The sequence below is a fragment of the Trichosurus vulpecula genome, chromosome 4, assembly GCF_011100635.1.
Source record: "Trichosurus vulpecula isolate mTriVul1 chromosome 4, mTriVul1.pri, whole genome shotgun sequence".
NCBI lineage: Eukaryota > Metazoa > Chordata > Mammalia > Diprotodontia > Phalangeridae > Trichosurus > Trichosurus vulpecula.
The window spans coordinates 306,539,842-306,788,618 of record NC_050576.1 but is presented as its reverse complement, the minus strand read 5'-3'; the positions used below and the strand labels follow the sequence as shown (position 1 = coordinate 306,788,618).

Below are 248,777 nucleotides of genomic sequence, written 5' to 3'. Positions count from 1 at the left end.
AAGTGATGAATCTGGGTTTAAATCCTACTTCCTATCCTTATGGGGTAGATGATCATAGGTAAGTCAGTTAACTTCTCTGAGCCTCAGTTTCCTCAGCTGTAAAATGGAGATAATAATACCTGCGTTTATTTCTCACAGTGTTTGCTGAGAAATGAAGGAGGTAACATTTGAAGAGCACTTTGTGTATTTTAAAGCACTTTGTAAATTTCAGCTATATCAACTAATTTTTATTATTGAGTTTAAGCCTTTAGGGCCAGGTCAGATCCTCTCCCAGGGGGCAGAAGTATAGATTAGGGGTTTTTAACCTTTTTGTGTGTCATGGACCCCATTGGCAATCTAGTGATACCAATAGCCCCTTCTCAGAATAACATTTTTTAAAGATATACCAAAATTGAAAGAAATGCTAAATTTGTTAGAAGTTAGTAAAAATGAAGATGTAATTTTCCTTGGATTTCAGGTTAAGAACCTCTTATAAAATAACTGGTCTAGGTCATCTTTGGGGAACTATGGAGAATGGAGAAAGTATCAGAAGACTGGAGATTGATAAATGTTCTCATTTTCAAAAAAGGAAGAAAAGGGAGAATCTGGAAACTACACAGTAGTAAGCTTGATCCCTGGCAAAGTGCTAGAACGAATAGTTGAACAGATGGCTTGTGAGAACACGAAAAGGGAAGCACTGTAGATAGTGTTACTAGACTGATAGACAAGAAGAACTATGTCCACACTGTGTACCTTCACATTCCTGACTGGAAGTGAAATGGAAAATGCTAATTTTGGAGTCAGAGGTGCAAGCCAACAGCCCTAAAGCCCTGATGTTGGATAAAAATTAAGAATTAATATTGTAATTGGGTGTTTGGTCCTACATATCCTTCCCTTAAAGAGAAGACTTAATTAACCTAAGGATCTATATCAATACATACCAACGATGAAATAAAGGAGAAAATGTGCTATTGTTAACCAAATTGAGAGAGGATATTTCCCTTAGTTTATTACGGACAAAATCAATATTGGGAGGCAGCTTTATGCCCCAATGAGCTGATCTCAATGAGAGAGTTGTCCTCCGTTTCTAGGAAGACAGTTCTTCAGCAAGTGTGTACCAAGATTAGTACTGTTTTATTTGGTAAATAAATAGAAGAAACTCTAAATTGAATTATGTGTTTTTGAACTATATGCTGCAGAGACTTATTCACCTTTTGTTTCATGATTACTATAACATTATGCTATTTATGAGACCAAGTGCAAATCTCTCTGGGCCTTACTCTCCTCATCTGTATGCCGAAAGGGTTAGACTAAATGTCCCCTATAAAGCTCATCTGTGTTCCTCTGAACCATATCCAAAGAATATGGATTAATGGATCAACATCAACCTAGTGGCATGTCTCTAGTGGCTTTCTATAGTATCTTAGTTTTGGTACTATTCAACAATTTCATCAAAAACTAGGAGAAAAAAAGAAATCACAAATAAAATTCATAAATAACACCAAACTGGGAGCGATAATTAAAGAATTCAATTAGAAGCTGAACTAAACAACCTCTAAGGTTCCTTCCAACTTTAAAATTATATGATTCCATGTTCCACTTCCATCATTCCTGCAAACTTCTTGCCTAAAAATTGAGGCCTCAGATGGTCTTCCATTTTCAATGTATTGAGTGACCTCAGAGTAGTTTCCTGCCTACTCTGCCCAGATCCCTTCTTCTCTTCCTTCTTATTTACCAGTAAATGCTAGAAATGCTTGGTTTGATGGTGTAAAGTAACATTACGATCTTACATGTAAATTTCAAATTATTTCCGTCTAGACAAAATGTCTATATTTTCAAAAGAGTGGGATCTGCAAACTATATACCAGTAAGCTTGACTTTCTCAGTTGGTAAAAGTCTCAGATGTAGCTTTCAAGGGATAGTTAATTAGCACTAAGAAAAGGAAGTAGGGATCATAGAGTTAGCATGACTTCATCAACTAGGTCATGCCACATTAACCACATTTCCTTTTTTGTCAGGTTTACTAGGTTGGTAGATTAAGAGGATTAAAAGATCACTGTAGATGTAGTTTACCTAGATTCCAGAAAAGCAAAAAAAAATCTTTCATGTTATCCTCGTGGAAAACAGGATATGATCCAGGTTATTCAAAAGTATAGTTAAGTACAATTAGAACTGGTTTAATTTACTATCAATGGCTTGAAGTAAACTTATAGAAGGAAATCACTAGGGGAGTGCTCCAGGGGTCTGTCTGTCCTTGTTTCACCCTTTGCTGCTTTACTTTTTTTTGTTTGTTTGTTAATTAACCAAAATCTATCTTCTCTCCTTTCCATTTCCTCCATTGGAAAAAGGAAAAAGAAAACCCTTACAACTAATATGCAAAATCTAGCAAAAACAAATTACTGCAATGGTCATATAAAAATATCTCCTGCACCCTAAGTCCATCACTTCTCTGTTAGGAGGCAGGAAGCATGCTTTATCATCCATTCTATGGAATTGTAGTTGGTCTTTGCATTGGTCACAGTTGTTAAATCTTTCAAAGCTGTTCATCTTTACGGTGTTGTTTTTGTTATCGTGTACATTGTTCTCTTGGTTCTACTCATGTCACTCTGCATTAGTTCATACAAGTTTTTTCAGATCTTTCTGAAATTTGTCACTTTCATAATTTCTTACAACATAATAGTATTGCATTATTTTCATAAGCCATATTTTTTCAGCTATTCCTCAACTGATGGGTACCCCTTAAGTTTTCAATTCTTTGCCAGCACAAAAAAAGCTACTATAGATATTTTTGTACAGAATGGTCCTTTTCCTCTTTTTTTGATGTCTCTGGGGATATAGGCTTAGAAGTAGTATTTCTGGATCAAAGGGTATATCTACGCAGTTTAGTAATCCTTTGATTGTAGTTCCAAATTGCTTTCTAAAGTGGCAGGAACAGTTCGTAGCTCAATCAACATTGTATTAATAATGTGCCTGCTTTTCTGTAGCTCCTCTAGCAACAATTGGCATTTCCCCTTTTTCGTCAACTTTACTAATCTGATGAGTGTGAGGCAGAGCCTCAAAGTTGTTTTAATTTGCATTTATCTAATTATTAGTTATTTGGAGCATTTTTGTATGGATTTCTTCCTTAGAAAACTGCCTATTCATATTCTGTGACCATTTATCAATTAGGCTTTTATTCTTATAAATTTGATCAATTCCTTACATATCTTAGAAATGAGACCCTTATCATAGAAACTTGCTGCAAAGATTTTTCCCCCAGTTACTTGCTTCCTTTCTAATTTTGGCTACATTGGTCGTATGTGCAAAACATTTTTAATTTTATGTAATCATAATTGTTCATTTTATCTTCTACAATCCTTTCTATCCTCTGTTTGGTCTTGAACTGTATCCTCATCCATGGATCTGGAAGGTAATTTCTTTCTTGCTTTTTAAATTTGTTTATGATATCACCCTTTATATCTAAGTCATACATCCATTTAGAGGTTATCTTGGTATATGTTGTAAGGTATCAGTCTGTCCTGAGTTTTTGCTAGATTGTCTTTTAGGTTTCCTAACAGGTTTTTGTCAAAGAATGAGTTCTTACTGGGGTCAGTTGTTTCTGTCAAACTACTCTTTGACAGAAACTGCTGCTATACTTTTATAATAAGGAATTGATGGCATGCTTATTAAGATTTTAGATGACACAAATATTACAGGACTCTATGACATAGGAGCATTCCAAAGAAGCTATATTGACTATATTACATAGTATAGTGGGTTAAAAGCACCAGTTCTGGAGTCAGAGGACCTAGGTTCAAATTCTGTCTCTCATATTTGCTCCCTGGGTAATTTTGGACATGATACATTTAATCTCCATGGGCTTCAGTTTCCTCATCTAAAAAATGAAGGAGCTGGCCTACGTAGCCTTTGAGTCTCCTTTTAGCTTTTACACTATGATTGTGTAAAGCATTAATGATTCCTTAGCATCTCTCCTATTAAATGTGAACTCCTATGGAATTAAAAGTCTTATACAATCTGGCTCCAACTAATCTTTTCAAATTGATTTCACATTAGTCCCTTTCACACATTCTACTTCCGAACAAAATAGCATACTTGTTATCCTTCACAGGTGACAAACGTAAAAGTTTTAGGGTTGGAAGGGAATATGCTGGCTCTCTAGTCTAATCCACACAGGAAAGGAATTCCCACTATAACAACATCTGACAGGTCATCATCCATCTTCTGCTGCAATACTTCCCAGGAGTGAGAGTCCAACATCCCTCCAGGCAGTCTATTCCACTTTTGGACAGATCTACTTGTTAGGAAGTTTTGCCTCTCTGTGACTTTCACCCTTTGTTCCCAGTTCTGCCTTCTGGGGCCAAACAAAACAAGCGAAATCTCTCTTTGACATGACAGCTCTTCAAATACCTGAAACCAACCATTATGTTCCCCCCATCCCACCCCAGTCTTCTCTTCTCCAGGCCAAATAATTCTCACATGTTGCCATTCTCTGGATATTCTACACCTGATTAATATTTTTCTTAAACTATGGGGTCCAACACTTTAGATGAGGTATGATAAGGGCAGCATATAGTGGGACTATCGTTTCTCTATTCCTGTAGACTGTGTTGTGCCTTTCTTAATGCAATTGAAGATCACACTAGCTTTTCTGTCTCTCACATCACACTTCTGACTCATACGGAGTTTGTGGTCCATTAAACCCCTCCAGACTGTTTTCAGAACTACTCTCTAACCACAGTCCCCCTGTCTCGTACTTGTGAAGTACATTTTTCATACACAAGTATAAGATTTCACATTTATCCTTATTGAATTTCACCTTAGTAGAGCCATCCCAATTCTCTAGCTTTTCAAAAATTTTTTGGATCCTGAGTCTATTAGATAGTATATTATTAGTGTGGGTAAAATTGTTGGTGCTGGAACAAACCAGAACCAGAACAAAAACTAGAACCAAACCCAAACCAAAAATTTAGGAACCAATATTGAGTTCCTACCCACCCCTGCAGGAGACTCCCTGAAGGAACAAAAGAACAAAGCTTATATAGGTTTCAATTTAGGCAGGAGGTTAATTGGGTATGGGGTACCTCAGGATTGAACAAAACCTGTTGCTGGGGGCTTGCAGGGTAGGAATAGAGAATGTGGTATCCCTTGATTGGACAGAGCCTATTGCTGGGCTAGTAATAGGAAAGGCTCTTCTTCAGATTACCTATCTCTCATAACCCAGACCTAATAGGTGGAACTATCCTTGCTGTTCTAGCAGTAAGGAAAATCACAGATAGCTGTGTGAGGTGAGAGGAGGAGGGTTTTACAATACCAACTGGGTCAGGAGCAAGATAAACTGCAGACAAAATAGAGTTGCTTTGGCTTTTTCATCTACCTGCATTGGCTATTCTTCCCAGCTTTATGTCATCTGTAAATTTGAGGAGCATGCCATCTATGCCTTTATTTAAATCATTAATTAAATTGTTCAAAAGAATAGATCACTGGGGAATTATATTGGAGAACTCCTCTTATGCTGATATTGAACCATTAACAACTATTTTTAGTCTAGTCATCTAACCCAATAAGAAACTGTCTGAATGTACCTAGTCCATATATCTCAATCTTCTCTAAAGAACAGAATGAGACACTTTACTAGAAGCTTTGCTGAAATCTAGGTAAACCATATCCACAATATCCTTCCCAATTCACTAACTTAGTAAACCAGTAAGAAAAAAAGAAATGAGAGCCCTGGAGTAACCTGAGATTACTGAGCTGGAAAAGACTTTTGAAACTATTTAGTCCAAGCACTTCATTTTTACTGACAAAGAAAGTGAAGCCCACAGGTTAAGTGACTTAACCAGGATCATTCAACTAATAAGTGGGTAAGGTAAGATTTGGAGTCTTCCTGACTCCAAGTCAAGCACTATGCCATACTGTGTCTCCATTCTTGGTAAAGCCATGCTACCTTCCCTTTCTAGAAGGTCACCAATCATCTCCTTAATGACCCGTTCTAGAATTTTCTCAGGAATTGAAGTCAAACTCACTGGTTTATTGCTTGAAAACTATGTTCTCCCTCCTTTTTGGAAAATTGTTACATTTGCCCTTCTCCAAGCTTGCCATGCCTCTCCAGTTCTCCTTGATCTTTCCAATATGGGCTTAACAACTACATCTTCCAGTTCCTTCAGTACCTGAGGATATAATTCACCTGTGCCTGGTGCCTTGAATTCATCAAGGGCAATTAAGTTAAGTCTTATTATCTCCTCGTTTATATTGGATATCAGCTCCCTGTTAGGTGTCTTTGGTAGTCTCTAGCTCCAAGGCCATTTTCCTCAGCAGAGAAAACAGAAGCAAAACAAGAGTTGAACAACTTTATTTTCTCTCTGGTGTCAGATTTCATCATCCCATCTACTCCAATAAAAGGTCCTATACTGTCTTTGATCCCCTTGTTCTCCTAATATAACTTGGAAAACCCAATCCCTTATTGCCTTTAGCTTTCCTCACCAGACTCAGCTCATTCCAAGCTGTAGCACTTCTGACACTAGTCTGACAAGACCATGCTTTGCTTGCTCTTGTACTCATCCTCTTTTACCTATAGTTGCTTCCTTCTTCTATAGATTTCTATTTAAAATCTAAGTTTGATAGTAAATTCCCTGTGTATCACCATTGGTCCCATAAGACAAATCTATTTTTCCCTTTGAATTATTTCCTATATGTCTTCAGTGTTTCATTCTTGAGCATTTCCCATTCCTCTATATAGAATTTTAGTTCTTGGGAATCCTACATATCTTTTCTTTGAACTCCTAGAAATCTGCTTTCCTCAAATCTAGAATTCATATGAGATTATGCCCACATTTCCTGAATAGTCACTTCTCAAGAGGTTCCCATCATTTCCATACCAACAGCCAATACATCACTGTTAGTGAGAATCAAATCTACAATAGAATTTCCCATTGTTAGCTTATCTACTTTTTCAAGGATATAATAATCACCAAGGAAGTCAAAAAATTATTAGCTGGCCTGCTTTTGGCAAAGAGAAACTTCAACAGATGTCTGGATAAGTGAAGTCCCCCATCACTACTATGTCATAGCTCTGGGCTAGATATGTAATCTATTTCCTAAATTGCTCATCTATTTTCTCTTTCTATGTGGATAGAGTAGTATGCTATGACAAATCTCTTCTGTTTCACACTATGTTGATCTTCACCTCAGTATTCTCCATTTCGTTTACCCCTTTCAGTTCCTAGATTTCTTTCCATGAGTACACCTTAATATACTACATTCCTCTCTACCTTTACCTATCCTTTTAAAAACTAATTTTTTTCAGTGAACAAAAAAATCTATTTCCCCTCTCTCCCACATCCTGCGATTGAAGAAAAAGAAAATAAAACCTTATAACAAATATTTATATTCAAACCAAAAAAATTCTCACCTTGTCTCATTCTGATAAGCACTATGACTTTACCCTATCCTTTTTCTTTAGATTAGAGAACACTCATCCAGAGTGTTATGAAGGTAAATTTACCTCTTTCCTTTAGGAATCCCAATCCATCTTTTTTATTGCTTAAATTTTGGATATTTGTCTGTAGATATTTGAAGTCATGATTCTTAACTATCATCTCCTTTCTTGGTTCTACTGTCTTCTGTGGAATTCTAGGTATCTCAAATGCATCCTTTTTTCTTCTTTCTAGATAGTTTGCAGTTGCAAAGTTGCAGAAAGGCAAATTTCAGCTTCAATGCCATGAAAAAACCCCAAACCTTTCTAACAGAGCTATCTAAATGTAGAATGGGATGCCTTGAGAAGCATTGAGTTGTTCCTCATGAGCCAAGGACAAATGACTGCTTGTTAGTAATGTTGTAAGGAGTAGTCTTGTCCATGTGTGAATTGGGCAATATGGCCTCTGAGATCCTAAGATTCTAATAACCATGTAGCACAATAATTACAAGCTCACATTTTAAAAGTGTCTATTAAGTTCCTTTAGGGCAGGGACCGCTTTGGTTTTTAGTCTTGCATGGAAAGGACAACGTCCTAGCCTCTACCCACACTCATCCCTCCCTGCAAGTTAGGTTAGTTTTTCCTTAAAAGGTATCAAGATATTCCTTGGGACTTGGTTGGCTCGATAGTTTATGCTCTCAGTCTGTTGGCTACTTCCTCATCACCTTAATACAAAGCAGCCACAGCCAGCTGGAGGGGCCCTCAGTTACTTGACTGCTGGATCTAAATGGGAGCATCATTCAGCACTCAAAGGGTTCTGAGTGTCTGAAGAGCCTTCTGCTATCACTAAGCAAATCACCTTTTATTCACCTACAAGTGTCTCATTTTGTTTCAGCATCAAATCTAAACTGCTAAGGGACTGACCCAGAAAGCCTTTTCATTACCAGTACTTTGTACATAATAGATACTTTTATTTTATTTTTAAATTTTACATATATCTTTTTTGTGTCACCTCCATTTCCTATGTATCTTGCCCCACCCCTCTATTATTGTGACAGCTATATATTATTATTATGAGAGCCATCTCTCACAATAGGCATTTAATAATTTGTTTTTTGAATTCAAATGAATCTCTACAAGCCTGAACTCTTGGGTTGGATCTAATAATTAGTATCCTACTTCAGACCCATAACCTCTTATTTAGACTATTGAAATAACCTCCTAAATGGTCTCTTGCCTTCTACTCTAAAACTGCCCCCAATCCATCCTCCAAATGGCTGCCTGCAGAAGTCTATGTCCCTCCCCTGGTCAAGAAGCTTTAAGGGCTCCCCATTGCTTTTAGGGTAAAACAGAGACTCCTTAGCTTGGCACTTAAAGGCCTTCTCAGTCTATCTCCAACCTGCCTCTCTTGACTTCTTTATATACCAGCCCAACTGACCTACTTACTATTCCCCCGAATTTGCCATTGTATTTCTGATTTCTATGCTTTCACTCACATTATCCTCAATACTTGTAATGGATTCTCACTTCAACTCTTCCCTAGCTTCCTTCAAGGTCCAGCTTAGGTGTCACTTCCTACTAAAACCTTCCCTGTCTCCCATCTAATGATTATATCTTTCTTCCTTTTAAAATTGTCTTGTATTTACTTATGTCTGTCGTTGTATCTCCACTCTCCTCAATAAATGCTTGTCGAATTGATTTAAGAGATATAGATCTTTTAAGAGTGTGGGTGCTAGAATTCAGTATATATTGCACATGAAGCAATAGTTAAAAATTTAATAAGAAAAACATCAGGCTCATCATGAAAAACAACTCTAGTTCTGTAACATTGTAGTTCACCTTAAAGAATATTGGGTTTAAAGTTGGGGAACCTGGGTTCAAATTCTTGTCCTTCACTTGTATGAACTTGGGCAAGTCCCTTAATCTCTCTGGATCTAATTTCCGTATCTTTAAAAGGAGAGGGTTGGGCCAGATGATTTCTGAAGTCTTTCAAAATCTATGAATATTGCGAAAAACATAGCATGGATAGGATGTCATTTTAACTAGTAAAGTTACTTTTCATTAAGGCTTCCCCCTCAGGAAAAAAGCTTTGCAGACTCCTGGAAATTTGTAGTTTTCCCGGTCTTGTTCTTAAAGCTTTCAACTTTTTGAGTATGTGTGTATATAGATATGCATATACATCTATATGAATTTGTGTAGGTTTAAAAATATTGGAATATTTCCTTTCTACCACTTCAGCCTCTCTCTATTGGTGCCCACTACATACTTTTTCTCCACTTGATCTTTTTACCTGTGTCCTTCCTCATCTTAGTTAACTGTCTTCCCAAATATTGTACTGGGAGTCAGGAGATCTCCATTCTGGGCCTGGTTCGGACAGCAGATAGGTGTGTGACATCGAGCAAATCACTGTACCTTTTGAGGCCTCTAAGAGGATCCCTAAGCCTCCTCCAAGCTCTAGGTCCTACCATCTTCTGTTTGAAGATGTAGCAGTGAAACCATTATGTTACCTGGTACTGTAATAATTTGGGAGTAAAATATCCTTTTAAAAAAAAGATCTGGCAAGTAAAATGTTACTTTTGTTTGAACTGTCGTGGATTGTAAATTTGTTCCTTACAGACTTTTAACAACTCTTGGAACAAGAGGAAAATTGACAGTTGGTGCATTTAGAGTACACCCCTGGTGTAACAACATTACAAAATTATTGTATGTTAGAGGAACTGCCCTCTTGCAGATAAGCCTCTCTTACAGATGCGAGCTGTTCAACATCCTGAAGAATAAAATGTCTCTGGAGCAGCTTGGCCAGGAAGTACCACGTTAGCAGCTCTTGCGTACGATCATCTTCCACGCACAGTTTAAGCCGGTTTATGTCAAATATGATTTCGAATAATCCTCAACGTGCTTGGGCGGGCAGGCAGGCAGGCAGCTGAAACAGCGGTGAGCAGCTGCTACATTCAGATTGAAAAGAGGTTGATTTGGGTGTAACGTGTGTGCCCGATTTGGGAGGGGACTAAAAAAAATGAAGAAGGAAGATGGCATCTAAAGATTACACTGTCCACTCTCAAGTCGTGACCCTCACCTGGTTTTAAAACCCAGTGAAGTGTATGTTGGGAATCCCTCTAGGAGAGAGGTAAAGCAAAAGAAGGAGGAGGAGGCGATACTTATTTTGCAAGCTGAATCTCATCTCTCAGCCCCTTCAGCTCCTCCAAAGGATCCAAGTCCTATCCCTACGGGGTTCTCTCAGTGATCCGACCAGTTGCAAAAAAGGGACCGCCGAGCTAGGCTGGCTGCCCTGCGGGGAAGCCTGTCCTGAGCGATCCCTCCTTGCCTTCCTCCCTCCTGTCCCAACAGCTCAGCGTAGCTTCCCGGGCGCTAGTGACGGTGGAGCGGGCTGCTTTCGGTTCCATGCCATATATGGAATGACAGCAGGGTCACGTGTGACTCCGGGAGGCCGCTGCGGCTCGGGAGCCCTGGAGGAAGGAGCGAGAGGGAGGGGAGCCCGAGAGCCTGGCAGCCAGCTCCGGGAGGGAGGAGGAGGAGGGGGGAGGAGGAGGAGGAGGAAAGGGAGGGAGGGGGAGGAGGATTCTCGGTCCGTGGGATGCAGCGGCGGCAGGACTGGGAGAGCTGGAGGAACCTTGGGGAGGAAGAAGAGGAGCAGGATAGAAGGAAAAGCACGGGAAGGGGGTGGGTGGGGGGTGGGTTCGGGGGGCCTGAGAGAGCAGCTCAGTGGAAGAAAAGCGAATAGCCGGGAAAGCGGGTCACTTGTCCCAGACCGTAGCCGGTGGAGACGGCGGGCGGAGGCAGCAGTGGCAACAGCAGCAACAGCTGCAGGAGGAGGAAGAGCAGAGAAATAAACCACGTCCAGAGCAGTGGCCAGAGCAGCCACGATCCCCGCAGGTCAGCTCGCTTCGCTTCGCCTCGCCTCGCCTCGCCTCGCCGGGACGCAAGCATTGGCTGCCCCTGGCAAGGTAGCGATCCCTGCCGGCGGACTGGAGCCGGCTGGATGTGATGGAGCCACAGCACGTGTACTCCTCTTACAGCTCCCGCAGCCCGGTATGGGAGGAACTGGTGGGTACGATGTGCAATGCGCAGGCAAGGCCCCCCACCCCCACCCCAGCTCCCGCCGCCAAGCGCGTGCCTCGTCTTACCTTGCTCCTCTTCCTTTATTTTTTCCTCTTCTTTCCTCCTCCGGTCAGGGCAGCGGGTTTCGTTCAGGAAATGGCCGAAGATGAGGTCCCCAGCTGCTCCCCCACCCAATATCAGCGCTTCCTCCTTCGTCCACCCTGGCCAGTTAGTGCGAGGTCTCCTTCCCCTCTCCCTATCGTCCGTAGCCCCTTTGTCCGAGGCTTACTTTATGGCTATGTCCCCAGCTTGGTGGGCAGGAAATTGCCGGGGTTTTTCCTCCCTTCTCTTGAGTAGTCTGTCATGCAGTTGTGCTAATCTGCTTGTCTTATTTACAATTTCATTTTGGAAAAGAAGGGAAGGGTGATAGGAACTTAGGTTATGTGGGACGTTTATTTGGCTGAGAGAGTGAGCGGGTGTTCTGGTCTGAAAGTGCTCTTCAAATCTATCTGAAGCTCTCGGGCTTCCTGAAAGCGACCACTCACTCACTGCCTTGGCGGCGCAGCAAGACGAGTAAATTGGAATCGGTGTCAAGTATCCTTCCTTATCATCATCCTCCAAAAAGCACTGGGCTCTCATAGTGTTAAAGGGTTTCGCTGGAGATGAAGCGGGAAGGGAGCTGTAGCTTAGTCCTGGATTTGGCTGTACATGAAACACGGATGTTGGATAATTTTAGTGTCCAAGAGTAGTTGGTAATGTGTGTGTGTCCTTAAAGGGGAGGAGACCGGGAAGGGGGGGTGGGAAGGAGTGAAAGGGGGAGGGGTGGGCTTTTCATTACATTTAGTCTATTCTTCGTCTTGCCTCCTTTCTTTATCAGATAGTAATGAACCACCTCGGAACTATTTTCAGGGACTCAGCATGTGAATCATCACCCCAAGAACCCTTCATTCTCCCCTTTTGCCCCCCGCCCACACCCCAGTTTAATTTCTGCCCAGCCTATGGTTGAAAAGCCTTGACCAACTCTGGGGGAAGGTCACCAAAATTTGTGTTCAGAGTTTGATCTTGGATTACACCATCTCTGTAAGTGACTTCCCTTCTATGAACCTCAGTTTCCTCATCTGTAAAATGGAGATAATAGCACCTGTACTATCCATGGCACGGGATTGTTGTGAGGATCAGATGAGATAATCTAAGACCACTTACAATATTACTGCTAATATTTTTACCTGATGTTGTCTTTTGTGGGAGGCCTGGTGGTAGGGGTGAATCTAGAGTGTGATGTAAAGGTCCCTTTCAACATACAGGTGCCAGTGTTCTTGTCTGTTTCTCTTCTTTCCCAATGTCATTTGCTTCCCACTCCTTTGCCCAGCATAATTTTTCCTGCCTTCTGCTAGCCATCTTTTCAGAAGAATTCTTCCACACCCATCCATCTGTAATTTCAGCTGTCTATGCTTATTTCAAAAGTACCATGCCCCTATTTGCTCATTTTACTTTTACTATGGCTATTTATGGAGATTAAATTATAATTAAGATTAAATATCAGAATTCAGTTTTTAAGTTGGAGAGTGTAGGAAGAGACTGCCAAGTGTAGAGTAGTTAGTTTTACTGTTAATAGACAGTATTAAGGCAGCTAGGTGGCGTCAAAGTGGATGGTGTTTGGACCTGGAGTGAGGAAGACCTGAGTTCAAATACCACCTCAGGGATCTGTTAGCTTCCTAACCCTGGGCAAGTCTCTTAACTTCTCTCAGTCTGTTTCCTCCTCTGTAAAATGAGGATAATAATAGCACTGATGTCCCAGAGTTGTTGTGATCAAATGAGATAAAATATAGACAGCAAGTGCTTGCTTTATAGTGTGCTTTTATTTTTAAAGAGTTCTGTTCAGGGTCACTTTTGAATCCTGTGGTTTCTGTAAGCAACTAATTACAAAATGGGGTTTTTTTTTAATGATAGGGGAAAAGCTACCTGTTTTAATTAGGCCATTGATGTCAATATTATTTAGTACCTAGCAAAAGGGAAGGTACTTCTTTTCTTTATCTAAAGTAGGTTTTAAACATGATAGGGACTAAAAGTTCATCTGACTCCAGTAGAATATACTTCATTCACTAATGATCCTATGATCATTTTCTTTTAGGGTGTTTACTGGGACATTTCTGTGACATGTATAGAGGAAAAGTGAAAATTTATGTACTGAATGCTCCAAATAATCAGGTTTTCTCCAGAAGACAATTTTATCAATCCAAATACAGTGTTTCCTTTTAAAATATGTTAACAATTCATTTCCTTGCTTGCTTAAAAATACACAAACACCACTCTTTAAACAGTATATGGATACATGGCATAAATGATAGTAACTATTCTGCAGTCCTGTGGTTATACCTATATGCCAAAGACCCATCTAACTTCTACTATGCTAATATGTGAATTGCTAGTTCAGTTATTTAAAAAGGAAGTAGAACTGAATAGTCACATTATTAAAAGTAGGGCAGATAACCTAAGGGGGAGGGAAAGGGAAGCAAAAATGTCTTTTGAGAATATTCAATTTGGTTGTCAAATCATTTGGAGATTGGGAGTGATGGAGACAAACCTTTTGACTCTGAACAACTTATACTTTCCTTTCAAATTGTATAGCTCCAGAGAACATAGCTGGTAAATACATTCAAATATCGACCATTTTAGTATTTTCCTATGAGATTCATTAATTTATATTAAAAATGTGTAGGTAAGAATATACAAAATTGTCCATATCTTTAGTGGAGGAAGTTTACATTTTAGGGAGGGTTACCTATAATCTGTAATGCTTACAATGAATGCCCCACTGATTCAACAGTGTATCTAAATTGAGAAGTTCAAATATATCAATTAATCAACAAGCTTTTATTAAGGACTATGAGCTAGGCATTAGCCCTAGGTGGGGGAGGAGGAGAAGAAAGAACAGAAAACATTCCTGGCCCTCAAGAAACTTACCTTTAACCAGGAAGATGAGCTATAAAAGATACCTTCAGAGTAGATGAAGGTAATACTAGAGAAGAAGGCTCTAGGAGATGTAGGACTGATGTGTAGGACCTCATGCAGAAGCTAGAGTTTGAGCTGAGTCCTGAAGGACACAATAAACATAAACCCGGTGCCTTGCTTAATACCCAACACCTTTGATAATTAATAATATGTGAATACTGCTCTCAAGGTGATACAACCAGGTATAAAGCAGAAAGGCAGTAGCTATAATTTTGACATTTATTTAGTAAAGGAAGACATTTAATTGATTAAGGGTGGGGGAGGGGTAGCTAAAAGATGGTTGAGTTGGAATTAATTTTGCCATATAGAATGGACTTAGGTAAAATCCCATGGAAATAGAGTATTCTAAAAGTCTTAACTCGGTTTTAAGCATCACTATTTAACTTATTGAGTTGTTTTTTCAAAGATATGGGGTTATTTAGCTACCATTTCCACCTTTAATGTCTCTGCTATAAAGGGGTATGTAGTCAGAAATCTAGCCAATAATTATGGGAGTGGTGTTTTAATTACCAAAGTTCTCTGCTCAAGATCACATTTTCACTATTGTTTTCCTTCTCAAATAATTTTATCCTTACCGGTTCAATGAAACCACTGAGAATTGATAAAATGTGGAAACAGTAAGCAGACGTTTTCAGAGGAAAACTGGCCTCAAAAGACTCTCTGGATTCATATTCAAATAAGATGTTTAGCTGTCTGCTATATGGAAAATACAGAAACACATCAAATGTGTTTAGGTCTATGTTGATGGTGAGCCTAAATGATCTCAAAAGCATGATTTTCAAGTCAAGTATAAATTACATAGAATCTTTTATTCTCCAAATTGGAGTTTAAGTTGTTTACTCAATTTGGCAAATACTAAATTCTAGGAACAGGATAACAATATCTATATTTGGAAGGCTTACCAAAGCTAGAGTAACACCACTTTGCCTTCTGTGGTGCTTTCGGGTTTTGCTAGGATGTTCTAGTTGAAGGAGTGCTCTCTGACCAACAACTCTAGAAAGCAGATAGTTGCAATGACTGCAGTGCCCTAAGGGTGTATTGTTGTAGGAGTGCCTGTCATTTTAAAATTAGGAATTGTAGACACTAGACAGAAGTGTATTTTGGATGCTCGAGTATCTCAACTTAAAAATAGATATAACTCTTCAAATTTCTTATCTGGGAAAATCATAGTCTATGGAGATTCTTAGCCAGAAGGGACTGGAGAGGTCATCCAGTTTGATACCCCCATTTGGCAGGATAGGAAACTAAAGCCAAGAGAGGTTAAAGGATTTATCCAAATTAGTAAGTTGGCAAAGTCCCTACACAAATCTGTGTCCCCTGACTTCAAAAATCCCTTATTCCTTCCATTGGCCATCATTTCATTGGTTGGAAATGAAACCATTTAGACTTGTATACTGATTCATGATTTAGATCTGGTTGTAATTAACCAACAAACCAACAAGCATTTATTAAGTGCCACTATGTGCTAGGCACTATGCTAGGTGTTGGGAATACAGTCCATTAACAAGCTTGTATTTAGTGATTCCTATGTGTCAGAAAGAAGAAAGTCAAATAGTCCCTAATCTTGAGGAGTTTAAAGTAGGTTGGGGGAGACAAGACAAACATATATAGGTATATGAAAAATATAGTCAAGATAAATTTGGGTGGAACACACTAGCATGGGAGGGTGGGTAGGGGGAGGAGATAAGATTTTATGGGGCACTTGATAATTAGTTTTGTAGTTTATACTATTACGTATCTATAAAAATAGACATCACTTTGAGTTAGTAAACCATAAGCACAATGATTCTTTCTTGATATGTACCTATGTTAGCTTAGTGGTAGATTTGCCTAGTGCTTAGCACGGCGCTGGGGCATATTATAAGAGCCTACAAAGTGCTTGTGGACTAACTAGATGAACTCTTCTGGGTGCCAGGAATAGGTTGTAAATTTGTTTGCTTGTAACAGGTTAAATTCCAAATTTTCTTATTTCAAAGTAACCACAGTTTCAAAAAATCTGCAAGATATTAAAAAAAATAACTCAAATAGGCAGCTGGAAGTTTTGAAGTTAATAAAAGTAAACATGTAAATTTAATGTAAAATGAAATGGATTTACAACTTGTTTTCCACTTCTCATATATTGAAATATTAATATACAAACATTAGTATATTTCAATTGCTTATCAATTTGGGGGAAAATAATCTACAAGAAAAGAATATTAAACATACATTCAAGTATTCATCCTAGAAGCTTCCAGTTTACAAGCGTGTGACCCAGCAAGTAACTAGAGAGCTCTGAGCATGCTCTGGTTGTAGCTTTTTCTCCCAAAAGAATACTGAAGTTCTGTGTAAATGTCAACAATTATTATTGTTAATGATGAAGGGTAGATTTTCGTTTAGGCTTTCTGAGGAAGTGATGATAGGCTTTTCCTTTAGGATCCTTTCTTCCTTTGTCACATTATTCCTGCTCTGAGAGAACAGAATCAGAAGGGAAAGTTGGCAATAAGAAACCCATACTTATTTGGGAAGGGGAAGCTGTTAACTACATTTAAACTCACAACCAAGTTTGTAAATAGAGACTAAAATGTAAATCTTGTGGTAAGATTAGGTCTCAGTGGGGTAATGCATGCACTTCCTTTGATGTACTAATTGCCCAACTATTGCACATAAAACTGTTTAAAGTTATCTTTAAACATCCAATTTTTGTGATAAAAGAGAGGGGATTTATTTGATCCTTTTATTTTCTTACTTAACCCCATTAGGTCCAGAGAAATGTGCCAGAAGCTTGCAGGGAAGGCAAACTAGTGATAAACATTGAGGCATGCACTGCAGAGTATTTGTGACTGTTAGGTTGGAATGCTTTATTCTAAAGTGTGATCAGAAATACAACTGAACATGACAATGAGCATATTATCTGATTTTTATTAAAATTTTGTTTTGCCTGAACTTTATTATAACTGCTAGATGAAAATACATATATTAGGAAAGAGAACATGAAATTTGCCTCTTGGCCATACTCCAAGCATGCTATTTTTTTTGGAAGGCAGTAATTGACAAAGAAATGACCAAATAGATGAGTTTTACTTTAGCTAAGTAAAGCATATTTGCAAAAACACAGGATTCATACTTTCCATTTAGGCATTAATCTATTTGTTAAAAAACATTACTGAATTTTCAGTTTCGCAGATCCCATGCTTTACTTTGTTAAGTAAAGCAATATCTAATCTTTTTAAAATTACTTAGTTTTCATTCCTATTAAGCTTCCAAGTAGCAAGCAAACTCTTTTTAGTGAAGAACAAGTTATTGTTTTTAAAAATATAAAGTATCTTCCTTTACTATTCCCAATAAGAGGAGGTATTAATCATCATAAGAGCATAGGTCTGGAGTTGGAAGGGACTTTAGAGGTCTTATAGTGTGATCTTATTTTACAAATGAGGAAACTGAGGCTCAGAGAAGCTGAGTGACTTGTCCAAGGTCACACAGATAGTAAGTAGCAGAGATCAGATGCAAATAGAGGTGCTGGGACTACAAACTCATGACTTTTCCTACTGTGTTACATTTCCAAACTGTCAGGATGCATCGTAACAGCTAGGTATGGATAGATTCCATTATTTTATTTAAAAAGTGGTGTTCTTTTCTCTAGTATATGAGAACTGGCATGGTATTGTGGGAAGTGTATTGGATTTGGCCTTAGAAACCCTGTCTTCAAATCTTGATTTTTCTACTCATCACCTTGGTGACCCTAGGGCAGGGTCTCATTCCCTTCTCTAAGAATGTGAGTGGATCAGACTAGATGGCCTGTAAAGTCGATTCCAGTTTCAAATCCTCATAGACTTACATGCTTTCTCTAGTGGATTATAAAACTTTAGAGTAAGTCTCTTATTTTATTCATTTTTTTAAACAAAGAAAGCAAAGCTGTGGGGAAAAAAAAAAACCTAGTGCTTTGCCAAGTGCTTCAGGATCTTAAAAAACTTGCTATCAAGAATATTTTACATTTAGATGGACTTATGTACAATCTGTTGCAGTAGTTATATTGGTTTTGCATCGTTGGGGGGGGGGAACCTTAACTATTAACTGCCAGCTGTATCAACTGAGCCAATCAACTGTTGAAACTATTGAGGGCAACGTTGCATTTTAAAGTCAATTGAAAAAATATCTCCCTTCCCCGTCCCCTCCCAGTGAGCACAGATGGTTATGAATGTTCCGAGGGGGGACAAGAGTGGTGGAAAGATATCCCTACAGTCTGGCAGGAAGTATTTGACTTACTTAAAAAACACAGTGAACACTACCGTCTGGAGTTCAGCTCTTGGAATGAGCAAAAAAACATTTGTGACTTGGACAATCCTGGAGAGTATTCCCCTCCTTTCTCCCCCCTCCCCCCGTATTTTCCATCCCTCTGACAGCGGGGTGTGTATTTTAGCACAGGGCTTACTTCCGAACAGAGCGTGCAGTCACCACCTGAGGCTCCACTTCCCTAGGTGCCAGATGTATAGCAAAGGGTAGCTGTAGCTTGTAGATCACATTTCTTCTAGGTCTAGCCAGGGGGTAGGGAGTGGCTATCCCAGTACTTCTGATATTGGCATCCTTGGGCGCTTGTCTAATAGCTTGATGGAGATGGATTCTTTTGTGGGCACACAGTCCAGGTTAAGGCTGCTGCCACAATGACGCTCTATGCTCTGTTGCTGTCTTAGGCTGTGCTTTTGTCAGCTTCTATATACTCTCTGCACCCTTCCCAGTTTCCTGTTAGCTTAAATGATCGCTGTCTTTCTGAACGAATAATTCTGAGCCTAGTCCAAGCCTCCCGGAAAATGCTCTGCTCTAAACACAGGCGGGGATCAGCCTAGCCCTTCCCTTCCGTGTGCACTCTCTGGGGGCGGGGGTGGGGGGGAGTTAGTCAAGGAAGACAACAGCTCACCAAAGAGAGCCACTTGTTGGGGCCGAGAGGGCGAGGACAGTGGGAACAGGAAGAGAAAAAGGTAGGAGTCGAGGGGCATGTAAGAAGCGAAGGCTAGAGGAATCCCTGGGTTTCAGGGCACTGGCTGGACTCCTTGCGTGGGAGAGAACGTTCCTTAGAGAGATGGGCTCTGCTTGCTAGCCAGAGCCTCCTACCGTGGGACAAGCGCAAATCAAAGAGGGGAAGCTGGTGCGGGGCCGGAGTTAAAGCAGGAAGGGAGAAATCACTCCCGGGAAAGGGAGGGGAACCCGAGAATGTTTCTCCCAGGCTGCCGGGAACCGGAGGGAGGGAAAACCCCGCCGCCACAGAGGCTGGGAACTGGGGATACTCCTCGGCCCCGGCCGCTAGGGTTTGCTGCGGAGGTTGTCTTTCTCCCGCCCTCTTGCCCAAAGCCCGGCGTCCGTCCTGCAGCCCTAGTCCATAGGGAAGCAGAAGGAAGAGGAGGTGGAGGAGGGAAAATTCCCGCCACCTCTGTCCCTCCCTTCCCGGCAAGCTGTCCCGAGCCCTAAGTCTCCCTTTGCAGTGTCACTATCGCACATCAATCCATCCATCCATCCATCCATCCATCCATCCATCCATCCATCCATCCACCCCGGGCCGAGAGTTCGGGAGGTCGGACAGGGGAGGTTTGGGGGTCCAGCCACATCTGCCGCTTCTGGGCCCGGCTCCAACGCAGGAGACAGCAAGGATAGATCCAGTAGGGAGCGGGCCTGGGTCTTGTGGGGGACGGAGTGGTCGAAGGGGAAATGGGTTTGGCGGTGTCCAGCCTCCCCTCCCCGGGCAGTGGCGGGGGTGGGTGGGGAGCTGAACATGGCGGCGGCGGTGAGGCTCCCACGGGGCCCGGGGCGCCCCCTGACCGGCTGCCGCCCCCACCGGGCGGTGCTATGTCCCCGCAGGAATCGGAAAGGATGGCCGGGGCCGGAGTCCAGCACCACCCCCCGGGCGCTGCCGGAGCCACCACGGCCGCCTCTACCGCAGCCACGGCAGCCTCAGCCACAGCCGCCGCCGCTGCCGGCCCCGCCGGTCCGGGAGATGAGTCGTCGGATAGCGAGGCGGAGCACGAGGGGCCGCAGAAACTGATACGGAAAGTGTCCACGTCGGGGCAGATCCGGAGCAAGGTGAGGGTGCGTGTTTGCACGTTCTTTGAGCGCGTGCTTGCGGGGCGAGGGCGCGGGGAGAGGGGGAAGGGGATGTAGAGGAAGGGGTTTAGGGGCCACGCGGGCCAACTAGGCTGCGGGCCTGGCCCGCGGGCTCCGGAGCATCTGCGCCTGAGAGCCCAGAGGCAGCTGGAAAGTAGGAGGGGAGGACACGAGCACTTGGAGGACCTGGGACTGGGAAAGAAAAGGAGGAGGAGACCTGGGGGAAAGGCCAGGGGAGGGGCGTGTGCGTAAAGAGTGGGCGAGCTCCGAGGGGCGGGGTTGGCAGCCTCTGAAAAGACCGAGGTAAAGGGGCGTGGGAAAAAGAAAGTTAGCGCTCTGCGGCATGTTCCCTCTTTGGGCTGAACGGCTTGCATTTTTCCACGTGTGAGAGGCCAGCAGTCTAACGTCAACCAAGTTGGTGAAGCAGTGGCTCTCTGTGCAAAGAGCGGAGGGCAGCAGAGCGGAGTACAGCAGCAGCAAAGTCCACCTTCCCTTTTCCTACCCAGGCCTGGCTTTACCCCCTTCTCCCTCTCAGGGAGGGGGAAGATTCACTCTCTGGCTCTTTTTGATCGCTACAGCCTCTTGGGATCGAGCCACAGCAGGGACTGGCCGGTGGTAAAGACTCTTAGCAGTTAAAACGGAAACCTGCGGTAAAAGCAGCTGTCCTCGGTTTTTGTCCCATGGATTTCAGAGTAGTGAAGCAAGGGGAGCATCTGTCCCAATAAACTGTGTAAAAAACCAGCCAATTCTTTATGCTGCACGGGGAGTAGGTGTGTGTGCTGCTCTGCCCATTTTGAAGTCATCATTCAGGCATGTATGAGGATTGTTTGCTTTGAAGATGCCTGAGACATTTATTGGAAGTTGACTCAATTTCAGGGTTTGTTCATAAAGGGAAAAGCCAGTATGGTGTGTGCTTGTGTTACGTATGTATCAAATTTAGTCAGAGAGGATTGTTTAAAATAGTCTCTTTTTCTTTTATCCTATGGGTGAGACCAGCATTGGAACAATTAACACCTTTAACAAAAGGCCTCCAATTGATGCTGGGTGGAGATTGTTGTGTAAATTGGTGCTTAAACCGAGAAGACTGGTGTCATAAAATAGAGTGCACTGTGTTAGCCACCTTATGTTGTCCTCTAAAATAATTACAAATGAATCCATTAAAAAGTTAAACGAGCTGTTGCATCTGTTAAACGATCAAAAATATTTTACACAGGTTTGTTCTTACCAATTTGTTCTGGTTAATATCTTGTGATGATTTCTGATTGTTTGATATTTGACATTTTGAGAGGCAGCCTGCCTTATTGGATCTAACTGTTACCTTGAAATCTGGAAGAGTTTGGTTCACATCGTGCCTCTGATATATTCTAGCTGTGAGATGGTGGGCCAGTCACTTAAGCTCCTTGCCCCAAGCACTTCTCTAAAATTTTATTCCTGACCTTCCAGATGGGAGTTTACATACTGAATATCCTGTACCTAGGTGACTTGCTGAAATTCACAAGCCTTTCTCTCAGTTTTTGATAGTTTTGATTGTTTTTTAAGGCTTATACTGGTAGGATTTTGAACTTTAGGTATAAATTAGGAAGGAACGTTTCACAACAAAATGAAACATTCTGTTAAAAATGAAAATGTTTAAACTATTAAGGTTAAGCAAAATATGCCCTTCCTTAAATTGAGAATTTACGTATTTAAGAAATATATTTTTGTAATAATGTATATAGTGATCTTATTGATTTTAGGATATTAATTGGGCATTTGTTCTAGAGGAAAGAATAGTTAGAACATTCATGAATTATCCTGTTTACAAGTAATCTAATTTTTTAGTAAATACATTTTGCTGGGTTTGGGTCTTTAATGGTCCTTAGCAGTGAAGCTTCTTTTGGATTTCACAAATAGTATTGTTTTTGTAATTAATTTTATTAGTAACCAAGTTCTCTCAACATTTTCATATGTCAGCACCTGTGATCCAAGTTCAAAGCTTACTTAAACCTTTTGTTAATAATCTCGGAAGGGCTGCAAAGGATTTCTAGGATGTCCAGAGTTGGAATCCTACTGTAGACACCAGTTGTGTGACTGGGAAAGACATTTAATCTCTTTCAACCATCAGCTGTAAAATGGTCTGTAAAATTGTGGTAATAATAGCTTCCACATCACCGGGTTGTTGTCAGGTTCCACTTAAGATAACATGTAAAGCACTTAGCAAACCTTAAAAGTTCTTTAGAAATGATGGCTATTATGCTAACCAATCATGGTTACTTACCTCCTGTATTCTGGAGGAGCTGTCCTATAGGAAGAGCTGGCTTCAGGACATACCCCAAATTCCACAGTTTCAACAGAGCTTCATTTCCTCTTATTACAATAAAACCCAAAAGATATAACAGCTCATTGACAGGTCTGCAAAGGTTAGAATACCTATGAAACCTTTACTTCCTCCTTAAGTTCCCTGTTCTGGAGCAATGGACAGCATATTAACAAATATTTGCTGCATACTGGGAAGCTGTCAAAGATTTATGTTTTGACATTGACACTAATCTCCAGTATGAACTGAGGAGGAATTTATCACTCAGCTTGTTCTGACATGAACTTGCTTTTTGCTTGACCTTATTACAAAATATCTCTGATGTCCTCTTCCCAACCCCAGTTTCTTTTAGCAGTGAGCAGATGCAAAGCAAGTCAGTTTGAGTTCAGTGATGCAATACTACATTGTATGTTTGAAGATTAGTTTGCTTTTCTATTTTATAAACTGCAAATATATATATATATATTTTCCTTATGTCTAAAGTAGTTTAAAATAATTTAATTCAAAATTTACAGTCTTGGATTTTTTTTTCTTTTTAAGAAAAAGAAGTATTTGTGGTAATCAAGTAGATAGTATTTTTACTTTGTTTTAGACTATAGGTTTGCAAAGCCTCATTAGTGTCTAGTTTAAATAGCCTGAGCAAAATTTTGAAGACTGAGACTCCCAATTATTAACTTGTTTGAAGTGTAAGCAAATGCGTGTCTATAATTTTTAATGTGCTAATTATTCTCTGGTATTGACAATAATAATACCAATTTTATGAAAACCTTTAAAGTTTACAACTTGATTTTTTCTCAAGGTAACCTTTTGAGGAAGGTAGTGTAAATGTTATCTCTAGTTTGCAGATGAGGAAAGTGAGGTTTTGGTTGTGCACCCCAAGGCCTGATCCTAGATCCTAGATCTTTCCCTAGCCAGTGTATGGTGTAATTTGGACATCAGTGAAGAACACAGTGAATTGTAACATTTTTGCACTGGGTGTGACTGCTATCTTTTTAGTAAATGCCTGGGGAGAAGATCTGGCATGATCTTAAAGTTAACAAGGAATTATATAATCCTCAATTACATTATATCTTTTCTTTTTCTGGCCTCATACTTGTTTGTGTTCTCTCTCTCTCTCCCACTCCCTCTCTCTCTCTGTCTCTCTGTCTCTCTCTCCCTCTCTCTCCCTCTCCCTCTCTCTCTCTCTCTCTCTCCCCCTCCCCCCCTCCCTGCCTCCCCCTCTCCCTCCCCCCCCCCATTCTATTCTCTACAATGCCCTAGTCATAGGACAATAGGACCATAGATTTAGAGCTGGAAGAGATCCAAATGATCATAAGAGTATGACCCCCTCATTTTACAAGTGAGCAAACTGAGACCCAGGCAAGTTATTTATTTGCCCAAGGTCACATAGTTAATAAAGTGTCAGAGTTCAGAATCAAACCCAGGTCTTCTGACACCAAATCCAGTATTCTTTGCATTGGACGCAGTCTTCCCTTCCTTTATCTATATACTTTTTTCCTCTTCTTTTTCTCCCTCTCTCATCCACCTCCCCTCCCCACCATGATTTTAGATTGTAAACTGATGATTATGGTACAGTTTATATCCCAGCCCTACTGTCAACAAACAGTGCTCAGGAATTCAGATAAGTAGAATCTCAGGAAGTCACATCAGATATCCAGGATACAAACAACAGATAATCTTACAGCTGCCTCAGCTCTTGGATATGGCAGTTTCCCACAGAGAGAAAAAGAAGTCAGTCACTGAGCTGGAAGGTGATGAGAGAGCTGCTGATTTAGGGAACCTAACATGGGGCAGTTAAGATGACTGCCAATCAAGTCCTCTCTTCTTCCTTCATCTTTTTCTAGCTATTCTAGTCTTCTCTGTTTCCTGTGGTAGGGCTCTTCTGACCCTTCCTCTTTTAGAAGGTCTATTATTCATTTTAAGCTCCTCCCATTTTACACATAACTTCACAGAGATTTACCAGAGAGAAATCCTTTGGAATAATGTTGAAATTACCCCATTGTTCTCCGTTTGCCTTCCTTTAGATGTGCAGGATAATCAGACTTCCTCCCTAACATTGTTGGTCAAATACAAATACAGGTGGATTTGTGTTCTGTGTTGTAGTTAATGTACTGAAATCTGCCTATTTACAAAGAGATGTTCTTGTCTTTGGATGGTTGGATGGCTTAAAAAAAAAGACCGCTTAAATCTGAAGACCTTTTAGGGCTGTCCTAAAGCATTACGGACTTCAGTTTAGCCAAGTAGCATAGATGATCCCTTCCCTATGGGATTTCAATTCGCTTTTCAATCATGAAAGACCCTTGAGACAAAGTTCTTTAAGTATACACAATTCATAAGTAACATCTAAAAGTTTATTGTATTCTACATAAATCAAGGCAGAGGTAACTTATTTTTATTACTTTAACTCTTTTTCAAAAAACATTGAAACCTCAGGTCTTTTAAAATGACCCTAAATGGTTCTTCAAATGTGGATATGCTTTAATATTAAACATTGTAAGAATATAGAAAAATTTAGAATAGTAATTACATTAAATTACCAGTATAAAAGGATTATGTTGGGACAGGATATCTGTTGGCTGACAACAGTCATGGAGCATTACTCCAAGTGCTTTAAAGAGCTAAGCAAATATGCTATTTATTTAAGATCAAAGTCCATCTCTTAAGAACCATATTAGATCAGAAGTTCTCAAAGTGTAGTCTGTAGAACCCAAGACCTTTTTAGAGAGTCCTGCTTTTTGCTTTTTCAACTACATATCTGTGTGAGGCAGGATTTTCTTCATACACTTCATTTAAAACAACACCTTGAATGCAGAAGCAGATATGAGGATCCAGTTTGTTGCTACTAGGCCAGATTTTTTTTAATCTTTTGTGCCTTCAGGAACACCCAGTGACGCTGTTGGTAGGGAGGGATTAAAGTGGTACAAGAGGGGGGAGGGGAAAGGGAGGGAAAGAGGGAGGAGGTGGGGAGGGGGAGAGGTGAGGAATAGGAGAATGTCACAGGCCTTTTATTTAGTTGTATCAGAATATCAACCTTTACTTAATTTTTCTAATGCTTTCCTGCTAATCTTCATCTTTTTGTAGGACAATGATACTTCATTTTTCTAACGTCACTAGGGAAAGAGACGTTATTACATAACTGGGTTATTTAAAGGACAAAATAAAACAAAATTTAACTCCTTTTGATGGAAACTACCATAAAATGTGGTATACACTTAACTGTTCTTATAAACAACATGCTGAACATAATTCAGTCTTTGGGACATACATGTATATATGCATATGCGTATATATACACATATACACACATATACACCCCATAGTTTTTATTTCCTGCTGTAAGTTGTTAATTCTGGTGGTATGACTATTAAAGGTCATCCTTTTCTTTTTTAATAGCTACTGATGCAAATTTGTTGTCTGTAGTTTGAGGAATCAGATAACTATATTTGTTAAATTTGAATGTGCATAAAACTGTATGTGCGCTAAGGCAGCTCTGGACCTGGAGTCAGAATGCCTATGTCCAGTTCAAATTCATTCATTAGCTGCATGACTCTGGGCAATACACTTAAACCTCTGTTTGAATCAGTTTCATCTTTAAAATGGGCACAAAAATGGCACCTACCTCCAAGGGTTGTTAGGAGGATCAAATGAGATACGGTGTTTGTCAAATGCTTTGCAAACCTTAAATTTCTACATACATTGTTATCATTATGCTTATACTTATCCTTATTATTATTAAGAAATAAGCTCTTGACTTAACTATGTGAGCCTCTTCTTCAGAATTAGATGCTAAACTTTAATTAATTGGCTCTTTGGAGGATTTCGGTAACCTGCGGACCCCTTTTGCCACATTTTAGGGTTCATTTCTGCTAGGCAGAAAACTTACCTTCTCAGTAAGTGGGGATGTTATATTTACTGAGCATCTCTAGGGCCCTAGGTGTTGAATAACAGAGCATATGAAAATGCAGGCCTTGGTTTTAGGGCTTTAAATACAGTCTTAAATTCATTTAAAAAAACACCCGTCTTCATAGAACATTTATTTTTAACTTGGTTTACGTATTTGCTTCTGTTGTGTGAACTAAATTTAGACTGGGAACTATAGTCCTTGATGGATAATATATAGCATATTGTGTTTATGAAACCTAGATTACTTCCATGTTGGTTACAAATTAAAAGTGATCTCTACACTATAATTAAAGGTTAGAGCCCTGTTAAATTGTTAAGACTTTATTTTGTATATAAGTGAGCACATTATTTCAAGCTGTTTAATTTTAGATGGATCCTTCTCATTTTGTTTCAATGTTCTTGTGTGTTTGTTGTTATAATGGAGACATAAGAAAATGATATAGTAAAGAACACCAGAGATCCGATGTGATGGCTTTCAGGTAGAACCTTTCATTCCTGTTGGACTTACTTCACTTATGCTGTGAATGTTTGTATAGGTCTACCTATAAAAATTAATAGATAGGTTTTCTAAGAATAGATCCATGACAAAGACCTTGCTGTGAAACTTCGATGAAATTTTACAAACCTTATAGGACTTTCAGTTATTATCATTACTTATTACAATTATTATTATAATTTTCTCAGCTTAAATCCCACCTTATGTAAGTAAGGTAAGAGACCTTGCCTGTCCTTCCCTCTTTCCCCTCCATGCTAGTGTCTTTCTTCAGGAATTACCCTTCATCGACTCTATATATGTTGTATGTACAGAGTCGTTTGTATATTTTCTCTTCCATTAGATTGTGAGCTTCTTGGGGGCAAGGATGTATTTTTTTGCTTTTCTTTGTATCCTTAATGTTTAATGCACTGCAAGTGTTTAATAAATGCTTAGTGTTGATTGATTCCCTGGGCAAATTTGTAATTAGTTGTTGATTACTGAGAGTTTTCCCCTCCTCTGAGTGGCTATTTACATAATCAGTTTAAATACACTTTTATCTTGATTCTTTGACTTTAAAATCTAGTAATCATTGTTGATGGTGTTTTTATTTAGTACACTATGCACCTTTTTTGGCATGTATAATTAAGCATTAGTTAGACAATACTCTTTGTTGGAATTGCTGGGATTCGTTTGTGTACAGTGTGCTTTTAAGTTTTCTCTTTCTTTAGTAATGATTTTTCAAGCTACAGTCAACTCTCACTTTTATGAATGGGCTGTGTTCCACATGTTCATGTGTATCAGTTATGTGGAATTTGAAAAGTAATGTCCCATAAAAACAACATTATCCATAGGGGTAAAGTTCTCAGGTCAGCGTCTCCGAAAAAGTCTTTGTAACTCACCCTTATTGTTCAGTCATTTTCAGTCATGTCTGAGCCTTCATGATTCCTTTTGGAATTTTCTTGATAAAGTTACTGGAATGGTTTGCCATTTCCTTCTCCAGCTTATTTTACAGATAAGGAAACTGAGGCAAACAAGGTTAAGTGATTTGCCTAGGGTCACAGCTAGTAAATTTCTGAGGCCAGATTTGAACTCAGGGAAGATGAATCTTCCTGACTCTGGGCCTGGTGCTCTAGCCACTGCATCACTTAGCTGCCCATATAACTCATGGCACATTTAAAATACGACAGTGTGCCAATCAGAACCAGAGAGTATAACTCTATGTGTAACAAATGCGAGTTTATGGTTTCAATTTTGGATTTCATGGCTTTGTATCTTTAAGTCCTGGATTGAGATTAAGGACTCCCTCTACCCTTCCTCGCTCTGGACAGTGGAAGCAATCACTTGAAAGTCTAAATCGCTAATGGTATAGCACCTGCGGATAGTAAGCCAGGGCTTTCAGTGGAATAAGAATTTAAGGGTATGGTGAGGGTTGTGGAGAGAAGATCGAGTGAAGGATCATGAGATCATCAATTTAAAGGTATCTGGGACTTTCAGGTTTATGTAGACCAGTCTCCTCATTTTTATAGATGAGGTAACTAAGATACAGAAAAGTTAAGTGACTTGCCCAAGGTCACACTGGAAAAGTGGGTCCAGGTCCTCTTACTCCAATCCAGGACTCCTCACAGTGGGCCCTCCTTCCTCCCCTAAGTAATGAACTTTGAGAAAAATAGAGCCTCCTGCTGCTATAAATCCATAGAAATACTTAAGAGCCTCAATGGATTCCTCCTTTCTTTTCTTCTGGTGGGCCTACCTCTTCCTTGGTAGTAGACATCTCTCTAGAATTTTCTTCTTCTTAGGCTCATAATCTTTCTTTAATTTGTTTTAATGATGCCTTTGTGTATACATAAGTCAGTAAAACCACCCCCAGGGGCTCTTCTTCCCCCTCACCTTTCCTTTAGACAAAATCAATTAAATAAACAAAAACATCATCACTTACCTTGTGTAGAGAGAGGAGGTATTTTAGTAATTCTTCTCTGGGACCTTCACTTTTCCTGTTTCTCATGGTTGAAATCATGTATTTTGTTCTCTTGATCCTACTTATTTTACTTTGTGTCATTTCATACCTATTTTCCCATGATTCTCTGAATTCCTCATATTTGTTATTTCTTGTTGACCAATGCCATCCCATTCCCATTCTCAACAATTTTTTCACCCATTCACCAGTCGAGAAATACCTGATCTGTTGCCACTGCTTTGCTATCACAAGGAGCTCAGCTATGAATGTTTTGGTATATAGAGGACCTTTGTTTCTGTCTTCAACTTTCTTGGGGTATATGCTTAATAGTGTAATTGTTGGATCAAAGGTCATTTGGAAAATATACATGATATATGTGTGTATATTATATATATGTATACCTGTGTACATTTACACACATGTACATTTACACACACACACATACACATATTTATGAGATTTTATTTCAAACCATTAGAGATTTCTATTTGAAACGCTTCTGATGTAGTTCCAAATTGAAATCTCTAGTGGTCTGATCACTTTGTAAAAATACCAACAGTTGTCCCTCAGTGTGCTTCTATTCCCACAGTCATTCCAATACTGATTACTCCCACCTTTTTCTCAGTATTGGCGGGGGTGGGGTAAGGGTGGGATTTGGTAGTGGGGATGGTGGTGGTGGGGGTGGAACAACAGATACATAAGTACAAATTACATACAAAGTAAATAATAAGTAATTTTTTTTGGAGGATGGAGATTACAAACAAAATTAAGGAAGACTTCTGTATTGGTGATCAAGATGGGCTCTTAGCACTTATTCAACCAAGTGCCCTTGAAGAGTTTTGGCCTTTATCTCCTTGATTAAAGGTAACTAAGGTGGGGCTCCAGGTGGGGCCCATGAAGGGAGGTCTGATTATATTTTCACTCCCAAGTAGGCCCAAAACCCCTAGTGATTAGGTTCTAAGTCAATGTGGGTGTGAAGCCCTCAAGGTCCTAGGGGGAGGTGCTAACTCCAGAGCCAATAGTAAGAGCTTAAGTTCTGGTCCCTCAGATGACTTTTGATGACGGCTAAAGAGTGCAGAAAAAGAGAAGACAGATCCATTTGCTTAGGGCGCTTACTCTTGGCAGTGTGCTGATGTGGAGATTCTGGGCAGCTGTAGTTAAGAGCCCTCCAGCTTATAAACCCGGATGTTTGGACTTTGTTAAACTCTGGTAACTATGCATTGAAATTTGAATCCGACAGGGTCTCTCTGTTGATGTTTGTATTTGCTCTGAAGTTCAGGGTGCTGGCATTTTCCCCTGAACTAAGCAAATGATATTTGTATGCTGGATTAAAGTAAGATTGTTAACCCCTTAATGTTGCTTTCCTTAGTAAAGCAGATCAAAAGAACCTAGGCTTGCAGTGTTCTGTGAGCTGGTCGTTGTTGGTTTAACACCCCCATAGCAGCTGTTAGCTGAATTGTTGAAACAACTTCTCTAAGAGAAGTCTTGAACAGAGTCTTGAAAGGGATGGAGAAATAGAAGTGCGGAGAAGCAAGCATATTAGAGGTAGGAAAAACCCTCCGAAGTGGTGTGGGGAACATTAGTGGAATGATACGCAGAGAGGTTAGTAAGCAGGCCATTTTGGTGTGACTGTAGTGTGCAAGGGAGAGTAATGTGAAATCATTCTAGAAATCTAGGTTAGAACTAGATTGTAAAGGACTTTAAATGATGAAGAGAGGAGCTGTATTTTATCCTAGAAGCCAAAAGAAATGACAGAGTTCATAAAGATGGAGGATGGGGGGAGGTGACATGGTCGCACTTTATGCTTTAGGGATATTGATTTGGCATCTATGTGGAGGATAAGTATAGAGACTGGAGGCAGAGAGACCAATGAGGAGGCTATTGCAATACTCCAGATAACAGGTTCTGAGAGTCTGAATTAGATTGATGATGTAGAGAAAGGGTATGGATGTGAGAGGTGTTATGGAGGTTAAATTGACCAGACTTGGCAAATTGATATAGGGGGGTTAGATGGTGAAGGGGATGATTCTAAGATTGTGGACTTGAGTGACCAGAAGAATTGTGGTGCCCACTGCAGAAATAAGCAAGTTAGGAGGAGAAGTAGGTTTTGAGAGGAAGATGATAATTTACTTTTTGGCCATGCTGAGTTCAAGGTATCTGTTATGAAAGTCCAGGTAGACATGTACAGTAGGCAGTTGGTGGTGTAGGAATGGAGATCTGGAAAGAGGGGAGGGTTGGATACATTGATTTTAGAATCATCTGAATTAAGATAATTGAATCCACAAGAGCTGATGAGATTATCAAGTGATCGTATATAGAGAGAAGAGGTGAAAAGTCCTGGAGATTCAAGTCTAAACCCTGGGGTGCACTTGTGTCTAGAGGGAAGAATGGGATTATGATCCGGATAGGAGACTGAGAAGGTGGTTTAGTTAGGCCAAAAGGTTGGAGGGGAGACAGGTGAGAACTGGCAATGTCATGAAAACTCACAGAGGGTTTTTAGGGTGGAAGCAGGTAGTCAACAGTGTCAAAAGCGTTAAAGAAGCCAAGAGGAATGAAGTTGGAGAAGAGGCCATTGGATTCAGTAGTTAAGAATTCATTGTTAACTTTGCGGAGAGCAGTTTAAATCCAGCAGTAGGATTGGAGGCTGGATAGCAAGGGGTTCATAAGGGAATAGGATGTGAGGAATGGAAGCCAGCTAATATAGAAAGCTTTCTCAGAAGTTTGACAGTGAAACAGAAGACAGGTATGGGATAACAACTTTTGAGGGAATGGAAGAGTCAAGGGACCTTTTTAAGTATAGTCAAAATCTGGGCATGTTTGTAGGTAATAGGAAAGGAGTCAAATAGTTAAAAGAGAGATTGAATATTAGGAAGAGGTCTATTAAAGAAGCAAGCTTCCTTGTCATTGAGATGGCAGGTTGTGGGATCCAGGGTACTACTAGAAGTGACAGTCTTCAAAGCCCCCTCTTTGTCAGAGACTGGAGCAAAGGAAGAGAAAACAGGAGATGATAATGAGCTTATTTGAGGCATATAATTGGGGACAAGAGGGAGCTTATAGCTTCAGTTTTCCCAGTGAAGTATGATCCAAGGTTCTCTGTTCAGATGAAGGAGTTTTTAGCCTTTTTTTGGTGAAGCCTGTGGCTCTTTTCTCAGCCTATTTTTTTTTAAAAAAATGTAGACAATAAAATATATAGGATCACAAAGAAAGCCAGTTATACTGAAATACTATCTATACCATGTTTTATATGTGTACATGTTTTCTCCTTGGTAAAATGTAAGTTCTTTGAGAGCTGCTTTTTTGTCTTTGTATCTGAAGTGCTTGGCTCATAGTAGGTGCTTAATAAATACTTGTCGATAGATAGATTGATTGATTGATTCCTGTGTATACCTGCATTGTAGGTAAGTATAGATTATGGAAACTAAGATAGGTAAAGCAAGATGTTTGTAGGGATTTCTACATGTAAATTGAAGTTTGTAAATATAGAGGTGGGTGTTGGGGAGAAGAGGAAGACTATTATACATGTACTATACTTCTTAAGAAAAGAGGGACAATTGATCCGGGTGCCAGCTGAGAATAGCCCCCAGGATCTAGAATATCTGAATAGTGGAAACATCAAAGGAGAAGAGGTTGCTAAATGATGGTGATTGGGAAGAGTCTGGAAGTGACATTGAGAGGAAGAAGCATGCTTACTCCTCTTCCTGGTCCACTCTGTCTTATGGAAGGCACTGATGATGGTCTAGGGGAAGGAATGAGTATATCCAGTGTTGTAGGATTCAGTGCCTTCTGGAGAGAGCCAGGGTTCATCAAAAGGAATGCCAGGGAAACAGTTTTGATATAGGGGAATTTGTTAATGCAACAGGATTAAAGCCACAATGGAGGGGTAGGATAGAGTGGGGTAGGAGCTTGAGAGGAGTAGAGATGATATGGATTGGCATTAAGGGAAGGAGCAATGGTGATGAGGGAAGGGAACTTTGGCCTCAGCAGAATGCCAGGCTGAATCACAGAGATTCTGGGTGGAGCCCTGGGTAGCAGATTATCAAGCCCTTAACGATGAAAGTGGAATAATAAAGAAACAATCAATTATCAACTGTATTTGGAGAATTAATTGTAGCACTTGCTTGAAAACTGGTCTATATTTTCATGTCGGCAAGTTTAAAAAGTCTGGTTTTCTTTAGTATTGTGCCCTCTTGTGTTTGTGAAAACATTCACATGTATCTTATCAGGGTGTTTCGTTTATTGCATAAATTTGCCTTCTTTGTTGGTTCGATATTTTTCAGAACTTTAAATCCGGCTTTTCTAGTCTTTGGAAGTAATAGTTTTTGTTTTGAAAAAGGGATACTTGGTATGAAAATATTGGCTGCAATTTTAGTGGAAAAGAAAGCCAGCTAAGACATTTTAGGGACTAAAATTACTTGTTTGAAAAAGGTTTAATATGGGGAAAAAAATCTTTATAGGCAGCTAGCTCTCCTTAGTTAGCTTTTCAAAGAAATCTGTTGACCCCAGTTTTGTATGGTGAGATTGTTGTATTTAAAAGGTCAAATAGTATATTTTGCAAATGTGTTTAAATAATTTTTCCATTTTGCCTGTTAAGCCATATTTGATAAAAGAAAGAGTTTGAGTTAATTTTATTTTTAGCCAGTCAAAGAATGAAAATGATAGCTTTCCCTATAGCACCACAATAAGGGTTTTTTATTTACATGATAAAAACAGGATAGGGAAGTGAATGAATGAGAAGGGATGTCCTTTATATTAATATTCACTTTAGGATGTCGTTTTGGTCCTCTTTGAGAATGAAGGACGACAACCAAAGCAACCAACCAACCAACCAGCACTTTAGGAAACATCTCCGACATTTTTAGACAGATTTCTGCAATTCAGTTTGGTCAGTCATTTGGTGATTACTAATTCTCATTCTATGATCTTAAAGGATTAGAAAGTCATTTGACAATGACAAATCAACCACTTCATCCCACTTTTTCTATTGTGGCAACAGGGGAAGTAAAGAATTTATTCTGCTGGGCCAAAAGAGGGAATTTTGTTGTGAGGTATAAGCTGATGAAGGGGGTAGATAAGAGAAAGATAAATGAAAGAAGAAGAGGAAGTGGTTTGCTTATCTAACAAGTAGGTTCTTGGTAACAAAGTTACTTTTGCTAATCTTGGAGTTTTCTAGTCACGTTTTGGGAAAAACCCCTTTTCTAATATTTATCCATTTTGAGCTTTCTCTAATAATTAAGTTGGAAATAGATTTTGGGTTTCTGGGACAAATAAAAAACCTGAGAGACAGTTTCTGCATAATTAATAAGCAATCAATTATTTATTTATTAAAAATAATAACTTCTCTCAGTTTCTCTAATAACTAAATTGGAGACAGAAAATATCTTTGCATTTAATTTCCAAGTTATGCTTCTTAATTTCCAAGGTATGCTTGTTTTTCTCATAAGAGCAGCATTTTGATGGTCCTTACAGACTCTTTCTCCCCTAATTTCTCCCCAGGCACAGTGCCTGGCATATAGTAAGCCTTAATAAATGTTTTTTCATTCATTACTATCGCTAGAGCTTAGCACAATGCCTTATATGCAGTAGGTGCTTTTTAAAAGTTTGTCAAGGTAAATTAAATTATAAACTTTCTCAACTAAGTAGAATTGTAATCTCAAAGAAAATTTAATAACGTAAAGCTTTAGGATTAAAAAAAGTCTGTGTGGGCTCACATAAAGTTAACTATTTTGATAACTCCCTAATGAGAAATAAGCTCTACTATTTTGGGGCCGATGATGAATATGTCTAAAAGGTCCTTTAGTCTGGGGATCAAAATAAACTTCAACCAATCCTGATTGGATTCCTATGAAAAGACAGTCCTTAGACTAGTGGTCAGGAGCAGGAGAAAGCCAGGAGTTACTCTCTCTAGTTATTGGTGTTACCTCCCTGTTCAGTAAACCCCAGTGTCTCCCTGTTACCTCCAGATAAAATATAAAATCTTCTGTGTGACTTTAAAAGCCATTCATCACCTGGCCCCTTCCTACCTGTCCATTATTCTTAGCTTTTACTTCCCCTTTCCTACACCAGCTTCTTTGCTATTCTTTGCATAGACACTCTGAGCATAACATTTTCACTGTCTGTCCCCCATGCCTGGAATTCTCTCCCTTCTCTTGGCTTCCTGGGCTTCTTTCTCTCAGCTAAAATCCCACCTTCTGCAAGAAGCCTTTCCTATCCTCCTTAATGTTAGTGCCTTCCCTCTGCAATTCCTTCTAATTTATGTGGCATATATCTTATTTTTAATGTAGTTGTTTGCCTACCATTTTCCTTCTTATTCCCCTTTCTCCCTCTACCTGCTCCTCCCCCTGCCATTGGTGAGCTCCTTGAGAGCAGGGGTTGTTTTGGCCTTTCTTTGTAGCCCTCCTCACTTAGCGTAGTGCCTGCCATACAGTAGGCACTTAATAACTTGTTGACTTGACAACCTCTCAGAACGGTAGGATGGTGGTTTGTCATTTGTATGGGGCCAGATATATGTTTAATCTTATCCAACATATCATATTCTGTTTGGATCACTCTTGTAAATATATTAGCCATTTCAAGTGGCAACAACCTGTGTTCTACCTGTGACTGTATAATATTGTCGCTGTTAAGCCATTAATTTGCACTGACCTCTTTTGTGTTATCTGGTAAATGAAGAATTTTATATTTTTATATTCTCATTGGTTGAATATCACCCTGTTTGTACTTAATTATTTTTATCTGCTATCCTTAAAACACTTAGTTTTACAAAGTGATTTATAATTCTTATATAATGTTGATTGGGGGGGCAGCTATAAGTGTTAGAGCATGAAGGGATTTTCTGGAACATCTGGGCCAACTCCTTCATTTTATAGGTAAGGAAACTGAAGTCCCAAGAGTGATTTATGCAGGCTAATACATATGTGAGTGGCATAACACAGGTTCAAACCCAATACTCTGACCCCATACAGAGGGTTGTTTTTTGCTATATCATGTTATATTCTGTTTTTTGATTTTTTTTGTTTTTTTTTGAAGGGGGAAGGCAGGGCAATTGGGGTTAAGTGACTTGCCCAAGGTCACACAGCTAGTGTGTCAAGTGACTGAGGCCTCTTTTGAACTCAGGTCCTCCTGACTCCAGGGTGGGTACTCTACCCACTGCGCCACCTAACTGCCTCATATTCTGTTTTTTGGATACTGCCATGGGATTAGAGCTTGAGGACCACAGGGGTCCTCTCGTCGAATTAATGAAGTATTAATGTTCAGACATTTGTGTAAAGCTGAAATGAAAATAAATATAAAATTTCATATATTTGTTTAGATATATGTAAGCTTCGTGTCAGAGGCACCTATCTTTTAAAATATTTAAGTAGCAGGAGACACAAAAAACTTTGTCCTTTGTTGTCAGTTTGGTGGTATTGGCAAAGAAATCTGGTTGAAATAAATTTACAGATGTATTATTTGGGAGAGCCGGCTTGAAAGCTAGAAAGACCTCTGTTCCAGTGTAGCCAAGGCTGTGTGACCCGGGGCAAGTGATTTAATCCTTCCCTGTGCTTGGGGTAACTCCACAGGACTGTTAAGAGCTAGTGTCGAATGCCTTGGTAGAGAGGATTTGTTTAGCCAGGAATTCCAGATCGATGAAATCATAGGACTATTCCCTGACCAAATTGTGGCTGTTAGAGTTGTTGTTGTCGTTATCATTAATTTTGAAGAGGGTTGGGATTTTTTTAGGGGCATAGAAATATATATAGTACTAGGTAAAATTTTAGTCTGTAAATTTAGGTATACTTTTTGTATTCTCTTTGAACCTTTGTGGATGCAAGATTAAACTTTATAACAATATTTTCCAATATTTGTCTCTTTGAATTAAAAAGAAATAACAACCTAAGTTGAAACTTGAAAACCAAGTGATTGGATAAACTTCCTTCAGTAATGATTAGACTTCAATGGACTGGGACTTTCCCATTAATTAAACTACCAGTAACTTATATGTCAATCTAGTTAATAGCACATTGAAACATCAAACAAATCATACCTGGAATTTGGGTGGTTCTTGGGCTCCCTTGTTTTATGCTTTATTGATAATTCTTTGATCAATGAGATTTGACTCATTTACATTTCTGTACGTAATTCTGTGTATCCCATGTATAAAATATCAGTGACATATATCAGAATTAAAGTATGTTTATTTGGCAGTTTTTTCAGTTATCATTTTGTTTGAAAGGTCAGAATGACCTACTACAAATTCAAAATAAGATATATTAGATGCCTTTTATGGTGTGCCACATTTGGTCAGATATCTATTCCTGTAACAGTTGTGGAAGAAATATATGAATTAAGTTCATTTCAACATTTACAAAGTGCCAATGCGTGCAGGGTACTATGGCTGGCACTAAATATACAGATGAATAATATATGGTCCTTGCCTTCAAGGATTATTATAATCTATTAGGGAAAATAGAATTTGCACACAAACAGCTCCAAATAATCCATATTAGAATGTGACAACATGTGACTAAAGTATTTGAGTGATCTGAGGAAGGAGAGAAGACATAGAGTAAGACGTGTTTGAAGGGAATTGGAGGTGGATCTCCAAAAAGGTCATAGATTTCAATAGATTTTATTTTAATTTAAACTTTACACAAATGCCTGAACATTAATACTTCAGAATGGTAGTAGTTTAAAGCTACATGAATGGTTCTTGAATGGTAGATGTCAGGAAGGAGACCTTTTACAATAAGGAGAGCATTCCATGCATAGACAACATGAACAAAGACAGCAAGAGAGTGTTCTGTGGTGGAGAGAGGGCCAGACTGGGAAACAGAAAGATCTCAGTTTAAATTCTGCCTCTGACACCCTGTGACTCTGGTTAAGTCACTTCATCTGAATGAATCTTAGGGTTCTCATCTTTAAAACAAGAGAATTGGACTAGACGGTCTCCAAAGCCCCTTCTGGCTCTAACTCTATGAACCTGCGACAGTAAAGGATGGATGTGAGTACTTGAAGTAGCTTAGTTTGCCTGAAATATCCACAGAAGGGAATCATATGAAATAAGCCTGGAAAAGTAAGATGGTGCCAGATTATGAAGGGCCTTAGATGCCGGGCTAAGAAATTTGAACCTTCTTCATTACAGAACTATGGAAGGGTTTGAGCAGAGGAATGCTATGATGTAAAGGCTGGCCTGGAGGGGGAGAGAATAGATGTTATTGCAGTAGTATAATCAGGTATTGTTGAGGTCCTGGTGGCATTAGGAAGGGCAAGGAGATAGGCAATGATTATTCACCAACCATCCGTTAAGTGCCTCCCATATGATGGATGCTATACCAGGTGCTGGGGTTAGAAAGGTAAAAATGAAACCACTTCCACCATCAAAAAGCTTTTTAGGCCAGGGAATGGCACAGATAACAGTACAAAATACATGCATAGTAAGGAACAGGGATAGGACCTATAATTTCCTTGGTATAGGGAGCTCTTGGTGAGGAACGTCCTCTTCTAGTGCAGGTCAGCACCATCTCTGCAACTCAAAATCTAGAACAATGAGAGGTTATGTGACTTGAGCTAGATCATGCAGTCAGTATTTGTCAGAGACAAATCTGTCTGCTTTCTCTCTACCATGCCATACTACTTCTTAAGGAAATATGAAGTCATCCTTTGGGGTAGCAGCTGGAGGAAGGTCAGAGAAGGCTTCATGTGGGAGGTGGCATTTGAGCCAAGATTGAAAGGGAACTAGGGTTTCAAAGAGGCAAAGATGAGGAGTGAGTGCAAGCAAGGGGGCCCCCCAGTGAAAAGGAGAAGAGTGAAGGGAGATGGAATGTTACATAAGAGGAAGTAAGTTGTGCTCTGTGGTACATGTGAAGGGGAACAATGTGTTATAAGCCTGGGGAGGTAGGTTCATGCCTGAATCCCAAAGGGCTTTACGTGTTCAACAAAGGAATGAATATTTTGGCCTGGAAGTTTGTCCTAGAATTCTTCTTTAGATAGTTACTTCCTCTGTGACATCCCAAAACATTAGTGATAGCAAAGAAATAACTGTTCCTATGTCCCTCCTCCCAATACTTTAAACATTTTTGGTGTGTAATAGGAAAGTAATTTGTGAAATCTTTAGAAATTCCTTGTTCTCTTCAGTTGTGTTTCAGTTGCTTCGCAGTTGGTGCTAACGAATGGAAGAAACTACTGTAGAAAAGTAATTGTTGCAGGAGAAGTAAAATCTGTAACAAGACATTACAATACTATGCACTTCATTTCTGTTGACTTAATAAATCAGGTTATGTTGGTTTACTTAAGGAATTTGAGTGCACGGTCTCATGGCCTGTCCCAATGGGACATTCCTTAGCTTTGTGCTTGACCAGCAGTGACCTGAGCCAATGTTTTTGTTGACAATCCTTTCTCCAACCTTGTCCCACCCTCCATTCACACAAATGTCTCCAGTAGTGAAGTCATCTCCCTCAGGTACCTAGTGCCTCTAAACTTCCCAGGGCTTCACCACCCCATGTAGCATTCTGCATGTTTTTCTTAAACTCTGCTTCCCCTCTCTCTCAGTCTCCCATAGGCTTACTTGGGCTGCGGGGTGACACAGTGAATAAAGTGCTAGACTTGGAATCAGAAATACCTCAGTTTGAGTCCAGCCTTGAATACTGGCTAGTTGTGTGATCTCAGGTGAGTCACATAAGCATTCTGTGCCTCCATTTCCTTATCTATAAAATGGGGCAAATGCTAGCGCCTGCTTCACATAGTTGTTGTGAGGATCAAATTGATAATACTTTATACAACACTTTATAAACCTTAAGGCATTATGTAAACATTATTATCCCATCTTTATCATAAGGCTATGCTTCCCATGTTTTCTCTACTGCCTTAGTGCAGTAGAAATTTTGGAATAATTGCAATTATCACCTTCTTGTCCGGAGCATTGTTTCAGCTCGTTATTTCACTGTTTGTCTTTAAACTAAAAAAAACCCAACTATCTTTTAAAAAAAATTACAAACATGACAAACACAAACAAACATGAACATTTCTTTATGCCAAGAACAGAAAAGGATTATATATGACACCTTGAATTTCTATTATGTGCAGCTTGTTTTTATTATTATATAATAAATTTAAAACCACCAGTTAAATCTTAAAGAACAAGGGATTAGTGCTGTTCCAAAGTGCTGGATCAAAGTGAGTAAGAAGCCTAGAAACTAACGATGATACCATTTGAGTAGCTGCAAATTAGAAGGCAGCTTAGAGAGATATTTCTTTCAAGCTGGAATTGTTTAAGAAATTTATTTTAAAAAATTTAATCAAGATGTTTCTTACTTTAATTTACTTTAATTACCATAAAATGATATTCTGGGTTGAAAATATTTGTAAATCTGAGGTATAATGGATATGACAGTTTTAAAAATGGATTAGAAACTGAATCTAACCTATTCATCAGTGATCTCCAGAATGTTTATAATTTTCAGTTGGGTTACTATTTTATACTCTATGCCAGTTTTGAATGAAAACCAATGAAGTAAATTACAACATCTTCGCTGACCTTGATAATTCAAGATTGCTGTCAGAAGTTTACACTCAAATGAGGAGTCATGAGCACCCGTGGGCCTTGTTCCTGTGAGTGGTTGAGGTCAACTAAAGATATAGAAGTTGTAGTTGATAAACTGGAAGGCTAGGTTGTTCAGATGAACATCAGTGTGCATTATTATTGTTATATATTATTATGGAAACTTGGAGTAGAGAGGAAAACTATGAAAACCGGGTATCCAACTCCTTGAATGAGTGCCAGAAGATAGAAAGGCTGTAAGATTAAGGTTAGGAGAGCTAGGTAAAAGGGGAGTTCCTAAACAATTGACTAAGATTCTAGAGGGCACAATGGAAGGGGTAGGAGAGTAATTGACTGGGATGAAAGCATGTGAGGGGAAGGAGAAAGGAAGGTAGAAGACTATGCATGGGAAATAAACCTTGGAATCAGCGCATTTAATGCCATTTATTTAAAATTCAGTTTCTCAGATTTTAGGCTACTTGAGGGCAGGGACTGTTTTACTTACTTTGCATTCCTCTTTGGGCCCAGAGTAGAATCTTTCTCAAAGCAGATGCACAACAAATATTTGCTGAATTGAATTTATTTACTTGAAAAGTAATTAGAAATAATTCTTTATTGCTTTGTGTAGATGTGGAGAGGTATGTGCCATATGCTTTATTTAGCTGAAACTTTTCACTTCGGTCTAAACATAAAAGTGAAAATTAGTTCCCTTAAAAACAGACCTTTCCCTTCTCTTCCTTCGTATTTTTGGATACATCATCTAAGTGTTTGTCTGTTTTAGTGTTATTTTAAATTTAGATTCTAAGCTAATGATAAGGTCTTTTGCATTCAGTTTTTGTTCAATGTGATGCTCTCTGTGCTTGTGAGTATATAATATATGTAGTGGGGATGTGAATCTTTAACATTGTGCAAGATTGTAACCCTGTTCCCACTTTTGTGTCCTAGGAGCCCATGTAGGAAAAAGTTAGCTCTACCTTTTCTCTCACTTTATTTCCCATGCTTTTTCAGTCTGAGAAGAAGCGGGTAATTTTCATGGCTTGGCTCAGTTGCTACAGAAGAGGTGGGGAACAAATGATATGGAAATATGAAGCACTTGCCAAAACCCAGCCTGGGTTTACCCCCACCACCTCTCTTCTCCATTGCTATTCAAATGCTACTTCATGGCCGAGGAGAAATCATACAAAGATGATGGGTTTAATGCAAACGCATATTATCTAATCTCACCTGGGTGCTGACTCCTGCAAGGAAATCTTTTTTATGATTATACTCCCCTCAGTGGCTATTCAAACCTTCTCTCTTTTCTTATGTCTTCTATACCGTCCCCTCCTGGTCCTCATCAGCAGAGGACAATAACTACTTTACTGAGAAAACAGAACTCAACCTCCCTGCCCCACCAAACCCATCAGCCCCTTTACCCTTCTACACTTCAAAAGTTCTCTTCATTATTTCTCATTCTCTCCTTTGCTGCAGCCTCTAAGAAAGAGATGGTCCTTCTTGTCAACACCAGCCCACTGTATGTGCCCTTGACCCTGTGACCTCCTGTCTTCTCTTGGAGCTTGCTTCTTCACTTATCTCACTGACATCTTTAATATCTATCTACTGCTTTTCTTTACTTTTTTTTTTACAAACATGTTCAGGTTTCATCCATCGTTTAAAAATATTTTTATTCTGAATTTGAATACTGAAAAAAGAGAGAATACCTTCATATGTGCAGTACAACACAAAAAGATTGTATATTAAACTGTCAATCTCCATTTCATGCTGCTTGCTATAAAAAAGAATTCCACACATTATTTCAAAAACTCTTCTGCTTATCTGTTATTACTTTCAAACTTCCTTCCATTTCCTTTTGTGCGTTAAAAACAACTGTTTCAATGGCTCTCTTTTTGGTGGCACTCCTATTGCTGCCCCTTCATTTAAAAAATGGAAAGAAAAGGAAGCCTTGTAACAAATAAGCAAAATCAACCTAAGTGAATCTACATTGTGACCGTGTCCAAAAATATTATTTTTTCTATACCTTGAGTCTATCACCTCTCTGGCAAAGATAGGTAATCTGCTTCATCGTGTATTCTCCGAGACATTCTCTGAGATCATTGCAATGATAAGATTTCTCTAGTCTTTCAGAGTTGTTTTTCTTGGTTATTCTCATTTCACTCTATATCAGCTCATATAGCCCAAGGTTGAATGAAATTATCTCTTTTGTTTTGCGGCATGATAATGTTCTGCTACATTCATATATCACATATCAGAATTTGTTCAACCATTCTCCACTCGAGTAAGAAATAATCTAAGGCACCCCATTAGGTTCTAGTTCTTTTCTTTGCCCCTTCCCCCCTGTAACAGTAAGGCAGTAATAACAATGTAGATGATAATTGTCAAAATTCCTATGTGGTTCTGTATCGCAAAGTATACAAGACTCTCCCTGTAGAAGGTAGAAGAAGTAAACCATTTATTCAGACACCAGAAAAACAGATCCCACAAGCCATTTATCCAGTCCATCACAGCAGTAAAACATTCCGCACACAATATCACAACCTCGAGCCTCGCCATCCCAAAATCTCTCTGGCCCCCTGCTGGGGTCTTCCCCAAAGACAAACTCAGAGTACAGCTAAGTCAGCCAGTTCAGTTCTAACCATCACAAGGGCGGCCATTAGCAGCCATAACTGCTCGCTCTCTCTCTCTCCCTCTCTCCCTCTCTCCCTCTCTCTCTCTTTCTCTCTCTCTCTCTCTCTCTCTCTCTCTCTCTCTGTCAGCATTTCCTGTGACATAACTTTCTTTTCCTGCCAGGAAGCTCCTCCCACCACATATGTCTTAGGCTTACTGTGACCTAAGCAGGTCGCATGGCCAATGGCGTGGGAAAGATCTTCAGATCTAAATTGCTACTACACCCCTATTCTTTCTTCAGGACCAGGAAGCTTGTTTTGCTTGTTACTTTTCTTCATGGTATTAGAATTTATTTAGAGCCCATACTGTACCCCATCCACCCCACTTCTTTCCCTGTTGAGTTTGATGTATCTCTACATCAAACTGTGTGTGTCATCCAGAAATGGCAAGTTGCCCTTCTTTCTCCCTCTCACATCAGTCTGTCTCCTTCCTCTATCTCTCCTCCCTTAAATAACCATAATACAACCCCCCAGGACCTCTGATTTTCTTATTTAACTCCCTCAATATGCTTTGAAGATACTAAGGTTCTGCAGGAATACTTGTTTCTTCTTCCCCTTTTAGATGTTAGCATTACATCATCCTAAGTTCTTTCCAATTGCTGAATTAAATTTACCTTTCTAGATTTCTCTGGATTCTTATACTTACATTTTAAAGTTCTTACTCAGCTCTCATTTTGTCCTCAGAAATGCTTGAAATTCAATGAAAGATATTCCTTCCACCCCCACTGCCCCACTGTAGGGTGATACTCAGTGTTGTAGGGTAAGTTATTCTTGGTTGTAAGCCTGTATCTTTTGCCTTTTGAAATATTGTATTCCCAGAGCACTGGAATACCTAGGTGGCACAGTGGATAGAGTGTTGAGTCTGGAGCCAGGAAGGTCATCTTCCTGAGTTCAAATCCAGGTCAGATACTTGCTAGCTGTGTGACCCCAGGTAAGTCACTTAACCCTATTTGCCTCAGTTTCCTTACCTATAAAGTGAGCCAGAGAAGGAAATGACAAATCACTCCAATAACTTTGCCAAGAAAACCCCAAATGGTGTCACAAAGAGTCAGACATGACTGAAAAGTGACTAAATAACAATAAAAATTCCTAGAACTCCTCTTGTTTTAGTAGAAGCTGCCAAGTCTTATGTGATCTAGACTGTAATTCCCTGGTATTTGAACTGCTTCTTTCTGAGTGGTTGCAGCATTTTTAATTTGATAGAGGAGCTCTGGATTTTTTCTGTGCCTTTTCTGGGACTTTTCCTTTGAGAATTTATATTGCATAAATCTAGAAGGGATAGGCATATCTTTGGGTGACAGAATTGGGCCCCAAAAATATCTTAACAGGCTAAAACGATTGGATCAATCTAATAAGATGAATCTGAACAAGGATAAACATGAAGTCCCATGCCTTGATTTCAGAAAATCAGATGTACAGTCTGAGGATGGGATAAATGTGACTTCTCCCATAATAGTTCATTTGAAAAAGACCTGTAGATTTTAGTAAAATACAAGGTGTATATGAATTAAATATGACTTGGAAGCCAGAAGAGCTAACTTGATCCTTTTAAAAATACAATTTTGGAATTTATTTACTTATTTTAATAATTTTCTTTTTAAATTTTGAGTTGCAGATTTTCTCGCTCCCCCCCCCCACCAAGAAGACAAGCAACATGATATCATTTATACTTGTGAAATCATGCAAAACGTATTTCCATATTAGCCATATTTTTAAAGCAAGAAAAATAAAGAAAGTAGGAAAATTACACTTCAGTTTGAATGCAGAGTTCATCAGTTTTCTCTCTGGAGATGAATAGCACTTTTTCCTTATTAGTCCTTTGGAATTAGCTTGGATCATTGTGTTGATCAGAGTAGCCAAGTCTTTCACAGTTGATCATCATTACAGCATTGTTGTTCCTGTGCACAATGATCTTCTAACTTTTCTCTCTTCACTTTGCATCAGTTCATATAGGTCTTGCCATGTTTTTTCTGAAACTACCCCCCGCCCCGTTACTTCCCACAGCTCATCACAATTATATGCCATAACTTGTTCATCCATTCCCCAATTGATGAGCATCCCCTCAATTTCCAATCCTTTGCCATGAAAAAAAGAACTACTATAAATATTTTTGCCCATATGGTTCCTTTTCCTTTGACCTCTTTGGGATACAGACCTAGTAGTGGTATTGCTGGATTAAAAGGTTTGCACATTTTTATAGCCTTTTGGGCCTAGTTCCAAGTTGTTCTCCGGAATGGTGGTATCAGTTTGCTACTCCACCAACAATTCATTCAGGCTTTTTCTGTGCTGTTGTTTTCAGAGCTAGTTCTGGGCATCTGTGAGTTTTTGGTCTTTCCAAGGTGGTGGATCCTGAGAGATGTGTGATCACTGCTCTCCTGGTCTATACTCTGGTATTTACCCAGGAAGGGCCCCCAGGTCTCCTGCAGCCACAAGTACCAACACTCTCTTTGCCTTGGAACTCAGACCAGGACCCCCTGCTCCCTTGTGACTGACCCCCAGCACTCCTCTCCAGCCTGGAACTGCAGTCAGTGCCAGATGCACCCAATGCCTTGGCTGACCCCCTTACCATCTATGGGCTGAGAACTCCTGAAGCTGCTGATGCTGCCGCCACCATTGCTGCTGCCCAGAGTGTGGGCTCCAGACAGGCTTGCACCTGAGTGTCATATACTTCTCCCATCAACTTCCTAAGTTTTCTGAGGCCAGAAAAATGTCTCACTCTGATCTTTTGTTGGCTCTGCCACTCCAGATGTGATTTGAGGTGTTATTTGAGGTGTTGAGAGAGTTCAGTGGGGTTACCTCTAATCCAACCTCTTAGCTCCCCTTAAGTTGATCTTAATGTGAATTAATGGAAGCACAGTATCTAGAACCAGGAAGGTGGTTGTCTCATTACAATCTGCCCCGGTCAGACCATAGCTGGAGCATTGTGTCAAGTTTTGGTAAGCACTATGCAGGAAGGACATTGACAAATCATAGCACATCTGGAAGATAATCAGGATCATTATGGCACTCAACAATCATATCACATTAAACTTACCCTTGAAATTTAAAGAATCTTTTTGGTTTTTTTTTAAAGTAGAATATAATGGGTCCATCACCTTCCCTGTTGCAGAAGGCTACTATTAATACGAACTAAAATTAAATTAACATTTCCAGCTGCCATGTCTTACTGTTGACTTGGTCTCTTACAGATTGCCTAGTTTCTAACGTACAACTAAAGACTCATATTTCCTACACTCTAATAAGATTATTTGTTTGACTTTGCCTGGCCTATTGGCTGTACAAGGGGACTTTTTGAGTTCTTGGTATTTTTTTAAAAATCACCAGCATGTCGTCTTGGCCTTTTAATAAGTTATTTTAAAATGGCCTTCAGGTTTACTGAAGACCTTAAAATTCCTGCCTTTTAGATTTTGGCTTTCTGATGTCTGCATTTTGTTACAATTCTCTTTTCTAAAACCAAATAATCAAATTTATGTTACATATAAAAGGTAAAGTTACAAGCATGACGAGTTCCAAAAATTCATTTGTCAATCTTCCCTATCCTCTTTTAAAACTTGGATAATATGTTCCCACTTAAATAATGTTATTAATGGTACCTAATTACTCAAGCTAGTTCACAAAACCTTTTTAGTCGTGATGAATTAAATTATTATCCATTGCAGTGAGCAGTAGTTGATACTGTTATTAGCACTGAAAAAACCTTAGTATTGTAACTTAAAAAAGAAAGTAAAATTAAATAATAATAACTTTAAAAGTTTTTATATTAGATGTTCAAAGAATAGCTGATTCAGTTACAGAAAAATGGGATAATACAGGCACATTCTGAAGGGAATATAGTACACTTTTTAAAAAGATTCAGTGGTTAATGAACTAGTTCTTTAGTATGTCTAATTTTAATGAAAAATTTATTCCTCACAATATGATAGGGGAGACAGTATGCAAATAACTATGTACGAGCAAGCTATACATAAGATAAATAGGAGATAATCAACAGAGAGAGAGCTAGAGCGATTGAATTAAGAGAAGCTGGGAAAGGCTTCTTGCAGAAGGTGGGCTTTGGGCTGGGACTTAAAGAAAACCAGGATGAGAGATGAGGAGCGGGATCATCCTAGACATGGAGGACAGCCAGAGAGAATGCCAGGAGCCAAGAGATGGAGGGTCTTGTTAGAGGAAGCGTCGGAAGGCCAGTGCCAGTGGATTGAAAAGTGCATGGTGGAGGGCTGGTGGTGGAGTACATAAGCATTTCCATGAAACACTGATTGGATGAAATAATATAATAAAATTTGAAAAATAAATCTCCTTGAGCAATATTTCTGATGACTTTGTAACTACCACGTTGTACCCTTCATATACCCTTTGCAATTATTATTTTGTGCCGTAATTAGTTTTGTATTATCTTGACTATATATTAAGTTCTGTCATGTAGATACAAAGATATGTGCAAGGGCTGTTTCTTAGCTAAACTTTTTTTTCTTGGGAGTTTAGTACACTGCTTGACACACGGGAGGCTCTTAATAAATATTTGTTTAAACGAATTGACTGGCTTTCTTTAACTGTTGTGACTACTGGTAATAAAAATGATCCTTTGCTTCTTTGTAGATGAGGTAGGGGACTATGTATGTGAACCACTGCATATAACATCATGCTTTTTAAAGGTTAGTTTTGCTGAACTCTCTTTTTAAAAATACTTTATCATAAGGGATGGTTCTCTGGGAGCAGGAGACAGAGTGAAAAATGTAACAACAAAAAAAATCAATGAAAATTTTTCTTAAGTAAATATGGTCCGTAAGAGCAACTTTAGCCTCTGAAATAAGAGTAAGTTAAATCTATGCCTATTCAAATCTTATGAGGAAGCTAGGTGGCACAGTAGATAGAACTCTGGGCCTAGAGTCAGGAAGGTTCACTTTTCTGAGTTCAAATCTTGCCCCAGACATCTATTAGCTGTGTGAGCCTGGGCAAGCCCCTTAACTCTGTTTGCCTCAGCTTCCTCATCTGTAAAATGAGCTGGAGAAGGAAACGGCAAACCATTCCAGTATGTCTGTCAAGAATGTACCAAATGGGGTCATGAAGAGTCAGATGTGACTGAAATGCCTGAACAACAACAACATTCAAGTCTTACTTTGCTTCTGCATTGAGGTCTTCAAGACTTCGAGAACACAACCTGTTGTCCTTACCTAAACAGGCTTTGAGTAGATACACAGAGGCAGACTTTTGTCTGAGGAGCAGCCTAGCTAACTTGAGCCAAATTCATTGATACGAGTCTGGTCCCAGGAAATAACTTTTTCTCAGCTCTTGTAACTCACAAAGCCCATTCGCCTATTCAAATTTAGGATGACTTTGATTTCCATTGTTGGAGGGAGCATCCACATGATGGAGTTATGGTTCCTTGAAATGTTGAATGAGCTCAGATTTAAGAGAGGTTATAGAAAATTTTTGTATACATTGTCTCCCCTTTTAAAATGTTAAGTCCTTGACCAAGACTACCTTGTTGTTTTCTTTTTTTTTATCCTTTATATTTTCAGAGCTTATGGCTTGCATATAGTAAGTACTTAATAAATGCATGCTGATTGACTGATAGTGACACCAGACATTTAAATATGCATACTATTCTAAAGACGTAGAAAATATGAAATTGCTTATAACCTGTGACCCAGTTATAGGCTGAAACTTCTATGGCACATCTTACTATAGCTGGTAGACCAATGCGAACACAAAATACAGGAGTTCCAAAAAATTACCAAATAGCACTTAATCTCTTTTCAGAACTTTATTTTTTTTTGTAACAGATTCTAAAAGCAGACTTGTGCTTTTCTTGAAGGAATGAAAAAGAACAAGTCTTTCTTTTGAATCCCATCACTTTTTGCTCATATAGTTCGCTGAGGTTTAACTTTTAATATGCCCTGGGGAACTCAACAAATATTTATGAAGCAGTTAAATTAAGTAAACATTTATCAAGTCAGTTATGTGCTAGGCACTGTTCTAGGCTCTGTAGCTATAAATAAGAAACATAACACAGTGACTGCTGGCAGGGGGCTCTCAGTCTAGTAGGTGGTTAAATATCCATGAGATCAAGTGTATGTGTACCAGGGAAGGGGTACAAAAGGAATTTGAAATGTCCTCTTTGATTTCAAGCTTTCATTTGGTCAGCCAGGATTTCTTGGGATTAAAAACTTGGCTTATGTAAATCTATACATCTGTTATAATATTTCTTTATTGCTTAAAGGAGTCTATAATTTCACTAATGTGAAATTCCCTCCTGCAAAGGGGATTGAAATCCATCCGTGTCTTCTCCTATTCGTCTTGTCTACTGTCTGTAGGAAACATGCTGAGTCTGCTGGAGGCCTTCTTGTGAGTCTCTTGAGATTAAGAGGATGCTGATTGCAGCACATCAACTGACCCTTTGTTTTCTTTATTCTTACTCTATGACAGTCCCACTTCCCTTTTTGGTCATACTTAAAAATATATATATATATTTTACCAGAATATACTGCCGCCATTTATGCCCACTTGAGGCAGCTAGCTGGTACAGTGGATAGACCACAGGGTCTGGAGTCAGGAATGCTTGACTTCGAATCCAGCCTCAGACACTTAATAGCTGTGGATGCCTGGACAAGTGGCTTAACCTCTGTCTGCCTCAGTTCCCATAACTATAAAATAAGAATAATAATAGCGAGGATAAAATGAGATAATATTTGTAAGGTGTTTAGCTTAGTGCCTGGTCCATAGTAGGCTCTTAATAAATGTTTATTAACTGACTGACTGATATTACATAAAATCAGTTTTAAATGTCATTAAATTCTGATGTCTATAACTTATTTGATGAATGAAATTATGATTTTTGGATTTGATTTTTTTAAAAAAAATGTGGTATAATGGCCTCTAACTGCCCACCTCTATGGTCACTGAGATTAAAGAGGAAGAAGAAATGTAACACCTCTACCAAATCTTCCACACACCCCCCCCCATAAGTTTCTACAAAACCCAAGACGGCCTTAGTACCCGGAGACAAAATGGATGCCAACAGATGACTCCTGTTAGATGAACACAAATTCTGAATGAATGGAGTACAAGGTGGTGCTATTCAGCTGGAGCGATTTCAAGGCAGACTAGAAAACAAGACTGACCTGTGCTGGTCATAAAAACATGTCGGTGCCAATGATGAGAAGGTAGGCCCATAGGTCTGTAGTAAGTGATATTCTCTTGCCAGTCACAAAGTCCATGTTTGTTTGGGTTTTTCCCCCACACATTGGGGGAAAAACTCTCCTTAGGGTATCTTGTAAATCAATCCCTCATTGTTTCAAAAGTATGCTGCCTCCTACATAGGACTTTTCTGCATATACTTGATCTGGTCCTAATGTTCTTCCTGCTTTTGTTTTCTTTAGTGTCATTTCTATTTCCTCAAGCAGTTATCATCATAGATTGTGACATTAGAGTTCAGTGTGGTAGCTCTACTTTCACTGACAGAGAAAATTGTTTGTTACAGACATCTTGACAGATCTTTTCCTTTTTTTTTTTTAATCCATTGGTTGTCCTCCTTCCAGTTTTACTCTTAAAATGCTCTTGGGATAACCTGGCTTAATTAGGTCTCAGGCCAAGCTTTCTGTAAACTTATTGTTTCCCTGTATCACTCTTTACTGTTTTATAAAGGAATATCACTCATGACCACTCATCATCCCCCCCCCATTTTTATAAACTTTTGTCTTCACATTACAATAATTTCTTGAAAAGAAAAAAAATACTTCCCTCCCCCATCTCCAGTTGAACTGGTCCTTTTAACAAATACATGCAAAAAAACCAAAACCCAAAACAACACCTAATAAAGTGACTAAATTGGACAACATTCTGGCCTAGTAAGCCCACCGCTTTTCTTATTCCTTCACAAAATTTTACAAATGAGAACATATTTTGACCTATTGCTGCCCTTGGCTGCCATAGCTTTTTGTCTGTTGGGGCACTTTCTAGGCTCTCCTAGCTAGTTTCCTCATCGTGGGAATCTCTTGACATCAGGTAAACCTTCTTTTCTTGTCATCTGTTCCATTATCCCTTTCTCATTTTTCAATGATTACTCATTGGAATAGGACATATTGGAACCCTATCTTTTATTGTATATCATCTTTTTTTGTTATTTCTATCCTTATAATTTGATCTGTAACAAGTTGAAGGCCTGATGATGTATACACAGCTGATTTCAGAAATAACTGCCACATCAGTAAGCAGTCTGTTACGGTAGAGTCCATTTCATTTTTTGCATGTAATGTTATTGAACAGTTGTGTCTAGCATCTCTTGATTCTCTTCTTAAAGAATATATTTCTGATATATGGATGGGGGTCTTCTGTATAGGGTTCATTTCTTTGTCCTGAGCCGTATTTTCCAACGTAGTTTCACTGTCCTCTCAATGCCAACTTTTGTGTGGAAGTCATTGTGTTATCAGAGTATATATTGATTTGATTTGGAAGTCTTCATGGAATTTAATCCTCATCCTCTGCAACATTTGGTGTATAAGCTACAGTTATCTTCATGGTGATCTTTTTCTTATGATCATTATAAGCACTTGGAGGAGAAATAAAGCAATTGTCCTATGAATAATGTTTACTGTTGCCTTTGGACACATGATTAAAGTAACTCTGCCAACTCCTTTGTCTCTTCAAGGAGAACTTATGAACCATCCTTCCACTTCGTGGCAACTTCCTTATCCTTTTTTGGTTTTGCTTATAGAGAGAATATCAATATTGATATAATTTAGTTCCTCTAGCACCTGTGCTTTTTTTAAATGCCTTTTTTGTGTCATGTACCCCTTCAGCAGTCTGGTGAAGCCTGTGGACACTTAAGAATAATTTTTAAAAACCATACGAAATACATCGAATGACAAAGGAAATCAATTATGTTGAAATATAGACTCCTTGAAATCCGTCCATGGGAGGGGTATGTGACTTAAGGTTAAGAACCCTTGCTTTAAAAATGTTCCTGTTAGGTTGTCAATGTACGAGTCCAGAATTAAAGCCAAAGATCATGGGGCTCAAGAACAGCTGCTTCCTGCCCCCCAAAAAGTGTAAAGAATATCTGACTAGTGACTACATGCATGTATACATGAAGGACAAGGATATTTTTTTCAGTAGCTGGTATTGGTTGGCACAGGGCATCATGTTGCATTTGGGAAAGACGGTACCCTGGTGTGATTTTCATGGACTAAATTTTTAGCTAGGGAGAGACTGTAGTGAGTATGCTTGCTGGTAAGACTTCCTCACTTCCTTCTCCCCTTATTTGGTTAAGCCGCTCTCTCTTTGTTCATAGGGGTCTTCTCAGAGTACAGACACAGGAAGGGATTTACTTCCAGATATGAGGGAATAGGAAGACTATGAGAAAGAGATGGAAATGCCAAGCTGATTTCAGAACTGGAGAGAGTCAGTTCATGCTTGAAGGCCCTACAGAGGGACACTGAGGAGCTGACTTTAGGGGGAGATGCTAAAACAGTAATTGACTTACTATGGGGAGAAACAAACTCATAGACTGTTGGCCTTGCTAGTACTGCAGAGATCTCTGCAGCAGGGAGGCATGTATACCAAGGAAGAACAAGGCACAGAACTATAAGGAGGAGGAATAAATCCATTAGCTGTGCCCTTTCCCATACAAGAGAAATCACCTCTGCAAGGAACCAAAAGCCAGTCTTTCAAGAATGAATGAGAATGAATGAGAAAAGCATTTATTCAGCATCTATGAAGTACTAATCATTGTGCTCAATGCTAGATATGCAAATAGAAAAACAAACAGTCAATGCTCTCAAGGAACTCCTACCCTAATTGAGAGATCTAACACATGAAAGAAAGTTCAGCAGCAGGGGATTCTTCTATTACATTCATAGGTCAGATGACAGGGGTCTATATAGGGCTTGCAGGCAGGGGAGATGGTAATATCTGGAGGACCTTAGGATGGAGTGCTGGGGCTAATGGGAAGGCCTGGTGGTCCTTCATCTCAACAGAAAGAAAAGAATTGGTGACACCCATATTATCAAAGCCATATGAGCAGGTTCTGAGCTGGCAGGGATGAGGGAAAATTTCAGTATGCAGGGGAAGAGTATCCCCAGACCTGTCCTTATACTGCAATTGTGAGTTGTACAGACTATATAGATCTTGAGAAAAGGTGAAACCCACCAAAGGGGAGGGCTGCTTCATGCTCCAGAAAAAGAGAAGAGAGATTTGTTGTTTTTTTTTAAACAGTGTAAGGAATTTAGGTATTAGTCCATTCTGCATTTTATATAGGGTTAAATACAACCTTTTCTATATTTGAAATTTCACTAGCTGAAGTATTTAACAGGGGAACTCAGAACTCATTTTACAAGAGCAAAATGAGTCAGATACTGATGTTCCTAATGTTTCCCTGCCTGATGGCATAAGTCAGAATTAATGAGGTCATATCGACGGTTGGAGCTCAAAAATCACATTTTGTCCTTGTCTTTGGTTTTAATAAGCTTTATATTATGCTCCTCTTAGAGGTGAGTCTACAAAGTCTAACATACTCATTCACCAACTGTAATCCTTTTGATGAGATGGAGGACCACTGGGTTTTGCCCTCTGCCTATCATTGTACCTTAAGGTTTCCTGGACCTTTCCAACTACCCTGCAGCTGAGCCTCCTGTATAGTTTGGATTCCCAGGTAGAATGTGAGCTCATTGATAGGCATGGACTATCACTTTGTAGGCAGCTAGGTGGCATAGTGGATAGAACCCTGGGCCTGGAGTCAGGAAGGCTCAACTTTCTGAGTTCAAATCTGGCCGTGGATACTTACTAGCTGTGTGACACACTGCTCCCCCCCCCCAACAAATCTCAACCCTGTTTTGCCTCAGTTTCCTTATCTGTAAAATGAGCTGGATCAGTAAATGGCAAACCACTCCAGTATCTTTCCCAAGAAAACCCCAAATGAGGTCATGAAGAGTCAGACATTACTGGACAATAACCACCACCACCACCACCACCACCACCAACCATTTTTTGATTCTCTGTGCTTCATAAAGTGCTTGGGATATAGTAAACTCTAAATAGATGCTTTTAAATTCATCTGCTCATTCATACTCATTGGGAGTTTCTCATCTTCCTTGTCGATCATCCTTCAGAACTTGCTGCTGTTCTGTCATTAAGTCATGTCTAACTTTTTAGGACTTTATGGACCATAGCATGTCAGGCTATTTTGTCCTCCATCGCCTGAGGGCTCATCTTCTGAAATCCTATCTTTTAGCATTTTAATACCATCTGTAGTGGATAGTGGAGTGGTTTGCCATTTCCTTCCCCAGCGGGTCACCTTTTGTCAGAACTCTCCACCGTCTTGGGTAACCCTGCATGGCATAGCTCGTAGTTTCATTGAGTTACACAAGTCTCTCCACCACAATAAGGCAGTGATCCAGGAGGGATCTTCAATGCTAGGTATAATCTAACTATCAGAGAACCGCAGATGAGGAGAATGCCTTTGGTGCTGAACATGACGAAGAAGGAGGTGCTTATTTACATGGCTGACTTACATGGCATGACAGAGTAATCCAATTTGCTTAGAAAATCTTAAATTTCTGTCTCATAAAACTGTAAAATTTTCAGATAATGGATGCCTATACAAAATAGGGATAATAAGAGCACCTATCTCCCAGGGTTATTGTGAAAAGCCATTGTGAAGCCCTTTGCAAACCTTAAAGTGCTATATAACTGTTAGTTATTGTTATTAATAAATTTAATTTTTATTAATTGCATTTTAATTTCCAACTTCATAATATGGTTGAGCTTTTGAAATTAATAAGAATGAATTTAAGGCAACATTAGTATTTTTTATATAGACAGCTCCATGAGGTGATTTAATAAAAGAATATTAAAAATGCTTATGCACTTGCTTCTAAATGACAAGAATTTTTTTTTCTGAGAAGGAGAGAATGGTGAATGTCTTTTCCATAAAATTAGTTGACAGATTTAAGGTTAATGTCAGATATTGAATCAAAAACTCTAAATAAATGACTTAATTTTGTGGTTCTTTTTTTTAAACAATTCTGGTGCAGAGAAGCCCATGAAAGATGCTATAACAGATATGAGGGTTCAGGGCAGCTTTTTAGGAGGGGGTGGTGCCTGAGCTGGAGGGAAGGAAGGAGACAAACATTAATCAAATGCCTAATATATGCCAGGCACTGTGCTAAGTCCTTTTCTGTAAATATTATCTCATTTGATCCTCACTACAACCCTGGGAAGTAGGTACTTCATTATTCCCACTTCACAGTTGAGGAAACTGAGGCATAAAGAGGTTAAGTGACTTACCCAGCGTGACACAGCTAATAAGTGTCTTGTCCTTGAACTCAGGTCTTCCTGACTCCAGGAGCTCTTTCTTCATTGCACCACTTAGCTGCCTCTATGTTGGCTTTGAAGAAAGAGAAGGCTATCAGCTGGTGATCATGAGAGGGATATCCATTCCAGGCATGGAGTCAGGCATGTGAGGAAGTACAGGGCAGTACCATAAAGGGGATGGAGAGTAGTCTGGTTTTGCTATAACACAGAATAGACGAGTCAGATTTAGGAGCATCTTGATCATCAGTAGCGGTACTTTATCCTTTATTTGGTAGGTGACAAGGAGGAGCTGAAAGTTTTTGAATAGAGAATGGACACGAACAGATGGTGGTTTAGGCAGAGTCCTCTGGCAGAGGTTTGAAGAGCAGATCAGAGGGGATAGGCTGGAATCAGGATGGTTTTTTTAAAGGAAGTTATTAAATTAGTCCTTCCAGTCTATACTAGGATGGTTGCAGTAGTAATTGTGAGGAATTGGTGACTGGCAGTGAGGGGAAAAAAAGGATGCAAAGGGTTAAGTATGTTGTTGCCGTTGGCCAGGGTAAGATGATTTCAGTTTTGAACATTTTGCCTTTGAGATGTTGGGGTGGATATCCAGGTGAAGGTATCCAGAAGGCATTCAAAATAATAGACAAGAGCTCTGGGGATGTATTGAGTGAGGATGGAGATAGATATTTGGGAGTCATTTCAATAGAAGTGATAATGAAATTCATCATAATGTGTGAGGTCAACAGAGAAGAAATTGTAGAAAGAGAAGAGAGAAGGAGCAAAGATAGAATTTAATAGAATATCCTCAATTAAGATGATGAGTAACCAGTAAAGGAGGCAAAGAAAAGTTCATGAGACTACGATTTCACAGGAGCCTAAGCGAGGGGCAGGAACTAATGTAAGATGTCAAGGAAGGTGGACAGAACTAATTAACTAATCATTGGATTGGTGACTAATGAGGTCATCAATAACTTTAGAGAGCATAGTAGTGATTGAATTCAGATTGCAGGAGGTCCAATGGTGGGGTGCTTTTATTATCTGCAGTTTGCAGTTGAGGAAACTGAAGCAAACGTGTTAAGTGACTTGCCCACAGACAGCTAGTAAGTGTTTGAGGCCAATTTCGAACCCAGGTCTTGAACAGACTCCAGGCCCAGCCCTTTATCCAATACCCCGCCAGCTGCCAAAAGTTACAAGCTGTTATTGAAAAAATGTTAGTAATGTTTCTGAATCAGCAACTACTATTGGTGAATATAATCTTTATTGCTTGACTTGCTTTTACAAAAGCAAATATTATAAACATTCAATGTTATAAACATTGAAAGAGGGTATGCTGTACAACTTCAGGAAGTGAGAACTCCCAGATCAGTTACTAATGACTGATTTAGGGTCCAGAAGGAAACAGATGGTGTAGAATAGAACTCATGATGACAGTTGACTGTTTATATGAATCTTGTGGAATGACTGGGTCACAGATATCTCATGATATTTAGGTTGTATATTTAGAGTTAAATTTAAATTAAAAGGTGAAAGTTTTAGCATAAAATATGCTAATTAGAAATGCAATGGTTTTTGTCCAAAGGCCATTTGCTGGGTAGTGGGATTAAGCTACTTTAATGCATGTGCAAATATAGAAAAAGAATTGCTAAAATAAGAACCCTTTTAAGAGTGAATCCTGTTTTTCTTTTGGGCCTCGCATTAATAATACATCCTAGGAAAAAAATAAACCTTCAGTTTCTAGTAAGCACACAAGCATTTCCTGCTGCGGTGCTGATGACTTTTAGGAAGATTTAATTTCACCTTCTTTCTAAAATCCCAGATTGTGCCAAGATTTTCCTCTGTGTATAATGTATGAATTTTTTTATCCTAGACAACCTAAGAACAGACTTTTCATTAATCATTTCCTTGCAGAATTGTCACAGTTTAGGTAAGACAGAGACTACACAAATTTACCAAAATGCCATCCTAGGACATTTGCTGCTTTGATGAAGTGAACTTTACTTCCTATTTAATTGAATATGTCCATTGCTGAGGCTAATTAAATAATATATTAAATGATAACTGAAAACAGTCATACCAAATGGGTGGCTTTGGAACCAGCCACCACTGTCACTGTGGAACTATCCCTGCCACTGATTCCATCAGCTTTTCATTATTAGCTTGATTAATAACCTCAATTAGCTGAAGGTTGGCCAAATTATGAATCCATAAATGATTTTCCTTTGTCTTCTTTAAAAATAAGGTCTGTTGTTGTCACTTGGAATGATGAATAATTTTTTTTAAATTCACTTTCAAAATGAAATAACATTCAAAATTACAAGGTACTTATGCTGAAACCTAGAAAGATGGTAGATCTCAAAAATTCTCTGAGCATTTACATGTGATGATGATGATGATGATGACTGCTCAAAATACAGTGCTTTATGATTACCAGGCTTTTTACTTAGATTTCCATTTAACCTCACAACAACCCTCTGAGACAGGTGGGGTGCATAGTAGGATTGCTGAGTGATGGTGGTAGAGGGAGAGTCTGGAAGTCTCCGTGAGAAGCAGGGAATTTTGTGATTCCTTCATCATGTTCAGTGATTTTTGGGTACGAGTAAAAATGCAAACAGTACTAGAAGAGGTGGCCAGTAAAGCTGTGTCATCAGAAGGGAGCCATGTCTCACAGTGAGAACTGGAAGATGGAAGGGTGAGAAAGCGAAGGACTTAGGATGAAAGGACGCTTGTTAATTATAGAGCAGGCATTCCAGAAAGCATAGGAGAAAGGATCATTAAATTTGGAACGGGACAGTGTGTGTGTGTGTGTGTGTGTGTGTGTGTGTGTGAGAGAGAGAGAGACAGAGAGAGAGAGAGAGACAGAGAGAGAGTTGGGCTGTGGAGGTGGAAATGAGGGAGTACAGATTTGGGGATGGGGAATGGGGTTTGTATTTCAATAGTTCAATAGCTGGGGGTTCAGATTTCAGAAGATGGAAGCCTAGAGGCAAGTGGCAGGGTCCTGGGAATGGTTCCCAGAGCTCTGGAGAAATAGAAACCAGAAGGGTGACTTACCTCAGTGGCTTGCCCACAGTTAGCCAGGATTTGAACCCAGATTTTCTCATTGCAAATCTCATGTTCTTTCTTGTTCACTATGCTCTCTTTGGGTAGTTAGTGACCCTACAGTTCTAGCTAAAGCATTAACCCCAGGTGAACACCACCTGTAGGTCTAACCTGTTTGTATTGCTAAGCTCCTACTAGTTAATAATTGCATTCAGTCACCTGGCTGTTTGTAACTGAGGGTTTGGTAGAGTTAGGTCTAACAGTGTTGAAGTCAGTTATCTATTTCCCTAGGGTAAGAATTAACAACCACTTTCACAGTGAGTGTTGCCATTGGAGGAAAACAGTGTCTTCTGGGCCACTAGTAGACCTAGGAAAGAAGGGAAAAAGGAAGAAGAAGAAGAGGAGGAGGAGGAGTGGGGTTGGGCCTTTTTTTAGAGGGGGGAATGGAAAATGGTGCTAGTAAAATTATGTCTTTGATATCTGTGGTGATAGTTTCATTGTACTGGGTATGAACAATATGGCATATATGACACACTCATAATGTGGGAGATATTTTTGGTGTAATTGTAGCATTACTTTCAGTAGATTTTTCAGGTAAAGGATAGATATCCAAGATATATATCCATCTCCATGCCATACTGCCTGCAATCTAGCCCTTCTCTCCTGCACAACAGAACCCAGAGTCTTGCCCCGGGACACTGGGACCCTATGATCCTAGGACTCTGGGCTCTGATAGGTGAGCTTTCCTCTTACTTTTCCTGGGACCAGTTCACTATGTCCTAGTCATCTCCAGATTGCCTTAGTAGCAGCCTTCTCTCACCTCCCTCTGGAACTCGGATTGCTGCCCTACAACTCTATGTTTGATAGGTGAGGCAGCTAGGTGGTACGGTGTATAAAGCAATGGCCCTGGAGTCTTGAGTGCAAATCCAGCCACAGATGCTTACTAGCTGTGTGACCCTAAGCAAATCACTTCTGTCTTAGTTTCTTCAGCTGTAAAAATGGACATTATAATAATACCTACCTCCCAGGGTTGTTGTGAGGCTCAAAGGAGATAATATTTATAAAGCACTTAGCATAGTGCCAGGCATATAATGGGTATTTAATAATTGTTTTCTTCCCATCCCTTCCTTCTTACCTTATTTTGCCTAGAACCTGGCCACTACACCGCTCCTAACCATCTCTAAACCATGATATCCAGCCAACCTCCATCCCTTCCAATTCTAGCTCCACTATATATGTTGTCTTGCCTTAATATAATGTCAGAAATTTAGGGTAGGTACTGTGGTCATTTTGTCCCTAGCTTTTAGCACAATATTTGGTGCATAAATGCTTAATAAATTCTTTTTTTCTTTTAAAAATACAGCTATCTGAGAACAAGAATCATTCCTCAGTAAATAGTTAAAGGATATAAATAATCTTCAGAAGAAGAAATGCAAACAGTCAACAGCTACATAAAAAGTGCTGCAAATCACTAATAGAGAAACACAAATTAAACAACTCTAAAGTGTTATCTCATATCGCTTGGCAAAAAGGACAATTTTTAGAGGGATGTTGGAAGAGGAGCACATCAATGGATTGTGGATGGACTCATGAATTGGTCCGGCCATTCTGGAAAAAAAAATTGCAAAGATTTCATAAATGCATATCTACATGTGATATTTATTGTCTTCATGGATATTGGTTATGTATTCCATGTGACTCAGAACATGCCAGAATGCGGTTTGTGTGAAGAATATAGTCTGATGGATGCAATGAAAAGCATGCGTGTATAGGCAGTATCTTTCTAATGTGTTTTGGCTTGTTGTGTATCTAGGATTGTACTGTTCTTTTATTAAGAGTTATCCTCAGGATTCATTGATTGACCTGTGCGTCCCTGGGATTTATTAAAGTAAACTAACTTGGTGATTTTGTATCTCTTTGTGCTTCCATGTTTAAAAGAATAAAAAGGTTAGTAATGAAATTGATTCCAACCACCAACCAACAGACATTTATTTTGTCTTCTCTGTCAGGCTAGTCACTTTGTAAAATGTAAGAGAAATTTAGAAAGTTATCTTTTCTCAGGGTGTTTACAATTCAGTTGATTTTTACTTATAAGCTTTATCTCACAGTTATAGTGATAGGCTATATTTGTGTTAAATTTTGTATTCTAGCATTTAATTGCTGAAAAGAGACTGCATGGCTTCACTAGCCTCGGGTTCAGGGAGACCTGGGTTCAAGTCCTGCCTTTGACAAATGCTTGTTCCGTGAGGGACAAGTTCTTTGCCTGGGATACTGAAAAGTTAACTACTTAATGAGTCACCAATCTTTGCAATCTTGGAATTTCCATGACAAGATTTTCAGACAGTGGTAAAATTATAGTTCTGAGCAACCCTCCCCCTAAACGAAAGTGCTGAAGTTATTTGGAGAAGAAACAAATTGATTTAGGCTAGAATAGACCAGAAATACTACATGGAGGAAGGAAGACACAGGTGGTGGAGGCTAGGAAGAATTTGGGGAGAGGAAGATATTCTAAGGCAGGTAAAACATCTTGAACAAAGACACAGAGAATGTATAGGGGAGAAACAGTGACAAGAAGAGAAAGTCCATATTGGGAAAGAGTGGGAAGTAAGTTTTTTGTATAGGATGAGGTCAGATTACAGAGGGTCTAAAAAGACATATAAAAATTGTATAATTTAAATGTAAGTTGCTGTTATTATCAGGCAGAGGGGTTTAAACTTGTTATGATAGACAGGATGGTGCCGTTTTAGGTTTAGGGTGGGGAAAATAAGCATTTATTTAGGGTTTACTATGGGCTGGGCACTGTGCTAAGTTCTTTTATGAATATTATCATATTTGATCCTCACAACAACCTTAGGATATAGGTACAACCCAGCTAGTAAGTGTCTGAGAGCAGATTTGAACTCACATCTTCCTGACTCCAGGCTCAGCACGCTATCCACTGATCCACCAGCTGCCTCAGTGCTCTTGAATATGGGAGTGGCATTTTTAAAGCAGCATACAGAGAGACCTAAGAATCATAAAGCTTTTCCTAAAATATCAGCTATTTCTAACTTAGGTGCTAGCATGGAGGTCTCTTAAGAATGGACTTTCTCATGATACTTCATTGTTTTATTTAGAGTGTATGTCATAGGTTAAAATCCTCTAGATGAGGAATTAGAAGGTCTGGATTCTAGCCCTACTTCTCCTTCGAAGCAGCTGTGTGCCCTTGGGGCCTGTTTTGTAGCCTCATCAGACCTCAGTTGTCTCTTTTCCAGGCTAAACATCATTAGCTTCTCACGCCCTTCCTCTCATGATGTGGTTTTACAATATCTCACCATCTTGGTCGTTCTCTTCTGGACGTGTTTTAGTATATATTATTCTTTGGAATTGAACATAACACTCCATACATTATCTGACTAGCAGAGAATACAGCAAGAGCATTACAGACTTTAGTTAGAGCATCATATTTTTGTTAATATAACCTAAGGTGGTATTAATTTTTTCCCCAAGTATATCACATTTTTCTTTGCTATTGAATTTTCAGACAACTTAATGGTATAAGACACTTTTTCCTCATCTTGCCTTTGTGCAGTTGATCTTTTGTACCTCACTAGAGTACTTTACATTTAATCTGCTAAAGTTGATTTTATATGCTTTTTAATAATAGTCTCCACTCAAGGTCTTTAGGGGATACCAATTCTGTCATCTGATGAAAAAGTTCTTTCCCCTCATTTTTCTCTAAATATGTAAATAGTGGAGATGTAGAAGGCTTATTTATTGAAGTCATGGATAAAAATATTTAGTACGATAGGGCATTCTAGGGGATACTCCTGGAGACCTCCCTCTAGGTGGGCATTGATTCATTCATCAGCATGCCTTTGGTATAGATATTCAACAAGTTATGAATCCAACTAATTGTACTTTCATTTGTTGCCAGATTCTCCATTTTTGTCCATAAGAGTATTATGAGAGGTTTTTAACAAATCCCTTACTGAAATGTGAATATTTTCTGCCTGCAGTATTTCCGTCATCAGTTAGTGAGCTTATTAATCAATGAAGTTACTTTAGAATAATTCATTCCTTAGTGAGTGCACAGTAAACTCTCGCTTCTAGCTCAGAACCCATTTGTTTAGGATTTTGATGGTGTTTAAAACTAATCTTATAGTTTTGGAGATATTCTTTGTGGAAAATCAGGACAGTATTTTTTCTGTGCCTTGTCTCCTTATGCCTCTTCCATTCACCTCAGTTCCTTAAAGGAAATTTGACAACTGTTCAGTTGCCTTTGTCATCTTTAATATTGTGGTAAACATTTTTCTGACCCTGGAGATAAACTCATTTAAAGCAGATAGAGACTCTCTTATTTTCATGTAAATCATAGGGTTCATATCCTTAACTGTGTTTTCTCTCCAGCCTTTCTGGTCTTATGATTGTTCTTCATGAAGAAAAAGATAGGAGAAAACTAATAAATGAGGAATCTGACTCTTTGTTATTCATTAACAGCCACCTCACGTAGCAGTGCATCTTTTTTTTCTTTTTCTTCTAGTTCTGGACATATTAAAACAAAACAAAACCCCCCATTTCATTTTCTGAAGCATTTTATAGGATCATAAAATCCTAGAGTTCCTGTCATTTTCATTTCATTAACTTGTTTTTCCTTGTTAGATTGTAGTTTAGAGCATCAGTCCTTCTCCTTATTTCCTTTGTCTTCTGAGAGATGAAATCATCAGTAAGGTGGGTAAGCAATTTATCAGATGCTCTGGCTTTATCAGAATTTTTCCAACAGAGGTGCAGAGAATTCAGTTCCACTGTTATATCTTCTAAGTGCCATTTTGGTGGTTTGTGGCATATTGCTCTAATGATATAATTTTTGTTTCTCTAAACCTTTATCCTTTCTCATTTTCTTTCTATGATGCTTCTACCATTGTGTCCATGGGTTTCTCTGCATGGGTCTATCTTCATATGGTGCTACTCTGCTGTCTCATAGATCTATTTGTAAAGAATGTTTTACCCTTTTCATTTTCCCAGTCATGCAGCCCATTCTGCCAGCTCCTGGTGATAACCGTGGCATTATATGTACCTACGTGGGTTGAAATTTCATGTTCAGTTGATTGATTATATGTTTCTGCTGGCGGCATTATTAATTTCCTCCTGAATCAGCAGAATCGGATTTGATTTGTCTTGGGGGTTCACCATCCCATCCTGAATACATGTGGCAGTAAGGCAGCACACCTGATTAATCATATGGCACATATAGCTGCTTCCATTCACCTCAGGCTGGAGACACCAACTGCCGTGATACATCTCTTTCCCTTTGGGACAGTAAAGCTTTCTTATACTTCATATATCTTATGAATCAACCTTATTGTTCTGTGGAGGCTTGGAAGTTATTACTTTTGCAGAAAGCTATTATTTGCTTGTTGTATAGTGGAGTGGCTGTTTCTTCCTTTGTTTCTCCTCCATCATGTATTTCAGCTTGCCCACGCTGGAAGCTAGGTTTGGTTTCCCTCTATGTCTCCAGAACATTTTTTTCTTCTTAGATTCCTTCATTATATTTCTGCCCTGTCCAGGACTTCTTTATCACCTCCAATGAGGTAGGACAATAAGAGATCTCAAGTCCTTTTACCTTTTTCTCTAGCAAAGAAATTTACTTGCACATCCCCTCCCAGTACCTCCCCCCAACCATGCACACAAAGGTGATCAATGCCTTAATAAGGAAACAAACACAGAACAAATACCTGGGTCACTGAAATAGTTCCTTCCCTTTCAGTACCTTAGGGATCTCAAGTGTCACTGGCTTTCTGGATCCAGTCACCTACTGGCCAGGCTGCTGGCCTTCAGGCTGAGTGGGGATTCCTGGGAAGATCATCTTTAAGTTGGGATGTCAACTCCCTCTTTTGTTCTCTGCTGGTTTCTGTTATTCTCAGCTATTAACAATTACCGTTAGTTTTCCCAGTTAAGCTTTCAGTTCAACCTCCTTAAGAAATTATAGTCATTGAACACAGAAATCAGAACATTTCCATAATCTACCTACCTCACACGCCTCACAGAGTTCTTATGAGAAAAATGCTTTGTAAACAGTAAAACACAATGTAAAGCATGACTTATCCTCTTGTCAATCTTCTAGCTAATGGTCTCCTTTAAATACTTAGAGAGATAGTATTTTTTTCTTGTTTATTTTTGAGTGTGGACCTCTCTATGTCACCCAGGCTGGACGTACAGTGGCCACTCACTGGCCAATACCAATACTGATTATCTCAGAGACTTCAGTTTGTTTTGTTTTGTTTCTTTGCCTGCTGCGGACCAGGCGACTCCTTTGGTAGCCTGACACACTCACACACGCACGCGCTTGCACATGGCACGTGTGCGCACACACACACATAAGCACAAGTGTGTGTGGACCCCTCCCCCACAGACTAGTGGGCATGTGTGTGCATGTATGCATATATGTACATATAAACAAATATGTGCAAAGTGTATGTATATGTATATATGTGTGTATGTGCATACATGTGTATATAGCTATATCTAAATACATACATATTGGAGATTGGGTATAGAGACACATCTCCCATAGTCCTGAAGTCTCCCGAGTTTGGGAGTGAGTGGTTTTGAAAACACATTGTCCCAGTTGACTATAGCCCTGGACAGGCAAAGGTAGAAGGCAGTGAATGGTTTAGGGGATAGGGGGTGACAGAGAGAGGTGTGGCAGTGGGGCGATTGAGGGGTAAATGCTGGTGATAGAGAGTGGGCCCTATGAGATGAGCGAGGCCCTCTTGGTACAGTTACACTTCACTACCTTTGTACCCCTCACAGGAGATGGAGGTAGGGGACTCATCCAAGGGGTGGGACCTTTATGCCCCATTTGCCTTAGTCAATCTTTCTGAGGGGTCAAAGCAGGGAGAGGCAGCTTTAGGACTTATGATACCACAAACATTAAATGCCTCCTGTGTGCCAGGCACTGTACTAAGCTCTGGAGATATGAAATGAGAAACAGTCCCTGTGTTCAAGAAGCATATATTCTAATGAGGAAAGCCAATATGAAAAACGAAGCTGAAAAGGAAGGTGGAGGTCAGAGGTACAGGGGCATGATGAAGATGATTGTGGAGTTGAAACCAAGCAGAGCAACTTGTGGCAAATGAATAGAAGGTTGTGATTTTGAATCCCTTATGATGGAAGGCTATGGGAGATGTTTTTGGCTCCATCCTCTAGCTCTCCAATCAGGGGCAGAAGCAACTGATGAAGTTTGAATAGGAAAGCTGAAGCCATCCCCATGATGATGAATTTCCTGGTGATGAGCTTATCCTTGGCAAGTCATGATGAAGATGATGTTGGAGTTGAAACCAAGCAGGGCAGCTGGTGGCCGTTGGGTCCCCACTTGGGTCCAGTCAGACTAGGCAACTCCAAAGAAGAAGTGAGGCATGGTTTGATGTTATCCAGGACCATTATGTTTTACTCTCTCACTCGGTGGCCTCATCAATTTCCACAGATTTAGTAATCATCCTATGTAGATGACTCGCAGTTCTGAGTACCAAGTGGTAGTCTCTCTCCTGACCTTCATTCCCCCATCATCAGATGCCAGTTAGACATTCCGAACTGGATTACCATAGATATCTCAGACTCAACATGCTCAAAATGAAAATAATTATCTCTTCTCCCCTCACAAACCCACTCTTCTTTAGAGCTTCTGTTTTACTGTTGATAGCACCATTATCCTTCTAGCCACTCTGATTAGAAATCCGTGTCATCCTCAACTCCTCCTTTTTACTTATGTCATATATCCAACCAGTTGTCAAATCTTGCCATTTCTATCTCTATTACATCTTTCCTATCTGCCCCTTTCTCTGTATTTACGTAACCACAATCCTAATTGAGGACGACATCACTTATTGCCAAGACTATTGAAATAATACCTAAATTGGTCTCCCTGTATCAAGTCTTTCTTCAGTCCATTCTTCCTATGGAGCTAAAGTACAGGTCTGGCCATAATATCTTTCTGTTTAATAAATTCCAGTGCCTCCTTGTTACCTCTGGGATGAAAAATAAAAGCTGGCATATAAAGCTCTTTACAACCTGGATCCATCCTACTTTTCTAGCACACTTACACATTCTTCCTCCTCATGCATTCAGTGGTCCGGCCATACTGCCCTTTTTGCTGTTCCTCACACATGCCATCCCACTTTCTATTTCTGGGTATTTAAACCAGCTGTCCAGTATCCTGGGAAGACTCTTGCTCCTCACCCTCACCTTTTAATATCCCTAGCTTCCTTCAAGACTTAGTTTAAATTCTATGTTCTCTCTAGGGTTTTTCCTAATTCTTTTAGCTTCTGGTGCTTTCCCTCCAAGATCAGCTTGTAGGTGCTTTGCAGGTATTCTTTATGTACCTACAAATATTAATGTTGTCTTTCTGTCAGAATATGAGGTTTTTAAGGGCAACCTTGAGGGCAAGGAGTATCTTCCTTTTATCACTGTAGCCCTACAGCCCAGAAGAGTGTCTGGCACATAGTAGGCACCTGATAAATACTTGATTTGTTCTCTCTGAGTCTTGTTCTGACTAGACAACAGGGCTAAACGAGATAGCATCTATCCTGCTTTCTGTCCCGTAAATAATATCCATTTTTCCAAGAGCACAGTTATCATGGCCTTATTGTTACTACAAGCTTTTAGTGCTTCTTCCTGTTCTTCCAGGTTTCAGTAGGACATCTACTTGGTGGTAGCCCACCAATTCTTGAACATTTGAGTGTTTATCCAGAATTATGTAATCTGAGTCCTTGATGCTTCTTGTTTTAAAAGCACTAAACAGTTTTTGAATCTTTAAAAACAACCTATACATTAACATTAGACGATCTAGCACAAGACAATTACATTTAATAAATATAATTTTCTCTACAGCATGATTTCCAATTGAACCATTTTCTATTTTGAAACATCGTTCAAAATCCCTGTGATTTCAGAATGTTACTGTTTGCTATGATTTTGAAAATACTTTAGCTGGGACAACTACATTCCTAAAAATAGCAACCTTGTAAATAAACCACTAAAAATTCAGAGCTCATTAAAAAACAAATTTCATATCACTCTCTTCTCACTGGGTACTCTGGTAATGCATTAACATAAATAGTAATTCTTCATTAGTTGCTAAGTATTGAATTATTACTCATGCCATTGGGAGAAATACTGTAAAAGTGTGTATTTATCATACCGTACCTGCTAGGTTAAAAGGTAAATGAATGTTGTTTGTTACAGAGATTTTAGGGTACATTTGAATCACGCTTAGAAGTATATTCTCTGTGGAAACAGACATTTTACTATTGTAAATCATATACTTAACAATGAGTTTCTAAGTTGGCTTCTCCCCTGATGATTGATTTAAGGGAGTAAAGGGATATCTAGCCTTTCACATAATTGAGGACTTCATAGTTAATGACATGTGTTTTAAGTAGGAGGATTTACACGGATGTGGGACATGCTGTATATCGCTTAAATAAGAGAGCAGCATGACCCCTACTGTCATTGTCCATTTTCTGGGCAACTCACACTTGAAGTTACTGATCTCCCGAGACTGGTTGTATACAGCCTTACTTTCCTGGCTTACTGATTTTCTAGCTCATTTCTCTATACCCTCTGAAACGACCACTCAGTTCTTTTTTTATTTTGAGCTTAAACATCAAAGAATAATATTTTTATTTCACAGGAGAAAGCAAAAAGATGATTCTGTGTGAAACTGAATCTATTTCATGCCACTTGCTTTAAAATTGTCCATTTATAGATTATATACATGACTTTCAAAATTGTCCTGCTTGTCTGTGTTTCTTCCCAAACTTGTAACAATTCTCTTCTGTATATTTTTTAAAAAAATATTACACTGGCCTTTTTATTTGCATTTCTATTGCTAGCCTCACCTTCTCTAGCCTCCTCCTTAATTATAAACCTAAAGAAAGGGAAAAAAACCCAACCCTCGTAACAAGTGGGTATGGCCGTGTAAGCAAAATGAACCCACCCAGGAGCCATGCACAGAAACATTTATCTCCTTCTGTTACCTTGTTTTTGTGTCTTCTCCGTGAACAGATGAGTAGCATGTTTCATCTCAAGTCCATGGTTGGTTATGGCATCAAACAGCTTCTTAAATCTTTCAAAGCTGTTTCTCTTTAAAGCAATGTTGTCCTTGTATAAATTGTTTTCCTTATTCTGCTCATTTCACTCTACTTCAGTTCCTATTCCTTAGGGTTGTCTGAGATCGTCTCTCATCATTTATTTTGGCACAGTAAAATTCGAGGCTTCGTTTCCTTCATCTATGATCTAAGGGGCTTTCACTAGATGACCTCTAAAGTCCTTTCTAGATCTAGTTGGTCTTATCCAGCCCAGACCTTTCTACTTCTTTAACTGAAGTAGAACCACTAACAGCAAGGGTCACAAGAGAAATATTTACACGTGGTCAGGAAATGACTTCTGGTCAGCTCCCTCCATGCAAAGTTAGGATAATATAGTCTCCTCCCCTAATTTATTATTTATTTATTTTAAACATTCTTTTCTTTTTAAATTTTGAGTTCCAAATTCTCTTGCCTTCCCACCTCCTCCCTCACTCAGTAAGAAGGCAAGCAATATATCAATTATACATGTGAAGTCATGCAAAACATTTCCATAGTAGCTATATTGCAAAACAAAAATTAAGTGAGAAAATTATATTTCAGTTTGGACTCAGAGTTTATCAGTTCCCTCTCTAGAGGCGGATAGCATTTTTCATTATGTTTGTTGTTGTTCAGTCATATTCAACTCGTTGTGACCCTACTTGGGGTTTCCTTGGCAAAGATACTGGGGTCCTTTTGCCATTTCCTTCTCCGCCTCATTTTACAGATAAGGATCTGAGGCAAACAGGGTGAAGTGACTTACCCAGGGTCACATGGCTAATAAGTATCTGAGGCTGGATTGGAATGTAGGTCTTCCTGACTGAAATCCTGACTGCAATCCTACTGCATCTTTGGAATTGTCTTAGATCATTGTATTGGTTAGAGTAGCCCAGTTGTTTGCAGTTGATTATCATTACGTCATTGCTGTTACTGTGCACAAAGATCTCCCATTGCTTCTCACTTTACTTTGCATCAATTCATATACGTCTTACCATGTTTTTCTGAAACCACCCCTCCTCTCCATCATTTTCCGCAGTACAATAATACATTCATGACAATCATATGCCACAACCTGTTCAGCCATTCCCCAGCTGATGAGCATCCCCTCCATTTCCAATTTTTTGCCATCACAAAAAGAGCTGCTATGAATATTTTTGTACATATAGTTCCTTTTTCGTTTGTCTTTTATCTCTTTGGGATATTAGTAGTGGTATTGTTGGGTCTCAACCCAACATTTTTATAGCCCTTTGGACCTAGTTCCAAATTTTTCCCCATAATGATGGGACGAGTTCACTGCTCCACCAACAGTTCATTAGTGTACCTATATACCCTCATCCCCTTCAGCATTGGTCATTTCTAATAGGTGTGAGGTGGAACCTTAGAATTGTTTTGATTTGCATTGCTCTGGTCATTAGTGATTTAGAACCTTTTTTTCATATGACTACAGGGAGCTTTGATTTCTTCTTCTGAAAACTTCTTCTTCATATCCTTTGATCATTTGTCAGGGAATGACTCTTATTTTTATAAATTTAACTCATTTTTCTCTTTATTTGAGAAATGAGGCCTTTATCAGAGAAACTTACTGTAAAAATTTTGATATTCGTTAATTATCTTTGGTACCTTTTAGCAAAATATAGTTTTCCTGATTATCTCTTCTAATTAGGTCTCTTGTTGCTTTAGCTTTGTCTGTCAATCATGATTGCTACCCCTGCCCTCTTCATTTTAAGCTGAAGCATATTTGATTCTGCTCCAGCCCTTTAACTCTGGTCTTTACCTGGGAAGAGACTCTCCTCCCTTGCAATCACAAGCACTAGCACGCCACTTGAACCTGGAACTTTCACCAGGTCTCTTGTTCCCTTGCTTCTGCAAGTGCTAATGCTCCTCTTGGCCTTGGAATTGTGACCAGGTCCCCTGCTCCCTCATAATGAACCACGAGTGCTCTTCTCTGCCCTGGAACTGTGACCCAGAACTGCCTGTGGACAATAGAGTTGCCAATCATAGTCAGCTGTACCCAGAACCAGCAGCAGGTCCTCTGTAATCTCTGCCAGGTTGTCTGACTCCCTTATCTTCTCTGGACTGGGAGCTTCCAAAGCTGCTGCTGTTGTGGTCCGGTTGCTGCCATCTTATGTTTGGATAGGCCTCAACCCCACAGAATTCTCCTGTGCACCTCCCAAGTTTTCTTAGGCCAGAAAAATGTCTCACTTTGACCTTTGGTTGGCTCTGCCACTCCAAAGTTTGATTTGAGGCATCATGTCAAAACTGTTTGGATCAGAATGCTGAGAGAATTCAGCTGGGTTGCTACCTCTAATCTGCCATCTTGGCTCTGCCATGGGTAACCTTTTGATGATATACTTTGAAAGAACAGCTCTATATAGACAAACAAAAACGTGTTTGGGGGATGTGTATACCCAGGTGAGTATAATAAAATGAGGAGATGATTTCTTTTCCCCTGTTTATTCACAACTATTTCATGGAAGAACTTAGTCTGCTGTTCATGTTGCTCCTGTCCAAACAAAAGTAGTACAATCTGTTCCCTTTTTTTCCTTAATAGAACATAGTAGGAAATGATTCCATCTGCTATTCAGTCTTGTATATAGGAGTGCTTGTGTGTTTTTAGTTTAGGTGTAAATATTTAAAACGACCAGAATTTTTCCAGGAAGTTATTCATAATAGCATTATTTATCTTTAAAAGTTTGACAGTAAAAATACTAATTATATTAACTATGTAAACACAAAATGCATTTTAGAATAAAACAACCATATAGTATCAAACATAATATACTTAGAACCAAATATAGAAGGTTATTGATTGTTTTTTTAGAAAGCTAAACAAATGTATTTTATAAGCTAACATCTCATTTAATTAGAATGCTTGAGGAAATGTTTCGCTTTTTTATATATTAACTTTGAATTGATTTGACTTTGAATTGAATTGTCTTTCAATTGAATTGACTTTTTATTGATTTTATTGAATATGGCTGGGGATAAGGTTTGAGAGACTCGAAACCCTAAATATTCTTCATTCTATTTCACCTTGCACATTCAAGCTATAGTTAAGTTGTCCAATTCTCCTCTTTTGGAATTATATGCAGATTTATGACACATTAGGAAAACAGAACAATCAATCAAGGAAGGGGTGTCCAAATTAATCATTTTTTAGTTGACCAGTAAGCATCTCTAACTACGTAAGCCAGGAGAATTTGAGAAATTTAATCAAAGCCAAGTATCAATTTCAAGCTTTTAAAACATCAAGAAAATGTCAAAATTAAACAAAAAAAGGAAATTGGGAAAGGCCCCATGAAGACGATGGCCCTTGAGTTGAACTTTGAAGGAAGATGAAGTGGTGGAGGTGAGGAAGTAGAACATTGTAAGCATGGGGGACCTCTGTATATGCAAAGGCTTGGCTATAAGAGATTGAATGTCATATGTGAGTAATGCCAAAAAGGACAGTTTGGCTTCACTGCAAAATGTATGAAGGGGAGCAATGTGTAATTATTTTGGAAAAGTAGGTTGGAAAGCCTTTAAGTGACAGAAGACTTTGTATTTTATCCTAAAGGCAAAGAGTGACTGGAGCTTATAGAGCCCAGGAGTCTCTCACTGTCAGGCCAGTGCTTTAATAACATCTCTGGCAGCTTTGCAGTGGATGGGTTGGATCAGAGAGAGACTTGAGACAAGGAAACTCATTAGGAGGTTATTATAGTACTGTAGGTACTATAGGTTTAGAGTCTGAATTAGGGTGGCTGTGATGTGCGTTGAGAGAAGGGGACTAATAATCCTAATGAAAATAGCATTTATATACTGCTTTGAGGTTTGCAAAGGACTTTGCAAATATCTCATTTTATCAGATGTGAGAGATGTGGAAGTAGAATCAACAAGTCTTGGCAACTGATTGGATACTAAGGTTGGCTATGGATCTGTGAACCCTGATCAGAAGGATGGTGGTGCCCTCCCAAAATACAATGCTCAAAACCAACATGATACTGATGAGGACACAGTACAGTATGATGAACAAACTTGTTCTGAACACTGTTTCTATTAGTCTAACCTAAGATGACATTAGTTTTTTAGGCTGTCATAACATCGAAGACTCATATTGACATTGCCATCCATTAAAACTCTTAATTAGAAATGTTTTCTAACCACCTCTCTCTCTGTACCTACACAGGTTGTTTTTTTTAAAAAATTGAATGCAAATATGATACTTTACTACTAATTTTCTTCTTACTGGATTTGACACATCATTCTAGACTGTCAGAATCTGTATGTGATTTCAAAATCCTGAACTGTAGTATATTCAGGCCTATGACTTAAATTTAATGAGGTAAGATAAAATTCCTTAAAATTTTTTTTTCTTCTGTAACTCCCAGTCTGCAGACTAGTTGCTTTGGTAAGGAAAACAGAATAAAAATTACAGTTGGCTTTTGCCTACTCTTTATTATCTGTCATTATGGCTTTATTCTCCCTGACCCTCCCCTCTCTGCAAGTAGTGGTCTTTTGCCTTCTTTTATCATCCTCCATAATGTTCCCTTACTTCCATTTTCTGTATGTGCGTTTCTACGATCTAGCTTGCTTGATTAGATTCCTCTACATCTATGTCAGTCTCTTTCAACAATTTCTTTTCTTCCCCACTGAAATCATTCGCATGTCATCAGAATTTTGTTCTGGAGAGTGTTTTCATGCCTCTTCAGATTTCTCTTCCAGGAGAATCCAAGGCCATGCGATCCTACCTATTCTTTCTCTGAACTCTTAGTAATTAGTAATTTAATCTTAGTAATTAGTAATCTAATCTCTCTGCCCAGCTTTTTTATCCTAATGCTAAAAGATGATGTCACTTCCTCCCAAAGTCTCTGTTGTTTTTAATCTATGCAACCAATTCCTTCTCATTAATCTGAATTAAGTCTAGAATTTCCTTTTCCTTTTGAAGAATGAAATTATCAAGGCAAATTGAAAAGTTACCAGTTGTTCTCCTTGTGTCTGTAAGAGAGGTCCAAAAGGTGTCCAGTGTTTGAAGTCTCTAATATTTCTATATCATGTCTCTGTGACATTTTAATAATTTACTTCTGGAATTCATTGCCCTTCCCTCCCTCCCCTTTCCAATAAAGGAGTCTTTTGATGACAATATTGCTTTTGTTTCTTATCCCGTTGATCCTCACTCAAATCATCTCATTTTAGTTCTTGGATTTCCTCACAGGCTTATATTTTCTTGATTTTTCATATGACCTCATTGCTCCTTTTATTTCAAATCTTTTTATTTTTGAAAGCACCCATTTTCATATTACAGGCATGAATCCCACTAAGTTTCAATGATATCCCTGAAGTTCTAGTTTACTTTTTAAAATGACTAATACTCTCTGCATTTATATGTAGCAAATACTTTCTTTTTTAAAAATTTATTTTTTTGAGTGGGGAAGGCAGGGCAATTAGGGGTAAGTGACTTGCCCAATGTCACACAGCTAGTAAGTATGTCAAATGTCTGAGGTCAGATTTGAACCCAGATCCTCCTGACTCCAGGGCCGGTGCTCTATTCACTGTGCCACCTAGCTGCCCCCAGCAAAGACTTTCAACCTCAGGTCCATGGACTTTCAAAGGGTTCGTGGTTCATGAAGAGATTTCGTGGGGCCCATGAAAATGGATGGGAAAAATACATATTTATTTTCACCACCCTCTACTAAAATTTAGCATTTCCATCAAGTATTTTAAAACATTATTCTAAGAAGGGTCTATGTATAGGTTTAACCGAATTGTCAAGAGCATCCATGACCCAAAGAAGGTTAGAACACTTAATATGTAGACATCTAAGGCTAAGTAATATTATCACTGTCTCTTTCCTTGGATATTATCTCAAACATCTTATACTGTTTCTGATTACTGGCATAGTAGATGCACATGGGCAGTTTTTTCTCTTTCATTCCATTTTCCATTTAAATTCTTCCTGATTAGATCTGTAAGGCTCTGGAGCCATATACATGCATTCATTTGGGTCTACACAAAAATAAAAATGAGTTAGATTTTTTAATTTTAATTTTTAAAAAGAGAATATAAAATTTATAGACTTTTAAATTTCAGAACACAGACTTTAAAAAATTAGATTAATATAAAATAAAGTTAAATACATAAAATTATATTTCATTTTTATATTATGGTTAGTGAAAGGAAAAAAGTTGGAGCCAGAGGGAGGAGAATAGGGAGAAGAAGAGAGGAAGATGGGGAGAGGAGAGTGATAAAGAGATGGATACAGACAGACAAGGTTATTGGAAGAGTTTAAGGACAGAGATAAAAAATAGAGAGGGTGTGACACACATACAAAGGGAAAGGAAGACAGAAAGAGAAAGAAGAAAAAGACATACAAAAAAAAGTACAGAAAAGGGGTGAAATCTGAGTTGGATTTTAGAGATAAATTGCTTTTTGACATACCCTGCTGTTCTCTTGAGCCATGGGCTTCAGAGCAAGTTAGCACTTGCTATTCCTGGTCTTGAAAGTCGATTAGCTGATTCCTTCTTTTTCACAGCTCAGAGACTTTCTCTGAATAGGATACCCATAGCAGCTTGCTAGGAGGGAAATTATTCTTTGGGCTGCTATAGATATTGCCAGAGAAATATTACTTCTAAGGATCCTAGATAAAGTTTACGTGAAATGAAGGTCATGGCCAGATTCAGCCTCCAGGTCTAGTAACTTCTTATCATCAGGGCAGCTATCACTCAATATGGAACACAGATTAATGTCCTGAATAAGAAAAACTCAAAAATCCATGGGAAATAACAGATTTGCAAAAAAAATTAAAAATAAACCTTAAGCGCACACATATGTCTATACACACCTGTGTGTCTATAAATGGAGGCAGTTAGCTGGCTCAATGGAGAGAACGCTGGCTCTGGGGTCCAAATCAGGCTTCAGACACTTGTTAGCTGTGTGATCCTGCACAAGTCACTTAACCCTGTTTGCCTCAGTTTTCTCATCTGTAAAATGAGCTGGAGAAGGAAATGGCAAACCACTCCAGTATCTTTGCCAAGAAAACCTCAAATGGCATTGCAAAGAGTCGGACATGACTGAAATGACTACACAACATTACTTTTTGCTTATTATATTTACTAAATGTTTTATATTTTTACAACTTTGTGATAATAAAGTTCTAATACATACATTAATATGGATGAGTTTAGCAGTTAGTTTTTGTATCAGGCAACATTCTTGGTACTTGAGGTATCACTTGAGATTAGTGGAAGAGAAAGAAAAGGAAGAGAGTTTAAAGAAAGCTAAAAAAAACACAAGAGAAAGGAGAAATGGGAATCTACAGATGCAAAGTTTAACATTTATCTAGAATTGAGCCTGTAGAACATCTCTCTAGTGGAGTTCTTTACACAACATAAACTCTTGATGAACATTTGTTAAGTTTTAGAAAAAATTAATCAACTACATAGTGGGTGAGGTTGAGAATTCAAAAAGAAACCAGGAAAATGGATTCAGTAAGCCAAGGGGCATTTGTCATATTGAAGCTAGGGAGTGACATCATAGAAGTGTTTTTCAGGCTTGTGCCATTTATTTGGATCTGTAAATTACTGGTGATTGGTAGTGTTTTTCTTCTTTTTAGTCATAAACTATCTCCCTTCATTGCTTCTCACTTGTTAATGAAAGGCTAACAAAACCTCTTTTCTCAGATAATAATGCAACACTTTAGTAAGAAGATTAATTATATATTATTATGTATGTTTTCATTTGTTGGTAGATGGTACACACTTAACACTGCATCTTTTTCTTTTCCATATAACCATTACCTGGGTAATGGGGTAATTGCCATAGTTCAATTACTGTTACCATCTGGTTTTGTTTTTTATTTAACTATCTGATGTGTGTGTGTGTGTGTGTGTGTGTGTGTGTGCATGTGCATGCATGTTTTAGTATTTTGGCTTTAACACATCTGTAACAAAATACCACTGGAATTAATTAATGAGAAGAATGGTATTATATTAATGAACTCTAATGTCTGTTTTTGTTAAATATTATAACCATACTATCAGGGTTGTTTTTTTAAAGTGTTATTAAAATATAATTATTGTTGTATTTTAAACACTAACATCTGAAATACTTTGAAGAATCCTGCTACTCATTAATTGTCCCCTGATCGTACTTGGAGAACCACCACTATACATGAGAATTCAAAAAAGAAATCAGGGGAGAGAACATACTTGGGCCTTGATCCTTTGTACCTCACAAAAAGAACAAGTTACAGTCAATCCTTGGGTTGAGATTTTTGGTATACTACTGCTCTCATGTAGTCCAAATGATGCAGTGAAATTTTGTAGTGGGGTAAGTCATGCATGAACTGTTTACATGTTTATATGCTTGCAAAAGTGCGTTTCTTATATAGATGAACAAGTTTGTGTTGTCTTTACTGTGAGTACACAACACTGAAAAACATTTCCTACAAGGCAGTTCTCTAGCTTCCATGTTCAAAATGTCCTTCAGATTACTAACCTTTATTCACTCTGCATAATACAAAATAGGATGTTCTAAAGCAGGCCTGCGCAACATACTGTCGACCAAAGGATTTTGGGTGGCTGTCATGTGACCTGTGGCAACCAACCATCTGTCTCTAGTCTAACCTATCTGTGGCCAAAGAAGTTTACGAGTTTTGCTGGTCTTTTCTAAAGTATAAGGGGAATTAAAAAATAATTTTGTTAAATATTTCCCAATTACATGTAAATTTTTTTAACATTAATTTTTTACAAATTTGAGTTCTAAATTTTCTCCTTCCCTCCTGCCCCACCCCTACTCCTTGAAAAGGCAAGCAATATGATATCAATTATACATATGAAGTCATGCAAAACATTTCCACATTAGCCATGTTACAAAAGAAAATATACACAAAACAACCCTAGGAAAAAATAAAGTTAAAAAAGTATGCTTCAGTTTGCACTCCAAGTTAATCCATCAACTCTCTCTCTGGAGGTGGATAACATTTTTCGTCATGGGTCCTCTGTAATTGTCTTGGATCATTGTCTTGATTAGAGTAGCTAAGTCTTTCACAGTTGATCATTCTTACAATATCACTGTTATTATGTGCACTTTACTTTGCATCAGTTCATACAAGGCTTCCCAGGTTTTTCTGAAAGCATCCTGCTTGTCATTTCTTATAGTGCAATAGTATTCTATCACAATCATATACCACAACTTGTTCAGCCATTCTCCTGGGCAATAAAGTGAGTTTTCAAAGAACTTACTAACTTATTGGGGAAGACCAAAGCTTATACAATTCTAATGCCTGTGCCCAATATTGGGTGAGTCATGGATACACTGCGTGGGAGCTCTGAGTATTTGTTCTCCAGTGTTACTTCCTGAGGCTTTAATCTTTTGCAGTGTTTTCTGTTTTCTTACCTTGTGAGTTCAGCTCTTGTTATTCTGTAATGTAATGCACCTTTTTTTGTAAGGTTTTGGTATGTTTAGGGAAAACAACTACTCTGCTGTTTTGCTGATCATATGATCTCTTTTCCATATTCTTACTGCACAAGTCATTTTACTATGCCTTTGTGTGAGCTGATGATTTTCCAAGTTAGATAGAACTTGGAAGGCATAATTGAGATAATTCTGTGTGTGTGTGTGTGTGTGTGTGTGTGTGTGTGTGTGTCTTTAGGGTGTGGTGGGAGCGTTTATAAGGTCAAGTGTTTCTTATTCAGCACTTAATAAAGCCATAGCCAAAGTCATAGCCGTAGACATTTTGTAATTTGCCTTTCTTTCTGTTGACAATATATAATCTAGTATTTATGTGTCTACTAAAAATCTTGAGAAAAGGAACTTCGCAAAATATTTAACTTAAACACAGACCTAGCCCAGCCGTCTATACACTTCCATCATTGTCTGCGAATTGGACCATATGATGACAGATATTGACTAAAAAATTCAACAACCATTTATTAAGCACCCATGGGAGTTGATAATATCACCAAAAGATGAGAGGGAGGGGGAGGGGAAGGACGAGAGAGAGAGAGAGAGAGAGAGAGAGAGAGAGAGAGAGAGAGAGAGAGAGAGGAGAAGAAGAAGAAGAGGAAGAAGAGGAGGAGGAGGAGGAGGCAGAGGCAGCTTCGCTTGGGATATACCTGAAGAATCAGGTGATAACAATCCTTTCGAAACCCAGATCAGAGAGAATGTCAGAGGGAAAGGATGATGTCAACAGGATCAGATGTTGCTGAGAGATCAAGAAAGATAATGATTGAGAAAAGGCATTTCATTTGGCACTTAAAAGTGCATTGGAAAAAGCAGTTTCACTTGAGGGATGAGGTCAGAAACCATATTGCAATGGTTTGAGAAGTGAGTAGAAGGTGAGAAAGTGAAGATAGTATTTTTCCCTAGGACTTTGCTGAGAGATGAAGGAGAGATACAGGACAATAGTTGGAGGGATGGTGATATAAAAAGGAACATTTTGAAAAAGAAGATAGAAATCTGGACATGATTCTGAACAGTAGGGAAGGATTCATTGAATAAAGAGAAATTGATGAAACTGTCAGAGGAGATGGGAGGGGATAGGATCAAGGGCACAAGTAAAGGGTTTAGCCTTGACAAGGAGAAAGGCCACCTCTTCTGAGACTATTGCAAAAGAGGAGAGAATAGGGGATGATGTCATTGTGCTATGAAGTGTAGAATTGGGAAGGAGAGAGAGCTCATGATGGATGGCCTCAGTTGTTTTTTTCCCCCTAGTGGAGTATGACATGAGGTCCTTTACTGATACGAAAGGGAAAGTGGTGGTATTGTTGGAAGGAGGATGCAAGAGAAAAATTTTGTGCAGATGCTATAGGAAATGGCATAAAGAGAAGTGCTGTGATTAAACCTTTGAATAAATGGATTGTCTTGTAGAAATGTAGTGTCAAGTTATGTATGTGCCTTTCTCCACTGGCATTCACCAGTAAGTGAGCAGGGAGTAATCTAGAGTAGTGGTTTAGAAAGGGATGAGTGACAATGAGACAAGAGGCCAAGAGGCTGAAGAGTAGGGGATAATGTGACATTGAACTGGTTATCTTACAGGATCAAGATTTTGAAGGAATAAAGTAAGTCAGAAAGATAATTGATGACCTGGTAAAGCAGGTAGACACAGACTGTGGACAGCTTTTTCTGACTAGAGTTTGTGGTGAAGACGCAAGTCAGAATAGTCTCAACTTATCTTGCTTATGTCTTGTTTGTACATAGTTGCTTGTATGTTTCTTCATCATCAGACTACGAGGTCCCTGAGAGCAGAGATTGTTATTCGCTGCCTTTTTCTCTCTACCACTCAGCGCAGTTGCCATCACATGATAGGCACTTAATAAATGCTTGTTGACTTGATTAGGTCTAGAAGGTATGTAATGTAGAAACAGATGGCAGGATTAGAGGCTATCCTCAGATAGAGGATGTTCAGTCCTGGCTTGTGGAGGTGGAACACTGCTGGGTGATGAGATCCAGGATATGACTATCCCTTTGTGTGGTTGGTATGGATTGAAGGTATAGATCATGGGAGTTGAGGTCGATGAACTGTAAAGCAAGGATGTTTGAAGAGATATCAGCATGTAAATTAAAGTCCCCAAGAATAAAAGCAGGGGTTAAGGATAGAGAGGATTGTAAGGCAGGTACTGAATTCCTTGAGAAAGCAGGGAGACTATCCTCCCAGGTGGTAGATAGTGGTCACCAGGATCTGAATAAAGTGATACCAAATGTCTGAATGGTGAGAACCTTAAAGAAGGTTGCTGAATGAAGTTGGTAGAGGAAGGTCTGGGAGTAGCAGCAAGGAGCAGGAAGCATAACTACTGGTGGTCCTTGTGTGTTAATGTGGGCAAATGTTATGAATAAAAGCACAAGAGTCCTGCCGATGCATTTTCTTCTGGAGGAGAAGAGATATCAGTACAGTCCACAAGAGCATGAGTGGAAGAGGTCTTATATGAAAAGAAGTTTGACCACAATAGACTGGGATTCCATAGAAATATTTTGGAGGTCATAATGGAAGGGGAAGATAGAGTGAGATACAGACATAGGAAGGGTAGGGATAACATAGGATGTAGAAGCTGGGAGTGGTAGCGTAGAATGAGATCGTCATGCAAGTCTGGAACCCTGAAACAGGGATTCTGAGTGGAACTGTCGGACAGTATATTGTCATGCCCTTCCCTGTAGCAATGGCACTATTGATTCCAATTCCTGAGTAAAGAGGTAGGGGATGAGAGTAGGGAGAATTATTGGGTAGCTTCAGCAGGCCAGCTGGTAAATCTTGGCCCTAAATGGAGACCAGGTGGCTCGATGGTCAAAGGTAGAAATTAGAAGCAGATGCACTGGGGCTTGCAGGCTCTCTGTTCCTGGTTCTAACACACACACACACACACACACACACACACACACACACACACACACACACACACACACACACGGGAGAGAGAGAGAGCGCTTTGGTATTACTTAGGTTACATTACTGTAAATAATATATAGATTGTTGAAGATTAAAATTCCGTATTGTGTGCATTAAAATTCTATGCATATGTGTGTAAAGGGATATTATATGGGGCAATTTTGCTTTCCTCATCAACAATATTCATTTAGAAACCTTTGTTTGCGGACATGTTGGGGAATAGAAATAGAATGTATTTGCAGTCTAGCTGGGGATATACTCAACATACACACAGATGCAAAAGACTTAAGAACATTTTTCAAAGCAGCATAATTAGAACACGATTTCACAAAGTCCTAAGAGGATGTTGATACCAGGATAATCAGGAAGGGATGGACTTAATCAACATGATTACCTGGATAAAGTATGTTTGAACTGTGGTTTGGAAAAGGAGTGAGAAGCTGATTTATAGGACTCTAATCTAGAGGATTTACTTGGAATGGCATTTGTAAAGGCATTGATGTAGGTAGAATTAAGTAATGTGTGAGTTGATTTACTGATAGGAAAAGTATCAGATTAATATAAGAAATCATGTTAGTGAAAAGGGGGACTGGTGGAATAGAATTAATGTGAGTCCTTTAATACAAGGCAGAGGAGTGTAGATTTGGTACATTGTGTCATTAGGGAACCACTGTAGGTTCTTAAATAGGTCATGATATGATGAATATAAATATCCAGGAAGATTATTCTAGCAGCAAATTTAGGATGTGATATTAGAGTGAGAAGACTAGCATTATTATCTTATTGAAATACTAAACAGAAAACTTAACACATGCCACAATCATTTTCCATTCTAGGTGTGGACAGTTTGATTTTGTTTCATTTAAATTAAATTACTTGTGCGCTGATTCATTATAGCGATTAAAGGAGGTGAACCTTCTTGCCTTAAAAAACAAAGCAAAACAAAACAAGATTCTTCATCTTTAGGGATATAACCTAAAAAGGAAATGAAATACATTCGAGCATTATCATAACTCCACCACCACCTTGTGGTAATTAGCTGTAGTTCATTACATTTTATGAAAATACATTTCTAAATACTCCTTTGATAAAACTACCATAGTAGTTCATTATAAATATGGCATTTTTTTTCTTTTGAAGCATTCATATCAGTGATTAGGACAAGTTTCTATTGAAAAATCTAGTAGTTGAACTAGCTTAAAGTTCATAAAGCAGCTATTCCGCAGTGGAAAATATATGATTTTACTTTAAATTATGAAATCAACAAAGGACAATGAAATAATTTAGTATTACATTTTGGTGATTTATGTCAATGGAGTTGGATAGTGGCATGGATAATCCCAAATTATATTTTACTTTGAAATGAATTGTATGTGTATTGAATATACATAGGCATCTCTAATGTTAGAAAAATATATTATTTTTTATATAATCATGACAAATAAATTTTATGACTAAATGTTTATTATGACACAAAGTGTCATAATAGTTAAAATTTTAAAACCAATAATTATTCTATCATTTTCTCAAAACACAAAATAAGAGATTTTCTAAGTTAAAAAAATGTTACATATCAAGTTGTCTTTGGATCATAGAATGTTTATAACTGATGGAAATCTTAGAGATCATCTCTTTCAGCTCTCTTATATTGCAGAGACGATACTTGAAGCAGATGTAGTTATTTAAGTTACATCTCCAAGGTGATGCAGCAAATCAGTGGCAGAACTAAAGCTAAAACAAAAGTCTCCTGACACTCAGGCTATGTTGCCTTCCTTCTTATAGCTTCAACAACGATATCCCAGGACTTCAAACAGTTATTTAGGTATCTAACTGCCCTGCTTCCACGATGAGTTGAAGAGAAAAAGGAACATGTGAGTTCCCTGTTAGTGGAAGGCATTTGCCAAGAGATATTAGAGAAGTAAAATCCCTCTTCTCTCTTTTTTCCCAACTCCTTGACAGCATTTCCTAGTCTTTCCTCCTTTACAATAGTTTCTGATGATAGTTTCTTTTCACCAAGCCCCAAACCCTCTACATGTATTGTTGGTTACATCCCCTCTGTCTTCCCCAGCACATTGTGCCCCCTTTCAGCACATGCCCTTCCCTTCTAATCTTTTTTTCTTTTTTAAAAAAACAGCTTTCTTGTTCTTTCTTAATTTTTTTCTAAACTTAACAAACAATACATAAAATAACATTTCCATAGGTAAAGTAAAACAGAAAGGGAATTATTTAATTTTTAAAATTAATTTTACTTGTTACTGAAAATTCTGATTGAAATTTGGAGATTAGCAAATTAAGAACTATTTCTAATGTGACATAGTTCTTCTGGTTTGTGGAATCATAGGGAACTGTTTCTGAAACAGTGTGACTTTTGGCTAGATCAATTTTTCTAATATAAAACTTGCTTGTATACCTACATTTCCTACTATAGTAAATAGTATCTTCAGTCAGGAAGAAGCTGATGACGTGTGATGGTAGGGGTATTTAAGGGAACTTGTGAATAATCAGTGAACTGTGGACAATATATACAATAGAGTATTTTTATTCTCAATATGTTCAAAATTTTATGGAAAAAAATAGATGCAAAAGGGACAACATGATATTTGATTGAGAAACTCACAAAGCCTAGCACATTCACTGGCACATGGTGGACTCTCAATGAATGCTTGTTGATCTATTTTGGTTGTTGGAAAAAATCAAGTTTAAAAGTTACTATTAATATTCCTTGCCAAAAAAGTTAGTAATTGGGACAGTCAATCCATGTGATCTTTGTGTCTTTTGCAGATCCTTTGCATTCTTTTGTGAGCTTCTAAAAAGCACCCCAAAATGCAACACTCCTAATTCTCCCTAAGGGGAAAGTAAGTCTGAATTAGTAAAATCTACATTATAAACTCTTTTTTGGGGGGGACAATGTTTTAATTTCATGTACATTAGTACAACTAACAAGGGTGGAGGAAAAAGGAGCTATAATCCCTGGAGAATTTTGTAAGTACTTTAATGACTAAATAAATGTTTAAATTAGCACATTTATGTTTGCTAGTCAGATTTTAAAGTGGCTAATTGCTTCAGAATGCTTTGTTGGCTTTCTTTCAGATGTAGGCTAAACATTTGCTTAAGAAACTCTTTTTCCCCCAATCCAGTTTATCTGTATTATAGTGAAACTTCATTAGTTTAGGTAATTCAAAATTTTTGGTAATTTAATCTTGACTATAGCCTACCTTGCTCCTGACTATTTTTAAAGTATTTGCTAAACAAATTAAATAAGATGAGAGTAGGGGCAGGAGGGAACATAGAAAATATATACAAGATAGCCTGATGTATAACAAGAACTATTTCTAAAATTTGTGACATTCCTAAATTTGAAAAGAGGCTAGAGACTATCCTAGAGATGATCTTTATAATTAGCCATGTGAGGTAGACAGGCCAGGTCTTACTATACTGACAGATGAGGAAACAAAAGTTCAGAGAATTAGCACCAATCAAAATTAGAATAGATGCACCTTGATGCCCACTTTTTTTTATTAGTGCAGTGGTTTCAAGTTCCAAGTTTCATATTCATTTTCAACATAAATATTTGTTTTACTTCACAATGACTTGTTTCAAGCATATATTCCTTTGAATGAAAGGGACAAAGAACAGCCCAATATATCACTGGAAACTATTGGTATCCATATGTGAGCCAAGGTTTTAGATTCCCATGCTAGGCTCTCCTGCCTTTCTGAATGTCAAGAAATACATTTAAATTCATATTTGAAAACCTTGTTTAAACTTGACTTAAAAAGTTTTGCTCATGTCTGGCTCTAGCACCAATGAAAGGCAAGATCTACATTTGTTTCTCCACATCATGACTCTGTTTCTTGCTCTTCCTTGAGCTGGGAACTCAGTATAGACCAGGAATCCTACTCTTTTCTCCATGAGGTTTGGTCCAGCAACAATTTCCCCTCTTTCCAAAAGGTTTTAGCTCCCTTCCAATTCTGAGATCCTATAATTTCTGCTAAAATGCTCGTGGCAAAAATATCTTCAAGCACAACTTCTATTTTTCTGCCCACAGCTGAAGATGGACTTACTGCTAAATACCATTTTGAAGTCCATAAGTTCATCTTCAGTACTTTTAGAATTCTCTTTCTTTTCTTTTTTGTCTTTAGTGGAAGATAGATGGAGAGAGTGACAGATAGATGATAGATCAATGATAGATGATAAATGGGTAGATAAATAGATCATTAACTAAGCTCTTATTATATGCCAGACAGCGTGCTCACTGATAGGCATACAAACGTAATCAAGTAAGACATATAATGGGGTCTTGAAGGAATGGCGACCTGGGCAAGTGGTGAACTTGCATGTGGACGTAGTGAGGAGACAGCTGGAAAATGTTATGGAGGCTTAGACCCCAGCAAGATAAGGCAAAATCTCTCTTAGGGCCAGGGGACTTAGGAACAAAGTCTAAGTTCCTGCTGGGAGGGGATGAGAATGATTAGCTGGTGAACAGACAACAGGTGTAGAGATGGCTGGGAAGTGACCCCTGGTGACCAGTAACCAAATGCCATCTTTGGATCCTTAGTTCATCTTTCATTTCATGCTTACTTCTCAGTGTTTTTTAACTGCCAGAGACGCTTCTTGTTTTACCTTGTCTGTGTCCCCCAAATTTTCTGAAAGTCAAAAGCCCAAGCAGACATAAAGCAGACTATAAGACAAAGGTATCAAACTCCCATAACTAGTTCTTTGTAATTAGAAAGAACTTACCACTTTGCCACTTAATAGGAAAAAACTCACTGAATATGTTACCACAGTGATATCATCATTTAATGATGAAGAAATGTAATTAAAGTGATAGCTATTCCATGAACTTCATTGTAATGCTTCATAAAAAGATTATCAAGATTCTCTGCCAGACAATCTGGTTACCCGACTATGTGAAACAAGCAGTGCTTGGCTCTTTATTCCACAAACACATTTAAAACCAATCTGTTATCTCTGAAAGAGCAGACCAACATGGATTAGTCACCTGAAATATCTGTCCCCCTTATTGCTTATTACTGTGATAATACGTATAGGCTTTTTTACATTTTTTACATCAAGTGCTTTCCTATTAATTGCTTATAGGATTGTATTTGTTAAAGCTGTTTCCCATTCACCATTTAAGATAGTGTTCTTTTCCTAAGAAGTTAGGTTCAGAAGTTAGTTCTCCTGTTATATATACAGGAAGTTATTATGAGATTCATTTTTTTTTTGTGAAAAACCACAGCTTCAATTCAGTTTAGCAATGTTTCTTCAGAACCTACTGTGTAACATTGCATAATAACTCCTAAGTAGGAAAGACAGCTTTCTTAAAGACTGCACAAATATATAGTCATGTATTTTAACAAGTAGGAAGTAACAATAGCAGATAATGGTTACAAAGAAAGAGACTAAAGAAAATTTTCATTTTTTTAAAAAAAGTATGATTTGAAAGTGTCTTTAAATGTGTGATAACATCAAAATTGATATGAAAATATGATATGAAAATATTTTTTGAGTTTTGCGCTAGAATTTTTCTGGTTGCTTTGTGGCCAAGCAGAGAAGGTAGTAATTTCCTTCTGGATGATATTAAATAAGGTGGACTGTGTCTACTTTTCATTCTTTTTCATGACAAGTGTCTGCCTGATTTCTTATTCCTTCTCCTACTAAAAGAGGAATCTGGTATTTTCCTTTACACTTTTATTCACAGAAATGTGTTAATTCTCCCAAATGTTTTCTGTTTTAAACCTTTTGTGGAATAAAAAAAACTTTGTCTCCTAATAAAATACATTTGGGTTACAGCAAGCAAGCCGAAATTTATTTTATTAGGAGACAAAGCTTTTTAATAACATGTATTTTTAAAAAATACAAACATTTGGGTTATAGTAAGCAGGCTGTAGGAGCAGCCAGGTGCACAGTGGATAGAGCACAGGGCCTGGAGTCAAGAAGATCTGAGTTCAAATGTGGCCTCAGATGCTTATTAGCTGTGTGACTTTGGGCACCTTTTGGTTTCAGTTTCCTCATCTGTAAAATGAACTGGGGAAGGAGATGGCAAACCTCTTTTCCAAGAAAATCCCAAATGGTGTCATGAAGAGTCAGACATGACTGAAATGATTGAACAACAACAAGCAAAGGGAGAGAAATTTTGTAGGGAGTGAATAAATATTTTCCTAACCCTGAAATTCTAATATAGGCTATGGCTTATCCTGAAGGGAGATCTGCTTTAGTTTTATGCTTTAGGGGAGTTGACTGTTCTGGGTTAGGAGTGGTAGGAGAGTGCCTAAGCTGGCACCTTCCCATTCCCATCTCTTAACCCTTAGTAATAATAACTGACAATTACTAAGTGCTTAAAGTTTGCTAAGCACTTAATAGAGATTATTCCCAGCACAAGTAGCTAATAGGAGAGATATGGCTAGAAAATAATTTTTGTCAGTCAACAAGCCATTACTGAGCAATTTTACTATGTGCCAAGCACTGTGCTAAATTCTGGGGATGCAAAGAAAAGCAAAAATAGGGTCCCTGCCTTCAAAGAGTTAAAATTCAAATGAGGAAGGCAACATGCAAACAACCATGCACATACAGGACTCGACTTCCCACCATACATTCTACAGTCTGGTGATAATGATCTATATAGTGTTCCTCACACACTACATACAGTCTGCTTTTTGCTACTTATATTCCATACCTAAGTGCTCGTCATCCCCATTGCCTTCTACTTCTCTGGCTTCCTTCAAGACTCACCTCAGATTCTACTTCCTGCAGAGACACCTTATCTGATCCTCTTCTCTCCTCACTTCTAGTACCTTTCATTTCCACTAAATGGCAATGATGCTCTTTCCCTCTGGACAGCTATCCTACAGTCCAGTGGTCCCAAAATGTGACTCCAGTAGAGGTGCAGGGAAAGAAACAAGAACTCTTCGAATTGGGGAACAGAAGGAAGTATAGAAAAGCTCTGGTGTGATGGGGAAAGTGGGCAAAGCACTCAGGAAACAATCTGTGAAGCATGGGAGGACTCAGTCACACAAAGGAACCTCAGTCTTCAGAAAAGAAGAGTGAAAGCCTTTTTCTTTGAATATGTGTATTGATGATTATAGTGAGTGATTAAGTGGTAAATAGTATGAAGTAAAATTATTATTTGTTTTTTTAGTTTTCAACCTTCACTTCTATAAGATTTTGAGTTCTCCTTTTTTTTTCCGCCTCCCTCCCTCTTCTCCCCAAGATGACAAGCAATCTGATATAGGCTATACATGTTCACTCATATTAACCTTATTTCTACATTAGTCATGTGAAAGAAGAAGCAGAACAAAAGAGAAAAACCATGAGAAAGAAAAAAAGAGAAAAAATAATATGTTCCAATCTGTGTTCAGACTCCACAGTCCTTTCTTTGGATGTGGTTAGCATTTTCCATCATGAGTCTTTTGGAATTGTGTTAGATCACTGTGCTGCTGAGCTGAGGCTATCAAAGTTGATCATCTCACAATGTGGCTGTTATTGTGTACAATGTTCTCCTGGTTCTGCTCGCTTTACTCAACAGGAGGAAGTCTTTCCAGGTTTTTCTGAAATCTGCCTGCTCATCATTTCTTATAGCACAGTAGTATTCCATTACATTCATATACCACAGTCTTTTAAGCTCTTCCACAATGAGGGGCATCTCCTCAATTTCTAATTCCTTGCCACCACAAAAAGAGCTGCTATAAATATTTTTGTACATGTGGGCCTTTTTCCATTTTTATGATGCCTTTGGGATACAGACCTAGTAGTAATATTGCTGGATCAAAGGGTATGCATAGTTTTATAACCCTTTGGGCATAGTTCCAAATAGATCTCCAGAATGGTTGAATCAGTTCACAACTCTACCAACAATGCATTAGTGTTCCAATTTTCCCACATCTTCTCCAATATTTATCATTTTGAAGGAAAATGACTGACATTGATAATGGTAATAAATACTAGAAAATTAACAACGTGAGAAAAGCAAAACTACGTATTTGGGTTTAGCTATATAAAGGTAAAACTAATTACAGACACTTATATTAACTTCTTACAATTTATGTTTGATTACCACCTAACCATAATAATCACATGTCAGATATGAATCACATTAATATTACTGTGTTTTATTTGGTTAAAACACTAAAGTCTGTGTATACTTATTTTCATAGTTTATTGCCAATGTAGCCTGGGGAATCTGCTCATACTGATATTTTGTGATCTCAGTGTTGATGGTTATTCACTTTATTTGTGCAAATCCCAATCCATCTATCCTTTCTCATCTTGTGTGAACCTTGTCCAAGTGTTCCCCTAGATACTCTTCATAGGATCTATTGAGTGCGGCCTCTAGGTGATGCCTAATTTTATTCACATTAGTACAGCACTCAGTCTACTTCCTTATTCTTGCTATCTCCTTGTAACTTGAAAAAAAATTTCAAGCAACATTGCTTTTTTACCTTATGGAATTTATTGAAACTTAGAAATCATTTTGCTGATATGTGAATGTGAAAGAAAGACTTCTGACCACTGTATTATACCATTTCAAAAGGCATGTTTACTGGATAAAGATGATTAATCATATCCATGAGTCCTTGCAGCTTTTTCTCAGTGCCAGACTGGGGCAGCACAAACCACAAAACCCAAGCTCAGCGTCAGCTTTCTTTGGCTCTTTACCTACATATAGGAGATACACCTTGGCAAGCCCATAACAATTTTATAAATTGCGCCAAGAGAAGAAATTTATATCAGAGCCTATTCTTAAAGGCCAAACTTTATTGTTCTATTATATGAGGTAGGCGCATTTAAAAGGAATTCTCTATGTATAATAAAGGCTTATTTGTTCTTAATTGCTTATTAAGTACTCGCTAACAATTAGAGCTTGTCAAAAATGAAAAGGGATGCTTTTAAAGCCCTATAAGCATAGGCTTAGTACAGTGCCTGGAACAGAAAAGGCACTTACGTCATAAGCTCCTTGACTGGATTTGACTTGCCTTGTTTTGGGAGGTCAATCTCTGTAATGTTAAAGTTGCAGGTAGCTTATATTGCTTCTTTGGGGACGGGGCGCGGTGAGGATATAGCGAAAGAGCATTATGCTTCCTGAAAGGGATCATGATAATGTAACCTTCCAACTCTGAGATGCCAGCCATCATTCACATCTTGCATGGGACCAGAACTTCACCTCCCTTCCTGGTCACCAGCTCTAAATTATGCTTCTTCCACTCTCCATGATCCCTACCTCTTCCCCACTGGTACTTTGCATTCTATTCCTGCAACTCCTTTGAGCTCTAATAGGAGAGAATTCATCGTATTTTGCATGAAACTGGGCCCCCATCTCACTTCCTGGTAACCAGCTCCAAACCATGCCACTTCCACTCCATGTGTGTATCCCACGATGCTGTTTTAAGTTAGCTCTTCTAGGGCAGAGATTGTCTTGCTTTTTTGTATTTATTTCCCCAGTGCTTAGCACAATGTCTTACATATAGAAATCATTTAATAAATCCTCTGTGGCTGTCTCTGTCTGTCTGCATCTATTAATTCTGCTTTCATTGCATTAATGTTACTCTGGAATTTTTCTCCATTTACTGTGTTTATCTATGAATTGTCTTCTTAACTACATTATGAGTTACCCCAGGGCAGGCAGCTAGGATACTAGCTCAGCTTTCATTACCTCCTATATTACCTCTTCTCTGAATGATTACAATGTCCTATCATTGCCTTCCCAGCCTCAAGTCCTTCTCTCTAATATATCCTCTGTAGTTTCCAAGAATTTCCTAAAGTCTGAACATGCCATTCCCTACTCAAAAAGCTCCATTTTCTCCTTTTTCCCTCTAAGATAAAATATAATCTCCTCTGTTTGGAGGAGATTTCTAGTCTTCCATAGTCAGACCTTAGCCAACCTTTGTGGATTTGTTTCACATTACTCCCTTTGTATACCCTCTTTGGTCCAGCCAAACTTATCCACCTGCTGCTCCTCATACACAACATTTCATCTCCCATCTTCCTGCCTTTTCATGTACTTACCATATCTGGAAGGAGCATTATAATGTTAAATTCAGAAATAATACCTGGACAATTGCATAACTGCAGGGGAATCCTGGCATACCTAATTTGACCCAAAATCCTATTGCGGAGCCTAATATGGACCCAAACATCAACAGTTTATAAGTATTCTGATGGTAATAAGCTTTGTTCACTATAAATTTGATTATATAGTTGCTGGCTCTAGGAATTAGAATCTAAGTAAGATAAAGAAATGAAATTTTCTTTTCCTCAAATCAGTCTAAGAAAGCTGTTTTGTGGTTTCATGTAATGATAAGAAGTAATAGTTACTGACTTTTTTTAAACCCAACAACAGCAATTCTGTTTTCTTGATATCTTTTTCTTTTAGCTATGTATGAGATCTACTCCCCTAAAAGTCACTCATGCTTTTTCTATTGTCCTGAATGGTCATTCATATTTTTAAGAACAGGCTAGAAGAAATCTGACTAGATTAGTAGTTTAGGGGCTTTAGTGGATTGCAAACTCAGTATGGATCAACAGTGTGGTATGGATGCCAAAAAGCTAATATGCTCTTAGGTTGCATGAATAACAAATTTAGTATCGAGAATATGCGCTATATTCTTCACTGGGCTTATCATGTTTGGAAAATTATGTTCTTCTCTAGGTACCTTAGCCAACAGGCTGGTCAATTCAGCATATGTTAAGTGTTTAATATGTGTTTAGCACTGTGCTAGTGGATTGGGACACAAAAGAAAAAAATGAAACTTTTTTGCCCTCAAGCAGCTTATATTCTTTTGGGCACATACAATATGTAAAGTAAATACAAGTTATTTACAAAGTTAAACAGAGTAAGTACTAGAGACAGAATGTACTAACAACTGGGTGGGTGGGGGAGATCAGGGCAGGGCATGTTTAATAGTTGGCACCTAGACTGTTCTTTAAGGAAGGAATTCTAAGAGCTGAAGATAAAGAGAGAGCTCATTCCAAATGCAAGGTACTATCCTTTTTGTAGGTGAACACTTGGGTTGCTGAAAAGAGCAGGAAAAAAAAACCATTTGTGATAAAATCAGCTTGTGAAAAACCACAATCTCTTAAATAAAATGTTGAGGAGAGACACAGATTGTTCCTCACACCAGACACACAATCCATGCCTTTTCACTATCTGACCCCTGTGTCTGAAATCTTCTCTCTCATTATCTGTTTCCTTGATTCTTTGGCTTTAAGACTCAGATAAAATCCCACCTTCTGTAAGAAACCTTTTGAAGTCTCTCAGCCCTGACCACCAATGCTAAATGCATTTCCTGCGAGATGTACCTTCCGTTTACACTCTATATATCATTCGTGTTCAGTTTTATTGTGTTGTATTCCCCATTAGAATGTAAGCTCCTTGAGGGCAGGAACTGTGTTCTGAGAGGGATTGTGACTGGCTACATATTATTTTCTATTGTAATTTTCTGTTTAGTTGTCATTTTACCTTTAGACTATATGATCCAAAAGGGTATAGACTATGTCTTGTCTAAAATTTGTTTTTCTCTCAGCACCTTGGATAGCTCTGTGCCACATTGCAATCTTAGCAAATGTTACATTAGATTGAATTTATGAAATTTCTGGCATTTCTTCAATTAGACTTTTATATTTTAGTCTTTTTGTGATGAAAGAATAATCTTGCCAGTCTGTCAAACTGACTTTCTCATTTCTTTAGCATTTGTAATCTTAATATTGAAATGGATTTTGCTTAGCAGAACTTTATTATTTGAACTTCCAAAAGTTCACTGAGGTTTACTTGGTCTGATGTTAATAAATATGTGTGCCAGCAAGTTCTAGTCCTATCAGGTAAACTTGTAACAGACCTTCTAAAATTATGAATATTTTCCCTTTTGCTGCTATACTGTTCTTTTTTCATAATAACCAAACTTTAGAGGCAGTACAACACAGTGGTAGACAGCTGGCTTTTAGGTCTGGAAGATCTGGGTTTGAGTCTTTGCTCCTACTTCATATGGAATGTGTGTCATTTAATTTCTCAGTGCCAGTCTGTGCCTAGGAGTATTTTTTTTTAACTAGGAGTGCCTTATACTGATGAAATCACAGATCCTATCAAAAGCAAACCAAGCTTAAAAAACCTTAATCAATACTTACTTTAGGATTTATTGGTATATTTCATCACTAATTAGTAATTAATTCTGTCATTGAATTTTTAACATTCCAAATTTTTAAAAGTTAGAATTTCAGGTTTACTATTCTTTTCTTTTTTCTTTTTCTTTTTCCTTCTATGGCATAAAATTAAGAATCTTATTATATTCAACATTTTCTTACACAGTGAAGACTTGTTCTCAATATGTAGCATAGGGATGTCTTTGCATGACTCTAAAGAGACAGAATAGACATCTCTAGTCTCTTTTCTGACCACATTTGTCCAAGAGAGACTTTACTTCCTACTGGAAGGGGAGGTAAGCGATAAGGGCTAGAAGCTTAGCCACTATGCTCTCCTCAGAGAGGAGACACCAATATAGAATTATATCTATCTGCTCCCTTAAATATTGTTGGTCTAGGGGATATGATTTTCAGGTTGAAGCTAATTTCTGATCATTGTTTCATTAACTGGGGCAAGCAGAACCCCAGGGTTTATATCCAAGGCTTAATTCTCTTCCTACCAAATATAAGCTCCAGAATGAACGTACGTAAGAAATATCAAAGAAATCCATTTATCCAAATCAGTAGCAAATAGAAGTGAAATTATACATAGGAGAATATATAAATCAGATAATACAAAGTGAAGAAGCTCTGCTATTTGTAACTAGGTAACTCAGCTTAACCAAGAGAATCTTAGGTCTCACCCAAGGGTAAGTTCCCCAGAGTCCCTATTGTAGAAAGCTGGGGAAAGGGACATGATGGAGACTGGAAGCTCCTATTATGGAGCACATTCCCAGAGTCTTTTCCTTCATCAACTTGGAGTAGGGTTGGCATCTTCCATCTCTCTCAAACCTGGAAGCCAGAAGACTCAGAAGTGACTGCAGAACCCAAAGAGACTTGAAACAGGTCCAAAGACTTGAAGAGGGTAGAAGAGACTAAAGCTCTCCTCTCTGCTGCTTTCACCAAATCTTCCCTGCCCCTGCAGGCACAGGACATTGATTATCACCAATGAGCAGAGACTTCCATACTGATCGGCTTTGAGACTTGGGTTACACATATTTAAATCATCAATGATTCTAATAAAATAGATTGTGGGAAAAGCTTATAACTATACCTCAATAATTATAGATACCTTGCAATAATCAGAATAAATGTGCTTCCATTTGTAATATGTTTAGGCTTTCCATTGCACTTAGGGTGATACTCATTTTCAATTCTTCAGAGACTATAGTGTTCCATACTTCCCAGTAATAAAACAACTGAAGAATAGTGATATTGAGAGACTTTTTAAGTGTTTACATGGTTCATTTAGGAGGCTCTACAATGTTCTCAGGTTTGATGCAATCACCGTAATGCCATCCACAAAAAGGAGCATCTGGAGGACTTCACCATCGTAAGGGATTCCTATTTAGCTTGAACTGTCTACTAGAGCTTCTCTCAAACAGTGATAAACATTTTCATCAAGCATGCATCTCTCTGTTTTAGAGCTTACTGGATATTAATGGTCATAGAGTGCATGAACAGGATGTTTTCTGTTGCTTTGTCTTTAAAGGAGTCTTTATATCTGTATAATCTATATAGTAATCTGCACACATTTGACATGTATATAGAAAATACCTTGCAATTATCTTGCTCATCCAGATACTATAATAAACTGTCATTTAAAATCCCCAGAGATATAATTTGTTTTCAAGAGATGCTAACATTGAAAATCTCATATTTGTTTCGTTAAAAGTAGAAAAATACACAACTCCATTGCAATATTATTGTTAACATGGTATTTTAGTTTAAATGTTGTTATTGTTGTGTTGTTTCAGTCATGTCCGACATTTTATTACTCGACTTGGTATTTCTTGTCAAGATACTGGAGTGGTTTGCCATTTCCTTCTCCAGCTCATTTTGCAGATGAGGAAACTGAGGCATACAGGGTTAAGTGACTTGCCCTGGGTCACATAGCTAGTGAGTGTCTGAGGCAGGATTTGATCTCAGGTCTTCCTGACTCCAGACCCAGTGCTCTATTCACTGTGCCACCTAGTTGCCTCTTTAGTTAAAATGGACATTCTTAATCATTATTTTCTTAAATTACAAAGGTAAAAAAAAAAAAAACCTTTTTTGCTTTTTTCTCAGAGATACTAAAAGTACATTAAGTCATTCTTCTGTAGTGTTTATCTTTTGGAGGACCAGTATCAATAAAGATGTTTTTCCCACAAAAATACTCTCTCTTTTTTCCCTCTTTCCTCTTTTGTTCCTCACAATGAACACCAAAACTTAAAAAAAAAAAAGGAAAAGTTACTCTGAGGGGAAAGTTTGTCATTTAGATCTCCTTACCTCCTTTTCTTCTTAGGATGCTTTGTGTTTCTGTCTTTTATTTTGAGTGTCACTGATTTGTTAATTTTTTAATTGAAAACTAACCTTTCATGCAAGTTAACCAGTGAGTATAGGTATTTCTCATCATAAGTATAACAAATAGGGGAAAATTTTATTGTGTATTACTAGAGTACTCACAATTATAAAAACATCAGACCTCCTTGGTGACATATTTGGTGCAGTAGATAGACTCATAGGATTCTTGACTTAGAGCTGTAAGACACCTTAGGGGCTATAGAGTCTAACTCCCTTCATTTTACACATGAGGAAATTGAGGTCCAAAAAGGTTAAATGACTTGCCCAAGGTCATTCAGATAATACGCATTGGACCTAGGTCCTCCTGACTTGAAGTTCAGGGCCCTACCTACTATACCACATTGCCTTCAGAATATCTGGTTTAAAATCTCAGCTTTACTGATTATTCCTTTTGTGACCTTGGGCAAGTCACTTCCTGGAGTCAATTTCTCCTCTGTAAAATGGAGGGCTTAACATAACAACTACTAAGGTACCTTCTACCTTGAAATATATAATTCTATGATCTTTTTTTGTTTGTTACAGAATAGGTTGTTTAAAAAAATTCCCATTTATTTATTTATTTTTAATTTTCAAGATTCACTTTTATAAGATTCTAGTTCTAAATTTTCCCTCTCCTTCCCCAAGATGGCAAGCAATCTGATATAGGCTATACATGTTACAATCATATTAAATACATTTCCACATTGGTCTTGATGTGAAAAAAGAATCAGAACAAAAGGAAAAATCCATGAGAAAGGAAAAAAAAAGAAAAAATATGCTTCTGTCTGCATTCAGACTCCATAGTTCTTTCTCAGGATGTGGATAGTATTTTTTATCATAAGTCTTTTGGACTTGTCTTTGGTCATTGTATTGCTGAGAAGAGCTAAGTCTATCAAAGATGGTCTTTGCACAATGTTGGTGTTATTGTGTACAAGGTTCTCCTGGTTCTGCTCACTTCAGAATAGGTTCTTTAGGTCAAAACTTGTATCATTTTTGATTTGGTGTTTCTGCGCTCTCTCTCTCTCTCTCTCTCTCTCTCTCATTCAATCACTTAAATTTTAAAATGGGTTTTTAGTATGTGGCGAAAAAATCCAAGTAGCCAAAGAGAACTACACAATCTTTTTTCCTATAAAATGACTACTCATGATGGAGGGGTTTGATAAAAATGAAGTGATTTTTCAGTTTAGTGTGTTCTATTTCTTTGTTATCTTTTTGGACACTTTAGCAATCAAATAATAAAAATACTATCCCTCGACCTGCCATAGCTACTTTGCTTTAATTTTGTGTAACTTGTCTTGAAGTTCATCAGCAATATTTTTAACATAAGTTGTTTTACTTTTAAATATATTTTGAATTTTTTAGCCTTCTAAAGTATTACTTTATTATGTGTTGGGGGGCATTTTTCCTCCTTATATAAATGCATCTCCAATTTGAAATGAAAGCCAATAATTCAAACTGATTGCAAATGCCTAGAATCATAGGTTTGTTTGTTTTTTTAATCTGAAAGGAGCTTTAGGGATTATTCATTCCATTCTCCTTGTTTTACAGATGAGAAAATTGAGGCCCAATAGATTAAGTAGCTTGCCTAAAATTATGTAATTAGGGGTAGAGTTTAGTGGAACCTAGGTCTCTGGATTCCTTGCCAAGCATTTTTTCCACAAGATCTTGCAAAGAATATAGTAAAATGACAGATACCTTTTAAGTTAATTGTGAGATGCCCATTTTTATCTCCAATCAGCTTATATTTTCATATTTTAGAATAGTTAGAATATTTTATAGAATTGCACATGAACTAAAGAAAATGTTCTTTAAAGTTCCAAACTCTTAAATTTTTAATAATTAAAAAATCCCTTTTTCTTTGTTAAATTTTAACAATGTGTAGTCTGGTGCTTTCAAAGGGAAAGGGACCCTCATTCGTAATCACAAATTCACTGGAATCCACATTGTACCTGTGTTGGGTGGAAGAAGCATTCTCAGACAGGTAGTAACTTACATGGGTCGCGACTTTGATGCTTTCCTGGTAGGGATTGTTTGATTTTTTATTCTTATTTCCCCAGAGCCAAGCTCAGCTATAATAAATAATAATAATAAGTCCTTGACTGATTGATTCTTTGGAATCAGCATAAGAAAATGTCAGAATGTAAGGGCATAAGTGATGCAAATACTAACTGGGGAGATATTTGGGACCTGAGTTTTGACTAACCTAGGAGAGCTGCATGGCCTGGGAGATCCTTGAGTGAAGGCACATTGGCCCCAGGATTGTTTTCTTATGTTTAAAAATCCTCACATGTCAATTGATGCTAGTTTACGGAAAGCAGAATCAGGCAAATTGGATCACAATTTAAAATGACCTTCCCCCGCATCCTCACTGTAGTCCGTTCTACTATAATCCGTATGATTATAGTCAAATTGTTACCTTTCTCTATGTGGTCACTATACTTCTATTAGCGTGACCTAAGATAGCATTTTTAGCCACTACTTTGTATGGTTGATTCATTATCTCTTATGCTTATATAGCATAATGAGCTGGCCACTTCAGGCCATCAGGTCCTTTTCAGTCAAATTATATCCATAGCACATCTGCCTTACTCTGTAATTTGGCATTGGAGTTTTTAAGGTAACTGGAGGATTGTCTATTTGTCTGTGTTCCATTTCTTATTAGTTTTGGCTCCCTTTCCAGCCTATTGACGTCTTTTTGAATCCTGATTCAACATGCTTCCTCTGCCTTCCAACTTTATGTCATCTTCAGATGTGAGCAACACACCCTCTCTGACCTTATCCACATTATTGTCACAGAATGTTAACGCCAAATTGGGTGAGACAGTTATTGGATTTAAATTCTAATTGCTGTTTACCATCTGCGTGACTTTGACAAGATACTTAACCACTCTGGCCTCTGTTTCCTCATCTGTAAAATGAAGGTTTAGTGCTGTCTATCTCCAGAGAAGGAGCTGATGGAGTCTGAAACCTGATTGAAGCATACTTTTTTCTTTCCTTTCCTTATTTTTCTTGGTTTTTTTTGTCCATGCTTTCTTTCACAACATGACTGACATGGAAATAATGTTTTGCATGATTGTACATGTATAATCTATATCAAATCGCTTACTTTCTTAGTAGGGGGGGAAGGGAGAGAATTTAGAACTGAAAAAATTTTAAAAATAAATGTTAAAATAGTTTTTACATGTAATTGGTGAAAAAATAAAATATTAAATTAGAAAACTAAAAAAATGGTTTTAAGTCTAAATAATCTTTAAGGTCCCTTTCAGCTTTCATGATCTTATGACTTCATTGATAACATTAAACTGGGATATAACTACAGAGACACACACAGACACACACTTGCACAGACACACACACAAACACTTAAAGAGACCTCACTCTAGTGGATGTGTTGTGATAGAAAGAACTCAGTATCTGGAGGCATAGAGTATCTGCATGATTGAATCCTAACTTTATCACTAAATGTATGATGATGTTGGCAAGTCCCTTACCCTCTCTGTGGCTTACTTTCCTCTTCCGTAAAATGATGAGGTTGAACTAGATGGCTTCTAATGTCCCTTCTAGCTCTTAATTTATTTTGTACAATTCATTAGTTCACTAATCTTTTTGGGTAGGATCGTGAATTCACCTAATTGTATGTTATTCATCCAGATTTGGCATCAGTAAGAATCCTGGGTTTGAAGGCAGGTTCTGATACTTTATAGTTGAGTAACTTAAGACCACCAATCAATCGGTCAATAAGTCAATCAGCAAGCATTTGTTAAATACCTACTGTGTACCAGATAGGAACTGAAGATCTAAAGAAAAATAAAAATAAAACACAACCCGCCCTAAAGGAGCTTACACCTTATTAGGGAAGACAAAATATACACATATAATAAGTATATACTCTGTGTGTGTGTGTGTGTGTGTGTGTATACTCTATATATGTGTCTACACTGAAGTAGCTATGACCAGTAGAGTGAAGCACACTAAAAATGTTCTCAGCAACACTATAGAAATGGATCTTTTTAAAACAGAATGACAACATCTTATTGGATAAAATGCTCATTTGATGGTATTCATCATTTCAGTTTTGCTATTTTGCTTACCTCCACAGACAAGTATTAAGGAAGGATTACTCTTGAAGCAGACCAGCTCCTTTCAAAGGTGGAAAAAACGTTATTTCAAACTTCGAGGTCGCACACTTTACTATGCCAAGGACTCAAAGGTAAGAAGTATTGAAGCTAGTGGAAAATCCCTGTAAAGGAAGTATAGTTTTTTGTGAAAGTAAGTTTAATTTTTTCCCTAGAAACTTATTATAACACTGTTTACTTTGGAGTAAGTTAAGAATAAATTCAATTAGTATTGCCTCTCCCTAATTCTGCCCCATCCAAAGTATGTTGGGATGAAGTTAGTAATCAGAGTACGACTTGTTGTTTGGCAGAAATTGACTTCTTACAACATCATTTTTGTATTCTGATTACTAACTTCATGTACCTTAGGGCTAATTTTATAATAAGCATTCCGTGTAATTAATTTTTATTATATAAATTAAATTAGAGCTCAACTTTATTTCTGTGTAAAACAAATATTAACTTAATCTCTGTGAAAACAAATTTGAGGTTTTTGTCCATGTTTTAATTCTTTTCTAATTTTTTTAATTCTTTAAATTTTATGAAGCACAAATAGACGTAGACTGATGATGGGGAAGTCAAACTTTAGCCTTAAATTGAGTTAAAACTCTTCATTAGAAAATACTTCACTGCATCTAATAAGATTTAATCTTCTGTCAATGGTCGAATAGGCATGTAAAACTAGTATTCTTGTACCACTCATCGGTATGCAGAGTAAAAAATCTCTTGCTGCTAGCAGTTAATAATTATTATGGTTATTCACGCTGTTGATACAATAGGTAATGCTGTTCAAAAGCAGAAGGAAAAATATTTAGTGTCTTAGTTTATTCATCAACAAAACAGAAGTAGCCCATTAATAATACATTTCAAGTTTTGGACAATGCTTAAGAAATCACATACTTAGATATTTTGATTGATCTGTGATCTCAGAAATATGGATACTTCCACCAATGGAGCAAATCACAATGTATCAATCATCCACATCTTCCCAAAAATTCTTGAGAGGCTGGCTCCCTGGGGTTCTGTAATCTTTCTCTAGATCTCTTGATAATTGAGGGCTAATAATTGAGAATGAGGACTGTCAATCAATTTTTGCTACATGGTTACCATATCTATACCTATACCTATATATACATACATGCATATCCTTTATGTTGCTTTTGTATAATTCCATACTCTAATATATTACAGCTGTGCATCTTTTGCCTTCTCTTTGTGTGACCATACACTTAAATCCTTCAAAGAGTGTAATATGCCATCAAAGTTTCACCAGAAGAATATTGACCTTAAAAAAATGGAGATTTGTTTCAGGGAGAAGCTTAGAGCCATTAAAACCATGCACGGTTTCACAAGGGCAATCTGGTTTGCATTTCTTTTCCTGCTCAGTAATGGACCCAGGCTCATTCTCTTTTCACAAGTATCTGTCCAAGAGGGCATTTCTATGGTATATCCATTCTATTGCATATCACAGTGTGGACAGTAAGTCCTCCTCACCTACTTTCTTGAGTTCTTATGTGTCTCATTCAGGAAGCTCTGTGGGCTAGATACAAACAGCACAGTATCATCTGCACAAAAGGAGAATCTGGAAGACCTCAACAGTCTACAGAGAATCCCCATTCCATCTGTCCTCTGTGCCATACAAATTCTGTGACAGTAGTAAATATCTTTGGCAAGCATATGTGTGTGTATATCTATGTCATCTCTTTGTATGTATCTTTCTATACATATATGTATCTCTCTCCCTCCGTCCCTCCCTCCCCCTCTCCCTTCCTACCTACCTACTTATATCTATCTGCCTGTGTATACCACAAACAATAGACACAGTGGAATCTTGTATTCTTTCCACCTTTTGGTCGATTGTATTACTGTAAAGATTCATTCTGAAAAAATATATTGATAAAAAAGATTCATTCTGCTTTTTGAATATCATTTGCAAAAAGTGACTGTACCCTTCTCATACCTACTTTTGTTAGAGATGTCCTTGATATGTGTATACATTATTCTCATAAAGATTTTGTGAAGGTAGGAAAGGAAGCGTATGAATTAGTGGTTATTGAAATTTTCTTGGTTGCCTCTTTTGGGGGAATACTAAATCTTGGGTTCTCGCCAAGTCTTTTTCATTCTCCCCTCTTCCAAATATCTTCAGAATCTGTTCCTCGGTGTCCTTTAAATTCCATAGCCTCTAGCATGGATCTTCTCTGTATACACTTGGTCTATTGCAGCTGTTCTTCCTGACATTTTCTTTAGTATTGTTTCTGTTTCCTCATATGGCATATTGGGAACTTTGATGTAAAAGTCCAATCTCCAGTGACTCCTTTTCTCACAAGGAAGAAAAGAGTTTGTTATAGAAATCTTATTGCTGGGCTTGGAGTCAGGCATACCTAATTTTCAGCCCCACCTATACACTTACTGGTTCTGTTTTCCTTGGGCAAACAATTTAAATCTTAATAGCCTTGGACTACTCTGCAAAACCCTAAGATATAGAGGGGTTATGATCTTTGTTGATGGAGGGAGTGCTTTTCCTCACAAAATCAGAAGTGCTTGACATATGGCAATCTTGACAGATATTTACCTTCTCTTCTCTGTATATTGTCCTCCTTCATTTCATCTTAATTTTTTTTCTTTAATAGTATTTTATTTTTTCCAATTAAATGTAAAAACAATTTTTAACATTCATTTTTATAAGATTTTGAGTTCCAGATTTTCTCCCTTCCCATCCTCCTTTCTTGCCTCTCTAAAGTGGTAAGCAATTTGATATAGGTAATATATTGCAATCATGTAAAACATATTTCCATATTAATCATAATCACGTTGTGAAATAAGTTGTTTCATCTTTAAATAACCTCAAGATGATCTGGCTTAGTTGGGTATCTTGCCAAGCTTTCAGTAAACTTGGTTTTTCCTCAGTTTACCTGATTGTTTTATGAGGCAATATTACTCAGAATCTTTCATAATCCTCTCTCCCATTATGTCTTACAAAGGGGTTTTTATTTTAAAGTAGTGCAGTTCTTGGCGCCATCCATCTGCTCACCAAGAACATCAGGTGTTTTGTGCCTGAGGCAATGTGTAGGTCTTTTTGTTACAATTGCTTTACATCATTTCACCTTCTTTAGGAAATTGTGTTAATGTATGTCAATGTCTTTTTTTTTAAATCAATCTCCTATTTCTCAATAATTTCCTTTAATAGGTTGGAGGTGCCTCAGTTGTGTACCATACCTTTTTAAAAAATCATTTTCTAATTTTGCATTGAATTCAGTTTTTATCTCTGCCATGTTGGCAGTATGACTCTCCAAAGCCTGCTGATTTTGAAATGAGTAATCCTTTGGTAACCAGCCATTTCATCTCTATAAAACTATAATTAATTTAATTTGTTGATTTTACTGATTCTTGTCTTACCCTGTGCTTCCCAATTCTCTTTTCGAAGAAAGAAATCATGATATATGGACACAAGACTTCAGTATCGTCTACATTCCCTAACCATATACATTTATTATACCTAAACTATATTATACCTGAACTATATAGTAACAATTTTTCTCTCCTCTGTGCCCACCTTCCCATTGAAGTAACCAGTCATTAAAGTCCATTTTGATTTAATAAAGTGAGTTTAATCCTCCATAGAATTTCTTTACCTCTTTACCCCTTCACTCTCTGCAACAGGTGGGAGCAAGTAAGCTACAATTATTTCCAGGGAAATTTTGCTTTTGCTTTTGCATTTTTGAATAAATATTTATCTTTAACACTGTAGTGCAAGATGACCAAAATGTTTAAAATATGATAAATAAAATAAGTGTAAAATATTTCCTGTTGCCTTTGAACACATGATAAAACCAATTCTAACTTCTGTATTTGCCTAAGAAGGAAAAATGAATCATCCTTCCATTTAATTGCAACTTCCTTGTCTTCTGATTTCATTTTTAGTAAAAATGTCAATATTGACATGACTCGGTTTTTTAAAATTTGTCCCTTTATTGGTCAGTGTACAGGGACCTCACATTTAAAGTACCAAACAACTAGGTTAATGTTTATAGATTTGAAAAGTGTTGTGTTATTCTTGACAACCTATGTTGTCATTTCTGCTGCTCTGCCATTATCCTCACAGGAAGAAACATGGATTGTATAAGGACGAAGGCAGTTTTATGTTTTTCTTTGTTTCATTGGTTGCTGTGGTCAAATAATTCGTCACTAAGTTGAAAAACTTGAGTTTCTCTGTACATGATTAGACAGGCTGTCTGAAAACAGATTTAATCTCTTCCTGGGACCATGCCTGAAGCTTTTTCTTCTTGGTATGTTCCAATAGCATAGCTTTTGAAAACAAAAGATTGCCTCCATATCACAACAGTTTTTTGGAGTATGACTGGGTAAAGGAAGGGATAACTTTCTATTAAACATTTATAATTGATATCCCAAACTCTGGTAATGATTAAAAGTAACTTCTGTTTGGAAAAAAAAACTGTGATACTTCATTTGTCTCAGGGAACAAGAGATTAAATGAAAAATAGATGGCCATGTGATTAATTATTGTTGAAAACTTTATTAATATAAGTTAAATTTGTTTCCACTGAAACGTTACCAGACCTCAAGTTCCCTTGAAGGAAAGTTTTGTGTTTTACTGTGGGAAGGGATTGTTGGAAGGAGAGTTTTCTCTCCTCCATCTTTCTAGAGAATGTAGCATCTCATTTTGTAAATTGAGATACAATTAGAGAAATTGTGAACAAAAAAGTTAATGTGGTATTTGGAAGCATCAATGGAAAGATATGTTTGCATCAAATGAGGTGAAATTCCTATTGTACTTGAGACTTGTCTCTTGCCTGGAGAATTGTGTTTCTTCATAGCTGCCATCTTTTAAGAGGGACACTGATGAATTAGCTGGAGGAGATCTAGGGAAAATGATCTGGAATGGTTATGGAACAACTAACCATGCCATAAAATCTGTTGAATCTATCTCAGTTGGGCTTAGTCTCAGGGTTGAGGGATTGAGCTCCAGATAGATAAAATTATGTAACTGTAGTCAGTAGAAAGGACCCAGGGTTTGGAATCAGCAGACTTGGGTTCAAACTGAGGTTCTTCCACTTACTACCTGTGTGATCTTAGACAAATCATCCCGTCTCTCTCCATCGCAGTTTCCTCATATGTAGAATGAAGGGGTTGGACTCCCAACTCTAAAACTATGATCTTGTGATAAGAGAAGAAACACATTTGTCTTCAAATATTTGAAAAGCTATCATGAAATAAGGATAATGGTTATTCTGAGGAACAACTCCCTAGAGAAAAGAACTTATGGCCATTAGATGGACATTATCAGGAGGAAGATTTCAGTTCAAAATAAGGGAATATTTTATAATCAGAATTGACTAAAATGGATTGAACTGGCTCTAAAGTAGTTTCTTGTTCATGTAGATGTTGGATGATTACTTTTTAGGGATAGTGTAGATGGTGTTCATTTATTAGCTAAGTGGTTGGACTGGGTGACTTTTAATGTCCCTTTTAAGTCAAAAAACTTATGATTCTGTAAGAATTAAACTGTATAAAGAGTGGGAATGGATGAGAGGAAGATAGGCAAAGTTACATAGAGCACTGGACTTGGAGTCCAGAAGACATGAGTTCGAATGTCATCTCAAACATTTGCTAGCTTTGTGACTCCAGGTAAGTTACTTAGTTTTTTTTAGCCTCACTTTCTTCATCCTTAAAATAGGGATAATAATAGCACCTATTTTACAGGGTTGTTGTCAAGATTAAATGAAATAATATTTATAAAGTGATTTGCAAACCTTAAAGTGCTGTATTAATGTTACTTATTATTTATTGGATTTTCTTGTTTAATTTTTAGCATTGAAAATTTCATTTCTGTTATTTTAACCACTGAAACATTTTGCTCAAATCAATATTTAAGCATATACTCCAAAAGATCTCTGATCTTTTTGATTTGAGACTTCCCTCCAACAATGTAGATTGTAACTACATCCATACCTGCCCATCCTATGCAATTCTTGTGCATTTACTCCCCAAAGATGGCCACTTAGTTTACTGGAGTCCTTTCTTGTTTCCTCATCACATCTAAATGGTACTACTGGAGCATTCTGGCCATCTACTTCTCAACCTTCCCTCTTGTCGTATGCCCAGCCCATCTTTTCTCCCTGTTTTATAATTCCTTGATAATACCCTTTATCCACCTACCCTCTGCTACCCCGCCCCCCCATTTTCCCTGTAGTTTCTTGTTGGTTATATTTTGCAGATGCTCACACCTACCATGTACCTCTCTCTTGTTCTCTTTCTGATACTCATCCCTAATTCTTCAGAGAGAGTGGTGTTCCACATCTTCTTGACGTACGGCAATAGCAATAAAACACTAGTATTGAAAAGATAAGCTCTAAGTATGTACAATTTAGTTTTCTGTGCCATTAGGATTGCTTGACAGAATAGAGGATTTCTTCAAGTTCAGAGCCTGTGATTTTCCCATAGCTGGGTGGAGGATATACAGGAGAGTATGGACAAGGCTTACTGAATAGGCCCAATAGGCCCAACTAGTGAATTCTCAGTTTCACTGTCACACAATTATTTATAATAGTATTAGATAATTCTGTTTATTTTGTCTCTGTTGTAAAGCTGTTATTTTTATTTTTGTAATTTGATTTTCCCAAAATTATAGGAAGGCAAGGGTTTATACTGTTGGAGGGAATATGCATATTGAGGAACTCTATTAAAATTCTATTAAAACATCCAAATAGCAAAAGTCATTTGCATTCCAAAATAGAGTCTAGAGATGAGGTTTTTTTTTTAAAAGCATTTTAAGTTTGTGGATGATGATCACACTTTGTTGGTTACTCATTGATGACTTTATTCTTACGAATTTTTTCAAAAGAGAATTTACTGATTCCTATCTGCTGAGCAGCCTTTCCTACGTCTTCTTCCTCATTCCTTAAGTAGCAGTGATAAGAGTGCTATTGTAACACAAAGGTAGCTAATGGTATGTCTTTCCAAATTTGTATGTAATGTGTTTTTTTCATTTACATCTTTTTCATCTACAGTCTCTAATATTTGATGAAGTTGACCTCTCGGATGCCAGTGTAGCTGAATCAAGCACAAAAAATGTCAACAACAGTTTCACGGTATGTTGCAATTCTGATAAGTCTAGCCTAAAGCAATCCAAAGACTTTTTACTGATGCTATCAAGGATGCACTTATTAAAATTGTTCATCACTTGTACTTACTGACAAACTTATAAAACGAATAGACTCTACACTCTAGCATCATTAAATTAGGTACTCTAACACTATTCTATCGTGTCTTTTTCATATGTAAACTTTGAATTAAATGGATTTCAATTATGAAATAGTCAGACCTTTCCTTTTGATTTTGTTGCTTTTATGTGTTATTTCCTTTCACTTCAATACTTTATTCCATTGATCTTGCAGAGGCATATTCTATGAATTTCTTGTTTGTCTTAATTCTTAATTGGACAGCACTTTTGTGAGGATGAAAATTTTAGGCATGAGAAAAATGTTAAGTTTGTATTTAGGAAACTGAAAGAATATACATGATTATTTTAAGATTTTGTTTGCATGCTCTGAAAAAAAAACTGTTAATTTTCTAGGTAATGTGAATGGAAATGAAGGGATAGAATTTAGATGATTTGCATAGTATTACACAGCAAAGAATACCTAATCTCTTATATTCAGTATCTTCCTTTTCTTCCAAATTCCCCTGCTCCTGCCTACAAAGATGACCATATCTTTCCTGTGCTTTAAAAAAAAGAGAAGGCCTTCCTCTGATACTGGTACCCTCCCAATCTATTATTTATTTTACTTCCCCTTTCAGTTATGACGAATGTATTCAGAAGAATGAATGAGAAGGCGGACAACAGGCCCAACTACTTGAATTCTCACTATCATTGTCATATAATTTTTATGATAGATTCTGATAATTCTCTTTATTATGGCTCCATTGTGAAGCTGTTAGTTTTTATTTTTGTTAATTTGATTTTTCTTATTTTTGATCAAGTTAGCTAGTATTTTTAAAATAATTTTCTCTGTTTAAGAAAAACACAACAGCTTTTGGTTTTGCTTATTGCTTCTATAGTTGTTTTGGTCATGTTTCTCTATTTCACCTTTGCAAAGGTCCCTGGTCCTTCTCATTCTTTTAGTACTATAGATTTCATCCAACCTCACTGGTCCAAGAAAACACAAAGAACAGACAATAATATTTTGGGAAAAGGCACAACAACAGTGGGCTTATAGGAGGGAAAGGAGTAGTGGTAAGACATATATTTGTAATAAGTATACCACAGAAGAGTCATCAGAGTGATTGATAGTGACAGCTGTACACTGGCTGAGGAAGAGAAAGAAATGAAACATTTGAGGAAATGAGCCATCTCAAATGGCCGTGAGCAAATACCTCACACCAAATGAGGAGTCAGTGGGATAGAATAGAAAAGTTGCTGAATTTGGAATCAGAGGACACGGGTCAGATCTCAGTTTCATCATTTGTTACCTCTGTGAACTGTAACAAGTTGCTTAATCTCTCAATTTCCCCATATATAAAATACGATCATTAGATTTGGTGGACTCTAGGGGTCCTTCCAGCTTTACATACATGATCCTGTGGATAAATCATAGTATTAGTTAAATGAAGACCAAAACTAGGGCTCCTAAGGAAGAATTCAACATGTCTAATTAGAGATTACAGAATTTAGAAGAAAATTTGGAGACCTGCTCCATAACAGTAATTCTCAAAAATAGAATAACAAATATAATGCAAAAATACTGAGATAAGAAGGGAAATGAATAAAACAAATTTGAAAAAAAATAGAATGTGCAAGATTGTTATAAACCAGGAATAATGAAATTGAAGATAGACTATAAAGAAGAAATTTAAGAATTATAGATCTTCCAAAAATCATAAAAAAAGAAAATGTGAATATTACACTTCAAGAAATTGTATAAGAAAATTGTGCCAAGATATAGTGGGAACTGGTGGCAATGTAGAAACTAAGAAAATCCATAGAACAATAAAAGAAAACCCAAGTCTAACTCACCAATACGTGTCCTGATCAAATTTTAGAGCTATACATTAATATGTAAATCTTGTAGTCCACAAGATTAAAAAAAAACTTTCATATTTCAAGGAAAACCAATTAGATTATAATTAACACAAGATTATATATGTGTGTATATGTATATGTGTATATATATGACAAAGGAAAAATGAGTTATGACATTTCAAAGAGGAATGATTGGTTGGTACTTGGAAATGATAAATCCTCTAAATGTGACCTAAGCACTAAAGAAAATAATTGGATGTTCAATAAAGGGAAGAGTTTGAATCATTCCTTCAGAAGAATATGAAGATTATTCAGTATGCAAATTTGCCAGATTGAAGAATATTAAATACTTTCACTCACAGTGAAAGACTAAGAAATGAAATGTGTGTTTTCTTGTTAGTATGACTAAATGAGAGCATGGATATTAGGGTGGGGAATTTTCTTTTTATTTGTTTTAATTTAAAAAAATATTTGCACATTGAAAAACTGAGCAATCAAGGAGCGTCAATGTTCTAGCAAAATCTAAGAAACAAAAGATACATGATTATAAAATCAAATAGAGAGTAGACAGAAGAAGTGAATTAATTTTTCAGGAAGGAAAACTCATTCTCTCATTAGTAAATTAATATTCTAGGTGGCATCTTTGAATATATTGTTTTCCTGTCTTTACTTAATGTACCTTGATCATTTCATTTAAGTCTTCCTGTGCACCTCTGTATTGCTCACGTTCACCCTTTCTTACGACACAGTACTATTCCATTATATTCATGTACCATAATTTGTTTTGCCATTCCTCAATTCACGGGCATATACTTTATTCCGCTTTTTTTGCTACCACAAAAAGTGCTGCTATAGATGTTTTGGAGTATATGGAGCCTATCTTTTTTGTCAATGACCTCCTTGGAGTGCATGCCTACTAGACAAATCTCTAGGTCAAAGGGTATGAGCATTTTAGCGACTTTATTTCCACAATTCCAAATTGGTTTCCAAAATGCTTAAAAAAACACAACGAATTCACAGCTCCAGCAATAATGCAGTGGTGTTCATGTTTCTCCCCACATGCAACATTGACTATAATCATTTTTTCTCATTTTTGTCAATTTGTATGGTGTGAGGTAAAACCTTGGGATTTTTCAATGTGAATTTCTGTTATTATTAGTGATTTGGAGGATTTTAATATGATTATTATTAGTTTGCAATTCTTCTTTTGAGTACTTTTCATATCCGTTGCCCACTTTTTGGATCCCTCCCTCCTTTGAATTTTTCTACTTCTTATCCTTTCTACTTTTCATCTGGTGCTTAATCAGTCAATCAATCAGTATTTATTGAGTGCCTGCTATATATATATATATATATATATATATATATATATATATACACACACACACACATATACATATATATATATATATACATATATATATACATATTTATAAAATCAACATTTAACTCTAGAAGAACTAGTGTTTAAGAATTCCTAGAAAGGCCAACCTGCATCAGTTGACACAGTGCATTTTTAAAAATCCATAATATAAAAAAGATTGAGATAGGATAAAAATTTTTACTTCAAAATAAAAGTATTGTAAATTTTTTGTGTCAGTTGATGCACTTGATCTTTTACTGTTATCAGGACAGGGACTCAATTTTGTATTACTGGTACATAGCTCAAAGCCCTCCTTGTTTACCATGGTCACTCAATAAATGTTTGGTAGTGATTTTGTGCCTATTGCACTCCCTGTCTCCCATTAGCAGTGTATTTAATTTTTGTTTAAGTTCATATGGAGAATTTTCACATTATCTTACTCCTTCCCATGAATTGTCAGTCTCTTTTTGAATTTATTTTCCCACTGGTGTTTATTCTCTTTCTCTATTTTCTATTATGTGTTTCAACTGCAATAATAGTTGACATAGCAAGAGTGCTGCTGGTACACGCGAGTTGTTATTTTGAGAATAGAAAGAAACTTGGTGGCCTGAAAGCTTTTTCCTTCTATTTCATTGTCACCATTTTGGTTTCAACCCAGGTGTTGAAATTAATGGGCAAGCTAACTTCAAATTAGAAGTAAACATGCTTTTAAAAGAAACAATCCACTAAGGTCTGACTGTACAGCATTATGTATTTCTTTTACACCAGGCAAAAGCAGTGTTAATGTTCAAAGCCAGGAAGCTTTGCATCTTATGTGGCTTTAGGTATCAGTGCTATGATTGAGGCTAATGGAAAAACCTGACCCTTGAGAGGCTGACCTTAGCGTAGGGTGTTTTAAAAGCCTTTCAGTTCATTGGTACTGTTGATTTACTTTGGAATGTTAGTTGCACATTTGTGTTCTAATAATGACTTTGGACCTGAAGAATTTTATTTTTCCAAAAGCTTTTCAGCTACTCATCTTTAATAGTCAAGTACGATTCAGTCAGTCAACTAGCATTTATTAAGTTCCTACTTTGTGCCAGGCACTGTGATGAGTGCTGGGGATACAAAGAAAGGCAGAAAGCAGTTCTTACCTTTGTAAGTTGCTTTATACTTTTTTCATAACATTTTTGTGTTCTTTTTCATTTTAGCTTCAGTATCTCTGTGAGAAAGGTAGGGCTTAAGTGATTATTTCCATCTTACAGACTAAGCAGATGTTAAATGGCTTTCCCAAAGTCACATTAGTTAGTTAATAGAATAGAGACTAGAATCCAGATCTCCTGAATCCTAGCGCAGAGGTCCTATTAACTTTGACAATTTCCTCTTGTCCCCCACCTTTTTTTGATCTGATTGCTTTCCTATTATTCTTGATGTCCCTTTCTCCCCCAATTTTAAAAAAATCCAACTCTACAGGGTAGCAAAATTCTAAAGAAATTAGTTTCATTAATTCCTATGTAGTTTATCATCACTGTGTGCCACTACCTTACCAGTGGTAGCAAACTCTTTGATGCCTTAGTTGTGTAGAATTTTCCATATAGTGTGAGAGTGTGAGTTAGATCTATTATGAAAAAGCCCTTCATGCTTTTTACTTCAAAGAGGTATTGTGATGATTGGTTTTTATTGTAATTTACTTTTGATGAAGTGACTACAGTTTTAGTTGGAAAGATGATTCTTATGAAAGTATAAATGGTAATCACATTTTGGTGCATAAATTCAATGCCTAAAGAAGAGGACTTTTTGGATGATCAAAGAACAATTAGAAGGCAAATATTAATTTTTCAAAACTTTTCAATGGAAATAATTATTTTCCTTAAATTTTAATGAAGATTTTGCTTAGTTTTTAAAACTGATGGTCAGTTTTAAAAATTAATGGCAATGACACTATTTGAAGTATCTTTTGTGTGTATAGAGAATATTTTATGCAAATAAAGTCACTGTGTTAAATAAATACAAATTTAGTTTATTTAGTTTAATGTAAATGCCCTGCTAACATTCTTGATGATTGGTCTGCAGCTGAGTATGAAATCCCATGGTTATTGAGGATCCACTCTGGCTTAGTGGATCCTATGAAGTAAAGAGAGATCATGTGATAACCCCTATTTTTAGTACTACATGATGTTTGGAACAAAGAGTCATTTTAGTTCAGATTTTACCTTGCTAGATGTTGCTAGAGGTTGGCGTACTGCTAAAGATAAAAGGGAAAAGGGAAAAAAGTCTCCCAACTTGTCCCCCAGTCTTATGTTTTCTGGGTGTGGGTGATGCAGATGATATAACTTGTACACAGAGATGATAGTTTGAGATAATTTGAGTAGGAAGAGGACACAACACCTGGATCAGAAAAGACTTCCCTTGGGAGATACTACCTGAGGTAGGTCTTACAGGAAGTAAGCTAAGAATTTAAAGAAATGGGGAGTAGGGCTGAGGATTGAGGGTATAAGGAGTGGGATAGGGAGGAGGGCATTCCAGGTATTTGGCAAAACTTGTGCAGGCAAAGTGGCAAGAGGAGAAATACCAACACCAAGCAAAACCAAGTAGCTCTTTTGGCTCAAATGTAATATATGTGAAGTAATATGAATTATGTCTGGAAAGGCAAAGTTGCAGCTTGTGATGATAACCTGTAAAGGCTTTAAATGCCAACCTAAAGAGTCTGTATTTTATCCTGGAGACAAGTTTCTGGAGCTGCAAAGTGTCATGTAATATTAATTTGGCAGCTGGGTAGACCGATAGGTGAGAGATGAAGCAGAGAAACCAATTGCGAAGCTTTTCTAATATTCCAGATGAGTGATATTGAGGGCCAGAAATAGGGTGCAGATGACATACATAGAGAGAGGAATCAATGCAAGAGGTGCCATGGAGGTAAAAAGCAATAACACTGGGTAACTGGGTTTAGGCAACGTGGGAGACTGAAGAGACAAGGTTGACTCAGTGGTTGCAAGTCTGTGTGGCGACCTTATTTAAATAAGGGGAATTTGGAGGCGGGGAGGGCTTAAAGGGATAAAATATGCCTTACTTGGACGTGTGAGATGCCTATAGGACACCCAAATGTAGAAGTTCTGCAGATAGCTGGTAATGTGACACTGCAGCTAAAAATAGAGATTGGATATATAGATGGTTATTTCTGTGTAGAGATAAGAGCTGATGAGATCGTTGAAAGGATTGAGAGAGAGAGAGAGAGATCAGAAAAAAGAATAAAGATTTAGGATAGAGCTTTGGTGACTTCCCACAATTAAAGGGTGGAAGATGATCTACAGAGAGACTCAGAAGGAGTAGTCAGATTGGTAGAAGGAGAACCTGGAGAAAGCAGGGTCATGAAAGTCAAGGGAAGAGAGAGTGTGAGGTGGAATGAGTAATAATGTAAGAAGCCACAGAGAAGCCAAGAAGGATAAGGACTGAGATTTGGCAATGAAGATTCTATTTGTTCTTTGCTTTACTCCCTAACTATCCCAGAATGGCTTACCTCCTTATCTTTCAATGTTTTAAAAAATGTCCTACTCATAATGGAAAATGCTATCCACATCCAGAGAAAGAACTATGGAGTCTGAATGCAGATTGTAACATACTATTTTCTCTTTTTTGTTGTTTTTGTTTTTTCTTTTCTGTCATTTTTCCCTTTTGTGCTGATACTTCTTTCACAATATGACTAGTGTGGAAATATGTTTAATATGAGTATAGTCTATATCAGCATTGCATGCCATGTTGGGTAGGGAGGTGTAGAATGAGGGGGAAAATGTAGAACTCAAAATTTTATAAAAGTAAATGTTAAAAGCTAAAAATAAGCTAATTTTTTAAAAGTCCTGTACAATCAAGAGAACTTTTCATTTGCCAACAATATTCCATTGTGAGAATTGCATCTCTAAGCAAATCTAAGACTCATGTTAGAATCCAAATGAACTGGTTCTGTTTAGTACTTAATGGTCACTTAGTCAATAACATTTATTATGCACCTACTATGTGCCAGGCACTGTACTAAGGTATCCTTCTCTGTAAGATCCTAGAAATGAGTTTCTATTCAATCTACTGATGCTTTCCAATTTCCTGCTGCCATTTCCCTAATTGATCCTAAGATTTTACAGTGCTATGTGATAAGGGAATTAAGGTCCTCATTAACATACATCATTTGTTTTTCCGGAACCCGTTGTAAGGTGATATCCCTCAACGTGTCTTTAATGATGTCTTCCAACCCTGTAATTATTCCTTTAGAAAGCAGTAATAAACATAAATAAGCTTGAAATTAAAATCAATCCCACTCAGTCCCTGTAAAGACATTAATATAACAGTGTGTCACTACAACTCCCTCATTTATTTGGTTCCTGAGTCATCTAGTTCTTTCAAGTAATTCCCCTTTTCATTAGTCTGTGCAGCTTCAAATTCTTTCAGAATTTCCTTTTTTCAGGTTACATTTAAAAATACCCTGAGCAAAACAACTAAAGTATCAAATTAATTTGATAGAACATCAAGAAATGGAATGGAAGCCACAGAGGCAATTAATGCTGAAGCCTGGAGCCATACTTGTCAAGCATTTAGATTTTTATCCCACTCTTATTCTTTTCTTCATTTTCCAGCTGATACAAAGAGTTTTAATGAAAATGATACCTATTCTGAATAATGTACTCTTTTAATATTTGACTTTATTGATAGTAAGTTTGGCTGTTACTTGATTTTGAAGGCTAGTTTTGGCCATAAGCCCTAGCTACCTTTCTTGCCTATCCATCATTTTTGCAGGAATTTTGTGCTGTGTCTTAGAAGAGACCTAAAACATGTCTAAGGAAACAGGAAGTGGAAATTCATAGCTAATTTCAGTGGAACTGACACATTGTATTTTTTCACTAGAAAGGAATGCTATACACTTAAAAATCATAGGATGCTTGGTATTCGAATTCTTCATGGTAACAGTTTCTTCTTATTTTCCCCTCACTTTGATAGTTTGATAAATAGCCTCTTTAAACATTTTTGTTATCTTGTTTTTAAGGTGAATAAATATAAAATCACCCAAACATTAGAAAAAGAATCTATTAGTTTGGGTTAAACATATGCTTTATTATCTAATTTTATCATATTCAAAGCCATGTTGAAATCTAGACATATACACAATTGACATTATCCTTAATTGGAGTATCTAATCACATAGTCATCTAGTTATTTCATATGCAGTTTTCTGTCATTTTCACTCCTTTATATAGTTCTAATATTTCTAGAGTTATAGTAATTTATTATGTTGACTACAAGATTGGGTTGTTTGCTGCCAAGTGTCATTTGCTGATTAGATCTTGAAAGTTAGCCCAGTGTCTAGTGAAGACTTTTTCTAGTTATCCAATAGCATCATAGTAAAGAGTCTGGTGGGAGAGCTGAGGGGAGGGTGCTAGCAAGAGAATCTTCATATATTCTGTTTTGCTTGAATATGGTTTGTACTATTCTGGGAGAAGAAAATCATCGGCCATAGAAACCACTGGAAGCCTTGTTACTAACCTTATTGTTAGGACTTGGGTTAACCAAAGTCAGTAGAACCACGCGTGTTTGATTCATATTCCAAATGTTGTGGCAAGAATTCGGTTCATTCCGACGGGCACTGTGCTAAGCGCTTTGCCTAGCAAAAGAGAAAACAGTGCCTGCACTCAAGGAGCTTATATTCTCCTGGGAGGTTACAACATCTAAACAGATCAGTGGGCACATGATTGATTGAGGATGAGTGGAACACTAATCAATTAGGGAGATCAGCTTATGTGCCTCCTCCTAAGCCTCAAAGGAAGTTACACATTCTAAGAGATGGGAGTAAGGACAGAGCGTGTTCTAGGCATGAAGGGCGGCTTACAAAGGCATCTGGGCAGGGGAAGGAAGATTAAGTACAGGAAATAGCAAGTTGGCCAATTTGACCATAATTAAAAGTACAGGAAGGGACCTGTGAAATAAGCCTGGAAAGCTAGTTGTGAAGGTTAAGATATTTTCCCGCACTGGGAGTCAGTTTCTTCATCTGTAAAATGAGCAAGCTGTGGACTGGATAGACCCCTATGTTTCCTTCTGTTTCCAAATTTATGATCTCATCAGCAGCAGACTTCAGCCTGGCAAGTTTGTCTTTAATTTCTCACAAAATTCTAGGACATATTACTAAAGGGACAACTTGTGAACATTCAATAGTCATCCCCATTCTTCCTCAAGAGCATGGTTTGTCCATTATTGTATTAAGAAAACAGTGAATGATACTAATAGTTCATTCAACATGCATTTATTCAGTGAATGCTCACTAAATACCCATGATAGTACATGTTAGGCACTATACTAGGCACTGGGGTTACCAGACAAAAACTACTTCTTCTGTAAATTTTGCTTCGGTGGAGTAAGGAAAGGATGTATAACACATATGCCAGTTATGATTGCTCTTACTGCATTTCTTTTTGCCATACTTACTGTAGCCCTGCTACTTTATTTTGATGAGATACCAACTATCCAAGTCATATAGAAGGGGAGAAAGAAGAGAAAAAGGGAGGAGGATGGTATTTATGGAACAGCTACTAGGCCAATCAATATATTTGACTGTAAATTGAAATCCCCATTACATGGACCATGGATTTGGTGCTTGAAGCAACTTTAGAGACCAGCTACAGCCCAACCCCTTTTTTTCTATAAATGATGAGAACTTAAATCACTTGCCCAAGGTCACATAAATAACCTCCCTTTCTTCCCTCAAAAGAATATCTTCTACCCCTTCCTTCAAGTCCCTGTTAGATGACTAAGTAGCTACACTAAAAATATTTGAAAGAACATTAAAGGTCATCTGGTCCAGCCCCTTGGCTTTATAGATAAGAAAAGTGAGAAGTTAAAAATCTTAACTGAGGTTACACTGTTGTTCAGTCGCATCCAACTCTCTGTGACTCCATTTGGGGTTTTCTTGGCAAAGATACTAGCATGGTTTGCCATTTCATTTTACAGATGAGGAAACTGAGGCAAACAGGGTTAAGTGACTTGCTGAAGGTCACATAGCTGGTGAGTGTCTAAGGCCAGATTTGAACTCAAGAAGAGGAATCTTCCCGACTCCAGACCTGGTGCTTTATCCACTGAGCTGCCTAGCTGCCCCTAAGGTTACACAGGGATTATGAGGCAGAACCAAGGTTCAAATTCGGGTTTGCTGACATGAAGTTGAGTATTCTTTGTCATATACTATATTGCCCTCCCTAAGGGATGACTAATGCTGGGAATTTGTAGTAGGCTAGTGTTGTAGTGTTGTAGAATCTGTAGTAGGCTAGTGGGGGAGATAACTTTGGGCAGGTGAACCTTACTATAACTCCTTCTTATATCACCTCTCTTTACTTTGTTGTTTATTTCAACAACTCATATGGTCTTCTCTGCCAACCAGTCTGTATATACTTATATTTAGGAACAAAACAAAACAAAAGCCACTCCCCAACTCAATATTTATATCATTTGAACTAAAACCAAAATGAAACATCTTATTCACATGAATTGTATTGTACTTATAAATAGACTAATTATTAGAAGTTAGTGTATATCGATTTTGAGGGAGAAGTCAGAAGACCTGCCTTGCTTCATGTCCTGGAGCTGTGTGTATAAGCTTGGATACATCACTTCTTGTCTCTTGGCTTCAGTTTCCTTAAGTGTAAGTTCAGGAGATTAGACTAGATGGCCTTGAAATATCTTCCCAGGTCTCTCTCTATCTCTCTTTATCTTTCTCTGTCTCTCTCTCTGTCTCTCTCTCTCTCAACTTGCAATGATTTGCAAACCCTGAAGTGCTAGATGTTGTTATTATTGTTGTATGATATGGAGTTATTTTATGATAGATTCTTCATATTCAGTCCCCAACATTTTGATCTAAAGGTTCATTTATAAATTCACTGGTTAGAGCTTGGTATATATCCCTACCTAACAGTGTTGTAAAAATGATGGTCAGGTTCCCAGGCCAGCTTTCAGAACTATGTCTAACCTATCATGTAGCCATACTAATGGAAACAGAGAGCTTAGTAACTCTCATATCTAGAGTAGAAAGTGCTTGTGCTCCCCTTTGCTTTTAGTACTACAAGGACAAGCAGTGCTAAGCTACCTGTTCTTTCCTCAGCCTAAATGTTCTCACAAGTGGGAAAATTTCCAGAACTTACTCTAGAAAGGACTACTCAGAACTGGGCCAAAATTTTAAACTCAGAAATTTTAAGAGATTCTCCTTGGATAGCATACCCTTTCTCCACCAAGTGATGTCATTCAGTGCTTCTCCCCCAGGGGCAAAAAATGCAAATTCATTTCAAAGATAAGACATTTTCTTTAATGGATGCCGTGCTACCCAGAGTATGGATGAAATGCAAAGACCAAGCAGTGTGATCATTCATGGATACACTGTAACCTCTGGCCTAGCTCCCGTGAAATATATCATGATAACCTTGTCCATCAAACGATATTAACCTGCAATGTCATCTGTTCACCCTTTTTTTTCCTTGTGCTTCTTGGACGTTACTGACATGTGAAGGGGATTGGGCAAGACTTCCTATAGAAAATAGGATTTCAGCCGGGACTTGAAGGAAACTGAGGAATCCAGGTGTTAGAAGTCAGGAGGGAGAACATTTGAGGCATAGGAGGACGACCTAAGAAAGCGCCTGCAGCGGGGAGATGTGTCTTATGTGAATACTAAGGTGACCGATGTCACTGAATCACAGAGTATGTGGTGGGACTACAGTGTAAGAAGACTGTAAAGGTAGGAGGGGGCCAGATTATAAAGGGCTTTCAATACCAAACAGAGGATTTTATATTTGATCCTGGAGGTGATAGGAAACTACTGGGGTTTATTGAATGGGGAATGGGCAGTGACACGGTTGGATCTGTGCTTTAGAAAGAACAATTTGACAGCTGAATGGAGGATGAACTGTATTGGAGCATGACTTGAAGCAGGAAGATCAACCAGCAAGGTATTGCGATAGTTTAAGTTTATTATGATAGTTGAGGTAATAACAGCCTGCGTCTGCATCAGGGTGGTGGCAGTGTCAGAGGAAAAAAAAAGAATGTGGGAGAGATGTTAGGAAGGTAAAACTGACAGGATCTGACAACTGATTGTATATGAGAGGTGAGAGAAAACTAGTCAAGCATAACAACCTAGGTTGCAAATTTTTCGGCGTAAATATAGCCATTTTCTTCATACCACCAATCTGAAAATCGTTGGGGGTTAGCAAGTTGATTTTTTTGGGATGCAACTACTCCTAAGAGGATTGTGTCTATTGATCATTTTAAATTTTATGTTAATTGCTCTAATCATATCAGTCCTAGTTGAGATCAGCGATTGTGAGTTTTTATTTTCCTAATGGATGCTAGAGAGATGTTTGGGTGGGAGAATAAGAGGAGTAGGAGGAGAAAAACTTTCCTCTGGTGAATCCACTCATCTAAAAAGAAGGTACTTTGTAATAGATTCAAGATACTAATGACTGCCATCTAAGGTGGTCTTTCTCTCTCCTGATAATAGGTAGGCTACCCAATCTGGGACTTTCTCTAGACTTAACTCAAACGCACCAAGATGGCTAGGTACTGTATCTTAGTTATTCAGTCTTGTAGGTTTTAGGATGATTCTCTGGTTAGATGATTTTCTTGGGTAAAGGACAAGAGGTCTAGGGAATATAGGCATGGGGCATGTAGCTGGAAGACATTTTTTTGGCTTCATTATGTGACTGAGAACCAGCTATGCTTATTAAGTGAGGCTAGTTATATAATGGACATACTGACATGGATTCTTTGTGACATTAGAAATGGGTACAGGTTGAGAGTTTATTCAGAGTATGTAAAAATGAAATTTCTTTCTTTTAGCTTTTTATTTAACAAGCTATGTAATTTTGCAATGCAATCCTGCACCTTGCAAGATTTTCTGAACCTATTTTTCCTCAGCTGTAAAATGAGCAATTTAGATGACATGACCTCTGACATCCCATTCCAGCTCTCAGTTGTCTGTTTGAGACACTGGTGTAACACAGAATCTGACTCTCAGGTTACCTTCTATCTTTTGGCTCCCTTGAATTCCTTCCTGCTCTGTCTTTGTCTAAATACTTTTTAAAGTTAAAAAAGGGTGAGGATTAAGAAAGAGCTATTAGCTTTGTCGATTAAAAGCTCATTGGTAACTTTGGAGAGAGAAGTTTCAGTGGAGCGATGAGGTCAGAATCCAGATTGCAAGGGTGTGAGAAGGCAGTGAGAGAAGTGAAGGAAATGGATACAGATGGGTTTTTTTTTCTAAGAGTTTAATGGTGTAAAGAGGAGAGATATTATGACACTAACTTTGGGGGATGGTGGGACCAAATGAAGGTTTTTGTTTTGCTTTGTTTCTGAGGGTGGGGGAGGTATCTTGGTAGATAGCATAGAATGAGCCAATAAATAAAATAAAGATTAGTGTTTTGGGGGGGTGGTAATGACTTGGGGACAATCTCTGGAGGAAACAAGATGGAATAGAATCAAGGTTACAAGTACAAGGGTTGGTCTTGGAGAAGTCACTTCTTCATCAGAGAATAGAGGAAAAAAGGAAAGAATAAGGGATGATATTAAGGGGGTTTTGATATGTGGAATAGGGGAGCTCATAACTGCTGAAATATGAGTTATTTTTATTGACATAAATGTCTTCTTTCCCCAAAGACCATGAATTAAGAAATTGTACAGAACTAATGATAGCATTGTTTGCTTTCTGATTTTACCTGCTTCACCAAGTCTTCTTGAAAGTACTGAAGTTTGGACATCTTTCTACTTTAGTTAATGCTGCCATGGAAGATAGGACAATTACATATAGGGGATGATTACATACAATTTCACTTATCATGCCTATTTGCCGATTAAATTTTTTATTAGATTGGACTGGATTTTTTTAAAGTCCATTAAACTTGTTTATGGAAATATATTTTTGTGAGGTAGCTTATATGCCACTTTGGGCAAACATTTGAGTGTGTTCAGATTTTTCTTTCCTATATTTTTCCACTTGTTCTCTGCCGAAAGTTGATCCCAAATTTTAGTCTCTCGATTCAAGAAGTCAAAAGTAACCAAGTAGCTACGATGTACCTAGTGGCTATGAAGAACTTAGCACTGTAGGGTCCTACAAAAGAAGCATTTGACATAGTATAGATACGCTTTAAAAAATCCAGACCTAGGACTTCATCTGTGTGTGGAATTCCCACCATGGAAACTCTCTGTGCCTATGCTGATTGACAGCCATAGTCTCACGGGTGAAGTGACTTAGTGTTGACATTTAGAGACCCTCATTGTGGCACTGAGAGATTAAACAACTTGCAGATTGCTGTACCACCTAGCATGTATCAGAGTATCAGAGGAAAGACTTGAACCCAGTCCTTGGTTAATCCAGCGCCTAGAGCCTAAGTATTACTATTCCTTGCTAATTAGTATTCTTAACAAACATGATTTAGGAATAAGATAAAGCATACACATGAAAAAACAGAATAATACAAAACACAATGTATAATGAAGTGCCAAAACCAGTGTCAAAATGTTTGGTGCTGACAAATACTTTGCTACTCTTGGCACTCAAAAAGGAGGGATATCTCATTGCTCCCTCTTATAGTTTTTTAATTTAGAAATTAAAGCATTTATTGGATCATGAATCCTCACAGTTCAGTTTTGTTCTTTTCTATTAAGATCATTAAGCAAATGAGTCATTTTTACAAATGATGTTTTGAAAATTTAAAATATTACATAGTTACTTAAATTGGGTAAACAAAGTTGTCCAATTAACAACTGTTTGCCCTTTGAGGACAGGGATGTCAAAGCACCTAGTTAGAATGTAGCAAAACATATGTCTGGTTCTGAAGACTGAGTTGTAATAATCTTTAATACTGTATGTATTCCTTTCTCAAACAACCATTTGTTGGACATTCACTGTCACTTTTTTAGCTCCTGGGGGAGAAAAAGATAACATCTCTACCTAGATGCCCTGTTACTGCTTCAAATTCAGCATCTTCAAAATTGAGTTTACCACCTCTCCCTTAAACTTGCTCTCTTTCTCCCATACCTGTCACCCACATCCTGATTTCGTTATTTTTGTCTTTAGCATCATCCTTCATTGGATTGTAGAATTTAGAGCTGGTGAGTTCTTTATACTACTGCCACAATAATCTTTCTGATACATAGATCTGGTTATGTCAGAAGTTTTCATTGGCTCCCTATTACCTCCATAGTAGAGTTCAAACATCTTTGCCTGGTACATAAGCCTTTCCATAATCTGATGTTATGCTATTATTCTAGCCCTCTTTCTTATCATTACCTTCTATATACTCTTCCTTCTGACCACACTGAACTCTTTTTCCATGAACATGCCATATACTCTCTCACTTCCATGATTGTGTTCTCTGTTTTCAATTTCTAGAATGCCTTTCCTTCCTTTCCTTCCTGAATTTCTACCTGCCCATTAAAGCCAGTCTAAATGCCTTCTCTTTTATGAAGCTTTCCCTGACCTAACTGCTTTGTAATGACTTTTTTTACTAGACTTCACATAGTATCTTAATTTTGGTACTTTGTAATACACTTTTTAAATGTGATGTTGTATATCATCTCCTTCTTATAAACTCTATTTATCTCAACCTTTGTATTTTCCTTAGTGCCTGACACAGTGCTCTGTGCAAAGTCCATTTTTAATGAATGCTTGTTGCCTGAACGAATGAATGAGATATGATCCTTTCCCTCCCAGAATTTGTAATTTGTTACGGGAAATAAGACACATATACAGTCAAAGTAATACAAAGAGTGGTATGATGGTTATATGAAAGATACAACACCTTGGCAATGACTCTTCTACATGTGATTTTTTTTTAATCTGCAGAACTATTGTGGAAAATTACATAGATATTGAATTTCTTATTTTCTTTCTTTTTTTAACCTCTTAAATTTAATTTATTTAATATATTTAGTTTTCAGGATTGATTACAAATTTTCTCCCCATTTCTACCCTCCCCCACACTCCAGGATGGTGTATATTCTGGTTGCCCTGTTCCCCAGTCAGCCCTCCCTTCTGTCACCCCACTCCCCTCCCATCCCCTTTTCCCTTCCTTTCTTGTAGGGCAAGATAAATTTCTACGCCCTATTGCCTGTGTATCTTATTTTCTAGTTGCATGCAAAAACTTTGTTTTTTTGTTTTTGAACATCTGTTTTTAAAACTTTGAGTTCCAAATTCTCTCCCCTTTTCCCTTCCCACCCACCCTCCCTAAGAAGTGAAGCAATTCAACATAAGCCACATGCATATCATTATGTATAACCCTTCCACAATACTCATGTTGTGAAAGACTAACTATATTTTGCTCCTTCCTAACCTATCCCCCTTTATCCAATTTTCTCCCTTGACCCTGTCACTTTTCAAAAGTGTGTGTTTTTGATTACCTCCTCCCCCATCTGCCCTCCCTTCTGTCATCCCCCCCTTTTTATCTTCTTCCTCCTTCTTTCCTGTGGGGTAAGATACCCAATTGAGTGTGTATGGCGTTCCCTCCTCAGGTCAAATCTGATGAGAGCAAGATTCACTCATTCCCCCTCACCTGCCTTCTCTTTTCTTCCTGCAGAATTGCTTTTTCTTGCCACTTTTATGCGAGATAATTTACCCCATTCTCTCTCTCCCTTTCTCCCTCTCTCAATATATTCCTCTCTCATCCCTTAATTTGATTTTATTTCTTTTAGATATCATCCCTTCATTTTCAACTCACCTCGTGCCCTCTCTCTCTCTCTCTCTCTCTCTCTCTCTCTCTCTCTATATATATATATATATATATATATATACACACATACATATATACATACACACACGTACATATATATATACACATACACACACACATATATACATATATATATATACATATATATATACATATATATACATATTCCCTTCAGCAACCCTAATACTGAGGTCTCATGAATCAAACATATCTTCTTTCCATGTAGGAATGTAAACAAAATAGTTCAACTTTAGTAAGTCCCTTGTGATTTCTTTTTCTTGTTCTTTTTCTTGATTACCTTTTCATGCTTCTCTTGATTCTTGTGTTTGAAAGTCAAATTTTCTATTCAGCTCTGGTCTTTTCCCTGAGAAAGCTTGAAAGTCCTCTATTTTATTGAAAGTCCATATTTTGCCTTGGAACATGATACTCAGTTTTTCTGGGTAGGTGATTCTTGGTTTTAAACCTAGCTCCATTGACCTCTGGAATATTGTATTCCAAGCCCTTCGATCTCTTAATGTAGAAGCTGCTAGATCTTTGGTTATTCTGATTGTGTTTCCACAATACTCAAATTGTTTCTTTCTGGCTGCTTGCAGTATTTTCTCCTTGATCTGGGAGCTCTGCAATTTGGCGACAATATTCCTAGGAGATTTCTTTTTGGGATCTATTTGAGGAGGCAATCGGTGGATTCTTTCAATTTGTATTTTGCCCTGTGGCTCTAGCATATCAGGGCAGTTCTCCTTGATAATTTCTTGAAAGATGATATCTAGGCTCTTCTTTTGATCATGGCTTTCAGGTAGTCCAATAATTTTTAAATTATCTCTCCTGGATCTATTTTCCAGGTCAGTGGTTTTTCCAATGAGATATTTCACATTGTCTTCAACTTTTTCATTCTTTTGGTTCTGTTTTATAATATCTTGATGTCTCATAAAGTCACTAGCTTCCACTTGCTCCAATCTAATTTTTAAGGTAGTATTTTCTTCAGTGGTCTTTTGGACCTCCTTTTCCATTTGGCTAATTCTGCCTTTCAAGGCATTATTCTCTTCATTGGATTTTTGGAGCTCTTTTGCCATTTGAGTTAGTCTATTTTTTAAGGTGTTGTTTTCTTCAGTATATTTTTCAGTATTTTTTTTTGGGTCTCCTTTAGCAAGTCATTGACTTGTTTTTCATGGTTTTCTCACATCCTTCTCATTTCTCTTCCCAATTTTTCCTCTACTTCTCTAACTTGCTTTTCCAAATCCTTTCTGAGCTCTTCCATGGCCTGAGACCAGTTCATGTTTTTCTTGGAGGCTTTTGTTGTAGGCTCTTTGACTTTGTTGACTTCTTCTGGCTGTATGTTTCAGTCTTCCTTGTCACCAAAGAAGGATTCCAAAGTCTGAGACTGAATCTGGGTGCGTTTTTGCTGCCTGGCCATGTTCCCAGCCAACTTACTTGACCCTTGAGTTTTTCAGCGGGGTACGACTGCTTGTAGAGTAAAGAGTTCTATATTCCAAGCTTGGGCGGATGTGCTGCCGCACCAGCACTCCTCCTTCCCCAAGAACCCCCAACCCGGACTGGACTTAGATCTTCAGCAGGCTCTGCACTCCTGCTCTGATCCACCACTTAATTCCTCCCACTAGGTGGGCCTGGGGCTGGAAGCAACTGCAGCTGTAGTTCCATAGCTGCCCCACCTCTGCTGCCCCTGGGGGTGGTGGCTGAATCACAAACTCCTTCCAATCCCCTCAGCTTTTCCCACTAACCTTCTCTGTTGTCTTTGGTGTTTGTGAGTTGAGAAGTTTGGTAACTACCACAGGTCACTGATTTAAGGCGCTAGGGCATGCTCCCCTCGACTCCTGGTCTGGTTGGTCCGCACCACCCACGCTGGCTCTGCTCTGCTCGGCTCCCAGCTCTGTGCGGGACAGACCTCACCCAGAGACCATCCAGGCTGTCCTGGACTGGAGCCCTGCTTCCCTCTGCTATTTTGTGGGTTCTGCAGTTCTAGAATTGGTTCAGAGCCATTTTTATAGGTTTTTGGAGGGACTTGGTGGGGAGCTCATGCCAGTCCCTGCTTTCCAGCTGCCATCTTGGCTCCGCCCCCCCCCCCCCTCCAAAAACCTCTTATTTTCTTTCTGATCAGTCTTTCTCCTTTTGCCTTCTAGCATGGTGGGAAAGCAAGTTACACTTCCTGGTTTCTTCTTTCTTTTCATTTTTTCTATGCTTAATTATTGTATTTGCTTTGTTAATTTTAATGTTACCCTTTGGTTTCTTAATCTATGCCTATCGTGCTCAATCTATGTTAACATTGTACAGTACTTCATATTTGTCTCATACACTTACTGTAAGATCTTTTGGGATGTCCAAGGAACCTAAAACATTCTATTTAGGAACTTAAAAGTAATATACATGGTATTATTTTCACAGATTATTTTGGGCTCTTCAGGAATTTCAACTATTTCTGAGCCTCTTACTTGTTATCCAAGTGTAATGGAAAATAGTTTTTGGAATATATTTCGACTTTGTGGTGATCAGCACAAAGAAAATAATTTCTTTCCTTTGAAATTGCCAATTTTGTCCTGTGCACAACAATTTACTGTTATTAAACCAAAAGAGTCTGTGCCAAGGGAATATGGCTAATGCATTTCTTCAAGCTATCGGATACAAACTGAAAATATTAACTGTAATGGTAATATTCTTAAAGTTTCCATTAACTGCTGCTCATGTGTTGCTCAGTTACAATGGAAGACTATGTGACAGTCTACATAAATATTTGATCAGTTCATTGTGATCCTTTTTATTGTGATTAATATTAAAAGAGGACATAAATTTCCATATACAGCATAACCAGTGTAAAGTTTAAGGTTATACCAAACTCTGCATGACTATGTATAATGAATATTTTGTTCCCAGAATTTTAATCTGATTGGAAGAATATGGGACTCGAAGGCAGGCTCTTAATTTGCTATGCAGCATAGGACAAATCACTTAATACTGCTAGACCTCAGCTATAAAATAGGTAGGGGGTACACTAAATTACCTAAAATTTTTGTAACTTAATAATTTATGATTTTATGTGTTGATTAGATTTGATGATCCAAGATCTTCTATAGCTGCAAAGTCCTTTAAAAACCACCCTATTAGCATAGAATCTTCTGAGTTACTGAAAAAAAATATTTTTCATGACCAGTATAGTCTAGTCAACTTTCTTGATATTTTTATGGCTGTGTAATCTTGTTGACATGGGTACTCATCCAAGCATGTATTTTGGAAGCCATAGATATCTCTTTATCCAGTGCAAATTTTCCAAGTATGTCTTCCATAGAATGTCAAACCAATGAACTGAGGATCTTCCTATCTGCTGGCATTTCATTGATACCAATGGAGTATATGGACCTCCCATATTTTATGCAGGTAATGCATCTCCTTCATGACATCTTTTATACTTTTTGTATGAAATTCTTCACTATTACTATGCCACAACTTATTTATGTCGGCCATATATTCCCCAATTTCCTTTGGGTGACCCACAGCCCTAATTTTTCTCTGACTCATAGACATTTAGAATCAGTAAAAGAAATGGAGGCTTTTGTTTCATGAAGATGCTTGGGTTCATTAAAAGTCATGAAGTAATTTCTCAGGTACAGTTCAGTTTGTTCTCTTCTTCCTATTCAATTTTGATTTCTGATTTGTTGTCCATCTATAGTGTATGTCCAAGTATATTCTTATGGACTGGCTCTATGCACCATTCAAATGCATGTCATTATATGGACAACAAGTATTCTATATCCTATGGGCTTTTCCAGTGTAGATATTAAGATGAACTTTAAGCTGAGATTCAAGCCTAGGTCTCCTGATTTCAAGTCATTTCCCACCCTCCTTCCAATTTCATACTTAAGTACTTTCAGTATGATCTGACACTGTGGCGTATTAGAAAGAAAGCTGGACTTGGAATGAGGAGGACTTAGATTTGGCTCTTAACTCTCATACTAACTAGATGACCTATGGAAGATCATTCAATTTCTCTTAGCTTTCATTTCCTTAGCTGTAAAATAGGTATTATAATAATAACACCTACTACAAAGGGTTGTTGTGAGGATCAAATGAGATAACATATATAAAGCGCTTTGCAAACTTTAAAGCACTATATAAAATGTTATTACTGTTATAGTATTATTATTATTATTGATCTCACTGAGCTTCTTATAAGCTTATTTTCCCCTCATCCTCTTCTTATTTTATGAGCTAACACTGTTTATAACTTCCCATCATCCTTCTTTGAAAATTTATATTCTAAATCAGTGTTTTCCTTGGCTTCCATCTTTCCACTTGGGAAGGAGATAAAATGTTTGCCAAATGTGGTTGTTTTTTGGCCCTTTTGGCCTACTCCTTAGGACAACTGATTGGTTAAACTTCTTTACCTAGGGACCAGTTGATGTCTTCTCTTTAAAAATATCAATAACTTTTTAAACAATAGCTTTTCAAAGTTGTTTTACATTTATATGCCACATCATGCTTCTAACTTTATTCTTTCATTTTATTTGATGTTGATTTTGATCTTTGCACTAAGATGGTGATGAACTGTCTATACATAGATATTTGATTTGAAATTATTACCTTGGTGAAAACAATCATACCCTGTCAATATATAATTTGTTGGACTTTTTCTGATATTATTTGGTGCCAGGCCTGTCCAATTTGAAGAAATAATTTATAATATATGTGTGTAGTTTCTATGTAGTCTGTTAAACTGTTTTCTTTTTTGGTATATTTTCCAGTGTATTTTTCATATCCTTTCTATGCCAAGCTTTGTGCCAAAGTCAACAAGAAATCAAGATGTTGATTTAATTCAGAGGAATTTCTCTAATCTTTATCCTCCACACTAGAGAAAATGGCATATATAACTTTCAGTTACCTTTATGGTAGTCTTTTTACAAATTCCCATTGTGGACAACGCAAAATGAGATGGCCAAATGCCTTGAGAAATGATGTTTCCTATTGCTTTTGAATAAACAACAAAACCAACTCTACTAGGCTCCTTCATTTGCTTCTCCAAAGAACCTGTGGACCATTCTATTTAGTCACAGTCTCCTTTAGTCTTTCATTTCATGTGTAGTGAGAATATCAATTTTGTAGTTATAGAATCAAAGAATCTCAGAATTGGGAGGGATCACAGAGGTTATCTAGCTCAAATTACACTTGAATAGGAAATCCCTCTACAATATCCCTGACAAGCTTCTACTTGAATAATCACAGTATTTGGATATTTGTCACTTTCCCAGGAAGCTTATTCCACTTTAGGATAGCTGGAATTGTTATAAAAAGTCTCTGACAGTAAAATTCAATCTGTCTCCTTCTGCACTGCATCTTCTGCCCTGTCCTCAGCTTTTTCCCAGTTGTATCACCTGAGATTGAGCACAAAATGTCTAATCTCCAGTCTCTTCTTCAGGATAAATAATCCAGGCCTTTTTAAATCTTTAAGCTACTGCTGATCTTTATTTTGTTTTTTTTTTCAATTAACAAGCATTTATTTTCTCTCCTCCTCTCCTTCTTCCAAATGGAGCATAGAGGGGAAAGAGAAAAAAGAGCCCTTGTAAGAAATATGTAAATTCAAGGAAAGTAAATTCCTTTGTCGTCATTGTCCAAAATGATATATTCTATTCACGTATTTAGTTCACCGCCTCTCTGTCAGGAGGTGGGTAGCGTGGTTTATCATTGTTCCTTTGGAATCATGGCTGATCATTACATTGATCAGAGTTCTTATGTCTTTCAGAATTGTTTGTCACTACATTGTTGTAATTGTATAAATTGTTTTCTTCATTCTGTTCATTTCGCTCTGTATCAGTTCATACAAGTCTTTCTAGATTTCTCTGAAACTTTCCCTTTTATAGTTTCTTATAACCTAATCTATTCAGACATTCCCCAATTGATCACATCTCTTAGTTTCCAATTCCTTGACATCATAAAAGAACTATTATAAATATTTTCCTGTATATATAGAACCTTTTTGTCTCTTTGATCTCTTTGGAGTATAGGCCTGGTAGTGGTATAAACATTTATTAGATGCTTGCTGTGGCATTATGTTAAGCACTAGGGTTACAAATATACATAAAGACTGAGACACTCCCTGCCATCATGTAAGACTATGATCTAATGGGGGAAGACAATATAGGAATAGAAGCTGAAAAGCTAGGGGTGGAGGGAAGGTAGCTGGCACAGGAGGATGACGGAATCCAAAAGCGGTGCAGCTGGTAACAAATGAGTCAAAGGGTAAATCCATACAAAGTTATGTACCAAGTAATTTCTGGGGGCATGAGAGAGCATTAATAAGTAAATGAATCTGGTAAAACCTCTTGCAGAAAGTGGTGCTGAATCTAAGAGGCACAGGTGAAGAGGAAGTGTTTTCCAAACACTGGGGACAATCTATGTGATACCCAGAGGTAGAGATGAAATCTTAGGCATGGGAAGCAAAACAGAGGACAGGTGAATAGCGCATGTAAGCATGAGTAATGTAAAACCAGTCTGGGAAGGTAGGCTAGAGCCCAATTGCTTTGCATTTATTTTGCATTTACTGATGTACATGTTGTATTACAAAAGGTGCTTAGAAATGAGATACCCCCAAGCAGTATTATTATATGCTGAATTTATTTATTCTACTTTTCTATTATCACTAAATTACCTGAAGGTATCTTGTTTTTAATCATTGGGTTATTTTTAAGAAAAGGTACTTTCTGTCATAAATATTAGTTGATTATAATATGGAAGACTAGGGTGTGATTATAAGGAAGCAAATTGGAAATTTCGTGAAGGCTTGCTGAATGACTTACCAATCTCATTGTAATATTGAGATAATATAATTATAATGTACATTAGATTTGTGGGAGTACAAAAGTGTCAGAGAATGTATTCTGCCTTAAATCAAGGTGACTTTTAATTCTGACTTTGTTTAACCCCAACATGCTCTGTTTTCCTGCAAAAGGACAGTTCCATGCCTTTCTTGGCATACTGTACACTGTCATCATGCGCAATATGTGATTTGTAGGCATGATGCCTGCTAAAATAAGAGTCCCTACACTCAATACCAGGACCTCCAAGGAGATCTTGAAGGTAGGTCTTCAAGCTAGTTGCAAAGTTTATTTAGATTCCTACAGGGGAATAGAGGACAGCCAGACAGCCAGCCGGAGTGTTCCATAAGATTTTTACTTCTCTGTCAGCCTCCCCCATATTTCCTCATGGTCTCCCCCTTCCAAATCTCAGGGAAAATGGAAAGTAGTTCCTTCTCAGCAGAAACCTAAGTCCCCTGTATCCAAGAGATAAACTTGAAACCATGACCTCCATAGGAATTCAAATGCACTTTTTTGCTTACAAGTACATTACGTGGGTATATTTAAGACTGAGAGGGTATAGTTTCTGGATATCAGCTTTCTTTTTCCTGATAAAAAGGTGCATAGGAGAGGTGAGGAGTGAAGCGTTTGCTCTAATAAACATTGAGTATTAATGACATACCCTCACTATCACTGTATTGTGATTTCAGATGGATCCTACTCACCATCCCTTTCTTCAGACCAAAATGCCCCTCCCTGGCTACCATCCTTTTGGGTGCATTTTCCCCTTTTAGAATGGAAGCTCCTTGAAAGCAAGGACCTTCTTTGCTTTTGCATTTGCATCTACAGTTTAGCATATAGAATTTGATTCTTAATAAGCACAATAAATGTTTTTCTTCCATCAGTTAACTAATTAATTCCATGATGGCTTCTACCACTTTAGAAGACTTGATATCTTTTCCAGTATTCAAAACATATTTTTGTTTTACTCTCATACTCTAAATATGTTTGAATTTTCTACTTAAATACTTGTCTCAGCTGAAGCCTGTCCTTCTGAAGGGAGTATTTTCTGGTCCTCCTTAAACTTAGTATTTTCCCTCTGAGAGGATCTCCAATTAATCTTCTATATATCTTTTTTGTATATAAGCGTTTGCATGTTGTCTCCCTCATTAGATTGTGAGCTCTTTGAGAGCAGGGACTTTTTTAAATTTTATATTCTAAGTGCTTAGCATGGCACCTAGCACACAGTTGGTGCTTAATAAATGTTGATGACTAAATAAGGGAACAAGACATTTTTATTCTATTTAAAAATAATTTTATCTATCAGATACCACGAAAACATTACAACCAGAGGCTGTGGGCCTAATTCCCACAGAAACAGATACTAGAGTTTATATTCTGTTCATCACATATATATTTTGAAAACTTACAAAATCACAACAATCTAAAAATAGAAAAAAATGGCAAATGGGCTTTATTTTAAGAACTATAGTGATTTAGCCCTAGAATATAATTTTGGAAATTAGAATAAGAAATTTAATGATATAGCCTTTGAAATGTTTCAGTTCCTACCACAAGAATTTCTTATGTCCTTTCGTTACCTTGTCTTATCTGATGCCCAGCCCATCATCATTACCCATCATCACAATAGGTTATTTCATCAGCTAATAAATATTACTTATTTGGATGCTTTCACTTTCCTATGTGTTTGCATATGCATCTAGTGTGTGGAGATTTTTAAAGTTAAAATAAGAGAATCATGAGAATTTTAAGACCCAGATGTTCAGTATGTGTGGTTTTACTCCATTTTATCTTTATCACCTCCTTTAAAGAGGCAGCTTGGTGTAGTAGATGAAGAACTGGTCAGGATGACTAGGGTTCAAATCCTGCCTGATGTATCCTGGCTCTGTGACAGTTGTCACTTAAAGACCTCTCAGTCCTGCAGGAAGCTTTCTGCAACTAGAACTCTCCAGGTTGTTCCCTGTATTAATTGCAGCAGAGATCCAGTCTGCATACTCTATTTCTTTATCTACAATAAGTAATAATAAAGTTCCCTTTGTACTTAATTCACAAAGATATTCTAAGGAGCATGAAGTGATACATGTGTGGGATAATTTTGGTGTAGTCTTTTCTAAAGTTAGGGAGATTAAGTAGCTTCTGGAGACTGATGTATTGATTTGTTCCTTATAAGGTAGCAGGCTTTTCCACCTAATGATGAGATGATTCTGTATCTAATAGCAGTTTTTTTGGAGGAGAAAATGGATTATATATTTACAGAGCTTCCTCATCGAAATCTTTTAAATTTTCAATATTTGCAAATTTTCTTGTTATTTCCAAATAATTACCAAAGTATCATTTATATTTCCAAGTAGTTTCATCATTTCCAAGTAATTATCAAAGTATCATATATATCAAGTTCAGTTTATTCATTGTTTTACCTATCATTTGGATTTATAAATAAGTGTTGTACCTAGAGGGGCAACTAGGTGGTGCAGTGGATAGAGCACCAAACCTGGAATCAGGAAGACTCATTTTTCTGAGTTCAAATATGGCCTCAGACATTTACTAGCTATGTGACCTTGGGTAAGTCACTTAACCCTTTTTGACTCAGTTTCCTCATCTTTAAAATCAGCTGGAGAAAGAAATGGCAAACCGCTCCAACATCTTTGCCAAGAAAACCCAAATGGGGTCACAAAGAATCGAACACAAAACAACTAAACAACAACAAAGAAGCGTACCTAGAAAATACAGGATTAAAAGTTTAACATACAGAAACCCTTAGCTTTTATGCACCAGTCAGGTGTAACTCTAAATAGCATTATTAATACCTTACTGCTAATTCATGTTCCTTCTCTTTTATTTTGAAGGTCTGCTTTGTGATACTAAGAAGGTTGGACCTCCTAGCCTTCATTACATAAAGCCTGCCATAGATCAGCTAGCTGTGATTCAGCCTCAGTGACTCACCAATCAGGAAAATGCCAGTCAGCCAAAAGCAAAAAAGGACAGAAAGGCTTTCAAGAGATCATCACCTATAGCCAAATAGGACCATTAGCCATAGCTGCCAGTGAACAGTGGGCAAGAGCCAAAATGATTCCAAATACACTTCTGAAAATTACACATTCTTTAGATATTTTTAGGAAGCCTTGTCAGGGATTGGGCAGAACTTGGTTATTTGCCAGGCAGAATGACCTGGCTGCCCATCCCAGCCACTGGACTGACTAGTAGTGTGCTCTCCTCCCTGTCCTATAACCCCTGGACCCCCTTGGCTCATTGTAGCTGGGTAACGACTACCTAGCTTAGCAGAGTCCAGGGACTACTTTAGAACACTAGTGACAAGTCTTATGTGAAGGATTCTCCATTTATACCACAGTCTCACCAGTTGAGCACTCCTCATCTCTCTCCTAGATTATTGTAATAGTCTCCTAATTGTGCTGGCTGCAGTCAGCCCCTCCTCTCTCCAATCCCATCCTCTATATTGTTGCCAGATTTCTATTCCTGAAACGCAGTTCTTTGTCACTCCCCTACTCAAGAAGCATTAGTGGCTGCCTATTTCCTCCAAGATAAATGAAGATGCCTCTTTTAGACATTTAATGTCCTTCACAATCCTTCTCCCATGTCTTTCCAGTCTGATTCCACATTGCTCCTCCAAACCCACCTACTCGTTATTTCCTATTCACGACATCTCATCTCCTTCCATGCTTTTGCACAGGCTGTCCAGTGTTTCTGGAATACTCTCCATCCTCATCTCCACCCCTTGGGGCCATTGGTTTCCTTCAGAGTTTAGCTTAAATGCCTCCTTCTCCATGAGGTCTTTCCTGATTCCCACAGTTGTTAGGGCCCCATCAATATGTATTTATTTTCTGTCACTCTTGTGCTTATTTATCTCTGTACATAGTGTATCCTCCAGCAGAATATAATCATTTTGAAGGTAAAGGCTCTCATTTCTGACTTTGCATTTTCAGTACTTAGCATAGTGCCTGGCACATAGTAAATGCTTAATATCTGCTTGTTAAGTTGAATACAAGAGAAAAAAGAAATACCCACATTGTCCTTTGCATTGGCTAGAGTACAACTTGGTACTCAATTTAATTTAATTCAACAAACACTTTTAGGAAGAGCATTGACACGCTGGAGTTTGTCCAGAAGAAAATGACCCAGAGTAGTGAGGAGACTTGAAATCATTCCATATGATGGTAAGTTAAAAGAACTGAGGAAGAAAAGACTTGTGGAAATGTAGTAGCTGTCTTCATATATTTTAAGGCCATCATGTAAATGATGGAATCTCCTTATTTTTTTGTGACTTCATGGAACAGTACTAGCACCTAAAGGTGGAAGTTGAAGGAAAGACAGTTTTTTTCTCATATAAGAATTGACTTCCAATATCAATTATAGTTTTTCCACTGTTGAATGGGGTGATGCCTTAACAGGCAATTAATTATCTGTCACTGGAAAAATTTGAGTATGACTTTGCCAGAATATCCTAAAGGATATTCTTACATTGAATAGAAAGTTGAGAATGAGCTCAAAGGTCATTTTTAGCACTGATTCCATTCTTCCTAGTGCACCTTGGTGACTCACTAGACCCTATTACCAAGGCAAAGAATTAAACTATTTCATCTCTGCATTATTCAACATAAGCTTGTTTTATTGGGTTTTTCAGCTTGGACCAGGAGGGCTAAGATTAGGGCCAATAGATGCAAACTACAAGAAAGAAGAGTTTTCAATATAAGGAAAAACTAACCATTAAAGCCATGCAAAAAGAGCATTCTCAGTGTTGCTTCAAAATTGCAGGTCCTAAAAGAAGACGAGAGGTCTCATCAGTGGTGCTCCAAATGGGAGGCCATGTTTTAGGTCGGGTGTTGGGCTAGATGAATTCTGAGATCCCTAAGATGTTTCTGTAATTCCTAGGAGGGCAGAGGAAAGGGAGAGCTCCTTGTTGATCAAGAATACCTGTGTCACCATTTTCCTAGGACAGACCCAACATTTCCTAAACTTTAGGGGAAATCTTATCCTTCCCTCAAAAGTGGGGAGAGATGTCAAAATAAATCTGTGAAATATAAAAATGGGAGTACCTCTGTAGCCAGGGAGATCCCTTAAAATTTATGTCAGCATTTTATTGTGGCCTCGTATTTTGTTGTAGTCTCCAGTCCAGAAAAAACTGGAGAAAATCTTGAAGGAGCAAAAAGTAGGGATATAGATTTTATGAGGAAAGTTTTAAGTTTTTGAGATATTGAGTCTGGACAGTTGATGACTTTAGGAGACCATTTTTGTTCTAGCTCTCAATGCCTTCCTAGCCAAGGTTACATTCTATTTGCTTTTTATGTATCTCATCTATAATATACATGTTGCCCACCTGTTAGAATGTAAGCTCCTGCAGGACAGAAACTTGCACTTATTTCTTTGTTTCTCCAGTGCTTGGCTTACAGTTAGGTAGCAGCATGACAAATGATGTTCTGTACCTGGAGTTAGGGAGATGAGTTGAAATCTGATTTCAGATACATTCATCTGTAAAATGCCTCCTAGGATTCTTTTGAGGGTTAAATGAGATAATAATTGCAAAGCAATGCCTAGTGCCTGGTGCATAGTAAGCACTGTATAGATGTTATCATTATTATTATTAAACTCTGACATCAGACACATTCTAGTCGTATGACCGTGGGCAAGTAATTTGATCTTTGACTACCTCAGTTTCCTCATCTGTAAAATGGGATTAATAATAGCACCTACCTCCCTGGGTTGTCGTGAGGATAAAATTTGTAAAGCACTTGGCAAACCTTAAAACATTACATAAATGCTAGCTATTCTTATTAATCAGTTTTTTATTAATTACACATTAAAATGAATAAGATGGTTTGCAACAGTTCCGCAGTGAATGAACCTTACATGGTCAGGTATAAGAAAAATAATAGAAATAAGAGAGGCTTTCCTTTACAGTAAGAGTTATTAAGCCTTCGAATTTTTACGAGGCTTCAAAGGTTCTCCTTCCCTGGGGAACAACGAAGGTAAGTTAGATAATCATATGTCTTGAATATTTTAGTTCTTTGAACTCCTTGCAGATAGAGTTGAGCTTTTAAACATCCTCTACAGTCTTATGCTTTGGCTTTATCCACTTTACTTGGTACTAGTCAGACCCAGGATCTTCTAAGAATTCCATCGAGTAAAATGTTTTTTTTTTTTTCTGTAAGTGCTTGGCTAGCAGATGGCAAAGTCCTTCCTGTGTAATTACTAATTTATTAGTGTTTTTTTCCCCTCATAGCAATCCCCAGAAGCCTAGCTTATCATGATTATCTTTATGTTTGTAATTTGTAAATTAGTGACCATTTTGTTGGCAAAATCTAGATTTTCCAGTGCTTAGCACAGTGCCCAGCACATAGTAGGTGCTTAAAAAGTGCTAGTTGAATGATTTCCATAATTAAATTCCTCTCTTCTCTTACTCTAATATTCCTGAAGAAAGCCAGTCAATTCCTTTTTGTTTTCACAAATCATGCATTTCAGTTGCTGTTTTCATATTGGGAACTTCTAGATTTTGCAGAGATTTTATGTTCTGGTCAGAAAACCTATGTAGAATTAGAATCCTTCCCTTCTCAAGCTATTTTGTGTTTCATATCCAAGTTCTTTTGTGTCTGTTCATTTGAAACTACAAGCGTAATGTGATTTTGATGTAGAATTTTGTATATGTCATGTCAGGTTGTCTTGCACCTGTTTTATGTACTATTGTCATACCTTACACTAACCAGACTAAGACGACCTCGAAACTATAAGATTAATTAATATAAACCAGTAGCACTCAAAGTATGGTAGTATAATAAAGAGGCTGTGTTTTAGGGATGTGCCTCTTGGTCAGAAACTTCTTAATCAGAGGTACAGACATCCCTATATGGTACAGTGAATAGACCACTGGTCTTGGGGTCAGGAACACTTGAGTTCAACATTAGCCTCAGAAGCTTACTAGTTATGTCACTCTGGACAAGTCACTTAACCTCTGTCTGACTCAGTTTCTTCAATGTAAAATGAGGATAATAATAGCACCAACTTCCCAGGGTTGTTGTGAGCATTAAATGAAATAATATTTGTAAAGCACTTAGCTGAGTGCCCGACACAGAGCACGTTCTTAATAAATGCTTCTTTCTTTCCTTCCTTCTTAGGAGGGATAAGTGTGTGTTCCAAGCTATCAGATAAGGAGAAGATTACAAGATGAAAAATCACCAATTATAAATTAAAATAATGTCAGATAGGTAAGCACACAAGAAGTTTTGTGGGGGATGGGAGCTCAGAGTAGTTTTGGGAAGAAGGTTAGGGTACATAAGGTAGAGGGCCTTTACCTGTGATTAAAATAGAAGCTCAGAGTAGTTTTGGGAAGAAGGTTAGGGTACATAAGGTAGAGGGCCTTTACCTGTGATTAAAATAGAAGCTCAGAGTAGTTTTGGGAAGAAGGTTAGGGTACATAAGGTAGAGGGCCTTTACCTGTGATTAAAATAGAAGCTCAGAGTAGTTTTGGGAAGAAGGTTAGGGTACATAAGGTAGAGGGCTTTTACCTATGATTAAAATGGAAGCTGTATATTTAAGCTTCTTCAGAATAGAATGGATTTCCTTTATCTCTTTACTCCTCCTCCCTTAGCACACACAGTGCCTAGCCAGTTGTTAGCACTTAATACTCTTAAGTATTTGTTGAAATGAATGGGAAGTCTGGAGGGAAGGACCTGCCATTAGGCAGGCAGGCTTGTTGCTAGATTAAAGGGGTCCCAGGCCCTGTTAAAAAAACACACTGACACTTTTCCATTGCCAACATCACTCAGAAACAGAACTCAAATATTCTCTGAGAAAACTTAAATAAAAAATGGAGTGACCCTGTTTTATAGTTATCTCTTTGGATGGGCCCCCAAATCCTATATTTGTGCTCCTATGATTGTCTTGGGGCCAGCTAAGGAGCGATTATATGATTTCTTTAGCTCTTCCAAAAATGAAATTCCATTAACAAGGGAAAAAAAAAACCCTTTCATCACCTCCAGCATCGCCACACACCCTCATTCAATAAACTCTAGTGGCTCTCTATTACTTCCAGGATCAAATATGAAAGCCTCTGTTTGCTTTTCAAACCCCTTTATCACCCTTTTTCCCTCCCTACTTTGCCAGCCCTCATATACCTTATTCATCCCTGAGTCTGCTGTGACAGTGATAGTGGCCTCCTTGTCATAATTCCTTGAATAGGAGGCTCCATGTTCTGACTGGGCATTTCTACTGGCTGCACCTCATTCCCGGAGTGCTCCCCTGCCTTATTTCTTCCTGGGTTCCCTGGCTTCTTTCAAGTTCCAGCTAAACCCTCACCTTCTACAAGAAGCCTTTTTACGACCCCTTAAGTCAAGTGCTTTCCTTGAGATTATCTCTGATTTATCCTGTATATATAACTTGTCTGAACATGGTTGTTTGCTTGTTGTTTTCCCCATTGGGAAGTCCTGAGGGCAGGAAACATTTTTGCCTTTTTTTATATCCCCAGCACTTAGGCTTAGTGCCTGGCACATATTGTTGTTTAGTCTGACTCTTTGTGACTCCATTTGGAGTTTTCTAGGCAAAAGATACTTGTATGGTTTGGCATTTCTTTTTCCAGCTCATTTTATAGATGAGGAAACTGAGGCAAACAGGCTTCAGTGACTTGCCCAGAAAATTGTACATGTCAGGCCAGATTTGAACTCAGGAAGATGAGTCTTCCTGAGTCCAAATCTGGCACCCTATCCACTATGCCACTTAGCTGCCCCAGGGCCTGGCACATAGTACGTACTTAATAAGTACATGTTGACTTGACTCATACCTATGGTTTAAAACGAGTGAAAATGAGTTTCACTTCAAATGTAATCTATCAACAAACACTAACGAGTTATTATTTGATCTCTATTGGTTTTGCTTGGGATGAAGTTGTGGAAGAAGATCTTGGGGGATGGATGAAAAAGGCGGAATCTACACTGAGGTGGGGCAAAGGGTACCTAAAGGAGAGACTGAGAACAGAAAACAAATTTTGTGAACTTTGTAATTTTGTCATATGTTCATATAGGATAAACAAAGACTTTTTGTCATATCTGTGAACATAGATAGCCAGCCTTTGTACAATTCAATGTGTTTTTTTTTAAGAAAGACTGACTTTGATTAAAAAAAGAGCTTTATTCTCAGGGAATTTGTTAACCAAGGTACTGCCATACTCACCCTAAAAAAACAGAACAAAAGCTAGTCTTTAGCTTACCAACAAATTGTTTGTTTGTAGTCAGTTGTTTGGAACTTAAAAGCCATTCTCCCAGAAACTAACTGTTAGGTTCACAGCCTCGTCTGCAGATGTCTTTCCTGTGCCAACAGTTTTGTGGAATATAATTGCCTTGTGTAATGAGGTTTCTATGGGAAAATGCATTCCAGATTCCAACTCAAGACCCTCAGAATACATCTCCCCCAACCACTGAGGGGAACTGGGACTCTCCCTTTTTCCATCTCTCCCACCTGGTGGGCATTGGGATTAGGAATTCCTTCAGCCCTCAAGCCATTGTAGCAAGGGCTTCCAAAGGTTGGGTCTGAGGGGTGCGGGTGGTTAGGGAGATGAAGGGGAATGATAGATGGCCTTCAGGGTGCTGGGGGTAAGAACTGGTCCTCCCAGAACACTTAGGCCTCACCTGTTATTAATCACTCTCCATCTTTTCTGGCTGTTGCACTGCTTCTAATCAAGGTTTCTCCCCTCTCTTGCTGTCTTGAATACAAGTCTTTTAATATTTCCTAAGGGTTTTATTTATATATTTGCCTATGTACTAATAAAAGAAAAACCTATGAGAAATAAAAAGGATCTAAGCTTCTTCCCTTCATGTTTTTTTTCACTTTTGACTCTGGCTGGGGAGGGTGCAGAGGAAGACAGTCACACATAGGTACTAAATAGTGAAGACTGAAAACAAGATTCTTCTACATTTCAGAGGAAAATCACACCCAGCTTCTCCTAGACTTTACTTCCCTTGAACTGGCCTTGGGCTCAGAGGTGAAGGCTAGGTCCCAGGCCTTCAGATGGGGTGTTTTTGGAGAGTTAAGCTGGAATGGGGGTTGGAGATGCTTCTGGGGCCAGTGAGGGTGCTGTGGGATGCTCTCCTCTTTTTCTTTCTCCTTCACTACTGCCCCGCCCCTTGCTGCTGTAGCCTCATCTCTGGATCTAGGATGGAAAAAGGTGAGAAAAGAATTGATGTCTGGTTGGAAGTGGAGGTAGATAGGGGTAGTGAGCTCTGTCAGCAGCCTACGAAGGGGGAAGGGAGGAAACGACAAGAAATTCCAAAAGTAGGTAGCAGCAGGGAATGAAGGATATTTAAGTCTTCCTGCTATTCCTGGGTAGCACTTTGTAAAGGCAAAACATTTATCTAGTATATATAATGCAGAAACTGCCTTTAACTTTATTTATCATATTTATTTTCACATGCAACAAAGTTGTTCAAAATCTGTTTTGTCTTTTATATATCAATCTATTTTTACAAGGGTCGATTTTAAAATGAGTTAACTAAATGCATTTTTATTTCATGAGAATGTAGAGATTATATACACATGGCATATATACATATATAACCATGAAAATACTGAAAAATATTTGTACTATTTGAACATTTGATCCCATTAGAATGTGAACTTCTTCAGGGGAGGGATAAGCTCATCTTTTGTATTTGTTTCTTCAGCACATAGTGCCTGGCACATAGTAAATGCTTAATAAATGCCTGTTGGTTGACTTGAGGCATTTGTATAGAGTTATTTTTTTAAAGATGCAAGACAAATACATTTTTCTCCTTATATGATCTTTTTTCCCATTTAAAAATGGCTTTTAGGAACAAAGGGAGTAAGACTAATTAAAATTTTACAAGTACATCATACTTTTGCTAGAATTCCACCAATATAATGCAAAAGTTGAAAAGAAAGACATGAACACTGGTTTATTTGTATGATTAATGTTTATCTTGCTATATAACAGAGAGAATTCTTGTAGTGATGTCATATAGGATAAAGAGAAATACATGTTTTTGGAGGTATTTGTCTTGGTAACATCAGTAAGTTCAGTGAAGCCTAGAGATTTCTGGAGCACTCTGCTGGCTCCTGGAGCCAGGAGTATATTATGATTTACTGGTTCTCTGTTTCATTTGATGAGCTGTCCTAGGGAAAAAAAAACATTTTCAAGTAATAAAGCATCCATTTGGCTCCCAAGTAATGAGAGAAGCATTGCTCTTTGCATTAACTATTTATTCAGGAAGAGGGGAGAGCAACTGTTAATGAGCTCTATCAAAAGAGAGTAGTAGAAAACTGAAGGAAAGACCAAAGTGAAATGTCTTTCAATTCCATATGCAGTTAAAAAAATACCCAAAGCTGAAAGGTTTGAGTTACTTGCCCATGTGACTGGTAGCCTGCTGCACTTGAGGGTCTGGGCAGATATATTAAAGTGCAACTGAGCTTAATGAGTTACTGCTGAGTCCAAATCAACAGCGGATAAAGTCCAGCAGGGCCTGGGTAAGTGGCTAAGACTGATTGGATCTCTCTCTGTCTCTCTGTCTCTCTCTCTCTCTCTGTCCTTCTCTCTCTCTGTCTCTGTCTGTCTCTGTCTCTCTCTCAACTTTAACGTCAATGTACATTTTAAAATAACTTTGTTTTGGTTTGGTGTTTCTCCTATCATGAATTAATGAAAAATAAAGTCATTTGAAATGTTTAGTTTTTGTTTTACTTGTACAGTCTGTTTGAGGATGAGGCATGAAGTACGGAATAAATTAATTTATGACTCTACAGAGAGATTTTTTTGACTAAAGAAGTAATAAATGCTTAAGTCGATGTGCTTTTTAGTTGACAATTTAAAGCAATTTCTGTGCTAGATAGTGATTTTTTCCTGTTTTTAATTGTTTTTCCTGAACACATACATGATGATCCTGTATCTGAAATTGATTAATTTTGAAGTTCTAAGTTCAGTGTTCAGGAATCTGGGTTCCTTACAAAGTTTCATGTGCTGTGCCATAGCCTAACCCTGACTTTTCTTAATGTATTTTGTTTGCCTTTTATACTAATGAACCAAGAAAAATTGTATGGTATTTTACAGTAATATGGGAAATACTGGGTCTTTTTTACTCAAAGTAGCTGAGTTATCTTTTTCCATTACTTCTCCATGCTCCCCACTTGACCTCCAGAGCTTTAATTTACACAAAATTAAATCCCTGCTTAAAATCCAAGTCAAAAGGCACCAGATACATAACATTGCCACATAATACTATTTCATTACTAACCAAACACTTACTACTATGGTGAATTCAATAGAAATAAAGTACTAAACAGACTTGATGTCCCTATTTTTTTCCTTTATTACAATTTATTCTTGAGGTCATTCATAACGTAATTCTTTAGAAAGCTTACAGTTGCTTCAGTATTGTTTTGACGTTTACGTGACATTCTCCTTATAAAGAAACAGATTTTTTGCTTCTTAATTTAAGTAGATCATATTCAAAATGGTATGATAAATAAGTAATAATGTAACTAAAAAAGAGAGACTCCTAAAGATCAAGAATAAAAGTAATTTCCTCCCTAGATAGAAGCTTTATATTTTAAGCATTGCATTATGGTTTGAGATTAAATCTTATGTATGTTTATAGAGTGCATTTTGTTTTCATCACCAAAGAATGGCAAAGAGGTAGAAAATGTAATTGCTTTAGATGTTATGATTTCCTTTTTATTATTTGGAATCATCAAATTGGGAACTTTCTTTCAGATAATCACCCCATTCAGGAGGCTGGTATTGTGCGCCGAAAACAGAAAGGAGATGGAAGACTGGATCAGTTTACTGAAGTCTGTACAGTCAAGGGAACTTTATGAGGTAAATAAAATCCCTTTCATTGTATCATGTTGCTGTTCCAAAATCAAAATTCACTAGAGTTCTAAGTGTTAGATTAAAATAAATTACATATATAGTATTTCTGTATTTTGTGTATACACATATATATAAAATTTAAATGAATATACTATGGTTTTTAAATATCTATCACTTTAAAATTTATTTTTCTTTTGTGTTGTATATATATATGTGTGTGCATGTGTATATGTGTGTGTATACATACATATATACGTATATGTATGTATAAGTACACACACATACACACACTTCCTAATTGTATCATTAGCCATATTCAGTACTTGCAAATTTGTTTTAACTTCTCCTTTACCAGGCAGCACAGTTTAATGTGGAACATTTCTCAGGGATGCATAACTGGTATGCCTGCTCCCATGCTCGACCCACCTTTTGTAATGTGTGCCGAGAGAGTCTCTCTGGAGTTACTTCCCATGGCCTGTCTTGTGAAGGTAATATATTCAGCCAATGGCATATTCTCCCACTTCAGTGTCTCCCAAAGATATAAGAATAAGATGCAAGAGCTAGAAATGCTTCTAACTCCTCTGAAATAAACAGAACTATTAATGACAGAAAAAAATTCCTTATGGGTAGAAAAGAAGGTTGAGATTGTCATAGCTTTTATAAAATATTGACTTTAGTGGTTTGAGTTTATTTTAGCATCAAGTTGTGCTCCACACCTAGGAATAACTTTGAAATTTATTTGTCTTAAAGGAACATGTGATAGAAGTGGGAAAGACCAATGTGTGAAAGAAAATGTAAACCAAAATAGGGTGAGGCATTGATCCTCTGAAATTACTGGCAGCTTCTTTTGATCAAATCTTTTATTTTCCATTTTTAAATCAACATTTTATTTTTAAGTATATACATATACACAATTTTTAATTTTTTCAGTTATGAAGCATTCATTTTTTTCTCCTTCTCTGTGGAGGGAGGGGAGAAAAGGAGTGAAAGAAAGACAGAAAGAAAGGAGGGAAGGGAAGGAAAGGAAGGAGAAAAGGAGGGAAAAAAGGAAGGGGAAGGAAGGAGGAAAGGAAGTAAAGAGGGAAGGAAGGTGGGAAGGAGAGAAGGAAGGAAGGAAGGAGAGAAGAAAGGAAGGATGTAGAAAGCCAGTCCTCCATCAAGCACAGTCAAGCAAAACAAATTCTCATATTGGTTATGTCTAATGCATTTCTTATGTTATGTGTTAGTTCCTCATCTCTCTGTCATGAGATGTGCAGCATTCTTCTTTGTTAATCTCTGGAATTGTGGTTGGTCATTTAGTTAATCAGAGTTCTTAAGTCTTTTAGAATTGTTCAATTTTAAAATATTGATATTACAAATTGCTCTTTTGGTTCTTCTGACTTCATTCTACATCAGTTGATGCAAGACTTTCTTTGTCCCTTTGAAACCATTTTTTGTGTTTCAGTTTGCTCAGTCATTCCCTAACGAATGGGCATCCCCTTAATTTCCAGGGTTTTTTGGCCATCACAGAAAAGAGCATCTGTAAATATGTTTTGCACATATAGGACTTTTCCCTCTTTCTTTGATCTCTTTTGGGCATAGATAGTGGTATTCAATCAATCAATTAATCAATAAACATTTATTATTCCTGGACCAAAGGGCATGTATAGTTTAATATCTTTTTGTGCAGAATTTCTGACTGCTTTCCAGAATAGTTGGATCAATTCACAGGTCTACCAACAGTGAATCAATATGTCTGTTTTCCCATAACCACTCCAATATTTATTATTTTCATTTTATTGTCAGCTTTGTCAATTTGATGGAGGCGAAGTGGAACCTCACAGTTGTTTTAGTTTGCGTTTTGTTAGTAGTTATTTGGAATATTTTTTCAAATGGCTATTTTTCTGGTATTATTTGCTTGGACCTGACTGACTATACAATGCAAAATATGTTCCTTTAATTGTTCCTTCTTAGATATTATTTATAGTTTAGAACAGTGCTTACTTTACTCTTTAAAAATTTATATTTAGCTGTATGAATCTTTAACCTCCCTAACCCATTTAAACTCTTAAGATCTTTGGCCTATTTTTCTTTTTTTAGAATACATTTTCATCTTTTTTTTAATATCACCAACATTTCTCCCAATATCGTTTCCTCCATCCTTTTTCCCAGAGAGCTATGTGCTACAACCATTACCTCCCACCTCTGCAAAGGAGTAGGGTGGGAATGTCTTCTCACACCTCTGCTTTAGATCCATGCTTTTTCTTTGTAACTTGAAACATTATTTTTTGAGTGATTCGTGTTTGTTCTTTTCATTTACGTTGTTGCAGTCATTATGGATAAAGTGCTAGATCTGGAGTCAGGAAGATTCATTTTCCTGAGTTAAAATCCAACATCAGACACTTATTACCTGTGTGACTCTGGGCAAGTCATTTACCTTGTTTGCCTCAGTTTCCTCATCTGTAAAATAAGCTGGAGAAGGAAATAGCAAATCACTTTAGTATCTTTGCCAAGAAAATGCCAAATAGGATCAGGAAGAGTCAGACATGATTGAAATGACTCAACAACAGCCATTGCGTATTATTACTTTTTTGACTTTGATTACCTCACCCTGCATCAGATTATAGAAATTTTCCCATGATTTTCTGTATTCATCATTTTCATATTTTCTTGCAGTACAATAATATTCTAATACATTTACAAACCACCATTTGTTTAACTATCCCTCAATCAATAGGCATATGTTTTGTTTCCAATTCTTTCCATCACAAAAAGTGCTACTATAAATATATCGGTATAAATGGAGACTTTTACTTTTGACTGTCCCACTTGGATGAATTTTACTAGAAAGTTTGGTGCTGGGTAAAACATAGAGGAAAGAGAAGCTGCTAGTTAAGTTGTGTTGTTTCCTAGGGGACCGGGGTCAGCTCCTAGGGAAGTGAGGGGAGGGGTACAACACAGTTGAAGGATGGCCTGTGAGTGGATATAATCTGGTGATCATCAATGAAAATAGCCTAATTCTTCCACCACAAATCCTTGGCCATCCTGCTCTGCCTGGAAGCTGTAAGTTGGGGGCCAGTGGGGTCTGATTCTTGGAGAATCTGGTCCTGGCTCTTGGGGGTAGGGGGAAGCAGGGTCATGGAAGCTTTCAGAGATCTGAGAGCAGAAGACTCGGTCAAGGAAGGTAGCAGGAGGCAGGAGAGTTTAGGTACTTCCCCCTACCCCCAACTTCCTTCTTAGCACCTAAACACATCCCAAATAGTGGATGTTTCCCTTTCAAATTCCTCTCCTTCCCTCAATATCTGCCTAGTCTTTTGGTCATCTTTGACTTGGCCTTGGCACATGGTCAGCTGGGATTCTGGCCCAGAAGGGGTTCCTCTCTCTCGAGAAATTAGAGTTGCTTTCTGTAGATGAGGAACTGAATTGAGATAATGATGTCCAGGAACAGCATGCTCAGGCTGCCAGTGAACTAGGGGATATGGTGGAGCAGGAAGCTACCATCAGTGCACTATACTGCAGGGCTCTTCAGCAGCATGCTCGGCCCATACATCATACATTGTGTTAGCCCAGATCACCAGGGCAAACAGGAAGTGCTGATTCCATGAGTGGGCTTCCTGTGGAAACTGGTATAGATCTGGGACAGACAAGACAACAGGTCTAGGAGGCTGGAGATGGAACCAATGATGTAGCCAATACTTTCCTGGTTGGTGAAGAGTTTTTCAATGGGTTCCATAGACAGGAAGGTTCTGCCCCTGAAGACCTCCTATGGGGTTCGGAGGCTGGGATTGAGGAGGAGGCCAGCTGATACTGCTCCCAAAGAGATGAAAAGGAAGGCCAGGTTGATGGGGGATGATATTAAGGAGCCTTGGTTTTTGCATTTGTAGTAGCAGCAAAGGGGTGTATTAGGAGGTCAGTCAGCATATTGTAGAGGTCGATGTATGTCTACTTGATTGGCAAGGAAAGAGCTGACAAGGTTATAGGAGTCTCTGCCTAGCCAACCCATCAGGAACCAAATGGATATCATGTGGTCCATGTTGTCCATCCTACAGGCCTTGTTGTACTGGAGGGAAGCAGCAGCAATAAAGTAGGCTGTTAAAGTCACATGGAGGGTGACACTGGCCATGTTCCAGCTATTCTGGGCATACTAACTGAACCATGCGCCAGATACAAGGGGAACTTGGGTGGGGGGGCCAGCAGCAAAAGTTCTTGGCAAATACCCTGGATGGAGCTGAAGTTCTTCCAGACCATGGGGCAAGTGGAAGAGATTCACTCAGGTGTTAGGGTTGGCTCTCCCTTGGAGACTTTGTTCTTATCCATCATTTCCTTGGGGTATAAGCTTGGAAGTGGAATCTCTTTGTGAAAAGATGTGGACATTTCAGTGACATTCTTTACATAATTTCAAGTTGCTTTTCAGAATAGTTGCGCTGATTCACAGCTCCACAAAAATGTATTAATGTGCCTGTCTTCCCACAATACTCCCCATGTTGACTATTCCCATCTTTTGTCATCTTTGTCAGTTTGCAAGGTGTGAAGTGAAACCTTAGGATTGTTTTAATTTGTATTTCTCTTACTAGTAGTAATTTGGAGCATTCTTTCATATAGTTATTAATAGTTTGCAGTTCTTCTTTTGAGACCTGTTTGTTCATATCCTTTGACCATTTAGTTATTGGATATACACACATACATACATACACACATGTATATATACATATATGTGTGTAGATGTGCATACATACATGTTAGTTGTTTATATATCTTGGTTGCCACACCCTTATCTGAGAATTATGATACAAAGATTTTTTCCTTCCCTTCCCATGCTTGGTTCATTCATTTTGTTTGTGCAGAAGGTTTTCAAGTTCTTGTAATTGGAAGTTAACCATTTTATCTTTTGTAATTGCTATTATCTCTTGTTTGGTTAAGAATATCCATAGCTGTGACATTCCCCATGACATGCCTTTCCTTCTGTTTTTAAATAGTATGATATTTAACATTAAAGTCATATATCCTTTTAGAATTTATTGTGGAATACTATGTAACATCTTGATCTAAGCTTAATTTCTGCCAAGCTGCTCTCCAGTTTTCCAGCATTTTTTAAAAAAATCAAATACTGAGTTCTTGCACAAATAATTCATTTTCTACTTTATCAAACACTGGTTTATTGAACTCCATTGTTCCTTATTCTCCCTTGTCTAGTTTGTTCCATTGATGTACCAATACCAAATGGTTTTTATGACTGCTGTTTCTTAACATAGTTTGAGGTCTAGAACTGCTGATCCCTCTTTATTATTATCTCATTGCATTATTTTCCTTGTTACTATAGATCCTTGTTTCTCTAGATGAATTTTGTTGTTATTCTGTCTAGTTCTGTAAAGTATCCCTTTGATAGTTTGATGAGCATAGCAGTAAAATTAAATTAACTTTGGTAGCATTTCCATTTTTATTTTATTGGTGTGGCTTTGGCTTATTTCTTGACTGATGAGTTGGAATTATAGTAACAAGTCAAATTTTCCTAGTCCATTGAAGTTTACTAAAGTATTGTTCATGTATTTTCTTATTTTATAGTCGCAATGACCTTGTGAAGTAGATATCCCTACTATCTCCATTTTATAGTGGAGGAAATTTGAGATTTAGATAGATGAAGCAACTTGACCAGGGTGATTCAGTTAGTAAGCATTTGAGCTAAGACTTGTATCCAAGTCCAGTGCTCCCTCCACATTTCATTAAAATATTTAAATTCAGAGTTTTGGGGAAAGTCAATCTTTCTTTTAGAGGTGTTGAATTTTAACCCTAACTGTTTGTGGCATTAGTAATAATAACAGTAACAATGACTCACCTCATAGAATGATTTAATGTTTGCCATGTACTTGATCTATTTGTGTCATTTGAGACTCACAATAGCCTTGGGATGTAGGCACTACAGGTATCATTATCCTCATTTTACAAATGAGCTAAGAGGCAAAGAGGGTTCTAAGTGAATTTACTATGGTCACAGATACTGAGAGAGGTAGGAAATGAGCTCAGCTCTTCTTCATTCCAAAACTGCCTCTCCACTACACCATGCTGTCTCTCCCTCCACTCATAAGCGTACCATGCCCCCTTTTACTATTGTCCTGGAGGACAAAGTTATCTCAAGTAGTCTATAATAGATGGTGCCTTGTAATTGAATCATTATGCAGTAACAGACTCATGATTTTAATCATCAGCTGAGTGGTTTTAAATTATGGACTGCTGCCTGCAATCTAACATTAACATAGATCTTCCAATCAAATGATTTATCATTACATGTGGGAATTTATAGGAAGACTCTGGTTGTAAACAATTTCCCAAATAACTTTTATAAAGTTTTGTACCCTCAAGTTGCATTATGGGCCTGCTCACTTTCAAATCAGATTTAGGGGAGGCATTCCAAGTATGTAGGACTTATTTTTTATTTGAAAAATGTTCTCTTTGCTTAAAAAAGATGTAGTTTGACTTTTTTAGACTGGTAAATAAACTTAATGCACTTTCTAGGAGGTAAATAATTTATTCCCATCCTGCATCCAAGGCTTTATTGCCCTTTCTCACCTCCCAAACTAAAAAAAAATGTACAAGGCTTAATTGTCCTTTCTCACTCTCCCAAACTAAAAAAAATGTATTGACTGGGGTACAATGTGGAATTTTGCCTTGTGAATTTTATTAAACTACTTACATTATCCTGAGAGAGTTAAGCTTGAAAATAAACAGATTATATAGCTGCTTTAACATTTAAAAATAAAACAAGAAAATTATGCTCATAAGAGCAGGATACCTAGAACCTTCTTTCAATAAGATAGTTATATCTTCCTATAAACAAAGAAGTCTTCTTAACTATTTGATTAGAATGTTTCCATCATGACTGTTTTTTGTTTATCTCTTGTTTTTAGTTTACAACACTCACAAGTTTTTCAGTCCCAAATTTTCTCTCCCTCTTTCTCCCCCAAGATGGCATGTAATGTGATATAGGTTCTACATATACCTTCACATCGAACTTATTTGCATAATAGGCCAGTTGTAAGGAAGAATTATAACCAATAGAATGAATCATGAGAAAGAAGAAATGACACCAAAAAGGAAGGAAAAAAGAGAGAGCAAATAGTTTGCCTCAATCTGCATTCAGACTACATAACTCTTTCTCTGGATGTGCATTTTCCATCATGAGTCTTTTGGAGCTGTCTTTGAACCTTGCATTGATGAGAAGAGTAAAGTCTATCAAAGTTAGTCCTTACAGATACTGTGTGTCTGTAATCGTGTATAAATGATCTCCTGGTATTTCTCCCCTTACTCAGCATGAGTTCATATAAGTCTTTCCAGGTTATGATGAAGTCCATCTGCTCCTCATTTCTTATAGCACAATAGTATTCCATTACATTCATATACCACAATTTGTTTAGCCATTCCCCAATTAATGGGCATCCCCTTGATTTCCAATTCTTTGCCACCACAAAAAGAGCTTCTGTAAATACTTTTGCACGTACTGGTCCATTTCCCACTTGTGTGATCTCTTTGGGATACAGCCCTAGAAGTGGTATTGCTGGGTCAAAAGGAATGCACATTTTTATAGCCATTTGGGCATAGTTCCAAATTGCTCTCCAGAATGACTGAATCCGTTCGCAACTCTACCAGCAATGTAACAATGTTCCAATTTTCCCACATCCTCTCCAGCATTTATCATTTTCCTGTTTTGTCATGGTAGCCAATCTGACAGGAGAGATCATTTGAAGCATTAGCAATCAAGTCATTTCCTGAATGATTTCTGTGGTCTGTTTTTAAAAGCTATGGCATATTGCTTATTAGTATTCTTGGACACTTGGGAAATTTCATGAAATCCTACAAGACACTGAAGTTTACCTTTTGATTCTGTCAAGGTAGCATTACCTGCAAGATGTTCTTGTTTCATGGGACCTTTGGAAAGTACCTAATGTTTCTACCTTGGGTCCTACTTGTGAACCATGCCCATCTATTTTATTTGGCTATAATGAAGAATAACTAGAGTTATCATTTTAAAGCTTTCTATATAGTAAGGATTATGTAAATTATTTATATTAAAAAATAATTCCTGAATAGTCTATCAAGAGAATTGAGAAGATAGTTAACAAAAATGTCAATTTATCAAAATTGCCTTGGCGTGATAATGTTTTATTTCTTTATCAATATTATCAGTTCAGCCACTATCAAAAATTTAGGATTATGGTACTATAGATTTAGATATGGAAATGACATTAGAGGTCATCTAGTCCGCCGCCCTCCACTATAATTTTACAGGTAAGGAAACTGATGCCAAGAAAGGGAAAGTGACTTTTCAGAGGTCACATAGTAAGTGGCAGAGCTGGGGTTTTAAGTCAGGTCCTGTGACTCCATATCTAATTCTCTTTCTGGTGAGTTCTGTATCACACTGCATCCCTAAGGCACTCATAAGGACTTTACACCTTTGGGATTTAATATTTTGTTGTTGCTGTTGAGTTGTTTCTGTCATGTCTGACTCTGTGACTCCATTTAGGGTTTTCTTGCCAAAGATACTGGAGGGGTTTGTCATTTTTTTCTTCAGCTCATTTTACAGATGAGGAAACTGAGGCAGACAGGATTAAGTGACTTGCTCAGAGTCACACAGCTAGTAAGTGTCTGGGGCTGAATTTGAACTCAGGTATTCCTGACTTCAGACCCAGCACTCTATCCACTGTGCCACCTAGCTGCCTCTTTTAATATTTACTGAATGCTAATAATATGATACAAGAAGCACATTACCATGATTTTGACTTTGATTTGATGATTTTGATTTTGTCTGAAAAATATCAACATGGTTCTGAGGAATTATCTTTTACTAGTCATTACATCAGTACCTGAATACAGCATGATCTCACTGATGAGGACACTTCCTCTGAGGAGGTAGACGATAACGTCCATGACTTTTTGTCTGCTGATTTTTGCCCACATCTTCCAAGAAATCCTCCGTAGGCTATCTACATAATCTACTAGAGGTCTTCTTTTTGGTCTTTTAACCTTCTGTGGGTACCAGGAAAGCACTTTGCCTGTCTATATGTTATCTCTTGCTGTGACTATTTGCCCAGCATACCTTCTTTTCTGATTATGCATTTCTTAGGTGATATTCTTACACCACTTCCATCAATGTGTCATAATTAGTAACATGGTATGTGCTATTCATCCCTACCAACTATCTTGCCATTGCCCTTAGAACCATCAGCTATTTTCCTACTTCAAAGATTGTGGGGATGTGTGATTGATAGTCTTATATCACAGTCTGAAGATTAATGATGACAAAAAAGGGAATTTTTCTGTCAAGGATCAGCTGGAGATTATTTCTTCCTATTACATTTTGGACCCAGTTTATTGTCAAATTCTAATACTTGTCCAAGGCTTGTGTACTTATGGACTAACTCAATGGGCTGCCCATCCAATTTCAGGTCATCTGAACAATTTTGTAGGTGTGTGTATTTTTTATGTGTGTGTAGAGGGAGTGAGGGGGGAGGCAAGTGGACTTGCCCATTAATTGGGGAAAAACTGAACACATTGTAGTATATGATTGTGATAGAATGCCACTTATTATGCTATAAGAAATGATGACCAAGATGGTTTCAGAAAAACCTGGGAAGTCTTATATGGACCTATGCAAAGTGAAGTGAGCAGAACTAGAACATTGAACACAGTAGCAGCAATAATGTAATGAAGATAAAATGTGAGTGACTTAGCTACTCTGATCAAGACAGTAATCCAAGACAATTTCTAAAGACTCATGATGAAAAATGCTTTCCACCTCCAGACAGAGACCTAATGAACTTTGAGTGTATGATCGATGTATTGCTTGGCTTATAGCAAATGTAATTAATTTATTTTTTAAATTCCATTGCTTAACAGCCAGCAATGATCTAATTGGATGCCACCCACTGTTAATATTGTTCTGTTCAGCTTTCAGCTCATGTAGCTTAGCATGAGACACTTTCTTTTTACAAAAAACTGACTTGATTTTAACAATCAGTATTTTAAATGATGAAAGCACTGAAAGGCTATTGTAAACATTTATTTTTCCTTCTCCCTTATTAGCTTTCTTGCCCTTTGAGTGGAATCTTAGAATCTCGGGGCCATTGACTATGTATTTGTTATTTAATACTTTGTATAAAAGACCAATAACTACTATTTCTGTACATAGAAATTGTAGATGAAATAATCATTGATACTAATAGAGTAATCCTGTATGTCACTTTTCATCATCTTTCATTCCTTCCCTGATCTGGTCTAACCTTGGCATGCTTGGGGTACTGCTTCATCCACCCATCTAAAAATTAAGATACACGTTTTCTGTATAAAACCTATAGGCTATACAGTAAAAGTTGTACAGAATTATGCAGAAATATTAACAATTTGGTTGTATATAGTATCTTTTCAAGAATATATTACATTATACCAAAGTAAAGAATTTCCAAGGTTTAAAAAACTGGACTGCTCCATGATATAGCAACATGTAATAGGAGTTTCTTCTAAGCACAAGGGAAAAGTGGAATTAGAAATAAAACTAGGAATGTTATTACTTTTACACTCATTTATTCATTCAAATGTTGTCTGATTATGGTTCACAGACCCTTCAGAAGAGCTTGGCTTATTCTCCAATCTTTTGATCTTTGTATTACTGATTTAGATGGAGGAAGACTGTTGTTGTGTAGCCATCATCCCGATAGTGGCTTAAGAAAATATTTCACAGAGGTAAAATGCTAGAAATGAAAATCATCTTCTGAAACATCATAACAATGAAGATTACTAACGACATTAGTATCCCAGGCAGCTCTCTAATATTACAGCGCAGAGCATTTCCATACCCAGAGTTCCTTTTATTCTTGAAATCTCAGATCTAGACCAAAATAAGGATGAGTATATTTTTTAGTGTTTATGGAACTCCTTATCTTTGTGGACTGATGGTCATTTATAAAACTTGCTTCTCCTTTAATTAATATACAGATACTTTTGTGTATTCTACTTAAATGGGTTAAAAGGATCAAATGAGCAAAGCTCTTGAAAAACTATGTGATGATGATGGTGATGGTGATGATAATGATGGTGAGTGCTTAGAAGGATAAAGAGCCCTCTGGTATTATAATGTACAGTCAAATACAGATGTTTTATGGCCAGTTTTTAATTTTTTTGTTATAGACAGTATTAGACTGTCTCACCCAACCTATCAGTCTCTAGGCAGCCAGGTGGCAAAATGGAGAGAGTGCTAGTCCTGAAGACATGAGTTCAAATTTGACCCCAAACGCTCACTAGTTTTGTGACCCTGGGCAAGTCACTTAACCTCTGTCTGCCCCAGTTTCTTTGACTGTAAAATGTGAATAATAGTAGCATCTACCTCCTAGGGTTATAATAGGGATCAAATGAGATATTTGTAAAGCTCTTAGCACAGTGCCTGACACATAGTAAGTGCTTAAAAATGCTTCCTTCCCCCTTCCCCAGCCAGGAGCTGATCCTCACTGATTCATTCCCACCATACCTTTCCAGTTTGATCTTCTCTTCTCCTTCAGACAATGCTTTGGGCAAACTCACTTCCTCATGGTTTCCTGGCCCTGCCACAGCATTTCCTATCTCTATGCTTTTGCTCTCATTACTCTTTCTACCTAGATTGCCCTTTTCCTTTCCCTCTCCACTGCCCTGTTCCATTTCACTCACACACTGCCTTCAAGACCCAACTCAGATGCCATCTAAACATCTATTAAGTGCTTGCTATGTTGCAGGCACCGTGTTAAGTGCCCGGGACTTAAAGAAAGGCAAAAGACAGCGCTGCTTTTAAGGAGCTTATAGTTTAATGGGAGAGACCACATGCAAGCATCTACTTACAATCAATTATTCCCCTTTCCCCTCCTTTAAAATTCCATAACAATTTGTACCTTTCTTACTGCACTTTCACATGTTAATGTATTATAGTTGGCAGTCTTGTTCAGTACTCCTGAGGTTTACTTACTTAGTCCCAACCAATGGGTTTAGACTCTGATTCCCCCTTAATGCTAATGCCTTCCTCTATTGATCATTTCCAACTTCAGCTTGATATAGCTTGTTTCTAAGTAGTTGTTTGCATGTGGTCTCTCCTGTTAGACTCGGAGCTGCTTAAGAGCAGGGACAGCTTTGCCTTTATTTATATCCTCAGCACTCAGTACAGTTCCTGGCACATAGTAGGCATTTAATAAATGCTTATTGACTGACAGCTGACTGACTGCTCCCTCTACCCCAAGAAAGTATTCATCTTTCCTTGCTAGGTAGTTGCCTAATTACCTACACAACCTAGAAGCATTAGGACGTTTCCCCCAGTGTTCTGCCCCAAAGTCTAGCAATGAAGCGATGAAGTCACATTATCTCAGAAAGAGAGGTGGTGAGAGGGCAGGGAAGGAAGGGAAAGATGGGGAGGAATGGGGAGAGAGAGAAAGGGAGGGAGGGTAGGGAGAGACACACACACACACACACACACACACACACAGAGACAGAGACAGAGATTGTATCTAAAAAAAACAAAATCCAAACTGATAAATAGATAACCATTAGCCCTGCAGATGCCACAGTAACAGTTTCCTCGGATTCTTTTAGTCCCAGAATTGTAAAAAGAATCTCTTCATGTAGGACTTTTTGAAATAATTTTCCATGGCCCACAACTGCTGTCTTCCCCATTTTCTTCCCTCCCCAGAGTTTCTATTTCCTCTCTGCAGTGAGAAATTCCTCCTCAGTTTCTTCATTTGGCTGCTGCCCTCACCTAAACCATCTGGGCTGTGTAGTTATATGCTTTCCCTCCCCTCCTTATCCTCATGAGGGCAGAGACCATTGTTTGTTTGGAGAGACAGTGTGCTCTAACAGCAAGCTTGCTGGACTTTTAAGTGTCCCTTTTGGGTATGCCACTTATTAGTTCCTGACTGAGTCACAGTATCTCTAGATGTGAGCTTTCTTATCTGTAAGCTGGAGGAGTAAGGGCTTTGATGACTGGATCTTCAAGGTCCCTTATAGCAGTAATGCTTTATAATTCTATTCTCTGCTTCCCTAATAAGCTATAGCATGGTGGAGCTAGCTGGGATGTGAACCCATCGAGCAGAATAAGGGAGAAAAGGCAACTTTACAGGGTAAACTCTAGAGAAGGGTTCTTCCTGGACTTCAAAAGAGTTAAGTAGCCTGAAGAAATGACATCTTTGGGGCCTGCCTTATGTTTTTAACTCTCCACTGAAACCTCACCATGTGCTTCCTATTACCCATAGGAATCCCTTTTTAGGATTTAAAGCCCTCTGCCACCTAACCTCATCCTACTTTTCCAACTTTGTTATACATTGCTTCCTTTCATATATACATTACAGTATATACAATATATACATATGTAGTACAGCAAATGAGTCAGTCAATCCACAAGCATTTATTAAGCACCTCCCATATACCAGACACTGGACTAAGCCCTGGGGATACAAGGTCAAAACTGTCTTTCTTACTCAACTTCCCATCTGGACTTCTTTCTCCTTTATGCTTTTGCACAGGCTGTTCCTCCTGCCCTGAATGCATGCCTTCCTTATTCCTGCCTCTTAAGAAAACAGCTTCCTTTGAGGCTTAGCTTAAGCAGTATATTCTACTTGAAGCTTTCCTGGTCCCTGCAAATGTCAGTGCCTTCCTCTCCAAGTCACCTTGTATCTATTTTATTATTGTTGTTTACTCATTTTCAGTCTTGTCCAACTCTCCACGACCCCACTTGGGATTTTCTTGGCAAAGATGCTGGAGTGGTCCGCCATTTCCTTCTTCAGGTCATTTTACAGATGAGGAAACTGAGGCAAACAGGGTTAAATGACTTGCCTGGGGTCATACAGCTAGAGTATGTCTGAGGCTGGTTTTGAACTCATGAAAATGAATCTTGCTGACTCCAGGCATACCACTCTATCTACTGTGCCACTTAGCTGCCCCTAAATACACTTATTTATTTATTTATATTTTTGGCATTCTATCCACTGTCACCTAGCTGCCCTATTTTGTGTATTCTGAGATACACACACACACACACACACACACATGCACTCATGCACTCATGCACACATGCATGTACATACATACCTGTTGTCTTTCTTTGCTTGATTCCTTATCTTTCAAGCACATAGCCCAGTGCTTGGCGCATCCTAGGTTCTTAAAAATGTTTATTGATTGATCGATGTTAGTTTTGGCTTATGGTATTGGATATCATACCTAGTGAGATTCTTTGCGGTGATTAATTTGGTGGCAGAATTACATCACTGTGCCTGTCTCTCATATGTACCAGCTAGGTACCCCAGAATTATGACTTTAAGTTAGGACACTCTATTTCTGGCTCCTGATCATGTTTTTGCAATTTTCTTCTCTCTTACCCTAAAAAAAAGGTAATCTGGTGTTCCTCCCTTCCTTTTATCCCAGACAGGATGAGAATTAACTGTGTATTTCTTTTCTATGTCCCCGTTAAGGAGTATGGCACTTTCATATTCTGATAATAGCTTCCTAAAAAAGTAACATAATGAAGTAGCAGTAGCATCATATGCATGGAAGCCAGATGACCTGAGCTGAAATTTAGGCTTCAATGCTTGCTAGCTGTATGACCTTGAAAAAATCATTTCACCTCTGAGTCTCTTGAAATCATTTCACTTCTTAGTTTCTTCTTCGAAATGGGAATAATAATACTTTAATTACTCATTTCATAGCATCCTTGTGTGAGGCACGATTTTATAAAGTGTTATGTAAACGGGAACAATTAATTTTAAGTGTCTAGGCATGAATACAGACATAATATGATGACAGTATGTAAAGCGACAAAACTAGAATTAGAGTTTTATATCTGAATTATATGCTTTCATTTTTTCTAGTGTCTGTTGAAATTAATTTCATGGATAATTTGCATCTGGTACTTTAAAAAAATGAGGAATGGTTGATGTATACATACCTTTTTTTTTAGTGTGTAAGTTCAAAGCACATAAAAGATGTGCAGTGAGGGCAACAAACAACTGCAAATGGACCACTCTGGCTTCCATTGGGAAAGACATCATTGAGGATGAAGATGGTGTAAGTTTCTACTTTGCCTGTTTTCGATGATTCCTATAGCCAGAATTGCTTGTTTTCTGCATTGGGTAAATAGAATTCAGAATTAAGTGGGGGTAATAATTACTAGATCCAATAAGAATCATTTAATCATCTGCATTGTTTGGGAAACCAAACCTCTTGATTGAGCAATATGTTTGCTCTCATCAAGCATAAGTTTAGTTATAGAATCAGGATGAGGTTATTACTGGTATTAATTTGAGTATTTTTTATTTTTTAGCTTCTTTTCAGCTCTCTCTGAGAATTCTGAGATCTTGAAGGAATAGTTCTCAGAGAAGTTAGCAAAGAAATGTTTTCTGTAGTAGAATAGTGGCATTTGCCCATTTGCTTTTGACTTGAAGGAAAAACAAGACAGTTTTGCACTTTTGCTTCCTTTTAGCCTCTTGCTCTCTGTGCAGGGATGGATTAGCTCTACCCAGGGCAGATTCCAGGATACCAGGCTACTGGGCAGTGCTGAAAAGGCATGGGGCTTTTGTGTGTGGGGGGGTATTTCTAGGAATCATTTATATCTATTATGGAGACAGAAGGTAAAAAAAAAAGAGTTTATAGCTAGCTGCCATTCCTTACTCCCAGCTGCTTCTTATTTAAAAGTGTGCCAAGGAGTTTAGAAACTATGCATTATTAAAGATTTACTGATTTCCTGCCATTCTAACCGAAGCCCAAGATCAAATGTGAAAATGTATAAGAAGCACTTTGCAAACCTTAAACTATGCACCAGCTACCTGTATTTATCTACTTGCTGTCATTTGTTAGAATTTAATACATTGAAACGATCACTTTAAAAATATTTTTAAAATTTAAATACAACGACCTGTATTTATCTGTTATCATCTGTTAGAATTTAAATAGAAATGACCACTTTAAAATATTTTTTTAAATTTAAAGCTAGATTAAGAAAGCATATGCTCTGGATTGAAAAGATAATTGTTTTCATTTTCTTACAACTCTTGCATTTGCACAAATTGCATTTAAATTGAGCTATTTTTTTGAGAAGGGTAATAAAAACGAACTTTAGAAATCTCAGGTTTTCATTTTCAATGCTACTCATTCTGTCCTTGTGAGAGTGGTACTTTTCTCCATGTGTGTATTAGGAAAAGTGCACTATCCAGATTTTTTAATTATGTATACCATTTGTCCAAATTAAATGATTTCTATTTATAAGCACTAATAAAGTAATAGATAACCTACACGATAGCAAAGAATGGATCCTTTTCTCCTTCTTACACACAGGGAGGAAGACTGTAAAATCCTTTCTTGTTTTTGACAGGCATGAAAGCTGACTGTGTGCACATGTGTTTATATGTATGTATCTCTCTTCATGTTCAAAGATAACATTGCTCACTGCAGTGTGTACGTACATGGATATAAACAAAAATACTGGATTAAAGAAGATTTTTTGCTAGAAATATTTGGTGCAGAATATACAAAGTAAAGATTACTTTCTCATGTCTAAAGCAACTGTTCATATGTGAGTGGTTTTGAGTTTGTTTTATCTGTTTCTGTGCTATCTAATTCAGTCTTCCCTCTTCTCCTGTGGCCCACAGATAGCAATGCCTCATCAATGGCTAGAAGGTAACTTGCCTGTCAGTGCCAAATGCGCAGTCTGTGATAAGACTTGTGGCAGCGTCCTACGTCTCCAAGATTGGAAGTGCCTTTGGTGTAAAGCTATGGTAGGCATTTCTTACTGTGGCATACAAAGCTCCTTGGTATCTGTTTTCTTTTTTGTATTACTCTTTGAGTTTTGTTTTCATATTTTCTCATTTCATCTTCGTCATATCTTAAAGTTTGTAAGCAAGACAGAGAACCTAGGGCATGGCTGAGTTGATCATACAGATGCCATGTATATATCATTGTTGCAACAGTTCGTCTAGCAGCTGCTGTGGGGGTGAAAGACCAACATAAGTCCAACAACGGTGACGCTGCCAGCATTAAGGGGTTAACAATCTTATTTCGATCCAACATAAAAATATCATTCACTTAGTTCAGGGGAAAATGTCAGCACCCTGGACTTCAGAGCAAATACAAACAAATTACAAAGATACATTATAAACAGACCAAATACAATTCATAGTTACCAAGAAGGCATCAACATCTGAGTTCAGGAACTGGGGAGCTCATAACAATGGCTGACCCATAGTCATGTGCCACTCCTCCTGTGGCTCAGAGCCCCAAGGAAATAGCTCTGTTCTCACTTTTTATATAGTCTTTGGACATCATCAAGTGTCATCTGAGTGACAAGAACTTAGGTGCGTACTATTGGCTCTGGTCTTAGCAATTCCCCTTAGCACCCTGGGGGCTTAATGCCTACATAGGTTTAGCACCTAGTAGGTAGGGGTTTGGGCCTGGGGCTTTGCACCTAGAAAGACTCAATCAAATACAATTAATTTATCATTCTAAAACAGTAATTGATATTACAATTATGTAGAGTTGCCCTTTACCATCTAAAGCCCTTATAAATAGGCTTCCCTGTTATGGATCATATGTTTCATATGGACATAGATTATCCTTTGTATTAAGGAGTTTTTCTTCTACTCCAATTCTGATCTGATAACATATGATGGTAAGAGGGGTAATCCTGGGTTCTCAAAGACCTATACCAATGGGAAGACAAGTCATGCTAGGTGCAGTCATCCTGGAAAGACTTAAATTCCTAGAACAGATTGTACTTGTCAGATAACCATTCTAAATTAATAGAGAGCTGTAACCAGAGTGTGTATAGCAAGTGATGATTTTTTTTTTTACCACAACAATTTTTTAATAGTATTTTATTTTTTTTCAACTCATTTTTGTAAAATTTTGAGTTCCAAATTTTCCTTCCTCCCTCTCATTTCCCCTCCCCAAGAGAGCAAGCAATCTGATATAGGTGATACATGTGCAATCATATTAAACATATTTCCACATTAGTCATGTTGTACCACAACAATTCTTGAAAAAATCTACAGAGGCATGAAGGGCTTATGATTTCTGTATCATGTATGTTTGCTGTATTGGGAGTTTCCAAAGAATCTTAGAATGAAAACCTTTGCTATAGCTAGGTATGGTGATTTGCTTTTTTCAAGCATGCTTTTAGATTTTAATGTGATACTTTTGAAATAAAAAATTTGGTGCTGTAAATGTAGCTGTAAAAAATACATGTAAAAATCTGGATTACTTTTATTTTTGTTATCACAGCTTCCCTCAAAATATTCCTTTCCTTGTACATCAGTTTCCTCCAGTAACCACTGGTATTGTTTGTTATTTTTCAATGTTTTACACAAATTAGAATGAAATGGTATAATATTCCAGGTATTTGACGCCACAATTATAGCTCTGAGTTGTGGAGACTCTATGTCTATTGCTAATTTAAAAGCCTGGCTCAAACAGCATGCACATAATTATAAGCATTTGTTGCATTGAGGATTTTTTTTCTTTGTTGCAATGGAGAATTCAATCTGAAAGTGATGGCAGGGTAGGAGGCGTTTCAAAAAAAGGACTGATGGGAAAATAAAAAAAGAATATCTTAAAGGCTGCTGTTCTTAGATAGACACACACACACACACACACACACACACACACGCACACACACGCACACACATGCACACCCACACACCCGCCACACCCTTGATCTCTGGGGACCTTGTATACAAACTCTTTTAAACCACACAAGTCTTATTAACTAAGTTAGCACTTAAGTATCTAAGGCCTGGTTTTAAGTGATTAGAGTTATTTTTTGTCTTCATCTCATGAAATATTGTTTGTTTTCTCAGTATTAGCAGCCATCCCCTAATCCTTTTTTGTTTTCTGTCTTGGGAATTTTATTTAGTGCATCAGGTCTGTTTATCTTGCAGATCATTAAACTGTGACCTATAGGTTAAGCATCTGGCTTGGCATAATGTAGTGAATATGGGGTGTTTTCAAAGTCTTAGTGAAGTTTTAAGGTAAGCCTTGGGGAGAGGGGGTTCCTTATATAGCAGATACTGAAAAAGGGATGCTAATTACTAAATTATTGGTCCTTTAGCAGCTATGATTTGATATTGAGTGGGATGCCCTTGAACTAGAATCTTATTACAAATGATTAGGCCTTTTGTGATGTATGCTCACCTATGTTTGTAATATAAATTATTAGTTGTTAGGGAATTGAATCTTTTTCACTGGTATTTAACCAACTTCATTTGTTATTAGGTACACACTGCCTGCAAAGATTTGTTTCCTTATAAATGTCCGCTTGACCAATGTAAGGTGTCTATCATACCCCCGATTGCACTGAACAGCATAGATTCTGATGGTACGTAATAGTATAAGTAATGAGTGTTCTTGACATATAATTATTGTGCATATGTATATTTTTGTTTAATGCACACAATTGCCGTTATTTATTCCAAAATTAGTTTCTCTGTCCTTTCATTTAAACCATTTAAGAAAATGATCTGTAAATTATGAATTGATAGAAGCATTACAGTTCTAAATTTCCATTGCTTTTCTGTGAAATTTTCATATGTATTATTTGTTACTGTATTCATTTTAATAGTTAAAATAAGATCATTATTGATTATTGCCAAAAAAGAACTATGGAAAAACCTGACTGCATGAGTTTGGAGGTAATTTTTAACTTAGATTATGAAGTATTGTACAATCTCCATCATAATTCTCTTTTAAGAATGGTAATAAATACGAAATATAGAATTAAGTGCCTTTGTTCTTTATAACATGGGGAATAGAAAATATTAGTAACCACTTGCATTAAACCTTAAATATGTTATATAATTATGTTTTGTTTTCTGACTGGAACTGTTGTTCCATGGGTGTAGGGTACATCTGATTGAGGAAACTCCCTGTACCAATGCAACTTCTGGGGGGCACTGAGAGGTTATAGAACTTACCCAGTCACATGGCCAGTATGTATCAGAGGTAGAACTCGAATCCAGGGCTTCCTAATTTTGAGGCTTGTTCTCTATGCACCATGCTGCCTACACACCCACACACCCACACACCCACACCCACACCCACACACACACACACACACACACACACACACACACATATACACACACAGATACACATACATATATACACACACATACATATATATGTACATATACATATATATATATAATATTTCAACCCTATATTGTTAGTATAAGTCTTTAACTATATCATCATCATCATCCTTATTATATGACATTGATATGGTGCTTTATATTTTTGAAATCTTATTTTCAAAGAATATAATTTGATTTACATCATATTTAAATACATACCATCTTAAGTCAGATCATATCAAAGTTCTGTTGAGGTCATCCTAAATTAAAGAATAGTTGTTTAGACAAGGGGTGGAAGTTGAAAAGGAGATAAAATATTTTATTAAATAATTAATAAATTATTATAAACTAAACTTAAATTTATACATTGTGATTTTAAAAAGTCAATGTTCCTAGAAGAGGAATGTGTCTAAAAGTGTATTTAATTGGCCTTTATTCAAAACAGATAGAAAATGGTAGCTACTGTTGATTTTTATCCTTAGTATTTTGAAATCTTTTGCTGCTATTCATTAGAATACAAAAAAATATGTTGTAATGTTAACCATATGCAAACAGTAACCGTTAACCATTTTTTAAAAATTGAATTAAGGTACAACTTATGTTGTGGCTTCATTATTTCAAATAGTAGATAACATTCAGCTAATAGTATTTTTATAAATTTTAACATTTCTCCTTTCTCTGATTTACTATTATTTAAAGAGAAAAGCCATCTTTACTGATCTTGTCGTATATGTTTTTGCAGGATTTTGGAAAGCAACAGCTCCACCATGTCGTGCTAGCCCGCTTTTGGTATTTGTCAACTCTAAAAGTGGAGATAATCAGGGAGTAAAGTTTCTCCGTCGATTTAAACAGTTGTTAAATCCTGCTCAGGTGTTTGACTTAATAAATGGAGGACCTCACTTGGGGTAATACATTATGCATTATTGAGAAATCTTCTTTCAATAAAACCTAGTATAAAATATGAAATTTAATTTGTATCCCCACTTCATGCATTTGCCCTCACTATTGTAGGTGCATCTAAAAACAGATGTAGATAAATGATTGCTTTTTATTTTAAAGAAAATTATTAAATTATAGATGTTTTATTGATATTTTGGACATTTATAGAGATTAAATTTTAAGTTTTTTGATTTCTAAGTTTTTTGATTTCTCAGAACTTGGCTAAGTCTTAAAGAGTTCCATTTAGCAATTACATACAGTAATACTATGTCAGTTTGCTTGGTTCTAGAAAACATTCATTTATTTCTAATTATATAAATTGTTTATAGTGTACTATTACAGTTTGCCTCAGTAGGTAAGGGTACTTTCACAAAAGATCTATTCTAGTATCTCAGTGTTGTGTTGTCAAGATAACCCTGTGCTCCCAAAAGCTATCAGTAAAAACCAAGCTCTAGTAGGTTCTACTATGATGAAAAGACTTTGAGTAGAGTTCTAGCAATAGACTGGCTGTTTTCTGAAGATCAGTTTAGCTAAGTATGGAGGGTCTGGCTACTAAGTGATGTTTTTGGTCATCATAACCCATGAAACAAAGAAAGTTACAAAATGGTCTCTTTTACTTCTATAGTGGTATTGGCAGCTCTCAGAAAAGGGAGCAGAACATGCCAAGAATCCGTTTTTAGACCATCTAGAAACATTAATTTTTCTGTTGCCTCTGTAAATTGGAGTTCTAAGGCCACAGAGGTCACTTAGTGACTGCTGAGTTGACATGTTACTAAAAGAATGGAATCATTTCAATGTTGACATCCTCTCCATTAAATGGAAAGTTGACTTCCATGTTGTCCTTAGAGAGGCAAACATGGGAGGTGGCAGAGTTCATTTTATCCTGCAGCCAAAGCCAAGAACAAAAACATCTTATGGCACAGTTGGTCTTCTTTAAGGTACTCGTGATAGCCTAAGGAAAAACAACACCATGATCATGGAAAGGTGTGCATAAAAGAAGATGGTAAAAAAGTATATGTTGGAAAATATGGTACAGTGGAAAGAGAGTTGGATTTGTAGTGAAAGAAGCTGAGTTTAAATCTTAAATAATCTGTCATTAAATCTGTCATTTGCTTGCTCTGTGGTCCTGTGCAAGTCACTTCTCCTGTTCTGGCCTCACTTTCCTCATCTGTAAAAAGAAGGGATTGGGTTAGCTGATGCATGTTTATAGATTATATTATATTAATGTTACTATATTACATAGATAATATATTTATTATATCATAGATAATATTGATTTGTTCAAGAAGAACATTTGAATAATAGACATGACAGTCACCAAATAACATCACAAAAAATGAAATAACTGTAGCTTAACAAATGAGAAGCAACCACAGATGCAAAAAGCTACTAATGTCAAAATCCTTTCTGAATCAGCTGTCTGTATGTATACAGCTGGTTTGTTACAGTGGAGATTAAAACTAACAACAAACTAGAAGATAAAATTGAACTTTATCACGCATTTAAAATAGCTCCAACTCAACCTGTATAAACAAGCTACTGATACCCTCAAGTGGGAAATGGATAGAGGAAGAAAGACCAAGATGCACGATTACCATTTCATAGGAAATGTCAGTATAAATGTAAAGTGGTTGGTATGATAGGAGTCCAAGTCTTTAGAGACCACCTCAGCCAATAAACAGTTGATATTTTTACCAAGTGGAGCCATTTGGCCACTAATAATAATCTCAATTTAGAATGTAAATGTATTTACAATGTATTATAGGGGAAGTTTATGACCAGTTTTGCCTCATAGTACTCTCAGATGTGGTGGACAGAAAAATGAGGTCATAGAAAACTTGATATGAGACTCAATTATGTTAAATCATCTCAAGAGCATTTAAGGATGAAACTAGGAGAACAACTACAGGGGAAAAATGGAAAAGAACATTCAAGATTTCTAACACAAGATGTTTTCTCCATCAATGAGAGTAAAACTGCCACATTTGAACTGTAATGGATCTGTTTTTTCTCAGTATGTCACATGAGGAAGTAAAGAGGACGTGAAATAAAACAAAGATGGTATGAGCAGCTAGACCAGAACAGCTGCATACAGAAAGAAAGTTTAGACTGGAATTAACATCATTTTAAAGGCATTGTAGACTCAATTCTCAAGATGCTTGAGAAAGGGAATGACATCATATAATTAGAAAAAAATCACTTAACCTATAAGTTCTTGAGGCAATTCTGTTAAGACTTGTAGTTTCAGAGAAGGCACCTACCTGTGTCACTGGAGGAAATTTCCTCATCTGGTCATTCTTAGAACAGTGAAATCACAGGTCAGTCCCTATCCCTGTTCAATTCATTTAGTAGCTTTATAGAATTTGCCTGGCTTAGATTTTACTTTTTTTTTTAGATTTTCTTATTTTTAGTTTACAACACTCAGTTCCACGAGCTTTTGAGTTCCAAATTTTCTTCTCCTCCCTCCCTTCCCTCCCCTAAGATGGCATGGAATCCAATATATGTTCTACATATACCTTTGCATTAAACATATTTACACTATAGTCAAGTTGTAAAGAAGAACCATGATCAATAGAGTGAATCATGAGAAAGAAGGAAAAAAAACAAAAAAAGAAGAGACAGGAAAAAAAAGAGAGAGCAGATAGTTTGCCTCAATCTGCATTTAGACTCCATAGTTCTTCCTATGGATGTAGATAGCTCTTTTCATCATGAGTCCCTTGGAGCTGTCTTTGAGCCTTGTATTGCTGAGGAGAGCCAAGTCTATCAAAGTTAGTCATCACAGAATCAATATTTCTGTGGTTGTGTACAATGTTCTCCTGGTTCTGCTCCTCTCACTCAGCATCATATCATGTAGTTCTTTCCAGGTTATTATGAATTCTGTATCTTCCCCATTTCTTATAGCAGAATAGTATTCCATTACATTCATATACCACAACTTGTTTAGCCATTCCCCAATTGATGGGCATCCCTTGATTTTCAATTCTTTGCTACCACAAAAAGAGCTGCTATAAATACTTTTGTACATATGGGTTCCTTTCCCCCTTGTGTGATATTTCCGGGATACAGCCCTAGAAGTGGTATTGCTGGATCAAAGGGGATGCACATTTTTGTAGCCCTTTGGGCAAAGTTCCAGATTGCTCTCCAGAATGGCTGGCTCAGTTCACAACTCCACCAACAATGTAGCAATGTTCCAATTTTCCCACATCCTCTCCAGCATTTATCATTTTCCTGTTTTGTCATGTTAGCCAATCTGACAGGAGAGATGTGGTACCTAAGAGTTGTTTTGGTTTGCATTTCTCTAATCAATAATGATTTAGAGCATTTTTTCATATGCCTATAGAAATCTTTAATTTCTTCCTGTGAAAACTGCCTGTTCATATCCTTTGACCATTTCTCAATTGGGGAATGACTTGTTAGATTTTACTTTTTAAAAAAAGTGTTAATGCAATAGTTTTTCCTCACTAAATACCATTTTTGGTAATATTTTCTCCTAAAAGGAAGCAAAATGTTAAAAAAAACTTCAGTTGTACAGCATTTTTCTTACTCTTTTATTTTGAAAGCAATATTCCAATTTATTTTTTATTGACATCATGTTTATATTGCATTTTGTCCAAAAGAATTCAAAACAGTTTTATGATGTAATCATTAGTTCTCATGAGATATTTGTGATGGGGGCAATAATTAAACTTCATTCAGATGTATTTCAATTTCTTTGTGATTTTCTTAATTTCCCATTTTTTTAGAGTAAGATTTTCTATGTTCTCAACATATGTGTCAATACTTTGGCATGGTCTAATGATACCAAATAATTTTCATACCTCTTCTAGAACTGGATGTGGTTTTTTTTTATTATTGTTGTTCAATATGCCTCCAAAACAAGGTGACTTTTAGCATTTCCAAATTACTCTGAACCCCTTGTTCAACTGAGTCAAGTACAAACATACTCTTTAAATAAACTTATTTCCTAAGTGAACCTACAAGCTATTTAAAATGATGTGCTATCTTTGAAAAGTATTGTTTTACTAAAACAGCTTGGAGAACCTAAGTAACAGATTACTTAGGTATCCAGTCATTACCTTCTTTCAATGTAATTAAAATATAGTATTCTGTACATTCTGGGTGAAGACTACATAATTTGTTTGTCTTCATCATTTAATTTTGGTGTTCCTATACATTGTTTCCAGCAAAACTTCTGCTGATAACCATTCTGCCATTATACCAATAGTAAGAATACTTGACTTACTATCATCCATATGTTGCAATTGTATATTTATTCCTTTCATTGGGGTGTATAATTATTTCTTCCATTCATATTGGGGTGACCAAAATAAGTCTTCCATCATCCATTTTTTTCTAATTATGCACTCAATGTGTTTTATTACTTAAAATGTCAAGATTTCATATATGCATGCATACATATAGTGTTTTCATTAGAAGAAAACAGAAGTCCCAGGAAATAAAAACACTTGTGTGTATATTTTTTCAGAAGTAATGTTAGATGACATATTATTTGCCATATGAATCTGTATACTCTAGGACCTAGAGTCTAGATACTTACAGCTATGCTTAACAGCAGCCATGCTTAACAGCAGCCATGGATGCTACTGATTAACCTAAATCAACGCACCCATTGTATTTCAGACTCTTCTCATTAGACTCTTGTAATGGCCCCCAACTGATCTTGCTGTCTTCTGTCTTACTCTAACCTATTCTTTACACAGTTGTTGAGGTTCTGTGGCACTCCGATGGCCTCATCCCTTAATTCAAAACCTTTCTGTAACTCCCCATTGCCTACTAATACTAAGCAAAGTATATAAACTCATGGCTCTTCATCAATGGTTTTGTGCAAAATTTCCCTAGGAAAGGTTACCAACTTAGCAAGGCAAAGCAATGACAGTAAGAGATCCATCTGTAGGGACAAATATACTAGGAATGGAAAAGTGAATAATGAGAGTGAGAACAGAATTAAAAAGAGGGGAAAAAAGAGAAAAGAAGACAATGTATATGATAGAAAATAGTACACTAACACTAAAAATAGTTGCTTTAGGTGGCATTTAATACCATAAGTGCCTACAAAAGAATCTAGCCCAAGGGGTTCTTAACCTTTTTAGTGCCACGGACCCCTTTGGCAATCAGTCTGTTGAAAATATTTTTAAATATATACATACACACATATATATTCATACATGTATAAAATCAAATGTTATATATACATACACACATATACATAAAATCAAATTAAATTTATTATAAAATCAAATATATAGAATTACAAGGAAACACACAGTGAATCAGTTAGCATGAAATTTTTTAAAAAGGTGACTGACTCTAGGTTAAGAACCTGCTCTCTAAAATATAATACTAATAACCCAAATACTATTTTGTTTCTGAAATATAAAAATGCGGTTTCCATCCTTTTTCTTTTTGCATTCTATCCTGGTATCCTTTTCCTTTATATGATTACTCATTTTTCTCTTCTTCCTAATTTCATTTCTCACCTTACTCATTTTTATTTTCCCTTTCTTTATTATCTTCTAAGAAAATTATGGGTTGTGTGAAACTGCATTAGAACTATCCATATGCTTACCCATAAAATTAGCTGTAATTAATCTGAAATAATTGCGTTTATACTAACGATAACAGTACCCTGGGGAAATGTTAGACTTTTCGCTGAACTAGTTTACTTACTAAAATGAAACAATTTCCTCCTTCAGCTTACGATTATTTCAGAAGTTTGACAACTTCCGGATTCTTGTTTGTGGAGGAGATGGAAGCGTTGGTTGGGTTTTGTCGGAAATTGATAAACTCAGCTTGCACAAACAGGCAAGTATGTGTGCCTGTCTTTTGCCAATTCTTATCAATTTTCTGTTACTTACTGTGTTAAGTAATTACATAAACAGCATCTGGAGAAAGGAAGGGTTTTCCGTTCCTAGGCTCTTTAAATTAAAGGTCTCCCAAATGTGTTTTATTTCAGTGTCAGCTGGGAGTCTTACCTTTAGGTACAGGAAATGACCTCGCACGGGTTCTTGGCTGGGGTGGTTCATGCGATGATGACACCCAGCTACCACAGATATTGGAGAAGTTGGAACGAGCCAGTACAAAAATGCTTGACAGGTAAAGGGGAATACTTTTTGGTAGAAGGTTGAAAAGGGCACTTTCAAAACATTTTTTGGAAGCTTTGGTTTTAGTTTTTAATGGAAGAAAATAAAAAATCAAATGAGGAAAGTAATCTGTTGAACTCATTGCTTTAATTGAAGGAAATCTATGCTAATTCTAAATGTAGCTCCTTGGCATTACTATCTAGGGACTTGGCCTTATGCTTAACTTGGCTTATAAATCAGGGCTCTTATGATTGTGGGCAGCATGAATCCATAGGTTTAAAGCTGGAAGGGACCTTAGAGGCCAATGAGTCTAACCCCTTCATTTTCCAGACGAGGAAATTGAAGCACAACATTAAGTGATTTCGCCAGCTGAGGAGGGGTTTGAACCAAGGCCTTCCTAACTTCTGAACTTCAAGCCCTTTTCACTATGCCATGTTGCCTCTGATAATTCCTGATCAAACTAATACAAATATACATATACATAAACTAATACAAAACTGAGGATTGGTCCTAGATCCTCAGTAATATCAATTGGTTTAGCAAATAGAGAAGACCCCTCAAAAATCATCTGATCCAACCCCCTCATTTTACAGATGAGGAAACTGAGACTTTGTGTTTAGATGCAGAGTTGTGCAAAGATGAAAAAAACAAATAGGGAACCTAAAATCAAGAGAGTGGATACGGTATGTGCACAAATTAGTGTAATAATAATACCTCATCATTATGTAGATCTTTAAGGTTTGCAAAGTACTTTACTTACCGTATCTCATTTGCTTATAACTCATATTTACATAGTACCTTAAAGTTTTCAAAGCATTTTCCTTACAATGACCCTGCAAAGTGAATTGTGCAAATAGTATTATCCTCATTTTGTCAACAAGGAAACTAAGATACAGAGGAGTTTAGTGACTTATCTGAAATCACACAATAAATGATAATATAGTAAAATAAGTCATGTGAAGTGTAATAGCACAAAATAAAGATTTAGACCTTTTGCTTTAGGAAAATTTGAGTGTTAAGATGAGAGCAGAGGACAGTAGAAGAATTAGGGAAAGCGTAGACGAAGCAGCACCCCGAGTTGGATCTCGAGGCAAGAAGATTATGTCAATAAGTAGGGTGAGGAGAAAGTGCATTTTGGGCATAACAGCATGTGTAAATTCATGGAGATGGCACAGCATGGGAGTGGATCAGAAAATAGTAAGTGGTGCTCTTCCATAGTGTGTCTCATGGCAAGCACTGTGAAATAAGGCAAGAAGCAGTATACCAGCATCAGGTTGTACAAGGTTTTAAATGCTAGGCTAAGGAGTTTGATATTTTTGTTAAAGAGCCAATAAGGAGCCCCTGAACCATTATAGACAAATCGTAAGTTGCCAGACAATTACTTGAGGAGATGGCATGGTGAGAGGGAGAAAGCAGAGATTAAAGTGGAGGGAGGGAGAGGGAGAGAGGAGGGAGAGAGAGAGAGAGACAGAGAGAGGAGGGGGAGAGAGAGAAGGAGAGGGAGAATGGGAGAGAAGGAGGGAGGAAGGGAGGGGAAGAGAGAGAGAGGGGGGGGGGGAGAGAGAATAAGAATGAAATGAATGGGATCCAAAAGCATAGATGGAGTGGGTGGACTTGGCCAGGAGAAGGACCACTTCTGGGTCTGGAGCAAAGGAAAAAGAAAAGGAAGTTATAGAGATATATTTTTCACTGCAGTTGACCCAGTCTGGAGCCACCCAGAAGCTGACTTCCCTCACCAACTAAATTTAACCATTTGTAGAGATTTCCTATTCCCTAATAAAAAAATCTTATAGTAGCCCACTAGCCACTTATCTCTGTTCTGTTTTTCATCACTCTTTTCTCTTTTTTCATATTGAAATTGTGTTTAAAAAAAAGCTATACGCAGGGACCCTTAAATTTTCCTTCACATTGAAATTTCAGCATATACAAAACCCTTTCTGCAGCACGTTTTCTCCTTAAATTCAAGCTCTGTTAAATCTTCTTTGAAATATTCTTACCACCTTTACTTAATCTATCATTCAGTCTCTTGACCATACTGTTAGTGACACTTGCTTATGGTATATTCATTCTCGTCTACCTTCCTTTCTTTCTGGCCCCTGCTGTTTTCCCCAGGGTGAGGACATGATCTAGAATCTTTTCCTTTTGACTAGTTTTTTGGAGTCTTTAGTGTTGTTAATTTGATCACAGTTATTTCTGTTGCTTCCATCCCTGGAAATGATGACCCAAGAAGGTGATGGGTAAAAGGGTTGGCTAAGGATGTCTGTGTTGGAGTTGAGGATAAAATGGCAAATATACTTAATAATTTTCATCCATCTACCTGTTCCTATTGCATCTGGAGACTATGTTTCACATTTGTCTAGAGAGCACCTTTGTGATCTGAGTGGGTGATGGGTAATCTAACCAAGCCATATTCTATCTAAGATCCTGAAGAAGAGAGGGAAAGGAGAAGATTTTGGATACTAGAAAGATTTTTGAGCATCTGATGAATTGTTTGTCATTCAAGGTCCAACCTAGATAAATCCGGGGAGGCTGATTAGTGGGTGGCCACTAGGTAAATAATTTTTTTTCAGCCACAGCATCTCATTAAGGAAAAAGGAATTGTAATCTGCAGCAGTAAAATACCCAATCACTTATACTGAATAAAAATAAAATTCATCATACCCAGACTTACCTCCATTAGTGTGAATAAGGACAGAAGACATTAGTATATCGACTTAATTGACATATGGAACTTAACATTTATTCTCATATATCCTTCTCCCTCTATATTCTGTTTCTAGATTCAGTCATAGTAGGCCTTTTCTAATAAGCGTGTATTGTAGGAGTGGTTTGTTACTTTTCATGGGTTATTTTTATTTGACATATTGTTACATCAACACAATTATATATCATAAATTGTGAACCCTTTTTTGAACAGGAGCTGGGCTTATTCTGTGTTCTTTTTTTCTGGATAGCCAAAGTTTTAAATATTTGCCTTCAGACACAATAGCTTCCAGCAACAAAAGATGACTGAAAAATCTTTATTTCAATTAAATATTTTCATTATAATTTCTGCTTAAGCCCTGCCCCCAAATACTTCCCTAATTGGAATAGGGTTAATTTGCCTTTTAAGGACACAACAGTTGAATAAGAGGGATGATTATATGAAAGGTGATTTATACAACTTGAATAATATAAATATACTTAATACAGGAAAGGAACTATGCTGGAGGGTAGTTATAATAAATTCTTGTATCTTTGAGGTTTTATGAGGTTCACAGTATTAGAATTTCGCGTCTCCTGACATGAAATTATTATTGTGATTTTAAGATCCAGGACAACTGAATTGCCATTGACAAATATGTTTATGAGAAGGTAAATATATCAGTTCATGAGATTTTGAAGTGATTTTTAGGTCACTGCTTTCTTTTCCTTCAGGTGGAGTATAATGACATATGAACTCAAATTGCCAACAAAGCCTTCTATCCTTCCCATCACTCCAGAAGAGGAAAATGAGGAATCTTACGTAAGGCTTAAATCTGCATGTGCTTAATATTTATCAAGTTAGTGAACATCCTGAAATGATAAATAAAATCACTAAATAATAGGAGATGTGAAATGTGCAAGAAGTGTCAACTGAATTTCAAATAAGAATTTTATATGTAGTATGTTGATAGTTTCATTGACCACTTGTGATTTCTTTCACCAATGGAAAAGTACATATATAACACATGGATTGGTTGGTCTGGCAGCAAGGAAATAGCCCAATGCACTATTTTTATTCATTTGGAATTTATCAGGCACCAACTCTGTACATAGCAAATTGGTTCCTGGATGGTAGTCAAAGGAAGTATAAAGTTCTGTCCTACAGAAGCTTATGGACCAGTTGATTATTCCAAACAAAACAGACATAAACAGATTAGACTTCAGTTTTTAATAACTCATATTTTTTTCTACAAAAATTTTGTAAAAACATTAAGGTTTTAAATCTTTCTTCAAAATGGTCCTATGAGGAAGATAAAGCAAGTAATTTTTATCTTAAGATCCTAGACAACTTACTTTAAAATTCTAGATCTGTTTTATAGATAAGCAAACTAAGATTTAGAAGATTGAAGTGATTGGCCCAAGGTTACGCATCTAGTTAGTGTTGAAGCAAGAATACAAACCCAAGTCTTCTACCTGCAAACTAATCACACTTAATACTATGTCTTATTGACCCGAATTGCCAACCAATAATTCGAAATAGCATATATGATCAAGGGTCAAAATGAACTCTATAGGTAGTATGTGTGTTGAGATTTCATAAAAGGAAGGTCAATTTTAAAAATGAAAACTTCCAGCTTTGAGGGCAGATGTAACTCTTAATTTAAATAAAATCCATTTGTATGGAGTCTGCAATGTCAGTTGTATCCAGTCTAGCTCAAATCACGTTCACTACATGTTAAACTCATCTCTCTCACTAAAACATATTAACATAAAAATTATATATGAACATATCTGAATGTCATAGTTTCCTACCTATATTGACAGAAGAGCATTCTTAGGTATGAATGAGCTATCCAAACTGTCCTTTTCATCTTTTTCTTGCTCTGGAGACCACATGGCACAATAGGAAGAGGGGTGAGTGTGCAGGTAGAGTACCTGGGTTCACATTCCTGTTCTGTAGCTTGCCTAACTGGGTGATTTAGGGTTACTTAATCCTACCGTTTCCTAATCTGTAAAATCAGGGGACTAGATGATGCCTAAGGTCCCTTTCAGTACTAACTCTGAATGTAAGAACTTTTTTTCCAATTTGAATTGTCCAGACATGGAATAGGCTGCTTGGTGAGGTGGTGACTTTTCCCTTTGATGCATGTTTTCAAGCCGAAGTTGGATGATTACTTATCAGAGATGTCATGCATGGGACCTCAGGCTGAATGAGGTGACCCTTAAAAAGTTCCTTCCAATTCTAAAGTTCTGTAATTTAAAAATAAATATCCAGTTATGCATTTTGCTGTGTAGGAAGGAAAGAGGAGAGATAGGCTGCACAGTCACTAATTTCACGGTTCTGTGTTGTCATCAAGTTATAGTTATATTTCAAATTATTTTATTCCTCTGCATCCTTTAAAAAGAAACCCTACTTGACTAAGCTATCAATGACTACTGGTATATGAATTTTCCTTAATCTTTCTAGCTTTTCACCATAGCAGACTATAACAATTGTTAACCTTGGATTCTACCACAAAGTCTGATTTGCTTTTATCTTTGACTTTTTCCTTCTTCCTCTTTACCCAATGAATTTTGCCTTTCAGAACTCAATTCCAATACCACCTCTTTCAGGAAACATTACTTGGCCCATCCCTCCCTTTCTCCTATTAATGACCTTCCTCTTTGAACAGGTCATAACACTAACATAGTAAAAAGAATGGTTTTGCAGCTCTGATGCGTTTACTATGTAATATTTTGTAGTTATCTGTGTTTGCTCTGGATGGTCAGTGACTGGAAAGTCAGGATAAAGAGTAGGGATCCTACCCTCATGTCTTTGTTGAAGTTGCTCCCTTCCTTCAAGATTTAACTCAGGTACCATTTCCTCCATGAAGCCTTTCCTGATCCCTACTTATGTATAAGGAATCTTACTCTCCCCAGATTTCTTAGAGCCTATTCTTTATGTACTTAGCTAACTCTTCTTAGAATCACAGGACCTCAGGGTTGGAAAGAACCCCAGAAGCTGTCTATTTTGACCTCTATCTATATAAGAATCCTCCCTATGACCTTCTTAACAAATGAATACCAGATAAGTGATGGAGAATTCCCTGGAAATAGCATCTTCTATGCATAATAGTTCTTTGTATATATGGCTTTCTCCCACAATTAAATTGTACACCCATAGATAGCAGGGTCTGTATCTTTGCATACAATGCTTGACATGTACTAGATTTTTTTTAACTTATGTTTGTTGAATTAAATTGGTCCGGAACAGCTAACTTGAATAACTTATGGATTGTTGTTGTTCAGTCGTTTCAGTCATATCCAGCTCTTCAAGACCCCATTTGAGGTTTTCTTGGCAAAGATACTGGAGCGGTTTGGCATTTCCTTCTCCATATTCTTTTTATGATGAGCAAACTGAGGCAAATAGGGTTAAATGACTTGCCCATACAGCTAGCAAGTGTCTGAGACCAGATTTCAACTCATGTAAATGAATCTTCCTGAATCCAGGGTTGGCACTCTATCCACTGTACTACCTAGCTGCCCTAATTTATGGATCACTCAATATCAAATTGTAGGATTATACAATTTAGAGCCAGAGGGATTACTTAGTTCCTCCCCTTAATTTTGGAGGAAGTAACTGTAAACCTGAGACACTAGACTGTAGACCTGAGACACTAGACTGGCCTAATGTCTCCCAGACAGAATTGGGATTCGAATCCATATCTTTTGATTTTATGTCCTAACTATTCCATATTGCCTTTGTTCTAAATTAATTTCTCCTGACTACTACAACTGAATGAGTGAAGAGATTACTTAGGTATTGTCACCACTGGTTGAAAGGGTGACCCCCAAACTGTTAGGTTCAGCCAGTGTATTCTCAGCCAGGCAGAAGCACTGCTCCTGGTGGTTGCTTGAGTCAGGAGACCGGTTTACTTTTCCCAGTGCACTGTTGCTATGACTGTCATCAGCATTAGGGACTCTTGTTATTCTGATTCTTTTCTTATTATTGAAGGTGTATGAATATGATGAAGCAAATTTCCTTTTTTCCACTCAGCAAACAGAGTTTAAATGTCTAAGTTAACAGTCCTTAGAAGCAGCAATCTTGGGTAGCTCCAGGTTCAAATTAGGGGTTTGGGATCATTGGCTCTGAATGTGTGGCAGCTTGACAGTATAAATTCATAGGATGAAATAATGTAGAGGAAAAGTCATTTGTTTGCCTTCTCAAAGTTGGGGGAGGAAAAAGATGTGTAAATAAGGCATATAGTATGGGAATAAAGTTGCTTGCTCACCTGCTATGTTAACAGGCTTTTATTCCTCAGATACCTAGGGTAAGCCTTTCCAAATTAAATATGTGTCAAGGATTGGGGAATAATTAATTTTGGAATAAATTACTGATTATTTGTCATACTTAACTGCAGAAGTGGATATTTTTTCTTGACTATAAAAGCCACTGGATAGAATTTCAATTCTATACAGTTAACTTAAACATCACAGTATTCATTTTTTTTTACAAATCCAAATGTGTTTATTTTTTCTTTATATTTACTAAGACTTCAGTATCTTTATATTAAGGTAGGTCAATAAAGTAAAAAAAACAAAAAACAAAAAAACTATGATATCCCATTAGGAGTACCAGAAGAAGCTTTCAAAGACCCTTAATTCTGGGGGCAACTAGATAGTGCAGTAGATAGAGCACTAGCTCTGGAGTCAGGAAGACCTAGATTTAAATGTGGCCTCAGACACTTGATATTTACTAGCTGTGTGACCCTGGGCAAGTCACTTAGCCCCTATTGGCTTGCCAAAAAAAGACCCATAATTCTGATTAAACCTAGGTGGTGAAGGACTTTGAGCAGAATTTACTTTAAAAATAATTTTTGTTGATATCTCTTGTTTTTATATCACCTTTGTCTCCAGATCTGTTCCTTTCTTTCTCCTTTATACCAGTGAGCCATCCCTTGTGAGAAAGAATAAAAAAACAAGAAAACAAAGAAAATCAGTTTAGCAAAACTAACGTCTTTAATGGGTTTGACAACACATTCAAGTTCCCCCAAGCCCCACTATAGTCCTGTACTTCTACATGGAAGGATAAGAAGGAGGCAGGGAAGAAGGAAGGAAAAGAGGGATGGAGAACATGGGAAGGGACATGTTCCCTTCCTTTCTCTGGGGCCATACTTGGTCTTTATAATTGCAAAGTATTAACTGACTTTTATAGGTTTATGATTAAGATTATGATAGATAGGTTATGATTAAGATTATTGAGTCTGTGCCCACCTTTGGGCACAGACTTTTCTTTTCTCATTTGGGAGAAGTATGCTTATTTGATTTCTGGAATCCTTGTATCATTGAGAATAATGTGGTGATTTTGTTAGGTGTAAAAAATATAAAATTGAAAGATCAGATTGTTCCTTGCAGAAGCTAAATATTTTAAATAGTATTTTGAAATAGAATAATAACCAGCTTTTCATCAACAAATAATACCTACATTTGGAAAATTAAAAAAAAATTGTCTAACAGGTTAAACAGTAGCACTATATCGATTTCTGCCAAGTCACATCTAGTACTCTACTCATTAGAGGAAAGACTGTTTTTCTTCAGTATAAAAAGATTTTTTTAAAATGAAATTTCTATCATTTCCTTGCTGTTGCCTATTAAATTTTTTTCTCTGTAAATGAATAGCATATGTAGACCTGTTGGCTAATACTAGTGTTATACACAGCCCAGAGAAAGGCTCAAGGTCCAATCAAACAGCATACATATTCTTTTTTAATTGTGCTTTTCTTGTTTTGAAGAAATAAATTGCATTAAAGACATCTCAACTTCCCTTTTCCTGAATAAATCTCATTACCCCAAATGTGTAGTCCTCTCATATAGTATTCATTTCAGATCCCCTTAGGCATGATTGTGAAACCATTCCCTGTTCAGTTTTCCTTGGAAAGAACATAAAACTCACTATCTCCTCTTAATTAACATACTAACTTCAGCATCTTGCTAGTATCATAGGAAAACAGAGCTTAACAGGATTTTGAGGGCTTTCTTAACTCCATACTGCCAGACAGAACCACACAAAAACCATCTGTTTTTAAAAGCCTTTTTAGAGAAGATAATTCATCAACCTTCTTCAGAAACTAATTCTATTATTTAATAACAACCAAATGCCAAAAAATTCTTCCTTATCATTAACCTAAATCTCTGAAGTCTTCTAATTTGGTTTATTGCTAATGGCCTGGGTAGACAGCTGGTTACTATGCCCTGTAAGAAACTTTTATGTCCTTGGAAAAACACCCCATCAACCTCTTCTCCAAATAAGTAACACTAGTTCTTTTAAATTGTTTTCTGGAGGTCTTATCTTACAGCCTCTAATCATCTTTAAATATCTCTACCTTATTTTTAAACTCTACACCTCCCTCTTTAGAAGATCAGAACTTGACATACTTTTTGTAAGGTCTATCGAATATGAAAATAAATTTATGGTTTCTATATTCTTTATATCTATTTGTAAGTTCTGGCTTAGTAAGGCCTATGATCTTCTAATTTTATGAATGTTTAGTGTTAGCCATTACTTTAAGGAATTATTTAAGATGATAAAAGAATAATTCCCCCTCTTCTTTTACTCATTGGCCATCCGAACCCCCATCCCCAGCAAGGGTGTATGGGCAGGAGCCAACTTATACTACAGGAATCATTAAATTTTTGATGTGAGCATTTACACTTTGGAAATTAGCAAACATTACAAATAAGGGATTGAGTTATTGTTTTGTTGATTGTCTAGTTTGGATTCAGTCAAAGGGCTGGATTTGAGGACCTAGAAGGTCACATGTGGCTTTGTGGCTACAGGTTCCCCACATCTGGTCTAGACTTAAGAAAGTGATGGACAAAATGTTAATAATGCAGGTTAAATTTAAACATTTAAAATAGTTAACCTCTCCCCCCCTCCCCCCGATGGTTGTTAAACATTTATCAGCATATCCCTGGTTGTCTGTTCTTTGAAAGTTAAGACAGTGTCTTGTTTTGCTACAGGTATTCTAAGTGTCTAGCACACATAAAGCATATAAAGAATGTGAAACGTTTCATTTGTGTGATTCTTGTGAACTATTCATGTTTCTCCCAGATGATAGATTAGAGCTTAGAGCAGTAGCTGCAGGGTGCAATATCTCTGCAAGCCACCAGGTGGCGAATATTGAACTAGATCAGTTCGTTGCAAGCAGCCTTTCCAGATGCACCTCCTACTTTTCCAATTCTATACGTTCCCGGGCATGCTAGTTTGCATTCATATTTAGGAATATGAATGAATTCACTACAAATTGTAACATAGGAAATGTCTCCAGCCTCCATTTGCATCTCAGATTATTTTTGTTTTCTCTTCTTGATGTAGTCTCAAAGAAATTACTTGGCTATTTTGCTTAATTGAAATTCACTAAAAAGAAATTGAAAATAAGATTGAACAACTTTAAATTCTAGAGTGCCTTCAGAAGTCTTAGCCTCCTGTAGTTCCATGGGAATTTCTAAAGCATATCTTCTCTTCTTTAGGCTATTTGTATGCTATCTAAGCCCTTTATGTAGGTAATGCTACCAAGCATTCTCAGTTTCAGAAATCAAGGAGGACAAGGAGAAACCTCAGTCCATCAACTCTGGCCAATGTTATCTTGAATTGCCAGTGTGATCATCAATAATACATGTTGCTGGGCCTGTAGAGGCTGCCCCAACAACCAGGTGATTATGGAGTTCATGACCTTGGTAGACTGACTTGAGGAGTGACTTGACGTCACCCACCAAGCAGCTTCCTCTCTAACTCCTCTTTATAATAAGGAGAGAAAGAGAGAGAGAGAGGGAGAGAGAGGGAGAGGGAGAATGAGGATCAGACAGACAGAGAGACAGAGACAGAAACACTGGGGCAGAGACAGAGAGTGAGAGAGACACAGAGGCAGAGACAGATAGAAACAGATGGAGACAGAGACAGAGAAAAGGTCAAAGAAACAGAGAAAGAAACAAAGAAAGACAGAAACAGAGAGAGATGGAGAGAGAGATGTACTGAGACGGAAAATCAGAGAGACAGATAAACCCTGAGAGAGCCCGAACACTGGGTCTTGACCCTTTCAAAGTCTTTGCAGAGCATGAACTCTGACAGCTGCCCCATTTATGATAAATATCTTGTAACCTTTATTACTTTGTATTTCCATCTCTCTTTGAGGTCTAAAGATCTGGGAAAATGTAGAGGAAAAAAACAGGTAACTACTATGTAGCAGGAGATTGTTTCAGCAGATTGTTTCAAATGTTTAATGAATTGGATCTGACCTTTTTGTTTTCAAGGAAGCTAAGAAATAAATCATTACAATGTTTCTTTTGAAATTTTTTTTATTATTATGAACTTGACAAACATGAACATTGCCCTATACAAAGAAGAACAGAAAAAGATACCAAATATGAAATCATTAATCTCCACTAGGTACAACTTGAGTTTTAAAATTTTTTATGTGTTAGTTCCAAGATGGCTTGTCTGTGTCCCTAATCTGAACTTCCTTTGGTTCTCATGTTTATTTTTAATTATTCATCGATGCTCTTTTCTTTCTTTCCTTCCCTTTTTTAGTATTACTCTCACTCCCCCCACTACTGCTCAACTTCCTCCCTCCAAGTCCTCCTTTATAATGATTAATATAATCATGTAAAACAAATCTACATATTGACCTTCTCTGAAAATGTTTCCTTTTAAATCTTTAGTCTGTCACTTCTCTGCCAAATATAAAAAGCATAATTCATTATCAGTGCTTAGGAATAATGATTGGTCAGTGCATTGATCAGAGTTCTGAAGTCTTTCGAAGTTTTTCTTTGTAGCAGTGTTGTCAGTGTATGGATTGTTTTGGTTCTGCTCAATTCCCTGCATCAGTTCACACAAGTCCTAGGTTTCTCTGAACCCATTTCTTTCCTCATTTTTTATTGTACAATAGTATTTCATTATGTTTGTGTGTCATGTTTTGTTCAGTCATCCCCTAATTGATTGGGAACCCACTTTGCTAAAAGTGATGCTTTAATAGTAATAGCTAACATTTATATAGCTCTTACTATGAGCCAGGTACTGTGCTAAGCATTTTACAATTACTAACTCATTTGATCCTTACAACAACCTTGGGAAGTAGATGCTATTATCACCCCCATTTTCTGGATGGGAAGAGAGGCAAATAGAGGTATCCTAGATACACACATTTATGCACAGCTAGTAAATGTTTGGCCGTATTTGAACTCAGGTCTTCCTGATTTCAAGCCCAGCACTTTATTGTATCATCTAGTTGCAATATTATCTGCTATAAGTATTTTTGTCTATATAGGTCTTTTCCCTTTTAAGGAATCTGGGATGATTTTGATTTATGGATGGGAATCACTTTTTAAAAATAGTATTTTTAATTTAATTTAATTTTCTTCCAATTGCATGTAAAAAAGATAGCCCCTCAAAGCCTTTTTACTCAACTGAATCATTTTTTTTCATTTTTTAGAGTTGTTGAGGAAATGACAGTGGAGTTGTGAATTGGTCCAGTCATTCTGGAAAGCATTTTGGAATTATGCCAAAGAACAACCAAACAGTCATTGCCTAACAACAGAACACCCATTGAGTTTCCAATTTTTGGCTGCTACAAAAAGAGTTGCTATAAACATTTTCATAATCCTCTTTCTTTGATTTCTTTGGGGATGTAGTGCTATAACTGGGTCAAAGGGTATGGAATGTTTAGTAAGTTCTTTGGCATAATTCCAAAATGCTTTCCAGAATGACTGGACCAATTCACAGCTCCACTGTCATTTTGTCAACAGTTCTTTTAAACAACAACAAGCATTTAATTCAGTTGAGCAAAACACTGTTTGAAAAGCTTATCTTTAAGTGTTCCTCAGCCATAAATCAAAATCATCCCAGATTTCTTGAAAATATGAACATTCTGTTTACATGCAGTTACCTGCCAATGTTCAGTGGCTTTCTTATTATAAATGACAGGTGAGGCATAAAGCGTGGAGATGTATGCTTGCTAAAGGCATTGGCCATGGTGATGGAGGAGGTTCAGAACAGGGTCCAAAGTGAAGAGGGATTCCCTGGGGTTGGTGAAGTCCTGCAGATGTTCCTGTTCAAGGCTCTATAAAGCCACGATATATTGCAGAGCCTTGTAGAAGAGACCCATAACCACTAAATAAGGATTTAGCCTGATTATCCGCACAGGAAAAGCCAAGTGAATGATTATCTATTGCCCAGATTATGATGTGTAGTTGGATGTGTGGTGTATTGCGCTTATACATCAGTATGCATCTGTGGGCCAAACAGGACAAATGGACAATGAGTTGGATTCAGAAATAAACAAGAAGAGAATGGACTGGATCACCTGTAGAAAATTGCAAAGCTCTTAATAACACGTAAGCTTCTCCTAGAAACAGAGGCCTCTATTTTGAACACCAGAATTCTATCAGTGTTGTTGTATGACTGTGAGATAGGAAAAATTAATCTCTGAAGAATTTATAATGAATAGCATACAAAGGGTATCAGAGAGATATGATGATAGGTATGAGCAGTCTGCCATATGTAATCAATGAAGAACTGCAAAACACAGTAGTAAGACATATCATCAAAGAAATGTATGATAGGGAAAGAAGACGGATTGGTCATTTGGTGAGGATGAAGTCTGACAGGTTGATAATTCACTGATATTCCTGAGATGTTAGGAGAAAGCAGGAAAGGTCATTAGTGTGCTGGATGAATGTGGTGGGCTTATGGAAAGTCAGGTTGTAATCTTCACTGTTGAGAGCATCCAAATTGGTGAAATGATAGAAGCATTTTAGTATTTTATTATTAAGTAGGACAATTAATTGTTTAGCCCACACAGCATATGTATATACTGTTGAGTACTCTTTATATGGAATAATGTTCAGTGCTGGGGAAATACAAAAAGAATAGAAAACATGGACTTTTCTTTAAGGAATTTATTTCCTATTTACAGCATTAAGACATACAGGAAACTAGGATAGCTGACTATAGATTGTTCACAAACTACTTGGAATGAAAAACAAGAGAATAAGTACTGTAAAGTTAAGTTGAGTTTAAAAAAACTTCTTAAAAGAGTTTCGTCTTTAACCATATTAGGAAAGAAATAGTGGAACTTCCTTAAAAGCCAATGAGATGACTTTTCACAGCTCTGCCTCACTTAAATCTAATTCATGAGCAAGTTAAAAGATATCATTGGTCCTCTTTGAGAATGAAGGATGAACAAAAACAAACAGTCGCAGGCAGTGAACCTAGTATGAGCAAATGTACAGGAGGAGAAAAAAAGAAGAAGAAAGGCTATGATTTAAGATATATAGAATATGACATTGGAGAGTTATGATGGGGGAGGGGTGGCTGATAGAGTGCTTCAAAGACTGCCATGTTTAGATTGAATGTATTTCTATATTTATCTACAAAAATAAAATTTGTGTTCCATATGAGGTTTTGAAATTTGATTGTCAAGAAGTCTTTAAGTCACTTCCAAATTTGAATTGTTCATTGTAGTTTGAAAAAAAAATTCGTATAAGTGACTGTGCCAGTCAAGCATTTGGTAACCACCTACTACTACTTGCAAGACATTTGAGGCACAAAGACAAAAATGGAACAATCCTCGCTCTCAAGAAGCTAACATTCTATCTCATTGGGATTTTTTTAAAGGTTGTGGTAATTTCTGTGATGTTCTGAGGGTCTGCAATAAATGATTTCATAATTAAAAAGCAATTCATAAGAAAGAAAGCTCTACATCTGTATGGATAGAACAAGTTTGAGTATGTAGATGCAACTGCCTTCCGTGTGTTATGAAACACTTCTGTTTCTGCAAATGTCATCACTGTGCTGTGTCAGATACCATCCAAATAAGCAAATGTTTTTTTCCCTTTTAATTCAGATGTCATCTTATGAGGACTCAGTTGCAGCTCATCTTGCAAAAATCCTCAATTCTGATCAACACTCAGTGGTCATATCATCTGCTAAGTGAGTTGGGGAGTTTATATGTAATGAATAAGGTGTGTGTAGATGAATGTGCCTTGAAACCCTTGATTCATTCATTTATTCAGCAATCATTTTTTAAATGCTACTCTATTCCAAGCAATTTACTAGGCAGTGGGGATACAAATATAAAAACAAAGTAATCCCTGCTCTCAAGGAGCTTACATCCTGTTGTATTACCTGCACTTGGAAAAATCAGTACAAAATAGATGCAAAGAAGATACAAGGTATTTAGCAGGGGTGGGGGGGAGGGGAGGCATCAGTGAATGGTTGGGAATAGGAGAAGACAATCAGGATTGGTCTGGTATAGGAGGTGTTGTTGTAGGCCAAGATTAAAATAGGCCATGCCTAGCGAGGTTCAAGGCTGAAATGCAGTAAGTACTCATGGATTATAAAATCCAATTAAAAGTAGTTTTAAAAAGACACATTTTAAAATGATATGCATCAATTTATTTGAAGTATAAAAGTTACTCCTCCCTACTTCCACAAGTACCAAGCCAGGAGAAACTGGGAGAGCATCAGATACAGGCAGAACTCCACAGTCCCCAAGGTAACCAACTACCTTGGCATGCTTTAAGCAGTAAAATGCTCAGCTGTCCCAGAGCAAATTGTCACCTTCTTATTTCTCAAAGGCAGGAAAAGCTGATTGGTATTCTCGTATACTTATAGCTTCCACATTTGTCAAGCTTAGGGCTTGGAGCAGAAGGATAAGGCTAAGGCAAAGACTCCAGAAAGGGCTTCAAAAACTAAGAAGGCTTAGGCCACTCTGCAATTGGGGGTAAGAGGCTCCCCAATGACAGCCAAGCTCCTACCACAGGGTTGGAGAAATGAAAAGGGAATCCATTCCAGTTATGGGTATAGCCTGTGCAGACAAGATGGCAAATGGAATATAATGTATGGGGATCAGTGAGTAGGCTGGTTTTTCTGGAATGTGGGAGGCAGGGAGGAAGAAGGGAGTGTGGCATAATATCTGGAAAGGTAGATGAGATGCAAATCGTGAAAGGCTTTAAAAGCCAGTCATAGAAGTTTGCGTTTTATATTAGAACTAAGAGGGAAGCTTTTTCAGTGGGTGTGTGACATCAAACTTATGCTTTTGGAACATCAGTTTGGCAGGTAAGTGGAGAGTAGTTTAGAGAGGGGAGAGATATCTGATAGGAACACTCTTGTAATAGTGGGAGGCCCTGGAGGCCTGAACTAGGGTGATGACAGTGTGAGTGGAATATTTTAAAAATATAAATTACTAAAAGCAAAAATATAAATCACATTATTTGTGGGCAGCAGATATCCTGGAAAGAATAAGAAAGGAATAAGTGAAGAAGGGGAGAGAAAGCCCAGGAGGTCAAATTTATCATTTTGGAGGATTTGGGACAAGATTGCCAAGGAAATCAGGAAGTTGAATTCAGTGAATGCAGTGAATTTAGTTTGATTCAATATCTATGTTTCCTTAAGTTTGCCCCTTCCCCCACACATCAAGAAGCCTACTAATGAAATCCAGGTTCTGAGAAGGCTTGTGAAAAGAATGATAATCTCGAGTTTCAGAGGAAAGGACTATTAACTAAAGTATAATATTTGAGAAGGTTAACTCGAGACCCTTTGCTAAATTTGTTTTTACAAGTTGATTAACATTCCTAAGAAACAGACAAAGAATTACCTCTTCATTGGCTACCTGCCTTTCAGAAATGAGTAATCTAATTTTTGGATTATGAAAGGCTTTTATTCTTTTTTTTCTTGTCTTTTGACTATTTTACTAATTAATACAACACATTATTTGATTTTTCTTGTTAAAAGACTTTACAAAAGGTTTGGTAGGGGAAGCAGTTAAGAGGTGTCTAAAATAAGATTATCATGTGACCTATAGATTTAATTTAGCTATCCCCTCACTGTAGACTACTGGGCTAGTCTTTGGTGACAATGATACTAGCACAAGCCTTTGGCTGAGTCACTTGGCTTAACAGTTTCCTTATTTGTAAAAATGTGAAGTTATTCTATCTACCTTAGAGGGTTGTTGTAAGAATTAAGTGATCTAATGTCCAAAAGATGCTTTACCAACTGTCAGACGCTATGCAGTTGTAAGTTATTCTTATTTTTATTGCCTACATTTTCATCCAGCTCTGTTTCTAGTCTCTGTCTTAACAGTAGGTTTTCATGGCTCTGTTCCTGGCCTTAGCTTTGGCCTTTATCCCAGACCACATTCCTCACCCATGCTACTGTCTAAGTTCATTTGTCCGATCTTAACCTACTGCTCCTATGCCTTCTATGTTTTCATTCTAGCTGGACTTTCTAGCTCTGTAGAGTATCAAAGTCATGGGAATTGAGGGGCTGCAAAGAAGTTGAGGGGGGATTGAAGGAAGTGGCCCATAGGAGTATATGTTGAAAGGATACTTTCTGGTCAGATCACACATCTAATAAAATATTCAAGTTAATCAGGTTAAGAAAATATAACATTCTTGTGCAAATTTTAAAATTGTATCATCAAAACAAATTAGAAATATAACAGTTCTTAGTCCAATCTTTCCTTACATAAATGGGAGGGAAAAGGGGAAACAGTCATCTGACTTGCCTAAGCCCTAGCTAATTAGTGTCAGAGTAAGGTCCAGGAAATAGGTCTTCTCAGACCTTCTAATAGAAGAGGTTTTTTTTTTTTACATCGTAGGTCATTCCTCTATGGTCACTCCAATGCATCTATGATGGCAAAAGCACTATACTTCACCCTGAGTGGAATATAAAGATGAATTGCAAATGGTTCCCTTTTTAAAAAATTAATAGTATTTTTTCCAATCACATGTAAAGAAAGTTCTCTACATTCATTTTTGTAAGATTTTGAGTTCCAGATTTTTCTCCCTCTCTCCGTTCCAGCCCCCCTCCCCAAGATAGCAAGCAATCTGATATAGGTTATATGTGTACAATCATGTTAAACAGCAAATGGTTCCTTTAATGCATGAGGCTGGAGGCAGAGATAAGACATATATCCAAATGAATATTATAAAAAGGATTGGATGAACAGTCGTATGAACAAAGTGTTGTACAAATTCAAAGGAGGAAAGGGATCGCTTCTGGTGAGAGGAGCCATATTGATGATGATGACCAGTTAGTAGACTGTTGTTATAATTCAGCTAAAAAATAATGTAGACTTCATTTGTGGGTGGCAGTGGGACTATAGAGGAACTAATGTAGAAAATCAGTGTTGTGGAGAAAGAATCAAGCCAACTCAATGATGAAGGGAAAGGAGGGGAGGAAGACTTCGAAGTCAAATTAAGGAATGGAGAGTGTTCCCTCTCTGTGTGGCCTTGGGCAAATCTCACACAAGCACGGTAGTTTCTGGGACACGTTTATTCCAGAATACAAAATATATCAGGTGAGTACTCTTGTCCAAGCTCTAGGGGCATTAGTATAGGTTTGTTATGTACATATAGAGATCTGTTCTATAATCCATGTGACCTTATGTAAATGGGACAGTGAAAGTAAATGTAGTGGCTTTTTTTAGACATTTTGAGGAACCTTGATTACTCCCTGAGGTAGAGATAATGTAGGTGCCAGGTCCCTTCCTACCTCTAGGGCAATCACAACCTGCGTGTGTGCTTTATAGTTTTTGCTGTCAACCTGGTGAGAGGCCTGACTCTTAGACTGGTCTACCCTCACCCTGCTGCCAGGAGTATGGCTTGGAAACCAGTTGTGGGCTCAGATGAGGCATTAGGAGTATAACAAGAGTCCATCATTTTCTTTGCTGGAGGCAAGACCTCTATCTGTAGCATCTGTAGTTGATATAGATCCTGAAAGAAAATATTTTACTTACAATAGCCCACTCATTTTTTCAATTGTTCATACATAGAGGTTGTGTCAGAGGTCTTAGTGTAATTTAAGCTATTAAAGCTTAATATGGCCCTAAGAAATCTGGGACACCTATATCTATTTAGTTAGAGAGGCATTGTGGTACAGTGGAAAGTGTGCTAGATTTGGAGACCAAAGGAACTGGGCTTGAATCATGGCTGTTCTACTTATTAGCTGTGTGGTCTTAAGAAATAGTCAGTCAGTTAACAAGCATTTATTAAGTGCTTACTATGTGTCAGGTACTATGATAAACTCTGAAAGGCAAAAACACTTCCCCTGTCCTCAAGGAGCTTACATTTTAATGGGAGGGGGAAACAAACCTGTAAGCAACTATGTATATATGTTCTGTGTGTGTGTGTGTGTGTGTGTGTGTGTGTGTGTGTGTGTGTGTATGGTGGGGGTGGGGGGAGAGAGAGACGGAGACTATAAGGTGATCTTAGTGGGGTAGGTATTAGCAGTAGAGAGGCAGGAAGGAACCTTCAGTAGAACGTGGGATTTGAGCTCAATCTGGAGGGAAGCCAGTAAATGGAGGTGAAGAGAGGAAGCAATAGGAATGAGGGACAGCCAATGAAAATGCATAGAGGAGTAAAGTGTAAGAAGAATGTAAAAGCAGGAAGGGACCAGATTATGAAGGGCTTTAAACACCTAACAAGATTGTATATTTGGTCCCAGAGGTAACAGGGAGCCGGTGGGGTGATGTGAGTTAGACCTGTGCCTTAGGATGACAACTTCTGCAACTAAGTGAAGAATGGATTGGAATGGGGAGAGGCTTGAGGCAGGAAGTCTATTGCAGTATTCCAGGCATGAGGTGATGAGCGTCTTTAGTAGGGTAGTGGCAGTTCTGGTGGAGAGAAGGGGACATATAGGAGAGATGTGGCAACAGACTTGATATAATAGAATGAATGTGAATGAAGAGTAGAGGATGACGTCAAGGTTGGGCAAAGTCAATCAACCTCTTTGGGCCTCAGTATCCTCTTTTGTAAAATGAGGGGAGTGGGTGAGACAACCTATAAACTTCCTTCCAGCTCTCAATCCATGATATCTATGAATCACTAATTTCTCTTTTAGCTCTGTGAGTTAGACTATGTGATGTCTCCTTTGAAAATTTAGAGTAGGCTCTTAGGTTGAGAACCAGAAGGGATTCCCAAGGTCACCTAGTCCAGCCCCTTCATTCGTACAGTTAAGAATTAAAGTTACTTATTCAAGGTCATTTAAGAAGTCCAATGCTCATTAATTTTGAGGCAAAAAAATGGCAGGGAGGTAGTAAGGGACGTAGGAAGGGAGGATTTTTGATTTCACGTGTAAGAAAGACTATTTCTCTTCCATATAGCTAAATAAATAATAAAACATTCCAACATTGCAAATAGTCTTAGAAACCATTCAGATATCTAAGAGAGAGAAAGCAATGATATAAATGAAGATAATTAAAATTAACTCTATTAAAGAGGGGCATCTGGAAATATACTCTTCGTAAGATTATACAATTAAATATTTGTGGGCTTTAAGATTTTTCTCTCATATAACTTTAACAATGAAGTTTTAAAATGCTGCTTTCATTTATACATTTTTCATATAAGGTTGCTTGAGTTCATTGAGCATTTTTAAAATTTACATTCAGAAAAGGTATGAGTTAGAACTCTATTTTGTGGTGCTTTCTTTCGACATATATATAATGATGCTGTTCCACTCCTTTTTCTTCAAAGGGTTTTATGTCAGACCGTAAAGGACTTTGTTGCAAAAGTTGGGAAGACGTATGAAAGAACAGAAGAAAACAGTGATGTAGCAGATGCCATGGCCATTAAAGTAAGAAAACTTTTCAGATCCTAACAGTGAGTGCTTTCCTGTCCTTCCCCCTTCTTCCTTTCTGGATCTGGGATTATCTGTGTGGGGAACTCTCATTGAAGAAAATCTCTCACCAATGCAGATGGGTGCCTGTACTGAAGCATTCACACTTGAGTTGCCTGGGCCACTGAGGGATCAAATCATTTGCCTAGCCCAAGTAGAATTTGGACCTAGGTCATCCTGACTCTGAGGCTCCTTCTCTATCCACCACATCATGATGCCTCTCAGCCAAGATTTTTTGGAGGCTAATTGTAAGGCAGCATTGTATAACGGATGGAGAGCTAGCCTCTAGTAGAGACAAGAAGACCTGGGGTAAATCTTGCCTCTGATACCAACCAGTTGTGTGACCCCAGTACCCTGATCCATGCCTCAGGCACATCTCTAAGACTGTTGTTGTAGAGAAAGTTTAGATCTGCACTGGAAGAAGGTTCTCACCAGGAATTCCTGACACCATTAAAATCACAGGCCCAGAAGAACACCTTTGAAATGAAACTACCCTTCATGGTACAACCCATCAAGCATTTATTTCTCTGCCAAAATGTTTCATGCACCAGGAGAAGGAAATTTGGTGTTGAATACTAAGCATTTTCATTTATTAAGCTTTCATAGACATATGTAAATTCACCTTCATTACTTCAATATGTAAAATATGTACATTCTTTAAATTTGTCTAAAAAGAAAATTTATGTAAACTGAATCCTAGTCTTCAGTTGACTTCATCACAGAAGGGGGAATGCGTGACAGTTGTCAGTTATAAAGGCAGTACATGAAGATATAAGGGAAGGAGAAGAATTGTTTTCCTCTTCCAGGTACATTTTTGCTAGTGGGATTTCCTTTTAGTATGTCTTCCACCATGTCCTAATCTGTATGGTTTGTTACCCTTTTCCGGGTCTCAGTCCTTGCACTGACTTCTTTCTCCATTCACCTCTTCCCTTCAGCCCTTGAGTAAGGCTGAAGTTAACATAAATCCCCAAGACCCTTATTGTACCTCTCACGGTTTGGATCTGGTGTTTGGAATGGAATTACCTTTTCCAGACCCATTACCTTGAGATATTGTAAGAGGAAAAAAATAGAAGAGAGAATGGAAGTGGAAAAGTACCCTGCTACTCACACCACTGATACCTTCAGCTTCCCAACAGTATGAATAATCATTGCCATTTTCTTTACATGATATCATCTGTTCCTCACAACCTTATGAGATAGATGCTACAGGTATTGTTGTTCCCACTTTATGATGAGGACATTATATGGTAGAGGTTACATGATTTGCTCTTGATCATGCTGCTAACATGTATCAAAGGAAGGCTTTGAGACTTGTGGGTCTTCCTGCCTCCAAGTCCCTCTATCAATTCTACTACACCATGCTATCTATCTCCATTAAAAAACTGTTGGTACTGAGTCTATGGCTGCTGACGTTCCTCCCTTTCAATGACTTCCAGTCTCTTCTTCCTGTTCCTTCTTCAGCCATCACTTTTATACTCTATAGTTTCTGCTATAACCTTCTGACTTAGCATTCTATCAAGTCAAGGAAAAGGATGAGCAGGAGACTGGTATCATCCCAAGAGGAAAGGTTAACATGGAGGTGAAATTTAGGCCCTACCAAAATGTTTATTGACCCTAAAAAAGTTGACAATAGCAACAGAATGTATGCCTACCATTTGTTTTGCCTCATTCCTCACTTTCTTCTTCTATTGAGTTATTATTCAGCAAGATAGATAACAAAAGCAAATTCTTTCATGCAAGGAACTTCTAATGGCCAGCTAGTTTACTTTACATGAACAGAGCTTACATTTATGATTGTCAAAATGGCTCCACAGGTTCAGGTAACTGGACATTATTTAAAATATAGCGCGTGAAATATATACTAAATTGTGTTCCCATTTTAAAGAGTTAGGATTAAAAGATATTTACTATTTTGTTTTAAAGAAATTGGTCTTTAAGGAAGGATAGCTGTACAAAAAAGTTTAGAACATTTTAATCATAGAAGGATTTGGGATAGTTTCTTGAAAGTTAAGAATTTTAAGAAGTTATAGGATCATTCTTTTCTATTTTATAAATATATGTGTGTATGTGTGTGTGTGTGATATTCCATAAATACAATTACAAATTTATAAATATTTACAGGTCAAATTTTTAAAATGAGTTTATTTGGTGTGCCTGTCATTAGTCCATTGGTTTAGATCAAGGGTGGGGAACCTGCAGCCTCGAGGCCACATGTGGCCCTTTAGGGCCTCAAGTACAGCCCTTCGACTGAATCCAAACTTGACAAAACAAATCCTCTTATTAAGGATTTCCCAACATAACGAGAAGCAGTGAGACATAGTGGACAGTGCCACCCTTTGATTTCAGAAATCCTGGGTTCAAGTCTCATGTCTGACTTGTACTGGCTGCAGACAAATCTTAATAACAACAACAAAAAGAACAGCAACAATAATAAAAGCATTAAGGTTTGCAAAGCTTTTAACATGTGTTATCTTAGTCCTCAAAACAACCCCCATCAGAGAGGTACTATTGTTATCCCATTTTATAAATGAGGAAACTGAGGCAGAGCACGATTAAATGACTTTCCCGGAGTCATACATGAAGAGTCTGCGCCCTAGGGAACTCTCTAAGACCCTAAGTTACAGAAGTAGAGTTGACTTGTATTGATGGAGGAAGTTTCCTCACACAGAGCTCCCTATCTTGATGAAATCACAGAGATGGTAACTCCATCTCCAGCCCCTCAAGATGATAAAAAGTAAGATGCCTTCTGACCACACACACACACACACACACACACACACACACACACACACACACACACACCCCTGACCATGTATACAGACACATATTTAAATTCTAGAGGTTCTGTCTCGTGGTTAAATTCCTTAACCTCTCAAACCTATTTGTCTTGTGATTCCCTCGCCTCCGCCCCCACCTCCACTTCTCTCCTTTTAATTTATATCCTTCTTACTCATTTTTTTTCAGTGTGCAGTACTAAATGAGAAACTTGACCAACTACTGCAGACTTTACATGCAGAAGCCCAGACAGTCTCAGTATTCAAACATCCTGGTCCTCCCAGTGTTGAAGGAGAATCTGTGGACTTTTCAAGTGAAGAGTCATTGTCTGACAGCAAGGGAAGCATTGTGGAGGGTGCCCCAAAGACTCCAGCACAGAAAACTTTCAAGCCAAAGGAGTTAATGTTGAGAGCAAACAGTTTAAAGAAAGCAGTGAGGCAGATCATCCAACAGGCTGAAAAAGGTACACTTGAGCAAAGTCAAGGTCATGAAGCATCTATTCTTTCTTCCAGTTAGCATCATCATTTTCATCTTTCTTTTAAAAAAATAATATTATATTTTATTCCCGATTGCATGTTAAAACAATTTCTTAACATTTTAAAAAAAGTTTTGAGTTCCAAATTCTATCCTTCTCTCCCTCTTCTTCTTCCCCCACCCCAAGATGGTAAGCAAACAGATTTATTTTATACATGTGCAATCATGTAAATAGTTTTCATCTTTTGAGTCAGCTTGGCACCCTTTCAATAACCTGATTTTATGAGCTCAATGGAAAATGAAACTACTGAAATAAAATTTGTTCATGCTTTTTCTTAATCCATTAGTAAGTGGAATCTTAATGGTACTATACTGAGTACCTGCAAAGCAGGCTTTAAAATGAATTCTTTGAAATGTTTAACTCAGTTGGATAATAATTTTACATGGTATTCATTTTAGATTATTTACTTACAAGCTACAACTCTTGATTTTATGCTCTTAAAATTGAAGTTGATTTTTTTGGGGACTTTTGAATTCTTAATAAACAAAGATCTGCTTTTTCAGTAACAGTAGAAAAGTTTAGTACATTCTGATATTAGTGTCTTCAATTTACGTAATGCTTTTGAGTTAAAATTTTTGAACAAATTGTTTCCATCTCTTGTGTTAATGTGATTTGATAGGACACAGGCATTTTATTTTTCCCTATCAATTTAATGTTTTAGAGGAATATAAAATTTTGTTTAAATGAGGATGTTTCTCTTAGAATCTTACCTACACTAATGGTTTGCCTATTTTTTTTTTGAATCAGACCTGTACTTATTTGGTATAGGAAGCTTCTGTCAAAGTAGAACTGCACCCGTTCTTCAAATAATGGCCTTACAAAGTTGTCTGGGCAACTTAGAAAGTTTAAAAACAAATTTAGAAAGTTACCAGATACCCTTCTTAGGGGCTAATCCTGACCCAGGTCCTACCACCTCCAAGGCTGTTGCACCGTCTCTGGAGTAGTATAATAATAACAGCATCCAAAATCCATTCTGTTACTATCATTGAAACATCTGCCATTATTGGATTAATGTTTACTTTCTCTTAAAGTTTCTGGGAAGAAAAGGGAAATAATTTTTTTCACTTTTTTCCCATTCTTACAATCATTTTTTTCCTTATAGAAATGTTAAATTTATCTTGTTCCTATTATTGCTAGTTGTAGATGAACAGAATATTCATGCTGATGAAGAGGGTAACCTGCTGTCAGCTCCCCTAGATGACAGTAGAGAAACAGAATATTCTAAAGAAGATAAGGATGATGATGGAAAGGAGTACCCATCTGGTGAGAGGCTAATAGTAAAATTATGGGGCAATTTAACCTTTCTGCTTTAGTTTTTCAACCTGGTTTTGTCATAGACTCCTCAGAACTAATGTTGCTTTTCGTTGGACAGTGAGTTTCTTGAGGGCAGGGACTGTCTTTTGCCTGTTTTTGTATTTCCGGCACTTAGCATGGTGCCTGGCGCATAGTAGGTATTAATGTTTCTTAATTGATTGATGAGCTAATAACTTCAGCAAATTTTCCCATCTTTTCTTATGTTAGAAGCTATTTAAGGCATGGATATTTGAAGTTTTTATTCCCCCTATAAATAGTGTACTTGTTTTTGGTGAATACAGAAATTTAGTTAAATACTGATATCTATCTATCTATCTATCTACCTATCTCTCTCTCTCTCTCTCTCTCTCTCTCTCTCTCTCTCTCTCTCTCTCTCTCTCTCTCTCACACTTTCATAGATCTGCTTATTTTCTGGATGGCAATCGTTCTGTCCCCAAAAGAATAATTAGTTGATGCTGGCATGATGATGATTTTCTATGAAGTATGTGTTGTCTCTAGGCCTAAGCCCGTGTTTATTATTGTTAAGTTATATTATAAGTCATAGGTCTAAAATACATGAAGCATAGTACATATAAATGCTATCAATGGTATGTTCTGTTTAAGAAGAAACCGTGAAATATGAATTAAATTACCATCAATGCAGCATCAGTTTTTGTCATTAAGACTGTTGGTTTTTATCAGAGCATGAACATCAAAAGGTTGTTTTTATGGCAGCTTAGCCCCAGGAGTCCCATCTGTCAAACTAAAGAGCAGCTGTCCCTCTGCTTTCTTTCACTGCACCTGGTCTGTCCCAAAACACAAAGACAATTGAATTATAAGACTAGCAATCTGTTTTCACATCATGAAGAGTGAAAGATAATTCAATTTGGAAGTTGTTTTTAAAATCATCTGCCAGGGTATTTTCAAGTTAGTTGAAGACATTCTGTTATTGTTATTGTTCAGTCATTTCAGTCATGACCCCATTTGGGTTTTTCTTGGCAAAGATACTGGACTGGTTTGCCATGACCTTCTCCAGCTCATCTTAAAGATGAGGAACTGGGGCAAACAGGGTGAAGTGACTTGCCCAGGGTCACACAGCTAGTAAGTGTCTAAGGCCAGATTTGAACTCAGGAAGATGAGTCTTCCTGACTTCAGGCCTTGGCACTCTATCTACCAAACCACCTAGCCGCACCGTTGAAGACTTTATTTGACCATTAAATTATCCTAATCTAAATAGTTTGACAATTCCTTTTTTAAAAAAAAAAACCTCAAATAATATATTGATGTTCATATATATTATGCATAACTATGGTATATGGCGGAACAGAGGAGGCAATCAGTGATTTGCACTAATATTACATGAGGACTATAAGTGCTAGTGTATTGCATTTGATTTGAAAGCAAAATATTGCTGTCAAATGCTTTTTTCTCCAAAGATCTGTAGAAGAAAATTCTTCAGTTGTTTCTTGCTATTTTATTTAAAATTAGTATCTAGTAAGTACTTATTATGTAAAAGGTATTATTAGACCTTTCTCAGACATAAAGACCTGTAAGTTTACTAAGACAAAAATCACCCACTCAAAACAGTCTATTATTTGAAAAAGTCATTAGACCTAATAAATTGTGTTTACCTATGACATTTCTACTAACCATTCCCATGTATGTAAATGATTATATTCTTTCACCTTTTTTCTTACTATTCTCTCTATCATGATACAATGTAGCGAAAAGAACCTTGGGTTCAGAATCAGAAGACCTGTGTCCAAAATCAAAACTAGTATTTACCTATGTGATCTTGGGAAAGTCCCTCCCCACTCTGGGCCTCAGTTCCTCATCTCTCAAATGAATTAGATTATCCCAAAGAACCCTTTTTTCTTTAAATCTTATGATCCTGTTTGAAATCAGAAACCGAAAACCTCTCTGCATCAGATAATCTTAGAATCTTCTTTACATGCTGGTTCCTAATAAAAATAAGTAAAAAAGGATTAGAGAGAAGAATCCTGATTTCCCTTAAGCCTACTTTCCTTTTCTTTGGATTTTGGGTATATGGGCACGTGTATCTATTTGTGGATGTATTATTACTTCTTTTTCTAATTTAGTTGGTTTTTTTATGCCAACAGTTAAAATTGCACCTCGGTCCCCAGATACGTGTATCAACCAAGGCTGTTCTCAACCTATCTCAATTTCTGGTCCAGTATTGACATCCAACAAAGAAAATCTTCCTGTGCTTAATACCAGAATAATTTGTCCAGGTAGTAACAATTCTGAAACACATTAACTCTAATGTGAACCAAGAAATCATGCTTTAATGACTGTAACTTAAAGTTCCTAATTTCTCCAATAACATTTGTCAGCCTGTCCGTTATTGCTTCCCCAGGTAGTACCACACTTGGCCATTTTTAGGCCACTAAATTTTCCTCTGCTTCTGGATACCAATCAGAGGGGGGTGGTCTAGGACTGGAGCACACATGAAGGGCCTGAGATTAGTTTGGTCTGGGTTTGGACCATGACAAAGATAATCTAGAGAAATTTTTGGTTGGGGTGAGAGAAATACTTAATGGGTGTCCCCATTGACTTCGACACTACACTTGGAGACTTCTGGATTTTTCCTCAACTCCTTTGTAGGTTGTAACTGGTGGAGGAGTGGAGTCTTCCAACCAACCTGCTACTAGGGTCCCTTAGAATGAGATTGGGGGTCTGTCAAGATCTGGAAAGGATTACACTTCAGGCTTGCTATGATATCCAGGCTTGCTGGATAGAAAGTTAGCCCTCTGATGACATTCTGAAAAATAAAGAAGTCTGTTACTGAAAGTTTGAATTAATAGGAAATTGAGGTGACAAGGTATAGTATTTCTTTTTTATTGCTATTGTTCATTGTTAAATATTTTATTTTTTTCAATTACACGTAAAAAAATTAACATTAGTTTTTTAACAAGCTATAGTATTTCTAAAACTTTCAGATTTGGTGGTGGAATAAAATTAAGCTCATCTTTTCATAGTAGGCCAGACTTCACTCCTAATAATTCAAGTAGTAGTTTGTCTTGAGGAAAAGAGATTTGGGGTGGTAGTGGTTAAAATGATGGAGGAGAATAGTCATGCTAAAGAAATAGTGTTTTACTAATTCCCCAACATATACTATACCTGCAACTGCTTTTTTCCCTCTTCACCATTCCTTCTTCCCCCCTTGCTTTGATGCTGTATTCTTGTGTTTTTTATTCACCTAAGTTCTGCTGTCTTATTCTCTCAGATTTTACTTCTGTTCGCAGTGTCAGGGTTGTACTGTACTGAATCACCTTTGATTTATATTTTTATTTGCATTTTGATGTTAATTCAAAGAAATAAAAAATTTGGTGTCTGTAAACACAAAATAGTTGAGTTCTTTCTTTAGTGGTTTACATTTAGTTTGTGTATTCCCTGACAATTCCTCTCCTTCAAAAGTTGTAACTACTTTTTACCTTTTGTGCTTTTCCTTCTCATCAGGTTTAAGAGCAGGATTAGCTGCTTCAATTGCTGGGAGTTCTATTATCAGCAAAATGTTACTAGCAAATATTGATCCCTTTGGTGCTACACCATTTATTGACCCAGATCCAGATTCACTGTAAGAAAATACATTTTGTTTTTATCAATATTTTATTTCAGCTTTTTTTTCTGTCCTCTCCCCTCCCCTCCCTTTTCCTTTCCTTCTCTTTTCCTCTCCTCACTATAACAATTTTGAAATTACAGCAAAAGTACATATATGTATACATGCATACATATGTTTGTTATACAGACACATGTATATGACATATGTGACTATAAATATATAGATATCTATATCATCTATATCAAATTTTCACTGAGAGATTATGGCTTCTTTTTTTTTCCTTTTGGAGGCAATTGGGGTTAAGTGACTCGCTGAAGGTCCCCAGAGCTAGTAAGTGTCTGAAGTGTCAGATTTGAACTCAGGTCCTCCTGAGTCCAAGGTTGGTGACCTATCTACTGCACCACCTAGCTACCCCGAGATTATGTTTTCAGGAGGTCATGTCTTATATTTATTGGTATCCTTCACAGCACTTTGGTCTTTGAATAATGTTGCAGTCTGTACTCAAATATGGAGAGTGATTCTTGGTCACTTTTATGTGAAACCCCAACTTTGCTCCTTTTCCCTGAGAGAAGTCAGTCTCAATAAAGGAGATTCTAAATACTACATTTGTGTATATTGATTACAGTTGTTTTTAATGTCTTATTTTTCTTCTTAATATAGAGAAGGATATTCAGAAAAATGTGTTATGAACAATTACTTCGGAATTGGATTAGATGCAAAAATTTCATTAGAGTTTAACAATAAGCGAGAAGAACACCCTGAAAAATGCAGGTAATTAAATCTTTCTCTTTTCCTTTTTAAAAATTTAATATTTTTTATTTCCCTCATTACATGTTAAAACAATTTTAACATTCTTTTTTTAAATCACATTTTGAGTTCCAAATTCTCTCTTTCCCTCCCTCCTCTCTCTGCAATTGAGAAAGCGAGCAATTTGACATAGGTTGTGCATGTGTAGTCATGCAGAACACATTTCCATGTAAGTCATGATATGAAAGAAAACACAGACAAAAAACCAAGAAAAATAAAGAAAGTAAAGAAAAAGTATGCTTCAGTCTACATTCAGTATCTACCAGTTCTTTCTCTGGAGATGGTCAGTACCTTTCATCATAAGTCCTTCAGAATTGTCTTGGATCAGTGTATTGCTAAGAATAGCTGTTATTCACAGTTAATCTTCATACAATATTACTATTACTGTGTGCCATGTTCTCCTGGTTCTGCTCATTTTACTTTGCATCAGTTCATGTAAGTTCTTTCCAGGTTTTTCTGAGAGTATCCTGCCCATTATTTCTCATAGCATAAAACACAGTCGTATGGCCATCCCCTCAATTTCCAATTCTTTGCCACCATTAAGAGAGTTGCTATAAATATTGTTATACATAGGTCCTTTCCCATTTTTTAAAAATCTCTTTGGGATACAGACCTAGCAGTGGTATTGTTTGATCAAAGGGTATGAATGGTTTTATAGGCCTTTGGGCATAGTCAATTAATTAAATATTGCAGGATACTGTTATTGTAAAGTTATCATTTTACTTTAATTTCATAACTATTGATATTTGTCACAAAATGATTTTTATTTGAAGGAGAAACAATTAACATTTCATTGAAGTTGTATATTTTAATGCATTAAATAATTTTATTTTCAGGAGCCGAACTAAAAACATGATGTGGTATGGGGTCCTTGGAACCAAAGAGTTATTACAAAGGACTTATAAGAATTTAGAACAAAGAGTTCAGCTTGAGGTAAGATTATTTTAATTAATTTCATTTTAATTTATTAAAATAGCATGTATGGAGCCTATATGACAATCTTTGTGCTAGATTACATTGGAAAACCTGCCAATGACCAAACCTTACCTCGGCAGGAGTAGTGAAATAATTTCCAAATTGGACTTATCAAATCTCTGTAAAGTCATCCAGAGATACTAAGGAGCATACTTCCTTACTATTGGGGCTCTGGAATGATGACAACTATTTATGCTAAATTTTTCTTTTCTTCTAGGAAACTGTGGAGATGCACCATATAGGAATAATTTCTAGTAAATCTTGAGGCAGAGTATTTGTTTTGGCAAACTCAAATTTTATTTATTCATTTATTTATTCTTATGTATCTAGGCAGCTAGCTTGAGTTCAGACCCTGCCTCAGACATTAGCTGTGTGACCCTGGGCAGGTAACTTATACCTCTCTCAGGGTTATTGTGATATGTAAAGTGCTTTGCAAACCTTAAAGCAGTATGTAAACGTTAGCTTTTATAAATAGTATGAGAGGAATGGTCATCAAGCCATCTCCCTTAGACCAAGATGACTCATGGTGGTGAACTCACCGTTTATAAGCCCTTAGAAAAGGGGGTGCGCCAGAAATCGACTGTGATTTGGTTAACAAGTAATGAGAAAATGAGTATTATAATGAAAGGGAGGCTTATTCCAATGAAGGTCTTGAGGTACTTGACACTGAACAAGGAAATCTTAGGAAATCAAAATATATAGCCTTTTATTCAAATAGATAAAATACTTTTGTTTGTTAAAATGCAAGTCCTCTATAAAGATGATACTATTCTGAATGAATTGTAAAAGTAAATCATAAGAAGATTTTATTCTTTTGTCATACTGGATAAATTGCTCTCTTTGGAGTCTGGAAGGCCTGGGTTCAGATGCGACTTTACTAGCTGTGTTGGCTTTCTCCTTCCCCTTTGCCATGGTCCCAAGGTCACTAAGAGTAAAGTAAAGGAACCTAGCTCTTATCTGAGAACTTTATTACCAAGTATAGCTATGAGAAAACACACAGACATATGTGTATATATACATATATATGTATGTTTATGTGTGTATGTACATCCTGAGTCCTGTCCCTATAAGACAATAATGTATATGTTTGTTTTAACCCTTTCTCTTTTCCCTGACCCACCCATGTCACTTCTAGGTATCATCCTTCATCTCTCTCCTAACGTCACTAATCCCACCCTTCAAGAAATCACAGGGTTATCATGATATGTAAAGTGCTTTGCAAACCTTAAAGCACTATGTAGATGTTAGCTTTTATAAATAGTATGAGAGAAATGATTATTTCTTTCATGTGTTAATAACTAATTATCCATTTAGGACCAAGGTTTTTTCCCTTTTCTTTTCCCCCATCCAGAAATCAGCCAGTGTGGTTCATCTTGGGCAGAGACTTACCCAGCCAGGGTGGCTAATATCTAATCAAAGACAATGAAGAAAGTCTAAGTTTAGGGGAATGGGTGGATTCCTGTTTATTGTGTGTACTCAGGTCTGGGAAAAATGTGGATTTTCCCTTTTGTCAGACAGTGATATGGGAATTGACAAATCTCTTTGACTAGTGTCTCTCAACTTTGAATAAATCAACTATTTCACACTGTTATAGAATGTTCTGAGAAGGACATTGGGTGAGACCTGAGTATTCAGGAAATATTTCGTGGAGAAATAGAGACTTGTTCTGGTTCTTGAAGAATGGACATGATTTGTGTACAAAAGTTATATGCTGCCTGTCAGTTGAAATCATGGGCTGCTTGCTTTGAAAGTCCAAGATTCCAGTTTATATTTTGAGTAGATCATTTTTTAAAATATGTGCTCTTTTTTTTGTTCTAGGTAAGCAAATAAAATTTAGATATATTCTAATTTTATACCTTTTTTAAAAGCCTTAATGCATTCTCAATATCAAATTCAGGAACCCTTTGGACTTATACATATTGAATGTACAATTTCAGGAAAGTTGAAAATTTGTAAACTTAAGCTCTGGGCTAATACCTTAATGTATGTGTAGATTTAAATATTCTTTTTAGAAAAGTTTTAAGCCAATTTAAAATTTTTTTTGTAAATTGATGTTTCGTACATAGTTTTGAAATAGCCTTAACTCATCTGACAACTATCAAGCTTGAACCTTTCCTAATACTCAAGTCCTACCAAAGAGTAAATTATGAATGGATTAATGAGTTCATGAATGAATGAAAAAGCAGGTATTATGATTGATTAGTCCACATTACAAAATAAACACAAGGTACATTGGCCATTTGTATCATCCTAGAAACAATACTGATTTTCTTTGACCTATGGGTTTCACATTTGAAGTAATGGCTTTGTGTGTAAATAATATTTTCATTTAGAAATAATCATCTTTTGTGGTATAACTGCAGTTTATTAAACATAATAAAAGCAATGCTCTTGGAACCCTTGGTTCTAGGACTAGCTGAATAGATATTCTTCATCTATATCTTTTGGCTTGTAGATTGCACACAAAAACAGATCTTTGATAATCTTTGTCCAGACTTACCTAGATCTTATCTCAAGAACATACCTCTTTCAAGTCTTCACCCAAGTGTGTCACCCTCCATGAGCTGTCCTTGACCATTTTGATCCAACAGACATCCCGCTTTCCCCTAAACTCCTTTTCTCTATCTTACCTCATTTGGCCCTTCATTGGACTACTCCTGGGTCATTTCCATCGGTGCTTTTGTCTTTTCAGTTAAGGCCTTTGAGTGTAGGAGCCTTGATATTTCTATGTCCTTCCTCATACCAGAAAAGTACCTATATATGAGTAATGTGAAGGTTAGGCAAGACAACCGATTTGTCTTTAGTTTGCCTCAGTTTCTTTCACCTAACAGCTTGCAGAATTTGAATGTGGGAAATAATGATCCCATATTATTCTGAGCCTCCTCAAGAATTAGATATTTGATCAAGATTAAGCAAAGGAGAATAGCTTATAAAAGCAACTTTCTGTTAAAGGCAGCTGTTATAGATTTGTTTTTATACTCACTAATAAAACTGAGTTTCCTAAATCATTGTTCTGTTTTCTTGGTTATAGCTTTCCTAGTGACCATGTTCTTGTTTGATGATGCTACATCAAAAACACCAAATTGTAATTAGCACTTAAAATTGATCAGTCATCTAGCAATCAAGAAACCTTTATTAAGCACCTACTAAGGTCCAGGCACTATGCTAGGTGATGGAGACACAAAGACAAAGCATTTCTTGACTTCAAGGAAATTACATTCTGTTAGGGGAGACATGTATGTATAGGAGATCCCAAAGGTCTTAGCACAGTGAGAGCTTAGAACTATGCTAAAACTTTTGGGAAACCATATATAAATACGCACTTATGTATTTACAAAATTATACAATATACATATGAAGTGATTTGGGTAACTATAGGAGGTAGAAGAAAATTATTAGAAAAAGTTTAAATACGGTTTTATGGTCATTTGCAACATCAGGAAACAAAAAGGCAGTTAAGTGTATTAATGTAAGACAATGCATGAAATATGGGAAGGATTTTGAAGAACATTATATTAGTTAAAATATATCCTGAGGTGAGAGAAACTTTCCAGTGAAATTACTTTGTTTTGTTCTTTTGGCAGAAGTATGATTCCTGTATCCTGTGTTTTCCAGGAGAATCTGTGAAACAACATTTAGGCATTGAGTTCAGAGTGTTTTGGAACTGTATATTTTGTTCCTTTATAGTATATATGACATACTGCCAACCTTTTCCTGCATATAAGACTACTGTCTTGATCCATATACAAGACAGTGTAATTTTTAACCGAATTTCATTGTTTTCTTTAAAATACCTCATATCTATAGAAGTGTAGTAGAATTTAAAGTAATTCAAAAGTAGTTTAAATTATTCTTATAACTTCAAAAAGGTTTCTTTCAATGGGAACTTTATACCATAGAATTCCTTATTTAATCCTTTAGGTTTAGAAAGAAATTATTACTTTGTTAATTTCTTAAAAATGATTAGTCAAGCCTTACAGTTAATCATGGTGTTAAAAGAAGAGTAGGAAATTATAATTAACTAATTATAAGAAAATATATTGTCCATTATTGAATCAAATAAAGTCTTTACTTGATCCTTATAAAATGATTGAAGACATTAATTTTGTCTGGAGAGAAATTGTGTGTTAAAATAAAGGAATACTTTTGTCAACTGAAAATAATAGTAATAGCTGGTAATATAGTAGCCAGTAGTAGTCAGCAATTATACAGTGCTTTAAGGCTTGCAAAGTATTTTGCCCATGTTAACTCAATTGAGAGAGTATTTTAAGCAAATAAATAAGAAAAACATTTTCCTAGCCACTGGGACCTTTTCCACTTAAGTAATAGTTTAATGAATGATGAGTCACAAAGTAAGAGCTTTAGGATGCTTTTCCACATGTGCTTTGATTTAGGTTGTTCTGTACTTAATTCTTCAAGGATCTATGCTTTCATCTGTGTGGCTGTTGCCTCTACCAATAAGAATCATGATCCTCCATTCCTAAATAGAGAGTTTATTGAGTTACTGGGGTTAATGCAACTTGTTTTCTGATAGCCAACCTGCTAGTGCTGTTTCTTCAAACTCAGATAGAGCCATGTACAGTAAGCATACAGCTTTTCAAAGGGCCTGTCATCAAAGCCTTTCCAACGTATACTCCATAGAGATAGCATTCAAAAGCCCAGGATTGCCTTTGTAATCGGATATTAGTCAAAGAAAATATTCAGTATACTTGAAAAACTCCTATGGATTTCATAATTGGACAGAATATCATATAAAAAGATATTAAAAATTGTGAAGTATTTCCCAAATTTCTTTACCATATTTATTTGTACTTAATTTTTATAAATTATTTCATATTTCAGTGTGATGGACAGTATATCCCCCTTCCTAGTCTACAAGGAATAGCAGTGTTGAATATCCCAAGTTATGCTGGAGGTACTAATTTCTGGGGCGGAACTAAAGAGGATGACGTAAGTAGTATTAATAAGTAGTTTGAAATATGTTAATAAAAACATTGTGATCCTTTTCATTGTAATTATTATATTCACTTTTAGAAAATTCACTTTACTTTATCATTTATTCACTATTCACTTTAGAAAACTAGCAGAAAGATGTACCAATCAATCAACGGCCATTTAAGTGCTGCTATGTACAGGCACTGTGCTAAGTGGGAATACAAATACAAGTAAAAAATTACTTTCCTCAGGGAGTTTATATTCTAATTGGGGAAGAAACACATAAAAGGAAGCTGAAAGGTTGAGGGGAGAGTAGAGGAGAAAGTACCTGGGACTAGGGCATGATGGAGAGCTTCAGAAGACACATAAAACAATCTAATCTCCCACCTCCCCCAACCCCACCACAGATAGACTATGCCTTCTATTAGTTCTAAATTTGAAAAAAAATGACCCTACTGTTTTATTTAAACAGTTTCTGATTGAATTTACTTTTAACTGCCAGGAATTTGAGATCAAGAGACAATAACAAAAAAAAATAACTTGTGCTTTAATAATCTCTCTCATGGAGATAAAAAGAGGTCTCTCCGCTTTGGCTTATTGCTTTTTTTCTGTTCCCTCTGATTTCTCATAACTCCCTCCCTCATTTTTCTAACCTGAACATGCAAAATGAAATATGAAAATAAATTGGAGAGTACAGATCACTTTGGTAATTTGAAGGTATTTTGTTCTTTGTGGGGCAAGGTCAAGAAAATGGCAATAAGGTAAGATAATTTTAGAGCACACTAGAGGGGCTTGATTTGATGGTTTTTCAAATCTGTCCAGGAGTGAACTTGAATCCTGACTCTGCTTTTTACTTTCTATCTTTGTGACCTTGGGCAAGTCACTTCAGCTTTGGGATTCTTTGATTTCATCTCATGCAAAAATGAAGAAGTTAGGCTAGATGGTCTTAGGTCCCTTCCAGCTCTAAAACATATGGATATGCACTTAAATATTTTTGTAAGGAGTCAGTGGTCCTAAAATGATAGTAGGTCATCAAATTTTGGGGCAATTTATTACCTTCAATAGGAGGATATGTGTCTTGATGTTACTACTGAAAGTAATATGTTAATTTTCCACTAATGGTTTTATTTCCACTTTAATAGATAGAAATAAAGCACCATTTACTAAGGTATTCACATGCGTACTTATTAGGATACCACTTCAGGTTTAAGATAACCTACATATTGCCTGATTTTTTTTCTGTGAGGAATGATTATTGTTTTATTTTTAATATAAAAGGATTACTTATGGGATTGAGGGAAGAATATAAAGTAAAACATCCTAATTGATTAAAAGCCCAAAGTGTTTCATAATAAAAAGGTTTGTGGAGATGTGTGTTACTGTAAACATACAATAGGGTAATTTTCCAATGGTGGTTTTGTTTCTGCATTAATCACCAGAAATAAATTACTATTCACTAAGTGATTTATATGCACCCTCATTGTTCATAACTATTTGTTGGTTTTCCTTCAAGAATGGAACCTATTGGAACACTTTTAACTAAAATAGGCCATAATTTCATTGTTTACCAATTCCAAGCTTACCAAATTTATCTCAGCTTATAAGCTTTTCTGGTTTTCTAAATAGGCACATGTCATTTTAGAAGAGAGTTTTGATGTGCCCACAGATCCTTGGTGAGAAATTTTTTTGAAAGCTGCTTTATGCTAGTATAATACATTTATAAATGCATTGACACCTACCAAATAACTTTAGAAGGTTGCTTTCTGAGGAGAGAGAGGCATGGAAGTTGTGGCCACATGGTGCCTGAAGCACTTCTCATTATAAGTGTACATATGTCAACAGCCTGCTTTCATTATATTTTTGTGTATAATTTTATACTTTTTTTCTAGTTCTTTTTGTTGATAGGCCGTGTCCTGATACAACAGACCCAGCTTCCATATTTTACGTGCTATTCTCTTCATTGTTTAAATCATAAGTGCTTTTATACTGCAGAACATTTTTGTTTCCAGGAATTGATTTAGTATTAGACTGAAGTTTGCCTCATGCTTGTAACATAACACTGTCTAACTCTTAGGCCCCTCTCTGGATGTGTATTCGTTTTCATTGCAGATATTTACTGCACCATCATTTGATGACAAGATACTGGAGGTTGTTGCAGTGTTTGGTAGCATGCAGATGGCAATGTCCAGAGTCATAAAACTGCAGCATCACCGAATAGCTCAGGTCTGTATCTTTTGCAACATCCAACAGCAGGCCTTGGGCCAGGGAGAAGAGAGCTCATTTAAGTAACTCTGATGCCAGACACTAATTTATAAAGTGTTGACTTTGTTTTAATGTCAACTGTTAATGAGTCACCATAACTGATGAACAAAGTACAGCAACATATCCTTCTCTGGATAATCCTGGCTAAAAGCCACAGCCTCTAAAATGGAGCTGAGTGCAGGTGGACTATTATTCAGGTCTATTTGTGCCATAAAATAACATCTTTGTTTTATTTCAGTGTCGGTCTGTAAAGATCACCATACTTGGAGATGAAGGGGTGCCGGTACAAGTAGATGGAGAGGCATGGATCCAGCCTCCAGGGATTATTAAAATCGTGCACAAAAACAGAGCTCAGATGTTAACGAGAGACAGAGTATGTAACAGGAACCATTTTGCTGCCTGTGTCTGTTTTGCTATAAAGCCTTTTGTTAAAAACAACAACACACATAACTTGACTTATTCTGGAAAAATAGAAAATAAAGGAAAGACTAGGATTCCTTCTAATATTAGAAACTCAAATGAATTTCATGTGCTGATAAGCTCATGTGCTTATGATAAACTCATGTGCTCACTAATTCTAAGATTAAACATTTAAAACACAAAAAAATAGACTTCATTCTCTGCCCATATTTATCTTCATTTAGAAACTAAAATATAAAATTCAGGCACTTTGCCATTTCAGTGCTATGTCAGTTCACACACACACACACACACACACACACACACACACACACACGTTTTCATCTTGCTACAAAAGAAAAGCAATTATACGTACACATATACCTATATGATAGATATAGGTATGTATTTATATAATTGTTTGTAATATATAATAATTTTTATTCTATTGTATATTTTTATTAAATGTTACAACTTACAAATATGTATATATAATTGTTTTTTGTTTTGTAGCAAAATGAAAAGATTTCATCCAGTATATTTCCTATATTTTTCATTGGATTTAATAAAAGGTTTAATTGGGAAGAGACTGCTTTCATGCAACATTAATGTAAGCTCTGCAAATCCTTATTTAATTTGGTTGCAACACAATAAGCTAATAACTCACTATATATTGAATTCAATAGGCTTTTGAAAACACCCTCAAATCTTGGGAAGACAAACAAAAGTATGATGCTTCTAAGGTACCCCCCCGACCTCAGTTGTATCCACAACAAGCTATTGATTTAGCAACAGAAGAGGAAGTTACACAGATGCAGCTCTGTTCACAGGCTGCAGAAGAACTCATTACTCGGTAAGCACTAGCAAACTGACTGAGTTTGATCAACCAATCAACAAACGTTTATTAAGTACCTGTTCTACTGGGTGCCAAGCATTGTGCTTAGCTATGGACAAGCTCTAATATGATAAAAATGAAATAGTCCCTACTCTGAAGGAGCTTACATTTATGGCAGGAAACAACATGGATAGCATGTAAACTATGTTCACATATTTGCAAACCTTAAAGCATTATATAAATGCTAGATGCTATTATTATTTTTATCAATAATGACTCTCCTATTTCCTTTTCTAAACATATCTTTTATCATTAATGTCCTATAACCCATTTTTTGCAACCAAATTATTGTTGTCCACATTTATTTTAGAAATATACCAACCAAAAATGGTGAAAGTAAAGTTTTAGCACTTAAGGTTCTATGAAAAGGAAAATGCACTTTAGTACAACAATTAGAGTCTCTAGTGGGGTGAGATAAAGAATTAACGAATTTATATTATATCAAATAATACTTGAATAAGTCATTGATTAAGCCTTGACACTTTTTTATAAGTGTTTTTTTTTGTTATAAAGGTATTTGTTATAATAGAATTTGATGCTTAAACAGGCATCTTTTTCTGATGGATGCATTTTTGACTTAAAAGCAAATCATTTTGCTTAATTTATTTAAATACTTTTCTGTCTTTCCACATTTTCCACACACTCACATCTTTCCATCTTGATCCCACAAAAACTCCATAGTAATGATCCCCTAAAAGGCAGGCTGCTAAAATTCTCTTTTGTTTATAGAATCTGTGAAGCAGCAAAAGTACACAGTCTTTTGGAGCAAGAATTAGCTCATGCTGTGAATGCATGTTCCCATGCCCTGAATAAAGCCAACCCAAGGTTTCCTGAGGTAAGGAACTAGTTCTTATGGTTAAACAAAATCTAATCTTTTATTTATATTTCAGTTCACTGTGTTTTTTAGTGTATTAGGGTCATTACTGATAGCTAAAAAACAAAACATGCTTAAGAATTGCCATGATCTTAAGAGAAATGTGTGATTTGTATTGATGCATGTGGCTTCATTTGGAGCCCATTTTCTTCCTTTTTTTCCTTTTCCTTTTTTCCCATTATACTTTCAATTCCATTTTTGGTATAGCTCTATAATTTTGTCGTCGTTCAGTTGTTTTTCAGTCATGTCTGACTCTTTGTGACCCCACTTGGGGTTTTCTTGGCAAAGATACTGGAGTGATTTGCCATTTCCTTCTCTGATATCTCATCCTTTAAATGTGGCCTTTCACATATTTCTCTTCTTCCCATTCCTTCCTTTCTTCTCTCCCTCCAGCAATTCTCTCTACTTCTTTTTCCCACACTTCCTATTTTCCCTATGATTCCACATGAATAGAATCCCAGTTTTGATCTCCTAAACATTTTAATCAAAGATGTGTAGGACTTTTCAAAGATATAGGCTGAAAGTATTCTTGTTTAATTTTTAAACATTAGGTTCAAAATAGTTACTTTTTATAATTTCAAAATATATAGCCTTTTATTCGAATGGATAAAATACTTTTGTTTGTTAAAACACAAGTTCTCTAGAAAGATGATACTATTTCTGAATGAATTGTAAAAGTAAATCTTAAGAAGATTTCATTCTTTTGTCATACTGGATATGTTGCTCTCTTTGGAGTCTGGAAGGCCTGGGTTCAAACACGACTGTACTAGCTGTGTTGACTTTCTCCTTCCCCCTTGCCATGGCCCCAAGGTCACTAAGAGTAAAGTAAAGGAACCTAGATCTTATCTGAGAACTTTATTACCAAGTATAGCTATGTGAGTATATATGCATATTATATATAATATATATATAATATATATATGTTTATGTATATATGTACATCCTGAGTCCTGTCCCTATAAGACAATAACGTATATGTTTGTTTTAAGCCTTTCTCTTTCCCTGACCCACCCATGTCACTTCTAGGTATCATCCTTCATCTCTCTCCTAACGTCACTAAACCCACCCTCCAAGAAATTGTCCCTTTATTGTTTATCACAGTTTGCACGGCTCAGATAAGGCCTGGTTCGTGACTGGCTTTCATTACCAGGACAACAACTTAAGTGCACTTGGACATCACCTTCACCACTGGATTTAGCCTGGCTGGCTGAGGCCTGCTGACTCAGCACTTGGGGAATTCCCGGCTTCACCCGTTTCCTTAGTCGGTTGTTTAGGTCTTGTCAGTGGTCTCTAAAGTAACCTTGGCTTTGACTTGTTAACCTCAGCATGGCATTATTCAGATCAATACGGATCTTGCTGCTACCCAAATTTTTATTTCATAGGTTCCCAGGGACTGAATCACAGTGGCTTCTCCTTTCCCAATCCTTAGCACCCAGCCTGCCCCCAATAAGCTGTGGGACTTCAGCCAAGTCATTTAACTTTGTGAGCCTCATTTTCTTCATCTCCTCGTAATGGTTGTAGTCCCCATCTTGCAGGGTTATTGCGAGGTTAAATGAAATAATGCACTGCACTGCATTATTTAAAGTGCATTGCAAACTTTAAAGAATTATGTAAATATCAGTTTTAAAATTTTTATTATTATTAATTACTTGTCTTTTACCCATGATTTAATTTAATATAAGTAACTCTTCTTAGAGACTTATTTGGAACAATCAGAGGTTAAGTGACTTACCCATTGTCCTACAGCTAGTATGTATCAAAGGCAAGACTTGAACCTGGGTCCTCTTGACTCCTAGGCCAGCCCTCTATTCATTCTGCCATGCTTTTAAATAAGTTACTCAAGACTTGAAAATAAGAATTTGGCCTCATGTTCAGGACCTAAAAAGAAATCTGAATAAGAATCTGATGATAGAACACTGAAAATGTAATTAACTCTATCTTTCCTTTTATTTGTTTTGGGTTTTCCAGAGAATGTGTTTTTAGAAGTGAGGAACCAAGAATGTTTACTGGAATGAGATGTTTGCATTCTTTTAGCCCATGGACATAAGATAGGGAAGAAAGAGACAAATGTGATGAGACAAATTTGCAAATTCAAAGGAATCCTGGTAGTTCAAATGGCTTTGGAAAATTACAAGGCCAGTTTAACTAAGAATCTCAATATTTTGCTGATTACTGATGATGGAATCACAGTTTAATTCACTACCACTTAATCTCTGCAATGTTTTTCTTTTCCAGAGTCTTACCAGAGACACTGCCATTGAAATCGCTGTCAATGTGAAGGCACTAAATAATGAAACGGAGTCTTTACTAATTGGGAGAGTTCCTTTGGTAAGAAGAGGGAGAGAAATGTTTGATGTTAGGGCAGTCATGAGGGAATTCATTTGAAGGCCTCAGATTCACTGATGAACCTTTGCTCATGAGGTTTAGGTGTTTCCTGTCCCCTTTTTTAAAGTTCTTCCCTCTAGTGAATGAAAATCATTCCTAGGCAAAAGCAAGACAAATCTGCCCCAGATGCTGTGCCCTGACTGTTTTTAATTGTAGGGTGTTCCCTGAAAACACATAAGCCGTCTCTTGCCAGTGTTTCCCCAGAAACACTTCCAGAGGAAGGCCAAGTTATTGTTCACTGAATTAACACTGAAAACATAAATGATATAATCTCCATTTGCCCAGAAGGGGGCAAATGTGTAACATGGTTGGTCTTGGCCAGAGGCAAAGTATTCGAGCATAGTTTATTCTTTAGGCTATTAGGCAATTAGTGCCAGAAGAACCTTGGAATGTTGAATTTTGTTGGAGATGTGGTCTTGGTTTCCTAAGGCAGGGGGTTCTTCCATAAGCTTTTTCTTTTGTCATGGACCCCTTTGGCAATCTGCTGAAGCCTATGGACCCCTCTTTAGAATGTTTTAAAATATATAGACTTACAAAGGAAAACAATTATATTGAAATACAGTTACAATAAAACAAATTTTAAACAGGTTCACAGACTCTAGGTTAAGAACCCCAATCCTAGGATTTTTTCCTGGGAATGTAGTTAAGGTCCAGTCTAGAAACAACAGTCTATGAATCTCAAGCTCTTATCTTCCTTAGCAGCTGAGCACAGTACCGTGCAAATAGTAGGTGCTTAATAAATATTTTTGAATGAGTATTAACTGAGAATAAATTATAGATATCATAGATAGCTAAAATGGATAAGAGATAGATGGACAGTCAGACAGACATAGACAGTTATACGTTGTGTCTGTCCTTCGTTTTCGAATAGGACAGGGCTGTGCAAGGTCACCAGCCTCACTTTCTCCTCCAGAGCCATCTGGGTCCAGTGATCTGATATTCATCAGGATGACTGGAGATGACCCAGGATGCAATGGGAGACCAGACCGTTATAAAGCATTTATTAAATGATTACTAGGTATGAGGCATTGTGCTAAGCACTGGGGGTATAAGTACACATAAGCAAGGCAATCCCCATAGAAATAGACAAACATACATGCACACATATTAGCACACTCACACACACAGACAGATATTTAGATTGATCCATAGCTACATAGATGATGGATAGATAAATGGATGATAGATGGATAGATGATAGAGATGATGGAAGGAAGGAAGGAAGGAAGGAAAAAGGAAGTAAAAGAGAGAGAAGGAGGAGGGAAGGAAAAAAGGGAGGGAGAGAGGGAGGAAGGAAGGAAAGAAAGGAAGAAGGAAGCAAGGAAGATGAGTTCTTTAAGGAATACAAGTGCTGAGGTAAGAGGCAACTAACTAGCCTGGGGCCAGTCCTCGTGATAGGATGGCATTTCTTTCTCATTCCCTTGCCCTGGTGTGGATGTGTGTACACAGGCATTTCCTTTTGGAATCACTATGCAAGGCTCCAAAGCCACCACACTGCAGAAGCTTGGAATAGCCCTGTTCTTAGTAAACATGACTGGTAGTGACAAAATGGAATTTGATGCCACCTGGCATTCACTCCTTCTCAGCTGTGAAGCCTTATCACCCGTTCTTAGCAACGATTGGCAGTGACTTTTTGCAACTTCAGTCAAATGTGGCTTTGGTCCCAATTACTAGAATGAAGATTTGTATGGGGAGATATTAGAACTAACAGTTTCTAAAACTTTCCAGCAGGTAAAGTGTACTAGACCACATAGCTTTTTCTGTACTTTTACCCTCCTCATCTAGAGGGCTAATGACAGGTGAATAGTTCGTGTTTCTGAAAACTTAGTGTCTTAAAATAGTTCATTATGGTGAGCACCTTGGGGTTGAGGTGCATGCTGCCTCAGGGGTAGTTTAATGGTAATGGTTATCAGCTCCATGCACTGTCAGTTTTACTGGTACAATTAGTCCAAAATGACCAACCCGTCATCACAATCGTATTGTGACCACTCAGCAAACATTTATTTAGTACCTGTTACAAGCAAGGCAGAAAGTCCTGCTCCTGACCCATACCATGTGACCCTGGGTGAATCACTTAATCTCTCAGGGAAATCCTTTAAAACTATGAATTTACATACTAGTTGTTAGCCTGCAATAGTGAAAAAAATTTCCACACTGAGAGTTCCCTAAAAAAATGAAATCACTGATCTAGACCAACCTACTCCACCAAACAAAAACAAAACCCAACCAAAAAACCCCCCAAATGAACAAGGCACTATGTATGCCAAGATGAAATGAGAGACAGTCTTTGCTCTCACCCTAATTGAGGGCAGGGGATAGCCCATGAATAAAAAAATATATTCATCATCTTTTGACTGCGATACAGGCAGGTCACATGGTATCTGGTGAGGAGCATGACTTTAATTGAAGTTTTCCTGATTCCAGACTTGCCCCTTTATCTGCTAGGCCATTCACTTTCTGCCTTGCACATAACAGGTATTAAATAAATGTTGGCTGAATTGACACGATAGAACTGGGATGGGGAGGAGAGGTCAAATTTGGACTAATTTTGTCTATGATACAGGCAAAAGATGATAAAAGGACAGTGGAAGGAATGTTAAACTTAAAAATAAAAGTGAATCTCACTCTGTAAGTTTTGGTAATAGTGATATTTGTCTATGAACATAAGATATATGTTGATGTTGTCAGGAAATATTTTCTGCCTGTGTATTTAAAGTGACCTTTGTTAATATATAATACATACAGATAAGTACGTGACACATTTATAATACATATATACACATATACTATATACATATTAGATGTCTACACATGCATATTTGAGTGGCAGTCAGTTATTCTCTTGGGGAAAAATATTAAGATTTATTTATAGAAATTAGTTATAGAACTAATGTTGCATCAGCTTTACAAGGAATGTATTTGAACTCAAAGAAAATGGCAATTGTCATATTAAGGGAGTTGGATGTTTGGATGTTGGATGGGGATGTTGGATGTTGGAATTCCTTGATGAATAAGAATGAAAATTTTCTCTTTTGCATAACTGTTTGAGTCCTACAAAGAATATGTTTTGCCTATACCAAGTTAAAAACATTCTGCAAATTACAAAATTCAATTTACTTTTAGTTTAATTTAATTTAGTTTAACTCAATATTTATTAAGCACCTATATGAAAAGAACTGTGTTAGGTTACAAAGGTGAAAAAACACATAGTCTCTGCCTTAAAAAGCACAAGTACCCATATGACTATTGATGGAAATTAGAATGTCATGAGAATATAGAAAAGTTCCAAGTAGAACAATAAGTAAGACACCCTGAGAGAAAGAAATAGGTAGAAAAATGTGCCAGGCAAATCAAACAACCACCATTGCCTTGAACACCCATGTCCCCTTGAACCCTGATGGAGATAGTCTAGTATTCTGAACCCAAGAGCTTTGGCAATAGTAGTGCTTCTGAAACCACCAGACCTGCTAGTAGCCTAGTCTCTGTGGCAGCATTGAAGGGAGAAATCAGTGTGTAGGAAGGACCTTCCTTTCTCACAACCACCAGCAACAAGTGCTGACCAACTACCATGAACAAACAGACACAAGAGCTGTGATGGTCAGAGCATCCCCTGAACCACTCACCGGTCCTGTTTCTGGTCCAGTCCTCACAAGCATCATTTATGGAATCAGTTCATGTGGAAGAGGGGCCAGCCATCTCCATCAACTATCACTCATGAGGCAGGCAAGCCAGGCTAGCTGAAGCAAGGCACTCTGAGGGAGATACAGGAGGCAGTATGTTCCAGACAACCCAAACCACTACCACCATCTCTCTTCAAACCACTTTGAAGATAGTCTAGGACTCTGAACCCAAGAGCCTTGGGAATAGCAACAATTAAAAGGTGTTCATCTACTTTTTGTAGAATCCAGATTTATTCCTTTTGCCCATTTTAATCTCACTTGACTAGTTGTATATTACCTTATCTGTTTCACCTTAGTCTCCACAATTTTGCTCCAGACATTTCTGAGTCTCTTGCTTATTTTTCTCACACTTGCACTATTAAGCTTGCCAGAAGGTATCTGTGCCAAGCAGTTCTCATAAGGCAAGTCCTCTAATCATTATTTTCTGTATCCATGATGACCTTTATGCTGCTTATTTAAGAATTATGTTTATTTCATATATTTGGTCTAGCCAATCTGAAGAAGAGTCATTTCTTATCTATTCATGTAGAGAAAGTAAACAACTCAATGATAATCCACATGAATAGAAATGTCAAAAAGCAGCACATTTACCCTGCGAGGTTGCTAAAGGTACACTAACTGCTACTGATATCATTGGGAAGCAGGGATTAGAACAAGGGTGGAAAGGCTGTTATGTTTCATATGGTGAGTTAGAAAAAAACATTTTTCATTGCTAACTAGATTAATAAAACTTGTGCAAAGTTACTTTCAAAGTTTTTTTCTATGAGGTTGATAAAGGAATGTTTCTAATCCTCTGGTAAATAGCAGTTGGAATCTCCACATGAAGAACTGGTATCCAATGCTTTACATGGTGTGGAAGTGGAATTGCAGAAGTTAGCAGAGATTCCATGGCTTTATTGCGTCCTACATTCAAATGATGATGAGGTTTGTGAAGTTTGATTCATTTCTACATGAACTTTATTCTACATTAAAAGTAAAGAGGGTATATAAAACAGACAAAATAGTTAATAATAATCTTGATTTTTTTCATTCTATGCCAGGGTAAACTTATGAATTCTGACTTCCAGCTGCCCTACTTCTCTGCACAAGAATTAAAGTCCTTATATAAACAGATAGCCAAGGAATGTAAACATGTTTTGAAGCAACCACTGGATAATGAAAATTTCTTAAAATTACCCTCATTTCATAATATTGACAGTTACAGGAAATATCCAAGGATTGTATCAGTGAGTTTCCCTTCCCAAAATGGCAAAGAAGTGGCTCATTTTAAAATCTGTTTCAAATAGGATCCTCCTTTGGATTACACAAAAAGAAACAAAAGCACCGTGTTTCGCATTGTGCCCAAATTTAAGAAGGAGAAGGTCCAGAAGCTGAAGGCAAGCCCACTGCCTGGTAGGTGCTCCATGTGACAAGCAAAACCATATTCTCATTGTAACAAAACTGATGAAAATAATGTTGCACCTAAAATAAATAGAAAGGATTCAGTGGGCATCCACATTTATCAGCTGTATAAGGAAATAAGGTAACTACTTTTTTGCCTTCTACTTTGCTTGGTGAATGTTAGTGTATCTGTGTTTGGATGATTCTTTATCCTCCTACACAGCAATCCAAGATACTGGTATGTGACTTGTCTTTCCATTTCAAAGGGAAGGATGCAGACTCTCTAGAGTCCTTTAATGGAGTATAGCAGCTTTTATCTGCTCCTTTAACCTACTAAATATGTAATATGTTTCCCTTATAGCCACACTTTCTCTTTTTCCTCTCAAGTATAGAATCTGACCCTGCTGTTTCCCCATCCCAACACACACACAGACACACAGACACACACACACACACACACACAGACACACACACACACACAGAGACTCTGATGGCAATATACAGCAACACCTGTGTTTATAAAGTAAAGATTAAACAATCTCTTTGCTGTTCTCTTTCCAGTTTGCCTTTTACTCAGCCCTAGAGATCAAACCTAATGACATTATATGCCTAAAGTAGAAACAAGAGCTGACCTTTCTGGTGGTAGCTGCTTTTTTACAACCAAATTCATTACCTATTTGAATTAGCTGTCTAACTCAAAAAAGGCTCATAAAATCTTAATGATGAGGTTTATAAAATGGTTGTCTAAGAACTGATTAAAAAAACACAATATGTCACACGAGTAGGTTAATCTGAAGCTAATCAATGTTTAATAAAATATACAAGAGAATGATCATTCTGTACCAAACAATAATCTAACAGGACTAGCCTCAGAGTGTAGTGCTGACAAAGCTTTTAAATGGCCTATTAAATTGATTTAACAGAGTATTGGCTGCTTTAATTAAGAGTACTAGAGAAATCAGTAAGAGGAAGGGACTGGAATTCAAAAAGACTATAATCAGAACAAAGTTTCTGTAAAATTGAAAACCCCATATCAGATTTTATATTCTAATTAGAATTTGTAGCTCATTTCTACCGATAATGGAGCTTACAAATGGTCATTAAGAAGTAATCAGAATTCATTTGGCCCTTGCATCACTGATCCTAATAGTAAAAAAGTAAAGTTTTGCTACATCTCCTGTAGTTTGGGTAATGTTAATGACTAAAGCTGAAAGCGCGGCTGCAAGGCAATGAACCCCGTCTTTGGAGAAATATTTTCTCATGGTTACTGCTAATCTGTAACTTGCATGGAAAAAACAAAACCCAGGAAATTGTCCAGTTTTGTGGAAACGATACCTTTAATCTTTTCCTTGGCTAGCACTTGCTGTTCTACTCTGTTCTCCTCTCTCTTTTGCCATCCTTTGCTTGTAATGCATTGAGCATGTAGAAATTAAGGGGGTTTTGCTCTTAACTTTGGTAGTTCAAAAGTGGGGCACAGATGAAGTTGCTGCTTGGCTGGATCAGCTCAATTTGGGAGAGTACACAGAAATCTTCATCCGCCATGACATCCGAGGGGCTGAGCTTTTGCACCTGGAAAGGCGAGATCTTAAGGTATTTCCTTTGTGCTACTTTTCTGCTCTTAAGATTTTTCTTACACCTTCACTCCTTTCTTCTGTTTGCGTTTTGTTATGTGCTTGTAGCTTGGCTTACCTTGTGCGAATATGCAATAAACTAATCCACACCTTCCTGTGGCCTGAGCTCTTTCTGTGTCATACAGTACTCAAAGCTGAGGATATCAGCAATATGTCCTTGTCAGATGCTTCACACAGAATGATAATGTAGCCGAGGCTCAGTGAACATAATTATTTCCCTCAGCAACAGCAGCAGTTATGACTGCACTCCTACCTGCCTGAGCTTATTGCATGGGATCAGTTTGGAAGGTGGCAGCTGCTGGTGAAAGATCTTAAAGGCTTCTTCTCATGTAAGGTCAAGAGCTGAAAATTTGCTCATAGTCATTAAGCATTGTAGTAAGTATACATAAGGACCTAATGGGTGAGAGTTGGAACAATAGCCGTGTACAGATCTTATTTATCTGATAGCAAAGCTGATATTTTATTATGAGTCATGTTAATAAGAATATTAATAAATTCAAATTTCCTATCAGTTAACTGCTTACAAAGTCATTTTTCTTTAACAAATTAAATCAAAATTATGATCATTTTAAAAGAAAACAACATGGAACTAGGTTTTCAAAAGTGATAGGGATAGATAATAGTTCAGTTTGGAGAAAAACACTGTTTGACCAAGAATTAGCATTTGAAACATCCAAATTACTCTAGATTTGTGTGAGAAGGAAGTATCTAAAAATTGGATTTGTTCTTTTATTATTCTTACATTGACTGAGTTTGCAATGTACTTCACATACACCATCTCTTTGATCATCACAGCTCTTAGAAATAGATAGGAAAAGTATTATTTTCACTTTGCAGATGAGGAAAATGAGGCTTTGAAAGCTTATCACTGCTAATAATTCTTAAAAGCTCACATTTGTATAGCGATTTAAATGATTTGCCCACAACTAGTGGGTAGAAGGTTACATTTCTCATTACAAATGATCCAGTAATAATTAGCTATTATTTTTGCTAGCTTAAATGATAGACAGGTAGGAAAATGTCTCCTTTGCATGGTAATAGTATACATTGCTTATATTGGCATTAAGAATTACAAGTGGTCGGTACCTTTAGATGCAATGCATCTTAAAACCAATTGCATGGTGAAATTACAACTCTGCCTTCACTGTGTCTTGATAACGCAGTGATACCTTTGTTTATATGGATTTTAAGAGAACCAGCCAAATGCGCTAGTAAAAGTGTTCAAAAGTGAAGTATAGATCTTCAGCATTCCCTAGGATTGCTAAATTTGTCTTTTCATTATGAAAGGAAATTAGACTTTCAAAGTTTTATATAGCATTTTCTTTTCCCCTGGATTATTTATTTCAAAAGGTACAATGATAGTGGAAAGAATTTGTTATTGTTCTGCCAGCAGCAAAACCCGCTGCTTCAGAATGACGACGCCTTCCTGGCTGGTTGGTGTGACTATGGGCAAGGGTCCCCTCTAGACCAGAGTCTTGGAAGAATTGATAATGATGGCTAGAGGTGTGAACAAGCATTAGGAATTTTAAAATTTACTTTCAACGAAAGGGGCTAAACATACTTAGTACCTCTTTGATTGTTCTTATCTCGTTCTTAGAAAATGAGCTTAGTTTTATTTATTTTGATAGAGTATTTTGTGATTTTTTTTCATTCTGGAGATATCCCAGATGCCCAGAATTTTGGGACTAGAATTTAAGGATTCCATCAATGTATTATGTCCAATAATCAATCAATCCACAAGCATTTATTGAGCACCTACCACATGCCAAGTACCTGCTAAATGCTGGGGAAGACAAAAGGCAAATAGAAATGACCCTTGTCCTCAAGGTGCTTAAAATAGAAAAAGAGAAACAATGTATATAAATCGGTACATACATGATACATACAGAGTGCATGAAAGGTAACTTTCGATAGGAACTAACATCTCTAACATAGGAAGAAACCAGGAAAAGTGTCTGGTGGAAGGTAGCGTTTGAGCTGAGGCTTGAAGAAATCCAGGGATTCTGAGAAGGCAAGGTGAGAAGAGAGATCAGGCTGCATGTGTGGGATAGTTAGTGGAAAGGCATGGATATAGAAGATGCGGCATTGTGTGTGAGGACTATGGCAAGAAAATCAGTATGGCTAAATTGTGGAGTAAGTAGAGGGGGACAATGTGCAAGACACCAGAAAAGTGTGAAGGGAAATGATTGTTAAGGGCTTTAAAAACCTAACAAAAGAGCCAATATTGGATCCTGGATGTAATAGGGAGTTTATTGAGTTGGAGGGCTGAAATGGTCTCACCTACACTTTAAGAAAATCATTTTGGCAGTTATGTAGAAGAGGTTAAGTAACTTGTTAAGGGTCACACAGCTAATAAGTGTCTGAGACCAGGTTTAAACTCAGGTCTTTCTGATTACAGGTCCAGCACTCTATCCTATCCACTGCACCACCTATCTGTGTTTTCAACGTGTTGTTTGAGATGCTTATGGAAAATCCAGTTTTAAATATCCAATAGGCAGCTGGTGATATGGACCTATATGTGTGTGTGCATGTGTAGATACACACACACACACACACATATATGTGTATATATGTATGTATGTATGTGTATGAATGTATATGGATATAATAGATAGGTAGATAGATAGATAGACAGACAGAGAGACCGGGGGTCATCTAGGTAATGATGATAATTGAACTGATAAGATTACCAAGTGAGAGCATAGAGATAAGAGAAAGGGACTCTAAAGAGAACTTTGGTGGTATACCAACAGTCATTGGGTATGATACAAAAATCCAGCAAAGGAGACCAAGGAGAGGTCAGACAAGCAGGAGAACCAAGAAAGAGACATGGCACAAAAATGCAGAGGGGTCTAAATTACTTTGGGAATGAGTGCTTTAGGGGCTTCGTCTGTTGTTGCTAATAGCTATTGGCTGGAAAGGAGAAAAACAACTATATCTCCTTCTCGTAATTAAGGGAGAAAGAAGAAAGTAAGTGAGGATAAAAGTGTTCGTTTGGAAGACAGCAAGGCAGAATGGAAAACACTAGGACTGAGACTAAGGAGAACTGAATTCTAGCCTCAGCTCTGCTACTACATGACTATGGGCACATAAGTTCTCTCAGCCATACTTCCATGAATTGAAAGAGATTTAGATGCCATCTAAATCTTTTCCAACTTTCAAAAATCTAGTTGTACTTGTTATAAAGGTTCTTTAAATACAGGAAACTTTTCAAAAAGCATTGTCATTTTAGTATCTATATACATGTTCTCAGTTTCTAAGAGGATGACAATAACATCTAACATTTATACAGCATTTTACATACATATCTTATTTGATCCTCACAGTAATCCTGTGACAATAACATAATGATGTATCCTTGTGTGAGTCTCATAGAGAGAAATCTAAATCAATTTTAGCTATAATGGTTTCCATAAGCTCAGTTCACAAGAACAGGAAATGCTTCAAATAATCCTGTCTTAAATGATACAGTGCTGAGAAATGTTTTTGAAGCCATCTATTTTGAGATTCATTTGGCACTGTCTAGTGGAGATTAAGTATCATTTATACTCCTTAAGTGCTTAGGTTCCTATTAGATTTGGGAACTGAATGGTAGGAAAATATGCGGTCTAAATGTAACCTAACGACCCCAAGGACAGTCAGTCCCTTAGTCCAAGGGAACCTTTGAAAGATTTTTGTTTTATTTATAACCGAAAATCAGTTTAAGATTTCTTGGAAATAAAGTGCTAAGCAGTAGTCTGTTAAAATCATACTAACATTTTATTTCTTTCTTAAAGATAATAAACTGCCCTTAAGGAAGAGGAAAATTGTAAGGTTCACAATGCTGTCTTCCAGAATGTAATTAATCAAAGTAATTAAAGTATTAGAAATATTATTCTCTAGGCAGGTAAATAGTGACTATCAAATTGTACTTTCTGGGTAGCTGTCAATAATATGATGAGTGTTAAATGAAGGATAACTAAGTGTTGAGTGGAATTTCATTGACTTTTTCTGGGCTTGATATCAACATTTGTGCTCTGGGATTTTTCTCATTGGAGGGTATAAAAATCTGGCAAGAACGTTAAACAAAATCCTTCTATCTTTCTCTCATGCACTTGCCACAGTATTGATAATTATGCTTTCAACAAGAGTGAGTCCACAGGTGAGACTGTTTGAGCAAAGAGGGAAGCAATGGTTCTGGACCCACAGTTCTTGTCTTGCCTTAGGCACATACCTCTAGTGAAATGAATAAGGAAGCCATGGGCCAGAGCTAAGGAAAATGTGAGAATTTTGATAAGCAGGATACATAGTTCAAGAGGTCCACTGAGGGCAGGTCAGATTATAGCGGACTTCAACTAAAACAAAGGACATTTAGTAATCAGTCTGTACAACTTTTATTGAGAAAACTCAGCCACCACACATACTTTATAAGAGGATTAACACACATAGTATAAAAGGTATCCATATTATGAAAAAGAAAATATGTGATTTCATCCATATGGGGAGCTTTTGATGTGGTACCTTCCCCCACCCAGCTGCCTTTGACTTCGTAGATAAGTCTCACTCAGCAAGTTACCTTAGGCACTGAGAATTAAGATGGCTTTTATGAAAGTCATATAGCTGTAGAATGAACCTGGCATTTTTTAAGTCTAGTCCTCTCTCCAGTAGTTCATGCTACATGCTACCTCTAAAGAAAATAACATATATGGAGAGTTGCAAAGCAAACATTTAAAAAAAATTGATGGACCAATTACATACTAAAAAGTTTTATAGGAACAGATCTCTAATTGATCTCAAGCTTGAAAATAACTGTAGGTATTTGAAAATAGTAACAGGGCCATCAGAAATATCTATTGTAGTATCAGAAAGATTCATGAATTTTTTACAGGTTTGTTGATGCTTTTAAAAATATGGCTGCAAGATAAATGTTATCACATTTCAGGAGTTTTAAAGAATGGATCAGGCTATGATTTTTAGAGAAATGGGCAAAATTTGGAGTATTCCTGTATTCATTTATTTGGACAAATGATTTTGCATTTCCTTTTAACCTTACTTACATTGCTTTGCATGCTGCCTGAAGCCACTGGTTTTTAAGTCATTTCATTGACTTTCTAATTTGCTAAGTGGTTGTCTCATTTTAAACATTAACAAAATTTTGGGAATTATTTCTTACAAAGAAGTACCATAACTCAGAAGATTGCAAGTGGTTGCTCTAAGAGCTAAAAATTAAGATAAAAAACCCTATATGGTGTATATATACACATGTATTTGTGTGTATATATGTGTATATAGAAAGAAAGAAAGATAGAAAGAAAGTCTTCATGGGTTATATATAGTTTAATGGGAATTCACTGAGAGAAGTTCAAATTACAGGGGACTCCAACTATAGCAAGGAAATTTAGATAACTTTTATTGAGAAAGCGTAGCTTATTATACCACAAAGTAATATATGTATAAAACAGTATCTACTTTCTCAAGAAGAAAACATCAATCACTTATTGATTGATTGATTAAATCCCGTATAATAGGTTTTCACATTCTCAAAGAGAAAACATGGTTTCATTAACATGGGGAGCTCCTGATGTGATAGTATTTCAGATGTGGGAAATTATGCCTGTCTTGGATCAGCAGCAATCACACATTTATAAAAGTTCAATATTGATATCTGATATTAAAAAACCTTATGGAGAAATGAGGAGTTTTAGGAAATAGTCAAAAGCCCAGCATAAAAAGCACTTTCCTAGGGTGGGCAGGGATACTTACTTATACTCTCTAGTCATTCATAATCACTGATGTAACAATCAAACTTATTTTTGTACATAATTAAAGGTTACCACCAACAATTATTTCTCCATGAACATTTAGGAACAAACATTCCTAACCTAGAGTTGTAGAAATTGGTGTCTGCTTTCACACTGTTTTGCCTCACTGTACAACTTGAGCTTCTGCAGAAATGTAGGAGGCTATAGATGCATCAGAGCCAACAGCGTACATCATTCCCTCATGGAAATCCCTGTATTTAGGAGAGAGATATTAAACCATATCTTGAATCTTGAAGAGCTGCCAACAGTGTTGTCAAAGAACTAATGTGAAGCGTCTGTAGGTATTTTCTCTAGAGGACTGTGGTCACAGGTTGGTGGTTTCACAGTGAGTTAGGTAAAATACTCATTTCGTAAGTGCATTTTCTTGCCTCTTGCTAATTCCACGTTCAGAACCATTGAACGTAGAACTCAGCAGATTCATTGTTGGTCTGATCTAGTTGTTCACCAAGTTGAATGTTACACTATGAGTTTTCTCCTATCAATAAACTTTCTTCTTTCTCTCTCTCTCTCTTTCCCCCCCCCCTCTCTTTTTTTTGTAGGATCTGGGGATAACGAAAGTGGGTCATATGAAGCGAATTCTTCAGGGAATTAAAGAGCTAGGAAAGAGCACTCTACTGTCTGAGGTGTAATCCTACTGGTGCTACTTCTCGAAAGAGGGAGAATTACTAGTAAATGCAAAATTATCGGAGGCAATTTGCTGTCCTCGTAGTTTACTGTGTGGATAAAAAAGCACTAGTGCACCCCATGCAGGTGGCTTTATTTATATTGTGGGTGAAAAGCTTGGTTGGAGGTATTAAAAAAAAAGATTTGTGCCAAAAAAGTACATTCTGTGAAAGCCATTTTCTTATTGTGTGGACCTGGCATGTTCCATGTGCACATATTGAGGAAAATCTAGGAGCACAGTAAACTACAATGTCTAAAAGATGGAATTGTGAAGTGGAGAATTTCCTTAATCCTGGCCTAATGTGGCTTTCCTACAATGCAACAACATATCATTATGTGGAGACAGGTTTCACTTTGACTGATCTGAGGCAGAGCTTCTTCCTTGGAATCTCTATTCAGAGGAGAGAGATTGTGGTTTTGCATGTGAGATTGATACTGCCGCAGGAGCCCAGCATCCAGTGGTCAAGGAAATATAGTCAACTCCACGAATACTGTGGGTACAAATTACAGTGCACGATGTTCCTGCCTGAACTGATTTTCTTTTTGTTGCATGACACATCTAATACTTTTAACACTTGAACAACCTCAATATTAGTTTTAAAAGGATTTAATTTATTACTCCCCAACTATATTTTTGTTGTTTTTTCTATTGTTTAGTGTTTTATTTTACCTAAACATCCTGTGGTTAAGAACTTGTAGATGTGAATACCTTGTGTTTGTACCATATTCAACACCAATGTACATTTTATGTAAGCTAGTTTTCTTTCAGTAAATCATGTGCAGTAGGTGTATCAGTTAAGAAGTTTCTCTCATCTTATTAAGACCCATTGTATCATAAAACTAGTACCTGACTCCCCAAATGAAAAGCTCCATCAAAAGTTTCTCATAGTGCATTTAAACTGAAAAGTTCTTTCATGTTCCATCTTGGATGTATAACATATCCTTGGTGTATTTATCACATTTCTTGTAAAATATTTTTTCAGACATTTAAGAATATTTAGCTTTGCTATTTATAATCATCTTCTATGTGACAAAAGCAGGTAGGGTATTAACCCAGTGCTGACTATTTCCATATTGTACTTTGGGCCTACCTAATAAATGTTAAAGAAAAGCAACAATTTAACCCAAATGTAATCTTGAGATACCATTTCATTGATATTCATTTGTTTGCCAAATACATAGACAAAAGAATTCATAGGAAAGCAACTAAAAGGAAATCTCTTCAAAAGTAAGGAGTGGTTAAAGTATTTGATATCCTTACCTGTAACTTGTGCATGTTATAGCTGATGAGATCATGAAACTCCAATAGAGTAGGTTCCTCTGTCATTTTCTGGGTGTCTATACAAAAAAAAAGAGTCCACTGGGGTCCTGGCTAGCAGACTGTTGTATTCCATCACATATCTATATCCTGATGCTTTCATATCTAATTTATGAATACATCTTAATTTCCACCAAAATATTTGTTCACCATGTTAAAAAGAGGGAATCATGAGAAGTAACTGAAAGGAGGAATTTTAAGCCTAAACGCTAAAATTGTTTTTTAGGCATGAACCGATCATTGTCTGATGTGTATTATATGATTCTACACTGACGTGCACCCAGGACACCTTGCTCCTACCCCTTTCATACTCCTTACCCTCCTTTATGATCCAAGCACTTTTCCTGTTAGCTTGCACAACAAAAGAGACAGAACCAAAACTTCACAACTCTTCTATCAGAGGTGCCTCTCATGCTTTACCAAAAAGAGAGAAAGAGAAAGCTGCCTTGGAAAATATGGAAGTCAGAGCTACAGTTAGCAAAAACAAATAAGCTAAATAAAATATTTCTACTTAGCTTTTAAGAAAAGGAAGTCTTTTGAGCTCTTATATATTCAAGAAGGCATAAACATCTTAATGTTTTAAAATAAATTATTTTTAAATTTTTCTTGACATTAACCCCTTTTAAGTGGTATATGTGATATCTCTATGTGATCTTTATATATACCCAGCTAGAACTTCAAAACTGGAACTAAGATTTTTGCCTCAATTGTCTTTTAGAAGAATCATCCCCAAAAAGCAACTCTGATATTAAGGATTTAATTTTAAAAATAATATTAGAGTAGTATTCCTTGTCTATGTGTAAAACTGCCTTAGCCCAATCCAGTACACTGACAGTTATCCCTGGGCTTTCTCCCTTAGCCTCTCTGGACTCCCATGAGCTTGATGTGGGAGCCAGCTTCCTGTAACTAGTAAGGTATAGAAAAGAAGGCAAAGAAATCTTTAGAGGTAGAGTTTGGAAGGAGATTTGGGGAGTAAAGGGGAAGATATTTGCTCTCTGATTCATGCCATGGCTAGGACATGGAAAGCTCATTTCCCTGGACTGAGCTAGTTGAGCTACCACCACTACCATGATGGGCACAACCTTCCTCTGATTCACTCACCCCCATCCCTTCAGGGGCTTGAGGATACAACAGAAGGAATTGTGAAGCCCCACCTTGGGCCATCTTTTACAAAGTGAGAGGCTGGTTTCCATTTGTTCTTTTGGACTAAAACAGAGGGCAGAGTAGCCCTAATCAAAATTTTAAAATAATTTCTTTTCTTGTGCCTAAGCCACTAGAGCTAACTTCAAACATATTCCTCTACTTTTTTAATTATCATTCACCAATTCCTACTTCCTTTATTCTGGTGACTTGAGATTTCTTCTCTAGTTGAAATCCTGTCCTTAGTGACCACAAGTGAGTGATCAGAAGATTGGTCTTATGGGAACTGGAGTAAAATCAGAGGTTCTGGGTTTCTATGTCCCCTCAAGCCTAGTATCAACTCTAGTTATGTATGCTTAGGTGTCATAGTTTGTTGTTTATGTAGCCATTTAGCCCAAGTTTAAAAAAATTAGAATAATTGCTCTAGCTAGATGGTATTCTTACATCAATACCACCTCTGCTCAGACTTCCATACTTTCTCCGGCAATAGCTTTTTATTTGATTCAATGTATGTTTGTTCCAATGAAATATCCATAAAGGAATAAATCTTTGGGCAACAAAAGTCCCATAGTAGCCTTTTTGTTTTTAATTTAAATATGTTCATTCTTGCTTTGCCTCACATTTGAGAACACAAAGCAGTTCATAGAAAGGATTAATTGTGCATTGAATAAAAATGGAAAGTCTAAAGTGATCACAACCGAAATCACATTTTGCATGTAAGCCCTTCCAAAAAAGAAATAATGAAGGAGACAAGGATATATTGTTTTGGAGTGTGCTGTCTTAGTTCTGTAAAGTAGGACTTCATAAATTAATGGTACCTTTAAAGAGTACTCTGAAAGTTAACTCACTACTTCCCTAACCTCAGTCACATAGTTTCTTATATGATCTATCCTATTGTCTGTTATTTTAGTCAGATATCTTTTCAGAATTCACTTGGTTTAAGAAATCCTTCACTTATCAATGTTAATGTACAGGTTGTTATTTACTAAAACTTTGCCAAAGATGCACTTGCCATTTTGGTGCCTAAGTGGAACTACTTTAGGCTGTTTTAATTAGGCATTGGTTCAGGAAAACAACTTTAATGTAAACTGTGACTTAGACAATTGTATTTGATATCAATTCTACACATGATTTCAAAGCATACTAAGAACAATTTCTTATTGAGAAGTCAGTGTTTTAAACTTTCATGTTATGTAGATGTGAATTCACTACAGGATGTAGCTATCTAATTATGCACTGAGAAAATCTCTCAACCTAATAAATGCTCCTGTCTCCTCTCCCTAAATAACTTGCCTATGCACCTTGAAAATGCATGGAGAATAAAGCTATAATGTTAGACAGTAGTTATGAAAGTGGAAGGAAAAAATGAATTGTATAAATTAGATAGAGGAAAAAAACCTGCCCTGCAATTTTCTCAAATGCAAAGAGATTGTATATTGATTGAAGGATGACCCAAGCAGCTCTCATAGAATTTAGTCATTCCCTACTTTTCATTCTACTAGTATTAAATAACAAGTGTGTGTGTGGGGGCAGGGGTGAGGGGGGCTGGAGGGGCTGCAGTTATGGGTATGGTGGTGGTATGTGTGAAAGAGTCTAGAATTTAATTTTATTGTTTTGTTATGACTTCCTACTGGTTTTTCTTCTTTTTGTACAATATTTTTAATTGTGCTTTCCCTGTATTTCTGGTAATCAACTCTTCTATCAGCCTCTTTATAGAATGGTACTAGCTGCCTTTGAATTACAGGAAATTTTCTTAAAAAAACATTCTAAATTCGAAAAAAGAAGTCAGGATTATTATTATTTTTATAATGAGCAAAGAGAATGTTACATTGGTTTTCTCCTTATCACTATCATTCTTGTTCTTGCTTTATTATTTTTCCCCCAAATTAGTTGTTTTTTGGTGGAAAGGGGTATATAAAATGTAATAGTTCAAAGGATTTGAGGCAAAAGGCAGCTGTATTCTAGTGTTTTTGTTTGTCATATATTCCATCTTTAGGGAAAAGGAATTCCAATATAGTCAGTTCTAATGCATCAAAGTTCAATTCAATATCAAGTATAAACACTATTTCATTCAGTAGAAAACAAGAACTTTATTCCACTCATATGCTTAACATGTTCTGTTTACCTATATTTATATTTAATCTCCTTTCAAATCCTCATTGGAAAAAAAAACAAAAATAAAAACAAGCCATAATGTTAAAATTGTTCACCCTATCCAAACATATTTTTAAAATACTGTTTTTCTAAGTTATAAATGTTGTGTGTGTGTGTGTGCATGTATGTGTGTGTATTATGTAAAACATGGTAAATTATCTATTTGGTAAGAATTGCATTTCAGAGTAAATTAACAAAATCTAGAGGAAGGTATTGCTACTTCGACTATTCATTAAAATATGTGAGTTTGATACTCTGTTAAATAAAATATGACATGCAAGCTGGTAAGGACATAGAATATATTTTGTTTGTGATCCTTAATGTTTGATTGCACTATTAATGTTTACCACTGTTTATTCATATATCTGTACCTCTAAGTATTAAGCTTATGAATAGCTAATTTTTTTACAGTTCTGGTAACTGGTAATTAGTGCTCTAGAAGGTTTTGATAAGTGTAACAGTTGCAGTTTTATGAAAGAGATGTTGTATATTAAGATAATAAGTTGGAGTAATATATTTGTCCTATAACTAGGAAAATACATGATAATTCAAAATTGTCAAATGATAAATTGGTTATTTGTTCCGTCTCAGAAGTGAGTTAGAATTCTCACTTTCATATTATATAGGGTATTTATACAACAGGCTTTTCCTTTTACTGATTTTTTTTTTCCTAATGAGAGTTTTGCTATGATTTTTATATCAAAATATTATCATGCTGCTCATTCAAACTGCAAAGATTTATTCTGATTTGCAGGAATTTTAAGCAGATAAAATATTTGAGTAACAAACTAGCTTTATATATTTGGTTAACTTTGGGGCAAGAACTTTAAATTTTAGTATTCTGTTTTTGAAGGGGAAAGAAAAGGAAATGTTGACAACAGTAGCAGTGCTGACAGATGGCATTAACACAATAATAATCAGTAGAAGGCTTCACCAGTTGTATAAATCAATGTATTTATCTCTATAAAATATATTAAGGAACTTGATCTTTTATACAAAAACGCATTTTCTAGTTCTTTTATACTGCTGTTGCTTACTTGTTAATAACGCTGTTAATAATTTGCTTACATACTTGAAGCACTCATTTCTGTCAAACAGAAGCCCATCTTGTTCTTTTCTGAAACCCCTTGTTAATGGAAAGATGACTCTTTCTTACAAATAAATGGATGGCTGAAATTAAATACTACAGGCTAAGGTCATTTGGGATGTTATTGCAGAATTATTGCATTTTTAAAATGTGGAAAAAAATCAAAAAATGGAAATGAATTTCAAAAATTTGAGAATGTTGATGTTTTAACTACATGTTCCAGTATGCTAGTTTTTTCTTCACCACCCAAGCAAATTTCTCTTCAAACCCAAACTTCTGCCCAATATTAATTGTCCATTTTTGTGGCTTGGGAGAAGTCAATAATTGCACACCTAACATATATGCAAATAAGCATAGAAAGCGTTGCAGTCTGCAGGGAAGTATTAAGACCCATTCTGGGGTTTCATTTACACTGTTATTTAAGAATGCATTTGCAATTTCGCTGTCTGTGTATGGATATAGTTTATTTGCATTCTTTAGAAATCTAGGGAACCATTTCGTTTTGTCATCAGTTGCCAACAGTTACACAACTGGGTGCATACTTGTCTTTTTAATTATGTTGGTACATGTTTTAAATGTATTTCATATGAAAAAAACTTGCAAGTTTTGAAAAACAAAATTTTAAGCAATTTCAAAAATTACATCATGCAAACAAAAAATCTATTCCAAGTTAATATGAAAGTGTTGTGTGCCTAAATTTAGTTTATTATTCTTAGAAACCCTAAAGTCAATTCATAAATCAGTTTGCTTTTATAAGGCAACTAACAGATTTTATGTATTTCTGAACTGTCATGGAATATTGAGTATAATTTTTTAAAAAAAATTATTGTGAGTGCTTTAAAAAATAAAAAGGAGAGTAAGTCACATCATGTATTATCTGTTGATGTATATGAACTGACAGATAGTGACAACCCAGTTACCAGCTGGTATGGTTAGGCTGATTATTATTATGGTTAGCCTGGTATGGTTAGGCTGATCAGTAGACTATACAACAAGAATATAAAATGGATAAAAAATAATGATTCAGTGGCCTATTATGCAAACGAGAAGAAATTGAAGTCCTTCCTTCCTTAAGAAAAGAAAAAGTTAAATCTCTGAGTAATTTCTCAACACACAGAATAGTGAGAATGAAAAATTTAAAAATTGTACATTTCTAATGTTCCTCCTTCTAGCAAATGAGACAGAAATTCTATTGCTATTAGCTTATGAAAGATGATGGAATGATAATAAAATTATTTCGTCTGCAGAGGATGATAGTAATTGAATTTTATATAAAAAGAATTTCCCCTCCAGCCAAGATACATAGTAACCTCTAATTGGAAACAAAGTAAAATATGTATTAGTGCCATTAATGGAGATTTGGGGATTTTTGTGACACTTTTCTTTTCAGTGCCAAATCAAAGTTCTTACAGTGCCTGTGCCGTTGAGGCTATCGCTGGGGCACGGAGAGTCACTGGATGGATGACCATCTCAAATTACATAAAATCTGTTACCATTTAGATACATACGGTAAAACAAGAATGCAAACAAAATCCAGACAATGCTACTTTTGTATCTTTTCAAAGGTAAAATTTAGGAAGAATCTTACAGTTCATCTAATAGTATTAATATACAAGGTCTTCCGAAGTCTTATTGTAGCTTTAAGCTATTGGAAGACCCTACATTTGCAAGTGTATGTGTGCATTTGTCATAGCTATAGGCTAAACTGAAGCTTATATCCATAGCAGGGAGAAAATTGAACAGATTCATGAACTATAGAATATTAAAACTAAACAAAACCTTAAAGAGCCTCTAGTTTGGGAATTCTTAACTTGGCAGTCTGGTGAAGTTTTATATATGAACCTCTTCTCAAAATAATGTTTTTAAATGCATAACATAAATTCCATAGAATTATAAAGGGAAGAAAAAGTTATCAAAAATAAAGATGTGATATTTTTTCTCTATCAAAGTTCATGGACCGAAGGGGGGAAGTCTGTGGACTCCAAGTTAAGAATTCCTACTCTAATCTAATCCCTTTATTTTATAGATGAGGGAACTGAGAGCCACAAAAATTATATGATTTGCCTGGCACATGGTATGCCCTTAAAGTATGTCTTGATTGAATTGATTTCCTAAGATCACATGGTGATTAATAAAAGAGTTGAACCCAGAAGTGAGGGCTTTTGATTCTAGGTTCAGCACTTCTTCCACTCTACCATCCTACCTCAGGTGATGCTGAACATTTTTTGATAAAGGGTAATAACTAGTTAACCAAATGACAACTATTATTATCCGAAAATATTACCAAAACTGAATTCCTACTTCAACATACAAGCCTATGAAGCTCACATATATTTGTGAATTTAAAGCACACCATAATTCACTAACAGGCATCAATTATTCTTTTCCTATTTTGGACATTCATATTTGTCATATGTAATATAAACACATAAGACATTTTAAATATTTATCGAGTATTCAGAATGAACCACATTTTCAGTGCTTTTGCATACTGAAGAACAAAATGAAAGTCAAGTAGAACTTGTTTTTAAGTAAAATGACCTAAACATTCTGAATCTTTATGTTTTCCAAACACTTCTAGTTTATTATCACTTTTGATTTTTATTGATACCACAATCTGGAGGCTTGGGAAATTATAGCATCACTTAAAGACTGAATTTGTTTCCAGTTAAACAGTTTCCTTTTGGACTTCTTTTCTGTCATCTGACTTTAATACTAAATAGATACCTAAAATATAAATTAATTTTATTCGATTTACACCAGGTCTTATGTAATATGGAAAATGCAAGAACACAACATTTTTTAAAAGTAGGTCTTGCAGAGAAATGAAGTATATTTTAATTTAAATTGCCATTGGATTTATAGTGGAAATCATCCACCCCCATCCTTGCCAATAACTAAAGTGTGCATTACAAGAGATTCACTCCATCTTTATGCTCAGATATTTTCATAGCTCTGTGATGGCATCAAGAGTATTTTTAACCACCTTTGGTTAGAAAGACATAGTTTAATTGATGACTCCTCATAACTACAGGCTGTATTGACTGATCCAGTTGATAATTTTTAACTTTAAAATAGAATATGAGTTAAATTCAAGGTTCATTTCAGGAGATTGAATTTTCTGCTTTACTTTATAGAAACCAAAACATATAATATGGAGTGTTAATCTATACCTATAGGGGGAAAAACCATGTAAAGTCATTTCCTGGGTTATTTCAGACTTTTTGAGGACATATGTACAAATTTATGGATATATAAATTGCATATATCTATATGTTTGCATTTCTAATCTACTTATGATGAAATGGAAAGTAATAACATGTAACATTCAGATAAGGATATGTAACAATCCTAATATAAGCTTATAGCAAATACATTATATTCAGATTCATGTGCATTGACATATCTGAAATAATCAGTTGTGAGTTATAAGAGAAGAGTCTTTGAGCACTGTCTGTTTGTTGGGTTTTAGTTAGTGGTTTGCATTTTTGATGTTGTTTTCCTAAGAAAAAGTCAAGTATATCTATGTGACTACTAAATGCTAAAGGAAAAAATTCCTGTTGCAATTAAAAACATTATTTAAGCGGACCTAATTTGGAATCACAGTTTGCATCTTTATTAAATGTCACCCATTTCTAAGCTTCACATAACTTTAATGCATCTGTTTTTATTATGCAAACCATCTACTGAAGAAAAGGTGAGGCACACTGATTAGACATGACATCTTTACACAACACACATTTGTTTTTTCTTTCAGCAAAGATGATCACAGATTGAGTGGATTTCCTGTTCGTAATCATCCTGACCATACAAAATTAAAATGCAGTTCCTTCCGACCTGTACGCTGCGAAAACTAGTCTTTTAGTGGTATTTCTTTCCTTTTCAGTCCTTGTCATTTGTTTGTTTTTAAGAACTCACTTAATCTGTTGTCAAACTCTTATCAGTTTATGCCCAAAATAGGCAAAATGGCTTTTCCCTGTTACACAGTGGGCTCTGTTTGCTACAGAAAAGAGTGAAACTGTATGTTTGGCAAATATGCCAATAAAATAAATCTATTAGAACAGGAGTCTTTACTTTGGCTTTATCTGCTTTTAATAATTGTAAGGAAATGTTGAGTTTTCTTTGTTTACATACTGTTTACAATGGCACAGTTTTATTTTTAATATATATATATATGTATACAGCAATTGAGGTATATTTATTGCATACTATTTTAAAGATGTTTTATGTGTTTTCACCTTTGGAATATATTGTTACATTTCCTTGTACAGAGATTTTGGTGGCTTTGTTAATGTAGTTAGTAATTTTTATGACTACTAAGTGACCAGTTTTCGGTGCCTTTTATTGTTGGATGCATGATTACATATTTATTGTATGGAAGTCACTGAGATGTGTATTTTTGTACCCTGCTGGAAGCAATGGTTGATTTTGTTGTACATAATGATGGGAGATGTCTCTCCCAAAGAATCCTCACTTGAGATCTTCCTTCTCAAATAAACAGAATGCATTCAGTGGATGTGTCAAGCCTAAGTTCTTTCATGGTTATAGGGAAATGGAAAGTTCTCAACTACAAGTAATAGACTTGGAATTTCTCTCCTTTTTTTTTTAACAAGAACCATGGCCACTCCAAAAATGCACAAATATTGAAAAGCAGGTAATCTATAAGACTTTTAGATCTAAGTTTTGAGACCTTGATCTCACAAGCCAAATTTTAGCTGAATATGGGGTTGAAAATCTGAAAATTCCAATTCATCTTTATTAACTTATTGTGTGCAATCTTGGGACAACACATTTATTTTTAGGTGCCTCTTTTTTCATAAATGGAGACAAATAGTATGTATTTTTTGTACTTCTGTTAAGAAAAGCAACAGATATTTTAAAGCCTTCTTTGGAGAACATTTTGGGTGCTAGGACCTTGAAAAACTAGGTATTTTACCCAGCCCAACTCCCTCTATTCCATTTCCATTAGGTAAACATTTAAGTCTCTTACTTGATCTGAAGGTAGTGGAAATCTGTTGATGATACAACTATATCAACCAGTCATTAAGCATTAAAAGTACAACCAACCTAAGAATCAAGAGGCTTATCACCAGAAGACTGGCCATCAGATGAGGAAGTTTTTTTTCAGCCATTCTCATCCATGGTTCACTGCCTTCACCATGTGGACACTCATAACTGTTCTCTCCTGGGTTCTTTTCCTACCCATAGTCTCTCAATCTCCTTTGCTGATTATCAGCCATGTTCTGCCCTCCTTGCTTGAATGTATACCAGGAATCATTAATGGACCTTTTTCTCCATATACCTGCTTGATGATCTCATTAGGTTCCATAACTTCAATATGCAGATGACTCCCACATTTAGATACATATCTCTCATCTCTTGAGCTCCTGCTCCAAATCATCAATGGCCTGACTTTATTTGGTAGGCTATGGAGATTCATTGGAGCAGAGGAATTACAGAAACGTAACTCTATGCTTAGAAGTTTAAGTAAAGGTAAGTAAGAAGAGACTACAAGCAGGGATACAAGTTTTGAGCCTATTGCAATGATCCAGATGAAAGGTAATGAGAAATTCAACCAGACTCATTGCAGTGGGAATCCAAAGGAAGGAGTAATTTGAGAGACTGCAAAAATAGAATTGACAAGATTTGACCAAGATTGGGAGATCAGTTTTTAATATGGGTGACTGGGTGAATGATAGTCAAGTTGAGTCAAGAAGCATTTATTTAACATCTACTTTGTGCTAGGTACTGTCTCAAGCCCTGGGAGTGGAAAGGCAAAAATAGTCTCTGATAATCTAGCGGAGAAGGCTACATGCAACCAATTATATATAAAAAAAGATATATACAGAATAACTTAGAGGTAATCTCAGAGGGAAGGCACTTTTATTTAGGGGGACTGGGAAAGGATTCTTGCCGAAGGTTTGACTTACTGAGACTCAAAGGAAGTTAGGGAAGCCAGGAGGCAGATTGTGAGAGGGAAAAAATTCCAGGCATGCAGGACAACTGTTGAATAGGCACAGAATGGGAAGGTGGAGTAGCTTGTGTGAACAACAAAGAGGATGGAATATAGCTGGATTGCAGAGCATGTGAAGGAGAATAAAGTATAAGAAGACTGGAAAGGGAGGAAAGAGGTTATGAAGGCTTTAAAAGCCAGAGGATTTTATATTTGATCCCAGAGGTAATGGAGAGCCCCTGGAATTTAGTGAATGGGGGGAAGGAAGGGAAAAGGGGACTTCAGGGTTAAACCTGAGCATTACGAAGATCTTTGACTGATAAGTAGAGGATGGACTGGAATTAGGAGAGATTTGAAGCATGGAGACCAACCAGCAGGCTTCTTCTACAATAGTCCAGGCAGGGGATGTTGAGGGCTTGCACCAGGGTGGTAGCAGGGTCAGAGGAAAGAAGGGAGCACATATGAGAGGTGCTATAAGGATAGAATTGACAAGACCTGGAAAATCATTAGATATGGGGAATGAGAGAGAGAGTAAGGAACTGAGAACACTTAGGTTGTAAGTCAGGGTGACTGGAATAAAGATGGTGCCCTCAAAAGTTAATAGGAAAGTTAGGAATGGGAGAGAACCAGGTGTGTGTGGTGTTTGTGTGTGTGTGTGTGTAGATAATGACTTCCAGTTTGTATATTTTGAATTTAAGATATTTATAGGACATTCACCCAAGATGTTCAGTAGGTATCTGGACATGTGAAACTGCAGGAGAGAGGCTGGAACAGGACTGATAGATCTGAGAATCATCTGCATAGAGATGATATTTAGGAACTCACGGGAGCTGATGAGATCACCACGTGAATTACTCTAGCATGAGAAAAGAAGGCCCAGTACAGGGCCAGTGAGGAAGCTGCTGCACATATTAAGAGGGGAGGTGATGAATACTTGGATTAGCATGGTGGCAATGGGAAGGAAAGGAACAGGCAAATTTCAAAAACATCACCACAGCTGGAAGAGCAAAGGAGATCTAGGTTGCAGAGAAGACAAAATTCCACAAAATTACAGGAGTCCAAGTTGATGAAGGAATCCAAGAAGAAGCCTAAGTATGTGAATTAGGAAAGATTATGCTGGAATAAATAACTAAAATGAATTCAGGCAGTCAAAGAAGAGTTATATGAACTGATACGGAGTTATGTAAGCAGAAAAAGAAAAACAGTATGAACAGAAACTATGACAGTGTCAGCTGAAATTAAAATTAAAACAAAACTAAATGCTTTAATTGTAATGATTAACTTTGGCATTAGAGAAGAGAGAAAAAAAAGTATGTCTTTGCAGAGGTGAGAGACCTTGGGGAGAGTTTATTACATATACCCTTAGACATGGTTGATATTGAGTTGGTTTTGCTCATCTACTTTTTCCACTTTCTCTTTTTACATCTTTATTACAAGGGATATGTTGTCGGTGGGGGGAGATGTAAATGAAGTTGGTCTAGATATTAAAAATACCAACAAAAGTACTGTTTTAAAAAAAAGGTTTGATGGGGACTGAACAGATTTAATAGGCATGAGAAAGGGAGAAATTACCAATGAGACTAGTTGGAGAGAAGGAGAATTGCCTACACTTTGTAGCCTCCATTGATGAGAGTTTACACTTGCCAAACAGAATAGAAAATAGTCACTTAAAATTGGGTTGTAACATATGCATGCATATGTCTGTGTATATATACATATACATACATATATAAACATACATACACATATGTGAGTGTGTGTATATATATACATACATATATATACATGCATACATACATACGTATACACATATTCTTGATGCAGCTCAACTCGAGAGCAATTTTCAAGTTAAGAAGCCTATGTCCATTAAAATATTAATACTAAATGTCCATTAAAATATTAATACTAAATATCTCAAGACTGCTGGAAAAGACCGTCCAGCTAAATGTATGAATATAGAAATGCTTCATTACTCAATGATGGCTCACTGTAGGAGGCCAGTTAATTGCTAACTATTTTTTAGCTAACAAGAAACATATAAGTCTAATTAGTTTAATTATGACTTGGTGACCTGTAAATTTTCAACTAGAAATCAAGTAGTTAAGGCATGTCCATTGAGTTGATACTCACCACTTTTCCCCTGAACCTCAGTTCCCATTGAGAGAGGAGTGTCTCCCACTTCTTTAAGGGGATCAAAACCTCTTCTTGAAACACTAGAGATACCAGCATTAATCACACAAACAAGGCCACCTGATCTTTATTTTTCCATTAGTAAGATACATAATCACACACAAAATGAAATCATGTGCTGCTGAACGGAGATGGAGGAAATCATGGAACTGTCCTGGTTGTGCCCACTACAAATTTAAGCTATTTAATCCCAACTGGGTCCACGTGAAATATGACAATCATACTACTCCCTAATTGATTCACAATCTCATTCTCCACATTGATTCACTATATTCATCCTCCAATGAATTTTCAAACATTGTTGTCTCTCCTCTCCTTGTTTTTTTTTACAACTTTGACTCAACCTACCTTTCCACCTTTATTACACACCATCCCCTTTTATACATTCTAAGGTGCAATCTAACTGGCTGTCCATCATGCATCATGAGGCCATCTCAATGCCTTTCCACTGGTTATCACCCGTGCCTCCTCAATGCTAACTCTTAGAATCCATAACCTTCGTTAAGGCTTAACTCAGACTCTATTTCCTCTATGAGGCTTTTTTTGTGATTCCCCCTTACCAATCAGGCCTCTTCTTCACTCCCAATATTATTTGCCTTTATTTTGTATTATTTTGTCGTTACTTTTCCACATTGGTCCCTGGGTTCTTAACCTGGAGTCCACAGATTCCCAAAGGATCTGTAGATAGATTTCAGGAAGGATCAGCTAATTGTGTGACCATGACAAGCCACTTCAGCTATCTGGCACTCAGTTTCCGCATCTGTAAAATGAAGGGATTGAACTAACTGCTCTCTGAGGTTCCTTTTAGCTCAAACATTCCAACCATGTTTATAAATGTCCAATTTAAAAAAAAAAAGATTGGCAGAAAAATTCTGGGAACTATGAATAGGAAGTACCACAGTTTCTTGTAGTTTTGTTTTCATTTAGATTCAGTTCAGTCATCTTCTCTCATTGTTTCATGTTATTCTGTTATAACTGAGCAATGGAAAGTACATTTTGTTCACAATACTCTATGTTGCTGTATGGCAATGAGACGAGGACCACAGCAATGTCTGAAGAATAAAAAGTGAATATCATACTGAAGGCAGTGGAGAGGCATATTGTGGGTGTGAGCAAGCTGCAACCTAAAACATGAGGAATTTAGAAGAGAAGTAGGGGTAAAAGATGTCATCAAGGAAATGTATGATAGGAAGAGAAGGTGGAAGGGCCACAAGGCAAGAGAAAATAGGAGGGCCACAAAACATGGAGGAAGAATGCCTGATGGAGAGATGACAGAGTGTCCCACTTGTACCTAGTAATGATAGAAGCAATCAAGGAAGGCTACCAGAATGTGGAGTGAACCTCCAGACCCAATTGACTATTTGGGTAATAATAGCAAAAAAAATCTGGAAAAAATACTCAAAGAAAAATATTCAGAAGGGTACATGGAAATCAACAGGATGTTCTGTTATCATCTCATCATGAATTTATACCTTTTAAAATATTTTGGTGGATTAATGATTTATCTGATGCAGGGGCTCTATCCAACAGTACAGACTGCAATACAACCCTTCCTATGTGATTCTTGTCTGTGCCTGTCTATGAGAATTCCACAGAGGTTCCACCCATTTTGCTTGGAACTTTCTCCTAAATTTGTGGGCCATGCATTGATTTCAATGGAGCAAAAGGGCTCACAAACTGAAAATAACAAAAATTTACAGTTTCCTGGACAATCTTTTTGTTCTCATTTTTGTACTTGAACATTTATTTTTATGGTTTAATTTTAGAAATTTTACCAAGATCATCAGGACCAGGAAGGTGGTAATACATCTTGATTGTATCCTTGACCTGAGATGCTACTCAATGGACTGAAGTGATCCAGTCTGTTCTCTGGCACCTGAACTGGAAAAATGACAATTTGAGAAAAAGGAAATGGAGTTCTAGGCATCCAGAAGTAGGCGATGGGAAGTGTTTACAAATTCAAGTAAGAAAAAGCCATATTGCAGTGGAGGAATCCCACCTCCATAAAAACCCCACAGTGGATTCTTGGCTGTTGGTTTGCAGAGTCAAGAAAGAGGAGGCTGTAATGCAGCATGGAAACCCTACCTCCACAAAAGACTTACAGCAGACTGTGGTTCGTTCCCACAATACAAGCTCTTTTCCACTGTTCCCCCCCTACCCCATATATACAACACACCTGCTGGAGGATCCCAAGTTTTTTATTATATAACTGAAGCAGAGGGCACATTGAATAAATTGAAAAAGTGATTTACCTCATCCTCTTTTCTAATCTACCTGTATCTGTGGGAAGAATTCATTGAAATGTTTTCTGACAGAGCATTCCTACCCCCAATGCATGTGTCTTTCGTGTAGGGCTTCTATAAGTTTGCCAGAGCAAAACAACATACCAGCTGGAAGAACCTACTCAACAGTAAAGCTGCTTTTGAAGCATGAAAGCATCATCTGAAAGGGGAAGAAAACCCACCCTTTCTCCACAATGACCTTGAGGACATAGAATACTTTAACTACCTGTACGTTTAATTAATGATTGATCCACCTGACCTTAATTTTTAGTCTATTCAACTTAACCATCATTATGTTCCTAGACTTTGCAATCACTGGGCAGATGGGTTGTCATGAAAGCCAAATGTGGGCACCAAACAGATCAGTCAGCCTGAAAGGCCCTTCTATAGGCCATAAATTTCATAGATGCTGGATTCCATCTGCAGCTATCAGAGCTAATCCACCAGCAACAACTATGACACATTCAAGCTCAACTATCTGCCATTCAAGTGGGCCATTTACCTGAAATCCAGGGACATGGGTCTCATGTGAACTCCTGTACCTACATCAATTCTTATACATACTTCCTACAGCTACAGTGTTGTAGAGGTAGGCCACAGGGGGCCTAATATAGAGTAATCCATGACTCCTACTGGCCATCACTGCAAAACCACATCAGCCAATATGTCCAGTCAAGTGACATGTTTGTTTGGGTTAAGGATTCAAGGGGTCAGGGAAAGAGACCAGGAAAGCCATTGTGCCCCTTAAAATTATAACGGCATAGAATATGGGATTTGGAAGGGACTTGGGAAATCATTTAGTACAATTCCCTCCTTTTGAAGAATGAAGAACACATCTTTTGGACTCTCTGGTTCTTTGTGTTATTTGTGCTGTGCTGTGATATTTTCTCTATCTCTTTGCTTATTGGATAATTGGTTTGGATGGTTAAATTTCATATTTCTGCCAACTCATTTTCTCTTCAGCCCTCTTTTAATAAATAGATTTGGCTGTTTAACTGCTGAGTATATTTAGTTCTATGTATTCCTTTGTACTTTGTTGACAAATTTGACTTTTGCCCTTTCAAGGTCCCTGATAGCCCTATTCCCAGTGTAGGCACTGCTTTCTTTGTTATGTGTTCATTTTGGTTGCTGAAAGGGACAAAAAAGAACATTTGCATCAGGAACATTCATAAATAGCCCCTTAATAAAAATTCTGGTGGAGAAACACAGTCTGTTCTGAGAATCTGAGGGAAAGTTCTCTAAGTCCTTTGCCCCACAGAAGACTGGTCTGAAAGAAGAGTATTGATTGAATAAAAGATTAAGTAAATATTGAGTTGTTTTTTTTAAAAAAGGCTGCAGTGCAATTTGGTTCAGCAGATCATTTACATATTATTGTTTTCAGAGTTTTGAAGGATATAATTGATAAGTTATAAATCAAGTGACTTGGGAATGTGGGATGGTTATGTGAGGGTTATTGGAATCACATTGGAATAAAATGGATTTTTCTTTTAGTTTAACATCATAAGTTAGAGTTGGGTCACTGTTTATAAGGCTCTAATTTGAGGCATCAGATCCCAGAGAAGCCAGATCAAGCTAGAAAGTGGGAAATGCTAATTACAAAATGAGTCAGAAGAATATAGAAGCAGAAGACACAAAAGGAAAGGAGAGAAGTTGCCTACAGAAGACAATATAAAAGCTTATATAAGCTGAGCTGACAGGCTTTTCAGCCACTCTGCTGAGAGCTGTGCTATTTGGAAGAGAGGCATCTCTTTGCTGAGAGCTGATTGGCTGGAGAAAAGCTGAGTCAGCTGAGAGAGTTGACTGAAGCCTAAAAGCCTCTGTAGCTGCTGGTAGCTCATTGTAGGAGTGATGAATCCTCCTGCTCTATGAAGAGCTGTGGAGGATTTTTGCTCTCTAATGCCATCTGTGGCTTAAGAAAGGAGAAACCTTTCATGGGTGTCAGTGTTGTCAGTGTTGTGGAAAGGAAAAGAAGAAAAGTCACTCTTTGACGTTGTTTGGCTGGGAGCTATGCTGATACATCTTTGCTAAAAATTGTGTAACACTTTCTCAACACCTTGCCAAGGGAGGCTATGTGCTTAAAGAGCTTGATGTTATTTCAGTAGCCCAAGATTAGCAGCTTTGCCTACTAGGAGAACATTGAGGAGCAGAAGAAGAGTAAATAGCAGATGGTTTTGACCAATAAGTGACACATGGTGTATACTATTCACAAAAGGAACCAAGGACAACAGCCTTAGATTTCCCAGGCACATAAGTTTTCCTACTTGTGTATCTCTCTGCTAGGTTTCTATAAGTATGTGTCTACTTTCTTCCATGGACACGAAATGCATTGGTGGGAGAGTGTGACGAAAATTTATGGGTGAACCGTTATAACATATTTATTCCTACTTTTGCTTTTTGGTGAGTAAATGTTATGTTTATTCTTGCTTTTGCCTTATCATTTAATAAATATTTTAGGTTTGAGTCAATGGTGTCAATGTGACTGATTTTGTGCAAGTGGGAAACACACCAATTGTGGGCTCAAAATGCTGAGTAGTAAAAATGAATCTCCCTCCTAGTTACTCCTAGGTCTATGAAACTTTGAGTAGTAGCTGAGTGGTAGTAGCTATGGCCAGTTCTCCATTCCAACTCATTCCTGCTCCCCATCCCCCAGTGTTAGGACAGGTTTGGTGTGAGTTAGTCAGAGAGAGAAGGGTGCTCAGTGGTCCACACCAAGGCTATACTAGCTTTATTTAATTGATGTACTAAGGATAGAAAGAAAAGGAAGATGGAAAAAGCCCTGTCTTACGCGCACTGAAAGCTCATATCCAGGTTGCCTTTCTTTAGTTCCAAATTGCTTAGGAAATCCCATGTCAAATTTCAAACATGCTGATTATAGATTATAGATGAAGAAAGGGATTTTCCAAGGGAGGTCTACAGAAGTATAATCTAATGACAGTTTTGCTGGTAGAAAGGTCAAAAAGGATAAAGACAAAAAGAAGGAACATAGTAGGAATGCTGTAAATGAGGCACAAGAGAAATATTTGATTTTTTTAAGTAATAAAAGGAGCAAACAGGAACAGTTTGAAAGAGGTATTTAAGATTCTTACTTCTACCCCTAAGGTGAGTCATGGCAAAGTGTGTAAAAGCCTCTATTGTAAATAGCAAAGTCTCAAAAGTATAGGGGTACTATTTATTGAGATTAACCTATGTGATGTTTCTCTTACTGAACTATTATCTATCAATGTCTTTTTTAAGATTGATTTATTTATTTTTAGTTTTCAACATTCATTTCCACAAGATTTTGAATTACAAATCATCTCCCCCTCTATTACCTGCCCCCTCCAAGATGACGTATTCTGAATACCCCTTTCCCCAGTCTGCCCTCCCTTCTATCACCCTACCCCCTCCCCTTATCCTCTTTCCCCTTACTTTCTTGTAGGGCAAGATAGATTTCTATACCCCATTGCCTGTATATCTTATTTCCCAATTTCATGTAAACACAGTTTTTAACATTTGTTTTTAGAACTTTGAGTTCCAAATTCTCTCCCTTCTTCCCTCTATCAACGTCTTATATTGCTGTTTCCCTTTTTCATTTGTTTGTCCTGACATTCCTACTAGATTGCACAACACTGTCTCTAACTATTTTTTGTATTCCCCACAGGGCCTAAGACCGTGTCTTCCTTATCCATAATAAGCTCTCAATAGATGTGTCAGAGATGCCTGCTTGACGACAGGGAAACACATTTAGCAGGTGGCAAACTTGGCTAAAGCCATGCCCAGATATTATGCAAATGTTATCAGCCAGGCAGGCTGTGAAACGTAGTGGTGACATGTGTCAGGAACTTGGAACACTGTGAGGCTAAGAAGGGAAGACTAGTGGAAGGTGTTGTTCCTTTGCCCGGAAGATTTTCTTCCTGATCACTGTCTATTGCTGGCTGCAGAGAAAGGTGAGTGATTGCAGTTCTACAGAGGATATATACAGCATAAGAAGGTAGGCCCAGGGCAGGAATATATGGTTTGGAGGCTTGTGAAAACCAGTTTGAGTGTGGTAAGCAGGGGAATTTGAAAGAAAAGGCAATAATACATTTTTGGGATTTACTGTGAGAACAGAGGAAGTGTATGAGAGTCAGTGTGAACCTGAAGACTGGAGATTCAGTGATATTTTTTAAGGGCGGCCTGCTTAGGGAAATTAAGAAGAGTTTATGGAGGAGAGATCTCTCAATATGGAGGACCTGATGTGGGGCTGCAGATTCAATTCGGCAAGTATTTGTAGAGCCTTTTAATATGTGTAAGGCACTGTGCTAGTTAGTGGAAGATACATAGAGAAAATGAAAAACAATCTCTGCTCTCAGTTGGCTAACACTATACTGTAGACATATCACATATTGATAAGTACATATGAGATAATTTGAGGAAAAAGAAGGCACTAGCAGCAAGAGGCATTAGGAAAGTCTTGCTGTAATCGGTGGTATGTGAGTTAAGCCTTGGGATATTTTCCTCCCTTGCCTTTGTCTTTTAGAAAAATGAGCTTCTATGAGGCAAAGGGGATAAAGGAGTCTATTCCAGGAGGACTAAACTGCCTGTGCAAAGCATGGGACAACAAATAGAATGTTAAATTCAGGGGAAGTGAGTAGGACATGTAGGAATGTTAGGTGAAATAAGGTTGGATGAAGACTGTGCCAAACTGAGGAGTCTGTATTTTACCTAAGAGCCGGAGTTCTTAACCTGGGGTCCAAGAATTTGGTTGTTTTTTCCCCCTAATTATTTCAATATAATTAGTTTCCTTTGTGAGCCTATGTATTTTATTTTATTAATTTAAAAACATCATTCTGATAAGGGGTCCCTAGGTTTCATCAGCCTGCCAAAGAGGTCCATGACACAAAAAGTTAAGAACCCCTGTCCTAAAAGCAATAGGGAAATGCTAAAGATTCTTTAGCAGAGAAGTAACATGGTCAATACTGTCCTTCCCCTACCCAACTCCCCACACATTGTTTATTAGAAGGATGTAGTACTTTTTCTCTGTAACTCAGACCACTCTGGCTCAAACCACCTCAAGGTCAGGTTAGATGAGACTTACACTTTTCCCTGAGGTTTCTTTTTTTTTCCTCATTGAAAAAAATTTAGTATTTATTTTTAACACTCTTTCTTTTTAAAATTTGAGTTCCAGATTCTCTCCCTTCCTCCTACCCTTCTACCACTCACCAAAAAGGCAAACAATATGATATCAATTATACATGTGAAATCATGCAAAACATATTTCCATATTAGTCATATTGCCATGTATAAATAAATAAACAGGCAAACGAATGAATGAATGAATGAATAAAAAGCAAGAAAATCATATCTGCTGTGGGCTCAAGTCCCAAGCACCATTATTTCTCTGGTCTTCCTTGATGGGGTGGTATAGGTCACCATGGCTCAGACTCCTGGTTCTGTAGGGATCACTTCTGGCACCTGAAACTAAGAAGACAAATAATACAGAACAGAAACAAATGCCCCAGGCCCATTTCACAGAGCTGGGGTGACAAAGGAAGCAGGAGAAGGAAAGCCTTTCCCCCTCACTGGCTCATTTCATGGTCCTTGCTATGGGTGAAATGGGAAGAAGGCACAGCCAGTAAGACAGCAGCAGAAGAAGTGAATGACTCATTTTGGCCAGCTTTAAAGAAATGGGCAGCCAGCCAAAAGAGGCTGCCCCACCTGTGTGGTAGAGGATACATCAGGTTCCATGTTAGACAAACAGTACGTTCTACAGACCTTGCACTGGTGTCTCCATGTTAGGAGAACTGGGCATGCTCAGAGAAGTCCAGATTACTCCACTAAAAAGAATTGTACATCTAGTATCTTGTTTACATTTTAACGATACTTCTGGAATTCTGAATTTCATTATCTGTACCCATGCTTTAAAAAATACTATTTTGGCAGCTGTGTGAAGGAGGGACTGGTGAAAGGAGAGATTAGAAATAGGCAGACCAATCACAAGGCTATTGCAATATTATTTTAATAGTCTGGGTGTGAGATGATGGGGGCCTGAACTAAGGTGGTGGCTGTGGTGGGATGGATTGGAGAGGCATAATGGAGGCAAAAGTAACAGTATTTGGCAACTCACTGGATATGGAGGATAAAGTAAAGTGAAGTTTGCATATTTGTAAACAGAACAGAAATCTCTGAGATTCTTCCTGATTCTCTTTATATTAGAGACTAATCCGGACCCAAACTGGATCTCTCAGGTGTAGACCTGAATCTTCAGGATGTTCCAAAGGGCTTAGAACCTAATCAGACCCTGGAAGTCATGTAACTCAGTATATGCTAAATTGTAGGTGCTTTTCAGACTTGTTTTTACCAAACCATTTAAGCATTTATTAATCTAGACAGGAATACAACATTCCTCTGGCTCAACAATCAACAAAAAGGATTGTTTCCCATAATACTATTTCTTGGAGTTCTCCCATATTAGGATTTTTTTTCTAGTACAATATGATGAGCATAATAAATATTGAGAAAGCTCTTATGTACAGGGCAGTTTGCTCACTTGATTAAAAGGTCTATAATGCAACACACCAGAGCAAGAGAACTGGAGCAATTTCAGGACAATTTGTTCCAGCCATTTGATTATCATTTCATCTCCATGAAATTATCTCACAGGACTACCTGAAAAGTTGTCACTGAAGGTTTGTAAGTTCAATTGTATGTTCCTGATGACTTATATAAGATTTTATAGTATATAAGATATATGGTATATGTCTGAAATCCTTTATCTTCATTTCCAATTCCTCTTCAATAAGCAATGGCTCTTAACATTTAAGGGGAAGTGTAGTGTAGCTTGGGACCAAAAAGTGTGA

General features: G+C 37.2%; 1 protein-coding gene across 4 annotated transcripts; it reads left to right on the top strand.

The window, feature by feature from the left end:
• Nucleotides 1-20,290: 20,290 nt before the first annotated feature.
• DGKH (diacylglycerol kinase eta) lies at nucleotides 20,291-225,801 on the top strand. 4 transcript variants are annotated; one of them, XM_036755358.1, is made up of 30 exons: nucleotides 20,291-20,512; nucleotides 99,726-99,836; nucleotides 106,770-106,850; nucleotides 143,393-143,497; nucleotides 143,847-143,979; nucleotides 158,424-158,530; nucleotides 160,111-160,236; nucleotides 162,728-162,830; nucleotides 164,327-164,489; nucleotides 170,238-170,346; nucleotides 170,498-170,637; nucleotides 174,042-174,129; nucleotides 185,189-185,274; nucleotides 190,821-190,920; nucleotides 193,927-194,200; nucleotides 195,410-195,535; nucleotides 197,686-197,817; nucleotides 199,046-199,163; nucleotides 199,809-199,919; nucleotides 200,792-200,888; nucleotides 205,773-205,880; nucleotides 207,975-208,088; nucleotides 208,366-208,500; nucleotides 209,213-209,379; nucleotides 210,151-210,256; nucleotides 212,531-212,623; nucleotides 217,165-217,284; nucleotides 217,647-217,752; nucleotides 219,200-219,330; nucleotides 225,712-225,801. In XM_036755358.1, the coding sequence occupies exons 1-30, from the start codon at nucleotides 20,303-20,305 to the stop codon at nucleotides 225,799-225,801; spliced, it is 3,690 nt and encodes a 1,229-aa protein (XP_036611253.1). In that variant the 5' UTR covers nucleotides 20,291-20,302. The 4 variants fall into 4 exon arrangements, with proteins under 4 accessions (XP_036611253.1, XP_036611252.1, XP_036611254.1 ...); XM_036755357.1 differs by having other exon boundaries at nucleotides 20,291-20,518; XM_036755359.1 differs by lacking the exon at nucleotides 219,200-219,330 and having other exon boundaries at nucleotides 225,712-225,764.
• Nucleotides 225,802-248,777: the final 22,976 nt, after the last annotated feature.

Excerpts from the sequence above, each read along its gene's own strand:
- DGKH (XM_036755357.1), top strand. The coding sequence starts at position 20,303 with ATGGCCGGGGCCGGAGTCCAGCACCACCCCCCGGGCGCTGCCGGAGCC. Across the intron at positions 190,921-193,926 it reads CAGATGCCATGGCCATTAAA|TGTGCAGTACTAAATGAGAA; the intron begins GTAAGAAAACTT and ends ATTTTTTTTCAG. Across the intron at positions 194,201-195,409 it reads CATCCAACAGGCTGAAAAAG|TTGTAGATGAACAGAATATT; the intron begins GTACACTTGAGC and ends TATTATTGCTAG.